This window comes from Delphinapterus leucas, chromosome 12 (genome assembly GCF_059928025.1).
Source record: "Delphinapterus leucas isolate spDelLeu-1000000601 "Yukka" chromosome 12, BTC_Dleu_Yukka2, whole genome shotgun sequence".
Taxonomy (NCBI): Eukaryota; Metazoa; Chordata; class Mammalia; order Artiodactyla; family Monodontidae; genus Delphinapterus; species Delphinapterus leucas.
The window spans coordinates 68,689,634-68,977,991 of NC_143140.1; the positions used below are offsets into that span (position 1 = coordinate 68,689,634).

General features: G+C 37.3%; 1 protein-coding gene and 1 pseudogene across 10 annotated transcripts; both read right to left on the minus strand.

Moving 5' to 3' along the window:
• Window positions 1-5,233: 5,233 nt before the first annotated feature.
• On the minus strand, window positions 5,234-223,843 carry AHI1 (Abelson helper integration site 1). 10 transcript variants are annotated; one of them, XR_016395215.1, is made up of 29 exons: window positions 223,584-223,843; window positions 223,140-223,202; window positions 218,413-218,480; window positions 216,409-216,533; window positions 203,754-204,325; window positions 200,530-200,705; window positions 192,901-193,120; window positions 191,729-191,921; window positions 188,204-188,299; window positions 183,652-183,837; window positions 182,333-182,485; window positions 178,464-178,596; window positions 175,057-175,180; window positions 170,824-171,053; window positions 169,152-169,258; window positions 166,470-166,588; window positions 163,997-164,127; window positions 162,335-162,475; window positions 150,736-150,932; window positions 146,960-146,986; window positions 133,178-133,295; window positions 107,525-107,580; window positions 75,357-75,519; window positions 71,664-71,764; window positions 43,267-43,316; window positions 34,449-34,551; window positions 20,321-20,493; window positions 17,358-17,622; window positions 5,234-16,111 (listed from the first exon to the last, which is right to left on the minus strand). XR_016395215.1 is itself a non-coding variant. In XM_089922020.1 (27 exons), exons 3-27 carry the CDS (start codon window positions 218,420-218,422, stop codon window positions 20,491-20,493), a joined length of 3,534 nt encoding a protein of 1,177 aa, XP_089778146.1. In that variant the 5' UTR covers window positions 218,423-218,480; window positions 223,140-223,202; window positions 223,584-223,843; the 3' UTR covers window positions 19,257-20,490. The 10 variants fall into 10 exon arrangements, 5 of the variants coding, with proteins under 5 accessions (XP_089778146.1, XP_089778147.1, XP_089778149.1 ...); XR_016395214.1 differs by having other exon boundaries at window positions 5,234-17,622; XR_016395216.1 differs by lacking the exon at window positions 223,140-223,202 and having other exon boundaries at window positions 5,234-17,622.
• On the minus strand, window positions 80,701-81,809 carry LOC149747893 (rho-related GTP-binding protein RhoQ-like; annotated as a pseudogene).
• Window positions 223,844-288,358: the final 64,515 nt, after the last annotated feature.

A 288,358-nucleotide genomic window follows, 5' to 3' on the forward strand; every position in this document is an offset into this window, starting at 1 on the left:
TGGTCAACTGGATGTGGAAACATAAGACAAGGTCTATAACGAGAGGGTGGAAGAAATAAAGTACATTAGAAAATTGAAGAATTTTCTTTCTGAGAGAGAGCAGGGCACTGAACGGACAAGAAAGGATGAAATCAGGGAGACCTGAGCAGCATGGCAGAGAAGATACAGGATTTTTTTTTTTTTTTTTTTAAGAACTTGCTTACACTCAACTGTTCAGTAAGTTCTTCTGTGCATAAAAAGGCCTTGTGAGAATATGCAGAATGTGTGAAATCAAGAAGTGAGGAATTAGATGGAAGGTAGAAAATAAATGTAAGCTCCTTGAGAATTTAAAGAAATTTTATAGATTTTCAATATTGGATTTTTAACATCACACTTCCCAGATGATGTGCTAATGTTACCTAAATCTTTGGGAACAGGGTCAATCTATACAGTAAAGTGTGATGTGAGCTCACAGGGAAGAGGATAATTCTACCTCGGTGAAGAATAAAGAATGTAGAAAAATAAGTGCACAAGGCGGGTGAGTTGACAGTGATCTGAAAACCATACTAGAGAAGGCAGAGGAGAGATTAAAAAGGGGGCCTGAATTAAGAACAGGATGGTAGCGCTGGAAGGGATAGGATGAATATGTGAAGGATGATGGCACTGGTCGGGGTTCAGGTGCAAGAAGCAGTGACCTCTCTAGGTATTTCAACCAGAAAGGAACATAATATAGGGAATTTAGTTTTCTCCAAACTTTTTGGAAGGACAAGAGAAGCAGACTCTAGGTCAATCTCTAGGAATGAACACAATTGCAGAATGACCCATTTGGGAATTGTACCCCTGCCTCAATAAGAGAAGTGGGGAATCAAGAGGACACCTTCAGATTTCAGGAAGAGTTTCCCCTACCTGTGGCAGGAGCTGCTGTCACTGCAAGTAGTGGCTCTAGAGCTTTGCTGTGCTCGTTCCATCTGCAACAGCAAAATGTACATACCCCAGCCCATACTTTGTAACCCTCATTACAGCAAGAGATGGCATGCTGGAGCACAATTAGACTTGCCAGCAGAGACTAGCATAGAAAGATAACTTCCACCTCATTTCTGCCTTCCAGGTATCACGAGTGCATCTCACTGATGAAACCTAATTACATTAAGAACCAAGTACCATGCCAAGCCACACTGGGGACAAAGGCAAAAGACAACAGTAATATTGCATTATATTTTAATTTTTAAAAATACTTCATTAAGATTATTTATCTTGATTACTAAGGTTTTCAATACCCCCTTAAATATTGTGCCTGAGCTGCCTTACCTAGCTGCAAGGGAGTCTTAGAAATATAATTTTTAGCTTTCCATCCTCTGCTGTCCTGAAAGCACCCCGGAGTAGGTTGGGATGGAGGCTGACAGTCATCTGTGACCATTCATTTTATGTGTCAACTTGACTAGGCTACGGTGCCCATTTTTTGGGTCAAAAACCAGTCTTGATGTTGCCGTGGAGGTATTTTTTAGATGTGACTAACATTTAAATCTTTGACTAAAGCAGATGACCGTCCGCAATGTAGGTAGCCTCATCCAATCAGTTGAAGGCTTTAAGAGAAAAGACTGGGGTCACCCGAAGAGGAAGGAATTCTGCCTCTACAATTTTGTGAGCCAATTCCTTAAAATAAATCTCTCTCATATATTTATAATATAAAAATATATTTATATACAAACACACACACAACAGCAATCTCTCTAGGTATTTCAGCCAGAAAGGGACATAGTGTAGGGAGGTGGGTTCTTTCAAATGTTTCTGGAATGGCAAGAGAAGCAGACTCTTACACATATGTACAACACATCCTATTGATCCTATTAGATCTGTTTCTCTGAGAACCTTGACTAATATACTTGGAGGAGGTGGGGATGGAGGCAGAGAGCAGGTTCACTAGCTCTACCACTATTGAAGTAGAAGAAACAATACTCAGTTGTAGTTTCACTGTAGAGGGAGGGAAAGAGAGAAGGGGGAGACTATGTTGATTCCAGGTTCCCAGTATGGGTGACCAGCTGGTGGCCCTGACCATGATAAGGAAGATAGGTACACCAGATAACCCCATGAGAAAACAGAGCACATACTCATCATCCTTAGAAGACACAGTTTAACATCTTCCAAATGTAGCCATGTTCCAGTGCATGAGATCCACCCCATGCATGTCACAGGTGGCCTGGAACAGGTAATTTGGTTGTTTGATCACTTAATTGTTTCTTATTCCTTCAATAAATATTTAAGTGTCCACCAGTGTCAGGTACTATTCTAAGCTTTGGAGGTACAATGGTGAATGAGAGATGAGTTTACTTCTTTCATGATGTATTCATTCTAATTTAGGAAGAGGTGATAAACAAATACACAAGTGAACAAAGGAAACAATTCCAGATAGTGATATATGCAGTGAGGACCATGAAACAGGGAAATGTGCTGGAGAGTGACAGGAAGCGGGGGTTACCCCGGACATGGTTATTTAACTTGAATACACGTGGAACCCTTTGAACGTAGGGACCAGACAGCCTTAGGATGAGGGGAGAGCTGAGCTGCTGTGTTCGTCTCCAAGCCAGAATGAAAGAAAAGAGCTCCAGGCCCATGTGATGAGTTATTACAGGGACCCAAACCACAACAAAAGTGTCTGTGATGCACTCTTTGGTTCCCCAATGCTGAAGAGAAGATAGTAACTGAATGAGCCTGTGTAATGGAGATGCCAGCTGGATGGCAAGGCCTGGGCACAGGGCTGAGTCTAAGAAGAGCAGCATGAGGATCCCCCTTGAGACCAGAGGCTCCCTAGGGTGAGGGTGATGCCTGGAGGTAGTTGTATTCCCAGACCTAGCACAGTGCTTGGTACATGGTAGGTGCTCTATAAATATTGGTTGATGAATCAAGGAATCCCTTGGCCGAAGAGGGAGGGAGTGACTACAGCAGAACCAGGGAGCCTTAGCATTCTGCCAGATTTGTTCCCTTTTATTTTTTCCTAATATTTATTTATTTATTTGGCGGCTTTGGGTCTTAGTTGTGGCACACGAGATCATTGCGGCGTGCAGGCTTCTCTCTAATTGTGGTGTGTGGGCTCTAGATCTCGTGGGCTTAGTTGCCCAGTGGCATGTGGGATCTTTGTTCCCCGACCAGGGATGGAACCCGCAACCTGTGTCCCCTGCATTGGAAAGCAGATTCTTAACCACTGGACCACCAGGGAAGTCCCTCTTCCAGAGTTCTTCACACTTGGGAGCAGTATTTGCCTCTCTCCATAAAACAAGTCCCAGAGTCTCCCAGGAGGGAAGTTAACTGGCCAATTGACCGCAATTTTGTCCCCTTGATTTCAGCCCTTGCTGTCCCCTAGGGGACTTGCTTTTAATGCTCCTGCCGAAGTATGGTCCCAAATCCTTTCCTTAGGTTTGTCACCTTGGCACAGCTGAGAATTCACAGGCCTGGGCATTCTTGAAGATTCATTAAATGCTCTGGGAGTAATGATGCATAGTTTTCTCATCTTTCTAACCTGCTGACTCGGGTGCCACATACTATGCAGAAAGGCTACTCAGTTCCAGTCCCGAAAGATGGGCACAGTTTCACAGATGACATAACCCAGCTCTAGGCCCAGCTCCCCAAACAGAGATGACTGAATCTTACTTTCCTTCCACAATGAAGCTAGTATTTGCCATTAAGATAGCATTGCCAGATCTAGCAAGTAAAATACGCCCAGTTAAATCTCAATTTCAGAGAAATAACATTTTTTTAGTATGTTTCAAATATTGCATTAAACATACTTACAATTAAAATGATTTTTGTTGTTCATGTGAAATTCAGATTTGACTGGAGGGTCTTATTTTATCTGACAAAATAAGACCTACTTAAGACCGAGAAAGAGATTTTTAACTCTGTCACTTGCATAAGTTTTTTCCGTTAGATCCTTACTCTGAGTTCCAGCCTGAGGTCTCCACACCACCCTCAGGGGTGTGGTGGTGTTTTTACAACTGTAAGTGAGTTCTCCCTTTATCTGAGACCCTACCTACTTCCAATTCTACACACACAGGGGTCCTTGCCTGTCTGGACAGAATCACAATATCTGAACATAAAATGAGTATATCAGCCACACAACAGAAAGTATACATTCTGTCACAGTTTTCTCTAGTCAGCATAGGAGAACTTTGTACTTTTCATTGGGTTAGTAAACTCAGTCTCCCAATGACCATGTCCCCCAAAATCCCGAGAAGAGTAAAGCTTCATGGACAGTTGGCAGATACGCAGACGAGAACGCTTCCATTTCTCGTACATATCAGGGGATTAAATAGTCAGCCAACCATATGACATGCCTAGGAGCTATTTTTAGCTCTGTTTTAACCTGTTGAACTCCGGATAGCAGCTTCTGTATTTTTATCTAATGTTATGCTTCCTTTGAGGCAACAAGTATAGGGCAGTGAGGTTAAAAAAAAAACACAACAAACTAACAACATTCAAGAAAACAATCTAAAATAAGCACCTGTGTAGTGATTATAAAAATATACAGATTTCCTTTCCTTCTACTGGTAATGTTGAAGCCCACACATCTGTGATGTGTCTGCATGTGATGCTCATCTAGGCACATGCTTCTTTTCCATTTAACCTTTTAGGTCATATCTGTTAGATTTCTCCCCTCCCCCTGTCACGTGATCAGTGCAGGATTTGTTGCTTTCTCATGTTGAAGCACAGTGATAATTCTGTTTAACCCTTAATTCAAATATAAAGGGTAATGACCATAGGTGTCATAATGAAGTATGTCCAAAGATTAGCTGGAATTCCTGGTCCTGGTTCTCTTACTAAGTCAGGCTCGCCAGGCAATGCCTAAAAGTGCCCTTAGTCACTTTCTCCTCTGCTTAATGGGCATGACGTTGTCGGTTCTTCAACTGATTGTAAGTTCAGTGAGGACTTGGACCTGGCTTTATCCACTGCTGTAATCGTCTGCTCGGCTGCCATAACGAAACACCACAGAGTGGGTGGCTCAAGCAACAGAAATTTGTTTTCCCAGAGTCCTGGGAGGCTGGAAGTCCAAGATCAAGGTGTCGGCAGGTTGGGTTTCTTCTGAGGTCTCCCTGCTTTGCAAGCAGATGGCCATCCGCCTTCTCTCTGTCTCCTCACCTGGTCTTTCCTCGGTGTTTCCTTGTGGGTCCAAATTTCTTCTTCTTATGAAGACACCAGTCAGATTGTATTAACGCCCACCCTAATGGCCTCATTTTAATCTAATTACCTCTTTAAAGGCTCTACCTCCATATACAGTGCTGGGGGCTTAGGACTTCAACATATGAATTTTGGGGAGACACAATTCAGCTCGTAACAACCACTGTATGTCCAATAACTAATTTAGAACCTGGCACATGGTAGCAACAGGTGTTTGTTGAGTTAATACAATAACCTTGAGAATGTCTTTGGTGAGGCACGTCACTTAAGTTTCTTGTATGGGTTAGTCCAGAGCATTCAATTTTTTTTTTTTTGCGGTACGCGGGCCTCTCACTGCTGTGGCCTCTCCCGTTGCGGAGCACAGGCCCCGGACGCGCAGGCTCAGCGGCCACGGCTCACGGGCCCAGCCGCTCCGCGTCATGTGGGATCCTCCCAGACCGGGGCACGAACCCGTGTCCCCTGCATCAGCAGGCGGACTCTCAACCACTGCGCCACCAGAGAAGCCCATAGAGCATTCAATTTTTAAGCTTCTTTTCTACCTACACATTTTGCTTGTCATTGATTGTGCAATGGAAAGTAATCCAACCCATGTAAGATTTGTGACATCCTGCTTCCATAGAGATGAGGCTGCACGGAAGCACATCTCTCCCACTGGCAGGTGCAGAGACTGTCACTTCCATGTCGCATTTGCCTGCTCCCTGTCAGGCTCACGATGGTGGCCGACTGTAAAGGTAGTGGCGGTAATGAGTCTTCCCCAGCTGTCATTCCCCAGCCCTCCTCCCAGCAGATGCTTGACCTCACCCTGTGGAGGCATGCATCTCTCTGCTTCTATTAGTTTCTTCAAATTGGGAAGAAAAAAACTATAACCCACCAAAGATCTCCTGCTACTTCTCTGGGGAGAATGGGCTTCTCAACAACATGTCCATTGTCTGATCTGAGCTTTGCTCTACTAGTCTTTCAGGGAAAGAAAAAAAAAAAAAGAGCCCCAAAACTTTGATCCCTGGGGAGGTGAAGCGGAAGTTGATCTTCACCATTAAATTTTTTTATAGATAGCAAAGTCCATGCTTCCACCTGCATCCAAAGCAGAGGCAGCTGGCAGAACAAAGCACCAGAGAAAAATAGCTGACCAGAATCTCTTAAATTGCCCATGTACAGGTGCAGCTTGTTTTTCATCTTGGTGGCAGTCACTAGTGATTGACAATGTTTTACCCAGAGGACTTAACCCCTTTTCCTCCTGAATGAACCAGAGTCAAGCCTTATGGTTTAGAAAACAATTCCTACCCCTACCCCTCTCTCTGTTCTAAAGAAGTTCAACACAAATGAATGGCAATAGTACTTCGAACCAATGCTAACCTTCAGTGAAAGAATGAAACAGTTTCAGACAGAAGTTTTGAAAAATTATCCCTAAGCCTTTCCAGCTTTGATGCCAAGGCTGAGACACTCCTTTTGTATCGATAGACCCTCAGAGATGGTGCTCCATGGACGCTCCTCCAGAATGGGGATGATACTGTGTGTTGGATTCTCTAGGTGTTCAGTAAGTCTTAAAGTACCTGACCTAGAAAACCAATTCCTGTTTGCCCTCAGCTTTTTTTCCATCACCATCAAACAAGTTATTTTAGAGACTGTGCAGCAGAGAGAAGAGATACTGAGACGCAGCCCAATTTTAAAATTTCCAAAGATGGTGAACGGGGCAGCCTCGCCTCACCAGTTCTGTGCTGTTGTGTCTGTTTCCCCCAGAATAACTCGCACTGTACCTCACATGGAGTCACTCTTCATTCTTGTGCACAAGGACATTAGCCATTTGGGGAGTCCCCCAAGAGGGTTGAATTTGTGTAGAGTCCAGACAGCCATCTGCATGGTGCTCTCTCTGTCAGTCTTTGGAACTTGCATGGTGGATGGATTGAGGGGTCACATGGGGACAAGGGAGTCTTTAACAAACAGATGAGCAAGCATCAGCAGGGCTGCATGAATAGCTCTCAGAACCTCCACAAGAAGTTCTGAACATTTGGAATGAGGCCAAGCGTCAAAGAGAAATTACCTCCTAAACATTGAGCCCTCCTAGTGAGAAGGGAAGTTTATTACTGCTGATTATAAGTTAGCACTTCAGGGGAAGGCTCCAGAGCCCGGGGGTGGACCCCTCTTGATCCTCAGCAGGGCCCTGAGCCAAGGGAAAGCGATTGTTAATAAAGTGATGGTATATGATGGATCACAGAGCTTCACGTTCTGGTAGCTGCATTATGAATCACCTCCTCTTAGCACAAGAAACCTCACAGATGAATATTCTTGATCATTTAAATGCCTGGAACACACGGTAACATGAACACAGAGCATGCCCTCAATAACTCTCACAGCCATGGAGCAATAATTTGACTTCTGAATGGAAAAAATGACACGCAGACAAGTCTGCCACTTCCTTTGAGGGTCTTAGTAAATTTCCAGTTATCACACATGCCCAAGAGGCTTCCCACTCTGGGTCGTTCGCCTTTGAAATGAGTGAATGCTAGGTTAAGGGCATCTGTCCAGATGTTCAGGTCTCCATACTCAAACCAGTTAATCTGGAAGTAAAATAAGCAAAGGAACTCTGGGGCCCGGGAAACCAATCTATCTCATTCATAAATCAAAACTTTTGTATGAGTCTTGATATGTCGATGTGGCCAAAAGCTATTGAGTTTAAAATTTTTGAATTTTCATTAATTGTTTTGATCTTAGACATGGATAACAGCTGCTAGCGATTGTGCATGAAATAAAACACCAAGATTATGCAGAAATTATAGCCTCAGCACCATGGAGATAATCTAATGAGGCAAAAGCTTGGATGCATGTCAACTTAATCGGAACAATAGGTGCTGTCAAGCAGACAGAGATACTGCAGGAAGTAATGCCTTGGAAATGGCCCAGTCTAGAATCAGGCGGCCTAACTCCTCTCCTTGTGAGTTGATAGCGGGCACATGGAACACGCTTCTGTTTCAATCTAATTCACAGAAACTTCTGCGTCAGCGGTGAGAATAAACGCTGAATTCTACTTCATAATTTATTCCGTTCTTTTGGACTTACATCACCACTATAATCTGGAAGCAGAGATCACACAGGCCCAGAGTGATCCACGGGGCAGCTAAGCGCTGGTGACCATCTTTTCACTTTGGACATTCATTCCACGAGGGAGAAACTCTTTCTCATTGCCATACAGATTCTAACAGATTTACGCACAAGGGGTTATATAGAATGCTCTAGACTTTGGATATTCTTGGCCTTGGGAAAGAAAAAAAAATTTTTTTTTTAAGTTTGTAAAGGTAATTACCATTATTTACAGTACTGAGGGCAAAGCCCCACCCTGGGCTTGAGGCCAAGGGATCTCAGACTAGAGTGTATTGAGGTGAGCCAACTCCAAGACAAAAGCACAATTATGCTCACATAAAAACCAACACTGGTGGTAGTGGGGTGAAGGAAACACCCACGCAAGGGGGAGGTGTGTGTAGGGAGGGGCTTGTTTTGAAGTTTTGCATAAATCTTATAAATTTTTTCCTCCATGGTCCTGGGAATGAAGATTCTGCAGAGGTTTTCATCCTGGGTCTCTTGTTAAGCTGTGCCACAAGGAAAGGGACTTCCTTCTTACTTGACTTGCCAATTTATAAAACTGAACTCTAAATAAAAACATTTCGGTAGAAAACGGGAAATGTTGTGTAAGGTGTTCTGAAGCTTTCTTCATTTCTTGGCAGAAAGGAACTCAAGCAAATCGAAAGAAGATATCTTTATTTTTTAAGCCCACCTCACTGTACCCTCCTTTCTGATTCACATCCATCTGTCCACTTAGGAAAGCGTTAAGGCAGTGGTGTTAGAAACAGCGTTGCCACAGTCTATCTGGTTCTCCAGTCAGAAAATAATTAGCGACTACCTAAACACTCACACACATTACCTTCTTGTCAAGCACGCCGTGTTATCTTTTTCTTCTTGCCAGATGATTATTTGGCTGATGCTGTAAATCAGTGACGAAGAAAGCCTGTGATGGCAGTTTAGACATGCCTCGAGGTCCACTGTCACTGCAAGGAAATGGGAAGCAGTGACGGGGAGAACTGAGACCCACCAGGCACCCACACCTGGCCTGGGATGGCTGAGCACCCTGGTCACCAGAAGGCAGGCTCCCTAGCTCGCCTGCTGCACATGCTAGTTCAGGAGAAAAACCACAGGAAGCTGGATTTTCCCCTTCAGTCCGGAGGAAAATGCTCTTTGGGAAATGGATGGGGACACGTGAGGTCCTCGGGCTGTGACCTCAGCGATCACGTTTTGGAGGATCAGCCTGCCTCTTGCCACTGCACGTGCCAGAGGCTGACACCTGATAGAACTCGAGCCACCTGTTCTGCACACCCAGCTCTCGACTGCCTGGCAGCCTTGAGGAAAGGGGAATTACAGGTGGGCTGGGCTTGAAACACTGCTATGGTCCCACCTGAGTTTCAGGTGCCCCAGGGAGTCCTTTCAACCACCTGGAGTTGAGGCTGTTTCAAAGTACAGATGCAGTGTGTGTTTGTCTTGCTTTTGTTTGTGCCTGAATACAAGAACCAGCTGGAAGTGAGGTGTGGGGCACTGCAAACAATTTTGGCTGTAAATAGAGAGAAAGTAAGAGTTTAAAAGCCAGGATGGGTGTGGAGGGGAGGGAGTGAGAGGCGAAAGGAAATAGATTTACCAGAGGAAATAGAAAAATACACAGAAATTTGGATTGGTGTGATACCGCTGCATAATTTCCATGATCTGTTAATATCCCTACCTACATTTCACCCCCAACTTATCGATATACAGAAAATAAGCCTTTGGGCCTGTGATCTGCCTTGTTGAGTACTGAATGTGCCTATTATGCACCAGGCACTAAAGGTGACATTGGGAATAAATGATGAAAAGATATTGTCTCTCTGCAAACGGCAAGTTAACACTTATGAGATGGTTGCCATGATGATGTATACGGGCCATGATGACATAAAGGGCCAGCTATGTCTCCCGAGGGTGGTGAACGGAGACGAAAGAGGAAACACAAGAAGGAAGACCTTACACAACCCTCTTCTTCACCCCAAACGCAACCCTAATAGACACAATTCTTACAGGGATGTGAAATGCATTGGTGATGGTATTTTATTATTCATTTCTTTTAGACTAGGGTAACGTCTCCGTAGCACATAAAAATTGGAAAGAAAACATTTTTCTTAAATGCTAAAGGTTGGTGTGACTATTTCAATATGAACCTTTGAGATTCCTTTTTTTCATTTTACTTAAAAAAATTTTAGTTTTATATTGGAGTACAGTTGATTTACAATGTTGTCCGTTTCAGGTGGACAGCAAAGTGAGTCAGTTATACATATACATATATCCATTCTTTTTTAGATTCTTTTCCCATATAGGTTATTACAGAATATTGAGTAGAGTTCCCTGTGCTATACAGTAGGTCCTTGTTGATTATCTATTTTATATATAGTAGTGTGTATATGCTAATCCCAAACTCCTAATTTATTCCTCCTCCCACCTTTCCCGTTTGGTAACCCTAAGTTTGTTTTCTATGTCTGTGAGTCTGTTTCTGTTTTGTAAATAAATTCATTCGTATCATTTTTTAAGATTCTACGAATAAGTTACATCATAGGATATTTGTCTTTGTCTGACTTACTTCACTTAGTATGATAATCTCTAGGTCCATTCATGTTGTTGCAAATGGCATTATTTCATTCTTTATTATGGGCGACTAATATTCCATTGTGCATATGTACCACATCTTCTTTATCCATTCATCTGCTGACAGACATTTAGGTTGCTCCATGTCTTGGATATTGTAAATAGAGCTGCAATGAATATTGGGGTGCGTGAGATTCATTTTTGATCAAGCTATTTTGTTGAAGACTGTTCTGCAAAACACATTAGAAATTTGGAAAATATTAAATGTTTAACTTTCTTACACATTTCTAAAATAACAGAAAGTCACTTTTTTTCAACTGTGAGGGGAAGAAGCATTTTAAAAAGAAGCCATTTCATTTTAAAAGAACATACAGTCTGTAGTTTGGCAAACTCAAGGGCAGTAATTTAGTAATTAAGAGGGGAATTTTGGAGTCAGACAAACCAGAGATATAAATCCTGACATCCCGACTTACAAGCTGTGTGATCTCTGACATACAGTGTTACCTTTCTGAACTTCAGAGTTTTTGTTTTGTTTTTTAAACAGGAGTAATGATAATGGTATCTACCTTGTAAGCTTATTTTGAAAATTTAATGAGATAATTATGCACATAAAGCCCCTGACAAGGAGCCTAGTACCTACCCTGTGCTCAGCAAATGGTAGCTATTATTAAAGTTAGTCTATAATCATGAATAATTATAATAATACATACTTTCCCTTTCCCTGCTAAATTATGACTATGCATAGGACAAAGTGAATTGGAATAATGATCATTTTTTGTGAGTGAACTTAATGGCTACAGCCCACTAAAAAGGTTAAATAAGTTTTTGAGTGGAATGATCTGATAGTGCTGAAGAATGATTTATTTAAGAGGATAAATGTCAAAATCACATTTCCCTGGCTGTGTAGATGGCATGAGTGTCACAGCAGGGTTACCACAATGGCCTGCATTTCTCAAGAAGCTGACCAGATTAATGTTTATATTCAGGAGCAGTTGCCCTAATCCTAAGGAGAAATAGAAGATCCAAAGTTGAAAGCACATGAGTAAAGGTTAAGGGTGTTCAATAACATCTGTAACATCAGTCCCATAGAAATCTGGATGCAAAGTGTCATGGCTCTCAGCAGAGCCCAAGCTGAGAACTGTCGAGCCTCATCCCTCTACACCAGGCAGCCAGGTCTATGTGTGATTCATAGACCTCTGCCTCGGGGGCTCTGGGGGGCTCCTGAAACTTTCTGTGTAAACTCTGCTGGGCTGGATATTGGTCTTGCTTAAGACCAAATAAGGTCAAAGAATTGTTTGAAGCTTTTTGATATTCTTTAGGTGATAAAAATATAGGGGATGAAAATGACTAGATTCATTTACTGGCATAAACACATATAGCATGAGGTGGTGAATTCTTACAATTAGAAGCTTACACTCAGGCATTGTGATATCGTGGAATTTGTTTATGAATCTAGGAATCTTTTCTCCAGAAAATTATTGAAATTTTAAGAAAAAAGTGGTAAAGATATCAGATTCACAGGCAATGGGGTTAGATATACAAATTTTAGAAGGCTTTTGGAGGATTTTTACCCTCAGATGAATGGGAATGTAAAATATTATGCAAATCAGATAGATACTCTTCCAGATAGTTTGCCTCAATAAAAACAGTTAAAGACATGAAAGGAAGACTACATTCACATTTAAAGATTGTGTTTTTATGTAAATAAAGTGTTGCTCAGAGGGCACTGGGGGCTTGGATAGAGGTAGCCAAAGTCACTGTCAGGATGGATCCTCCATCTTGGATTCCCAGTTTCAGGAGCAGACTGAGATGGGTCAGTGGTGGCTTAATGTGGAATTCAGTGAATGCCACTGCTGATGTCAAGCAGAGAAGAAGGAAAAAGGGAGCCAGAAAAGAAGAAGGAAAGGGGAGCATGTGAGAAAGAGAAGAGAGAATGAAAAAAGACAATAGACAGTTGTGAAGGCGCGGTAGAATGACTAATGACATTTTCTTAGATTCCTTCCTAAATTCCCTAGTCTTACTGGGCATTTAAGATTTTTAAAAAGATTAAATTCCATTTGAGAATATCCTTTGATATTGAGCACAAGCACAGATTTATAAGAATATATATAAAACAACTATATATATATATAAGAACTATACTTCAATTTAAAAAAGCGTTATCTCAGGCACACAAAAAATGTTAAATAATACATTGATCAATAGACTGTCAGTTTCAATGTCATGTGCTAAGTAAGTGTCTTTATAGATATTAGGTATAGGACACTGTGAGAATACAATTATCCATGGTTAGTAATTAGGAAAGGAATCTTAGTGCATGTGTTATTTGAGATGAAACTTGAATGGAAATATACTTGGCAGAGGCTTTGGGAAAAAGCTGTCTTCAAGTCAAGAGAACAAGTCAAGGGCTTGAAGCAGCAATGGTCCCTGGAGGGCAGTAGTATGGTCTCGCTGCAGTGTGAACAGAGGACCTCCACAGGCAGTCATGACACGGATGAACAGAGGGGACAGATCAGGGAGGTCTTTGCTGTGCTCTGTGGTTTGGACTTTCAGATATCAACCAAGTTTCTTACTTTTGCTGTCACTTCCAAGGTGACTGAATTTCATTTGAGAGTTTCCTGTGATATCAGAGAGCACAGGACTTAATTTCTAGGAATAATTGTTAAGCAAATAGGAAAAACTCACTGGATTTAGTAAGAGTGGATGGGAGTACCAGTGAAGAGTTTTAAACGGGGTGTGACGTGGTCAGGTTTGCATTTAATGAAAGGTTCTGTGGTACCTCCAAGTTAGTTGATATAATGAAGTTTTACGTCAAATGGGAATTTACTGCCCTTTAATAGAAAATGTAATTTATTTGGTAACTTGAATAAAAACTATTTGGCTTCAATATACAATGCACGAAATGATTTTGTTTTACTTGATTTGCGAAAAGGTTTTGAAAAGGGACTCTGGCATTTTCTGCACATCTTCTTCCTCTGTCTACAAAATACAACAAAAAAATTTTTTTACATGTTTTTATTTGGCCTCTGTTACAACTTTACATTTTAAGTTCTTGTATTTAAAAATATATTTAAATATAGGATGGCAGCAAAAACAAACACTTTATAGCTGACTACAGGAAGAGATCATAAATTGATCCGAAAAGACCCACATCCAAATTAGTGTTATCACGTAATGTTGCCTCTTGTACAGGGAACATATTGGCTTTCCATATAACTTATTTCCACAGTTTTCAGATGTCAGTGATGGGTTTTCCTGGTTGGAAAGAACACAGCACTGGGAGGAGGACAGCTGGACGCTGATTAACAGTTATTGGGCAAGTCACTCAATCTCTTTGCGACTGGTTTGAAAAATGGGGGACTTTTCTGTTCAACAAAGATGGTCATGAGGCTCAAGTTTAGTAATGTATGTGGAAGTCCTCTGAAAACCACTGTGGGGTGATGGTGGCAGTAAACATGTGACAATTTCAAGGTGAGACACAGAGTAGAAGAGTTGAGGCTCCTGGTTCAACTGTCCACCCAGCTCCTGCCCACTGCTTGACAAACAGGCTTTCAATAATCAGCTGGTGAATCAATTGAAAGTGATCACACACGCTCTGAAGAAACATGAAAAGTGTTAAAGCTATTTTTGATCTTTAACTATAAGCGTATATTTAGGCAAGCTGTAACTCCAGCTATTGATACGTAAATAGAATCAGTCCTTATCTGTATCCAACTGTCAACATAGTAAAAAACCATAAATCAAAGAAAACGACCTCTTGTGCGTGCACCGAAATGTCTCTCTCTGGACTCTCTGCTATCACCTTATACTTTTCCTACTTTCAACCCTCACTCATTCAAATTCACCACTTATAACAACCTAGTGTTAAAGGGGAATTTACCTGAATGTAGACCACGCTCTATACGGGATGTTACTCTTAGTTGTGTAGGAGGTTGAAGAAGTTTAGGATTTTTCAAGAATTAGGATTGAATAATTCAGCTTTAAGGTAACTGAGAATGTTACCTAGTAAACAGCAGTAGGAGTAGGAGGTGGGGTCCTGGCCCTGGATTCTGTGAACCTGGACAAGTACGAAAAAGAAGGGTCTTCCTTTTCATGTTTTGATCTTTCTTTTCCATTTCCAGAGTTTTACACAGATGAGCTCTGAAGGGAGCTTTTCCAGTGGAGAGGAGTGGAAGTATACAAAAGCATTCTTACATGGTCTCTTGCTCACTTTTCCCCTTGGGTTATTCAGTTTGGGGTTCTGTGGTTGCTTTTCTCTAAAACTTAAGCCCAAGCAACAAAGTTCTCTGGTCCTCTGAACAGAATACATTTTCAATAGCAAGGATAAAGGGAAAGACAATCACTGGAGAAAATACAAAGAGCATCAGGTGTTTACAGTTAGCCTTTGGCAACTGAGCTGAAACCACTGCCCCTTGCCTGCCTGGCTTCTCACCTCTGTTTCTGCTGAGCAAGACCCATCCTATTTTTTACCACCTGGAACCTTTCCCTTCTCATGAAAACTTCCAGATTCAAGGTTCCCACTCTCCCTTGTGTCCTCTTGTTTGTAGTCCGAGGAACTCCGACCTTCCAAAGGAAATGCGCGAGGCTGTGGACACTGATATGCTGATTTCATTTTTAGGGGCAGAATCTCCACTCCCCCAGCAAGAAGGAGGCTTGCTTACTAAGGTCCGTCCTTAACACCAAACACTTAACACCTGTATCAAATTACACACATCAGGTAAAGAGAGGGTCATTCTTTCACATCGATATGAACTGACAAAGAACTTACTGTTATACAGGAAAATCTATTCTTGCAAAAAAAAAATTGACATTTTTTTCTTTCTCTGTGTTGCAGCAGGGATCATTTCTGTATTTATCTGTGCTCTAAGTTTGCAAGATGGCAGGATTATGGGTTCCAGAAGAGAATGACACACAGATGGAGAAGGTGGTCTTGTGAGTCTTGCTTACAGGGAGAGGATGTGTTCGAGAGAGAACTGACCTCAAATCTCCCAGGAGAGAATCCCATCATAGCTACAGCAGGCATGCATGCCAACCTAACGATATCATCCCCTACCCAGGGCCGTCCCTCTTCAGGGAAAGACTGCGCAACACAGAGAAAAGATTAAACACTCAGCTCAGGATCTTTTCTATATTCTAGGCCTTCTTTATTTTGGAATTAAAAAGTGACAAACTTGTCCTTGGCTACGGGACACTCTAAACAGAGCTATATTCATGTTTGAAAGAAAAAAACTACCTTCACTTCATGGGACTGTAGGATTTGCAGCAACTCTAGTCTGTCTGTCGCAAGTGTATTGGATGTTTCAGTTTGCCAGACCTGTCATGAGAAATTAATTACAGGATGTTGCAGAAATGGCAAAGCTCCAGCAGCATCTTGCATAGTTTAATATAGCCCCGTTTCCCCATTTCAATGTATTTGTGGTTAGATAAATCCTCAGAAATTTACAGCTGCTATAGACTAGCTTATTATGTACTCTGCCTGCACACATGATAAGTATAAGAATATGATGTTCTTAAAGTGCATAGATTTCACTGACATTTCTTTGCCACGATGGAAATATTCAGTTGCTAAAAGTAGCATGTGCAGATACTTCTGAACATTAACTTCTTCTGTATAACAGGCAGGGATGTTAAAAACATCACCGTGCTTAGCCATCTTCCACTTACTTTAAATCGAATAACTGTAGCTCCGGAAAAAGTTGTGTGGAGTGTTTACATAAAATGGTCCCATGAACAAATTAAACAGAAAAAAAATTAACTACCGATTCTCAGTTGAAATCACTGAAAAACTGAACCGTAGCGACCACACTTTTCTCCAGGGAACCTTCTTCCTTTGGTCTAGCGACTGCTTTTTCACAAGCTTCAGTTGTTCATTTTTGCTCCAGCAACAAGCTATTTTCCTCGCCTCCCTGCTTTTTCCTCCTTTTGTACTTTTTTTTTTCTTAACTATAATTGTTCCCTCTCAACAGTAAATCAGCTCGTTTCAAGCAACTTTAAAGATTGGCAATATATGTTTACTTATATAATTGCTGTATAAAAAAAAATCCTACATTTTCCTCTACCAAATTCTTTCACAATTCTTCACAAGGATCCAAGTGATGAGTTAAGAAAAAGTGAACTAGAATGAGTAAAAATCAGATTGTTTAGTACTTTTAGAGATGAATGACATTGAAGTATATATAGTTGGACCATTCTGACACAAGTAATAGAACATGTATTATTCATGGTTATGTATGTACTTACTTATGACACCCTCCCCCTCTTTAGATTGTGAGTAGATAGTAAAACTGTAGATTCTTAGCAGCTTTATCCTCCCTAACTTTCTGAGACAATCAAAATAACCCATCCATAATCAGAATGAATTTGAGGTGTTAGAAGAGCAACTTTCGAAAACAGGGGGCTCACAACATATGCTTAATGTAGATGTGAAGAGATCATTAGAAAAAAAGCATTCTTTGTGTTTACAAAACAGATGTTTTTATGTTATCCAGTTCCCGCCTTAAGTTAAAGTATTCCCTATTCACTTTAATAATTAGAGCAGAAGGATATGATGAATGAAGTACCTCATTACCAAGTTTGCTTTCCGGGTCTCTGCAGAGAGTAGCTGTCTGCTTTTGCCTAGCTGGTCCATTGTTAACCCTAAATGATGCTGATATTCAGTTCGCCTGCAGATAATTGGGTCCATCCACAGACCGAGTTTGCCACTCAACAGAGCCTTTTGATTGACGTGACTCCTGATGTTTTTATTTTCTCTTATGTGACTGGGATACTGTTTCTTGAATAAAATGTTACTGTCCATGTATTAGTTTGAGTCCACAGAATCGATTCCTTAAAAAAATGTAAGAATTAGAGTATGGAGTAAAGATTTTGCAAAACAAATATGGGGTAAAGACATTATCAGTTTTTAAAAAAAAAATTCACTCAGATATGGTATTTCATTTTATGTAGGTCACGGCTGCATGGAAGACATATGAGATGTTTCTAGTCTCTGAGTGTGGTTGTACGTTCATCAGGTTGCTTCCTTACTCTGTGTGGGCTGGAGACCAACTCTAGGTGCTACTGGATCACTGCACCCAGCACCTGAGGTGGGTGGGGACCTTTGAGATGCCCCAGTGGAGTATGACAAACCTCCATGGACAGCAAGCAACACACTGACTGACCGTGTGCACTTGGACAAGTTGCTTAACTTTCAAGGCCCCGGTTTCCTTATTTGCAGGGCAGGGAAGATTTTATCTTCCTCCTGGGTTTGAAGTGAGGACTAAATGAGGTCACGTACATAAAGTGAAGATCTGGGGAATCTCTTCTGTAGTCAAGTCCAATGAGGTAGAAATCAACAAATATAGAGCTTCAAAAGTTGGACTAGTGAAAAACGTTCCCATAATCTACTTAACAGATATGGACCTCAGATGGAAATCACTGAAATACGTATAAAAGTATAAGGTCATGAGTTTTTTATATGGTTTCTAGAACTTTCTAACCCTTTGAAAAATAGTTGTGAGTTAAATATATGACTAAAATAACATGAAGTTATAAAATGATAGGTTATTTCCCAGATAGTCTTGCTGAACTTCCTAAAGAGAAAATATCTTTCTCTAATAAAACTTTTCTGTAACTGAAAAATAAAATTAATGTCAAGTATCCATTTTTTTTGGAAAGAAACCTTACGAAAGGTTTCAAAAGTAGCAAGTGTTAGCCATTTAAAACACTGATTTCATATTTAAAAGGTGCATCTTAAACATGAATTTGCATTCATGGTGTAAAATATTTCAAGTTTTAAATCTTTTTAAAACTTGCTTTTTATTCTAGCTTTGCAAATCCTATTCATTGTATAGTTTTGATACTGAAGAAACTCGAATCTTCAAGACAGAGTAGAATCAATAATTGGGAAATTAATTTGTAAGAATGACATTATTTATTATCTAGAAAAGATAGTGTCAAATTGCTACTTGTTTGTAGAAAAGAGACTATAAAATGGGATAGAATTCAATAATTTTAGGATAAAAATAAAACAAAGTTAATTTATTACTAAGTAAATAGTCTGATTTCTCTGCTTGATTATAATTTGGACTTATTACTTGGAGGGCACTCTTATGGTCTCCCCCACCCCATCTCATCTTAGAAGGTGGTGAAGATTATTAATTAATAATACTTAATCTATTCACAAACATAACCCAAATCTTGCTTTGTCAACAGGACAAAAAAGAAAAGAAATGGGCTTTGAGTAGAAACAACTTTTCTTGGTGTTTGCCTCAATTGTTATTTTTGCCTTCAGTAGTTACAATATAAAAATAACCCTTTATTTTTTCATATGAACATTGGGATTTCAGCAAATGTTTAGCTCCTCTGACATATTATTTTATCATCATCTTGATTTAAAATCATTTTGCAACTTGCTGAAATTCTTTGTAATTAAAACCAAAATCAAGAGAATCTACACACATCTCAAAACTATGAACTGAAACTGCAGAGAGTCACATATTTTTATTTTTTTCATTATCAAGTGCATTCACAAGAAAGAAAAAACAAGCCTGTACAAGGGTGACTCAAGCTGGCTGGGTCCAGCTGTACCTGAAGCACAGACGTGTGCATCTAGAACAGGGGAGCCTGGTACTATCGGAACACATTTCTGTGCTAATGGCTGAGGGCTTCAGCAGTCATCAATGCCATTCACCATTTTCAAAAATGCCCCCCTCCCCCCAAGTTCTACACAGCAGGGGCAAGTTTACCAATTTTCATGCCTCTACAACATGTGCAGGGGTAAGAGTCAAATATATTTCTACTAGAAGATTTTTCACATCCGGTATACATCTGGGCAAAATTTACACCTCAATGCCCAACACTGTTTTTCTCACTTCTTACTTTAATGGAATCAATTGTCTAATTTGGTAAATAAGTTTTCTAATTTTATATTAGTTTTGACTTTCTTGAAGTTAAATATTTTATTGACAGACTTAAAATCACACAGTTTTAAGAAGAGTCAAGTGAAAAACAAAGAGATGAACTTTCCCATTTTATAACATCTCACTTCAAAATATATGGTCACATAGTAACGACACTGTTACTCTGGAACTAAAGAAATAAATAATTCAATGTAAAAATTTAAAAACAAAAAAATTTAAAAACAAAAATTTAAAAGCAAGGTAAACATTTGTTACCTTTTAATGCCTTTCTTACTTGGACCATTTTGAATACACAAAATCCTGAAGCTGCTTATCTTTATTTTAAATAAAGTTAAATTTAAATAGCAGATATTTCATATTCTGAGTATATCATCACACACATAACCACATTACAGATATAATATTAAATGATTACTTTATGGACATCCTAACAATGCAAACACTTTTTTCCTCATATTTGCTGTGTGGCAATTATGGTTTTTCTTTATTGATTTTTCCAAGAATGGTAACGTAATTTTGATGCAGTTACTAATAAATACAAGTACTAATACTTTGATCAACAGCAAACACAATGGTTTATAACAATTAAGCTTTTCAAAAGGCCGCATTTATTTTTCCACCCATACCTTGCTTCTGATTTTTCTAGATTCTTTCATAAGGATAAGAAATAGTAGAGCCTTCCTTTCTTCCTGGCCATCTGAAATTTCTGAACTCTGAAGAGAAATTCCATTTGGTTTAATTTGTCATTTCATTTCTGTATATTTGGTTCCTTGCCCCTTCATTCTTCTTCAGCTCTTTACTAGGAGAAAATGACATAAAATGTACTGAATGAACTTAAACAATATCTTCTAGTTAAAACAAATCTTGGCATGCCCAGGCAACAGCACAAGTAATAAAACACACACACACACACACACACACACACACACACGACCAAAATACTAATTTGTCTTCTTGAACATACTTCTAGTTTTACTTCTAGAATTAACTTCTAGCTTGCCTCTTGAACATACAGTTAAATTAACATCTTTTAGTGTCATCAGTACATTTCTCAAATACAGACAATAAGCACTGCAAACCCTCAGTAACTTCCAGAAATTAAGTGCAGGCAATCAGAGTTTATAACATTCTTCATTCACTGGAAAAAAAATTGTCATGGAAGATGCTTCAGGTTAGTGACTGGAAAGCATATAGGCCATTTTATTAAACAGCACTCTTTCATTTAGTCTATGGCTATGTCTTCTTTTAGAAGTGAGTAAACTATCATAGCTTTTCAAATAAATCCAAAAAATGGTATGTGGCATTTTTGATTGACAAAGATAGTGATGGTTAACTATGTATCTAGATGCAGCTTTGAAATAAAACAAATTATACCATGAATAAAAGTCAAGAACCAATAGGCAGATGAAACAAGATGTTGCTTCTTTAGAGACCCTGTAGTAAGTACACCAAAACTAGAGGGTGATAAACTAGGGGTTGAGCCTGAAATTTTTTGATGCAATTATTTACATATCACTGATGAGTATCTGGACTTACACAAAACTGTTGTTGTCTTTCTTCTGAACAGAAAGGGTTTAACATTTGGTTGCTCTTAAAAAACAAACTTCAACCTAAGGATAATGGCAATCTGATTAGGTGGTGGTCAATTCCATTGATCACTCCTGAGAAAAGTAGAGGCTAGAGCATCATGGCAAAAAAGGATGTGCTAATAACCATTCCCTAACCCTAAACCGGAAGGTTAGGGAACATCTGTGCCTTTAGGGACAGGCCCAATCTTTTACTTTTTAAATTTATTTTACTGAAGTATATTTGATTTACAATGTTGTGTTAATTTCTGCCGTACAGCAAAGTGATTCAGTTATACATATATTGTGTGTGTGTGTATACATATATATATATGGATATATATATATATATATATCCATATATATATATACACGCACACATTCTTTTTCATATTCTTTTCTGCTATGGCTTATGGCCCAATCTTAAATAAATGGTTGTACTGCCTTTCCATATGAGGGAAAAAAAATCCTTTGTCAGTCCTTGTTTTCTGATTTTAAATTTTTTAAACCAGTATTATATAATACATAGAAGCCCCAAAATGTTTCAAGTGAACATGCTCACAAACGCAACTAAGGTAGACTATAAAATGGTACAGCTATGGTGAGGTAAGTTACAATCTCACCAGGGGCAAAAAAGGGCATCATACTGTCCTGGTGTGTATATAGGTACAGCATATAAAACTTGCCTCAAATTAGGGTCTGATAAAAGTGGGGAAGGAAAGGCTCAAATGGATGCTGAGCACAAGTCACCCAGAGACCCTATAAACGTCCGCAAGGAACAGTGAGGAAGGTAAAGGACCTTAGAGGAGTAACGAGACAAACAGGGTGAGAGGAGGAGTTTATGAGAGTGGTAGGACAAAACCAAGGAAGAAAAACAGAAAAGGGAGGGAGAGGAAGAGAAGAGCTGGAAACGAGTGAGATGGATCCTGCACAAGACAGTAGGACAAGTTAAATCAATCAGACTGAGGCTGCACTGTGAGAAGTAAACACAGGAGCCAGGAGGACCCTCAAGAGGGGGAACCTGAAGAGAAACTTAACTGGAAAAAGCTAAAGTAGGCAGTAAAGATAACATATTTAAGGGAAATGACTCAGACTAAGAAGAGGAAGGAACACTGAATACAGAATGACAAAGACTATCTATGAAAGGGAGAAAGGGGACAGAATAAAAGGAAAAGGAGAAGAAACTGCCAAGTGCACACCTTGGACAAGGAACAGCCCCCTTCTGACAACAGGGAACAAGCAAGAGGGACACAGCAGCACGATGACGGCTCTGACAGCACAGGGACCGAACACCTAAGAGGCAGCAGAGACCTGCTGACAAGGGAAGAGATGTCATCTAAGCAAGACACCAGCATGAAAACAAACCCAGGTTTTCTCTGTGGTATCTCCTCATAAAGTATCCCCGTAACATAACAGAGGGAGAGAGTAACAGAGTGAGGGCCGATAAAGGCAAATCATGTGAAAAGAGAAAGGAAAATCTCACAGCAGGATTTTGAAAATGAGTATGAAACCAGGTTAGTGTTTGTGTGTATGGTATGTGTGAAAAATAAGACTCCTAAAAATACTGGGCCCTACTCCACAAGAAATTCAATCCAATGAGTATTCCCTGAAGTTTTACTATGTGGCCAGACACCAGGCTAAGTACTGGGGAGAGAAAATGTGAGCATGCTATAGCCCCCGCCCGGCAAGTACTTACCATTTAACCAGAGTTAAAAGGCAAAGCATGAGGAACCTTCAAGATGGTGGAGGAGTGAGACGTGGAGATCACCTTCCTCCCTACAAATATACCAGAAATACATCTACACGTGGAACAATTCCTACAGAACACCTACTGAACGCTGGCAGAAGACCTCAGACCTCCCAAAAGGCAACAAATTCCCCACGTACCTGGGTAGGGCAAAAGAAAAAAGAATAAACAGAGACAAAAGAATAGGGATGGGACCTGCACCAGTGGGAGGGAGCTGTGAAGGAGGAAAGGTGTCCACACACCAGGAAGCCCCTTCGCGGGCAGAGGCTGCGGGTGGCGGAGGGGGAAGCTTCAGCGCTGCGGAGGAGAGCGCAGAAACAGGGGTGCGGAGGGCAAAGCGGAGAGATTCCCGCACAGAGGATCGGTGCCGACCGGCACTCACCAGCCCGAGAGGCTTGTCTGCTCACCCACCGGCTCAGGCGGGGGCTGGGAACTGACGATTGGGCTTGGGTCGGATCCCAGGGAGAGAACTGGGGTTGGCGGTGTGAACACAGCCTGAAGGGGTTAGTGCGCCACGGCTAGCCAGGAGGGAGTCTGGGAAAAGGTCTGGACCTGCTTAAGGGGCAAGAGACCATTGTTTCAGGGTGCGTGAGGAGAGGGGATTCAGAGAGCCACCTAAATGAGCTCCAGAGACGGGCACAAGCCGTGGCTGTCAGCACGGACACCAGAGACGGGCATGAGACGCTAAGGCTGCTGCTGCCGCCACCAAGAAGCCTGTGTGCCAGCACAGGTCACTCTCCACACCTCCCCTCCCGGGAGCCTGTGCAGCCCGCCACTGCCAGGGTCCTGTGATCCAGGGACAACTTCCTCAGGAGAACACACGGCACACATCAGGCTGGTGCAACGTCACGCTGGCCTCTGCCGCCGCAGGCTCGCCCCGCATCAGTACCCCTCTCTCCCCCCCGGCCTGAGTGAACCAGAGTCCCTGAATCAGCTGCTCCTTTAGCCCCGTCCGGTCTGAGCAAAGAACAGACACCCTCAGGTGACCTACACGCAGAGGTGGGGCCAAACCCAAAGCTGAACCCCAGGAGCTGTGCGAACAAAGACGAGAAAGGGAAATCTCTCCCAGCAGCCTCAGGAGCAGCAGATTAAATCGCCACAATCAACTTGATGTACCTGCATCTCTGGAACACCTGAATAGACAACGAATCATCCCAAAATTGAGGCGGTGGACTTTGGGAGCAACTGTAGACTTGGGGTTTGCTTTCTGCATCTAATTTGTTTCTGGTTTTATGTTTATATTAGTTTAGTATTTAGAGCTTATTATCATTGGTAGATATGTTTATTGATTTGGTTGCTCTCTTCCTTTTTTTAAATATATATAGACATATATATATATCTTTTCATTTTTCTCTTTTTGTGTGTATATGTATGCTTCTTTGTGTGATTCTGTCTGTATAGCTTTGCTTTTACCATTTGTCCTACGGTTCTGTCTGTCCGTTCTTTTTTCTTTTTTTTCGTATAGTTTTTGGCACTTGTTATCATTGGTGGATTTGTTTTTAGGTTTGGTGGCTCTCTTCTTTCTTTTTTTTTTTTTTTTATGGTACGTGGGCCTCTCACTGTTGTGGCCTCTCCCGTTGCAGAGCACAGGCTCCGGACACGCAGGCTCAGTGGCCATAACTCACAGGCCCAGCCACTCCGCGGCATGTGGGATCTTCCCAGACCGGGGCACAAATCCGTATACCCTGCATTGGCAGGTGGACTCTCAACCACTGTGCCACCAGGGAAGCCCCTCTTTCTTTCATTTTTTTTAAATTACATTTTTATTTTAGTAAATTTATTTTATTATATTTTATTTTCTTCTTTCTTTCTTCCTTTCTATCCTTTCCTTCCTATCCTTTCCTTCCTTCCTTCCTTCCTTCCTTCCTTCCTTTCTTTTTTTGTCTCCCTTTTCATCTGAGCCGTGTGGCTGACAGAGTCTTGGTGCTCTGGCTCGGAGTCAGGCCTGAGGCTCTGAGGTGGGAGAGCCGAGTTCAGGACACTGGTCCACAAGAGACCTCCCAGCTCCATGTAATATCAAACAGCGAAAGCTCTCCCAGAGATCTCCATCTCAATGCTAAGACCCAGGTCTGCTCAATGACCAGCAAGCTACAGTGCTGAATACCCTACGCCAAACAACTAGCAAGACAGGAACACAACCCCACCCATTAGCAGAGAGGCTGCCTAAAATAATAAGGCAACAGACAACCCAAAACATGCCACCAGACGTGGCCCTGCCCACCAGAAAGACAAGATCCAGCCTCATCCAGAAGAACACAGGCACTAGGCCCCTCCACCAGGAAGCCTACACAACCCACTGAACCAACCTTAGCCACTGGAGCAGAAACAACGGGAACTACAAACCTGCAGCCTGCAGAAAGGAGACCCCAAACACAGTAAGTTAAGCAAAATGAGAAGACAGAGAAATACACAGCAGATGAAGGACCAAGGTAAAAACCCACCAAACCAAACAAATGAAGAAGAAATAGGCAGTCTACCTGAAAAAGAATTCAGAGTAATGATAGTAATGATCTAAAATCTTGAAAATAGAATGGAGAAAATACAGGAAATGTTTAACAAGGACCTAGAAGAACTAAAGAGCGAACAAAGAATGATGAACAACCATAATAAATGAAATTTAAAATTCTCTAGAAGGAATCAATAGCAGAACAACTGAGGCAGAAGAACAGATAAGTGACCTGGAAGATAAAATAGTGGAAATAACTACTGCAGAGCAGAATAAAGAAGAAAGAATGGAAAGAATTGAGGACACTCTCAGAGACCTCTGGGACATTAAACGTACCAACATTTAAATTACAGGGGTCCCAGAAGTAGAAGAGAAAAATAAATGGACTGAGAAAATATTTGAAGAGATTATAGTTGTAAACTTCCCTAATATGGGAAAGGAAATAGTCAATCAAGTCCAGGAAGTGCAGAGAATCCCAAAAGGATAAATCCAAGGAGAAACACGCCAAGACACATATTAATCCAACTATGAAATATTAAATACAAAGAACAACTACTAAAAGCAGCAAGGGAAAGGCAACAAATAACATACAAGGAAACTCCCATAAGATTAACAGCTGATCTTTGACCAGAAACTCTACAAGCCAGAAGGGAGTGGCAGGACATATTTAAAGTGATGAAAGGCAAAAACCTATAACCAAGATTACTCTACCCAGCAAGGATCTCATTCAGATTAGACGGACAAATTAAAACCTTTACAGATAAGCAAAAGCTAAGAGAATTCAGCACCACCAAACCAGCTTTACAACAAATGCTAAAGGAACTTCTCTAGGCAGGAAACACAAGAGAAGGAAAAGATCTACAATAACAAAGCCAAAACAATTAAGAAAATGGTAATAGGAACATACAAATCGATAATTACCTTAAATGTAAATGGTTTAAATGCTCCAACCAAAAGACACAGACTGGCTGATTGGATACAAAAACAAGACCCGTATATATGCTGTCTACAAGAGAACAACTTCAGACCTAGGGATACAGACTGAAAGTGAGGGGATGAAAAAAGATATCCCTTGCAAATGGAAATCGAAAGAAAGGTGGAGTAGCAATTCTCATATCAGACAAAACAGACTTTAAAATAAAGAATATTACAAGAGACAAATGACACTACATAATGATCAAGGGAACAATCCAAGAAGATTGAACAATTGTAAATACTTATGAACCCAGCATAGGAGCACCTCAATACTTATGGCAAATGCTAACAGCCATAAAAGGGGAAACCAACAGTAACACAATAATAGTAGGGGACTTTAACACCTCACTTTCACCAATGGACAGATCATCCAAAATGAAAATAAATAAGGAAACACAAGCTTTAAATGACACATTAAACAAGATGGACTTAATTGATATTTATAGGACATTCCATCCAAAAACAACAGAATATACTTTCTTCTCAAGTGCTCATGGAACATTCTCCAGGATAGATCATATCTTGGGTCACAAATCAAGCCTTGGTAAACTTAAGAAAACTGAAATCGTACCAAGTATCTTTTCTGACCACAACACTATGAGACTGGATATCAATTACAGGAAAAAATCTGTAAAAAATACAAACACATGGAGGCTAAACAATACTCTACCAAATAACCAAGAGATCACTGAAGAAATCGAAGAGGAAATCAAAAAATACCTAGAAACAAATGACAATGAAAACACGATGACCCAAAACCTATGGGATGCAGCAAAAGCAGTTCTAAGAGGGACGTTTATAGCAATACAATCCTACCTCAAGAAACAAGAAACATCTCAAATAAACAACCTAACTTGACACCTAAAGCAATTAGAGAAAGAAGAAGAAAAAATCTCCAAAGTTAGCAGAAGGAAAGAAATCATAAAGATCAGATCAGAAATAAATGAAAAAGAAATGAAGGAAATGATAGCAAAGATCAATAAAACTAAAAGCTGGTTCTTTGAGAAGATAAACAAAATTGATAAACCATTAGCCAGACTCATCAAGAAAAAAAGGGACAAGACTCAAATCAACAGACTTAGAAATGAAAACAGGAGAAGTAACAACTAACACTGAAGAAATACAGAGGATCATGAAAGATTACTACAAGCAACTATATGCCAATAAAATGGACCACCTGGAAGAAATGGAGAAATTCTTAGAAAGCACAACCTCTCCAGACTGCACCAGGAAGAAACAGAAAATATAAACAGACCAATCAAAGCACTGAAGTTGAGACTGTGATTAAAAAACTTCTAACAAACAAAAGCCCAGGACCAGACGGCTTCACAGGCGAATTCTATCAAACATTTAGAGAAGACCTAACACCTATCCTTCTCAAACTCGTCCAAAATATAGCAGGGGAGGAACACTCCCAAACTCCTTCTATGAAGCCACCATTACTCTGATACAAAAACAGACAAAGATGTCACAAAAAAGGACAACTACAGGCCAATATCACTGACGAACACAGATGCAAAAATCCTCCACAAAGTACTAGCAAACAGAATCCAACAGCACATTAAAAGGATCATATACCATGATCAAGTGGGGTTTATCCCAGGAATGCAAGGATTCCTCAATACACGCAAATCAATCAATATGATGCACCATATGAAAATATTGAAGGAGAAAAACTATACGATCATCTCAATAGATGCAGAAAAAGCTTTTGACAAAATTCAACACCCACTTATGATAAAAACCTTCCAGAAAGTAGGCACAGAGGAAACGTACCTCACCATAATAAAGGCCATATAAGACAAATGTAGAGCCAACATTGTTCTCAATGGTGAAAAACTGAAACCATTTCCACTAAGATCAGGAACAAGACAAGGTTGCCCACTCTCACCATTATTATTCAACATAGTTTTGGAAGTTTTAGCCACAGCAATCAGAGAAGAAAAAGAAATAACAGGAGTCCAAGTCAGAAAAAGATGAATTAAAACTGTCACTGTTTGCAGATGACATGGTACTATACATAGAGAATCCTAAAGATGCTACCAGAAAACCACTAGAGCTAATCAATGAATTTGGTAAAGTAACAGGATACAACATTAAGGCACAGAAGTCTCTTGCATTCCTATACACTAATAATGAAAAATCAGAAAGAGAAAATAAGGAAACAGTCCCACTTACCACTGCAGCAAAAAGAATAAAATAACTAGGAATAAACCTACCTAAGGAGACAAAAGACCTATATGCAGAAAACTGTAAGACAACGATGAAAGAAATGAAAGATGATACAAACAGATAGATATATGATGTTCTTGGATTGGAAGAATCAACACTGTGAAAATGAGTATACTACCCAAAGCAATCTATATATTCATGCAATCTCTATCAAACTACCAATGGCATTTTTCACAGAACTAGTACAAAAAATTTCACAATTTGTATGGAAACACAAAAGACCCCGAAGAGCAAAAGCCATCTTGAGAAAGAAAAATGGAGCTGGAGGAAATCAGGCTCCCGGACTTCAGACTATACTGCAAAGCTACAGTAATCAAGGCTGTATGTACTGGCACGAAAACAGCAATATAGATCAGTGGAACAGGATAGAAAGCCCAGAGATAATGCCACACACATATGGTCACCTTATCTTTGATAAAGGAGGCAAGAATATACTGTGGAGAAAAGAGAGCCTCTTCAATAAGTGGTGCTGGGAAAACAGGACAGCTACATGTAGAAGAATGAAATTAGAACACTCCCTAACACCATACACAAAAATAAACTCAAAATGGATTAAAGGCCTAAATGTAAAGCCGGATACTATAAAACTGTTAAAGGAAAACATGGGAAGAACACTCTATGACATAAATCACAGCAACATCCTTTTTGACCCACATCCTAGCGAAATGGAAATAAAAGCAAAAATAAACAAATGGGAATTAACAAAACTTAAAAGCTTTTGCACAGCAAAGGAAACTATAAAAAAGATGAAAAGAACCCTCAGAATAGTTGCAAATGAAGAAACTGACAAAGGATTAATCTCCAAAATATACAAGCATCTCACACAGCTCAATATCAAAAAAACAAACAACCCAATCCAAAAATGGGCAGAAGACCTTAAATAGACATTTCTCCAAAGAAGATATACAGATCACCAACAAACGCATGAAAGGATGCTCAACATCACTAATCATTAGAGAAATGCAAATCAAAACTACAATGAGGTATAACTTCACACCAGTCAGAATGGCCATAGTCAAAAAATCTACAAACAATAAATGCTGGAGAGGGTGTGGAGCAAAGGGAACTCTCTTGCACTGTTGGTGGGAATGTAAATTGATACAGCCACTATGGAGAACAGTATGGACGTTCCTTAAAAAACTAAAAGTAGAACTACCATACGACCCAGCAATCACACTACTTGGCATATACCCTGAGAAGACCATAATTCAAAAAGCGTCATGTACCAAAATGTTCATTTCAGCTCTATTTACAATAGCCAGGACATGGTAGCAACGTAAGTGTCCACTGACAGATGAATGCATAAAGATGATGTGGCACATATATACAATGGAATATTACTCAGCCATAAAAAGAAATGAAACTGAGTTATTTGTCGTGAGGTGGATGGACCTAGAGACTGTCATACAGAGTGAAGTAAGTCAGAAAGAGAAAAACAAATACCGTATGCTAACTCATATATATGGAATCTAAAGAAAAAAAAGAGTTTTGAAAAACCTAGGGGCAGGACAGGATAAAGACACAGACGTAGAGAATGGACTTGAGGAGATGGGGAGGGGGAAGGGTAAGCTGGGATGAAGTGAGAGAGTGGCATGGACATATATACACTACCAAATGTAAAACAGACAGGTAGTGGGAAGCAGCCACATAGCACAGGGAGATCAGCTTGGTGCTGTGTGACTACCTAGCGGGGTGGGATAGGGAGGCTGGGAGGGAGACACAAGAGGGAGGATATATGTGCATGTATAGCTGATTCACTTTGTTATAAAGCAGAGACTAACACACCATGGTAAAGCAGTCATACTGCAGTAAAGATGTTAAAAAAAAAAGGGAAAAAGACAAAGCATTTGGAACAGAAATAACTCTGAACTTGGAGCCAGAAGATCAAGTCCTAGTTCAGGCATTTTTTAACTCTGACTCTCAGACCTTGATTTCTTTAAATGCATAAAGAATGGGCTGTAGTAAAAAATTTCCGAAATTACTTTTGTTTTAAAAGAAATGATCAAGTGTAAACAGACAGATATACCATGTTCTTGGACTGGAAGAATCAATATTGTGAAAATGACTATACTACCCAAAGCAATCTACAGATTCAGTGCAATCCCTATCAAATTGCCAATGGCATTTCTTACAGAGCTAGAACAAAAAATCTTAAAATTTGTAGGGAGACACAAAAGATCCCTAATTGCCAAAGCAATCTTGAGGGAAAAAAAACGGAGCTGGAGAAATCAGACTCCCTGACTTCAGATTATACTACAAAGCTACAGTAATCAAGACAGTATGGTGCTGGCAAAAAAATAGAAATATACATCAATGGAACAGGATAGAAAACCCAGAGATAAACCCACACACCTTTGGTCAACTAATCTATGACAAAGGAGCCAAGGATATACAATGGAGAAAAGACAGTCTCTTCAATAAGTGGTGCTGGGAAAACTGGACAGCTACATGTAAAAGAATGAAATTAGAACAATCCCTAACTGTATATACAAAAATAATCTCAAAGTGGATTAAAGACCTAAATGTAAGACCAGACACTACAAAACTTTTAGAGGAAAATACAGGAATAACACTCTTTGACATAAGTCACAGCAAGATCTTTTTTGACCCACCTCCTAGAGTAATGGAAATAAAAAAAAAAAAAGAAACAAATGGGGCCTAATGAAACTTAAAAGCTTTTACACAGCAAAGGAAAGTATAAACAAGACGAAAAGACAACCCTCAGAATGGGAGAAAATATTTGCAAACGAATCAACAAAGGATTAATCTCCAAAATATATAAACAGCTCATGCAGCTCAATATTAAAAAAAAACAACAATCAAAAAACGGAGAGAAGACCTAAATAGACATTTCTCCAAAGAAGACATACAGATGGCCAAGAGGCACATGAAAAGCTGCTCAACATCACTAATTATTAGAGAAATGCAAATCAAAACTACAGTGAAGTATCACCTCACACCGGTTAGCATGGGCATCATCAGAAAATTTACAAACAACAAATGCTGGAGGGGGTGTGGAGAAAAGGGAAGCTTCTTGCACTGTTGACGGGAATGTAAATTGATACAGCCACTATGGAGAACAGCACGCAAGTTTCTTAAAAAAACTAAAAATAGAATTACCATATGACCCAGCAATCCCACTACTGGGCATATACCCAGAGAAAACCATAATTCGAAAAGACATATGCACCCCAATGTTCATTGTAGCACTATCTACAATAGCCAAGTCATGGAAGCAACCTAAATGCCCATCGACAGACGAACAGATAAAGAAGATGTGGTACATGTATACAAAGGAATATTACTCAGCCATAAAAAGAAACGAAATTGGGTCATCTGTAGAGACGTGGATGGACCTAGAGACTGCCATACAGAATGAAGTTAGAGAAGAACAAATACCGTATATTAACGGATATATGTGAAATCTAGAAAAATGGTACAATGAACTGGTTTGCAAGGTAGAAATAGAGACACAGATGTGGAGAACAAACGTGTGGACACCAAGGGGGGAACACGGGGGGCAGTGGTGGGATGAATTGGGAGATTGAGATTGCCATATATACACTAATATGTATAAAATAGATACGTAATAAGAATCTGCTGTATAAAAAAAAAGCAAAGAAAAAAAAAGAAATGATCAAGTGTATATATATATATCAATATATGCTGAGTAGAAAAATTAGAAAATACACACAGTAAAATGAAGGAAAAAAAATCACTACAATTCCACCACTTAGTGATAACTACTGACATTTATTGATGTATGTTGTTCCATATTTTATGCATATGTTATATAAAAACTATTTTATAATCATCCTCTTTTAACTTAAAAATGTTTCATCATTCCTGCCACATCTATGAACATACTCCTATAATAATTTCACTATTTGAAATAGTCACATGGTGCTCTCACATGGTGTTCTATTACATAAATGTTTCATAATTTAATCAATCCCGGGCTTCCCTCATGGCACAGTGGTTAAGAATCCGCCTGCCAATGCAGGGGACACGGGTTCGAGCTCTGGTTCGGGAAGATCCCACATGTCGTGGAGCAACTAAGCCCGTGCGCCACAACTACTGAACCTGCACTCTAGAGCCCGCAAGCCACAACTACTGAGCCCTCATGCCAAAACTAACGAAGCCTGGATGCCTAGAGCCCATGCTCCACAACAAGAGAAGCCACCGCAATGAAAAGCCCGCGCACCACAACGGAGAGTAGCCCCTGCTCGCCACAACTAGAGAAAGCCTTGCACGCAGCAACAAAGACTCAACGCAGCCAAAAAAAAAAAGATAATAAATAAATTAAAAAAAAATAAGTTAATCAATCCTTTATTCATAGAAATTGAATTTTTTTCCTTCTATTTTTAAAACACTGCTTGAAGGAGTAGCCTTTTAACTGAATCTCTGCATGTACACTTAAACATTTTCCTACAGTAAATTCCTGGAAGTAGAATATTCAGGTCAAAAGACATGAACAATTTGAAAACTTAAAATAAACAAGTATTACCAAGCTATACTCCACAAAGGATTGCTTTAATATATACTATTACCAGCAGCATATGAGGAAACCCACTTCCCCATACTCTCATCAACACAAGGTTGTATCAGTTTGAAGCTTGCTGCCATTTTCTGAGGGAAAAATACCATCTCATTTATTGTTTTAATTTCTATTAATTTGATCACTGTAATTGGACATTTTTCGTATGTTCACTGTTTTATATATATATATATATATATATCCCTTTAAGAATGTCCTATGCACCCCGTTTGCCAGTTCTCCTACTGATATACTTCTTTTCCCTTTTGACTTCTTAGAGCTTTTTATAAGTTAAGGGTATTAACGCTTCATCTGTCACATATTTTGTGAAATTCTTCCTGATCCCAGCTTATTGGTTGTTTTTAGATTCTGCCTATGGCATTTTTTTCTCTCTGACATAAATGATTTTAAAGTTTTTATTATTTAGAGCTAAAAATCTGTTTCAAAATATGTTTTCCAATTCTGGTATCAGTGATAAAAAGTCATTCCTTAACACCCATGATTATAAAACTATTGATTTATAAACTTTCTGTATAATGAGATTTTATTTTTTGCCATCCAAATCTAAAAATACTTATGAAAAATTTGAATCTAATTCTCATTAAGTATCAATTTCATAAAAGTGTACGTGATAGAGCTTAACATTTTCACTTTCAGCAGACAAACTTCACTTCTAGTAATAGAGAAAACAGAGGCCGCCTTCTTTAGAAAGTCCTTTCCTGTCCTTCTTATACTTTATCTCTCACCAGAAAATACCATCATTCAAACTCATTTTGTCTCACTTGCCTGTCTCAGTGGAGAAAGTAGCGCCACCTTCTTGTTTCAAATTCTACTCTTTCAATTATTCTCCTTATCCTACACCTTGACTGGCTCTTCTCAAGGGGCTCTTTGCTCTGGGGTTATAAATATTCTTGTCATTCCCTCCTGTATAAAGATCTTCCTTACATCCTGTGTTTTCCACTAGTTTCTGCACAGCTTTTTCTTTCCTTTGAAGTCCAACTTCTGGGAGAAGCAGCCTCTCCTGACGGGCCTTCTCCCTACGGGCTGGAGACAATCTGACTCATGCTTCCAGGACCCTCCATTCAAAACCATCTTCTCCCAGGTCACAAACAGCCTCTTGGTTGCAAATCCCAAAGGCATTTTTCAGCCCTTATTTTACTTCTGCTGTCTTTGATACTTGTCCTTGTTGACCATGCCTTCCTAAACCTTCCTGTTGACTCCGTGACATGACTGTCTCCTGGTTTCCTCTTACCTCTATGAGGGTGACTTTCCGGCCAGTTTGCTCGTTCTTCTTCCCCTGCACATCCATGATGTGTCTGCGGTCCTCAAGGCTCTGTTCTCTGCCCACCTCAGAACTGCAGGAGGGGAAGATTGGAGACAAGGAGCCAGTGAGAAAGCTGCTGCAACAGCTCAGATGGGGCTCGGATTTAGGGAAGTGGCAGTGGGAATAAAAAGGGGAGATAAATGGGAGGATCTGAGAGAAAAATATTCGACAGGTGATATGAGCGATTATATATGTGGGTGGGCAGCAGGGAGTCACTGAAAATAACGTAGAGACAATAAACCTTAGCTGGTTTGGCTCCTTTTTACTGTATCAAGGGACAAGAATAAAATAAATTTTACTTCTTTCAGAAAAATATTAGCTGCCTGGGAAAAACCAGGAAGATTTTATCAAATTAAATAGAAGAAAGTGTGTGTAAAAGAGCAGGAGATTCCTTACTGACAAAGAAGGGGTGAAGGGGTGAAAGAAGGGGTGAAGTTTATGCGTAAGAAAACAGTGATATCCTGACCTATGAGATGGGGAATGCAGCTTTTCAAATGGTTCGACAGTAACAGTAACATAGAAAACAAATATTTTGTGGATGAGTGTTTAGTAATTCAAGTTATGTTAGAAAAAAGAAAATACAAAAACAATGAAAAAAGGGAAATTCAGAGAATGGAAGGCAGTGTCCCCTTTCTAGGATGTCTAGGAACGGTGGGAGACACCACAACAGAGCTTGAAAAAGGTACAAGAATTTCAAAATCAGGCAATAAGGAGGACTGAACAGTGACTGCTGTGGACTGAATTGTATTCTTTCACAGGTTGAAGCCCTAACCCCCAAAGTGAATATATCTGGAGATCGGGCCTTTAAGGAGGTAATTAAAATTAAAGGAGGTCATAAGGGTGAGACCCTAAGCTACAGGACTGGTGTCCTTATAAGAAGAGGAAGAGACACCAGAGAGCTCTTTCTCTCCACACGTGCACAGAGGAAAGGCCATGTGAGGACACAGCAAGAAGCTGGCCACCTGCAAGGCAGGAAGAGACGCCTCACCAGAAACCAGCCCTGTTGGAACCTTGATCTTGAATTTCCAGGCTCCAGAACTATGAAAATAATATTTACATTGTTTAAGCCACCCAGTCGGTGGTACTGTTACAGCAGCCCGAGAAGACTAATATGGAGATGTCTAAGTAAGTAAAATGAAGTCAGATGACTGAGAAGGAAAAGGGTCAGAAGCCACAAAGATGAAAGAACAAATAAAGTACGTCTAGAAAGGAGGAAAATGATGAGAGAGAAAGGAAAAGTTGAGTTCTGAAGCAAAAAGCATCGATAACTTACTGCCTATCTCCAGGGAACCTACACCTTAGCAGTAAAGTAAAAATTCAAATGTCTGTGGATGCCAGGGTGACAAGGAGAGCGAGGAAAGCAAGCCAGGAATAATACAGCAGGACCCTGGTAAACTGGAGAGTGGATGACTCATCTTAGGGAGGAGACCACTAACTCAGCTCCAGTGGATGGAAGCCAGCAAAGAATGTGGAACTGTGGTCCAGAACTTCAGAAGAAATAAGAAATCTACATTTATGTGAAATCTTTGTATTTGGGCAACTGGTAAGATTACAGACACAGTGGACCTGGACTGTATCTTGCTGGCAGGCCCAATTTAAAATATATATATATATATTTGGTCTGTGCATTCCCCCACCCTGTAGATACCCTGCTAGTCTCAGGGTATTCCAGGCACTTTCATGCAATTGTGCCTTAGCTCCTGCCATACTTCTGACTTCTAGGTCCTTTTCTTTTTGTTCACACTGTCTCTACATGGTTTTTAAGACTTAAATGCTATCTTACATCTTTGGCTTTCCCTGATCACTGTGGGAAAATCAGACCGTGTGATCCTCTCCACCTTTTCTTTCTCATAATGTACATATGATCTAACAGAAAGCTACCCTGAAAAATACAACATCTGGACTTTTGCTTGCATCCAAGAGGAAGTAACAGGGACCAGATTTACTGCTCCCCTAAAACAACCAAAAAAATTGGGCAAAACATATGAAATAATTTTCAAGACACTGAATCCTAAGCAACAAAGGAAAGTGATACCCAAGAAATGGAAAATAAATGAGATGAGCCCTATGACTGCCCAGCTTGCTGCCTTGAGAGCTTCCAGGCCACAGCACAGGAGGATGGGGACTGTGTGGAGCCTGGTGGGCTCCCTGAGTGAGTGCTAGGAGTCTGAGGAGACCAGGTAGGCTATAGTTCACAGACTACCAGAGAGGAGACAGCTTCAGAGTGATAGAACTTGGAGACTTGCAAAGGTTCTCTCCAAGTATTCAGCAGAGTACAGGTGAGAATATACAGCGGAGGAAATCTCCCGAGGCCAGGGACAGTACCTATTCCCATCAGCCAGGATGGAAAACCTCAAAACTCAGAACGCATTGGGTAGAATACCCAAAAGGGATTTGTATCAGTAGTGAGGAATAATTAGCCCTAGATTAAACACAGTTCGAGTCCCACCTAACAAATCTAGAAAAAGAAGCACAACTTAAACCCCAAAGAAGCAGAAATAAAGATCAGAGTGGAAATCAATGAAACAAAATAAATAAACAATAAAGAGAAATCAACAAAACAAAGCTGTTCTTTTCAATAAAATTGATAAACCATTTGCCAGGCTGACTGAGGAAAACAGAGTAAAGAAATAAATGATCAACACTAGGAATTAAAGAGGCAACATTATTACAGATTCTTTCAATATTAAAAAGATAATGAGGGAATATTATGAACAACTTTATGTCAACGAATTCAACCACCTGGATGAAATGGACAAGTTCCTTGAAAGATACAAATTATCAATGCCTATATAAGAAGAAATAGATAACCTTAATGGCTCTACTTCTATTAAACAAATGGAACTTGTAGTTAAAAATCTTCCATAAAAGAATACTTCAGGCCCATGTAGCTTTACTGGTGAGTCTACACAACATCTGAAGAAGAAATAGAGTGACATCAGTAAAAACGGTGGTATAAGGACTTCTGAAAAATTTCTGCTCCAAATAGGCTATGAGAAAACTGGCAAGCATGGTTAAAATCAACTTTTTTAGATTCTGGAAATTAGCCAATAGCTTGTAGTAACCTGGAGAATGTTTATCCAAGAAGAATGGCTGACACTTGGTAAGAACAGTGAGCTTTGTGGCATTTTAACTTACCTTATCCCATCCCCACTGTCTGGCTCTGTGGGTACCTTGAAAAAGAAGAGCCTGCGTTTATGGTGAAAGCCAGCAACCTGGCATCCACTGGAAGGAGCAGAACAGGGCTGGAGCTCTTTCAAATCCTCATTCCCAAGGAATTGTCATTATCTGACCTGTTTGGTGGTTTCCTGGAAGATACCACTTGTAAGGCTCTCTGCATTTGACTTATCTTAGAGCTTGCCTTTTCCCTGGGAGGCAATTACAATTAACTTCAGGGCTGCCTGAGTGGTGGATAACAGTAGGCAAACAACAGACTAAAAACTTTAAAGGAAAAGCTGGGGGAATAAGCTGTCCATGTGGGTTTTGAAAAGCTCAGACTTAGTCGTGGGAGTCTAGAAGGTCTTACACATGTGTAGGGCTGTGTGCATGCACAGGAAAGACCTGAGAAGGCCTTAAGCCCTCACCGCTGGCTGACCTTAACACTCTATGCTAACAGGAAGTGAAGGCTAAGACAGAGGTGTCAACTGCCTGGCTGGGTGTTGAAGGTGTGCACAGCACACACAGAGCCCCTACCTGGTAAGACTGGGGGACCTACTGGTTCCAGGTGTTTAAGGAAATCGGTTTCCAATTATTAGCTGATCACTAATCTAACTGAGCAAAGACTCCTGTGGACAAACACATTACAACTAAAGAATTAAAGAATTTGTTCAGAGAAGTTAACAAGCAACGAACAACTACAATAAGTAGCAACAACAACAAACCCCGGGGAGGGGGAAGAATCTAATTTCCAGAGTTGTCACATTATAGCATTCAAAATATCCAGTTTTCAATAAAAGGTTACAAGACATGCAAAGAAACAAGAAAGTATGCACCATACAAGGGAAAAAGCAATCAACTGAAATGGTCCCTTAGGAAGCCCAGACATCGGACTTTCTAGACAAAGACTTGAAATCCACTATTATAAATACTTTCAAAGAACGCAAGAAAACCATACTTAACTAACGGGAAGTATGGGAACAACATCTCATCAAATAGAGAATATCAATAAATAAATAGAAATTACAAAAGGAAAAAGTAATATCATATCCTCACAGACTCTTCCAGAAAACTGAAGAGGAGGGAATTCTTCTTAAGAATGGCATTCCATGAAGCCAGCTTACTCTGATAGCAAAACCAGCCTAAGACAGTACAAGAAAATAAAACTACAGATCCATATTTCTCTTGAACAAAATACAAACAACTCTAAATAAAATTTTAGCAAATCACGTCCACCAATTTATAAAAAGGATAACACACCATGACTAAGTGGGGTTTATTCAAAGAATGAAAAGTTGGTTTAACATTTGAAAACCAATGTAATTTACCATATTAGCACATTTAAAAAGAAAAATCATATGATTATCTTAGTAGGTGCAGAACAAGCATTTGACAAAAATCCAACATCCATTCCTGATACAAACTCTCAGCAAACTAGGAAATGAAGGAATAAAGGGCATTTATTAAAAAACCTATGATGATGTACTTAGTGGTGAAAGACTGAATGCTTTCCCACTCACTTCCCTTCAGGACAAAAGAAGATAAGAATATATACTCTCATCATTTCTATTCAACATTGTAGTGGAGGTTCTAGCCAGTGCAGTAAGGAGGGAGGGAGGAAAGGCATCCAGACTGGGAAAGAAGAAGCTAAACTGGCTTTTATATGTATGACTGTCTATATAGAAAACCTGGTGAAGTCTACCAAAAAGTTATTAAAACTAACAAGATAGTTTAGTAAGGTAGCATGATACAAGATCAACATACAATAATCAGTAGTATTCCCATAAATTAGCAACAAACAATTGCAAATTGCAATTGAAAAATAATACCATTTACCAATGAGATATGCATGAATAAATCAGCCAAGTATGTGCAGGACTTATACGCTGAAAACTAACAATCAGTGTTGAGAGAAACTGAAGAAGGCCTAAATAAATGGAGAAATATTTCATGTTAATGAGGCAGATGACTGAATACTGTCGACATGTCAGTTCTCCCCAAACTTATCTTTGGATTCAAGGTAATACAAGTTGGGATTCCAGAAGCCTATGTTGTGGAAACTGAAAAACTTATTCTAAATTGATGAGGACATACAAAGGGCCCTGAACAGTTAAACCGACTTTTAAAAAGGACAAGACTGGAGGACCAATAACACCTGATTCCAAGACATATTATAAAACTACAGTAATCAAGGCCGTGTGTTACTGGTGTAAAGACAGAAGTAGATCAATGGATAAGAATATGTCCAGAAACAGACCTACCCTTATAATGACAATTGATTTTCAATGAAGGTGTAAAGACCATTCAGTTGAGACATGGCTATTTTTTCAACAAATGATGCTAGAACAACTGGATATCCAAATGCAAACAAAACAAAACAGAATCCTCTGATCCAAACCTCACATCATATACAAAAATTAACACAAAACAGATCATAGACTTAAATATGAAACCAATTTGAATTATAAAACTTTTAAAAGAAAACATAGGAGAAAACCTTTGTAACTTTGGCAAAGGTTTCTTAGATACTATACTAAAGCATGACATATAAAAGAAAAAAATTGACAAATTGGACTTCATCAAAATAAAAAAAAGTTTGCTTTTCAAAAGCTACTGTTAAAAGAATGAAAAGGCGTAACAGAGGCCGGGAGAAAATATCCGCAAATCATGTACCTGATAAAGAACATATTTAGAATATATAAGGAACTCTGTGATGTCACACTCCTGACAGTGGATAATTCTGATTTCAGAAAGGGCGGGGAATGGGAGGAGGAGAAAAAGGCTGAAAAGTGAATAATCAAAAGAAGAAATTAAAAAGAAAAGTTGCAAGTAGTAGGGTATTTTAGGGGAAAAAGGTAAACTAATTTCTTCTCATGAAAAGAAGAAGAAATTGAAGAAGTCTGGAATAGGATTATTATAAAGATGGAAAAATATATAGTGCAGGAGAGATCGGATACTTGGAGTTCACACTTATGGCTGCACTACATTAAGAAGAGATTGCATTCATTCATTCATTCAGTTCACATATGAGTGTTCACAAATAAAGGCCTTTAATACTATTGACCATCTGAACTAACTTCTCTCTGACCAAACCTGTTAATGAAATAAAACATTCTATGTTTAAAAAAAAAAAACCCAACAAACTCAAGATAAAATATATTAGTAACTAGGGAACACTAATACTAATACTAATGGATTATAACATATTTGTAGAAGCTTCGTTACAAACTCTGACTTGGGCAGCAGATCATAACATCATAGGGGCATGAGATATAAAAGGTAAAAGTTTAAGACTTTCAAGAAAATGCCTTTAAATTAACCTATAAAAGTTTCTTCTTGGTATCTTTTTAAGATAAGAGAGTGTAGCTTTATTAAAATGTGTAAAAATTGTTTGCACAGAAGTGATTGACATTTCTGAAAAAAAATTAAAAAGTATAAATGAGACAAGAAATTCAAGTGGAAAGTGGTGAGAGGCAGTCCTATGTGGCTCATTTACAAAGTCTGGTCAACCAACTAATGAGCAGATGTTAGTAACTGAATGGCAAGGCTGCAAAGAAACAAAAAAATTAGCCTCTATCCATTTACTTGGGTACAGTGGACTCATTTAAGTAAATTACAGAAATAAAGAAATGACATACTGGGCTATAGTATTTCCACCTTCAACTTGCCTACAGTTCTTAAGTCATGAGAAATGTATCTTAATTCATCCTTACTTCTAAGAAGTTATGAGTACAGGGAAAGCCCAAAGGCTTTAGATGAAATTGAGCATTTAGACATATCTGAACTTCTCATGAAAATTTATTTTCAGAAGCTTCTTAAGCGCTCTATGTTCAAAAAGAGAAGCCAAGCTACCCTGACAGCCTTAGAAACAAGCTGGGATGGTTTTTGAGGCTTTTTTGAATTTTAATCTGGAGAGCATTATGTGGATCTCTCTGTCACCTGAAAATACGTATCCAAAGTAGTCAGAGTGACTACAGAACCTTTCATTCACATATTAGATAAAAGTTTTAAAAACTTTTATAAAAATGTTCATAGAGAGGACTGTTCCCATAATGTATTAAAATATGGTCATTTTTGATTGTTGAAACAGAGTTTGTCCTCACTGCCAGCGTATTTTTTTACGTGGGTGATCTGTCACTGAGTATACTCCTCAGAGCCAGTTATTATGTGATCAACTATTATGTAAAATTTCAATTGTTCAGAGATCGGAACTGAAAACACACCTGGCAGATATAACAAAAACAAAAACCTGAAAGACCTGGGATGTGTATTTGTGTCGTGTGATAGGCAGAGAGAAAGCATGGAAAGAACAGCAGATTGGGAAACACAGGATCTGTGTTCTGGTACTGGGTCTGCCTCTTACTACCTCCCTCAGATCATGGTTCTCCACGTGCAAAAGAGGGGTCAGAGCAGTGGTCTGCAGGGAAATGGGGAGACTCAAATGTGATAATGTGAGTGACTGTGCTCTGATGTAATACAGGGCTATATATAATCACATAATCATCAATATAATTTTATCTCTCAAAAAGAAAGATTTTTTAAACTTACAAAAAGATGACATCTTACCAAGGAGCCTAATAGCTCTGAATATAGTATAAAAAACAAACACACACACACCCTGGTAGTCTGAGAATCAGGAGACTTAGGTCTTGCTTGGTTCAAGCGCTGACATAAATGTGCCTTGTGACATTTGCACAAGGTCTTCCCTCTTAGTTTTCCTGAATGTAAAACAGAGGGAATGTAGAATTTCTAAGGGATCTTCTAGGTCATGATTCTGTGACTCTTAAAAATACCATTTAAAAATTCTATTTGTCTTTCATCTGTAGAATGAAATATTATAAAATAATGCACGGTTTTATCTGATAATGCCTGTAAATTAGAGTATCATGTAAATCAGAATTTCTGACCTGGAAGAGACATATTCTAAATGTCAAAGTGCATAGCAGGGTTAACGAATAAATATTGGGTTGGCCCAAAAGTTCATTCGGGTTTTTCTGTAAGACATTATGGAAACCCCTGAACTTTTGGGCCAACCCAATATTTTCCTGAAGGACATTCAGCAGGGATTCTCTGTGTGCACATGTGTGTAGGCATGCACCCAATGTGGGGACAGTGGCGGTGGGTTGGGAGGGCAGAGCAGACACCTGAGCTGTTCAAGGTTGTTACACTCATGTGATAGTTTGCTAGTGACGTGTGAATATGAAGTCAGGGCTTCAGATTATGTACAAAATCATCTGCAATGATAAAAATTGAGAAGTGCTTTGCAAAGGTTTTCGGTATTTTTTTTTGAGGTTTTCTATTTATGTTATTAAGTAATATAGCAAGTATCAAAAAAATACAAAAATTTCCTAGAGATCTTTTAAAATAAATACTTCAAAAATTGCTCATCTACCTTAGGCATTTCTAAGACATATACAATGATAATGTTTTGGGTATTAGCTTTTTTTCTTTAATGCCTCGAAATAGGCATTTCATAATTTTTTTTAGTGTGGTATTATGAAGAGGGAAATGGATAAACTGTCCTTAAAAAAAACAAGCAAACAAACAACTATTTATCACTGCAAATTATTTAGGAGGAAAAGCTGCTTACTGTGTCATAGACTCTGAGCCCGGTCTGAAATCCTGGGACTTGAATGACTGCTGTGAAAGAAGAACAAAGAGTAAATCACAAATCACAGAAGACAACACAGGCAACATTCACATGCTGAAAACCCACCAACTAGATGAATGAGGAGAGAGCATGCCTGTTCTGAACACAAGTGTCTATCAGCATTTCTATCACAAGTGTCTATTCACGCCCATGGAAAACCAAGGAAACAGCTCTCCAGGTTGGTTAAGCGCTCTTCATAAAGAAAGTGAGCTTTCAGGTGTGTGGCAAAAAGAGTCAGTTGTGAGTCAGCCTAAATTAATTCAGTAATACTATGTTATATTACTTAAGTTCTAAATTTACCATTCAACACTGCATCTTTCCTTTGTAATCCTGTCAGTACACTGTATTTTCATGGTGTTACTCACTGAACTATGTGTAAAATTTTGAATCTGCAAGCTCTTTAAATCTTCTACAAAATTTGCTTAGTATATCTATTTTATTAATGGCACCTCCATAAGAAAATCAAATAAGCACTTTCAGTGGTGCCAGATTATACTCTGAGTGTTAGACGGTTCCTCTAGAGTTTGAACATTAATTCCAAATGAAAGGATACTGTGGAAAATGGTGGTTGGTATGAGACAGTAGTTTAGAAATCAACTTAATCTTGCTATAAGACAGACTTGCAATTTTTTTTTTTTACAGATAACTACATGTTATGGGAAGGATCTACTTAAAATTCACACAGAAAATATAAATCACTACTATGTTAAAGTTTTGAATTACATACAAATGAAAGAGATATACCATATCTACCTAATTAAAATTTTAAAACCCCAGAAAACAAAAAGCCAAAATGAACTGAAAGACAAGGAGTACAACTATCTCTTTCAGTCTTAACTTCTTTGAGTAACTACTGCTTTCCCAGTCTTATCTCTACTGAAACTTGTTTTGCCTTTTTGGATTTCCTCCTTCACAATCAGATTTCAGCAAGATTTGGCACTGAGTCCCTTTAAACAAGTATTACTTTTCTTATCATAAAGATTTCAAGAGGATTTTGTACTTTTCTGGACCATAACTATGTAATATTATTGCTGGCTATAGAGCTTTAAATCAAGCATGTAATGAAAACGACAGTTAAAGGGCAAGGAGACTTAGTGGCAAAACCTGAATGTGGTAGTAAGTGAGCCTATTTCAAAGAACAACAAAAGAGCCAATCTCGGATTTTTCTCAACTGTTTGAAGATGATCTGATTCAGTTAAAATGTGTTTGGGGAAAAAAGTACAAACACATAGAACATTTAAATTCAAGGACTAATGCAGACTGCAGAATAGTCTGCCTGCCCTCAAGCCCATAGAGCAAAAGAAAACCATCAAAACCTCTCAGAGAGCATCAACTGTAACTGAATTTCTTCAGTTTTTTTCCCCAGACTTATGAAATAAATTCCAAACACAGCCAACAGATTAAATGTCAGATGCTTCTTTTACATGGTCTAAGTATTACTTCTCTCTCTTTGCCCAAGGCAAGAGCAACATCTTACCTTAAATACATGTATATACAGTCGGCCCTCAGTATCCAAGGGGGATTGGTTCCAGGACACTCCCACCTGCACAGATACCAAAATCTGCAGATGCTAAAGTGCCTCATATAATGGTGTAGTATTTGTATATAACCTAACAACCTCCTGTATACTTTACATCATCTCTAGATTACTTATAATACCTAATACGATGTAAACGCTATGCTAATAGTTGTAAATACAATGTAAATGCTATGTAAATAGTTGCCAGCATGGCAAATTCAAGCTTTGCTTTTTGAAACTTTCCGGAATTTTTTTTCCAAATAATTTCGATCCATGTTTGGTTGACTCTTTAGATGCGTAGCCCGTGGATAAGGAAGGCCAACTGTATATGAAATGTTGTAAAACTACTGGATTAAAAAAACCCAACATAATGGCTCTAATCAGAATATAAGTCTACTCCAGAGGTTGAGGGAAGGGAAGTCAGACTGAATTATACATCACTGTTACGTCAGCGTTACTTTTCCTTGCTTGTTGTGACCCTGACAAATGAGTAACAACATATTACTACGTGCAGGTCTTACCAAACCTGCTTCTAATAGTCTTTTCATATGAAATGGGTGCTGTGATGTCCTCAGAAAGTCTGTCTTAAGCAAGTTAAACATAGTTCCTGCCCTGTTTCCTACTGTATTACTGCATTACTGTAGCGGGCATATCCAAGTCCTTTTTCATGATGCAAAGGCTGGCTTAACCTATGTTCAAATGCTATGAATCACAAATTAGTAGGAGATCCACATTACAAAGTCTTGACACTGATTTATAAAAGGACACTTATTTCTTTAGGACCAATACTTCACTTCTCAACACCTTTACTCACTCATTCCTTGGTCTCAGCAGCAGCGCGCCATATGGGTATGGAGGCAGAAGGAGGGGGAAGAAGGAGGTGTCTCTGTGAGCTGTTTTGTTTCACTTTATCTTTAAACAAAAAAGCCCAAGGCTATGAGACAATCAGCCCATAAGCACCCTCACCCCCCATCAAGGCCAAGGAGCATGATTGCCCTTCTTGTCCTCTTGTCCACACACACCTCTCAGCTGTTTTGTGAACTTCATTTCCTCTTCATGGATACCCTTGATTTGGAGAGGAGGGGATGGAGAGAGGAAGATGAGCAAAGCAAAGGAGTTGAATGAAAGGATCAGAATCTGGAGACTCTTGCTTCCCAAACCCTCACAACTTCGTAGTGATACTTTTAAGTTTAGATGCAGTGAGACAAACATGAAAGGAATGATTAATGGAATGATTTTCAGTGCCTCCAGTGATTACATGGAGATTTACCAAGAAGAAACAACTCATAAATAACTCTGGAAAAGAGAAATGGGCCATGCAAACAACTCCCCCAAATATTTCTATAAACTTGAAGAATGAATGTAAAATTAAGTAAATGTTCAATCTATGTTTGTTGCAGTAGCACACCAGCTTTAAATAAGGCAAATTTATGATATAGTAGAACTCTATTTTTAAAGCTATTTATATACCTCCTGATATCTACCTTTTCCAAAGAATTAATATCTGCAATTGTTTTATACCCACTTTGTAGGAATTTTTATTGAAAAGAAAAAACCCAACAATGAGGGCTGTTGGTTAAATTCTAATCCTGGTTCTGTCATTAACTCTCTATGGCCTCAGTAAGCCACTTAACTTCTCTTGAGGTCTGTTTTTCTTACTTAAAAATGTACAGGAGGTGCTCAGAATAAAAGCATGAACTATCATAGCACCATTCTTATATTTTACAGATGAGGAAATGGAGGCCCAGAGTCACCAAGATTACAGAAGTAGCCTGAAGGTTACAATCCTGTTTTTCAAACTGGTTTAAAAGCAAAACTAGTTTTCAATACAATTTTGTTTGAAAGCCTCACATACAAACACTGAAAAGTAGAATTTCTCTAGGTGAAGCTAGGTTTGGTGGTCTGGCAAACCTGGCCTCCCCAGACCTACCCCACAGAGCCCTGAGGAACAGGGCTCTACAGAGGAGAGAGTTTACAAACCACTCGACTAGATAAGCTCTTTCAGGTTTTCTCTGTTGCTAAAATTATGTTTCTGGGAGCATAATTTTATGACTTTAAATATTCATACAAGTTTGCTGTTGATTCTTTGATTTTAGAATTTATTGTTGATTATTTGAGTTGTATTGACGCTAAATCCTCCAATTATGCTTTTCCTTAAGGACAAAATATTCCTCTGCATTAAGATGCAGTTTCTATAAGTATATTAAAACAAAAAGTAAAGCCCTTCATCTTGATTCATGATTTGTAGTTTGGGATACTAATTATGCCAATTAAAAACGACAACAACAATAAATACTTAACAGAAAGCCACTCTAGGGGCAAGGCACCTTGCTACGTGCCCTGGAGATACAAAGCTAAGTAGGCTCCAAGAGCTTATACTCTAACAGGGGAAGGCATGGAGACAACCAACAAGGCAGAGGGAGATCCACATTATGATAAAGGAAAAAAAATGTGCGGATATAAAGGAACAGAAGTCTTGAATTGCAACTGGAGGCTTTTGAGAAGGATTCTCAGAAGAGGGAGCATTTAGCTGTCTCCTAAGGGATAAACTGAATTTCTGATAGTTGGCGTAGCACAAAAACTATACAGCTGGAGAAAACGGGGTAAGCAGAGGTTTGAGGTTTTGCGTCTGCAGGGCAGCACACTCGGGAGGGTGATTTGGGAGATGAGGAAAAGTGGGTCAGAACTTCTGTTCAATCTCTGAGGGATGAGAGCTAGATTAAAACCTAAGAGATTTGGACTTCAAAGACAAATACAGCATCAGCTAAGATGTCTGAGCTGGTAAGTCACGACTTGATTTCTATTTTAGGAAGGTACCTCTGGTAGGCAGGTAAACGGTGCAGTAAAGACTGGAGAATGGGAGCGTGGAGACCTCCACAGGTAGGGGCTGGGGGGCTGGTTCCAGCAATCTCCTTCCCAGGTTCCTCCCCCTCAGTGCACTCTTTAAAAAAACTGGTGATCCTTAATGCCTTCTACCCTTTAGTTCTGTACACTCCTCTGTTCCCATGGATTCGACAGGTATGTTTATGCTAAAGACTTCCAAATCAATACCCAGAGCCTGGATCTCCAGTTTTCTTCAAAATGATTTGGCAATCGTTAGTTTTCAGCAAATCTTGTAAATACGGCCGTTTTTCTGAACATACACTTGGAACCATCCATCTTCATCAGAACTACCTCGCAAGCCTGAGTTCTCAGCAAATCTCTCCCGAGCCCTCTGGCTGCCGCACAGGGGCTACACACAGCGCATCTTACGCTGAAGTGCCCTTCTGCTTTTACACACTGATGGTCACGTTAGAAACCTAGGTTGCTCCTTTTCCTTCACATGGATTTCCTCACCAAACCCTACTTTCGCATTATGGCTGGCTTGGATTGCTGCAACCGCCTCTCCTGGTCTTATTTCACTGCTTTTTTTTTCCCCCCCCCTTCTCAGAGCTTACAGAATGAGCTTTTGAAACAACTGATTTGATCATGCCATCCTCCATGTTTTAAATCCTCCAATGGCTCCCCAGTATCTTCAGGATCAAATCCAGCTCCTTAACATGCCATACAAGGATCTTCGTGATCCCATCTCCTCGTTCAGGTTCAGCTTTCTCTCTTTTTAACTTTGCAGCCTAGGCTCCAGCCATGATGAAATATTTGTGGTGGCCTGTGTGCCATGTCTTCATATTTGTTCAGTCTGCCTGGAATGCTCTTCCTCCCATAAAACTCAATTTAGAAATCAACCCCTCTGGAAAGCCCTTCCTGACCTCATTAAGCTTGGGTCAGGGGCCACTTCCATTTGCTCCCCTGCATTTCATATAGAACTCTACCAAAACAGACTTTTATGCTGTAAAACCCCCGATATTTGACTGTTCTTTCGAGAGAGAACTCCTTAAAGGTGAAGGTAGATGATGATTCCATAACACACTGGAGTAGAGAAGAAAAAAATCGGGTTTTTAAAAATTGATTTGGTTTTGGGCACACTGGACCAGAGATTCCAGAATGACACCTTCGTGAACGTGGAAATTTCTAGTAGGCGGTTAGAAATACACTTGGGGAATTCAGAACAGGAGCCGAAGTTACAGATGTAGACTTTGATACATCTGAAATACCAAAGTGATATTTGAAATGATAGGGGTAGAGGATAATCCAGAAAAAAGTGCTAGAGAAAAATAAAAGACATACAGCATGTAGCTTGTAGAAGGCTGGTATTACAGTGGCAGGCAAAGCCAGAGAACGAGAGAGAAACAGGAGAGGTAAGCTCACTGTTACAAACATTAAGGAAACAGAAAAAAGCAGGGGTGTTAATGACCCAGAAAGCTGGCATACGGAGGATTTTTTTACACGGTCTGTAAACTGCTGGAAACAGTCCCTCCCTCCATCGTGTGCTTTATCCCTTATCCCTTCCCCTGTGACCAGCTGGTTTTTCAGTTTCTCTGATGAGCACTTCTAGCTACTTGAGGGCTTCTGCACAAGCTGTTTCTAATGCCTCAAATGTATCCTCCTGCCCCCCGCCCCCTTACAAAAACTACCCCATCCACTTCTCACCACAAGGCCTCACAGCTTCCCTTCACTGTCCTTTCACTGCTTATGTTTTAGTTTTATGACTCATTAATTACAGTTATTTTCACTCATTAGGCTGTAAGTTCTGTAAGTGGAGGGACTATTTCTGTTTAATTCACCATTACACCATCCAGACAACATTCTATCACAGTGCCTGGAAAAATAGCAGGCACTCAATATATATGTGTTAAATGAATAAACTATAAAGACACCAAAGGGGTGGAGGACTGAGGATGCAGATCATTGGCTGAGTGAGGCTAGAAAAATGTGGGAGGGGAAAATGACCAAAAATACAAGTGGAGGGGTCGGCCATAGAAAGGAGGGCACTTCTTTCTATGATCTGAAAGCAGCTGGAGAAGGAAGGGGAAGTAACAGAAATACAGAGAAAGCAGGGAGACAAAGTCAGCCTGGAGTAAGAGGTTACGTGGACCTTACCGTGACCAGGCACTGTAAAGCATGGGGTAGGGAGTCAGTCAGGAAGAACAAAAAGATGATCAAGACCACGGGTCTCACTGAGGCTGGGAACCACAAGTACAACACAGAGACAACCACCACAATTCTGTGCTTTTCTTTAGCAATGATGAAATTCCAGAGTAGAAGTGAGAGAAATGGACAACTGGTTTACCCCCAGACCTGGGGACTGGTAAGACCTGTATGCCAAGTCACACCAAGTGCCATATGTGTACGACATCAAGTTGCTAAATAAGTGCTGCTTCCATGCATTTATTTCCTGGTGATCTAAGTGAGCTGGTTTGGGGAGAGTGAAAACTGATGGCAGATAACCAAGAAGGCAGGAAACATCAGAATGCCACCCCCCCTTTTTAAAAAAGATTTCTGCAAACTAAAGAATCATTTGGGTCACCCACTGCCTCTTTTGGGACTGGACTATTCCCTAGTGATGGGCGATAAGGGAAGGAAACTGGAGAGACTGAAGGAGACGTGGCAATTTTACCAAGCCCACTGCAGCCCTCTGCACACTGTTGACCATCTGCCCGTGAGCAACACCATCACTGCTGACGTTCAGCAGGGTCAGGTCTGATTTGGAAGGTTAAATCACACCTCAGTACAGCTGCTCCTATTTCTTTGCCTGATCCTTCATTCAGTAAACGTTTACTGAATACCTGCTTTGTGCCGGATGCTGGGGATTCAATTTTAAACGAGACACAGTCTCTGCCTTAAAGAAATTATGGCCCTTTTATTCCATCCAAAGACAAAGAAAGGAACTGAAGAAAAAAGTCGTGGGCTTCCCTGGTGGCGCAGTGGTTAAGAGTCCGCCGGCCGATGCAGGGGACACGGGTTTGTGCCCCGGTCCGGGAAGATCCCACATGCCGCGGAGCGGCTAGGCCCGTGAGCCATGGCCGCTGAGCCTGCGCGTCTGGAGCCTGTGCTCCGCCACGGGAGAGGCCACAACAGTGAGAGGCCCGTGTACCACAAAAAAAAAAAAAAAAAAAAAAGTCGTATGCATGAGCCATGCTAGAAACATGCTAGAAACAGTAGGTTACACTTTCGATCCAATTTCCTATGCCTGACCTTTTCCTTCTTCATCTTTACTATAAAGACTTACAGGTTTTATAAAACGACTGTGTACTTTTAATAGTTTCAAAACACAGCTAATCCTCATTATTTGTGGATTTCCTATTTGCAAATTTGCCTACTCACTAAAATTTACTTGTAACCCCCAAATCAACGCGTGTGGTGCTGTCACAGTTGAATACATGCACTGGTGCAGAGTGGTGACACATCTGAGCTGCCCAATGCACATGTTCCCAGCTGAGGGAGGAACGTTAGTACCTCCCTATGTCTTGCAATGTTTCTCATGCTCCGTCTTATTGTTTCAGCTCTCATACAGTAAACAAGTGTCCTTCTTATGATCTATTTAGTGCCATGTTTTTCACATTTTTGTGCTCTTTGTTGGTGATTTTGCTGTTTAAAATGGTCCCTAAGCATAGTGTTGCAGTGTTGTCTAGTGTGACTAAGTACAAGAAGGCTGAGGTGCCTGCCCCACAGATAAAGTATGTGTACTAGTTAAGCTTTGTTTAGGTGCAAGTGACAGTACATGAGTTCAATTTTAATGACTCAACTGTATTAAATTAAGTGTCTTTAGACAGACATACACGTAAAACAAGGTTATGTATTGATTGGTTGATGAAAATCTTGTGACCAGAGGCTCTCAAGAACCTAATCCTGAATGTCCTCTAGGAGCATTGGTTTAGAATTCACTAATTCAGTGTTCATGGTGAATTTATAAACATAATTACTGTAAATGACTAAAATTGACTGTGTATTTTTAGGCATGGCTTCTGTGCATCCACCATATTACTATTTTACTGTTCTTACTTGCTACCTTTCCTAATCTTATTCCTTGACAAATCTATGAAGTTTTGGGGAGCTCTGTCTCAATCAAATTGTAATCCTTCATAGAGAATATCCTACACGTCCAGTACTAAGGTGGGAACTCTGGGGGGAATATGAATGTTGGAAAGTTGATTCCTGTTGGTTTCACATGGCTGTGTGTAATGGCTTATAGACTCATATTTAGTCAGGTCAATTGGAAGTTTATAGCCTGAGATCAAAGGGCCTGAAGTAGATATGTTATTCCTTTGATGAGGCTGGAAGAACATTCTCTAGCAAAATTCCATAACTCTGTGTCTACAAAGGAGCTTTCACAAATATAAAGGAGTATCTCCCAAAGAGTAGCACGTTTAGGGTAGAGTCTGGGCACTGATATTTTCACACAAGTGCCCAAGGTGATTCTAAGGCCTAGCTGTTTGAGAACTCCTACTCTGGCATATAACAAACCAATAAGCTGTGGGGGTTGGAGAGCTCAGGACTGATTCTTGATCTCTGTGTGTGAAGCTGACTTTGCTTAGTAGCCGGTAAGCATGGAATGGTGTGATCCCTGTCAACTCCTCCCATTCCTGCCTTCTCCCCTTCCTCTGGTTTGAATCTCAATTCTTACTAGCACTATCCATCAAGGATTTCAAATTCCCTCCTAACAAACAACATTAAACAGACACAGTAACTCTCAGGCTCATAATTTATTGAGGGCAAATATATGTATAGGAGAGGTTCAAGATGGCGGAGGAGTAAGACATGGAGATCACCTTCCTCTCCACAAATACATCAAAAATACATCTACATGTGGAACAGCTCCTACAGAACACCTACTGAACACTGGCAGAAGACCTCAGACTTCCCAAAAGGCAAGAAACTCGCAACGCGCCTGGCCATGTGGCTGACAGAGTCTTGGTGCTCCAGCCAGGTGTCAGGCCTGAACCTCTGAGGTGGGAGAGCCAAGCTTGGGACATTGGTCTACCAGAGACCACCGCGCCCCACGTAATATCACATGGCAAAAGCTCTCTCTGAGATCTCCACCTCAATGCTAAGACCCAGCTCCACTCAACGCCCAGCAAGCTACAGTGCTGGACACCTTATGCCAAACAACTAGCAAGACAGGAACACAATGCCACCCATTAGCAGAGAGGCTGCCTAAAATCATAAGGCAACAGACAACCCAAAACACACCACCGGATGCGGTCCTGCCCACCAGAAAGACAAGATCCAGCCTCACCCACCAGAACACAGGCACTAGTCCCCTCCACCAGGAAGCCTACACAACCCACAGAACCAACCTTAGCCCCTGGGGACAGACAGCAAAAACAATGGGAACTAGGAACCTGCAGCCTGCAGAAAGGAGACCCCAAACACAGTAAGTTAAGCAAAATGAGAAGACAGAGAAATACACAGCAGGTGAAGGAGCAAGGTAAAAACCCACCAAACCAAACAAATGAAGAGGAAATAGGCAGTCTACTGGAAAAAGATTTCAGAGTAATGATAGTAAAGATGATGAAAAATCTTGCAAATAGAATGGAGAAAATACAAGAAATGTTTAACAGGGACCTAGAAGAACTAAAGAGCAAATAAACAATGATGAACAACACAATAAATGAAATTAAAAATTCTCTAGAAGGAATCCATAGCAGAATAACTGAGGCGGAAGAACAGATAAATGACCAGGTAGATAAAATAGTGGAAATAACCACCGCAGAGCAGAATAAAGAAAAAAGAATGAAAAGAACAGAGGACAGTCTCAGAGACCTCTGGGACAATATTAAACACAACAACATTTGAATTATAGGGGTTCCAGAAGAAGAAGAGAAAAAAAAAAGGGACTGAGAAAATATTTGAAGAGATTATAGTTGATAACTTCCCTAATATGGGAAAGGAAATAGTCAGTCAAGCCCAGGAAGCACAGAGAGGCCTATACAGGATAAATCCAAGGAAAATCACTCCAAGACGCATATTAGTCAAACTATCAAAAACTTAAATACAAAGAAAAAATAGTAAAAACAGCAAGGGAAAAGCAACAACTAACATACAAGGGAATCCCCATAAGGTTAACAGCTGATCTTTCAGCAGAAACTCTGCAAGCCAGAAGGGAGTGGCAGGACATATTTAAAGTGATGAAAGGCAAAATCGTACAACCAAGATTACTCTACACAGCAAGGATCTCATTCAGATTTGACGGACAAATTAAAACCTTTACAGACAAGCAAAAGCGAAGAGAATTCAGCACCACCAAACCAGCTTTACAACAAATGCTAAAGGAACTTCTCTAGGCAGGAAACACAAGAGAAGGAAAAGACCTACAAAAATAAATCCCAAACAATTAAGAAAATGGTAATGGGAACAAACATATCGATAATTACCTTAACTGTAAATGGATTAAATGCTCCAACCAAAAGACATAGACTGGCTGAATGGATACAAAAACAAGACCCGTATATATGTTGTCTACAAGAGACCCACTTCAGACCTAGAAACACATACAGACTGAAAGTGACGGCATGGAAAAAGATATTCCATGCAACTGGAAATCGAAAGAAAACTGGAGTAGCAATTCTCATATCAGACAAAATGGACTTTAAAACAAAGACTATTACAAGAGAAGAGAAGGATACTACATAATGATCAAGGGATCAATCCAAGAAGAAGATATAACAATTGTAAATATTTATGCACCCAACATAGGAGCACCTCAATACATAACGCAAATGCTAACAGCCATAAAAGGGGAAATCGACAGTAACACAATCATAGTAGGGGACTTTAACACCCCACTTTCACCAATGGACAGATCATCCAAAATGAAAATAAATAAGGAAACACAAGCTTTAAATGATACATTAAACAAGATGGACTTAACTGATATTTATAGGACATTCCATCCAAAAACAACAGAATACACATTCTTCTCAAGTGCTCATGGAACATTCTCCAGGGTAGATCATATCTTGGGTCACAAATCAAGCTTTGGTAAATTTAAGAAAACTGAAATCGTATCAAGTATCTTTTCTAACCACAACGCTATGAGACTGGGTATCAATTACAGGAAAAAATCTGTAAGAAATACAAACACATGGAAGCTAAACAACACACTGCTTAATAACCAAGAGATCACTGAAGAAATCAAAGAGGAAATCAAAAAATACCTAGAAACAAATGACAATGAAAACATGATGACCCAAAACCTATGGGATGCAGCAAAAGCAGTACTAAGAGGGAAGTTTATAGCAATACAATCCTACCTTAAGAAACAAGAAACATTTCAAATAAACAACCTAACGTTACACCTAAAGCAATTACAGAAAGAAGAACAAAAACCCCCCAAAGTTAGCAGAAGGAAAGAAATCATAAAGATCAGATCAGAAATAAAAGAAATGAAGGAAACGATAGCAAAGATCAATAAAACTAAAAGCTGGTTCTTTGAGAAGATAAACAAAATTGATAAGCCATTAGCCAGACTCATCAAGAAAAAAAGGGAGAAGATTCAAATCAACAGAATTAGAAATGAGAAAGGAGGAATAACAGGTGAGACTGCAGAAATACAAAGGATCATGAGGGATTACTACAAGCAACTATATGCCAATAAAATGGACAACCTGGAAGAAATGGACAAACTCTTAGAAATGCACAACCTTCCGAGACTGAACCAGGAAGAAATTGAAAATATGAACAGACAAATCACAAGCACTGAAATTGAAACTGTGATTAAAAATCTTCCAACGAACAAAAGCCCAGGACCAGATGGCTTCATAGGCGAATTCTATCAAATATTTAGAGAAGACCTAACACCTATCCTTCTCAAACTCGTCCAAAATATAGCAGAGACAGGAACACTCCCAAACTCATTCTACGAGGCCACCATCACTCTGATACCAAATCCAGACAAAGATGTCACAAAGAAAGAAAACTACAGGCCAATATCACTGATGAACATAGATGCAAAAATCCTCTACAAAGTACTAGCAAACACAATCCAAAAGCACATTAAAAGGATCATACATTATGATCAAGTGGGGCTTATCCCTGAAATGCAAGGATTCTTCAATATATGCAAATCAATCAACGTGATACACCATATTAACAAACTGAAGGAGAAAAAGCATATGATCATCTCAATAGATGCAGAGAAAGCTTGACAAAATTCAACACCCATTTATGATAAAAACCCTCCAGAAAGTAGGCATAGAGAGAACATTCCTCAACATAATAAAGGCCATGTACGACAAACCCACACTCAACATCATTCTCAATGGTGAAAACCTGAAACCATTTCCACTAAGATCAGGAACAAGACAAGGTTGCCCACTCTCACCACTGCAATTCAACGTAGTTTTGGAAGTTTTACCCACAGCAATTAGAGAAGAAAAAGAAATAAAAGGAATCCAAATTGGAAAAGAAGAAATAAAGCTGTCACTGTTTGCAGATGACATGATACTATATGTAGAGGATCCTAAAGATGCTACCAGAAAACTACTAGAGGTAATCAATGAATTTGGTAAAGTAGCAGGATACAAAATTAATGCACAGAAGTCTCTTGCATTCCTATAAAATACTGATGAAAAATCTGAAAGTGAAATTAAGAAAACACTCCCATTTACCATTGTAACAAAAAGAATAAAATATCTAGGAATAAACTTACCTAAGGAGACAAAAGACCTGTATGCAGAAAATTATAAGACACTGATGAAAGAATTTAAAGATGATATAAATAGATGGAGAGATATACCATGTTCTTGGATTGGAAGAATCAACATTGTGAAAATGACTCTACTACCCAAAGCAATCTACAGATTCATGCAATCCCTATCAAACTACCAGTGGCATTTTTCACAGAACTAGAACAAAAAATTTCACAATTTATATGGAAACACAAAAGACCTCGAATAGCCAAAGAAATCTTGAGAAAGAAAAATGGAGCTGGAGGAATCAGGCTCCCTGATTTCAGACTATACTACAAAGCTACAGTAATCAAGACAGTATGGTACTGGCACACAAACAGAATTACAGATCAATGGAACAGGATAGAAAGCCCAGAGATAAACCCATGCACATATGGTCACCTTATCTTTGATAAAGGAAGCAAGAATGTACAGTGGAGAAAAGACAGCCTCTTCAATAAGTGGTGCTGGGAAAACTGGACAGCTACATGTCAAAGAATGAAATTAGAACTCTCCCTAACACCATACACAAAAATAAACTCGAAACAGAATGTAAGGCCAGACACCATCAAACTCTTAGAGGAAAACATAGGCAGAACACTGTATGACATAAATCACAGCAAGATCCTTTTAGACCCGTCTCCTAGAGACATGGAAATAAAAACAAAAATAAACAAATGGGACCTAATGAAACTTAAAAGCTTTCGCACAGCAAAGGAAACCATAAAGACGACGAAAAGACAACCCTCAGAATGGGAGAAAATATTTGCACATGAAGCAACTGACAAAGGATTAATCTCCAAAATTTACAAGCACCTCAATATCAAAAACCAAAGAACCCAGTCCAAAACTGGGCAGAAGTTAAATAGACATTTCTCCAAAGAAGATATACAGATTGCCAGCAAACCCATGAAAGAATGCTCAACATCATTAATCATTAGAGAAATGCAAATCAAAACTACAATGAGGTACCATCTCACACTGGTCAGAATGGCCATCATCAAAAAATCTACAAACAATAAATGTGGAGAAAAGGGAACCCTCGTGCACTGTTGGTGGGAATGTAAATTGATACAGCCACTATGGAGAACAGTATGGAGGTTCCTTAAAAAACTAAAAATAGAACTACCATGAGACCCAGCAATCCCACTCCTGGGCATATACCCTGAGAAAACCATAATTCAAAAAGAGTCATGTACCAAAATGTTCATTGCAGTTCTATTTACAATAGCCAGGACATGGAAGCAACCTAAGTGTCCATCGACAGATGAATGGATAAAGAAAATGTGGCATATATATACAATGGAATATTACTCAGCCATAAAAAGGTATGAAACTGAGTTATTTGTAGTGAGGTGGATGGACCTACAGACTGTCATACAGAGTGAAGTAAGTCAGAAAGAGAAAAGCAAATACTGTATGCTAACGCATATATATGGAATCTAAAAGAAAAAAACAAAAAAAGGTCATGAAGAACATAGGGGCAAGATGGGAATAAAGATGCAGACCTACTAGAGAATGGAGTTGAGGATACGGGGAGGGGGAAGGGTACGCTGGGACAAAGTGAGAGAGTGGCATGGACATATATCCACTACCAAATGTAAAACAGACAGCTAGTGGGAAGCAGCCACATAGCACTGGGAGATCAGCTCGGTGCTTTGCGACCACCTAGAGGGGTGGGATAGGGAGGGTGGGTGGGAGGAAGATGCAAGAGGGAAGAGATATCGGGACATATGTATATGTATAACTAATTCACTTTGTTATAAAGCAGAAAGTAACACACCATTGTAAAGCAATTACACTCCAATAAAGATGTTAAAAAAAAAGCAAACAAAATACAATAAAACATGAAATTTTATTTCATAACTTAGATATTTGGGCATATAATTACTTTCATGACCAGTTTAAGTCATATAGTCTTCCGTGTTTTATGTCTCTACAATAAAAAACTAAATCAAACTAAATCAACCAAAAAAAAAATGTGACCCGTATACTAAGATTGTTCATATGGAAAAATTCAATTTGAAATGTAATATAGATCTAAGCCTGCCAGTGAGTTTAAGGACAGGGCAGTATGCAGCCTTTATGGTCCTGGCCCAGGCATGTTTTCTCCTGTGATCTTGGGAACGATATTGCTTTTTTTTTTTTTTTTTTTTCGATATTGCTTTTCCAGTCAGTGACTCTGCAAGCAGGCAGACATGGTCAAAACATTTTCTCACAAGGGAGATGCCAACATTTGGAGGTCTATCAAACATTCTCTCTCCTTCGTGTGAGATACAGCAGTGGGTAAGAGGCTGCTGCTTAAACACAGTAACAGGGAAGCAGAAATAGGGGTAAAAGAAAGAAAAGACTCATCAAGTACGAAAAAGTTTAGTAAAAGAGTGATAAAAACAAACCTGTTCCAGTATGTTCAGAGATCTTGCATTGTGCACATGGTTTATGAGGATAAAAGAGACATTCAAATAAAAAAAAGACTTCCTTTTTTATGTCAACTGAAGGATAACCATGTTAAAATCAGGGACCATTATGACCACATTATTGGGATTGCTAAGTAATAATAATAATAACATTAGCATACCGTTAATTTTCCATGGTCTATGTGAAGATTTAGCATACAGCTAAGTTTCTTAAGCAAAGGAAATAAATGGTAGTCAGGAGATATCTAAATCTGATTAAGAGACATCTTAATCGTATTCATCACATTGAGCCTCACATAGCTGGATACATCTTTACGTGAAGCTGTTGTTTTTAAGTAGGGTAGTCTGTAACTCCAACGTCACTACTTATATATGTGCACGTGATGGGAAAATGAAAGCAAAGTTTCCTTAACAAGATCTTAAAATAAGAAGAATTGTAATTTAAGGAAAAACACACATATTCATATGGGTATAAAATATTATATATATTTCTATTAAAATAGAGCAGTAGTTCTCAACTGTGGGGTGTGGGTGGGGTCCTTTTGACCCCCAGGGGAAATTTGGCAATGTCTGGAAGACATTTTTGATTGTCACAACTGGAGAGGGTTAGTGCTTCTGGCATCTAGTGGGTAGAGGCCTGGGAGGCTGCTAAACATCCTACAATACACAACATATTCCCCGTCAACAAAGAATTATCAAGCCCCAAATGCCAATAGTGCCAAGGCTGAGAAACCCTGGAGTGCCTGACAAAACAAGAGGACAGCAGAGTTAGGGTATCAGAGAACTTATGAAGAAAGGTCATGCTGATTGTCAAGTCAGAAGACAGGGGGACTGATAACAATCAATTCTGCCACTATCTAAAGGGCAATTTATGACTAGGAATGACTGGTGGGAAGCTTTCCCAATAACATGTTTCACATTTTAGATTTGTAATAGCTTATAAGAGGGATATTACTGATATTTAGGTTAACTTGCAAATATCATCATGGAGAGCAAACACTATTATTCTATCAAACGGCCCTTAAAGTCACTGTTGGAGAGAGTATGGACCAAGGGGAATATTGGTTTAACCCAGTACAGCATCACTTATTTTATGCTTTCACGTATCTCATCGTTCAAAGATTAGAATCCAAACTTGCCTTCTCAGAGTCATGAAGGAGTCCTACAAATACTTATCAATGGTTTATTGAAACAGTTATCAAGTCTTCACTGAGAATTTATATTATTCTCTAAACTGAGTTTTCATGGAAGATTTGTGTAAGAAAATGAGACGTGATGGAGGATGGGCTCAGAGACTCAAACCAGCTGAATAATCAGTGGGTTGCTAAACTGGAAAACAACTTTGCCCTTATGTTATTCTGTACAAATCTTAAGTAATGCGAGTTAGGAAGACATTAAGAAAATGAAACATTCCCCAAACCTAGTTTTGCGGTAGAGACTATGGGGGGATTATCTCACAGTTCCTTTATTTCAGAACCACTGGCAATGATCTAGGTCCTGCTCCCAGGAGAGATAAAGTGAGAAGACAAGCAGTTTGTGGGGTCTCACTCTGTTGAGGGTGAGAGGGTCTTGGAAACATGGAGGGGCACTGCCCAAAGTAGCAAGAAACATAGTTGCGGGGGAAGAGACAAAGCACAGGCTGAGGTACACTTGGCATGGACAATGGCTGAGGCAATGGTGTAAGAGGAGAATGAGTAGCAAAACTTTACCAGACCTGTGATAGAGTCAAAACCTTATGGGTTCCTTGCAGGGCAGGAGAGATTCTGGAAGCTTGTAGAGTTCCTCCGTGTAGAACGTTTAGGGACCTTATTGTTGGGAGTGGAATCTGTGCGTGTGAGGTGACTCACACTGGCTTTGCTGTCGTATCCTCAGGGTCCCACTCACTCTCTAGACTAAAAGATAGTTTTCAAATGTAAATAACGTTTTTTTTTTTTGAAATTAACATTTTTCCTCAAAATATTTATAAATTACTGAGCCAAATTATGGAGAAAAAAGAAATACGTATCAGTGTCATCTGCACTGAGGGACACCAATAAGCACTTTAGCTTTAATTTACTTGGAAGATAAAATATTGCCTTAGTTCTCTTCAGATAAAGAAAACTTCACATATTCCTGGAATGTTAAAGTGAATCCAAGCATATATTAATTTTTATCTATTTAACATAAATTAGCAATTAAATCAACTGTATTTTCTTTGATAAATGAATTACTAAAGTAAAAACTACATAAATTGATTTTATTCTTTAGCATTAGGAAGAAGGCAATAATAATTATGATTGTATTCAATGATTTAGTGCACATGAACTTTTAGGTAGTTGGAAAATCTGCTACCACTGTCTATTATAAATTTGCTGTTGGACTTTAACACAGTAATAAAATCATATAATTCCCATGGTTAGGAATAATTCAGATGCACTCCTGGTACATGGAGAAGTAAACGGGAAAAATTTTTTTCTATATGAAGTGATTTTTGAAAATAGTGATATATAGCACAATTAATCCAGGCTTCAATAAACTACTTTTGGGATGAAGAGGGTAAATAAAAATTAGATGTTTTTTAGAATAAGGCAGACACATGCACACTGAAGGCAACTTATTCATTGCCTACTGTCTTCCTGATAGGTTGACAGAATTATCAATGTAAAATTTTGTGTGCATGTGTTTGGCTGGAAGATGAACCACAATGGAGTTATCTGATGCTTTGGGGTTCTGTGCTCTTGTTTTGAACTAAACAAGAAAACAGCTGTTTCTGAATACAACTGGAGTATGCAGTTTAGTTAGGAAGTCAGCTCTTTTGAATTAACCCAGCCTGCTCTTACTGACTTTATATGCTAAGCAAAATACTGAAAATAACAAAAACACTTTTCTCAAATGAAGAGATGAGCTATAATGGATATTTTAATAATTATCTTGGAATAGAAAAACTAATAACTATTATTCATTTAATGAGTTTTTAGAGAAAGAAAAATAAAACATCACAGTTAATTTCTTCACATTCACAGAAATAATCTAACATTCTTGTTGTAATTATTACTATACACCTGGCATTTATACAAAAACATAATTGGTTGTGTTAACACTGAAAAATTTATTGAAGGTAGAAAGTACTCTTCTATCATGGGTTTCATGTTTTAGAAATTAAAAAAAGAAGAAAACCAAGCATTTTCAGAAATTTAAAAAGAACCTGGGCATTTTAGGTATTAAGAAAAAGACAATAGGGCATCTCAGTACCTTGAAACTATGAAAAGAATACAATTGTCTGTGCTAATAAGAACAGATATCCAACATATACAAAAATAAACTCATAATGAATTAAAGACTTAAAGGTAAGCCTTGAAACCATAAAACGCCTGGAAGAGAACATAGGCAGTAAACACTATGACATGGGTCTCAGCAATATTTTTTGGATCTGTCTTCTCAGGCAACAAAAACAATAATTAACAAATGGTACTACATCTCACTAAAAAGCTTTTGCACACTGAAGGAAACCATTAACAAAATGAAAAGGCAACTATTGAAAGGGAGTAGATAATTTGCAAGTGATACATCTGACAGGGGTTAATATTCAAAATAATGTATGCAACTTAATATCTAACAAACAATCCAACTGAAAAATGGGCAGAGGATCTGAACAGACATATTTCCAAAGAAAACATACGGATGGCCAACAGGTACATGAAATGATACTCAACATCAGTGATCATCAGGAAAATGCAAATCAAAATCATAATGAGATATCACCTCACACCTGTCAGAATGGCTATCCTCAAAAAGACCAAAAATAACAAGCGTTGGCAAGGATGTGGAGAAAAGGGAACCTTTATGCACGTTGGTGGGAATGTAAATTTGTACAGCCACTGTGGAAAACCAGTATGGAGGTTTTAAAAATAGAACTACCATATAATGCAGCAATTCCACTTTCGGGTATTTACCTGAAGAAAACACAAATTCAAAAAGACGTATGCACCCCTACGTTCACTGCAGCATTATTTACAATAGCTAAGATATGAAGCAAGCTAAGTGTCCACTGACAGATGAATGGTTAGAGATGATGTGGTATATATACAATGGACTATTACCCAGCCATAAAAAGAAAATGTTGCCATTTGTGAAAACATGGATGGTTCTAGAAGGTATTATGCTAAGTGAAATAAGTCAGACAGAGAAAGAGAAATATCCTATGATTTCACTTACATGTGGAATCTAAAAAACAAATGAACAAACAAAACGAACCAAAAACAGACTCATAGATACAGAGAACAAATTGGTGATTGCCAGTGGGGAGGGGAATGAGGGATTGGGCGAAATAGGTGAAGGGGATTAAGAGGTACAAACTTCCAGTTATGAAATAAATAAGTTACAGGGATGTGATATACAGCATAAGAAATACAGTCAATATCACTGTAATAATTTTGTATAGTGACAGATGGCTGCTGGATTTACTGTGGTGATCATAATGTATTTATTAAATGCTGAATCACTATGTTGCACACCTGAAACTAATATTGTATGTCAACTATACTTCAAGAGATTAAAAAAAGATGTCCAAGATATATTGGCGAAATAAAAATATTAAGTATGATCATAGTTTCATCGAAACAAAGAACAGACATGAATAGACATGTATGTATACATATGCAGAGAACATTTTTAACAGGATATGCAAGAAACAGAGTAAACATGATTAGTAGCAGGACAGCGGAGTTTTATTTTTCATTTACACTATTCTTTATTGTTTGGATTTTTAAAACTATGAGTTTTAAAATATATAAAAGTAATATAAAAGTATATAAAATATAAAAAAGTATAATATATAAAAGTAATATAAAAGTATATTACTTTTACCTAGAGAAATGGAAATAAAAATAAACAAATGGGACCTAATGAAACTTAAAAGCTTTTGCACAGCAAAGGACACCATAAACAAGATGAAAAGACAATCCTCAGAATGGGAGAAAATACTTGCAAATGAAGCCACTGACAAAGGATTAATCTTCAAAATTTACAAGTAGCTCATGCAGCTCAATATCAAAAACACAAACAACCCAATCCAAAAATGGGCAGAAGACCTAAACAGACATTTCTCCAAAGAAGATATACAGATTGCCAACAAACACATGAAAGGATGCTCAACATCACTAATCATTAGAGAAATGCAAATCAAAACTACAATGAGGTATCACCTCACACCAGTCAGAATGGCCATCATCAAAAAATCTACAAACACTAAATGCTGGAGAGGGTGTGGAGAAAAGGGAACTCTCTTGCACTGTTGGTGGGAATGTAAACAGATACAGCCACTATGGAGAACAGTATGGACGTTCCTTAAAAAACTAAAAGTAGAACTACCATACGACCCAGCAATTCCACTCCTGGGCATATACCCTGAGAAAACCATAATTCAAAAAGAGTCATCTACCACAATGTTCACTGCAGCTCTATTTACAATAGCCAGGACATGGAAGCAACCTAAGTGTCCATCGACAGATGAATGGATAAAGAAGATGTGGCACATATATACAATGGAATATTACTCAGCCATAAAAAGAAATGAAATTGAGTGATTTGTAGTGAGGTGGATGGACCTAGAGACTGTCATACAGAGTGAAGTAAGTCAGAAAGAGAAAAACAAATACCGTATGCTAACCCATATATATGGAATCTAAAAAAAAAAAAAAAAAGGTTCTGAAGAACCTAGGGGCAGGACAGGAATAAAGATGCAGATGTAGAGAATGGACTTGAGGACACGGGGAGGGGGAAGGGTAAGCTGGGACGAAGTGAGAGAGTGGCATGGACATATATACACTACCAAATGTAAAATAGATAGCTAGTGGGAAGCAGCCGCATAGCACAGGGAGATCAGCTCGGCGCTTTGTGACCACCTAGAGGGGTGGGATAGGGAGGGTGGGAGGGAGACACAAGAGGGAGGAGATATGGGTATATATGTAAATGTATAGCTGATTCACTTTGTTACAAAGCAGAAACTAACACACCGTTGTAAAGCAATTATACTCCAATGAAGGGAAAAAAAAGTATATTACTTTTATAGTGTAAATCCTCAAATTAATTAAAATTTTTATACAAGGAACTTTAATGACAATTTTCCTCCCCAAATAAATGAATGCTACAGATTAATGCTTAGGCTATCAAAAATAAAGAGCCTAAAAAAGAAATGGTCCATGATACAAACACAAATAAACTAAGACTGTCAGCACTTCTTTTTTCCCAAACCTTCTGAGTTTCTTTCCTCCCTGATAGCAGCAATTTTCTTCCTTTTAAGAGATGCAAATTTACAGCACACTGTGATAAAAATGTTCTGGAATGAGCTTGAGGAAAACGTTCTCCTATATCCCTGTGGTACAGGTTAATTTGTCTGGGGATTCTCTAGCCAATTGTGGAGAGTAACAAACAAGGCCCGTCCCCTCCTCTTGCAGTGGAGAAGTCAAATGCTGCCATCACCCGCTAACACTTCAATGACCCAGACGAAATGTTAGAAGGTACCTGGTACATTTAGCGACAGAACAGGTGTGTTCCACTTGGAAGGACTTAGGAGATTCAGCAGCTGCCAAAAGGTATAATTTTACTTCTTATTCTATAGTTTGAATAGAAATAACTTAAAAAAGAAAAAAAAAACTACTGAGGAGGTATCTTTCCTTTTTTCCTTAAGAAGTATAGACAATACAATTCTAAAGACCTCCACATGAAGAAAGGGTACAATGAAACAAACATAAAACAGGGAGGTAAAAAAGCAAAACGTGGCTGGCTGTGCAGGTAACAGCTGTCTACCTGTGTTGCTGACTAGGTGGTAGAGGAAAAAGGGCACCGGCCTGAGAGCATGGAGGCCGAGCTCCAACCAGGAGGGTCATTCTGAACAAACCCCTTATAACCTTCCTGGATCTACCCTGATTTCCTCATCTACAAAGTGAAGGAGTTGACTAGAATCACCAGGGTTGATCTCTAAGGTTCCTTCCATGTCATCAATTCTATAATTCTACGAACTTAGGACCCACCCCTCCCAAGCCCCAATTCTAGTCACTTATCACAGATCACTTTTCATGCCCTTCTTTTTTTAAAAAAAAACCCAAACCCTTATATATGATAATAAAAATAAAACTTGCACATGAAATTAAACATCTGATAGAATTTGTGGTAGGTTTATAAGGCAGGATCTTGATAAAAATCAAACCATAACATATTCTGATAAAGAAACTAAACTGAAGAAATACAACTATGCCAGGTGCTAAGGAAGCCCAGTTACACATTTCTCAAGGGCTGGCTGTTTGTGTCATGACTCAGAGTATACCCAAGGCATTTTGGTTACCTGGGATGACATTAACGTTTCCCAGGGACTTCTTACGTACGTGTAGGTCATTCTTTACACTTTCTCCCACAGGGAAGCAAAATACTGTCTAACTATACATGTGGTACATTCCACATGTAAAGTTAAATACATATATGTAAGATTCTATTTTAACACATGGATTCAGATAAAGCAGATCAAATCATGTTCTTCAACAAAAGAAATCCTTGCATCTTAAAACTTAAAGCCTTATTTGAGCTCTGTCTTATCCATGAGAACTTTTCTACTTCCTTCCCTAAATGTATTCTTATCCTTTGCAACTTCCTTGCTTTACCTATTTTATGTTTTTAAATGTTTTACTTGCATATCTACAAGTTCTTTGAGATCTATTAGAATTAGGGTTTGGGAAGCAGTGGGATAGCCTGAAGCAGACCTCAAGGGTCAAGTTGGACATCTGAAGAATTGTTTGTTGGAATATGAATATAAAGGTCTATTTCAAGCATGGAGATCAGTCTGTGAGATGAAAAGGCACAGAGAATTAAAAAATCAATTACAGTCTAAACTAAGACTATGATGCAGCGAGTTCTGCTAAGTAGAGCAGTGGCACAGGCAGTGAGAACTGGGGAGTCTGAGAAGCAGGTAAGAGGTTTCCATCCATAGGAACACAGGCGTCTCAGGAAGAGGCAGCCAGAAAGACACTGACAGAGTTCCTTATATCTCCTCTGGCTGAGGCAGAATGAGCTCGAGGCTGTTGGACAGGAACATACAAAGGTGGGGGGTAGGTAACCCTAATTTCAAAGGTCAGCATGATGCAGAGTTGGGAATACCAGTAAGCCAGTAAGCCACTACAAGTAAAGGTTGTGTCTTTCATAGCATCTCACACAGTTCCTGACATAGACTACAAATCTTGTTAGCTGTCACAACGACTCTTTGCTGATGTTATAAATGCTTTCATTGCATTATATGTCTTTAGGTTAAATTTATATTAGCATCTTCCTAAATTCTTAAATCTGGTGAATTCCAAACAATGGATACTAATATACATGCAACATTTGCCCACAGCCACATTTCATGCCAGTCCTTTCAACTGTATCCCTTGTAGTCCCATACTGTTATAGGCAACCATCACCATAAATCCTTGCTGGATTTGAAACTGGAGTTTTACCAAGAATTGTTTTTGTTTCAGTTCTTTGCAGCATAAGCTGTTCATTCACGCAGAACCCAACCGTGAACCACGGGGGCTGGAATTAATACTGGCCTCCTCTTAGCTCTCTGCTGCTGATTTTAGGCTATTATACTTTAAGAGCGCTCCTCCTTGGGTGCCTTGACATTGGCTATAACACCCTCTATTTATCTTTGCAGCTGTTACCTTTGGACCTTGTGGTCACTCTAACACAATGCTTCTCAATGCTGGCTGTACATTACAATCACCTGGAAAGCTTTTGCAATCTACCCATGCCAAGGTCCCATTCCAACCCACTTAAATCAATTTGTGGGTGTGGAGACAGACATTTATTTATTTATTTTAAAAAATTTCTCATGTGACTTCAATGTGAAGCCAAGGTTGCTCTAACACAAGAATTAAGAACTTCAGCTCCTGGTTCACCTGTGTCCTCTTCATCCCAACTCTTGGCGACCATCCTCGAATTTTAATGTCCAAGAGAACAACCTGCCCGAGAGTCTGGGTCCTAATTCCTTGACCAGCTCAATTCTAATAACACGTCCTTTGATTTCACTCCAGCTCTTATACACAACTCTGTGGATTTACCATAACTTTGGGTTACTTGACATCTGATACATAATATTAAATAAGCGAAAGAATTTCTGGCTTTACAGAATTTTTTTTTTTTTTGGAACCAAGCAAATAAACCACTTTATTTTCAGCTAGTGGAACAAAAACCTGGAATTACAGGCGAGCCCCCATTGCAGCAGTTCACACTGTCGTGAAAAGTTGGCTTACAAAGTCCTTTAATGAGTTCCTGCCTTCTTGATCTGCATAGTACATCGGTATCTTCTCCATAGATGGGAAGGTAACCATGGCTCCTCTTCTCCAAAAAATTAGGTTTAAGTTAATGGTATGACTTAAGGAGCTCAAGCCCATCTAGCTTTATCTGGCTTTACAGGCCGTAGCTCCAGTTTGTTAACTGCTTTCCTGTTTGACACTTTCCTGCTGCCACTTGGGTGTGGGTGGCTTGCTGCAAGCTTGCAGAGAACCCTGCTTTCTAAGTCTGCCTGTCTTCTCCTGACTGCACGTCCTTTCTGGTCCACGTGACCCTCCATGGTGTGTCACTCCAGTGACCTGTCTGACCAGTGTTACTGAGCCTCTTATCCTCTTCTTCCCCATCACCCCCCCCACAACAGCTCCAGTTATGCATCCGACTAAATCTGCCTTCTCCACTGCTAGGCCCTAGATGCTAAGCGCTACTGAGAAAAAACCCAACTGCACATTCAATCCAGAATGACGTCACCTGAATTTTTATGGCATCCAAATAGCAGCTCCCAGAACTACTCAGGAATCTCCTTATATGTCCCCCATGAGCCCCTGCTCCTGCTGTCCTTACAGGTATTCTAACAGTCACTACTCTTCTTCCTATCTCACTCGTATGACCCTCACATTTGAAGTGGACCTTCCTTTCAGTTTTGGAGAACATGAAGATATCCTCAATTTCGAGACTTCCACGCTATCAACTTACCTGCATCCTCTTCCACATTTACCTGTCTCGGCGGGGGGCTGATGCTCTATGCTCAGCACAGCCAGACAATCTAATCCTTCACTGAGGGGGCTGTCCTGGGCATTCTAGGATGTTTAGCAACATCTGTGACCTCTACCCATTAGATGCCAGTAGTACCCCTCTCCTTGCAGATATCTGCAAAAATTTCTCCAGGCATTGTCAAATGTCTCCTGCGCGACAAAATCACCCTCAGTGGAGAACCACTGCTCTAAGCCAAGACTAATCTATCAACCTGTCTTCCCAATAAAAACTTCCTGCTTTCTCTAAGATCCATGTGTGCTTTCTTTATCTACCTTCAACCTGAACCTATCCTACTGGCTTTGACTCCTTAGGGTATCATTTTATGTCATTCCAATATTTAAAAAGTCATTCCTGGAACCAGGTCTCCCTCCAGCCACTGCTTGACTTTTTTTTTTTTTTTTTCCTTCAAGTGAAGAGGCTCTGGGAATGACTTCCACGAGTTCACTTGCTGAGGCCCATTCTACTCTTCGATCCTCCTACTAGTATGAATCCATGACACTAGTGCAAAGGTGTCAGGACCCTCCTGATGTCCACATGCTGAGACCCTAACTAACTGCCTGTTTCTGAAACTCCTGTTCGTACCCTCCTGGAACCTCTATTTTCCCCTGGCTTCCAGGCCACTTCTTTCCTTCCCCTTTGATTGCTCTTTTTTTTTTTTTTGCGGTACGCGGGCCTCTCACTGTTGTGGCCTCTCCCGTTGCAGAGCACAGGCTCCAGACGCGCAGGCTACGCGGGCCTCTCACTGTTGTGGCCTCTCCCGTTGCAGAGCACAGGCTCCAGACGCGCAGGCTCAGCGGCCATGGCTCACGGGCCCAGCCGCTCCGCGGCATGTGGAATCCTCCCGGACCGGGGCACGAACCCGTGTCCCCTGCATCAGCAGGAGGACTCCCAACCACTGCGCCATCAGGGAAGCCCTGATTACTCTTTCTTAATCTTCTTCCCTTCACCTGACTGTCCCTTAGATATTGAATACCAGTTAAGTGTTCCACTGGGATTCTGTCCTTGGCCGCCTCCTCTCATAACTCTTTCTCCTGTGCTATCTCCTTCATTACAAGCTTCAACTTTCCTGATATAATACAATGGATACATTAACTCCTCCCATTGTATTCTGAAGCCCTATGTTCTCTCAAATTCCAATCCTGAACTTCTGGCCCCCTAGGGAATATTTCTACCTGGGAGCCCTACAGACACCACTAACAAATCAAGATATCTAAAACAACTCATCACATCCTACTCCCACCATTCCCTGTCTCTATCTCCCCAAATCTTCCTTACTCTTTTATTATTTCTGTGGTAGCATATCCATGCAGTTGTATAATAAAGTCAGGGCCCTTAGCACAAGCCTAGATTCCAACTTCACTAATCGCATCCAATCAATCACAAAATCCTGTCAGTTTTACCTTATGACCCCTATCCTCCACATCTGCACTAGTTCAGGCTTTTGTATTTTATTTCAATGGATTCATAACCAATTTCCCTGCCCCAGGTCTCAGCTACCTCTAACTCAACCACCGTGCTACCACTAGAATGGTATTTTCATCCTGTAAATCTGTACATGTCACTCCCTGAGCTGCCTTCTCCAGGGATCCCCTCTCTCTGAAGGCTACAGTCTAAGCATCTGAGCAGAGCACACTAGGCCTGGCTCCTGTATCTCTCTTATCCTTCTTTCCATCAGACCCCATGCTCACCAAACACAACCATATTATACCACACCTTACTCAAGTTATTCCCTTTGCTAGAATGTTTTTTCCTATGAGCATCTACCTAACACATACTTTATCATCCTATAAGCCTCAGCTCAAGCCTGACCTCCTCTGGGAACTCTTCCTGGACTCCCCGGAGAAGATTTAGAGTATTTCTTCCTGTGTGTGTCCAAAGCATCATGCACAGATCTTCATGAGAGTTCCTACCATAGTCTGCTGGAATCACCTGCTTGTAGGAGTATCACCTACCAGCCTGTAGGCTACTCAAGGGCAGGTGCATTGACTACTCAGTTTTTTTTCAGTGAGGACTAATAGTGTGCTTAGCGTGGAAGTAAGCACTCAACAAATATAGAATGAATGGCAGGACGATACATGACAGGTTCAACTTTTGATCACGACATGGTATTTGTTAAATGTATATATATATATGCCTGCTAGTTCATGGAGTCAAAAAGAACTGAAGTTATTCAGTCTAAGGCAAGAGCTAATGTCACATAATAAAATAAGTTAAATAAGGTAATATATATGGTGGTACAGTGCTTATAAACTTTTCTACCAAAGCACTACCAACAACAGAATTCTGCCTGATATCCTTGAGGGAGCTGATGGCACAGGGTGAAAAAACATGACATTTCTCTGGCTAAGAACAGATCCGTATTTATTTTAACCTGAAAGCATTTAAAATTCCTAGCAAGTTAAGAGGAATGATCCAGGAAGATAGGACATCTTTAGTCTATGAGCCCCAGTCATTGTTAGCATAAATGTGGACCCCTCAGGTGGGGCTGAGGACAGTGTCAGTATCACAGTTACAGAAACGTGGAGAGTGGAAATAGCGTCACACTTAAAGTCTCAAGTTCTACTTTGGGTTCTCGTCCCCTCACTTGGGGTTTATTTTAATTTCTCTGAGCCTCCTCAGTTTCCTTATCTGGAAAATGGCTATAATAATATTTGCCTTATATATTTCAAAATGTTGATGCCAATATTAGAAGAAATAATAATGTAAACAATGAAGGATATAAACATGAAAAATAAAGTAATATTTCATCCAGAGAGAGTGAAAATCAAAGTACATGGAATACATAGTCTTGCAAACATTTACCTTTTGTGGAGCTGAAAAAGCTTTTTCCATTTTGGCTTTTTCCTTAGGGGTTAAAGGAGGGGATCGCTCCTTTACCTCTGGAGGCTGTTCTCGATAGAGTGCTGGAATTGAACAAAGAATTCATGCAATCAAATCGATGAGCACCGTTCCACGGGGCAAAACAGCAATGGGGGGCAGACAGGAAACTAAACACACTGATATTCACACTTCCCTGGTTTAACAGTAAGCTACCCAGAACTTATTGTTAAGGCGATTTGTAGTCTTACACATTCCTCATCCAAAGAACACAACTTATGATTGGCAACTTTTGATCAGCAGGATTTCAGAAATGCAGAAAGTGTCATTTTCACTTACTATGTATGTGGTCATGCATATGCTTATTTGACCTTAATCCACATTTACCAAGAACCTGCTATATGCAGGGTCATCAGCTAGCTACTGCTGGAGGAGATACGAAGATGACCAAAGACAGTCTTTGCTCTCAAGGAGCTTACAATCTGGTCAGAGACAGATATGTTCACAATTAACTGTAATATAAAACTGACTGTGACATTATTCTGAAGAGAGATAAAAACAAAGACAAGTTCTGATGTGGGGATAGCAAATGCTTAACGGAAAAAGTGGTAGGTGTGTCAGACTGAAAAATAGGGAGGATTTTGCCAGGCGGAGGTGTGGATAAAGGATAATTTGTGAAGATGGTATGAAACAAGTAAGCACAGGGCTGGGACTATACATGACACAGGATCCACTCAGTGTTGGATCTAAGATTCTTATAAGATTATAATCTGTATAATCTACTTAATCTACAGGTGGTGTTGAATCTAAAAAGTTATGTGGGAATTTTAAAGGGCTAAAAAGGAAATCTGTTTTGGTTAAATGACTTGGGCAACTCTGAATTGAGAGAAAGTGATAAAATACACCTGACCAAAATTCTAAAATTATAAGCTACATTAATGGGCTTTGTGTGTGGGCGGACTTTATCATTGGGTTTCTTTATCTCTTACTGGAAATGTTAGATGTGATTAAGGAAATTGATCAAGTTTTCCTTTCCAGTGGCTTAAGATACAAAGGGAATGTCCTTTGTGATAACAGGGTACCGATGTCTTCTATTGGGTCATTCTCTTAAAGGACATGGCTTTCAACTGAACAGTTGATAGTGATTATGTATGTATGTATAGTATGTACACACACACACACACACACACACACACACACACACAGTCCCTTAGATCATTTGCTTTGCATATTTGGCTTCAGATAAAGATAAAGGACAATTTCTCCTACTATTTTCAGAGCGGAATATGCTGCTGACAGTCATTTTTTCTCTAATGTTAAAACTGGGAAGGTGAGTTTTTGTTAAAAAGTAGGATAAAAGGAGAGGAAAAGGGCTTCCCTGGTGGTGCAGTGGTTGAGAGTCTGCCTGCCGATGCAGGGGACACGGGTTCGTGTCCCGGTCCGGGAGGGTCCCACATGCCGCAGAGCGGCTGGGCCTGTGAGCCATGGCCGCTGAGCCTGCGCTCCGCAACGGGAGAGGCCACAACAGTGAGAGGTCCGTGTACCGCAAAAAAAAAAAAAAAAAAAAAAAAAAAAAGGAGAGGAAAAGAACCCCTGATGAACTGAGAATTCGATCGTATTCTCAGGTTTTCTGAAAAATTTTTGTTTGTTCTGGCTTTTGCAAAGGCTTTTTCAACAAGCAGTGACTGATGCCAAAAGAAACCATCAGTTATTCCGGGGTACAATAAGGAGTTACGGCAACTGAAGGATGGCCACCGCCTGAGACACGGAATTGACTTCTGTACTCGGCCACCAACCATGGTCACTGCAGTATGCTTCAGAAGTCCCACTTTGGTTCTTATGGAAGAAAACCAAATTTTATTGAATCTTTAATCCCCTGTGGATCAAACATCTATAGCCTCTCAATATTTGCAAGCCTAAGAGGTAATTTCTGCAAACTAACTAGATTCTAAAGTTAGCACATAACACCATGTTGCCTGGAAATACACAATCTTTTTATACTGTCAAGTTTCCACTTGTATCTGAAAGAAACAACAGATTGTAATAGCTAGTTAAAATGACAGATATACTCCAGAGTGACTAAGACTGTGCAGGCAACTCTTGATTTAAAAACAGAAGCTATCGCTGCAGAACTCCAGCTGCTGGTCCTGAGAGAAGCCCTCACTGGGAGGGGAGGGAAGCAGCCTGGATATCTGAGATGACCTGCAAGTGAGAAGTGCTGAGTTTACAGGAGATGACTGGGAATTAACCTGTCCCCAAATTTCTTCCTTCCACACTGCCTTAACTTTTCTCCAGTCTGCATCCTCCTTTAAACATAAAACTATACCTCAGATAGAGTTTAAGAGCTATTAGTCATTTACTGCTCAGGGAATAAAACCATGGCACAGAGGAAATTAAGAATTTTGTTATGAGAGAGAAAGAAGTGGGTAATTTTCGAGACAATTAGCGCTTTGGAGGGGAGGAGTATGCTGAAAGCGGCAGATAAGCTGGGGAAGGAGCTGCAGTGAGATCTAGAGCTCTTGGGGAGGGAGCCCTGGGAAGGGCCGGGTGCAGACCTGGAAGGTGGCCCAACAGAAATAATTTTATCTGGGCCGGGCCCAGCACCCAGGATTCATGGAAGAAATTCTTTCTCCTTTTCTTCATCTCTTTTCCCTTCAAAGTTCAGAACTTAGGTTAGAAATCAATCGTATTTTTGTTCAACCATAGTTTGGGTTGAATGGGGTTTCAGAGACTAGCCTGAAAACCAGCTACTGCTTATAATAATTACTTTGCAGAAACGAAAGACTTAACAATAAACATTCAAAACGTAGCGTGTTCTCGAGGCTGCTTCTACTATATTTTTCAATCGGAACTATACGATTTTAGTGTTTCTGGAAGAAAGCTTAGAGATGATGGAGCTCAGCTCCCTCGTTCCATGGGAGGAAACGGAGGCATATCACTATTAGTTGTCAAGGTAGGATTATCATTCAGTTCTCCTGACCGCTGGGCATCGTGCTTTTCCTACTACACACCAAGTTAACAGCTGATGGGAAGCGTTCTTCTGAAGAAGCACTGCTATACTCCTCCCCTTTCTTCAGTCTTTGAACTCTTTTATTTTCAAACTCTCTGTGTTAGTTCTATTTTCTCCTCTCAAGGCCTGGAAGCAAATCTACAGCTTTCAGAAACTCAGATTTAGAATTTCTTCTCGGGCTCCTTTCTTTTACCTTTCACAAATGAGGGCTTAATTTACTTGAGAATGGAACAATCTATTGCAGTTTTCTTAGAGCAGGTACCAGCTAGGCCTGGGGATACAAGGTAAAAAGAATGGGAGTTGACAGCTAGAGGTTCTTAGGTGTCTGTCAACTGAGGAGTCTCTGCGGCAAGAGGAGAGGTGACGTCAGTGTGTGAGCATCAGGTGGCGGGGAAAAGGGGCTGAAGGAGGGTGGTAGCTAGATGGGCAGGTCCCCTGGGATGGGAAGTCCATGAAGTAGATATTCCAATCTCAGAATGTAATAGCTTTTGAGTGTACTAGTGCCCCCCTCCCCTTTTATTCTTTTGCAACATGAGAATGAAGAGCAATACCCATCGGTAAATGTATGCAAAAGTGACAAGACAGCAAGTTAAAGCGTAGAAAATGATAAAATCTTGGACTATCAGTTATACCATATTAGTAAACCAGGAAGGGAGCATAAAACTTACTTTCACTAGCCACATGATTAGCTGGAAAATAACCTTCCTGTCCCTTTCCTCTGCTGCCATACCACCAGTCTTCATTATCTTTGAAAAACACTCGGATAATGTCTCCGCGATGGATGGTTAGTTCATCTGATCGATTCGCTGTGTAGTCATAAAGGGCCACTACCTAAGAGAGAGATAAGACCACCACAGCTTTATCACAACTGTACCACAGAGAAAACCCCCAACATTCACTTCCTCTTGCAGAAGAGCAGCTGAAACCAAAGCAGTACTTTGGTGAGTCTGAGGCTGTCTCAAGGTTTGCTAATGGGATCAGGGGTGGTGGGAACACAGCAGGAGAAGCAAGATAAAAGACTGTGGGATTGAGAAATGGTTAAGATCATTCAATACACTAAGATTAGCTTCAAAATAGCAGATGTTAATTTTTTTTAAAGTAAATTACTTGTGAGGCAAATAAAAAAAAGCTCACACATCATTCACTTGCTTAAAATTGTTTCGTTCTACCTTTGGTCCCATTCCCTGTGCTAAGCAGACGCATCTGAAAAAAAAAAAAAAATTCTCCAGAACGTCGACACTTTAACAAAAAGGAAAAATTCAATGGAACAACCAGTTTACATAATTTCATTGTGATCACTTGGGTTTATTGTTAATGTCTCTTTTTGAGATGTATTTCTATACAAATACCATTTTTGGGGTATTTTATATGACTAATCTAAATCTTCCCCTACCTTTAAAAATACCTTTATAAGCTTATACAAATTTAAGAGGAAAAACCCTTCTATGAGAATCCGCTTTCTCTGTTTTGTTACAGTAGTCACTATATGTATTTTTTCTTTTGAAAAACCAAATTCAAAATGAATGGCTGCATAGGAATCTACAAATCCCTTACAGCAGTTACAAGAAGGAAGCAGACCTCAACCCGTTTTAGACGTGATGCAGTGTATAAAGTAGGACATAATACACACACTAAAGAATAAACTACTTCTACTTTTTTTCCTATGTAAATGGAATTTGAAAATTTACAGGTTATACAACTACATACGCAATGGAAAATTATCATTGCAGTCCTCTGCATTTAGGCTGAGTACTGATTTATTCACTTAACAGGTATTTACTGAAATCCTAACGTACCTGGTACTGTGTTAGGGACTGAACATACAGTGATAAACAGGATAATTTCTAGAAGGGGTACCTTGCTTAGGCTTTGCAGGTGAATGAAGGATAATCAGGAAATAGCCAGTTGAAGAGGCGGAAAGTGTGTCTCAGGCAGACTGCACCCCATGTGTGAGAGTCCCGGGAAGAGAAATCCCAAATAGCTCAATATGGTGGGAGCCTGGCATTAGAGCTAAGAGTCTAGACAGAAGGTGGGAGAAGCTGAGGCTTCAAGAGTCAGTAGGCACCAGATCATACACACTGAAAGGTTCAGACTCAGAGTATGGGCAACGGGAAGCAAGGAATGCCATAACAGTTCTCAAAGCTCTTTGTGGTGCCTTGAAATTAATTTGAACTCTTTATTAACACATTAACCAGAAGACCTTAATGGATAAATCTGGAATTAACTGCTGTCACTATACAATATAAGGGCGGTAATGATCATTTAAGCGGTAAAAATACAATTCTTATCGCACTGCTTAGCACAGTCCCTAGTTTACAACATGCTATGCAGGGCGCTGTTTAAAATTTACACATCTTTTGTAACTCTCAGTATATTGATGCCAACTCACTTATGTAAAAGTGGAACTTTTAACTTTTCCCATGCATTCTTCCTTTTCCAAACCTCTTCTCCTGTATTCTCCTGCATGGCACCAGCACAGAACAGGAAAGCCAATAAAAATGTTCTGAGCGCCTGCCATGTTCTGGGTCCCTTGCTAGTTGCTTAAGTGAGTTATCTTACTCAACCTTTGTGACAATCCTGTGAGGGCAGAAATTCTTATTTCAGTTTTACAAATGAGAAATTTGATACACATAGAAATCTAGTAACTTGTCTAAAGTAAACTACTAAGTGGTAGAATAAACTCGTGGGTTTTTTCTTTCTTTTTTTTTTTTAAATGAAATACATTTATAGGCCATCTTTACCTAGGATCAAACATGGGAAAGCAGCAGCAGAGAGGAAGGGAGGAGGGACAGGAGATCCTAATCACTCATGAAAGATAAGACACATTTTTGGACAGCAGAACTTGGGCAGCTGGCTGTGCTGAGAAGATTAGCTCCCCTGGGTCACCTGCAGGCCCCACTGTGCCCCTTTCCCGACACCTGAAACCCAGTCCGAGAACCTGCGTGGGGATTTGTTCCCACTGTTCTTCATCCTGGTGTTCCTATAAAAAGAGGAAGAGATACCAGGAGCATACGTGCACAGAGAAAAAGGCCGCTTGAGGACACAGCGAGGAGGAGACTGTCTGCATGGCAAGGAGAGAGGCCTCAGAAGGAACCAACCTGGCCGGATACTTGATCTTGGACTTCCAGCCTCCAGAACTGTGAGCAAATAAACTTCTGTTGTTTACGTCACCCGGTCTATGGTATTTTGTTACAGCAGACCTGTCAGACCAATACATAATACAGCCTCACAACCTGATGGTGTCAGATGAATCACGTGTTACCAGCCTCTTACGCTACTGCAAATGGGCAATGCCTCATTTGCATCCATCTTAGGTCCTTCCCGGCTTACAGTACTGTGTTCTACACTGTCGTAATGCTATCTCCTGATGTAGAAATAATGTCCTTGACACCAAACTCCACAACTACGATCCTTAGGAGGGAGACTACACCCCCCAAAGCAGTCTTGCTTTGTCACCATCACACCATTACTGACATTTAGGCACAAAACAGCTTCACAATGAGGAGTCAGCGTGTTTCACGTGCCAACAGCCCACAGGTTGGCGGCAGTGGAGCTGTGACCATTCTCTCATCATACTGAAGACACGTGACAAAATCCACACGGCTCATGAGAATCTGCTGGTATTCCAGTGTGTGTTTTTATCAAAATGTTCTCACCATTTGAAGACCATTACTCTCTTCTGAGCATCACAGTACATACAGTAAACTCTGCTTGTTTTATTTTGGTAGTGGATTTTGCGTAAGTCACGTCTTCCCTGTCTCCAATTAGATTTCATTGTCATCTCGCTGTTTTAGGATAAAGTAAAGCTCCATTGGGAGCTTTATTCCCCAAGTGTTGGAAGACACAGTCCCATGCAGAGGTTTGTTTTGAATTCATACCATTTCTATTTTCCCCTTATTTTGGTAGGTTTTGTCACAGAAAATCTGTTTTGACCATTCTCTTGAGAAGTATCTTCTACAATGTACCCTTCTGTGCACACGGTGGTCTGGCACGTGGGTATGACAGAACATCCTCAGTACTATGATCCAGATCTTGAGCTGACAGGGCGGTAATGAAATCTTTCAGTAATCTTTCTTTTTAGACGTAAGTTTAAAAATATGTGCCCATGTTGGTAATGATAGGTCTGGGAAATAAAATGTTCCACAAAATCCACTTGGTCACATTTGACCACTATTCACATATTTGAAACAGAGTTCCTTCCTCTTCTCAAAGCTTGCCGAGTTGCTTGGGCACAATCATTCATGGTGGAAGTGCCACTGAAAAGCTTTTTTTTTTTTTTTTTTGACATAGTTTTTGGTCTTCATAGCAGTGCTTGCCAGATACTACTTCTTGGTTTAAGCAGAGTCTGCCAGGCTGTTATAAGACATTTAGGGGAATTCCTTTTTGCATTATCTTCTGAGAGATTTTTCATTATTACAGTCGTCTCTCTAGAATTCTCAGTGGTTCCTGAAACCATTGTACCTAAGGAACATTAACCACTGTCCTGCTCAACAGCAGCAGATGTTCCTTGCAATGTTATCTGTGATGCAATCCAAAAATCAATATTCATAATGACCCCAAGTCATTCAACAAGCTGTGCTGAATAAGTCATACACTTGAGCACTTTCCCCTCCAACACGGCTTCTGCTGGCTCCATAATCGTCGGGGAACTTCTTTGCGCCGACCTGCAGCCAATGAAGCATCTGGATCCCACCCCCTTCCCTCTGCTTCCTACTTGCTTAACTTGATTTCAGAATTCTGCCCTCCAGAACAGTGAAAGAATACATTTCTGTTGTTTTAAGCCACACCATGTTTGTGGTAATTTGATATGACAGCCCCAGAAAACTAATACATATGAAGTTTACTTTAGTGAGTACTAGATTCTTTGTATTCCTTTAAAGAGTATTGGAGGTTTTTCTGGCATGTAGTTACTTGAGATCAGTTTGACCCCTTCCAGGTTTGCTTTTAAGTTGTGTTAGAGCAGATGCAGGAAGACTTTAGGACTCAATAAACTCCACTACTAAGATATGATTCTCCTGATAATTCCCCCTGATGCCCCACATTATTAGGAGGTTTTTCCATTCTGGCTGGCAGGACTGTGAATTATTCCCATTCTGTTGTGTAGGCTACTAATTTCCGATAGTTCTTTCCTTATGGAGTTTAACCCCATGTAGGTGCAGATCAGTACTCAGCCAATGAGTTATTAAGGGTACTTCTTATGGTTACTGGCAGGATTATTACCAATTAATGTAAGGTGAAACAAAAAGAAACGTCTTAGTAATTATTTTATTTTTTGTCAGAACTCTTGTTACAGGTATTTAATGCACATTAACTAAAATGTATACATTTTCAGTTTTCATAATAAATGCAATTATGACTTTATTACACTTCTGGTATTCTTAAAGAAAAAGCACATCAAGCTTTAATATAGAAATATTTAGGTTACACTTAACTTCTGGCTCAAGTGTAATAAAACTTTTGTTCTTTTTTGATCTTATACATGTTCCCCTCAGGGATGGCCCATCTCTTGTAGGCTTGGAGGGACCTTTGGCTACATGGTTGGCCTTGTTGTTTCAACACTCTGGATATACTAAAAGAGAAAGCAACTTACATACAAGAACAATTAATTGGAGCAAAGGGAGAAGATGCTTCTTTGTGCAGATTCCATAAGGACTATGCAGAAGTATGGATGGTCTAAGCCAGGCAGTTATATTGATAGCACTGTTTTTCACATAGTTAACAACATGGTGTGGTTGTAGCTTTTTAAACTATGAAAGCCCAGAGAGATTGTACTTTCTAGTTGAAATAAAGTTATTTAGAATAGATTGTGGCTTCAGATGCATTTGCTGCGTTTTCGACCTTGGAGAAACATCCTTAATGAATTTTATAGAATTTTGATGGCAGGGTTTTTAAAAAAAATCTCTTTCAAGTTTTAAACTGATTCATTATTTATAAGAGGTCTGGGTACAGCTGTAGCATTTCATATGCTTTCTGAGAGAAATGGACCATTTTCTTGGCCACTGGAGATGCTTCTCATGTAATCAAACAACAGTTTATACATCTTGATCCTATTTTTTTTTTAACTGTGTGTTTCTTTGGAGTTAAAATGGCTGTGATAGCCTCACCAAACACTTCAATCCCTGATGGACTAAAGGTGAACATTCCACATAGCAGCATGCTCCCATTTCTTTTTTTTAAAATTTTTTTAAAAAAATAAATTTATTTATTTATTTTTGGCTGCATTGGGTCTTCGTTGCTGTGCGCAGGTTTTCTCTAGTTGTGGTGAGTGGGGGCTACTCTTTGTTGTGGTGTGCAGGCTTCTCATTGCGGTGGCTTCTCTTGCTGTGGAGCATGGGCTCTAGGCGTGTGGATTTCAGTAGTTGTGGCACGTGGCCTCAGTAGTTGTGGCTTGCGGGTTGTAGAGCGCAGGCCCAGTAGTTGTGGTGCTTGGGCTTAGTTGCTCTGAGGCATGTGGGGTCTTCCCGGACCAGGGCTTGAACCCGTGTCTCCTGCATTGGCAGGCGGATTCTTAACCACTGCGCCACCAGGGAAGTCCTTGCTCTCATTTCTTTTGCTAGTTTCCACCCTTGTTCCAGACACAGGTTCTTCTTTCATATCTTTCAGTCTTGCTATAGTTTTGGGGTCACCTCGGAGATCTGAGTTCCTATTAATACAACAGGTATATTTAGTGTGTATTCTTTAAGTTCTGTTACCCACTCCTCTTTCACATTTTGAAACAAGGCTACATTTACCACAGAGAAGCATATAGGGAGGACATCAGTCATCGGATAAGATAAAAGCCTCAGATGATCACAGTCTTCTTGTCTGCTCTTAGTCTTTCTGTTTGGCCGTGTCACAGAGAACCAGGAGGTACTAATTGTCCCCTAAGGTGACACTGACTGCGTAGCAGTTGAAGATGGCAGGCATGTAATCCTCCAGGAAGGCGTCGCTGGCATAACTCATGGGTAGGCACATCTTGCCCGCCTCCCAGTCGCCAACCACCATGTACCTGAGCATCACTGCACTGGCCCATGAGCTATGCTGGGCATGGTCTCCCCACTTCCACCAGTCCCTTCCCTGGCTGTGCCTGCTTGCTGTCCCCCAGTAATATTTAACAAGTGAAATAAAATAAGCTTTAGGAAAGTCTCATTTCTCAATTATGTCAAGCAATGTTGGGTCTTTATTACTAAAATAGAAAAAAAGAGCAGGTAAAAAAAGGTAGTAGAAAATCAAATTTAACAACAAATTCTAAATTGTACAGAAGTACATTACTAAACATTCAAATGACTCCTTTACTAATAGTGACACTGGGTCTATATTTTATTTCATAAGAAGAATGGAAAAACATATAACCCTACTTCTAGCACCATGTGGTAGAAATATATACAGTCTCTTATAATTATTTCCATGAACACTAAGAAAGACAACTCTACAGATATTCATAAAAAAAAACTAAGGTCCTGTTATTTTTAACTGATTTATCTGGATAATAATAGATTAAGAAAACAGAGATAAAGCAAGTAAATAATTGCACAGAGTTTATTGTCTCTGTACCAGACAAACTATCTGTTCTATCCTGCTACGTAATGCTAGTATATATGAACCTTAAACACCTCATCAAACAAATATTTGAAAATATTTAATTCCAAATACCTTCTGGTAAAGTAACTACTACGGGTAATGGAAAAAAACACGAAACGAGGAATCGAGACAGTGAGTTTCCAGTCCTGCCTGGGCCTCCAAGGCTAAAACATATCTTAAAACACTCAAGCTGGATGTCTGTAAACTAAGGGGTTTGGACCAGATGCTAGGTGGTATCCCTTCCAGCTTAAAAATTCTATAATGTCAGGTATTCAAATAACTATTCCAAAAGAATGGCATTCACAAATTTTAACGTAAATTCAAAATATTAATTTGTTGGATAACAGTGTGCCTGATTATTTGTGATCATACATGAATTAGAAAAGCTTGTTTGTTTGCTGCAGTACTACACAGGAAAAGCCTCTTAGTCATAATTAAAGAAGAATAGTGATAAAGCATTTCTTTGGAATTTACTGGTTGGAAATACTTCTTTCTTCTTTGATGAATAGAAATGATTGAACTTTTGGACTTCACAAATGAAGCTACTCATTTTATATGATGACTGGTATTAATTAAACCTCTTCTTACTGGAAATCACAATTCACATACTTTGTTACAGTGAATCATTAGTGCTTCATTGAAAAAGGCTCTAAAATGTATCTTTGTGTTGGTTATTTCCTAAAAAAACAAAAAAAATCAAGAGAATGATGAAGACCTTTATAGACTGGACTACAGATTTTTGTTTTGTTTTTTGTTACTGAAGAAAGATGACAGTGTACTTTAATTATTTTTCTTGGGAGGGACAGCAAAAGGAGAATTATGAATCATTGGTTTAGACATGGGTGCTCCAAGCGTGGTCTCTAGATTAGCAGTGGCAACATTACCTGGAAACTGGTTAGAAATGCAAATTCTTGGGCCCCATTCCAGACCAACTGAAATATTGTGGGGATGGACCCAGTAATCTGTTTTAACAAGGCTACAGGTGATTCTGATGTACCTTAAGGTTTAATTAACTTTATTTCGATAACCTACTTTATAAAACATGTACATTTATTTTCTGCACATATCAAGTATGTGACTGAATGGTTAAGAAACATAATTTAAAATATAAAACCAAATCTTATAACAAATTGTTAACAGGCAAAACTTAAAAACGTAAACCTGTTCCTCCTTTCCTATTTTACTTATGTTTCTTAGTTTCCCTTGTAGCACTGAAATGCTAAGTCCAGATTTGAGTAATATAACATCTACTTCATCATTTTTTTTCAACAAGCTCATGCTCAAACTGCAACTAGGAGTTATAGTAAACATTTCTTAGGTTCCCCTACCATCTTTTAAAGATTAGCAAAATTTTTAAAATAGAAAAACAAGCAAAAATTGAAAGATTAAATCTGTTTATCTAGCAATAATTATTAGATACATATTGTGTCTGAGGTACTCTTATAGGCTGAGGAGACAGAAGTGAACACAGTTCCTGTCCTTGGGATATTCCGTTTTATGTTTCACTGTTTTTGGTCTGGTGGCCCTTTTTAAAAACGGGATAACCTTAGTATTTGTACAAGTTACTCTGCTGTTTCTCTACTTTTAAGTTGCCAATAAAGAGTACTAGGGTGCATGCTGATATTGAATATTAAAATAATAATTTATGAATTACTTCAGAAAAGTATAATAAATTTCTTTAAATTCTCTTAGCAAACCATGAGCTATGAGTAAATGTAAAATCAGTAAAAAAAAGAATCAGTTGAAGATAGTTTTAAACAAAAATAAATTCAAGTAATTGCAAACAACATATTATTCAGTTTATACACAGTTTTAGTAATTATAAATTTTATACAGTTCACAGTTCAAAGCAGTGGTTTATAGAGATTATATACAGAAATATATCCCTTATGATAAATGGAATATTCTTTTTTTTACCCTGTTGCATTTATAACTTGTTTCTATTTTCCTTAGATGCTACTTTCCTGGCCAGGTCCTTTCTGTTGCCATATTGTTATGAGAGTTAGTACAAATTTTTAAAAAAATACATAAACATACAAATTTATAAATACTAAAATAAAAATTATTGCTTCAAGTTTGTTAAGGATATAAACACATGAATATATAAATGATAAAAAATTTAAAAATAAACATATAGGGACTTCCCTGGTGGTGCAGTGGTTAAGAATCCGCCTGCCAGTACAGGGGAAACGGGTTTGATCCCTGGTCCGGGAAGATCCCACAGGCCACGGAGCAACTAAGCCCGTGAGCCACAACTACTGAGCCCGCGTGCCTAGAGCCCATGCTCTGCAACAAAAGAAGCCACTGCAATGAGAAGCCCACGCACTGCAATGAAGAGTAGCCCCCGCTCGCTGCAACTAGAGAAAGCCCGTGCGCAGCAACAAAGACCCAACGCAGCCAAAAATAAATAAATAAATATATTAAAAAAAAATAAACATATAGATAGATAAGTAAGTTATACAAGGGTCTTCAAACAGACTTGTATTGTTGCAAAACTAGTTAGGAAAAGCCTTTTCTAAAACTGAATAGGCACCTACAGGAACTAAAAAATGTTTGTATGAGCTACATTTCCATTTTTCTTTGAGAGTGAGGTATGGGTGCATTTCTCTGTGCTTAAATACACATAATAGAGATAACAGACTTATCACTTAAAAATAACGTAAGGTCTGGGGCTTCCCTGGTGGCGCAGTGGTTGAGAGTCTGCCTGCCGATGGAGGGGACACGGGTTCGTGCCCCGGTCCGGGAGAATCCCATATGCCGTGGAGTGGCTGGGCCCATGAGCCACGGCCGCTGAGCCTGCGCGTCCGCAGCCTGTGCTCCGCAACGGGAGAGGCCACAACAGTGAGAGGCCCGTGTACCGCAAAAATAACGTAAGGTCTGGAGACAAATCTTTTGAGAATGAAATTAAATCTTTTTAATGCTTAATGGCATCTTCAGGATTTCCTGGGCACTAACTATAAGTGCAAAGAGTTACAGTACTTGAGATTTTTGAGAACGACTTAAGAGCACCCCTAAGGACATTTATTAACAGAATTCATTAAATTTATAAATAATTTCTTTTCTTTCTTTTTTTTTTTTCCTCGATGCACCATGTAGCTTGTGGGATCTTAGTTCCCTGAACAGGGATTGAACACGTGCCCTTGGCAGTGGAAGCGCAGAGTCCTAACCACTGGACTGCCAGGGAATTCCCATAATTTATAAACAATTTCTAAAAAGATGAATTAACTAGTAACTCATTTATATAATAAATACCTTAGGTGTGGCTATATATATAGCACTGTACATAGTATGGGGAATATAACGAAACGCAGCATAAAGTTCTTGACTTGAAGCTGCTTAAGACACAGTTAAGAAAAACATACTATTTCAAATATTATATACTTAAAAATTCTTATCCTGAAAGTTTAATTCACTCATTCTAAAACAAGTATATAAATCTCAGTTTATTTTTTTCTCAGCAACGTATATCTACTGTTATTATTTAATAATCTGCTATGCTATAGATATGTCTGTTTATCTCTCTAGATGTATCTAGAAATATATGTATCTACCAATTATTTAATGCTTGTTATGTGTCAGGCATGCGCTAAGCATTTTACACTATATACGTATGCATGTGTGTATGTGTACATACACACAAATATATAGCACACGTGTATATATTTGTGTACATACACATGTTCACACATATGTTCATAAACACCCTATTTAGTATTTATCATGCCTTTGTTTCCTTAATTATAAACTAAAAGAATTATTACTTGTCTAAATCACACAGTTTGGCAGATTCTAGATGTTAGAAGGTTTGCTTTTCTCCTAAATCTATGCTCTCAACCACTAAACCTACATATTTAAGTTTGAAGTTAGAGGCCTTCGTGGAACCAAGTAAACATAAGTCTGCTTGGTTCACTGCTTATAACTTTCGCTAAGATTTATGCCAAAAGAAGGATCTTTAAGACTTGGTATTTCTATTACGGAAGGCACCTGAAGAATATCATCAAAGCACTTTTCTTCATATTATCTTCTCAGTCACAATGTGTTGAGGCCATCAAACTGGGAAATTATATGGTAAACTGAAATAAGGCCAAAGTGACGGCAGACATATGTATACTAACAGGTGTGTCCATCTGATCACTATAGTTTATATTTACACTTATACTGAAATGACTAGGCATTGTTAATTTGGAAAGGCTTTGTGAAGGAATCTTGAGTAATAAATTTAAATGGAAAGAGAAAAGTTTTTTAGGCTGCTGATAGTAAGACATCAATAATTAACTGCTCATCTTATTTAAAACACTGAGGCTTGTCTATTTCTAATTCTAATATCAATCCAAATATTCTGGGAAAAGCTCATGTGCACACATGTGAGTATTTGGTTTAGTGAGGAAGAAGACAAGAATATAATAGAAGGATAATGAAGAGGCTTGATGGAAAACGTCTCTATTTTAGTATATAAATATAATTATGATACATACAGAGATGTAGACGGTCAAGTAAGGGGCTCTAAAACCTACCAAACAGTATTTCAAATGGCAAAAGAGAAATCAGCAAATAGAATTTTAAAGAAGCAACTAGAAAACACTGAGCTTAAGAACAAATGAGTAGAGGGGAAGCACTTCTGGAATGGGCGAGTAATGAAAATTGGCTCTTGCATAAAATCAAGAAAACTGGCAAAACTGTCAAAATCAACTTTTAAGAACTTGAAAAATTAGCCAAAGGACTGCAATAATCCAAAGAGCATGTATTCAAAAAAAAACAGTTGGATCTTGGTAAAAAACATCAAGTTTTGTGGAATTTTAACCTGCCCTATTCCCATTACTCTCTTGCCAGCCCCTTGGAAGCTTTAAAAACAGACTGACAACCATGGTTAACTGTGAAAACTATCAGGTTAGCAGTCACTGGAGAAGGCAGAACAGGTTCAGAGTGCCTACAAATCCCCATCTCCAGAGAAGTGCCACTATATGACCTGGGTGGCAGGCCCTGAAAAGCTCCATTCTCAGGGCTTGTCTTTATTTGATGTGACTCAGAGTCAGCTGTTTGAACAGCCATATCCCTCGAGCATTTGTCAGAAAAAATCAGTGGCAACTTAGGTGGTGATACATGTTATGACAAGGAACTGACCAAAATTAAAAGGAAAAACTGGGAAATAACATGTCTGTCTATAGGGTTTGCTGAAAAGCATCAACAGATTCCTGGAAATCTAGAAGGCCATGGGCATGTGCAAAACTCTGTGTATGCCCAGGAAAGACCAGAGAAGGCTCAAATCTTTCATCTCTGCTGACCTTGACAGTCGATGCAAGCAGAAAGTGAAGTCTAAGTATGGTAGAGTTATGAACTGCATGTTGAAGCACTAAAAACATGTCCTAGCACACAAATACAGCCCTTTGGAAAAGGTCCTCGGCATTTAAGGAAATCTTAATACAATCATTAGCTGACCACTAAGCTAACCAAGCAGACACTTTAGTGGTTGCACAACACAAAAAGTACAGTCTTTAAAGAATTACTCCAGGAAAGTCCCTAATTAAACAAATAGTAAAAGTAATAATAACAAAAATGACAAATCATAGGGAAGTGGGGGTAGAAAATCTGATTTTTAAGTTTGCCACATCATATAATCTCAAGTGTCCAGTTACAAGACATGTAAAGAAAGAGTAAAGTATAACCCCAATAGGAGTCAAAGAAGTCAATAGAAATTGTCCCTGAGAAAGTCCAGATGTTGGAATTACTAGACAAAAACTTTAAATTGGTATATATATATATATATGTTCAAAGACCTAAGGGAAACCATGTCTAAAGAATTAAGAGACTGGATATATGTATATGTATAACTGATTCACTTTGCTGTACAGCAGAAACTAACAAAACATTGTAAATCAACTATAGTCCAACAAAAATTTTAAAAAAGAATTAAGAGAAAATGAGAATGCTATCTCAGCAAATTGAAAACATCAATAAAAAGAAAGAATTAAAAAACAAACAGAAATTCTAGAGTTGAAAAGTACAATATTCACTAGAGGGGCTCAACAGTAGATTTGAACTGGCAGAGGAAAGAATCAGTGAACTTTTTCACTGATTAGTCTGAGGAACAAAAAGAAACAAGAATGAAGAAGAATGACAGAGCCTCAGACACCTATGGGCTGCCATCAAGTGTACCAAAATATGAATAATGGGAGACCCAAAAAGAGAAAAAACAGAAGAAGGGAAGAAAGAATAGTTGAAGAAATAATGACCCAAACTTCCCAAATTTGATCAAAAATATTAATCTGCACATCCAAGAGCCTAAACAAATACCAAGTAGGATAAACTCAGAAAGATCCACACCTAGACATATCATAGCCAAACTACCGAAGCCCAAGAATCTTGAAAGCAGCAAGAGAAAAACAACTCATCACATAGAAGGATTCTCAATAAGATTAACAATAAATTTCTCATCAGAAACCTTGGAGTTCAGAAGTTAGTAAGATGATGCTTTCAACAATAAGTGTGGAAAGAAGACTCAACCTACTATTCAATATCCAGCAAAACTACCATGTAAAACAGAAGAAAGTAATACATTCCCAGATAAATGACAACAGAGAGTTTGTTGCTAGTAGACCTGCCCTTCAAGAAAAACTAATGGGAGTCCTTCAGGCTGGAACAAAAGGGCACTTAACAGTAACTCAAATCCACATAAAGAAATAAAGAGCACTGATAAAGGTAATTACATAAGGAAATACAAAGGACTTATGTATAAATGTACTTTTTGGGAAACTCCTCATGTAAATTAAAAGACAACTTTGTAAAGAATTATAAAATTGTGTTGATGGGCTTACAATGTATAAATAAGAGAGTGCCACAGACTTATGTATACTACCAAATATAAAATAGATAGCTAGTGGGAAGCACCCGCATAGCACCAGGAGATCAGCTTGGTGCTTTGTGACCACCTAGAGGGGTGGGATAGGGAGGGTGGGAGGGAGACGCAAGAGGGAGGAGATATGGGGATATATGTATATGTATAGCTGATTCACTTTGTTATAAGGCAGAAACTAACACACCATTGTAAAGCAATTATACTCCAATAAAGATGGTAAAAAAAAAAAAAAGATGTAATTTGTACAACCATAATAGCACAAAGGAGGCAGAAGGGAAAATAACTGTATTAAAGTTTTTACATACTATTAAAATTAAGTTGGTATTAATCTAAACTTTTAAGTTAAGATGTTAATTGTAATTCTCAGGGTAACTACTAAGAAAACAACTCAAGTAAATACACAAAAAGAAAAAGGGATTTAAATTGGTATATTAAAAATATTACTTTAATCAAAAAAGTGAGTAATGAAAGAGGAAAGCAGCAAAAAAATACATCAGACATAAAGAAAACAAAACCAAACTGTAGACTTAATTCTATCTTATCAGTAATTAAATTAAATGTAAATTGATTAAGCACTCCAAATGGAAAGCAGAGATTATCAGAATGGAAAAAAGACATGATCAAACCATCTGCTGTCTACAAGAGGAACATTTTAGATTAAAGACACAATAAAGTTGAAAAGGATGAAAAAGATATGCCATATAAACAGAAACCAAAAGAGAGCTGGAGAGGCTATTCTGATACCAGGTAAAATATAATTAAAGACAAAAACTGTCAGTAAAGATAAAGAAGGACATTTTAAATGATAAAAGGGTCAATCAGTCAGGAAGCCATAAATAAGTATGAATATATATGCACCTAAAAAGCCTCAAGATACATAAGGCAAAATGGACAGAATTGAAAGATGAAATAGATGATTCAACAATAGTTGTTGAGACTTCAATACTCCACTTTCCATAATGACTAGAACGAGGCAGATCAACATGGAAACAGAAGACTTGATCAACACTAAAAACCAGCTAGATCTAACAGACATCTATAGAACACTCCACCTAATAAAAGCAGAATACATATTTTTCTTAAGTGCATGTAGAACATTCTCTAGTATAGACAATATGCTAGGCTATAAAATAAGCCTTAAAAAAAAAAAAACCCTGAATGACAGAAAGTATGTTCTCCAACCATAATGAAATGAAAATAGAAATCAGTAACAGAAAGACAGTTGGGAAATTGTGTCGAAATTAAACAACACACTCCTAAATACCAATGGGTCAAAGAAGAGAACACCAGGGAAATTTTAAAAAGATAAATGAAAAGATAAACACAACATACCAAAATGTATGGGAAGCAGCAAAAGCAATGATCTGAGGAAATTTTATAGCTGTAAATGCTTTAATTGAGAAAAAACAGTCAAATCAATAAGCTAACCTTATACTTTAAAACTAGAAAAATAAAACTAAATCCAAAGCAAGTAGAATGAAGGAAATGATAAATATTAGGATGGAAATAAAAGATAACAAATAGAAAAAGAATAGAGAAAATTAACAAAACCAATAATTGGTTCTTTGAAAGATCAAGAAAATTAACAAAACTTTAGCTATACTGACCAAGGGTGGTGGAGCGGAAGGTAACACCCAAATTAATAAAATCAGGAATGAGAGAGAAGATATCACTATTGGCCTTAGAGAAATATAAAGGATTATAATGGAGTGCTATTATCAACTGTATGTTAACAAATTAAATAGCCCAGATGAAAGGCACAGATTCCTAGAAAGAGACAACTTAAATGTGACTGAAGAAGAAGATGAAAATCTCAATAGACCTTAAGAGTAAAGAGACTGAATTAACAATTTAAAAAATTTCAACAAAGAAAAGCCCAGGTACAGAATGCAGCATTGGCCAACTGTACCAAATGTTTAAAGAAGATATAATGTCAATCTTTTACAAAACTCTTCTAAAAAATAAAAGAGAAATGAACACTTTCCAACTCATTCTATGAAGTCAGTATTATCATGATCCCAAAGCTGGACAAGAAAACTACACACTTCTTATGACTACTGATGTAAAAACATCAACAAAATACTAGTAAACAGAATCTACAACATATAAAAAGGATTATACACCATGACAAGTGGGATTTATCCCAGAAATGATAGTTTGGTTTAACATATGACAATCAGTCTATGTAATAGACCATATTAATAGCATTAAGGACAAACCCCATATAATCATCTCAATAAATACAGAAAAAGCATTTAACAAAATCCAACATTCTTTCCTGATAAAAAGACTCAACAAAGTAAGAATATAAGGGAACTGCTTCAACCTGGTAAAGGTTATTCACAAAAGCACACAGCTAACAACATACTTAATGGTCAAAGACTGATAGCTTTTCCCCTATGATTAGGAGCAAGAGAAAACACAGACACTCACCCTTGCTATTTCAACACTGTACTGGAGATTCCAGCCAGTAAATTAGGCAAGAAAAAGAAAGGAATCAAGATGGAAACAAAGAAGTAGAACTATATTAACAGATGAAATGACCTCGTGTATAGACAATCTCAAGGAATCTACAAAAAATCCTCCAGAACATCTTATAGAAGTAGTAAACAAATTCAGTAAGGTTGCAGAATACAGGTGAATATAAAAAAATCAATTATATTTTTATACCTGAGGAATGAAAAATCTGAATATAAAACCAATTCCATTTACAACATCAAAAAGAATAAAATACTTGAAATAAAAGTCTAAGACTTACATAATAAAAACAAAATGTCATTGAAAGAAATTAAAGTAGACCTATATAAATTGAAAGACCCATGTTACTAGATTGGAAGACTTAATATACTGTTAAGATGAAAATCCTCCATTTTGATCTACAGATTCAACATAATCCCTATTAAACACTTTGCAGAAACTGAGAAGGTGATTTTAAGATTCATATGGAAATGCAAGGGACCTAGAACAGAAAAATAATCTGGAAAGAGAACAAACCTGGAGGACAAGCTCTGCTTTTAAAACTTACTACAAAGCTACAGCAATTAAAACAGTGGATTACTGACATAAAGACAGGCAAATGAATCAACGCAATAGAATTGAGAGTCCAGATATAAGCCCTTACATTCATGGCCAACTGATTTTTGAAAAGGGTGCCGAGACCATTAAATGGGGAAATAATAGTCTTTTCAATAAATGGTGCTGGGAAAACTGGATAGACACATGCAAAAAAATAAAGTTACATCCCTAACTCACACCATATATAAAAATTAACTCTAAATGGATTACAGACCTAGGTAAGAGCTAAATGTATAAAACTCTCTGAGAACACATAGAAGTAAATCTTTGTGACCTTAGATCAGACAATGGTTTCTGAGATATGGTAACAAAAGCACAAGTAACAAAAGAAAAGAGTAGAGAAATTGAACTTCATAAAAATTTTTAAAAAATGTTGTGCTTCTAAGGACATGATGAAGAAAGAGAAAAAGACAACCTACAGAACAGGAGAAAATATCTGCAAATCACGTACCTGATAAGAGACTTGTATCCAGAGTATATAAAGAACTCTTACAAGTCAATACTAAGACAAACCCAATTAGATATAAATAATATGAATATATCTATATTATATCTATATTTATGTATGAGTTACATAATTTATACAGTTGATTTTATATAATATATATTTATATGCTATATTCCTGGCACATGGTAGGTATACAATATGTGTCAGGTGTAATTATTATTATTCAACTCCTGGAGTTCTTTGAGTTATCACAGAGGAATGGTGTTTTAAAATAAAAATATTTCTATAGGACACCTGCAACTATAAATGTGATCCTATTTTCCAAATTAAATGTAGATATGCTAACTTCAACCCCATGTCTAAAAACAAAACTGCATTGCTACCCTTGGTATAATAAGATCTGATTCTCATATATACATACATACATAAATACATAACACAGTCATTAAAATATATCCTACTTATACAATTATATAGTAGAACATAATTTGCCCAACTAGAAAATGGGCAAAGGATTTGAATAAATTATCCAAAGAAGATATACAAATAGCACTGCAAAAGATGTTCACATCATTAATCATTAAGGAAATGCAAATCAAAATCAGGAGATAAAAGAGATATAACTTTTCACTCAATAAACTGGCTATAATAAAAAAGACAGTAACAAGTGTTGGTGAGGATGTGGAGAAATTGAAACTCTCATACTTGGCTGGTGGGATTGTAAAATGGTTCAGGCACTTTGGAGAACGTTTTGGCAGTTCCTCAAAATGCTAAATACAGAGTTACCATGTGACACAGCAATTTCACTACTAAATATACACCCAAGAGAATTGAAAACCTATGTCTACACAAAAACCTGTATGTAAATGTGCACACAGCATTATTCATAATAGCTAAAAATGGAAGCAACCCAAATGCTCATCAATGAATTAGAGGATAAATAAAATGTGGCATATCCATATAATAGACTATTATTCAGCCATAAAAAGGAATGAGATTCTGATGCATGCTATGACATGGATGATCTTTGAAAGCATGCTAAGTGAAAGAAGCCAGATACAAAAGGTCACATATGATATGACTGCATTTATACAAAATGTCCAGAATAGGCAAATCCACAGAGATAGGAAGTAGACTAGTATTCGCCAGGGGCTAGGGAGAGAAGGCAATGTAGGGGGGGTGGGTGGCTACTACTGAGTATGGGATTTCTTTTTGGGGTGAGGAATATGTTTTAAAATTAGACACTGATGATGTGTACAAAACTATGAATATACTAAAACCCAATGAATTGTAGACTTTAAAAGAGTAAACATTTTGCTATGTGAATTATATCCAAATAAAGCTGTTATTAAAAAAAGAACATCATAGAAATTATGGTTATGGAAGGCGAGGTTAGTCAGAATAAAGGAACAGATACAAGCAAAAACACAGAGGTGGAGACCATAGCGATTCATGTCAGAGAGAGGAGTCTTGATTCTGGCTATGGAAGTGGACAAAAGAGGTTAGATTGTGGGAATATAACAGAAGAGGAAAGCAATACATGTGGTACATAAGAGAAACAGATAAGCTTAATATATTACCAAGGTTTTGTCAGTAAGAACTAAGCAGTTGGTAGCACCAGCGACAGAAGATTAAAGTGGAAAGGCCCAATATAAGTCCCAGGAAGGACGGGAATTTTATTGAGCTGTACTCATTTTCAGGTTCTTTGGTTCCCAAGTGGTTAACAGCCTAAGTATTTATTATGAAGATTTTTGTAGTAGAATGGAGAAAGAAAACAATAATTAAGATTAGAAACATCAACTGAGGAGTCATTCATGCTTAGGTACCAGCTGACACTTGGGTGTGTACAATGAGTTTTACAAGTAGGTCTCAAGGAAGAAGGGACAAAGCCCAATCACCTCATTCTTGGGTGATACAATTACCTTTTCATTCCTGTTCTTTTTAGTCCTGTTCTTCAAACAGCTGTCTGTGGCATGTGGGTAGCATAGTTTGAAGTGTAACAGGTGCTTGTAATTTCCTTTCTCAAGGTCACAGGTGACTCTGCCAGTGCACTAGAAAAACCACAGCTTCTGGGCCCCTTTCTTCCCACCAAACCCCAAGATCCCCTTCTCACATCCAGATTACCCTCTGTTACTTATGTGTCTTTAACCCACCCCCACAGCTTTGAGAATTGAAGTGCCACTATTCTGAGGAAATCTAAGACTCTATCCACTAACCCCAAACCATATCTGATTAAAACTCCTTGGTGTGTGGATGGGATGTTTCCCAAGAAAAAAATTCTGCAGTTGGCTTTCTTAGATAACATCCATGGTAGATGGTGAAGAGGGAGGAATCTGTATTTGGCCATCCTGTCCTCAAGGTCTTCATGACCCTTCTTGGCTGTCATTCTGGTCAGCCCTACCAGTATTGCTCAGTTGTCTACTCTCTTCATTACCACCCCTGCCTAATGCCATTACAAGATACAGTGATGATACAAAGATCAGATGAAATAATACACACTATGAAGTAGGGTTTTTAAAACTAAAAATTGTCTTTATAAGTGTTAATTGCTGTTAATACTATCTGAACTGCTCCCAGTTTCCACAGAATCTGCCTTGTGCCACAGAGTGACACTTGAGTTTAATGGTTTAATCATATAAACTTATTCTGCTCTTAATATTTTTGGCTCATCTACCATAATGCATTAACACGTTCAATTTAAATGTTTCTAAAAGACCCTTAAAGACCTTTTATGTTTCAGTTTCCCTACTGGCGAATGATGATGATGATGGTGGTGATGGTGATGATACTTTTATCATACAGAATGATGGCATTCATGAGATATCCTACATAAAACACTTTGCACAGTGCCTGGTACCTAGTGAGTGCCCAATAAATGTTAGAGGTACGATTGTTATTACTCAACTCCTAAAGTTCTTTATCAAAGAGGAATGGCGTTTTGTAGTAAAATATTTCTGTAGTACTATAAACGTAACCATATTTTCCAAAAAAAATATAGATCTACCAACTCCAACTCCATTCTGAAAAGAAAATTTATTTCTAGGTTTGGCAAAATAAGCTTTGAGTCCATAAAGTGCCCTCAGAAAAGTCTGCTCATGTTGCCATATTACCAGGCAGAGATATGGTGACAAGAAAAGTTTATGAAGTTTAATTAAAAACACAGAAGTTTCGTTCCCTCTAGGGATTTATCTTACTTACTCTTTATGCAGTAAAGTAATCTGTGACCCAATAATGTGGTTATACCAAGAGGTGTCTGCATTACTGGCTGCTGCACTATGATCTCTGCCAAAGATTGATCCCTGGGGACGCTGAGAAGATGGCAGGATAAAGGGCATCACAGGAAGAAGAGACCTGGTAAACTCGTGTATATTTATCAAGGTAAGAAAAGAATCTATGGAACATCTGGAGTGGCAGATGGTAAATGCCCATCTAGGCAGGAAGAATAGAGGACTAGTTTGATAACTTTTGATTAAATTTTCCCAAAATGGAAAAAAATATTGCATAAAATGATGAGTCTGAAAAGTTTTTCTAAATAATTGCTTCATTTTATGGCATGATCAACTCAAGTTTTGGTTTCTGTTATGTACTATATTCAATGCTTCCTTACAGGGATCAAATTTTATATTGATTAAAAGGAAAATTTCAAGTAATCACCAAATCTTATTTTAAAAGACAGGTAAGTAAATGCTTTGCTAAAGGACAATGCAATGTAACATGGAAATTGCTTTTAAACATTAACATCCCCCCCCAAAATGACTTTTATTTATAAGGCATTTTGTTGATAAATAAAAACTTAAATTGACCACATGTAAAGAAATTGTTGCCTTTTTGATTTTGTTCATTGTTCAATATTTTCCCCATGTTGTGAATAAAGACAATAAATAAGGGGCATTATAAAATTTGTTCATGTTACAGAGTTCAGGAGTGAGTGACCATGGCTGAAAAAAATCAGCATTCAAAAGAAAAATGAGTCAAAAATAAACTGATGAAATTCAACATGGATAAATGGACCACTGCACTTAGGGTTAAACGGTAATAGTGGAAAGCTGAGAGATTACTGTGTGCTGGACACTGTACTCAGTGCTGGAAACAGCACTAATGAGGAGGGTACTATTATTATCTCCATTCTAGAGATGAGGATACTGAGGCACAAGTAGGTAAATAATGGGAAGACAGGTCTTGACAGTAAACCTTTAAAATACCAAGAAGTTATGGTAGGTCATAATTCAATATCAAACACAGTATGCAGATTATAGAAACCAACAGTATCACTATTTTTCATATCACAATTAGAATATTAAATCTAGTTCTGGATGTCACTTTTCCAAAGAATATGAACAAACTGGACAGACTCAATATAGATTAAGTAGAAGAAAATGGATAGAGTTAGTCTAAAAAAGAGAATGTCAAGATGAAACAGACACTCTCAAGCATCTCAAGAGCTGTGCTTATAGCAGAGGAAACTGATTTGTTCTATAACGATCTAGAAGCAGAGTAAAACCAAGGTACTAATCATTTGTAGGTAAAGCACAAAACTTGAGTAATTAATGAAAACACAGCATTTCTAAGGTAGAAGTAGTTTTTTGTTTTCCAGGAAAGAACGTATCCACAAGCAAGGGGGCTTCTTTTTGTAACCAGTGACACATCCTTCTCATACGTTGAAGCTAAATGACTAAAAATGTGTAGAGATTAGAAACGTCTCAATACACTTATCAAAATATTCCATTATTAGCAGATAATGTAGTCTTTGGCAAATATCAAGAACTCCAGAGGCTCTTAGGTAACATGTTAATTAAATAGAAAAGAATTTCCTGGCTCTATATTTACCATCTGTGTGACCCTAGTGAAGACTCTTCACTTTTCAGTGCCTCCGTTTCATAATTTATAAAATGGGGATAATAATACCTATCTAAGATTATACAGATGAAAAGAAAGTAGATATAAAGATACACTGGCAACACAGTAGGTATTCAATACATGTGTATCACTGATGCTCACAACAAAGTGAAATAAGTTTGATATAATTATGATTAACTTATTCTTAGAGATTCAGGATCATTATGAATATCAGTAATATAATAGCTAGTAATATTATGTGTAAGGTATTGGACAGTTCTCAGACTGCAGTGCTGAACAAGAACATGGAAAACCCCTCTCTTAGTGGTGTTTACATTTTACGAGGGGAGACAAAATTCCATCATTTTTTATAGGCCTTTCTGCTATAAAGTCTTGCATTCTGTAGAATGAGGCTTATGAAAAAAAATGCAGTTGTTGCAGACTACTTAAAATCTATGGAACCTGTAACTAGGGTGCTGAAAGAAACTAACAATCCTAATCAAAGTACTAATGTGGTATTCAATCTTTGCTGGCATCTGTACCCAGCATTATGGTTAAGTCAGGTCCATGAAAGAATTTCCTTTCAATAGAGACCAGTTTATCAAAATTAAAAACCCAATCAGGTTTTAGATTTCATCAAACAAAACAATTCTTCATTTGTATTAGCAGTTCTTGAAGCTACTAAATTAGACATTAGCAAAAGGCATTTCAGCTTTTTTCTAAAATGACTCAGTCTTTCCATTTGATTATGAGAAAGCCTGCCTCTGATGGGTTTAAACTTGTAACATGCATAAATAACTCTTCTGCAATCTTACTGACATCATTCATCTATTTATTAACTGCACGTTGGCTAATTTGCATTACAGAAACACAGACTGTACTTACAATGACAGTAAGTACCGCTCCAAAGAAACAGGCTAGGGGGTGAAGTAAATGTTTTGGGTGGGGCATATCACCACCTCCCCTTATGGCATTTAACAGAGCTCCTGCTTTCTGGCTCCTGTCTTCCCAGTTTAAGCTCCTGAGGAAGCAGACTCCCTTCCAGCACTTGCTCTTTTTGCTGCTCTCAGGGGAAAAAATGACCAAAATAATTCCTCTGGAGTCAGGTCTCATGGGAACCACGTGTTCATACTTCTAGACATCTCACTACAGCTTGACTAAGGAAGTACTTCAGCTAGAGTCTAAAATGGAATGATTTTAATTTCTTTAGTTTTTTAATGCTTCAGATGTACTGTTTTAGAATATTTGTGCACTTCTGAATTGTTCTTGATTCACAGTTTTGATTAGCCTCAAGTTCCACCAGTTTGTGTAACTGAACACGACTTTATTTGTGTTGGGAAAGATAGTGAAAGAGATTGAAATGGGCAAAAAAGATTACTGGTTGCTCTTTCAATAGAATCCTAGGCAGCCAGACCAGTGCCCTTCCTTTTCCCCACTGTACTGCACATGCTCTCTAACCCCTGCTGGCTAAATTACACCAGTTATCTGAACACCATAACCTACTGCTTGGCATCATTTCACCAAGCCCTGGGCTTATGAAGGTGGAGAGATTTGGTCTGTAGTGAAAGGACTTAGTTTTTGATCTACTGAAGACAACTAGCCCACGTCTACTAATTAAGCAGCATGAAATTTCCAATAGCAATGGTGGTGACAGGCAATCTGTTAGTCGACCCAGTGGACACGACTGCCATGTGTATAATATATGGGTGAACTCTAACTGAATCCTGAGAATAGGAAGAATGAGAGAAATGATGAGTGAGCATTCAAGAGATGACTATCAGAAATTTGCTTAGTTTTTCTTCTTTAATATGTTGTCCTGGAACAGTAAGAGCAGATGAAAAAGACCCAAAGGAGACCTAAAAGCTCAACTTCTTCAACTTTCCTCATTTTACCAACTAGAAAAGTTTTAAATACTTAGTAAGGAATCTTGCTACAACTACCTTACTCTACTCCTTTGTCTAATGCTAAAATACAGTGTGCATCCTTCTCCCCATTTATGTTACTGAATTTTTCCTTCCATCTGAGAAATTTTTTGAAAGTAATAATGTTGCATAAATACTAAAGCTTAATTTTTCACTTTTGAAGAGCACGGAAAAAGAAACATTTACTTCACATTCTACATAGATTCCTTTCATGGCAGCCCTATTGGCAAAACATTACTTTCTTTTGTGAAATGAGTCAGCAATATACACACAAGGCTAAGTTAACTGCTATTCTATTTTCCATCCTCCTCTCATGACAGGCTTCCCGAATTGCTTCCAGTTCATCATGCCTCCTAATGTTACCATCTAGCTTCCTTTCTCCCAAACTTTTCTGACTACCTATGATGGCACAAAACCTCCAGTTAGACTCCCTTGGCTTCCAAGATGCTACACTATTCCTGACTTCCTATGTCTCTCTTTTCTGTCTGTCTTCTGTGAGGGCTCTTTTTCCAACCTTCTGAATATGGACATCCCTAAAGTCCAGTCTAGCTCTTTGTGCTTTTTTATTTCTATAGTTTCAGCCTATATTCATTGATTCATTTAAGCTGTATCTACTGACAGTCTATAAGCAATGGTGACTCAAGCAGACATGGTCCCTACTTTCATGAAACTTACATCCATTCTATCAAGGAAGACAAGAGATAAACATGAAAATAACTGAACAAAAAAATTACAAATTGGGATAAGTATTAAGAAGGAAATAAAAAGGTGCAATAAAAAGACTAAGTGGGGAGTATCTACTTCAGATAGAATGGTGAAGGAAGATCCTCTGAAAAGCTGACATTTACTGGGATCTAAAGAAAAAGCCCATTATGTAAAAGGGGGTGTATATTCCTGGCAGAGAGACCAAATGTTCAAAGCTGATAGGTGAGCAGGAGAAAGGCTGGCTGTGTTCCAGAAACTCAGAGCAAAGAGTATCATAAGGTGATGCTGAAGAGGTAGGCAGAGACCAGATCAGGCAAGGCCTGGTAGGGCCCAGGAAAGGGTTTGGGTTTTATTCTACAAGTAAGGAGAAGTTGTTTTTTTTGTTTTGTTTTGTTTTTTTTAACATCTTTATTGGGGTATAATTGCTTTACAATGGTGTGTTAGTTTCTGCCCCATAACAAAGTGAATCAGTTATACATATACATATGTTCCCATATGTCTTCCCTCTTGCGTCTCCCTCCCTCCCACCCTCCTGCCCAAGGAGAAGTTATTGAAGAGTGTTAATGAGGAGAGGGATAACCCATTCTGACTTATATTTTAAAAAGATCACCCTGGCTGCCACGACTTACAGAATCGATGAATAAAGGGATCACACATTTAGGACTGCCCAAGACAATCCCAGTTTATATGCCTGTTGTCTTGGTGTAACTGGATTTCTGCATCGACAGCAGGAGACAGTCACAATATGCAATAAATAAATAAATAAATAAATAAACACACTTTAAAAAATGAAAAGAGAAAAAGAAGGAAGGTTGGTCAAGAGACACGCAGGTCATTGCGGCAACCTTCATCAGATTCCCTTGCTCCCAGTGTCCCTGCCCTAGCTGGGACCCCGGCGTCCTCCCTTTGATTCTTTTTTTTTTTTTTTTTTTCGTGGTACGCGGGCCTCTCACTGTTGTGGCCTCTCCCGTTGTGGAGCACAGGCTCCGGACGCGCAGGCTCAGCGGCCATGGCTCACGGGCCCAGCCGCTCCGCGGCATGTGGGATCTTCCTGGACCGGGGCACGAACCCGTGTCCCCTGCATCGGCAGTTTAGGGAACTACAAGTAGCTCAGAGTGGCCAGCATCGAGTATTGGGGAAAAGTTGGAAATAAGTCTACAAAGGTAGCAGAAGGCTTCCGACCACATGCTAAATAGCTTAGCTTTCAACTGGTAGGAGATGGGTGCACCACAAGATCTTTAACATATGATCACATTTATGCCTTGGATAAATAACTCTGTGGAGAACGAATTTGGGAGGTCAGTCAGAGGAGACTGGTTCCTGACTGAGCTTTTTCTAAAGACTGGATATCTGCCCCTTTCCTGGACGGGGCCTTTGGACACCTGTTGTGAAGAGTCTGCTTGCTTTCCGCTTATAATGGTACATAGGACTTCCCACAACCGAGGTCTGAGGCTTCTGACCACTGGATCTCCCTTCAGGACCCCAGAGCTGTTCAGTGTGGCTCTATCAGACACAACAAATTTAGATCTTCAAACTCATCCTCTTTTCTTGAGGTTCAAGCCTATATTCTCAGTTCTCTACTGAACATTTCTACTTGTTCATGGCTTCTGGTTACCTGAAATTTAACATGTCTAAAATTGAATCTATTATTCTCTAAAAATCATCCTTCATCCCTATTTTTTAAAAAATCTGTTAAGAGTCATCATTCTCTCAGTAACCTATGTCTCCAGCCATCATTTACCTCTTTTTCTTTTGAATTTCTATCATCAGTTCCAATTTCCAAATCTTTCTCATAAGCACACCTCTATTTCCATTTCCATTGCCCCTTCCTTATCCAGACCCTTAGCACCTTGAATGTGGATTAATAGTAGCTTCACAGATCATTTACTTTCTTCTAATCTCCACCTACCTGCAATTTCATGAGCTGCTTTTATTTTAATTTTTTAAAAACATTACCCCTTGATCATCTTATTCTCATGCTCAAATGCCTTACTGTTGGTTATATTGATAAAGTCTTAATTTTTTACCTAACATCCAATGATCTTTATAAATCATGCCCAAATTACCTTTTCTTAATCTATCTCATGTTCTGAAATGCTCTGCTTCAGGCAAACTGTCTCCATCTATAAACTCTGTGTACTTTCCTTCTGTGATCTTCTGTCACACTGTTACTCTGGTCTAGAACATCCTATTCCTTTTAAAATCCCATCTGTCCTTTATGATCCAGTTTAGCACCTTCCTACTCTAAACAGCCTTCCCAAATCACTACAGCCCTGGGAATTCCTAAAGCACTCAAGGCCCATCCCATATTCCTATACTTGAGTACAAGCTGCCTGGTTGACATGACATCTGTACTATATTGCTCTGAACTGTTATCCATCTCATGTATTGAGATTTAACTATTTACAGTTCACTTTCCTAATTAGACCAAGAGCTGCTCAAAGACACAAAGCACGTTTTATACTTTTTTGTATTTCTGCTTTCCCCCATACCACTCCCACACCTACCCAGCACTTGATACTGTACTGTCCTATGGGCACCGTACACCTAATGTTTGCTGATAATTTAGAAAATAAATTCCTATTTTGCCACTCTTATGTTATAGTCCTCCAGTAATATGACACTTTCAGAATTTTAAAACTTTCTCAGGTAGAGAAATTTAGCAAAGTCAAAAGAGAACTGGTGGAAAAAAGTCTGAGAAAAACAAATGTTAGCAGAGTATGCTAATGGGAAAAATCAACATAAGCTTCACAATTTACAATATATGGAGAAAAATTAATGTGCAAATACTTAAGAAAAATATTATATTATGGATAACTCACAAGTGGTCTTAAAAAAGAATGAATTTATTGCATTTACATTTGAATTTCCATAGAATTGCTCTGAATTGCTACTTTATTGATAAGTAAAAACAGATTCTTTTATGACAAGTTATAAAAGCTTATAGTTTATCAGTTCCCTCTCCACCCTACAATTGCCTTCAGGAAGAGATTGGCCATAGGTTCTATTTTATGAGTTTTATATGGGCATGTTCACCCTAGTTTACATACTATGAATTCCCGGAAAATTCTAGATTGGCTGTCCCCAACAGTATGTTAAAATGTGAAAGACATATTTTATGTAAACATATGTATACATTTATTAAACTAATGTGCAATAATGCAATATGTAGCAATCTTGTGAACCTAGAGTGGGCTAAACAATGATAATAATCTAACAACAGAAACAACTCAAAATGCTGTAGAATGAATATCATATAATCCATAATCATATAATCCAAAAGAGGCTCAGAATAAAGTTTAATTTGTATGTACATTTATGAATAAGTTTACTGTTAAGGGCAAGCAATACCACAAACATCTCAGATATATTTTCATAATAATAAAATACTCTAAAACACCAAAGTTTACCATTGACGAAAAATCACGTGACAAAAATTTATCAATCAAGCCCTTAGAAAACCTAGAAGGAGTGTAACCGCAGAATGAATGAACAGCTTGTTAAACTGGTCTTATAACAATGAAGAATAATGAACCAACATTTAAATTTCCAATCAAGCTAGGGTATTTTAATTCTTAATAATTCATGCAACACTTTAACAGATGGCAAAAGTGTTCCATAACTGGTATAATTCTGATGAGACAGGCAGGAGTTTGTTTCAACCTGCTGTGGTAGATGTGTAGACCTCTACGAAAACATAAGCTGTAATTTTATAAACTGACAAAAAATCCCTTTGTTAAAAGAAAATTCGTTCTCATTAGTGGGGGTTGTGGGATCACTGAATAAAATAAGAAGAAAGAAATAGTGTAAGTTAGGGTTACAGGTTTGGAATGCAGAAGCTTTACAAAAATGATTGACTACATAGGCCATGTTGATGTTATTTGAATTTTATCGTACCAGTTTTCACTGGAAGAAATTCAAAAACAGTTCTCCTCCAATCACTAAAAATATTTTATATATTCAACATGGCTTACCATGTTTTAATTCCACCAGAAAGTAGGAAAAGCTATGGGAACTGCTGTGCATATGACTGTACACTAAAAGGCAGGTATGTTTTAACTAAGTCCTTCGTGTAATAACCTAAAGTAAGAAAGGACCAGACATGTGGGTGGAAGACTTCCTTATGCTAGCTGCTATTTCTCTTTGATTTGCAAATAAGTCCTCCATTTAAAGTAACTATGGGACTCAAGCCTATGCTGATTTAACTATTAACTTACTTTTACACCTGCCTTTCAGGGTTCAGACAATGACCTCTGATTAATCTGAGTCTGATATTATCCTTAACTTGCTGGAGGCTATAAGCAGGTGCAACAACCAGCTCTTAAAGTGGCATGATCTAATTATCTTCATGTAATCTAATATTATGATTGTATGATGTCTTATTTGTTTTTCCTATAATAGTAACACGTCTGAGTGAATACCATTTAGTCCAAAAATCAGTGAAAAGAAAGCCACACATTTATGCATCAAATCTGAGCTAAGACATTACGTATAAAGAAAATAAAAGAAAATCTGTAATACATGAACAGGCAAAACATGCTACCTATACAAAGGAATAACTATCAGACTGATTTGAATGTCTCTCCTGAAATACTCAATGACAGAAGGCAAAATGATGATCAATTTCCACAACGTTTTGAAGGGCAAAGGTTATATTCAAATAATCAAAAGCCCTGGCAAGCTGTCTTATGCAAAGACAAATGAGAGATATTTTAAAATATGCAGATTCAGGTAATATAATTCTCAATTTATATTTCTTGAAAAAATAACTTGAAAATATACTCTTAGATATGAACAAAATTCAGAGCTCTGAATGCAAAGAAAAGTAAGTAGTGATTATAGCTAGTTAAGCAGGAAGGTTTGATTCTTTTTGGTGGAGGGGGTCATGCCATGTGGGGATATTCTGTTTTGCTTTCTACTGAAGGAACCTCAAACACAGATATGGTATTATTTATGTCAAAAAGAAAAAAAATTCCAAACAAAAAATTAAAATTCATGTAATAAATGAAAGAAAAGGGAAACAAGTAAATTAAAAAGAGAGTGAGAAAGAACACAGAACCAAGGGACAAAAGGGGTTTTGTTCTCAGGCTAACCTATATTCACTTAAAGAACACTACTGCATCCCACTGTAACGCTATAAGATCAAACTATCGTAACCATATATTTACAGAAAAGTTCATTCCAACCTGAAACGTCAAGAAACGTATCTTTCCCTGTCACAGAGGCCTAAGAAAGTCTTGCTTCCCTCCCCTGCTGAATTAGTCGTAAGTAGCATCTAGCACTCTCCTAGACCCCAGCCATTCATGGTAGGACTTAGAGCCAAAGGAATTGTAGAGAGGTAGGCTGGAAACTCGTGGCTAGGTATGAGGACAAGAGTCATTCACAGCCTCAGCCATTCTGAAATCCTGGCCCACTCCCCTTCTACTTTTTTTCTCAGGCCCAAAGAGTCTCTCTCCTTTTTAGCCAGTATAGTACAAAGTTTGAACTCACAAATATCCCACTTTGTAAAACTTTTAGACTTTTTCCTATTTCTTTTATCTCTAAATATTTTCTTCTCTTAAACCCTTTAGGGAAAATAAGGGCACACTGACACAAAGGATGAAAATTAGGTAAAATTATATTTCTGTGAAAATCAGACTTTATCTGTTCTGGGGCCCAGCAGAGATTGGGTAATGAACAGACTTGTGATTCTATTTAGAGGTTATGGAGAAAGGGCCAAGGTTAACTGTCAGCAAGTTGGGGAACTATAGGGGAGAGGAGAAAGGTTGTTGAATATGCTTAAGCTGTAGTAAAGAGACAGAAGGAGAAGAGCTCAGAAAAAGACATCAGAAAGGAAGACTGGCTCAAGTCAAACCTGGGGATCTAATGAGTGTTACGGGAGCGTCTGTATAAACCAAGTATTTTAAAACTTATCAACTATACAGAGTAGAAATGTTATTAATATATTAGGAGCCACCATTTAATAATCCAACTGGGAGAACATAACCAAAAACCAACAATACCTAAACTATTATGCATTAGATTTTGTTCCTAATTCACAGGAGTAATTTCGAGATCAGGGCACTACTGTAAAGTTTGTTCATGCCATTATTTCTCATGATTTCATGAATATTTGGTTCCATTATTTTATGATTTAATTCACATGGGAATCTGCCATCAGCCTACAGGGTGAAACAAAAAAACCTGGCAGGTTACACTTTTCTGAGCTCCAAAGTGTACAAAACACCCAGAATGCAAACAAGGTGCTGCAGGAAAGCCTACAGGAATAAAATAAATTTCAAAAGTATATAAAATAGTCAAATGAGTAGATTATTCAAATACCTTAAAATAATTAATTTTCCATAATTGCTAGCCTTCCATTTTTAATATTAATGAATAAAATTTACATAATGTTACGGCTATTCTTTTAGCATACTTACTAAAGGATAACTGGAACACACACACTATATCCATGTACCTTTTTATGATTATGCTAATGATTAATTCCTCACACACCAGTCGTTTCTGAAGCCCCACGTATTAAGTTACCAAACATGCTGAATCAATTATACAGATTTATAACAAATAGAAAAAATGGAGTCAATTTGTCCGTGAGGAAAATATTAATTATCAATAAAATTCAAATATAGTTTAATACTTTTTTATTTTCTTAAAAAAGGTATTACTAAATCTTTCTCACAATAGGAAATGCTGAATTGTACGGAGTACTTGAAAGATTTATTATATAGAAAGGATAAGAAACAAGAATATGCTTAGTGAAGAGATATAATCTAGTCTATTTCTTGTGAATCTTTCAAGTGGGAACCAGCAACTGAAGTGTATTTCATACATACAAATACTATATACAGAGATGAAAAGGGAAATTTATTTGTCTTCCTTTTATATTATTTTCTATAACTATTTTTAATATAGTAAATAGATACTATAATTCTTAAATGCCTTTTGTTGTCTGGTAGTAACAGTAGTGGGGTAAAAGACTAGATTTCACTTTTATAATAATAAGGCATAGTAGTCTACGAGAGAAATGAAGCATAATGGCTTACTTTCACTCTTACAAAACATTCACTCTAAATAATGATGCTAGTGCAGAAAATAACACTCATTTTTACAAGGGTGTAAATCAATTTGCATAAAGATTTACAGTACTTTATCAAAAGTATAAAGTATTTTAAAATTAAATACCATTCTATTCATAACATTAATATAAAACAAGTACTTGTAAAAATGATACAGCATCTTATTTTCCTATATCTTAGTAAAAATTGATAGGTTATCTTGATTAATTAGAAAACATAAGGTTAATTTTCTTAAAGGGATATAACTCTTGGCAAAAGGTAGGTTACAAGAGTTTTCTACAATGGCATTTTGTGTCACTATAACCAGTATTATTTTGTGCCTTCTTAACAGTTTTAACAATGTAGAAATAGATTGCCTTACCGTTGGTGCTGTATCTACATGGTGGTTACAAGGCTTTCTTTCTATACTGATAATCCCTGCGAAATGAAAAGATTGTGAATATTTGCTTATTATACCTATACATTTTATTTTGAAAACATTTATGTCAGCAAGACATGACTCCTACAGCTTACAAGAAAAAAGCCTCCTTGGATGGCAGAATCCTTTAAAGTGGTATCATGAATTCTTTGGTCAGAAACAGTTGGAGAGTTTAGCTAACTAAGAGACCTGACTCAAGGTGAGCTAAGCCAATTTCCTCATTCAAGTGGCATCCAGCAATAGCAGAAGATGTGCTCTTATTCTGTTCTCAGCTCAAAAATTATACCATTATCTCCCTCTGCTACATTTCTTCAATGAAAGTTTTGCCTCTGTCTTGATGTCATCAAGTTTTCATAAAGAAATATCACAAAGTCTATGAAAAGAATCGCTTCCTTATTTTCTCAAAAACAAAAAGTAAATCTATTTGAATTTCTCTTTGATCATCTGATTTCCTACTATGATACAATCGGCTATCTATTCAATCACCATAGAGTACTGAAGAAAAAAAAGTTCCCTTGATTCTCTCCTTTAAAATGACAATATAGACTGCTAACCTTGAGAAAAATCATTTTATCATGTATAGATTTATCTTTTTGTCCCCCATGTCCTCTACTGCATTTCTTTGTAATAAACAGCTTCTAAGGATGTAACACATTGCATCTCATCTGAAAGATACTGGTTCAAAATCAAGCTCAAGTTTAAAATGAACACAGGTATGGCTCTCATTTACTTTTCAATCTCTGTCAATCAGCAGACCAACATGTGACTAGTTAACACGTGAGTAGTTTAACAGTTTGTTAAATAAGGCTAAAAGCTTAACCACGCAGGGGTGGTTAGAAGTGGGAATTGCAATGCACTGTTAAGAGCAAATAGCACAATTCCTAGTTGAAACAAAACACTAGCTCCTCTCATTTATAGGCATTTAACTCATTTTTTATTCTTAGATAACGCTGGCCTTGAAAAGTTTTTTTTAAAACCCAAGAAAAACATTTTTGAAAATATTCAAATAATGCTGATTCTTATTGTAAGACTTTACACTGAAGTATACAGAACTAATGGTGAAATCCTCACCTCCTCAGCCCTCATGCTCTCACAACCCTCTCTAGCTGCAACCGCTAAGAACAGTCTGGCACGACACACTGGCTTTAAAATGAGAGTGGTCATACCACGGGGTTCAGGAATTAGCAACATCTTACATACGTGTTTTCACTACTATAATCTGACTGCCATAAAATAGGCCTAGGCTGACTACAGATTTTAAAATTCTTATCCAATTAGAAAGTAATTTCAAAATGATGAAAATAAAAAAAACTAAAAAACCCCCAAATCTACATCCTTAGCTTATGAAAGTACAAAGAAAAAAATTACATGTTTTACAGTTTCAACTTCAGGATAAGAATGTGTTGAAAACTAGAATTTTAAAATGAATTTTCTAAAGATATTGGGTTGGCCAAAGAAAATTTGTTCGGGTTTTTCCATAACATCTTATGGAAAAACCTGAACGAACTTTTTTTGGCCAACCCGATATAAGCTTAGTTTTAAATTTAGATTGCTACTGAAATAATATCATTTAGAAATACAATCATAATGTTTGTTTAAGCTTTCAACAGAGAATATACAGAAAGGAATAAGCTTAAGGAAAAGCATCCCCAAATATTTTGCTATTTTAAGTAAATTTTACCCCCAAAAATCTATATTTTATTTCACTTTTATCTGATCAAACATTCCAGATGTTTCTGTGAAAAGTATTTCTTGGATGGGACCGACATTTAAGTTAGCAGACCCTGAGTAAAGCAGATTGCCTTCCATAATGTGAGTGGGCTTCATCCAACCAGATGAAGGCCTGAAAAAAGACTGACTTCCCCTGAAAGAGGGAATTGTGCCAACAGACTGCTTTCACCAGGGTATGTCCAAGTGTGTCTTTGTTATTATTAATCTTTCTTGGGACTTGATAGCCCTTCAATCTGCAGAATCTTATCACTCTCCTGCTCGGGGAAGTTTTGTTCTGTTATTTGTTTAATTCTGCAGCCCATTTTATTTTTACCTTCATAATTTTTTATCTTTTGATAATTATGCCACTTAATCTTCTAGGTGAGCATCTTCTTTTTCACTTTGTCTAATGATTTTAAAATCTGAAATCATGTTTAGTTCCTTTCCAGAGGCCTACAAAGACTAAGGCAAGAGGGATGGCAAACGCTGGACAGTATCTCAGAAGATGAAGTTTTTTTTCTTCCTGGGATCTCAGAGCCAGTGTGTCAGGCAAGGTGTGGGAATGGGAGGGCTGTGTCTTCCTTGGTGCTGAGCAAGGAGCTGTGCATGGAAAACAGGCCTCTTCTCAAGGTGTGGGCAGAAAATGGGTTTTCCAGAGTTCACTGAGGGCTCTCAGCCAGCAGAAGCTATAAATCCTCTGGGTAACTGGCTATTATCTGTCAGTTCAATGTTTGTAGTACACCAAGGGCCTGGCAGATCCTATGGACCACAATGGTCCTTAAACAGAGGCCTATACGCCCATCCACCTGGAGGAGTTTGCTTCCAGGACCAGTTGCTGGGAGATGGCTGTAACCTGCAACGGATGAGACTTGAGAGGAGAAGCTTAATCTTGTGCCTCAGCACAGGGGTAACAGTTGCACAGGTTTGCTTTCATTTTTTTGCTATAGTCCAGACCTCCAGCAGAATAGTTGGGACCACAACCATGAGCATGCAAAGAAAATAAACTCTGGTAAGGAGTTTCAGTAACTTGAAGATCAGCAAATAACCTTATACGACTGGTAGTGCCACTGATAACAGTGGAAAAATTAGAGAATCTCTTAAATTAAAATAAAACAAACAAAACTTGACAACTATTAAGAATTTTAAGATAGCTAATTAATAAACAACAAAGATAACACCATTTTAAAGGGAGGAAATAGCAGCTTTCAGAAAGTAAGTCAGAAGATGGGTCACACAACCAAGGAGCAGCAGTACCATTACTGAAACCCATGCATCTAAGTCACAAACCTCCAGACCCATTTGCGTGTTTGTCTAGCCCCTGTGGTCAGGATCTGATTTAATTCACTTTTGTATCCACAGTGCCTGGTCCAAATGCTCGAAACACAGAAGGCCCTCAAGAGTTAACTCAAATATTAACTGAATGAATTAATCTATGCCATAGCCACCGGCTTCATATTCTACAATGCAGTGTTAACTGTGTGTATTAGTCATCAGAATGTTTGAATTAATGTTCTAGGACTCTTTTTAAAAACATTAATTAACTACTTCCTTTGGTAATGTTTCTAAACCTACTAAAAAATTGAAATGTATTATTTTAAAATTTTCCTAATTTTCCAGACATTAATACACTCTGGAGAAGATAATGAAGAAATTTTATGCTTCTTGGGAGATGCTTTGGGTATTTTACTTTGTGGAAAATCAGAACATGACATTATACCCCACTTGTACCTGACTGATTGGAACAACAGAATTATATATTTTTTAGTTTCCTTAAACTCTACCAACCTTCAAGTCAGGACCATGATCAAAGGAAAGAAAGAAAAAAGATGATCAGATTTATTGCAAAAACAAAGCAGGCCAAACAAAGTGCCAAATTCTGAAGCCAGAACATATATCCAGCAACCTTATGTATCATCGTCAAATGATTATGGGCAACCCACCAAGCACAGGGCACTGTGCTAAGGACAGGAGAGCCTCTCTCCTCCCTTCTATGAAACTTTCTAAAGAGTTATTTGTTTTAGGCAACACTATAACCATGCATCCTAGTTGAGTTTTGGAAATTGCCATTAATCTCTATATGGGGCACAGGGAGAATTATGCTTTGATTATCTATGGCTAAGAGAAATGAAATACAATTTATTATATTCCAGTAAAATACAGTATTTTAGAAGGCAAAGATCTTTCCTGCCAAATTCAATATAAAGATGTCTGTACGAAAACTGCAAGCCCTTCTCAAGAATTGGAAAAGAAGTAAATCTGTTACTCAGATAATATAATTTATACCCAGAAAGTCCAAAAGAATCAATGCTAAAACTAACACAACCAATAAGAGAACTAAAAAATCGGAAAGTCAGCATAATATAAAATTTAATATATAAAAATCAATACCCTTTACATTTTCAAACAACCAGTTAGAAGATATAATTAGAAAGCATACCTCATTTATAAGGTTATCATAAAAGAGAAAATACTTGAATAAACACAAAAATACGTAAAACAGTATGAGGAAAATGTAAAAATACTTCTGAAAGACATAAAAGTAGTCTTGAACAAATGGAAAGACATCCCTTGTTCTAAGACAATGTAACATCACATAAAGGCCAATTTTCTCTGAGATCATATATGAATTTAATGTGATTTCAATAAAATAGTTTTTGCCCCAGCACTAGACAAGTTGATTCTAAAATTCATATAGAAGACTATGCAAGAATAGCTAGAAAAATCCTGGGGAAAAAAAGAGTGATGACTGAAAATAAATACTAAGTATCAATATATATTGTAAAAAGTCTCTGTAATTAAAACAATGTGGGGATGACACATGAGTAGACATGTAGATCAACAGAATGTATTAAAATGCTCAGAAAAAGATCCAGGACTAAATACAGCAACACCAATAGTGGGGCAACCTGACATTATACACCACCTGATATGATGCAAAAAAGCACACATCACTTACTGTATTATGGCCAAAAAAAGTCTGGCTTGGATCTAATCATGATAAAATAGACAAAATCAAAACAGTGGCTATTCTACAGGACAACTGGCTCAGGCAGACTCTTTAAAAAAGTTAATGTCATGAAAAAGAAACAAAAAAGATTCTAGATTTTTGAAAATTGAAAAATCTTCCATATAAGCAGAGTAAACAGGTTTAAAATTCTCACTGAAAAAATTTCTCAGCATTATTTAAAACAAAGAGCCAACAGAAAATCAAAACACTCACTCTGGATTGATTAGAACACCTTCCTAAAAATGAGAGAAAACTCCACAATTAATGCATGAATGTATTTATATTTGACATGTTGATAGCACCACTCAATAAATCTACTATGTTTATTAAAAATAATAATTTTAAATTATAACAATTATATTATTATATAATATTAATATTATTATATATAATAATAAAATTACCACCCTGTTCAGAGATATGAGTTGTTTATAATCTCTACTATTAGACTTTGTTCCTTTATAATCAGGGAAAAAATCCATTCCACAGAACAATTTATTTGTATAATATATCCTGACTCTGGAGCCACTCTGTAATGTATTCAAAGACTGGCTCTGGCAACTATTAGATATGTGACTTGGGCAAGTTATTTATCAACTCTGTGCCTTCATTTCCTTATTCAGTACAGGGGAAGCAATATGCATCTCACTGGCTGACGGGAGGGTTAAATTAGTTAATTAATATAAAAAATACTTCAAATTATACCTGGCCTACTGAACGCTGAACATAATTGATATATATTCAGAATGTTTATTTTGATTTTAATGTTTAAAATATCTGATCCAGAAGGAGATCAAGATGGCAGAGTAGAAAGATGCTGAGCTCACCTCTGCCAATGAACACATAAAAAAAACCATCTACACGTGGAGCAATTCTCACTGAAAACAAACGGGAGACTGGCAGAAAGACTCTCCTACAACCAAGCTTGTAAAGAAAGATCAGAGTCGAGTAGGAAGGGAGGGGAAGTGATCAGGTTGGGACCTGTGCTCCAAGGAGGGGACACAGAAGAGGAGGGGGATATCAGGGGCTCAAAGATCCTCCCTGAAGAGTGAGGGGTTTGAACCACATCTTGGGCACCCCAGCCCTAAGGTTCAAAACCAGGAAGATGGGTACCCTTAGTGGGACCTAAAGGAGGACTGTAAGAAATCGAGAATTCACTCATGCAGAGTGTGCACGTGCCTGCTTGCTCCCTGAAAAAGGCAGAGGAAGGAGACTGAAACTGCTCGGGGCTCTGGCCAGTTTCCCACAACTGGCTCAGTGCATGACCCAGCCTGCACCAGGTGCCTGCTCCAGCCCCTCTTGCTCTGGTGCAGCTCCTTCTAGGGCAGAGGTGCTGATGCTGAGGAGAGTGGGCTCTTGTAGGGGTTGGAGCCGGCTTGGACCTGGCACTGCATGTGAACAGGGTGAGGGCAGCCATGGCTGACACTCATGGAGGCAGCAGATCAGGAGTGGTCTGCAACTCTTGACTGGTGTGCCATGACCATCCCAGCATGTGCCCAAGACTGGGTGTCTGCTCTGGCTCCTCTTGCTCCAGCACTGTTCTCCTCTGGGGAGAAGGTGCCATTGCCAGGAGTGGGGAGAACACATACTTAAAGGGGGTGGAATAAGCTCGGCTCTGACCCTCAGGGCTTCTGCTCCACCTCCTTGGGACCCACCCCCACCCCTGATATGGTGGTGATGCCTAATGAGCACAGGAAAAGCCCAGGCTCACACCTGGCTCTAGCTCTAGCCGCTCCATCGCTAGCCCCTCCATCTCTAGCCACACCTCCCACCAAGGTGATAGCTGCCAGCACACCCTCGGGGAAGGCATGACCCTTGCTCATTTCAGATCCAGCTCTAACATCAAAGCCACTGGGCACATTCAGACTACATAGGATGCTCCCACACAAGAACACCTCTTCAAGACCACAACAGTTAACTGTTTCACCTAATTTCATAGAGACACAGAAAGGTAAACAAAATAAGAAGACCGAAGTTTTTGTTTCAAATGAAAGAACAAGAAGAAAAAACCTGAAAGAACAACCAATGAAACAGATAATTTACCAGATAAAGAGTTCAAGGTATTAGTAGTAAGAATACTAACTGAACTTGGGAAAAGAATAGATGAACAGGTGAGAATTTTAGCAAAGAACTAGAAATCATAAAAAAGAACCAGTCAGAGCTAAAGACTAAAATAATTGAAATGAAAAACATACTAGAAAGAATTAACAGCAGACTATGTAATACAGAAGAATGCATAAATGATCCAAAAGATAGAACAATGGAAATCATCCAATCAGAACAACAAAAAGAAAAACAAATTTTAAAAAAGAGGACAGTTAAGGGGCCTCCAGGACAATATCAAGCATATTAACATGCACATGGTAGGGGTCCCAGAAGGAGAAAAGAGAAAGGGTTTAAAAATATATTTGATGAAATTATGGCTGAAAACTTCCCAAAGCTGAAGAAACAGATTTCCAAGTACAGGAAGCACAGAGTCCCAAACAAGACGAACCCAAAGAGGCCAACACCAAGACATATCATAATTAAAATGGCAAGAGTTAAAGATAAAGAGAGAATTTTAAAGGCAGCAAGAGAAAAATAGTCATATACAAGGTATCAAGCTTTCAGCTGACTTTTCTGCAGAAACTTTGCAGGCTGGAAGGGAGTGGTATGATATATTTAAAGCGCTAAAAGGGAAAGACCTACAGCCTAGGATACGCTACCCAGTAAGGTTATCACTCAGAATTGAAGGAGAGAGAAATAACTTCTCAGACAAGCAAAAACTAAAAGAGTTCATCAGTACTAAACTGATCCTACAAGAAGTGTTAAAAGGTCTTCTCTAAGTGGAAAAGAAAAGGCTACAACTAGAAAAGTAAGAATTTATAGGAAAGGAAAAATCCCACTAGTAAAGGCAAATATATAGGAAATGCTATGGATCAACCACTTAAGCTAGTATAAAGATTAAAAGACAAAAACTGTAAAATCAACTATAACTACATTAAACAGTTAAGAGATAGACATGAAAATGTAAATATGATATCAAAAACACAGAACGTGGGGGAGGGGAGTAAAAAAGGAAGATCTTGTAGAACGTGTTAGAACTTTAAAACAAGCAGATACAGTTATAGGTCAACATATACGAACCCCGTGGTAACCACAAATCAAAAACCTACAACACATACACAAAAATCAGAGAGAAAGGAACACAAGAATAACACTAAAGAAAATCATCAAACAAGAGAAGAAACTAAAAGAAGAAAAGAAGAGAGAACTACAAGAACAACCAGGAAACAACAAAAAGGCAATAAGTACATACTTACTAATAATCAATTTAAATATCAGTGGACTAATTGCTCCAATCAAAAGACATAGGGTGGCTGACTGGATTTAAAAAGGTGCATCTATATGTTGCTTATAAGAGACTCAATTCACAGCTAAAGACACACACAGACTGAAAGTGAGAGGATGGAAAAAAATATATATCACGCAAATGAAACAAAAAGAAAACTGGGGTGGCAATACTCATATCAGGCAAAATAGACATTAAAATAGTGTCTAAAACAAAGACAAAGAAGGGCATTATATAATGATAAAGGGATCAATACAAGAAGAGAATATAACATTCATTAATATATATGCACCTAATATAGGAGTATCTAAATATATAAAGCAAATACTAACAGACTTAAAGGGAGAAACTGACAATAATACAATAATAGTAGGGGCTTCAACACACTAATGACATCAATGGACAGGTCATGCACACAGAAAGTCAATAAGGGAACAGTGGTCTTAAACTACACTTAGACCAGCTGGACTTAGTAGATATCTTGCAGGGTATTCCACCGAAAAAGATGAATACACATTCTTTTCAGGTGCAAATGGAACATTCTCCAGAAGAGATCACATGCTAGACCATAAAACAAGTCTCAATAAATTTAAGAGGACAGAAATTATATCAAGTATTTTTTTCCGACCACAACGGCATGGAACTAGAAATTAGAAAGAAAAACGGAAAAAACATAAAAACATGGAGACTAAACAACTTATTGCTAAAAAACCAATGGGTTAACAAAGCAATCAAAGAGGAAATCAGAAAATATTTTGATATAAATGAAAATAAAAACACAACTTTCCAAAATCCATGGGATGTAGCAAAAGCAGTTCTGAGAGAGAAGTTTACCATAATACAGGCCTACCTCAAGAACCAAGAAAAATTTCAAATAAACAACAGAACCTACTATCTAAAGGAATTAGGAAAAGAACAAAATCAAAGTCCAAATTCAGCACAAGGAAGGAAATAATAAAGATCAGAGAGCAAATAAATGAAATAGAGACCAAAAAACAATGGAAAAGATCAGTGAAAACAAGAGCTGGCTTTTTGCAAAGATAAAATTGGTAAGCCTTTAGCCAGGCCCATCAAGAATAAAAAGAGAGGACCTAAATAAACAAAATAAGAAATGAAAGAGGAGAAATTACAACCAATATCACGGAGACACAAAAAAATCATAAGAGAATACTACTAACAGTTATATGCCAATGAATTGGACAACCTAGAAGAAATGGATAAATTCCTAGAAACATACAATCTTCCAAAACTGAATCAGGGAGAAAGAGATAATCTAAACAAACTAGTAGTGAAATTGAATCAGTAGTGAATTGAATCAGCAAACAAGTCCAGGACCAGATGACTTCACAGGGGAATTCTACCAAACATACAAAGAATATATGCATTATCCTTCTCAAACTATTTCAAAAAACTGAAGAGAGAGGAACACTCCCAAATTAATTCTATAAGGTCATCATTACTCTGATACCAAAATAAGACAAAGATACTAAAAAAGAAAATACAGGGCAATATCTCTAATGAATATAGATGCAAAAATCCTAAACAACATATTACCAAACCAAATTCAACAATAAATAAAAAAGATCATACACCATGATCAAATGGGATTTATTTCAGGCATGCAAGTATGGTTCAATATCCACAAATCAATCAATGCAATATACCACATTAACAAAGGTAAAAATCACATGAGCACCTCAATAGATACAGATAAAGCATTTGACAAAATTCAACAACCATTCATGATAAAAATTCTCATCAAAATTAGTACAGAGGGAACATATAGCAACATAATAAAGCCCATTTATGACAAACCTACAGATAATATCATACTCAATGGTGAAGAGCTAAAAGCTTTCCCTCTAAAATCAGAAACAAGACAAGGATGCCCATTCTCATTACTTCTATTTATTATTGTATTGAAAGTCTCACCCACAACAATCAGACAAAAGAAAAAGAAAGAAAGAAAAGAAAAGAAAGAAAAGGCATCCAAATTGGAAGGGAAGAAGTAAAACTGTCACTATTTGCAGATGACATGATACTATATACAGAAAACCCTAAAGTCTCCACCCAAAACAAAAACTATTAGAACTAATAAATGAATTCAGCAAAGTTACAGGATACAAGATTAACATACAGAAATCTGTTGATTTTCTATACACTAATAGTGAACTATCAGGAAGAGAAAGCAAGAAAATAATCTCATTTAAAATTGCCTCATATAGAATAAAATACCTAGGAATAAACTTAACCAAGGAAGTAAAAGACTCTAAAAACTATAAAACACCGATGAAGGAAACTGAAGATGATATGAAGAAATGGAAAGATACTATGGATGGATTGGAAGAATTAATATTGCTAAAATGTCTATACTACCCAAAGCAATCTACAGATTTAAAGCAATCCCTATCAAAACAGCCATGACATTTCTCACAGAACTAAAACAGATAATCCTAAAATTTATATGGAACCACAAAAGACCCTGAACAGTCAAAGCAATCTTTACAAAGCTAGAGGTATCATACTCCCTGACTTCAGATTATACTACAAAGCTACAATAATCAAAACAGTATGCTACTGGCACAAAAACAGACACATAGATCAATGGAATAGAGAGCCCAGAAAAAACCCCACACACTTATGATCAATTAATCTACAACAAAGGAGGCAAGAATAAACAATGGAGAAAAGAAAGACTCTTCAATAAGTGGTACTGGGGTAACTGGACAGCTACATGTAATAAAATGAAATTAGAACATTTCTTCACACCATATAGGAAAAAAAAGCTCAAAATGGATTAAAAACCTAAATTAAAGAAGGGAAGCCATAAAACTCCTAGAAGAAAACGTAGGTAGAACACTCTTTGACATCAATTGAGCAAATTGTTTTTTGGATCTGTCTCCTAAGGCAAATGAAGCAAAAGCAAAATTAAACAAATGGAACCTAAACTTAAAGGTTTTGCACAGCCAAGGAAACCACTGACAAAATGAGAAGATTACCAACTGAATGGGAGAAAATATTTGCAAATGATATGACCAATAAAAAGTTAATATACCAAATATGTAAACAGCATTTAAATTCAATATCAAAAAAACAAATAACCTGATTAAAAAAGTGAGCAGGAAACCTGGATAGACATTTTTTCCAAAGGAGACATACAGATGGCCAAGAGGCACATGAAAAGGTGCTCAATCTCACTAATCATCAGAGAAATGCAAATCAAAACTGCAATGAGATATCACCTCACGCCATTCAGAATGGCTATCACCAAAAAGACCACAAACAACAAATGTTGGCAAGGATGAGGAAAAAAGGGAAATCTAGGACATAGTTGGTAGGAATGTAAATTGGTGCAGCCACTATGGAAAACAGTAAGGAGGTTTCTCAGAAAACTAAAATTAGAACTACCATATGATCCAGCAAGTCCACTCCTGGGTATATATCTGAAGAAAACAAAAACAATAATTCAAAAAGATACATGCACCTCCGTGTTCATTGCAATATTATTTACAATAGCTAAGGTATGGAAGCAACCCAATGTCCATCAACAGATGAATGGATAAAGAAGGTGTACTGTGTGTGTTTGTGTGTGTGTGTGTGTGTGTGTGTGTGTATATAATGGAATATTACTTAGCCATAAAAAAGAATCAAATTTTGCCATTTGCAACAACATGGATGGGCCTGGAGGATATTATGCTTAGTAAATAAGTCAGACAGAGAAAGTCAAATACTGTATGATATCACTTATATGTGGAATCTAAAAAGTAAAACGAACTAGTGAATATAACAAAAAAGAAACAGACTCACAGATATAAAGAACAAACAAGTGGCTACCAGTGGAGAGAGGGAAGAGGGTAGGGGCAAGATACAGGTAGAGGACTAAGAGGTACAAACTATGTGTAAAATAAATAAACTACAAACATATGGTGTACAGCACAGGGAATATAGCCAATATTTTATAATAACTTTAAAAGGAGTATAATCTATAAAAATATTGAATGACTATGTTGTACACCTGAAACACAATACTGTAAATCAACTATACTTCAATTTTAAAAAATTCTATATTTTTCATATGCTTTCAACAGCCTTTAAATACATGTAGAACTAAAGTTTAAAGGAAAAAGGAGATAGTAAGCATTATAGTTAAATATTTATATGACAAAGGTTAGCTATTCTAACAATGAGTTCTTGTTAGAACTCAAGGGCTTCTCTCATACAACCTGAGGTGAAAATAATGACTTTATCATACATTTAATAAAAAAAAATTATAAAATATGCACACACATACATATATGTGTGTATAGATATATGTATACACACATACATATATACATATTTATATAAAACCTGCCCCCTCCTCTCTGTCTCACTACTAAGTTTGGATGCTCTCTCATCATTTGGACTATTGAAATATTCAATTCAATTCAATTCAATATTCATTGAATAGAATTGAATTCTAGAGAGAGACAATAAATTTAAATTCTGAACATAAGCATGATAATTTAGAAGACGTTTTCCACAACTCAAAGCAATGAGAAGTCATTTTAAAAATATGATTATGCTATATCAACTTTCTCCCTGTTAAAGTTCACTGAATATTAAGTACATTAATTTGCCTAACTGCTATACTGTGTCTTTTCACTGCCTTTAACATTAGTTTTTAAAGTGTTTTGCTTTCAACTGTTTATAAATCTTCGCTTGAAAATATACAGATTGAAAAGACTGAGGAGACATTAAGTATCAAGCCTCATAATATTACTAAAAAATAAAAGAAAAAAGAAGAAAGAGAGGAAAATGAGACTACCCTCTCCCCAAAAAACCTCAAACTTTGTTGATTCTGAATTGGCCAAAATAAAAAACCTGCTCACTGCCTACTTTGCTCAGAAAAATTTAATAGCTGTGAGATGTGAAAGACTGGATTCCTTTCAAAAGAAGGGCAGGTATACACAATACACAACACACACCACACACACACACACACACAGTGTCACTCACACACATTAATATAAAAGAAACTGGAGTGGTTTTATGTATTAACTCACTTATTCCCAGAATACCACTGGGAGGCACATTTGAAAGATGTAACATAGTAATTAAGGCTCTCACATGACTTGAGACATATTAGTCTCCTAGAAGGCCAGCAACAAAATCCAGATTCCTCATTCTAAACTGCCATTTAGAGGAGTCTTAAATGGACAATATTGTTCTATATTGTAAAGACAACACAGAATTAATACATTTAATCGAACAGATTCCTTTCTCTGCGCTCTCTTAGTGTTTTATGCTTATCTCCTGCTGAACTCATCCCCAACATATTATACCTATTTCTTTGCCTGCTGGATTCCCCAACTAGACTGGGAGGACTTTGAGGGCAGTCTTTCAGCTTCCATTTCCCCAGGGCTTAGCACAGTCCCTAGTGCATAGTAAGCTCGCCATAAACACTGGTTGATAACCTGTATGAATTAATTTTCGATCAAGTATAAAAAGGTTTTTATTTTTTAAACTAACAGCTTTTTTGTAAGGTGCTTCTACTAAAATACAGTATTTCTGGTTTGATAAAAAAGAAAAAGATGGACACTAGTCAAAAATCATTCTCAATTTTACTCCTTATGAAATTATAGTTGAATGTTTTTACAGAGGAGAAAGTTGAAGAAAAAAGTAAACTGACTGAAATTAGAACATTAAAATAATGTTCTACTTTTTACTTATCAAACATTTACACTGAAAAAACCACTTAAATTATTTTTTAAAAAATGACCAGTCATTCCACTTAGTCATTTCTTAGTTTCCATATTTGTCATCAACTTTGCTCTCAAGACTTGCAGAAAAACACAGAGTTATTCTTTACATTTTCATTCACTTTTCACTAAGGAAAAAGTTTCCTGAAAATACATGTTTAAAATTCTGGAAAACACAAATCAGCATTATCTAGACATCTCTATCATTACCAGAAGGTCTGGTTCCTCAACCTAATTTCCACTGTTAGTTGGCATTTCAATAAGTGATGGATATTCATTTCCAGAAAACATTACCAGTAAATTCTATGATATCATAGTCTCTTCACTATCTAGACCAAACTGACTAAACCACAAAATGCAAAAAGTATGCAGTTAGCTACTCTACACGAAACCTTAGGGCTATTCTGAGTACAGTCTTAGAAAAGTATAATCTAACTGAGTAAGAGTAAATGAAAACTTAATTTAGATAGCCCTCATACTCTGAATTTCCAGGGCCTTCAGTAGACACAAACCAAAATGTTTAAAAACTAAAGTATTTCTTATCATAGACTTAATTCACAAAAAAGTTAATTTGGGACATAGAAATTTACAAAGGAAATAAAAATTATTTTTATGATATAAATAGTATTTCATTTTTTTCCCCATGACCAGGGGAGGGGAAACATAAGGAGCTGCTTCCTTGGTTCTAAGCAGTGCCTACCCTAAGCAAGATTAGTAAATAAAAAATAATTACTGATTTTTTAAACTCATAACTTTTCAAAGAATAATAGAACATAAAGACTGAAATGGATTGTGATGTGAAATGTGTGAAAATGCTAATGTGTAGATATATAAAGGGAAGGAATGAGTATATGTGATTCATATGGAATAAAATTTATTCTACTTTAAACATGAATTAAAATATTTTTCATTATCATAGATGTGGTCAACATTTTGATATACAATGTATTCACTATAATACTGAAAAACCAAAAATATTCATAAGCTCTAGCAATTGAAGAAAGGCTTCAAAATTATGGAATACTTTTTCTTTAAGACCAGACATTAAGTTTATTATCAGAAAAAGTTACAGAAAACCATAGAAGTACATATTTGGGAATACATTCCACAACATCTTTTTGTATGCCTAACTGCCTTAAAAATGGAAAAACTGTCATTTCAGTTTGAAATTATAAAATAGTAAAATGTGTCTTATGGTTGATATTAAACAATGTTAAACATAGTCTTTCTCAAACTATAAAAAACAAACAATAAAATTATGCCTGGTCAAAAATAATTTTGCCATTTTATAACCTGTCCTCTCACCTTGCCTGTTGCAGTCAATATAAAGTTGTTGTAATTCTTCCTCTAATCCTCACTTTGAGTGGATTGGTTACTGATACTAGCAATTTTCCCTGGAGGCACAGCAGTAAATGATAAAACATTCACTATTTTCACCATGATATAAATTATGTTCTGATAAGGAGGCTGAAACCTTCAAAGTCTCCTACTTCAGGATTATATAATGAAAACTGCTTTTGTCTTGGAAGTGTTTTAATCAGTATGCCTAGAAGTTGTATTTTGAAAAAATACATACTGAAAGAATATGGATTTTTAACGTAAGACATACACTAAATTTAATTCTAAGAGCATAGTGATTTCTCTTTCTAAAATTTAGTGGGAAGTTAAGTAAATTTAAAATCAAAAGGTTCAATGATTAAAATAGTTCTGGATATAGTCATAAAGATACTATCTATAACTCTTACTGCATTGTAAGTCAAACATAGGTTGGTATTTAAAAACTTTCACTTGCAATAAACAGTTTCCTATCCTCTATTTTCAAATGACAAGTCACTAAGATGAAATCACTTGCTCCAGGTCACAGCATAAGAAACAGAATCTGAATCTAAATTCAGGTGTCTCTGACCTCTTGGCTACGTGCTTCCAGAATATGTGGTACTAATTTAAATATGAAAAATAAGAAACTTCTGGAGTCTCTATTAAAGTTAATCAACGCACAATCGTGATGACGAAATATCATGAAATCTTCAGGATAATACTTTCAGGAAAGTTTTAATATTAAAAGCATTATTTGTATTTAATTTTAAAAATGGGTAATCCATTCTTTATATTGTAACACCTGATTTGTCTGGTGTCAGATAATGAAGACTTATATCAAAGTGGGTTTTGTAGATCTGTACTGTCCAATATGATAGCTACTGACCACATGTGGCTATTTAAATTTAAATTAAAATGAAGAAAAATTAAAAATTTAGTTCCTCAGTCACACAAGACACATTTCAAGTATTCAACTGCCACATGAGGCTGAAGGTTCCCATATTGGACTGAGCTGGTCTAGAATTCAGGAAAGAGGTCTGGGCTGAAGATAGACATTTGAGAATCACTGGTGTGTGGGCTTTACTTAAAGTCATGAGTTCATCAAGGAAGTGAAGTACAGGGAATAAAAGAGGATCAGATTGCAGTGGAATAGCCTAAAAAGACATGGAAGAAAAGAGGAAGAATCAGCAAAGGAGAATGAAGAGCAGTAGCTAATGAGATAAGAGAAAAAACCAAGAACGTGGTGGCCCAGAAACCAATGTATTAAGAAGCCATCGAATGTGTCAAATGCTGCTGATAGGTCAAGCAAGATAAGGACAAAGAACTGATCATTGGAATCAGCAATGTGTATAGGTCACTGGTGAGCCTGAAAGAACAGGTTAGAAATTTCAACAAATTTACGGAAGATGAAAAGTGATTAGAAACATCTGTCTGAAAACATTACGGTGGGCTGCTGTAGATACAGAATCTGACAATGAAACTCAGAGGAGCTGTGAACACAGAATCAGCATATTTGGTAGGGAGCAAAACAAAACATAATCCAGGAGAAATAATGGAAGGTTCATATGTAAAACACTTGGGCCAAATAGGCTGCAGATCCCACATAAAATGGATGCTGCTGAGCATTAACCACAAGCAAAAAAAAAAAAAAAAAAAGTCAATGGCATTGTCTCTAAAAATAATATTGAACAAACCATCTGGACAGAGTGAAGACTTCTAGAGTGGATACTGCTGTCCTGCTTATTCTCTTTCTGACAGCCCATGTATCTTAGGGCTCATGTATCTTACCTGTTTACTACCCTAAATATAAGCCTGCCAGTTAATATGTTTTAGCCATATATACAAAGTTCTCAATAGACTTTCTGCTCAGGTGACAAAACAGTTAGATTATAGAGTTATTTACCCAACAGAAGAGGGAGGGACACCATATTTGTATCCAGTCATTCATTTAAAGAAAACCAGATACCAAGGATCATCAGATATAAAGGAAAAATCATTGGCATAAAAGAAAAACACAGGATACATTAACAGATGAAAAAACTGAACATAGAGGAAATATCAATTCAGAGAAGAGAACTTAGAGATCTAGGAAGATATAATGACATCCACAGAACTCTGATACTAGGAAAAAGGAACAAACAGGACAAGAAAGAAACCATAAAGATCAAATGGATGATTGGCGAACTAAGAAAGACTTAGAATAAAGGGATGAGAGGGCTTCGAGACTGACTAGTTAGAAAAAGGGAAGGAGAAGGAGTCCATAGTTTCCACCTGAAAAACAGTAATGTTAACATCAAGAGTAAAATACAGAAACTCCTTTCAGGAAACTCAACCTCACTCATGGCAATGATTACATTTCTGTCACATACATGACAAAAAGTGGTTAGCTTATATACCTTGCTACACAAGTTTGAGGCTGAAAATCTTTTCTGAGATTAGATTTCATATTTCAGAGCCACATATACTACAATAGCTCTGTTTAACTTTGCCTAAACTCTCAGAAATTTCATATTTGATCTTTTAAAAAAGATGCCATGTGCAAATAACTTCTATAAATCTTTAAAATATAAAAAAGACAAATTAAGAAGATGTTATTACATCAATTGGAAAGCTTTGGAAAAGGTAAACATCAGAATACCTGTAAAATATAAATTCAGTGATCTGGCATGTACTCTGGCTATGTTAGAAAGAAATTATGTATTTTTCATATTCATTAAATCAGTAAGACATTTTAATTTCTCATAGTTTATGGTTTTCAGTTGTTTTCTTGTTATTTTTCACTGTTAATTATTTTACTTTAAAAATTAATACACTGGGCAAATGTCACAGTATAATTTGACAACTAAATTTAGTAGGTTCTTAAACAAAACACACACAAACACACACACACAGAGAAATGTGACTGAAAAAGAAGAAAAACTTAAAGTAAGTTTTTTACTGTTAACAGGTAGAGGGAAAAGGTTTAAAATTGTAAGGTTAGAACCATATACACCATATAAATATTCTATAAAATAGCTTCTTACAAAATAAATGGCTAGGAAATAGTGCACAAATTTAAGTTTATTCAAATCATCAGATTCATATGAGGAGAAATGCTTGCATTTATATTCTCCCCTCAGAGGGTGTCAGGAGAAATTTCCTATCTCAATGAGGACCATGATAAGAAATTTCTTATCTCAATGGGGACCAAGTGCATACCCTTGTGCATGAAGACCATTCATTAAGTATATTAACATTTACTAGAGTTGATAAAAATGATGTTTAAATTAGGAAACGATAAATATGTAGAATATACTTTAAGTTATCGACATGGTTAGAAACACTTCACTAATTCAAGTGACATTTATTATTCAGGAAATATAGGCACTTTTATTACAAGTAAGGATAAGTTTCAACCTTCAACAAGTAGATTAACTCAGATCACTGGAGAATTACTTAGTAAAATCCTGATATTGGTTACTAAAATAGCACCTTATATCTTTAATGTACCAATCAAACAACAATTTTAGAGACTGATAACAAAAAATATCTAACAAATAAACTCTCTTCTTTGTGGAAGGGAATATAAAATAGTGATGTGTTAAAGAAAAAAAGCCATGTGATCAAGGTCTTTTTCTCAGTGTCCAGAAAAATCCAAATATTAAAACATTCCCACCTCCAGGGGTTTTGTGTTGGCTAGTACTTACGTGGAAAGCCAAAGTTTCAAAAGTTAAGTGGGTTCTGGTGGATTATTTATATTTGAGATATTTGTTTGAAAACCTGTCTTCTAATTACTTCATCTTAATGTCTTTTTTGGCATGCTTCTCAAAATTCTCTTTTGAGAATCCATGTTTGCCTCTCTGACATGTTCTTTTTTCTGTCATCATCACTTCTCACATTTATTAAATCATGTCTTAAAATAAGATTTCCTCCATTCCTTTGGCCACAATGCAAACTGCATGATTTCCAAGTTAAAAAAATAATAATATAAAAAGAATCTCCCCAAAAATTCATGTTGTTTATTCTCACAGTATTTATGGATTTCAAAGTATCTGATCCTCACAATTCTATGAAGTAGAAAATTCATCTGAAGTAGAAAGTAGAGACACTGTACTGGCAGAGAGAAACTACCCAAGATAACAGCTGGGAAGTGGCAGAATTAGAGCTCAGCCCCAACACTTCTGACCTTCTGACCCCAGGTTTAGTACTTTTTTCACCAAAACACACAAGTGCTGAATTCAGAATAGTGGTTGGTTAGCATCATTAAGCACATTTAAGGACATGTGTCTACAGATAATCAGTTAATTCTGTAGATTATCTTTGGTAGTGAATTAATTCCTTTCATCCCACACCTGAACTGAAGTCTCGTAATTCTGGAGGTTTGAAATCAGGATTCAATGAAACATTCGTTTTCAATTAATAGTTTAAAGTTCATTAAGTAATACTAACAGAAAACTGCCAATTCTGATAGTATGAGGAAGTCTTTGAACTCATTTTGCCTTCCTTAAAACGGAAACCCCCTTTTACCATCACCTGTGTTTGAGTTATTCTAACCTAATTTTTGCCTAAATGTTTTCTTTTTCTCCCTTTGAAATATAAGAACCATCATATTTCCAGCTTACAGGTAATCTACCTTCTACAATGGGTTTATATAAGGATATCACAGAATCTCTGGTGAAATTATGACACATAAATAATAGATTTCAGTTACATTATTTAAAAAGTTTTGCACTTCTCCATAAAAAGTTGAAACCTTAAGAAATACTAACATTGTGAAAACAATAAAACTAAAATTTGACTGGAAAAATAGCTCCTAATTTTAAGAACTGGTCAAGGGAATAAGTGTATACTTGGCAAAGACACGCAAAAGAAACGGAAAGATACAGTTTTTCAAATATTATCCAACATGTAGAAGCACAAAAGTTAACTTGACAGACCTCTCAACCAATACTGAAGTCATCTGAATTATTTTATGATTTTGTTTAAGTCAAATATCTTGACTGTTTAGGATATGGAAAAAACATTAGTATATGTTTACATGATCTAATGGAGAGTGCAAACAAAATATGGAGAAGACGGAAGCTATTGATCACTTTTAAAAACCAAGTCACAATCTACCACCCCATCAAACTCCAAGTCTACAATTTAAAAAGAGGATATAGGACTTCCCTGGTGGCTCAGTGGTTAAGAATCCGCCTGCCAATGCAGGGGACACGGTTTTGTCCAGGAAGATCCCACGTGCCTCGGAGCAACTAAGTCTGTGTGCCACAACTACTGAGCCTGCACTCTAGAGCCCGCGCGTCACAACTACTGAGCCCACGTGCCACAACTACTGAGCCCGCGCGCCTAGAGCCCGAGCTCTGCCACAACAGAAGCCACCTCAATGAGAAGCCCACGCACCGCAATGAAGAGTAGCCCCTGCTCGCCGTAACTAGAGAAAACCCGTGCGCAGCAACAAAGACCCAACGCAGCCAAAAACAAATAAATAAAAATATTTAAAAAGAGGATATAAAGATTACATTAATAGTCATATTAATAAAAATGAATCATTATATTTTGCACGCCTCTACTTACCTATTAATATGAATTAAATTTAGTGCAATGCTGTGAAAAGATATACTAAGTACACAAAAATGAATGATGCTGTCCTTCAAATATAGTCATACAAAGATGATAAGCACTTCCTCTAACTTCCACCCTCATAACTGTGATTGATTTTATTACTGAATAATCCACATGTTAAAATTTACTACTATTGATATAATAAGGACTCTCAAGATAGTTGAATGGGATCTGGGATTCAGACCAACTATCTCAGAACAAAATTTCTCTGCAGAGAATCCCTTGATTTGACTGGCAACTAAATACCACAATTTCACTGGAACTAGGCTTTAAGTAATCTAATAACTGGTGAACACAGAATTATATTTAAAGGTCAGATAAAAAGATAACTTCATTAATTCTTAGAAAATACCTTCGTGACACCTCAGTTTTAACAACTACACCTATTCCAAATAGTACTGTCCAGGTTATTACTTTGCAATATATCACACACCTCCAATGCTAGTAAGAAAAGTACATGCCCGTGGCCAGAGGGACCTCTGGGCAGAGTGGGAGGACAATGGGCCAGGAATGAAGGAGTGGCTCTAGGCATAGCCTCACTGAGGGTCCACTTCACTTCTGAACTAGTGCCCTCCTCCAGCCAAAGGCAGAGGCAGCGTGGGATGGCGAGGGTAAGTACTGAGCTAGGCGTGATGAGATCTTGCTCTAGATACCAATGCCACTAGCTATGTGAACTCTGACACGTCAACCCTTCTGCTTCTCAGTTTCACGGTAAAGGGATTGACAGTCAAAGATTTAAGGTCCTAGCAGCTCTCAAGAGTTTACACTCTATGATTTTAATGTTTACCCTACTTCTCAGAGGGTTTTGTTGAGGATCAAATGAAGATGTATATAAATAAATTTTGATACAAATAGAAGTTACTGTTGTTGTTTTATAGATCTTCTTCATTATACTAAGGAAGTTTGGAAACAGTTTTGAGATGCAGTACAACATGTTCACCATATGGTGAGACACTTATGAACTATAACCTACAATTTAATCTAAAATGTTAAAATTAAAATGTCCTTTTTTCCCAGCTTTATAAAGGTATAATTGACAAATATAATTTTATAACTTTCTTTCTTATACAAATTACTCAGAAAAGATTTATGGTTTTAATTTTAATAAAATTAGCTGATTTATTATTTTGTTCATTAAGAACCTAGAGCAAAAGCCTCATGAACAGTTCCTAAAATAAGTATCTCATAAGAGTTGTATCCAGCTCTTTTCCTCTCTAACCCATCCCTCACTAAGACACGAGCTGTATTTTTTATTTTATTTTATTTTATTTATTTATTTATTTTTTGCGGTACGCAGGCCTCTCACTGTTGCGGCCTCTCTCATTGTGGAGCACAGGCCCCGGACGCGCAGGCTCAGCGGCCATGGCTCACGGTCCCAGCCGCTCTGCGGCATGTGGGATCTTCCCAGACCGGGGCATGAACCCGTGTCCCTTGCATCGGCAGGCGGACTCTCAACCACTGCGCCACCAGGGAAGCCCGAGCTGTATTTTTTAGAAACATATTTTATCATTTCTCTTTCATCCTCATACCTTTGGATAGCTCTATTTTATCTAGAGAATAAAATGTGAATTCCTCAGTAGGGCACAGTTTGACCCCAATCTACTTTGCAACTCAGTTCTTCCGAAACACTTCCATCTCACCATTTCCTCCAGCTAACCTAAGATTCAAACGAACAAACAAGTTCGTTTGTTTAGTTGCCTGCCTCTCAGCTCAGCGTGCCCTCCTGCAGCCCCATCTGCTGATGACGCCGATGACAAAGACAGAGGCGAGACCTTGGAAGGTATTATAAGGACTCTGGAACTCATTCTGACCGCCACAGAAACCCATTTAAGAGTTTTAAGCAGGGAAGTAACAGGATCTAATTTATATTTCAGAGAATCACATTGTCTGCTGTGGGGAGAATAAGCTAAGGGACAGGAGTAAAAGCAGGGAAGTGGAGGGAGAAGAGGGATCCCGAATGGCTTCTGGTTCAACCTAAATGACTGGGTACATGTGCCGGAGTGCTGGGTGGGAAGACCTGGTGTGGGGCAGGGGAAGTGGAAGTGGAGGAACAGTTTGGGGGCAAGAGTTCTGCGTGGACATGTAAAGTACGAGAAATCGCTCAGCTGCTTTATCCCTCTGTATTTCAGTGACACTTTGTTTATACTGTGATTTTAGAATTTATCACACTCTGACATAATTTGTTGCGTGCTCATTTGTCTTCCCAACCAAAGTTCCTTGAGGGCAGAGACTGCCATATTTAGTCCATATCCTTAAGAAAGGGACTTAAACAAAGTAGCCACTTAAAATGATTTTAGAATGAATAAAGATAGTATTCTAGAAACTCTGAAGAATACAAACCAAGGAAGAAAGTCTTACTTTTCTAGCAGTCTCCATTACCCAGAACTCACCTTGAATAAGGTCAATATAAGTCACAGCAGACCGTAAATGCACTTCTGGGTCTTGTCTTACAGCATATAAACTCACTTATATATAATGTATATCAAATCAACCCTTCCTCTTAAGCCTCTTGCATGAAGGCCAGTGGGCCCATATTGACTAGTTCTGTGTAAATAGTCTTTCTTTACACTGTACAAAGCCAAAAGCTGATAGCTTTTCAGTAAGATTTTTATTTTTAAACATCCTATCTACATTGTTTCCATAGTCCTTCATTTCAGATTCTAATAGATTATTTATACAGTCAAGAACACTTAACTATTTATCCCCTTTTAAAACTGGTTTGAATATTGAATAGACTCACAGAATTTTTAAGACAGAAACTCACCAAATCCAGACCCCTCATTTACCTACAGGGATGAGAAAACTGAGGCCTGAAGAAATTACTAAAGATTCTATAGTCATTCAGAAGTGAAGTCAGGTGTAGAAACTAGCTCACCTGTTTCCTAGGGCAGGATTTTTTTCCACAAAGATTGGCTTCTTAATGAATAAGATGGATTTGGCCATTTTGCAAAGGACTACATACTCTGCTTTTATAACTCTTCTATACAGAAATATCTCAATAAATTTTATAGGAAGGATATGCCTTAAAATGAGGTCAGGCATATTAATAACTAAAAATCAAGCAAAGCATTCTTACATGTATTACATGACTTAATGGTAATGCTCTTGCGATAGTGCACACACCAAGGGACATGCATGATTTAAAAGGCCCACTCAAGGCCTATATGGCCACGGGAAGCTGAAGGTAAATGGAGCCAATCTTACGTATAATTGTGAAGTTTGCAAGGCTTGCCTTTATCATATCGGGCTTTCCTTTTATTCTTTATCTTTCGTCTTTATCTGTCATGGTGGTAATCGCTCTTCCATTTCAAAGGCCTTCCTATCTATCCTCTCTGCTCTTTCCCTTTACAGAAAAAGAATTTTATATCTATTATCTACACCTTGTTGGTTGATAAACTTAAGACACTACTTAAATGAACTTTAATCAATCTGCTAACTCAATCAGACATTTATGTTCTATCCCCTTAATCCTGAAATGTAGAAGGAAAGATTTGTTCCTGGAAGAATTTTAGACCTCAGCAGAAAGATAGGGATCAAGTGGTGGAGTCAGGTTCCCTCCCTCCTAGTCATTAAAATGACGTGGTCTGAAGGCAAACCAAGTATCGAGTTAGGGCGCAGAGAATGTGTCTACAGGAGCAGCCACGGTGGGCCCCCCACTGTACACAAGAACAAAGCTATTCCTCTAACTTCTAGCGGTATCTGAAACACTAGAAATTTAAAATTTCTAAGGTTTGGGATAATTGTTAATTATTATAGTGATTTAAAATTAGAACTCAAAGTATTTTCAAAGCTAATGTACACACTCATCCTGTTTACGAGATAAGTATGTTACACTCATATAGTATCTTATGCTTATAGAGTGCTTTCATATGTGCTTCGTGATTTGAACTTCAACAATATATAATGCAAACATCATTTCTAGTTTTAAAATGAAGATCCTAACATTTGCAGGTAATAAGGATAATAAAAGGCACAGCCAGACTGAACATAAGAGTTCCTGTGCCAAGTATTTTCCCACTGTAATACGTAACTCAGCGATATTAAAATGTAGCAATATTAAAATAACTTGCACATGTAAACTCCAAATACCTTCAAAGTAGAAAAGTAATATTGTTCCTAAATTTCTAAATAAAGTACGTTGATCTTTTCAAGCTCAAGTTTCTTCTTCTTCTTATAACTCTCTGTCAAAGACAACTGTTTTGTTATTCTCAGCTGTCTCATCTTTCTAAAAGACTTCAATAGCAGAAAAAATACCATAAAAAACCTAAAGCTAATGAATAGAAATAGTCATCTTTCAATACCAAAAATACACATTTCTCACCTAGATGCTTTTTCTTCGATATCCTCTGAAAACCTTATTCAAATTAATTTATAACATTAGCCTAAAAATTTGCAGTTGTATAGTTCAACTCTGTGATTGATATACATTTTAATAACTAGCTTCTTTGCATATTTTCTTAATTTTCTAATTTTAAAGAAACACGATAGTACTGGCAGGATGTATTCTGTTTCTGCCAAAATGCATTTTATGTAGGCTTTCCTTGAAATGAATTACAAAATGTGATTATCCATAAACTATGGTTCCTTTACCCAAGGGAAACTGAATCAGATTTTATATTATACATGTTTAAAACTCACATGTTTTGCTACCTTTAAATTATTATCTGCTCAATAGAATAGAGGTTGGGAGTGTCTACTATTAAAATTACCAAATTCAAATTTGCTTTTGAAATAATTTAGAAAGAAAAACTGCTGGAATATTATTCACCAGGTGTGAAAACTGACCATTACAATGCTATGAGCCAGATTTCTGAAGTGAAATAAATGATATCCATTAAAAAACAGAATCTGAACATCGAAAGAACAGTCAAAGCAAGAAAGGGGCTCACCAGTTTGAGTGAAACCAAACTGACGCAGAATCTGATGAGCGTCCAGCACGTTTGATTGTTTTGACTTCGACTGTTGTGAGGAGGCTGATACTGAAGTAAATGAGAGATTTTTGTTAACCTGTAATAGGAAAGGCAAATCAGAAACGAAAGCGTAATTTCCTGGGTTACTGATGCAAAAACTGGATGAGAAATAGTTGCTTACGATGCAAACCAGGACACTTGTCAAAAGGAGTGGCAATGATTTATATGCTTAGTTTTTAAGAGTTTAAAAAACGTTAAAGATTTTACAGAATAGTTTTTATCAAAGAAGGAATACAGTGGTAGTGAAAGCGTAACTATATGAAAGTCGATCTGCCTTACTTTGAAAACAAGTTTGCTTAGCATGGAATTGACTTTATTAGTAACTCAGAGTGGTCTTAAAAGTTATGCCAAACAAAATGTGAAAAATAAAAGTGACTCCTTGACTGCTTTCAATTAAGAAAGGGTTAAAATGTTTCACACCCACATTTCTTTAGCATTTTTGAAATAGCAGGTACTTCCTTTTCAGAGACTGCACAGAAAACACCTGTAATATTCATGTTTATATACATCATGGTGACATAGATAACACAGCTGCAGCCTAACTTGCCAAGTGAAATAGTTTCCACTGCATCAAAAAATCTCATTCTTAAGACAATGTCAAAGAACAACTAAAATAATGAACAAGCAAAATCTCTGTAAGTAAATACAATGTTCTACAACACAAAAATCCTACTATAGTTGTCTGAGTACAATAGTTTCACAGAAATGAAAAGAATAACAAGTGCAACATTATAACTACAGCTACTGTAGAAAAATACATGTCACAAAAAAGTTTTAAATGTCTAGTAAATTCATTTTGTAGCTCAAACAATTTCAGCAGTGATCTAGTCACTCATTATTAATAAATCATTCATTTATCTTATTATTTTTATCACTTTCAAAAAGCACGATAAAATATGATCTAATTTTGAAAAAATTTGAAACAGTTTCAAAAGTAATCTGTGAATTAACAAACTGTTAAATGATAGTTTATGGTATGTAAATATCAGTAGATGAAAATAGCTCCTTTCTCTCTCTTTTCTTGCAATAATCAAAACTACACAGAGGACTTCTACTGTATTAGTATTTAAAAATTCCCTTTTGGTGTTCTGTATACAGTAGTACTGGGTTGTGGTTACATGCCCTTTATCTGACTCATTATTTACATAATGTTTGTAAATGCTTCCCTTCTTTCAAACAGTGATAGTAAATGGTATATTTTAGATTAAGTTTTTCTCTTGAAGGAAAGATAATTTGGTGAAAAAGTCAATTAAGACCAGATGATAATATAGTTCTAAGGTTCCTAAACTGTTGTGGTATCATCTTATAAAAAATAAAAATATTTTTCAAAGTAGTTAGATGGGGTCAAATACTACATCAATGCTAAGAAAAATTATCCAGCTAGAAAAATTCTGTAAGGAGCCATTATTAAACATTGACCAAAATTAAAGTTGACTATATTGATACAACAGCTAAAGTAACAAGGCTATCACTTAACATCATTGAACTTCATTTTCCATCTTTAAATGGAGATAATAAAAATAGTACGTATGCGTCAAAGGAAATGTACCTGAAGAGCAGTAACAATGAACTGGTATTATAAAGAGCTATTCACATAGGCTAACCATAAAGCACTAAATAACATATTAAATATGAAATAGATTAAACAAAGTACGTTGGTAAAGGGAACCTAAAGTGCTATACAAATCAAGTGCCATATAAATATTAGTTATCATTAACATCACTACAAGTAAGGGTAATTAAAAATATGTAATGCAGTAAGAAGATGCAGTAAATTTTTCAGAATGCTATGCTTTTAAATGGAAGTACTACATACAAAATGACATATTTATCACTTAACTATTTAATCCACTTCTCTTTTTAGAATCATTTTTCAGTTTTACTTCTGTGTTCTTAAAAATTTTTATCCTATGTGTCAAACAAAGCATTTTGAAATCTGGTGCAAAAGAACAGGTGTATGCTGGACACCACACACACACACACACACACACACACACACACACACAATCTGCCTTAATTTGCTTGTGTTAAAACAAAAATGGATACCAAGAAAGCTAGAAGAGGATACTTAAATGCCTCCACTCAAACAGAAAGACTTGCCACTCTTTTTAAGTAAAATGCTGTTAAAAAACCTCAACTATAATCTACAATTACATGTTTTTCCTAAGCATTTTTATAATTTGCTCTTTCTGGACGCATTTCTTTTCTTTTCTTTCTTTTTTTTTTTTTTTGTGCTATGCAGGCCTTTCACTGTTGTGGCCTCTCCCGTTGCGGAGCACAGGCTCCCGACGCGCAGGCTCAGCAGCCATGGCTCATGGGCCCAGCCGCTCTGCGGCATGTGGGATCTTCCTGGACCGGGGCACGAACCCGTGTCCCCTGCATCGGCAGGCGGACTCTCAACCACTGCGCCACCAGGGAAGCCCAAGGACACATTTCTTAGAGACTATTCGAATGTCCATGAAGCGATAAGTGGCAACCTAACAGAGCAGATGAGTCAGTTTCTAAGGCTGGGATAATTGTTAATTATTATAGTGATTTGAAATTAGAACTCCAAGTATTTTCAAAGCTAGCTTACACATATTCACTACTTCATTTAAAGGAAGAAAAATAATAACAACCATTAAATACAGTGAAGCAATATCTATTTTTGAAATATATGCTGTGGAAAAGAATTGCTTAATAATTTTACAACAACAGAAAGGTTGGCTAAGATAGTCTACCCTACAACAATCTATCCTCTTTTTACAACACACTTTTCTGCTTGCTTCATGCAAAAACCACAGTCTGCCAAAGTCAGTTTAATACCTCCATACTGTGTAAAAAGAAAAGCATAAAAATTTAAGGAAATTCATAATAGAGAAAAAGAAAAAAAAAACACCTAGAACTGCCAAGTTAATCACAAAACTGTTTTGCCTACTCTTTCTGGATATAAATAGTTTTGTGTAAAATATGCAAATACTAATTCTCTAGAAGGGGGTTAATTTTCATGTTAAAAAAGTCATTGCTCTAACCTAAAATTGAATGCACAAAACTAAACAGGCCATCAATAGTTTACCTTTTAGTGACTAAATTGTAAAACCACTGGGAGATATATAACACTGATTTCCATATACACTTACAAGTCTAATCATTTCAGCTGACTTTGTATGCTATATTCACCTGAAGAACTGTTTTTAAAGGTTCAACTTGTGAAGACACTTCAAATGGTTTTAAATGATAACGGAAAAGATATTAATACTGTCTGTATGCGTATGTTAACAAATTTGTCCCATGTCCTCCAGACAACTGTCTATTTTTTGAACTAAATTTGAACAACAACGCAGATAATACTTTAATTTGAAGACAGTTCAAAAACCTAGACAGTATGTAGGAAATGTTTTGTTGCAAGTTATATGTGTGTTGTAAAAATTAAAATCCCAATATTACAAAACAAGTTAAACAGAAAACTTGAGCCAAAGTGAGATTCAAGTTATCTGAAGCAGGTCTCTTAACATCTCATAACATAAGTTCTAAAAGCAGCTTACATTTCTGTGATATCTAGGTTAGTAAAACCTAAGAAATGAGTTGGCTATGGTGTCATAAAGAGAAATACAACATGATCTCTAGGCCCCAGATAATTTCCTTGCAAGTTGGGACAGTGAAGTGAGGGATTAGAAAGAAACACTGCTACTATTAAAGAGAAATTTTTACAGTGAGGTAACGTGCTAGAAAATCTCCCCCAAATCAGTTCACCAATGCTGTATTAACTAAACTAGAATTCTAATTGGGATCAGTCATAACAAAGTTTTACTTTGTAATATTTAATCAAGATTTTTTGAACCCTTGATACATACACCAAGGACTGGTGGTTCAAAGATTACTGATATATTCCTCTGTGAGAAGCTCAAAATTAAGATCTAGTCCTGGTTCAAACCACTTATCCAGCAGTAATATGCCTTAGGGAAAGCCAATTTACCTCGATGCATCTTGCAATAACAAACCTTTACCTCCTTTCTCTCTTAGTGTATTTCCTTACTACAGAGAGAAAATTTGGTGCTGGACCCCCCGAAATCCTCACTTCCAAGAACATACCTCTTGCACCTACCTTTCTGTTTCTCCTAATGTCAGAGAAAGAGGTACCCTTCCATTCAAGATTAATCCCTCCATCTGTCCCCCTTGGGGATATCCTTAAAACTCTTCCAAATTCTACTTCCAAATTCTCTACTGGCTGTTTGTCTAAAGGCTATAAGCATAAACCTTTCTACTTTAGTATAAAAATAGAAAACAAATTCTCACTGTGATTCCATAATTTCCTTATGCTTCACTGAAAGTTAAATTTCTTGAAAAATAGCACATAACTGCTATCCATATACCTCAACCATTCACTTTCAAGCAGTACAACAAAGCTTTTATCCATCAGAACACTAAAACTGAAGTTAAAGTCATCGTGGACTTCAAATGATCAAATTTAGCGGATTCATTGAGGCCTCTAAGATAGTTGACATTGTCAATAACTCTCCTGTTTCTGGGAAACCACTTTTCTGTTGGTGATCCTGCCACTGCCTATGAGTGTTGTTTGCTAGACACACTGGGCCCTCTTCTTCCCTCACAACACATGGTTATCCTGGGCAGTAATGTTTCTTTTCACTGCTTCATCTGCCTTTTATGCTGATGATTCTTCAATATATTGGGTTGGCCAAAAAGTTCGTTCGGGGTTTTCCGCACGATCTTATGGAAAACCGCGAACTTTTGGCCAACGCAATAAGACTCTTCTGATTGGTAAGTTCAAAACCAAATTAACCTTTCCCCTGCTGTTCACTTCCTCAGGGAAAGATATCACCAGCCCCCCAGCTGCCCCAGCCAGACAGATGGGCATCACCTTGGACTGCTTCCTCTTGCTTCACACAGAGTCACTCATTAAGTCAATCAGGTGCTCTGGCATCTGATGCCACTCCTCCACAGTTAGTGTTACTGCTGCAGTAGTCTCCTGATTTGTTTTCCTATCTCTTGTCTCTTCTCTAAGTCTTCTTCTATACTGCTACCAGGATGATTTTTCTAAAATGCTAATTTTATTGAGCAACACTTCTGTTTAAAACCCATCATCAACTGTTCCACTGGATAAAATCCATACTTTTTAGTATGGCATACAAAGCTTTCTATATTATAACAACTACCTAGCTTTCCCACCTTACTGCTCCATCTCCTATGTTCCAGCTACAACAAATTGCATACAGCTCCCCAGACGTGCCAGGTTGTTGCATGTCTCTGTGACTTAGTTCATGCTGTTCCTGTTTCCTGGAATGGGCTTCCTTCCTGGCTCCATCTGCCTTGTGGATACCAACTCCTTCTGCAAGCTTTCCCTCAAGTATTATATCATGTACGAAAAGCCTTTCAGACTCTCCCAATAGAACTTACCTCCCCCTCCTTTGTCTCTCCACTAACCCCACATCTTCTAGTACTATGGCACTGGTAACACTTTAGTACGATTACTTACACTGTTAGTTATCATCCATCAGACTGTAATCTTCTTGAGGGTAAGGAAGAGGTTTCGTCTACCTTTCTTTAGTAAGTGGCTGGTGTAGCACTAATAAGAACTACACAGAAGCCAAATGCATTAATACATATGAAAACAGTGCATGTTTTAAAACCTTACCCAAATTTAAGGTGGTATTTGTATTCAAGACTTCTCAAATGTAAGTAACTTTTTGATGATAAGAATTACAGAATAATGGGCTTAAAAGAAAGAAACTCATTAATTTACATGGTTTAATACTCCTATTTAAATCTAGAAACAGGAGTGCGAAATAATAGAAAAGAATATATACATATAGGTCTCTGCTCCCGGTTCCTGGCACAGAGCTCCCGAAACCCTTGTGGTTTCCTAATTGATAAGAGCACTGGGAGCATCTCTTGTCCTCATATTTTATCTTTGACTCTGGTTCCTGAAGCTGAGCTCCAAAATCTCTTGGAATTTCCTAGGTGATAGGAATGTCTTTTGTTCTAGGGAAGTGACTCTTGGTGGGCTTCTAGATGGGACTGATCACCAGAAAGACCAAGAAATGATGAGAAGCTTAGAATTTTCAGGCCCACTCTCCATTTTCCAGGGGGGAGAGAGGGGCTGGAAATGGAGTTAATAACTGACCATGCCTACCTGAAGTCACCATAAAAATCCCGACAATATGGGGTTCGCAGAGCTTCCAGGATGGTGAGCACAGGGACGTGCTGGGAGAATGTCACACCCAGAGGAGGGCAAGGAAGGACCATGCCCCCTCCCACATGCCTTGCTCTATGCATTTCTTCCACCTGGACATCCATCCTTTATCATATCATTTTATAATAACGTGATAGATAGCAAGTAAACTGTTTTCTTGAGTCCTGAGAGCTGCTTCAGCAAATCAATCAAACCCAAGGAGGGAGTGGGTGGAATCTCGATTTATAGCTGATTGGTCAGAAGCACAAGTAACCTGGACTCGCAACTGGCGCCTGAAGCGGGGTGAGGGGGGCAGGCTTGTGCGACTGAGCCTTTAATTTGTAGGATTTGATGCTATCTTCAGGTAGACAGTGTCAGAATTAAGTTGCAGTTCACCCAGCTGGTGTCTCAGAACTGGCTGATGAGGGAAACCCCGCCACCTCTGATGTCAGAAATGTCGGAGTGTGGTAGGAGTGTGAGAGTGAGAGAGACGGGAGGAAAACTGGTTTTTCCTAAAACAAAGGTTCTTCCTGTTTTCTAAGATATCCAGTAACAAAAGTCCATAATTTCTTTTCGTGGCCTATTGTAGCTTGTACTACTCCTACAGCCAAGCCAGTCTTCCAAATACTGTCAAAATACTTTTTTTTAAAGAAGTTTTAAAAACTTATTTTCATTGGAGTCTTTATTTTTTTAAACCTTCTTATTTTTCAGTGAATAATATGCTCCAAGATAGTTTAAACTATAATACAGACCATTACTTCACCTTTATAGCACTCTTCAATAAACTTTAGCTTGGTTACATTTACATTCATTTAGGGTAGATGATATCAATAATTGAAAAAAAACAGATAAAGTCCCCTGGCTTCCAGAAGCTTACAGAGGCGTGTGGAAATTCAGACGTGTAAAGATTAGAGGTGGAAGCAATACCATGTAAAACTTAAAAAGAAGGAAAGATGGAAGGGAGAGAGGGGAGGAGGGGGAGGGAGAGGGAAGAAAGAAAAGCGTTGTTCCTCCCTGAGGGAATTCATAATTTAATTCTGGAAAAGACAGGCAAAATTAATTACAATTTAAGGCAGAATAAGCCCAATTATATAACATGCCAGGTATGAATAAATATGTCTGAGAACATGAGAAAAACAGACTAATTCCATTTGTAAGGAATCATACAAAGCTTAATGGAAATAGACTCATACCATTTCTGGTATGCTTCAGTCCACTCCTAAACAAAGGAAAGTGCAAGGAAATTTGTAAATTATAAATTTATGTGTGAGTAGTCCAGGGCTACTGAAATTCAGAGCAATGTAACAGACTTCTAATACTAATTACTATCTCAGAAGTAATCAGATGAGAACTCTTTTATCTTCCCATAATCAAATCTGTATCTGAGCATCTACCCATACTTTCTACCTATGTGCCTATCAGAAAGGATGAAAACGCCCTTCTCTGAAGGCTAGTTTCTCCATTGGTATTCAGGATTACATCCCCTTTCACATTTTCTAGGACTTGAGTCCAGCAATTACCACCTCCATGGGACATTATCAACTTCTCCATCACCATTGAATTATTCCCATCAGCAAATAAATATGCTTTAATATTGTCCATCTAATGTTCCCCTCCAGTTGCTGCTTCTCTGCTCCCCAGTTAAAATGTCTTAAAAGAATGGCCTACACAGTCTCTGCTTTAGATTCTCCCATTCTGTCTTCAACTCACTTCAACTGTGCTTTTGTCTCAGCCACTTACTGAAACAGCACTCATCTAGGTAACCAGAGGACACCACCGTGCCTGTTTTCTGTCCTCATTTTACTCTTTCTCTCAGTAGCATGTGACTGTGTATCACTCCTCTTTCTTAAAATACTTCCTCTGGGATTTTCTGACATACCCTCTCCTGGACCAGGACCTCAGGTATTTAGCTATAATCTCTGCCCAGGTGATCTTACCAAATCTGACAGTTTAGAACAAAAAGGACTTTAGCCCTGACTTCTCCCCTGAGCTTAAGACTCATATATCCAATTGCCTACTTCTCAGCTATGGTCATATTGAAAACTCCACTCCAGTGTTCCTCACCTCATTAAAAAGCACTGCTACACAGCTGCTGAAAGCAGCAACATAGAAGTTATTTCTAATTTCTTTCTCTTACACCACATCTAATCCGTCACCAAGTTTTGTTGAATCTACGTCCAAAATATATCCCAAATCTGTGCATTGCTTGCATTTCCATTATTATCATTGTTAAGCTAATTAATCAAGGGGACCATTAGACTGAGGTGGCACTAATGCCAGGGTAGCCTATGACCACAAAATCTAAGCCTGTAAATACTTCAAGGTTGCAAAATTGAAACCTAAGGACAACTAATCACAACAGCCAACTAGGCTTTAAACTATAGCCTATCAATAATTTCCTTCTTTTGCTTCTGCCTTTTCTCTATAGAAGTCTTTCCCCAGCTCCTGTTGGTGAAATGCTTCTAATGATTTCTGGCTTGGCCCTGCCCAATTCGAATCATTTTTTGCTCCAAAAACCCTCTTAAAATGTTTAATATGCCTCAGTTTATCTTTTAATACCATCCTAGTCCAGGCCACAATCTCCTCTTTCTTGAACTGAGACCCTTACTCTCCTTTTAAAATCTATTCTCACATTCTCTCTAGCTTAACATCTTAATCACTTGTTTCTCTAATTAAATCAACATCCTAAACTCCTTAAAGAAGGATAGCAGAATATGCCACCCCAAAATATGTCTCTTTGGTATAAGGATTACTTTGAGAAACTTTAGACACAGGAGTTCTGAAAACAGAGTGGAAGTTACCCTTTTGTAAGGGAAATATACTGGGCTGGCCAAAAAGTTCTTTCGGGGAACTTCCCTGGTGGTGCAGTTGTTAAGAATCCGCCTGCCAATGCAGGGGACACGGGTTTGAGCCCTGGTCTGGGAAGATCCCACATGCCACGGAGCAACTAAGCTCGTGTGCCACAACTACTCAGGCTGTGCTCTAGAGCCCGTGAGCCACAACTACTGAGCCCGAATGCCACAACTACTAAAACCCGCACACCTAGAGGCCATGCTCCGCAGCAAGAGAAGCCACTGTAATGTGAAGTCCGAGTACTGCAACGAAGAGTAGCCCCTGCTCGACGCAACTAGAGAAAGCCTGTGCACAGCAACAAAGACCCAATGCAGCCAAAAATAAAAAAATAAATTTAGTTAGTTGTGTTAAAAAAAAAAAAAAGGTTCACTGGCCTTTCTCAAAAAAAAGAAAAGTTTGTTCAGGTTTTTCCTAAGGTGTTATGGAAAAATCCGAACGCACTTTTTGACCAACCCAATACACTAGAAAGGGGATCGACTATACCAGGAAAAGAGCTATCATCAGGGACAACTTTTTCACCTGAGAGACTTATCTGCATGGCAGGGTAACCTTGTCTACTAACCAGTTCCTCCTCTCACCTTCCCTTGAATTGCATTCTGCCTCTGAAGCCCCAGATCTCTCCATCCCTTTTCTAGGCTCAGGATGGTATATAAGCCTCAGTTACCTGGCAGCCTTTGGAATACCATAACTCCATGGAGCTCATGTATGTATGTAATTAAAATTGTATTTTTTCTCCTGTTAATCTGTCTATGCCAACTTAATCCTTAGAATAGCCACAGAAACTAGAAGGTAAAGTTTTTCCTCCCCTACATTACCATGCTTACAAGGCCCTTTAAAAGGCACGCCTGATCTCCTGATTTTCTCTCCAACTTGTCAGGAAACACTGTTCCTCCTTGCTGGCTCACTATCCCACTTAAGCTTAGTGGTGTTCTTTCTGCTCCTCCAGCATGCCAGTTTTATTCCTAGGTGAGGACTTTTGCAGGACAGGACTAGCTCCTTGTCAAGTATTTCTCTCAGAGAGGCCTTCCATGATCATCCTTTAGAGTATAACTTCCCCCAGTCATTCTTTGTCCCATGGGCCTATTTTATTTTCTTCACATCACTTCTTGCTGAAATTATGTTATTTCCTTTTTTGTTATTTGTCTCCCTACAATAGAATGTTCTTATTCACTGTTGTATTCTCCATGTGCGCACATGGTCTCTCTCTCTCACACACACACACACGTGCACACACACACACGCACACACACACTTGGTATGCATTCGATAAATATTTGTTTAAAGACTGTTAATGGAAAAAAAAGGAATAAATCTTCAACAATATAAAAATCTAGATGGGATTTAGGGAAGAAAAAACTTAGGTACCTGGTAAAAATTTATTATTCTGGATGTAACAGATGAGAAATGACATAAATATATTCTGCTTTTAAGAGTAAAGTCTTTTGACAACAGTGTAAAGACCATTCAATGAGGAAAGAATACTCTTTTCAATAAATGGTGCTGGGACAACTAGACAGCCATATGCAAATGGAATAAAATTAGACCTCTACATCACATCATATTAAAAAAAAATAACTCAAAATAATCACAGACCTAAATATGAGTTAAAAATATAAAGATCCTAGAAAACAGAGCAGTAAATCTCCGGAACATTGGGTTAGGCAATGGTTTCTTATATATGACATCAAAAGCACAAGTGACAAAAGAAAAAAATAGATTAACTTAATTTCATAAAAATTAAAGCCTTTTTGTTTTAAAGAATACCATCAAGAAGTTAAAAGGGCAACCCACAAAATGGGATAAAACATTTGCAGATCATCTATCTGACAAGAGACTTGTATCCAGAATATATAAAGAACTCTTAAGGTGAACAATAAAAATAAATAATTCTTTTTTTAAAGAACAGGTAAATGAGTTGAATAGACACTTCTCCCAGGAAGACACAGCGCAACAAAAATACTCAACACCTTTAGTCATTAAGAAAATGCAAGTGAAAATCACAATGAGATGCCACTTCCCACCCACTAGGATGGCTATAAAGACAGAAAATAGTAAGTGTTGACAAGGATGAGGAGGAACTGGAACCACCAGTGGGATTCTAAAATGGTGCAGCCACTTTGGAAAACAGTTTGGTAGTTTCCCAAAATGTTAAACATAGAGTTACCATATGACCCAACAATTCCATTCTTAGATATATACCCCAGAGAAATAAAAACATATGCCCACACAAAAACTTGTACACACATGTTCATAGTAGCATTCTTCTTAATTGCTAAAATGTATAAACAACACAGATGTCTGTAAACTGATGAATGGATAAACAACATGCAATATATTTATACAATGGAATCTTACTTGACAATAAAAAGTAGTACTCATACATGCTACAAATGGAGGACCCATGAAAACATTATTCTAATCTGCAGAAGCCAGTAACAATCAATCACATATTCTATGATTCCATTTATATAAAATGTCCAGAATAGGCAAATCTATAGAGACAGAGAGTATATTAGTGGTTAGCAGGAGTTTGAGTGTTTTGTGTGTGTGTGTGTGTGTGTGTGTGTGTGTGTGCATGTCCCTACCCAGAAATGGAGAATGATTGCTAAGAGATATGGGGCTTCTTTTTGGAGGGAATGAAAGAACTCCAGATGGTAGTGATGGTTGCACAACTCTGTGTATATAATAAAAGCCAATAAACTGTACACTTTAAAAGGGTGGATATTATGGTATGTGTATTATATCTCAATAAAACTGTCATAAAAAATAACTAAATACACTAGTAGGTTAATCTTTCCAGACCTTGATTAATTTCCAGAAATGTCATATTTTCAATGACTATTCTACTTTTGTTAAGTACTAGGAATACAAAGATGAATGACGTGAACCTCCACCCTCAGGAAGTTTTCAGAATAGCAGAGGACGTTCTCCATAAAGCCTTTTGCCAAATATGTGCAGGATACTTTACTCTTTGGACATTCAGACAGCATCACAAAAGAGGGGTACATAATACATGTGTTAAAATAAAGAGAAATAGCTCTGAACTGCTAATCAAGAGGATAAACTACTTTTTTGACTCCAGCTTTATATTCTATACATACTTAAGAAGATTTAGTAATCTTAGAGCTACAATCATTACACCAATCATTGCTATCAGGAACAAGTTTCCTGAACATCTGCAGCCTAAGTCAGAATATAGCTTGTTCTCCTTTTTCCCCATCTTCCTTCCCCTTGTCTATATTCTATTTCCTGTTGACTTGTGATAATTAGGTAAAAAAGTGATGGGTCCTGACTGATACTGGACAGCTCAGTGATGGGATAAGCCCAGTGTTTTCTGACACATTTCCTCCATAAGATGCCCCATGTGGAACGAGACAATAGCCAACGTACTTCTGTATTCCAAGCACCTGCCACATGGTAGGAGGTGTCTACTACTGAGTAAAAACAGTATTTCCACTGCACTGACATTATATAAAGCAGTCTTTGAATATACTAATACCACTTTAATTCTTTCCCTTCTGGAGGTCTCACCTTTCACTTTGTGACATATATAATCATATTTGATAAATAAACGGATGTCTAATTATTCAACTGAATTTTGGGAACAGACAGAAGAAAATAAGAGGGAAGGACGAACATGTGGTGTTATTCCAGCTCTTTTAAATAAAACTTATTTTCTTGACAATTGAGTTAAAGGTTGTACATAAAATAACCTTGCTTGTAGAAGGAAGAAAGCTGTTGTGTTGACAGCATCCCAGATACAATTTAGTTGAAATTGATTAATAATCAAGGGCCTTTTTGTATACCTCCATTTTCAGACCAACTTTGGGGTCTTGGGCAACATACATCACTTAACCTCTCTCAGCCTCAGTTTCCTCTCTTCTAAAATTGGAATAACAATAATATCTAATCTGTCTCTCAGGATTGTTATACAGTTAAATGGGAAAGGAAGTATGAAACACGGTATAAATGATCCAGAGCATTATCAGCACAATATATCATTGCCGTTTATGTGTGGCTTACGTTCATTTCAAGGCTTATACACTTTACTCAGCATTCACCCACTGGAACTGTATTGCTGTCTCTTACCTATAAAGTATCATATAATATTTTTCTCAGAGAAGGAAATGATCTTGCTGGCCCTTTACTGAAAGTATATCCCAATCACTTAATATTTTTAAATCTTAAGAAACATGAAGCTACTTGCTGAATTCTCAGGTGCCAGTATTACGATTCCTTGATAAATCCGAGCTCAAATGCAGAAGATATGTATCAGATGAACTTTGTAAAAGTTCTATTACAACTATGAACGGTACATTTCAATTCTTTGGTGCATCACAATGAAAACTAAAGTTATCTTCCTGGTAATAAAAACCACTCACTCTAGAGACTGTCATACACAGTGAAGTAAGTCAGAAAGAGAAAAACAAATATCGTATATTAACGTATATATGTGGAACCTAGAAAAATGGTACAGATGAACGGGTTTGCAGGGCAGAAAGAGACGCAGATGTAGAGAACAAACGTATGGACACCAAGGGGGGCAGTGGGGGAGGGGTGTGGGATGAATTGGGAGATTGGAATTGACATGTATACACTAATATGAATAAAATGGATGACTGATAAGAACTTGCTGTATAAAAAAATAAAATTCTAAAACAACAACAAAAACCACTCACCTTTGCAGCACAGGCTCGTATCACCTCCTAAAAGAAATAGGATAAAATAAGTAAAGAAATACTCATAATTTCATTTAATAAAATATCAACTCTTTTTAACACATTCAGATATTAATCTCTTAATAACCAAAATCAACATTTGGGAGAGTGTTTTTTAATCTATCACCTGCAGGTGTCACTCTGCACTGTTCCAATGAGCTGGAAAGAGTATAAATTAAAGAGACTCAATGACATGATTTTGGTTTGCCAAAGCAAAACGCACTGACAAACAAGACTCTGGAGGGCCCACATGTAACTGCCTCAAGAAAAATTTGTCTCCTCAGTAAACTTCGCATAAACACTAAAATTCTGTACTGGGACACTAACATATCTAAAAGACACACTCTGAACTGCAGTATATAATTATCTCTATAAATAAGAATACCCATACATATAATTCTCAAATTAATAATTTACTTCAGAGGAAATCTAATAGTAAACACTTCTGAGGAGTAAAGGATATGACTGGAGGACCTACAGAAGGGGACTGCCTACAACTCATGGGATAAGGCCAAGAAAAAGTCACTTTTGAAAAAGAAATTAGTCAAAGGCAACACAAAATAGATGACTTGTAAATTTGCTGCTAGGGAGACACAAATAATATTCTAGTCCAATTAAGGTTGTTAACCAGCATATATCATCAGCCTAGTACAGCACTAGGAAAAAATGGTAACAATCAATGTGGAGTTTAGAAAAAAAGAACTGAAAAAGAAGAGTGTCCTTTTTTTTTAATCTGAAATTTCTAAGGGACATAGACTACATCTAAAGGATATCAGTCATTTCAATCACTAAAAGGAGACAGTAAAACTGACTGTGGGCATGAGATTCTGATTGCCTGGACTGAATCTCAGCTCCAATGTTTCCATCTGTGTGACCTTGGCAATATTGCTTGATCTCTGCAAGCCTCAACATCATCTTCTGTGAAATGGGGATAATACTAGCATCCACATTATAGGATGGTTTTGAGGATTAAATACAGTGAACATGTAAAACACTTAGCACAGTACCAGGAATTCATTATGTCAGTTTCTACTCATAATTAAACAGATGTTAATCATCACCAATTATTATACGGTGAAATCTCCTGTGGGGTAGAGAAAATTAATCTTTTTTTTTTTCAAAATTGGCATAAAACATTTAAAAACCCATTCAATCCCTATTCCTATGACTCTGCTTAACAATCAGCTCTGTGATCACTGACCCAGATATCAGGTTAATTTTTAAAAGGGCAAGCGGTCTTGAGTGCTCAAGCAGCTGGAGAGGTATACCTTCCATTATAAGATGTTTAAGTTTATAAATCAACTTTTTGTGGAACTCTTTACTATTACCAGGTACCCCAGATTCTGAGCAGCTCTGGATACACTAATAAGACCAAATTTCTGGGTTTGAAACCTTAGAAAGAGTTGTGTCACTGCTCTCAAGATACTGTCTACCTGTGAGGTCTTATCTGGATTGCAGAGCCTTTTAGGTATTGCTGCAGTAGTAGCACAAAGTCGGCTCTGTTAAGTACGAAACAGTTAAAAGAGTTTTATTATGAGTAAATGATAAAGCTACCAAGAACAGAAAATTGTCTATGGCATCCTTTCCTCATTCATGAGTAAACACCTATGAAATACCTGAGGAACTGAATTTATTATGCAATTCACACACACACAGATCACACCCTAAACTTGAACTGTATTTTATCAGAAAAGCATTCCTTTTGTGGTTACAAAGAAAGGAGTATCTCCAGGGATACAGTCTTCTACAATATAGAAGTAATATAGTCTTCTCTATTAGACTTCTACATAGAAGACCAGTGACAGAGCCTTTTAGACTAAGTAACAAACCTAACAGGAAAAGGGATTTAGGGTCTACCAAAACACAGCTCAGGAAACAAGAGAAAAGGCATTGTGACCAGAGGTGAGAATCCAGTCAACCTAAATGCTTGCAAAACATAAAAGGAATGGAGCTTCCGTGGGAAAAAAGATGACATTTTGTTTTGATTCCCATATATGCTACATACATTCTCAGAGAAAATACACTGCAGATAGCATTTGAAAAAAAAGTTCAGAGAATTCTCTTAACACGGGAAATATATGGTTTTTCAAAAACCACAGCAAATAGACAAAGCTTTCATTTCCAAAGGCAGCCTCAATCTACCACAATCCCAAAGCGTAATTTTTAAAAGGAAAAGTTTAGTAAAAGCTAAATAAATCAATGATTCTATGAGAAACAAGTTTTTCTCTTATAATAAATTATCAATTTACTTTCCCCTTTCCTTTGGTTTCATATCTTAAAAAATATTTTTCTGATTTTATTTTTCTTTTACATCTACTTTCCTTTCATTTATCTGAGGATGACAGCTATAAAAGATGATGCAGGAGAAAAGCTACAAGCCCAAGGTGATTCCAGGATGTTAAGCTTCACAGTGTAAAGATTGACAGATTGTAGGAAACTTGTTTTTATATATCTATCTGTGAGTTGCTCTTTAGCCTGTAGATGAAATCATTTTGCAATGCAAGGCTTTAGACAAGGGCCATTTGTTTTTCCTAGCAAATAAATATTTTTCTCTAATTTTTAGAACTCCATTTATCTATTCATACTTCCTTTTAAAATCTGGAACACATTCATTATTCAATTATTTTAAAATGTTAAAATATAAAGTCTTACAACACTGAAATATTAATTTATAGTCATATTATTCCAAAATTTATACTGATAAATATAAAAAAATTTCCCCCATATTCCAACTAAAGCTGAACCCGTTGTCTGAGTGATCTGCACTCTTGTATACCCCACACTCTCTAACTTTCTAAAGAAAGGAAAGGAGAGAGGAAGAAAGTACAGTCAGAACTAAAAGATGTCTCACTGTAGTTCCTCCTATGTTGGGTTTAAAACTGGTCAATATCCCTATCAAAGGAGGAGGGGAAAGGATGATATTTATTAAATGCCAGGCACTGTGCCACAAGGGGGAACACAACAAGCCCGCAAAGTCCCTCTCTTCAACGTGCTCAGGCTAATTCTCACTAAAAGAACTATTAGGGTCAAAGAGCCTAAGTACTTTTAAGGATGTTCAAGCTTCTCAATACATTTTACCACTTATCTTTGAGAAACACTGTATAGTAATTTATCACCAACAGAATACCACACGACTTTTAACCAAGCATCCTCCTCCTGATTTTCAGCATCTATTTTCCAGTTTTACAGGCAATATCTGGTTTCTGTGGCACTACTTTTCTCTGAAGTGAGACAGAACTTTAAAATACGCTTATGAGACATTTGTACCTACTCTTTTTGAAAGTACATGTTTATTTCTTTTATCCATTTCTTTGTTCAAGTCTCACTATTTTCTTTATTTTTTAGTTCTTGCATATTAAGAAGGCTGTTCCATTTATATATTTTATGTAGACATTTTCCCAGGTTGGTATTTGCTGTGTGTGCGTGTCTGCATGTTGTATATATGCATATACACACATATACACACATATATTTTAAAATAGAGAAACAAGTCCTGGGCTGATCTTTACAGAGATATCAAGTCTGGAAAGCCTAATAGATTATCCTAAGTTCAGTTTGTTTACTGCAGTTAAGTGATTTTAGAACAAGCACCAGAAAGGAACTATAAAAGTATAAGAAAGCCTAGTTTTAAGTAACTACTTCGTTCAGTTAATATTTATTGGCATGGCAATGTAAAACAGAACTGAAATGGTTTTAAAGTTTCCAACTTCTCAACTGCATAAAATAAGTAAACATACTGTGACAGAATCAATCCTCTGTTTCACTTGCTGCATCTTCATTGAAGAATTTTCAGTGTGGACATAGTCATCAATCTGAAAAGAGCCCTGATGAGGCAGTCTAGGGCAGATGCATAAAGCATCTTGATTTTGGTGTATTCCAGGTAATGGAAAGGTTCCATTGTAGCGTTTGAACATTTCAGCCTCCTGCTGGGCAACTGGAAAAATTAGTCCATAATTAGTTCAAATCATCACAGCAAAAGCATAATGAAATAATTAAGCCATGAAATTGTAGCATTAAAGGAATGATCAGAAAGTACATAATACATTTTAAACACTGGGTAATAATAATACAACACGATGAACAAAATGTGAAATTATTAAATACTGTAAACCATAAAAAAGGAAATATAATAATTTCATAGATAACTTCATGTCAGGTAGTATAATTGAGCCTTGAAGGCCATGCAGTATCTTGGTCTGGTAAACATAACAAATCGGAAGGGGACTCTAACTTTGAAGAGGTGCATACAGAAAACACAATATAAAAAATCAAAGGCATAATATAATAAAGAAAACACAAAAACAATAATTATTCACAAACCCATTTCCTTAAAACAACTGTTTTCATATCTTCATACCTCTATCTTTATTCATATATACATTTTATGTAAGATATCATAGTGTAAACACAATTGAACAGTTTTTCAATTTAAATGTAAGTTTTTGCATATTTCTACAACTATGTAATTACCATTTATAAATGCTTTACAATGTCTCATCTCAGGAAGCGCCATAGTTTATTTATGTATTCTCCTATTGCTAAATATTTACAACGTTTTCTGTTTTCCCTCATTATAGGCTATGCGTAAGTACTTTCATAATTTATTTTTTAAAAGAATCCTTTCTTTGGATTTAATACCCCAGAGTGGAATAGATGGCTCAAAGGGTGAATGTTTTTGATGATGATGGTGACGACGACAACAAGGGTATTAGCACCTGTACTGTACTTTATGATGTTTAGGATGCTTTCACATACATTATCTCATTTGATCATTTAAATAAATGAATTTGAAAATTTTTAAATGCCTGTAGGTACAAAGGAGAACAAATAAAAAGTAATCATTTAAAATAGTATTTTCTTGATTATACAATTATATAATTTAAAAATCCATAAAAGAAAAAACTGACAATTTTGGACTTCATAAAAATTTCAAATGTCTGTTCTTTCAAACTCTTAAGACAATTAGGAGAAAAGCCAAAGGCTGGGAGAAATATTTGCAAATCATATACCTAATAGAGCATCACTTGTATATAAGAAACCTAACTCTCAAAATTCAATAATCAGAAAGCAAACAAGCCAGTTTTACAAATGGGCAAGAGATCTGAACACATGATTCAGTGAAGAAGATACATGGATGGTAAATAAGCACATGAAAAGGTGCTTAACATCATTAGTCATTAACGATAAGCAAATTAAAACCACAGTGAAATAGCACAGCATACCTATTACAAGGGCTAAAATTTAAAAGACTGGCCATTTCAAACTTAGCAAGGATACGGAGATACTGAAATACAGACTAGTGGTGGGAAGGTTAAGCAGCACAACCACTTTAGAGAACAGTCTGGAAGCTTCTTAAACATATGTCTGCGCTGGGATCCAGCTCTTCTATTTTTAGGTATTTATTCAAGAGAAATAAAAGCATATGTTTATACAAACACTTGTAAATGAATATTCACAGCATCTTTATTTGTAATAGCTAAAAACTGGATAAAACCCAAATGCCCATCAACAGGTGAATGGAAAAACAAACTGTGATATATCAATACAATAAAATAATACTCAGAAATAAAAAGGAACTATTGATAAACTCGAAAACACAGATTAACTTCAAAGTAATTATGAGTGAAAGAAGACAGATCAAAAAAAGTATGTGGTATATACTGCTGCACTCATATACAATTCTAGGGAATGAAAATTAATTAATTCATAGTGTTTGTCTGGCAGGAGGGGGAGGTAGGGAGAGATGACCAAGGAGTACAAAGTAACTCTGGGGGCTGATGGATGTGTTCACTATCTTGACTGAGGTGATAGTCTCACAAGTATATAAATATGTCTTGACTTATCAGGGTGTACAGTTAAAATATATGCAGTTTATTATATGTCAATTATACCTCAATAAAACTGCTCACAAAAAAGTGATAGGAGTTAATATTCAAAGAGTCCCCATAAAATCAATTAAAAATGAATAATCCAACAGAAAAATGGGCAAATGACCATTACAGAAAATTCACAAAAAGGAGAACTATATATTCAACTTCACCACTAATTAAGGAAGAAATAAGAGGAAAAAGGCAAATTAGAAAGTGATGTTTCTTTTATTGCTTGTTCAACTATCCCACTGTACCTCAAGATATTTGTTCCCACGGAACAAACTGAGTAAGTGTAGCCAGATGTGTACTGAAGTGTTCCTTAAAATACTGAAAAACATATAATAGTGGAATTATGCAACAATAGTTGTTTAAATTATGGTGTATTCATTTAAAGAAAGAGAATTCAGCCACTAAAATTATGTACAGATGTATAATTATCATGATAGAAAATTGTTCATAATATATTATTAATTGGAAGAAAAACATTTAGAAAGCAATAAAATGAATATACAAAATGATGATCACTTTCTTTTTTAGTTACCAACCTTGGTTTCATGAAGCATGAATTTGAAACAGCGCCTACAAAAAAATTTAGGTCTCTGATCTTTATATTCATGTACTACTTCATTCACATGTTCTAAGTGAAGAACAGCTCAATGATAACTGGGGCTCTCTCCCTGCAGACCTTGATGGTGGTAAGAACCAGGGGATGTAATTGAGGGAGAAGACCTGCTTACAGCCCACCCTTGCTGTGATGCAGGTTCCTTAGTACCAATTACTGTTTTCAGATGGAAGTGTAGCTGTGTCTACACTTAGATTTCTGTGGGTTTGACTACTATTGTTCAGTATATAGTTTGGACTTCTTTTCATAGCACTCAGAACATTTATTTACCTCAAATAAAAGATTGTTTAAAGAACAAAGAGAAACTTTGAAGCTGTAAAAGAAGAGTGCTCAATGGACTGGAGGTTTAACTTTAGTAGATGGGTCAGCGATGGATGAATCAACACATAAAAATCCCGTTCCATGATCTTTCCCTGATTTGCTTTTCAAAATTGTCCTCTTAACATTTCATTGGTTTTTGCTACTATGAATGGAAAGTAAAACTGGGTTTAATTATTTAATGGCATTTTCTGACTCCCTATGTTTTTGTACTTGCCAGATACACAACTACAATTTCACCTCAAGCCCTGAGTGGGTGAGTATGCGTTAGAAGCACAGAGGCTGATATAAGCAACAGTTATAAGGGACGGTAGGGTTTGGGTATTTACCTTACTCTTTTTGCCAAACTGTATTTTCTAAGTTTTATGCTGTGCTAATCATGTATTATTTTCCTTTTTTAAAAAAGGAATTTATTTAACTAGTAAAAAATAACCAAAGGCAATTGCCTGCATATTTATCTGTTTATTTTTCCAGGCATTAAGGATGCCTTTCAGAAAAGATTAAAATGGCCTAAACGGATGCACATGACAAAAATAAACCCCAAACAATTATGAATACTTGTTTCTGTTGTCTAAAGGGAATTTTCTATACGAAAGCCATCTGACTGGATTTCAAGGAGGCAAATTAACACCCTACTTTACCTTTAGCACCTCTAGTTCTGTGAAGACAGCCATAAAAAAAATCTGCAGAAATATTCATAAAGACCTAGCTTCTCAGATACCACAAACTACAAACAAGCTGCGATCAAGGTCTTGCATTCTTTCCCTTCCCCAGCCCTCCACAAATACCTATTTGTGTAAGACTGTACAGATTATTTCCCTGTAAAATAGGTTATACTAGATGATTTCTGAAACTCCTTCAAGCTCTATGCTTCTAACAGTTCAAAGGTTTCTAAATCATTTTCATAGAGGCCATGGTTAGAGAATGATGTTGCAATTAGGTAACTGTATTTCTTCACTTAGTCATTTTCTCTTCCTTGTACTAATTTAACTTTGTATGTTTAAAACTTAGCTCTAACCTAACTAATACGTTTAAAACTCACAATTTTAAGTCTCATCCCTATCCTTTCATGACTCTTAGAGGAGTGCACTACAGCAGCCTCTGGGAATACAAAAACACTGCCCCGCTCTTGGGGGGTCTGAATTTTTGGAGGTCAACAAGAAATTACTGCTACGTGCTAAGTGGTACGGCAGAGCAATGGACATGGTGCTGAGAACACAGAGGCGGCAACTACATTTGCTTAAAGGAAATGCAATTTCCTTTCCTTCCTATATCCATCAAAATACTTCTAAATTTACCTACTATCACCTGTAATTTGGGATTCTAGACTTTACACAATTAAAAAAATTCTTAAAGTGTTTTCATAACTGACCCTCTTTCTTGATTTATATAGTAAGTTCAGTGCTTCTGTGTATGTTCTGGCCTTAAACAATTATAAAAAAATAATGTGGTTTTCCTCAGGAGATCTTTATCTTTATAGGAGGAAGAATGGAGGAAATAAGATATTTCAATTCTGTGCCCTTTGCATTTGAAAATAATACAAGGTTTGTTATTATTAAAACCTATGTGTACTTATATTATTGACTTTATAATAAAGTACAACTAAAAAATAGCATGGTCTTTTTCTTACACTATATTAACAGTAATATTTCTTTGTGGTTCAACATTTAATACCTTTGGTCAAGATCTGCTATTACACATACCCCTGTTACCGTGTATAGTCATCTTACTGGATACCTACTTTACTTATCAATATTTCTATTTCTAATTATAATATGATTACTGTAAGCTGGTAGGTCTACTGCTCTAGTTTCCTAGCATTCAACAGTTATGCAGCATCCTCCTTCTCTTCCTCTCACACTTGCGGTGTGAAGAGAATCTCTGTGGTCTGAATGTTGTGTTCCCCTAAAATTCCTATGTTGGAGTCCTAACCCCCACGGTGATGGTATTAGGAGGTGGGGCCTTTGGGAGGTGATTAGGTCATGAGAGCAGAGCCCTCATGAAAGGGATTAGTGCTCTTATAAAAAAGACCCCAATAAGGTCTTTAGCTGTACCATGTGAGGGTACAGCTAAAGGTGCTGTTTATGAACCAGAAAGTGAGCTTTCATTGGACAAAGAGTCAGTGCTTTGATTTTGGACTTCCCAGACTTCAAAACTGTGAGAAGGAAATTTCTGTTGTTTATGAGCCATCTAGTCTCTGGTATTCTGTTATAGCAGTCCAAACGGACTAAGACAAGGATGTTCAAGGGCTTATAATTTTTTACTGTATTTCACTGGGCCTGACTTGTTCCTGCTTCAGCGAATCTTAAGAAACTGCGTCAATGGATCAAAGAAGTTCTACTGAGTAATACTTCAATTCTAGTAGCCTGAGTGTATTTCAGGGCCTGTTCATAATCCTGTATTTCTTGAAATATTTTATGTCATGTAGAACTTATAAAGTGTCACTAATAAAACTTCAAAAAGCTATACAAGAAAGTGTAAAAGACTCATGTCTCATAGCCAACCAAATGGGAGAGGGTCTACCATCATTCAGCAAATCTGTTAGTTGAACATCAAAAATATAATAAACTATCTCCAAATCCCCTGGAGCACATGCATTGTAGTTTCGTTGGTTTCCTATTCCATTATCAATCATCACACATCACGCTATTCAACTGAAAGTGTGGGACATGTATACTGCTACAGAAAATAGCTAGCATTTCCCTACTGCAGCCTGCTTCATATATCTATGCTCCATGCCTTGCTTTCTAGTTTCATTTTATCCTTTGATAAAACACTGAGGTAAAATAGAACAGGTATTATTTTAATTTTTCAGGTGAAAGAACAGATCCAGAAATGATAAATTTTTTGACCAGGGTCAAATAGAAGGTGATGGCATTTTGTCTAGGACCAAAATGCTCTAATTCCTACTTCAGTCTTTCCCTCCACACTGTTGTCTATTTGGAACTGTACCATTTTTTTCTTTTGGGGGGCACTGTATTTTTTTTTAATTAATTAATTAATTTTTTGGCTGTGTTGGGTCTTTGTTGCTGCGCGCAGGCTTTCCCCAGTTGCAGTGAGCGGGGGCCACTCTTCATTGCGGTGCACATGCTCCAGGTGTGTGGGCTTCAGCAGCTGTGGCACATAGGCTCAGCAGTTGTGGCTCACGGGCTTCAGAGAGCAGCCTCAGTAGTTGTGGCGCACGCGCTTAGTTGCTCCACTGCATGTGGGATCCTCCCGGACCAGGGCTCGAACCCGTGTCCCCTGCATTGGCAGGCGGATTCCCAGCCACTGTGCCACCAGGTAAGTCCCCTGGGGGCACTTTAAAAAGCACCAATGTAAGCATAAGAAAATGCCTGGATGAGGAATTCAGGGCTCTGGTTTGTGCTCAAAGGCATTAAGTTGACTATGTTTTCCATACGTCCTGAATCCTTGAATGACATAAGCTTTCAATGAGAGTATCCCTCATGTGTGGAATATTAAAACAGATGCTTCAGGATATAACCAAGAAATAGGTAGCTTCAGTATGTCTTAAAATTTGGCATTTCTATCTCAATTTCTCCTACTAAGCTAATAAGAGATATCTAAAACTCTAACCTACAATCAGTTATATATGTTACTGCTTAGTCTTATCCAAGTATGAGGATTACAACATCTCAGTTTGCTTTTGAATCAGTCATAATTAGTACTTCAAGAACACCATTAAATTATAGAGACAACTACAGATGTTAAATTTATTTCAACTAGACATTACCTTATTGCAAAAATATTGTAAAAGTAGTTACATTAAAATTTGATATTACATAAAGAAAAATCATATTTTGGACTATATTGAGAATATAATGGCTTAATGCATTATAATTACCTCCAACATTTGTAAAGGAGTGAACAATTAATAATGATACCAGACAACCAAAGCTCCTTTTACTCTTAAGGGGTCTTCCTAAATATTAAAATTGAAAACAAACACTACATTTCACCACAGGTATATTTGGCTACCTTCTTAAGTTACTTCATGAAATAGGAAATGCAAAGACTAAATAAGTAGCTGTGGCAGATAGCTTAATGTTTTAAGAGCATGGGCTCTGGAGTCAGACAGCCTGGCAAGTGTTGTCATTTTACCAATTGTGTGACCTCAGGCAAATTACTTCATGCTCCCTGTGCCTCAGTTTCATCTGTAAAATGGGGATAATAATGGCAACTGTCTTGTGGGGATTTGGGAGAACTGTATGAGAAAATGCATGTAAAATACTCATGAGAGTAGGGGATACTTAATAAATAAATAAATAAATGCTTGATAGCATAAATACTTGATAAATATTACCTACTACTACTACCACTATCATTATTAGCCCCAAATTTACGAACTGATCATGCCTTTCATTCTATATTTTTATAAAATGTAAGGGGAAAATGCTATTCTATGGGATTTTAAATTCTTATTTCAAGTATTTATTGCACATCAGTAATATAACAGGTAGGATGTTAGACATAGGGCCTTGTAAACACCATGGGCTTTTTGGTACTGAGCAAGTTATATAGGAATGTAAAGGTATATATTGCTCTGAATTCTGGTAAAACATGTCACAATGTGAAAAATAAACCTATTAACAATGACGATGCAGCTGATCATTAATAAATACGAGTCCTATAAATAAAATCATGTTTAGTGTCAATGGTAGACTGCTTTTCAGTTTAACTAAAATTCTCCCAGAGGTTTAATTAACTACTTAGGAAGCACAAAAGATTGGAAAAGAGCATGGTTCTGATTCCTGGGTTTCACAGCACTGTTCAACTTGGCACACAATAAGTGCTCAATGAAGATTTGTTTTACGTAAAACACTGTGACTGAAAAGCACTCCAGAGTTAATGCTGATTCACAGGAGATACTGCCACCTAGTGAAAAATTAGGCTCATTACCTGGGATTACCGTATAATGCTGAGAACTTCCCAAATTAAGACTTGATCCTGCTTAAAATACTACACGTATATTCAATATGTGCCAGTATTCAGACTAGGTACCAGTAATAAAAAGACAAATAAGCCTCCAACTCTGCTTCCCACAAAGTATAGACAATATAAAGAAACTGCATACTCCACAGAGAGGCATAGAATAAATAGTTTTGTAGAAAAAAAAAGTTTGCATATTAGACAATCAAAAACTAATATTTCAGGAAATCTGCTAAAAAGGCAGTTTAGTGTAGCAAATGAGAGCATGGACTCCAAGTCCAGCCTGTATGGATCCAAGTCCTGGCTCCCATAATGGGAATAATTATAATACCTATCTCATAAGATTACTGTGAAAACTTTAAAAAATATGGGTCAAGTATCAAAATAGTACCAGGAACATGGAAAATGCTTTGTAAGTATTAGACATAATTATCATTACATGTAGAACAGGATCCTAGAGATTGATTAATAACAGAACATTAATTGCTGAAGTCTAGCTTCATACATTTAATTCATTAGAAGCCGTTTCTGACTAGTACTCTGTTATTATGGGAATCCTAAAAGCACATTATTTGTGGTACACTGTGACTAAATTTTGTATTACTAGATGATTAACCCTTTCAACATCAGGCAAATAAAACTGCCTTCTGAAAGTAAAAATCATATTTCTTACCAAAAAAAGCAAAAAGTCAGTAGAATGAAAGACCCAAAAGACCACAACCTGAACACATGCTTAACAGGGAAAGATGCTTGCTGACTCTTCACAGATTTTGCTAGAACTGAAAGATGGATGATACATTTAGCTACCACTGCGGTCTCATTCACAGCTTATTTAACTGATTAAAAGAAATGAGCTCGCTCCATTTTCCTTAAAAATTGCCTAAGTGTATCAGCTGCTCTGATAAATACTATCTAAAAACTCACGTAACTGTTTTGTATCTTTCAAATTTTTTACCATTAAAACATTTATGTAAAACTACTTATAAGCTTTATTTTCAGACAAGAAAGTGTGAGCAAAATAGTCCTGTGTTAAAAGATAAATAAAATATAAGGCAAAGGTCAGTAATAAATGTTATAATTTTCATTGAAAAAATTTAAAGACTTCATGGTTCTGGCCTGTATTTAATGAGCAAAATATTTTAGAGTCTGAAACAACTTTTCATTTTTTCATGGTTATATAACATTCACAAGAACTGTGCTAAATCTTGGATTGCTTGAGATCACATAACTTTTTCCTAAACTGCTTCTTTTTAAAAATAGGCAGCAAAGAGTTGGGAAAATGTGTTGAAACATTTTGAGTTTTGTTTGTAAAGGTGTGTTAGTATATCAAAAATTGTGTTCTAAATACACTGCACAAAATATTTTTATTTAATATGTGTATTAACTGAACGTTTAAATTTCTAAAACACTCATGGAAATCCCTCATTTACATTAAGATACTGTGGGCATAACATAATGTTCTTAACTTTATGCATTTACTTTCTAATACAACTGACCTAGAAAGGTACACACTCTAATAAATAAAAGGAAAAGGCTGACTAACAGAAAGAGTGAAAGAAAGGGAAAAAAACCTTTTTTTCCATTTCATTCCACACAGAGAGAGCATATTAAAACATAAGTTCCCATAGAGTCAAGTGTATACAGGTTGGATGAGCACGGTAACAACCCACTTTATCTTTTTTGTTTGTTTTAGTATAGTGCGTATCAACTTACAAAGTACTTTCACAGTCCCTGTCTCATAGCACCCTCGCAAAAAAATCTCTTAGGTAGGACAGATATTAGTGGTTGTAGGACCATTTACTAGATAGGGAAATGGAGCTTCAGGAAGGCAAGAGGCTTGTGCAAGGCCACTAAAGAAACAGAACTGAGCCTAAAACTAAATGTTTTTGAACTCCTAAACACTTGGCTCTTTCTACTTATGCTTCTAGAATGGACTTCTTAGTCTAAATGTCTATTGTCACAAAGCCAAATGGACAAACCTAACTGGTCTAATCTACTGATGAACTTCTATCAAAGACAAAAAATAAACTAAAGAAAAAAGGTGAGACTGGAGCTTTCAACTGCAGTTTGTAGTGAAAATTTCAAAAGCCTAAAAAGCAAAATAGAAATTCAATGAAAACTGTGGTGAAACTTCTGAAGAGTTTGAGGAAATTAATTGAGTGCCTATTTCCTATATAACAGCTCCCATTACAAAGTAAATAGGTATAACTCTTCTTTCTGTGAAGATTTAAAGTTTATAAAAGAGAGACCTGTTTCAGGACATATGTTTGAACTAGACAACAAACTTGGACGCTGGATGATTTGAGAAATCCACTTGTCTTTTCCCATAGTCAGGCAGTGTTTACTTTTGCTAAATTTGTTTGTAATAGTAAGTGGTATTTTGTTGTTTAACAGTTCCACCATCAGTAATACTGTTCTGTAAATCTGAATATGTGTCAGAGAAATTTATTATTTATTCTTTGTAAAATTCTTTAAAACAGGATAAATCTCAATTTTACACATTATTTTCTAATATAATTCACCTGTAAAGGCATAATAAAATCCATACTATGATCAAGAACTTCAGGTTTAGAGCTTAACTCAATTGTCTAACACTTAGCACTTATCACAAACATTAACCAATTCACACTGTATTAATGCAGTAAGCTTAACCACTTGCATTTCATTAACTTAAAACACTCTGTCTAGATAGTTCCACAGCAATGTTACCTGTATACATATTTGCATATTTATGCATTTATGACATTGTGTGGAAGCCATCTTAGCTTAGCAAAAACAGTGAATGATATTATAAACAAAGCAGAGAGTAATAAAAACCATTTATTTTTGTACAATAATTAATATATGAAAAAATAGAACTGCAATTTTGAGAGTGTCAGCACTATCAGTACCATGCAGAACAATGAAATCCTAATTTCAGGACAAAAATTAAAGAAATATATGAAAAATAGCATAAATCCAGATAATTCTAATAATGCCATACTATTTCTGAAAAATGTGTCCAAAGTCTTTATTTCCTTATTATTTTCCAAATTTATAGAATAGTGTAATTTTAGTGTAGAAAAAGACGTTAGATTTCTAATTCCAGATCTCATTTTCATTGACACTTGATTTTTTTGCCTTCTTTTATGTTAAGAAACTCTCAAAATTACAACTTATTTAAACTATGTGCTTTGGTAAAAAAGAAAAACAAATAGGAAATTAACTCAATATTCAACTAAAAACATTACAGATCCATATTTCCTAAATGTTATTTATCTTTTAATTTAGACATATTCCCAAATAATTTTTAGGTGAATTTTATTTATTTAAATTGATTTACAAAGGAAGTGATGACTACCTTTCTGTGATTACAACGTAAGAGCACAACCATTATGTGTACTTTTGATATTTAAACTCCATAATAAGAGTGCTCATGGAAAAATAAAATGTTATAATAATAATATGATCTTTTTAAGTTGCTTGGCTTTCATAGTATATTCAAGAGAGCTTTGTTAATACAAAGGATGACAGTTTTCACAGAGTTCATAATTTCCGGTTCAGTCTAAATGTAAAGGTTACTCTAAATATTCTCCTCTTATCAAGTGGTGGACTTACCATGGAAATCATAAATATATAGAAGAATTGGCTCATTCTGCCCAAACGCACAAAATGCAACCATATTTTCAAGTGGATGATAAGCAATATCTCGAATGGGTGACTTGAATGGCAGGTCAGAATACATTGCTACTTGTTCTCCTAAATAAGAAAAGACATTCAATAATTTGTACCATCTCAGATACTTCTCATTAGAAGATTACTCTGTAGCTTATTAAAAAAGATTTATAGTAAGTAATGATAAAGCTCACGTTATTTATATAAACACCTTTAAAACGTATAAATATTTGAGTACCACTATATTAAATAATTATCTTTATTTTTCATTCTGTTGGTCCTCCTTTTTCTACTTCTCAGTCCAACCTCTTCACGGAGGTATTCAAGGCACGAAGTAAAGACAAAGAGCTTGGAAGTAGAGAGACCTGACTCTGAGATCTGACAGAGCTGAGCAAATGGCAACTAACAAAGAACTCCAGGGAGAACTAGGGGAGGAATGTCAGGATTAAAACTAAAGAAACTCTGGTTGGGAGAGGTTTAGTGAGGAATTAATTTTTTCTATTTTTCTTCCAGAGGCTGTTTGACGTACCATCTGCTTTAAAGATGCATATGACAATTAATGACTAAAAGAGGCCTACAGCAGAAGTTTAAGTTTGAAAATCAGAACTCAAAAAGCAAAGAATCCAGTTCCACGGATTGCTGGGGAAAAGAGATTTATGAACACTTATGAACTGATGCTGAAGTATCAAAATATAGTAAGAAAAAAAAAAAAAAAACTATAAGTGAACTGACTAGTCAAAAATGCCTAAAGGGAAAGATGAAGAAAATAAAAAGCTGAAGTCAAATACTTCTCCTTAAAGAAATTTTAAAGTAACTTTTATAAAATTCTTTCTACTGCTAAAAAAAAATGTTTATGTAGTTTTGGCTTTTCTTTTAAAAAGCAAGGTGAGCACAAATGAATTGCCCAATATAATAGCTTATGTTATTGAAAAAAAACTGAATTACAGAGCTTCCCTGGTGGCGCAGTGGTTGAGAGTCTGCCTGCCGATGCAGGGGACATGGGTTTGTGCCCTGGTCCGGGAGGATCCCACATGCCGCTGAGCGGCTAGGCTCATGAGCCATGGGTGGTGAACCTGCGCGTCCGGAGCCTGTGCTCCGCAACGGGAGAGGCTACAACAGTGAGAGGCCCACGTACCACAAAAAAAAACAAGAACAAACAAACCTGAATTACAGTAAAACTGCTATTAAGTTTCAGACATCCAAAACTGACAGGAGTATGTTTGTTTCTAATAAAAATGTAGATGGTTAACCATTTGTATACCTAGTTGTACTCTAAATTCAGTTTATAATACTGTGTTTTGTATTACAGTCATCATTAAACACTTCTCTAAGTTCAACAATATCTCATTACCAGCAAGGAAAGAATAAACCTTGAATTACAATGTGAAATTCTAAATCCATGAAGATATCAAAACCATAAAGAACAGAATTTAATATAAATTTAGACTGCAGCTGAATTCCATTATCAGCTTTCCAATTTTGAAAAACATAACTGAGAATCTGAAATCAGAATTTCCTTGAAAATTACACCATAAAATTGTAGTTTTTATACTTCATCAAAAACAAAACAAAAAAACTGTTTAAGTTCGATGAAATACTATTTACCTGTTTCTGGGTTCCAAACATATACTATACCATCCTCACTTCCGGCAAAGAGAAAAGTCCCACATGGTGTCAAAGTACTGTGAATCTTCTCTCGATAATTTGCTGCACCTACAAATTTCCTTGCTGCTAATCTAGGAACCAAAAAGATTTTACAAATGAAACCTGTCCTACCCATTTAAAAGACTGGTGGTAGGAAAACTTTTAAATACTTCATTTGCATTTAACAAACAACTTGTGAGAATCTGTCATGCAGGATACATTCTATGATGGATGCAGAATAAAGAAGAGATAATCCCAGAGCTCAGGGAGCTTATAATTTAGCAGGAGAGAGAAGAAATGCATTAAAGTAAAATAGAAAGTGGATGTAGAAAGTGCCACAAAAGAACAGAAGGAGTACTTTTCAGATTTGGATAGGAGAGATGATTTCTAGCTATGGAGCAAAAGACTACTTTGGAAGTAGCATTTGTATTGGTTACTAAAAAAATGAACAGAATTTTTATATTCTTATATTTTCTCCATGTGATAAAGTTTTAAAATCAAACAATGAATACTTGATCATTGCAGAAGTATTAGACAAAACATTATTGAATCATCTATTAAATATGGTATATAACCTTCCAGGCTTTTTAACTTATGAATAATAACAGCTAACACTGTTTTAGTGCTTATTATGTGCCAGGTAGGTACTATTATCATCCCTGGTTTACAGAGAAGATATTACATATACTGCTCTGTTATCTGCTTTTTTCAGTCAACAATGAGTCATGAATAATGGCCACCATGTCAGAAAATAAAGATTACACATTATCATTTTAATAGGCATATACTATATCATTGTCTAAATGTATCTTAAGAAATTTTCTATTGTTGGATAACACTTAGGATGTTTCCAGCTTTCCCCTACCATGAATATGCTTTCTGTGAACAACCTTGTGTATATATATATTTTTGCACTGCCTCATAATTATTTTCTTAACATAAATAACTAAACCTAAGGTTACTGGGTCAAACACTTCTGCTATATCTGTTAATGTTTTAAGTACTTTACATGTATAAACTAGTTTATTCCTCACAAAACACTTATGAGGATGGTATATTATTTCTTCCATTTGAGTGATGAGGAAAGGGAGACACAGGGAGATTAATCAACTAGTAAGGGAACAGGCAGTATCTGACTGTAAGCAGTTTTCTTCTAGAGCCCAAGCATGATCATAGGCTGAATACTATACTGCTTAAAAAGAGAACAAACAAACTCTGCAGGCCTGGTCTTCTAAAGTCTGGCTCTAATTTCTGTTAGATTCTCTCTCAGCATTCCTTAGCAAGAAACCCATGCTCATACAGACTAACTCACTCTGCCCTGAATACAGCTTCTATTATTCTACCTCCAAACTTTATTCCAGGCTTTTCATGTTTTCCACCCTAGTGAGGACACTGCCATCTTGTCTAAATTCTACCCATCCTTCAAGATTGAGCTCAAAGACCAGTCTTGCCACAGAGCCTTTAACAGAAGACTATATTATAGCTATCAGCTTTACCGTTGCCATGAAAAATACAATCCTTTTATTATGTATTTATACTCATTAAAAATACTTATTGAGTACTTGCTATCTGTTAGGTATGACGTGGGTACAATGTATAGAAAAAAAAGAATAAGCAGATTCCAGTCCTTGAAGATCTCACAATGTAGCCTAAGTGTTTCCTATGTTATTTTGGAGGTAGTACAACTAGATTATAAATTCCTGATGAACAAATGCTGTTTATCATTCTCCTACAGCACCCATGCCAGTGTCTCAAACAGTTCTACATAAATACTGAAGGGCTTAATGGTTAGCCCTAAAGTGATGACTGCAGAATAAACTAACCTGGATTACCACATTTGCCTTCCTAAATACAATAACGAAATTTAATAAAATAGCTTTCTTTCATTTGTTTTACAGGAACTTTTAACGTCAAAACCAAAGCACACCAGAAGTCCATGCTGGTTTTCCTAGAACTCTGCTTCTGCCTTTTACATTAAGAATATCTCTTTTCATTTGCCTCTTTTAGAAACAAAACAAAAAGGAAAAACAAGGATGTATGAATCAAAAGCCCTCTCATTCAGGCATGATAGTAGATTAATACTATGTTAAACCAATATCATAGAGATAAAAGATATTTGATGGCAGTAGTTTCTTTCTTTTTATTGTGAAAATAAAAAACAATAGACTACATCTCAGCCTAAGAACTATTCACATTTTGGGTCAGATAATTGTTGCAGAGGCCTGTCTCATGCACTGCAGGATGCTCAGTGATATCTCTGGTCTCTGTCCACCAGATACTGGAATAAACATTCAAAAGTGTTTCTAGACACTGCCAGAGGTCCCCTGAGGGACAAAATTCTCTAGTTGAGAACCACGGCTGCACTTTATAAATATGAATTAAATCATTACTTATTCTATGAGCACTTAACCTGCAAATACTGAAATATACTTACATTCGGAGATCCATAATTCTCAAAGTACTGTCTTTGGTATGAATTAACAAACGTTTTCCATTGGGATGAACCTCCAAGTAACTTATTGGAATCCCCTTAAACTCACTCTCTTTAATTTCCTAAAATGATTTTAAAAAAGATTATAAAATATTACCACTGTAAAGTTTGTCTAAAGTTAAGCCCTTTTAAGTGTACAAGTTTAATTTTAAGATGTCATTTTCAATTGCACAATACAGGATGTTTTAAAATTGTTAGCAAAATTATTCCAAGTAACTTCAGGTTAAGGACGAAAATAAAGCTGCTAAAATGTATTTTTTGGTTGTTATGTAACACCATATTTAATTATTGTTTTTGTAGTATATTCCCAAACAAGAAGCACTTTCTACAAACACATCTTCTAACACTACACTTTCTGTTTATCATCAGATAAGAAACTTTCCAATTTTTATAAATTCAAAATTAAGTATAGAATTAGCTCAAGTTCTATTTCAGTCTCAGATTATTTCTCCATACATCTATTTCCACTTGTCCTGAAAAAGGTAAATTATCAGCATCTTATTCTGAAATAACTTAGTTTAGATTGTAATTTTTTTTGTTTGGATACTTAAGGCAGCTAAATCTTCTACTTATAGAAGAAGACTATAAGTAGACCTGATTAACGATGTCAAGAAAGACACAAACACCGAAGGAGAATCTGCCTGAACAAGCCGTGTATAAGGACAATTTCCAAAGGTTCTTGTTTCCATTACCAGGAGAAAGAAAAAAACTGCAAATGCAAAACTGCTTAAACTAAAGTCAAGAGTCAAGAGAGGGTCTGCTTTAACCTGTAGGCAGAATTCTGAATTAGCCTTCTTCTCCCTCGAGGACCCCTTATTATTCTTGCTCGCTTCTCTTAGAGGGTCTCCTCTTCAGAGGTGGGTTGGCACCAGCTGAGGTGGGGTACAAACTGCTACAATCCTAGTACCAGCAGCTGAGCCCCTCCTACCGCTATTTGGTGCTAAAACCTGCTGTCAGCTTTTTACAAGTTACAGAATAAAGTCAAATACTGATACCACAGATGGGGATTTTACTGAGCCCAGCTACAACGATTTGGAGGTGGAGATGCACTACTGGAGGTGTGAGCAATTGGAGCACCACTTACACAGATGCAAATGTGCAAAATCAAAACCAAGGCTGCATAACAAGTTAAGTGTTAGGTACAGGTTTGAGAAAGCTGCTAGTAGATTCAGTGTTTGTAGTATCTGTTAATGAGTTCCTTCATATTTTTATCATATTCATGCTCAAGCCCTAGTTCTAAAGACCACGCGCTATACCAAGGAGTGTGTGCAACAGCACATGGACACCTCATCTTAAGGGACAGATGTGTATAACCCAGCATCCTTCCCCCCACTGCTGGTTGAAGAGAACCAAGTAAGAAATCGCAGTCTCCCATCTGTCCTAGGACATAAGCTACTAAAAAGACATCCCAGCTCATTTCCTAACTTTCTATTTTCGACTGTCTCAAGTAACCACCAGGAGGCAGATTTCCAAGGTATATTTGCCTTTTGGTTACTATATTGAGGTAAAGAAACACATGATTTTTAATACAAATAATACACTCTGCATTGTAGACTCAAGTGATTAGAAATGGTGCCTTTGGAGCCTTGCCAATCCTTTAGGTATCAATATATAAGTAATTAGAAAGTTCTTTTCGAAGTGTGTGAAATTAGGCTACAACATGAATCCCAAACCATCATTCATTAATCTGACAGACTAGATGAGAATGACTAAAAATAGAATAGACTGGTTTTTAAACAGATCTGACAGACTCAACAGATTTAACTAAAGTTCCTGGAAATTCTTTTTCATGTAGAATGTCTTTTTTTCAAACAGGGACAATTATAATCTATTATGAAGAAGAACAAAACTGAAGAACACAGGTATAGCATGTAAGACAAAAATTATATCAATACATATAAAAACAACTCAGGTTTAATGATTCATTTTGTATTTTTAACTTAAACATACTAAATATGCACCAACAAAGTTGCTTGGTATACAAGCCATCTTTAAAACACTCTGCTTCAAAAATGAGATCATTCATTTGTTTCTGCCAATTTAGTATATCTCAAATGAAACAATTACTGTGATTAAATGATAGGCCCTCTCATACTTGTATAATCTTGATCACATAATTTTGAGGGATAGCACTGTTAACAAAACCTTGAGCACAGTGTTTTTAGTGATGTTATTAGACCAAGAAAAAAATAATATGAATAGCGAAAATACAAGTTATTATGTATAGATGGTGATATAACATATACCTCATTTTGCATAAATTTCAGTAATGGATCCCTGAATACCACAGGGCAAATTAGGGCTCAAAAAAAAAAGAAACAAAAGCCTGGCCAAAATGAAGAAAATTTCACTACGTCACTATATTATCAATTAGCCATCAGGAAGACATGATAATTGACTTCTCAGGGACTGAGAAAAACTTAATTTCTTTGAAAAGAACGAACGGAATGTCCTGACATCTTTTTTTTTTTTTAACATCTTTATTGGAGTATAATTGCTTTACAATGGTGTGTTAGTTTCTGCTTTATAACAAAGTGAATCTGTCCTGACATCTTAAAGTCATGCGGTTCAATTTTTTTCCCCCATTTCTTTAATTAAATCGCCAAATATGAAATGGCTCTATACCTTATTTACACTCCAGTGACGCACCGAGTGTTGCACATCATTAACTTTGACATATGTATTCCAAACAACAATCACGCCTGTGCAGTCTCCTGAATACATGTGATGACCTATTTAAAAAAAATAAAATTATTTACGTATAAATGTCACAGAGAGGTTGAAACAAATATTATGAAATTGGGAAAACACATCCCAATAAAACAAAGAATTGAAGGGCTAGTAAAAGGCATTACAGTTTTTAAAAAGTCCAAAAGGCAAACAATCAGATCCCAACTATCTTTAAATGAATTCTTCACCCTTTTGAATTATTTTTGATGATTTATTTCCCTTTGTCACCTACCTGAATTTGAATACAAAAAGAAATGAGCATCTCAGTTTATGTGTATGTGGCTCAAATTCCAAAGCTAAACAAATTATTTGAAATATCCAATACGATCTGTATTGCTCACCTTTATTAACCTATATAATCTATTTTATATTCCTGGAAAAACACCTATACTCTAATATATACTGTTAGCATAATACCTGAGACCTGGTAGGAACTCAAAAAATGACCAGGGAATGAATAAATTAATAAATAACAGGTGCTTCAGTTCAGCATCATTTCTTAGAGTCAAACCATCTTACAGCTGAATGGGACCTCAGAGATCATCAGATTCAACTTCATAACCCGTCAGGAATATCTTACAAACCATTATGAACAGATGGTTGTTCAGCAACTGTGAATGTAATATTTTACACAAAAGTAGCTTATTCAACTGATGAAATGCTCTGTATATCAGAATGTTTTTTCTAATTCTAAGCAAAGAAAATCTGTTTCTTGCAGCTTTGGCCCTACTTCTACCTACAGAGCGACGTAGAAGGACTTCTTTTTTTTCCACATCTTAACCAAATATTTGAAGAAATTCTTCATCTCTCTTTTATGAGCTACTTCTATTATGACAGAATTTTCAGACACCTTTCTATCCTTGGTTGACCTTTCCTGAATGTGTTCCTACTTATAAACATCCTTATGGTTGAACTGAGTACATTAGCAGTATTATCATTTTGATCTGGATCCCATACCAATTTATTATAGCTATACACACCTAGTATGTGAAATAATAGAAAAGGTGACTATTTAATAATGAATTTCTTTATTATTCCAGCTGACAAAATAACCTATATTTTATGTCCTTTAAACACTATCCATAATACTCATATTCTAAGATTAAACCTTTAAATAATTGCAAATCTCCCTTCTATATGTTTCTGTACTTAAAAAAAAATCCTGTTGCTACATTTAAAATATATATTTTCAATATTCCTCTGGGATTTCCACCCCCCATCTTCCTCATTTTTACCCTTTACATAAAACGGCCCTTTAAAAAACCTACTAAGGGAATAATCACCAATCCAATGAAATATATTTTGCAATTTGGAACAGGACTGGTTGTTACAGCAAAGATTAGTTGAATCAAAGTGTTTAGAAATTTACTGACTTCAAAATTAACTAACAATTCCCTCAGTGCCAAGGTCTATCATATGATCTTCAAAATATGCACAAACATATTTAATTTTATCTGATACATAAAGTCACCCTCAAGCTTAAATAATTATTATCCTAGTGAAACAGAAAATTTTTCAAAATTCTTCATGTAACTAGCCTTCAACTGGCATATATTCTTGGACATACCTTCAATATCAAAACAGAGAGAGTTGATGAAACTCTTGTGAGCGTCAAACTGTCGGATTAACATGGCAGGATCCTCTCTCATATCAACTTTCCATATACGTATCACAGAATCATAGCATCCTGTAACCACCAGCTCTTTTACAGCTGGGTGGAATTTAGCCGTGTAAACAAAAGAAGGATGAGGTAAAACTCTGAAAGTATTTGTATTGTTTATTTCATTTTTCCATATCCTGGAAAAGGATAAAAAAGTTACATATTGCTTCTGAAAGGTAGACATTTCTCTAAGAACCAATATGGGCAATGGACTTTATAAAAGTAAGCAAGTGACAACAACCAGTGGTAAATTTTATAACAGTAAAAATAATGTGATGACATTATTTGATAGCCAGAGTTCTTTCAGTTTGACAAAGCTATTTCTTACAGTTATTTTCAAGCATAATGGTTAATTCCTCTACTAACTGTAATCTATACTGTAAAATAAAAAAACTGTACTTGTATATGTCTGTACTTTTTAAACCTACCTATTTTTGGCATTGAGTAAACACATTGGATAGTTGGTAAAATACTGCATTTAATACAATATAAGTAAAAAACAAAACAGAGGGAGAAATTTCAATGATTTCCCATTTAGGCTGTGTATATTGTTTTTCCAAAGTGCTTACAGTTGAGGGTTTAGAGAATAGGGTACTCTATTAACTTTCTATTTGTAATTTCAAAGCATAGATAATGAACATAAACATTTCAAAGACTTAGAAGGCACATTGAAATTACTATATAAATACTTGAGTAAAATAACATTAAAATCATTACAATATTTTATAGAAAACAGGCTATCTAACGTCGAGCACTCACTTTATGTTTATTACTCTTGTTATCTCTTCCTTTATATAATAGGTGATTTAAAAGAAATTAATATTGTTATTGCTACAGTCTTGACAAGAGCAAACTCTAAGAGTTAAACTATCATGTTAGATACTCTGCAAGCCAATATGCAAAAATAGGCAAAATCTAGGAACAAACAGGTGCTTTGTGAGTGGGAAGCACTCGATTTTTAAAAATTTAAGTTATCAGAATTAGAAGAATTTATTAATTTTTTAATATGGGGATTTATAGTTCATCCTTTTAATTACTGTCTAAGAACTGAAGCAAATTAAGTCTTTTTCAAAATTATCTATAAAAAATACAGTTGCTGTTCAAGAATAACATTCTGTAAGTTTTCTCAGCAGCTGCTTAAAATACAGGATATGATCTTTAATTACTAAGAATCCAACCTAATAAATGAAGGAAGTGAAAGAACATGTTTTCAAGTAAAAGTAAAGCATGTGTGTCACTGCATAAACATTTTTACCACAGTGATACTTTCAATGAACACATGTAACATGAAATATAGTACTTATAGAAAGAACAAAATCACTAATTTGGAGGGAATATTAAGGAGAATGCTAAAAGATAAAAACTTCAGTGGCTTGCTAATAAATCTCAGCGGCATTATCTGAAATACTATATAACAAGAAGAAATGAAGCAACTGTACCTTAAAAACAGCTCAATATAATTAGAACAGACACAATATCTTAAAATAAAAATGAAGCTTTTTACATAAAAGCGGAATCGGTACCAATGATGGCTTTCATCACCCAAGCAATGGTAGAATCCAAGATCAAAAGAAATGTATTAATGGGTTTGTGAAAAAAAATCAGATTGACCGTAGACAGAGAAGAACAGTGATATACAAATCTGTAAAGACCAGATGAACACACACAAAAATTATCAGAATTAGGAAAGAAAAAAGACATTCCAAAGTTAAAACAGTATGTGTGAAGAGAGAGCAGAGTGGGGTCTTCTGGGTCTATCTGGGAGCCATTACACATGGATAAGTCTTTCTGATTATATTAGGAGCTGCTGATCTGTAGTGTTCTCATGGATAAGTCTTTCTGATTATATTAGGAGCTGCTGATCTGTAGTGTTCTCAAATTATACTGAAGATAACTAAAGATGGAGATTTAGGTTAAGCCCATCTGGCAGAGAGCTAACCAGTGGAAAACAGTTACTCAGGAGACGCTAACAATAACAGGTGACGTTGACCCCAGAGGATAACAGAAGACCTGGGCAGAAGCCCGAACTCCTGCCACTTTTGAGCATTAGCAACTCTGGTTCTCTTCCTTTTGACTTTAGCTCATTCAGTGTAAGTATTCTTCACCTCTTTCAAAAACCTCACTGTCTTTTTTGTTCTAGCCACAGTGTTTCTCTCTTCACTCAGTTAATCCTTCACAACAGTATTTTTAGGATGTAAAGAGTCCTAAATTAGTATCAACTTCCAAGCTACAGAAAGAAAAAAATATCCTTTACTACAATATATGCTGTGCGAGGAAACCCAAGTTGACTTCAAGAAATGGTAAAATCTGAGCTGGGTTTTAAATGATGACTAGGAGCGCACCCTGGCTTACAAAAGGCATTTAGACGTGTGCTGAGTGAATGAGTTGGGCAGGAACGGGAGGAGAAGGGCATGTCAGCATAGGAAGATCCCACAGGTAACATGGAGATGCCAAAGAAGATAAGATGCTAAAGGTATTTCAAAAGATTGTGTGGGTGAGGCAGAGGGTACATGGGAAGTGCACAAGGGACGACAGAAGGTCAATGAGGGTCATGCCTGTCATGCCACGCTAAGGAACTGGAATATTTTCCAAAGCGCAAAGATTTTTAAAGTCAAGACATTATGAAAGATGGTTTTGGAAAGAATTTTAGCATAGCAGGGATGGAGGAGCTAGAGGGTGAACACTGGGAAAGCTTAGCAGTAACAGTTTAAGCAAAAGATAACAAGGACTTGAATTAAGGCAACAGCAGTGAGGATAGAAAGAATGTGACAGAATGTGAGGCTTTTAGGAGGCAGAATTAATATACTTTAGAACTACCTGTATGTAGAAAAGAAACATGAGTACTACTCTGAGTTCCCAGCTTGGGAGACAGGGTGGATAAGGATGCCATTAAAAACTATATGAGGGCTAAAAAATGAAAACAAAATTTGGTGATTTCCGTTATGGATCTGAGGTGCCATTGGGCTATCCAGACAGAAGTCTGTAATACAAAGTTGAATTCGGAAAAAGAGAAGGAGCTCCAAGTCATTAGCATGTAAGTGAGATTCAAAGCCAAGGAGATGAGAGAGGCCAGGATAAGCACACCAAACCACAGAAGACATCGAATAAAGGATCTTGGGGATAAGCATTTACAGAGAACAGGCAGAAGAAAAGGAACAAGAGAATGAGAATTGGTCAGACTGATAAAAAGAAAACAGAAGAGGTTGTCAATGAAAACCATGACTTGAAAATATTTCAAGACTGGTCAATAATGAATTACTGCAGTGAAGGCAAACAGGGTAAGGACTAAAACTAGCCAGTGGATCTGAAAATTAGTAAGAAACTGCAGCTCTCTCAAAGGAAGTTTATATAGCACGCTGGAAGTGAAAGCCAGACTAACTGGGGGAAAGTAAAGACAGTGTGTATAGGATGCTTCTTGATGGTGTAGAAAGAAAAATAATGTGGTAGCCTGAAAGGCAGGAGGAGTTTAGAGAAAGATTTCCTTAAGATAAGGAGATTTGAACATACTTCTAAGATGAGAGGAAAAAATCAATAGAGGAAGATACTAAAGAGACAACAGAGGTAGGAAATAAATGTAACAGATTAAAAAAGTAACTTTTAAAATATTTTATTGTGATACTTATTAAATTGGAAGGGGCTAAATTATTTCCAAAACTGACATTTTGAACAATGCAAATAGTTGACAATCTATTAAGCTCTTAAAACATAAGGTGCATATTCGTTTACTGACCCTACACTGTGCATTGAGCAGCACCATGTCCTGGCCTCTGCATCCAGCTAACAGTGGAGGCGGAATCCCTGCCATCAAGAGTTTATATTCCAGGAAAAATCTCAGTTGTTTAAGAACTTCATCTCAAAATATTAATCAAAGAGTGTATAAAATGATCATTTAAAGACAGTGAGGACTAGAAACATTATATATTACATAAACGAAATATATTTAACAGAATGCCTTTAGGAAAAACGTTTTCATTACTTCTTATTTAATCAGTGAGTCTGTATGATGCATGTTTATGACGGTTCCTTGATAAGCAAAACATCACTGAAGCATAAGAGTAGTTATATCACTTTATATTCATTCGCTCTGCTTTCTTTGAGGGCAAGCAGCATACACAGCGAGTACTTCTCAAGGATACTGACCTGGCAGTGCCATCAGATGATGCAGTAAGGATATAGCGATCACCTTTTGACCAGCAAAGATCATAAATGATATTGAGGTGGCCACACAATTCTCTCATGAAACGTCCAGAAGGAATTTCATATACTAATGAAAATATTCAAAAATTAGTATGTTTCCAGATAGAGGATTCTTAACCGAATAACATAAAAATTCATAATTTATAATAATTTGTATACCAGGTAAGCACTGTCTATAAGAACATTATCACCAAAGACATTTTCAGTATTAAAAAATTTCAAAGTCTAGGGCTTCCCTGGTGGCGCAGTGGTTGAGAATCTGCCTGCTAATGCACGGGACACGGGTTTGAGCCCTGGTCGGGGAGAATCTCACATGCCGTGGAGCAACTAGGCCCATGAGCCACAACTACTGAGCCTGCGCGTCTGGAGCCTATGCTCTGCAACAAGAGACGCCACGATAGTGAGAGGCCCGCGCACAGCAATGAAGAGTGGCCTCCGCTTGCCACAACTAGAGAAAGCCCTCGCACAGAAACGAAGACCCAACACAGCAAAAATAAATAAATAAATTGATAAACTCCTACCCCCAACATCTTGTTAAAAAAAAAAAAGTCAAAATCTACTTAAAAGTAAGTTTTCACTTGCTTTAGACACAAGAATTTACATACTGAAAATTTTATAATGGGCTACAATTAACAATTATTCTTATCTCTTCAAAGCAATCCTAATAATCTTTGATAATCAATTTATTAATCTAATAACTTTAAAAAATTATTTATTTATTTAGGCTGTGCCGGGTCTCAGCTGCGGCATGCAAACTCTTAGTTGTGGCATGCATGCGGGATCTAGCTCCCCGACCAGGGATGGAGCCCAGGCCCGCTGCATTCGGAGTGTGGAGTCTTACCCACTGGACCACCAGGGAAGTCCCTCAAATAACTTTTAAATTGCAATTCACTTCAAAGATTCTGTAATTTGGTCTTTCATGAATAAGTTATTATTTTATCTGAAAATCAATCAAATTCCAACCAAAATTTAACTATTCGAAGCAATGAGAAATTTAAACTGTGCTATTGTGAGAAAAAAATTCTAATACTAAAAATGATAGACACTACTGTGAGAGAATGGACAGAGATTTAATCTGAGAAACAAGGCATTGTGGCATGGCTATGTTACATATATATATATATATACAATGAAATCTAAGATAACAACTTAACACAGAAAATACTTTCCAAGTCTCTACTTCCACCTAGTGGTAAAATCAACTGCTCTTTAAACTATCAAGCAGTACACAAGAACTTCTGTAATAGCAAAATGAAGACCTCGGAAAATCTGCTTCCCCATAAAAGCAACGAGAACACTGGCAAAAATTGTCAAAATTAACTTTTTCAGAACTCTGGAAATGAAAGGCTTGCAAAAATCTGAGGAGCATTTATTAAAGAAAACAGCTGAATCTTGGTAATAACACTGAGCTCTGCGGTGTTTTAATTTGTCCTGTTCCCATTCCCCTCTCCCAAGCTCCAAAGTGGACTTCAAAACCAACAGCCTTGAAACTACGAAGAAAACCAGCAGCCTAGCAGCTATGGGATGGGGCAGAAGAGGACTGAAGATCTCCAAAGCCCCATCTCCAAGATTTATCACTGCTGGACAGCTTGGCAGCTCCCGGAAAGGCTCCATTTTCAGGGCTTGGCTTTATCTGACCTGGCTCTGAGCATGATCTGTGTGAAGAGCTGAAACTCTAGGGTGCATGAAATAATCAGTGGTGTGGCTATCTGACACAGTGATACCAGGTGGGCCTAAGAAGAAGCTGACAAAAAAATTCAAAAGGAAAAACTGGGAATGAGATGTTCATAGGGCAGTTTGAAAAGCTCCAATACATTCTGGGGAATCTAGAAGGACACGTACACATGAAAGGCTGTGTATATACTGTGCAAGAAAGACCTGAAAGGCCCTGTCTCTTACTGTGACTGCCCTGAGGGCTGTGCAAGTAAAGGCTAAGGCAAAGTTGTAAACTCCCTACTTTAGAATTGGAAACACACACACACACACACACACACGGCACTTCGGCACAGGCTGGGAGACCCATTCACTCAGGCATTTAAAAATCCCTCTCTAACCACTAGTGGACCACTAAGCTAACCAAGCAACGACTCCAGGGGTAAAACCTGACAAAGGATAACGACCACAGAATTAGTCCAGGAACATCACTAAACAAACAACAACAACAACAAATCCCAGGTGGACAGATGGAGGGGGGGTAAAGAGGGGAATCTGATTTCCAGAGTTGCCACATTGTAATATTTAAAATACCTAATTTTCTAGGGAGACATACCCCTAAAAAAACCCCAAAATAGTAAAGTATGGCCACACACAGGAAAAAAAGCAGTCAGCAGAAACTGTCCATGACACTGGTTTCCTAGATAAAAACTTTAAATTCACTTGTGTAAACATGTTCAAAGATATAAAGAAAACCACATCTAAAGAACGAAGGTGTGAGAATTATTCCTTAGCAATTAATAGAGAATATAAAAAAGGACCAAACGGAAATTCTAGAGTTGAAAAGTACAATAACTGAAATAAACAATTCACTAGAGGGGCTCAACAGCAGATATGAACTGTCAGAATAGTCAGTAAACTTGAAGACAGGTCAATTGAGATTATGCAGTCAGAGGGGCAGAAAGAAAAAAAATGAAGGAAAATGAATAAAGGTGCAGAGACCTGTAGGACGCCATCAAGTGTACCAATATAGAAATGATGGGAGTTCCAGAAGAAGAGAAGAAATAGAAAGGGGTAGAAAGAACATTCAAAGAAATAAAGATGAAAAACTTCCCAAACTTGTGAAAAACATCAATCTGCACATCCTAGAAGCTAAATGAATTCCTAGTAGACACACCATAATCAAAAAACAATGACAAAGATTCTTTTGTTTTATGAGATTTAAGCAGTAAGTATATCTAAATTCAAGTTTTTCTTTCTTTCTTTTTAAAAAATATTTATTTATTTGGCTGTGCCAGGTCTTAGTTGCACATAACAAATTTGAGGGCTTTCATAATCAAATTATCACTACTATCAACTGACTAAAATTGGATTAAAATTCCTCAAGAGATTTATTAATCCTTCATGTTGCAAAATTTCTATATTTAAAGTAGAAAATGCTTAAAAAAATACCTCCTGAATGTTTTAAAAATAAATTTATCTTCCTTCATTTGATCATTTTCATTCTATTTCTGGACCTACATTGTATAGCAAAGTGCAAAATTATTATAAAAGAATTGTTACTTTACTTGAGGAAATCTATTTTAATTTAGTAGTACTGGTGGATGACTCAAATTAAGATTTCAATGAATTTTAAAAACCAAAACTCATCCTGCGTATAGACTACAATCAGCTTAAACAGAAGGATCATTACTCACAGATAATCGGATACCCATCCCGGCTGGCACAGGCTGCTGCTAATATTCTTCCATTGTGGGAGAAAGCAAGACAAAAACATCCTCGCTCTCCTGCATTTAGTGAGAAGAGGTGCTTGTTTGGCATACGGCAAGCCTGAAAAACATACATTTTACTAATATAGATGAAGAAACATGAAAATATGAAAGCTAGCTGTTAACTTCAATTATTGTAGCTGTTGCAGTTTCTGGTTTTTTAAAAAGTCCCTTTACTGTGACGCAGAGGAAGAAGAAAGCAAGTAAGCAAATGATGGAAAACCATAGTAAATTACTTTCAAAGCAGAGAATCACTTTCAATTCTCCAGAAAATTAAGTGAATTTATACTCCATGCCTAACTAGCACTATTCACCCAAAATATGAATAGAAAATTTCAATATCTGATACTCTAAAGCTGTCACTACCACATTATTTTTATACAGCCACAAAAATGAATGTATGTTACACTCTTATTTCATGACAGCAACTAATAAGTGATTTTTGCTGAACCATAAACTTGTTCTGAGTCTATAAATGCCATATAGGCCTAGCTGAAGTCCATGATGTATGAACATTCATTCTCTTTCTTTTTCTCTCTCTTAAAATAACCACTATTTGTACTGCCTTCCAAAATGTATTTTCAAAGTAAATCAATCACCTCCTATTGATTTCTCATTCACTAATTTTATTAAAATTCCTTCATAATTTTTATGTTTCATTCCTTATTATCAGATGAAACCAAAACTTTCTGTGAATTATTATCTGCTGTAGAAAATACTACTTTTTTTTTTTTTTTTTTGCGGTACGCGGGCCTCTCAGTGTTGTGGCCTCTCCCGTTGCGGAGCACAGGCTCCGGACGCGCAGGCTCAGCAGTCATGGCTCACGGGCCCAGCCGCTCTGCGGCATGTGGGATCTCCCCGGACCGGGCCATGAACCCGTGCCCCCTGCATCGGCATGCAGACTCTCAACCACTGCGCCACAAGGGAAGCCCACTACTTACTTTTATTTGTCCTAATTCTCTCTTTCAAACTTTTGTGAGCCTTAGTTCCTGTGTTTCTTATTATTCAAAAAGTTCAACTGAACATATATTGAGCCCTTACTATATGCCAAGAATGTGGCACTTTATTACAAATGCCTTTTTATATATTCATCACAGTAAACCTGTAATTATTATTACTATATATAGCTAATAAGGATTATTCAGAGGGTTAAGCCCAGCTTAACGGGCCGAGTCAAAGACTACTGGTTCAAGGGCCCGCCTTCTAGATTGGTGCCAGGTTTTTCACAAGTAGCATCAAGATTTAGCAGCATTATGAAGAGGCAGCATTATGAGCAGCTACTAGAAAGGCGAAAAATTCAACAGACATTTATTAGGTGCCAATAATGTACCAGACACCATTTTCCCTCCATTCTCTATTGGGATGATATAGAAAAGGGAAAGGGGGATAAAAAGAAGACAAAAATTGAAGGAAAAGTTAGGAAGTTTCATAACCACTTGCTGCTGCTCTTAGAGGAGGAGACGTAGTTAAGGAAAACTCTGTGCCTCATCACTTAAGCCAAAATACTAACGGCACCATCATTTCCTTTGTATTCCCAGAGTTTGACACTGTACGCAGAAGAGGCACTTGATGAACGTTTAATAGCAGCAATAAAGATCCTCAACATTTTCAACTCTTTCCCCTTCATCACTACCTTGTCAGTCACTAACTCACACTAGGTCTTTCCTTTTGTATTTACCTCTTACTTCTCACTCTTGCCACCAATACCCCAAGGTGGGACCCTTCTCACCTCACACATCAATGACTGCAACGGCTACCTTTCTCTCATTCTGATGTATCCTACCTCAAGATCTACCTGCCATCGCCAGCATTAATCTGTCCTAAAATACAACTGTTATCGTGCTTCCTCCCTACCTGAAACCTCCCATTATCTCTCAATCCCACACAATCAAATATTAGGCTACCTACCATCTGAGCCACTCCACAATGTGGGCCTAATCTATCACACCACTTTTGCCTCTTATACAAACTTGGGTTTCCAGCCAGCCAAGTTTTGAGTGCCTGAGGAATACAGCAGGTGCTTTCCCATTTATTTACAACATTGCCACAATATGAAATACTCCTCCCTGTCCTCTTCATCCACTCCTAACTTTGCCATGCTTTAAAGTCTACCTCAAGTTCCACCAACCTGTTGAATGAACCCTTCTTCCACCACTCCAGATCACCTTCTACATAGCTGCAATTCTCAAACTGGTTTAGTTTCAGGGTGCTTTACAGTCTTAAAAAAATTTTGAGGACTCCAAAAAGCTTTTGTTTATGTGGCTATATAAACAGATATTTATTATATTAGAAATTAAAATTGAGAAATTTTTAAAATATTTGTTAATCATTTTAAAAACAACAGAGCAAGCCTATTAAATGTTAACATAAATAATTTCTTTTTATGAAAAATAACTACATAAAGTGGAATTGTTCTATATTTTTGAAAATTTTTTTAACATCTGGCTTAATAAAAGATAGCTGGAATTTCATAATTGCTTCTGCATTCACCCTCTTGTGATATCATGTATCATTTAGTCTCTGGAAAACTCCAGTGTATACTTGTGAGAGAATGAAAGTCAAAAAGAAAAACTAAATCATTATGGAATCATTAGAATCATTATGATCTTATTATGAAAATAGACTGACTTCAACAGACCCCTTGAAAGTATCTCAGGACTCCCAGCAGTCCCCAAATCACACTTTGAGAACTACTGATCTAAACAATTATTTTTATAGCTATATTTCCTCAAGACTTCTTTGCAGCAAACCTGACAGTGAACAACACTGTAACCACTTCCCGTGTCCCCAACTGACGTGAAAGGTCCCCAAGGCCACAGTCTAAGTATTATTCTCTCCATATTATTATGTCTGAAGTATTTAAAATTGATTTTAAGATGTATCTGTAAAATGAGCCTCAGAAAGAAAGTCAGATATCATGCAAAACAAAATGTGAACAGGTCTAGGAAAACAGTCATTCTTTGTATATACTGAGTATATAAAATGAACCACTCCACTCTTTATGGAAACAAGAGATTTGCAAAACTTTATCAGTAATGCTTCTTGCCACTACAAAATACGCTAACCAAGTAAGAGAACTTTAGAAAAAGCTTAAATACAGCTCAACTTGTGGTAAAGATATATACATATACCTATCTCTATCAAAATGTGACTCAGGAAGAAGCCAGGAGCTATAAAAAAGTTCACGAATCCACAAATTGTAGATTTACGGGCTGAACTGTGTCCCTCCAAATTCATATGTTGAAACCCTAACCCCAGTACCTCAGAATGTAACAGTATTTGGATATAAGGTCTTTAAAGAGCTGATTAAGTTAAAATGAGGTTGCTAGGGTACAGCCCTAATCTGATAATAATAAGAAGAGACACCAGTGATGCACGCACACAGAGAAAAGACCATGAAGCAGCAGCAAGATGGCAGCTACCTGCCAGCCAATGAGAAAGGCCTCAGAGTAAATCAACGCTGCCCACCCTTAATCTTGGGACTTCCAGCCTCCAGAATTATGAGAAAGTAAATTTCTGTTGTTTAAGAGGCCCAGTCTGTGATATATTTTTATGGCAGCTCTGACAAACTAATAAAACTCCCCAGGTCACTAAAGAACTTAAGATAGTGTCTTCATGCACATGATAGGCACTCTATTATTATTTACCAAATGAATGAATAGAAAGACAAGATCATGGTTAAAAACAAGGATAATCTGGGAGTTTTAAGTAGGAAGCCAGTGACCATAGGAGCTGTTGGCGTTTTTAAGGTAAATGAGTAAATATCTAAATGAATCCAGTGTCAGAGACCACTTCACCTGCCCAGGCAGTCGTTTCCACTTCACCACTTCCTTTGAATCTTCTAATCCAGGTTCTGTGTCTACTGAACGTGCCTCATGGTGTTGTTCACAATACAATGGTTTACCCTTTTCTTCCTGAAGAGCCATCATAGAACGGTAAGATGGCTTTATCTAAATATGTATAGAAAATGAGAAAATGTATATATCACGTTAATCTTTTTCTCTTTTCTAGCATATATGGTTTTTAAAATATTGAAACAAACATTATAATATGAAAATGTTTTCAAAATGTAATCCAGAAAAAAATTCTACTTTTATTTGTACACTATTCTAAATAAAATAAAGGTTGCTTGAAATTACAGTCCTAAACCCAAAAGCCTTAAAAGGGGGAAGGAATAAAACAGAACTCCAATAGTTACATAAAATAGTTTGAGTAACTCTGTCCCTTTGTTTCTGCCTCTTCACCAATACCTACCAGATGTTATATTATGGCTCTGACACTGTACTATGGTATCTCTGGCTTTAGGATCATGAAACTGATAACATAAAGATCTAAGGATTTTTAAATCCTCCATTTCTTAAAATAGGTTTAACTACACTCAAACCAATGAAACCAACCCTATGGTCACATTTTATAATATCAACTACAGAATATGCAACTGGCCTGAAATGTCTTATAGCAATGAGACAAAAGCAAAAGTTTCACCTCATTTTAGGACAAATGCTTCGCTAAGATATTCATAATTTTAACCCATGTGAAACAGAAGTAGAAATATTACTTATTGATTATTTGAATAATATTGTAAAAAAATGTGCCTGTAATTCATGGGTCTGCAAGCTATGGTCTGGGCCAAATGTAGCCTGATGATGTTTTTGTAAATAAAGTTTTATTTGAACACATCCAAACCCATTTGTTTAGTTATCACCTACATATGTCTATGTAGCTACTTTCACGTTATAAAGGCAAGGTTGAGTGGCTGCAACAGAGACTGTATAGCCTACAAAGCCTAAACTATTTACTGTCTGGTCCTTTATGGAAAATATTTGTCAACTCCCACTTTAAATCATTCTCTTATCTTTAATTTTTAAGGATCAGTATTATTAAAAAAATATTTTTTTTTCCTAAAACTGAAATCTATACTTAGTACTTAAAATTCATTTAAGTATCTTTTAAGTATCAGCTATTACGGGCTTAATATATAATCTCTGAAGGTCCCTTTCTATTTCAGAAGTCTATTAAAATAATTCTAAAGACTTCACCTTTTTAGAAATAGAAACATGTCACCATTTAATCTCAACAATGGAAGATATATATTTTGCATGTGCCATTAACTTACACATTCTGGAACTTTTAATCCTCTTACAGTTACATACAACGTTGATGGATAACGATTTCTTGGGCATTTTAACCACCACTCAAAAACCTCAACGACATTTGATTGGGATCGAGGCTTTGTGGGTGGGTAATACAGCTGCAAGCGAAGTTTCGAATTGATGTTTACATTTCCATTGGCTCCTAGAAGCTTAAAATAAGAATTCAAATAAAATGTTTCCTTCATTGAAAATACAACCAATAAAGCAATAGTATATAGTCAAAAACTCATTTTAAAAAGATTAACGTGGCATGCTGAAATTCTTTAGATTTGTAAAGCAGAGGAAAGAACACTGACACAGTTGGTCAAGCACAGTTCCAGGTCATTTTGACAAGATAGCCCAAATGACTTAAAATATCTTCCCAATGGCTGTCTTTTCCCCTATACAACTTCAGACTGTTGGTAAAGCATTTATATTACTGCGCTGGGTGTTACTTTTTCAAAGGAGGTGATCAATACACATTTGTTTGTAATAATACTGTTTGTAATAAAGATTAAAATGCATATTATTTAAACACAGAAACAAATTTCCCATTTGTTCAGCATCAGTATTTTTAGTGGTAAAATTTCATGATGTTTAAATTTTTAAAAAGTCAAAATTATTTTAAAAAAGTAATTAAGATACTTAAACTTGTTTGAGCCCCTTATTACATTTTTAAAATATTTTAGTCTACCTTCTTAAAAAGGTCTATTCAATCAAGAGAAACTATTAAACAAGACAACGTATGTTTCAGCTACATAAATGGAGATTCTTATGAGAAAAATAATGTCACCAACTCAAAATGGGTCCTCTTTCACTAGACTATTGACTCAAGTAGAAAATCCCTTTGTTAACTTTTGTGTCCTTTACAAATTAGTAGAGACAGTTGGGAGCTTTTGCAGCAGTTTAGGCAGGTGGAGCTGACAAACTCCAAGAGTAGGAAGGGACCGAGTACAGGGAATATTTAATAACTGTTACTGACTCATGCAACTTGGAAAGTAAAAACGAGAAGAATCAAGAAAGACTCTAAGGTAGCGCTATCCAACAGAACTTTCTGTGGTGATGGGCATGCTCTCTATTTGTGCCATGCAAAACAGTATCCATTAGTCACACATGGCTATCGAGCGCTTGAAGTGTGGCTAGTGCAGCTGTGGAAATTAATTTTTAATTATATTTAATTTTAGCTAATTAATCTGAATTCAAATGGTCACTTATGATCTGTGGCTACCAAAACAGATAGGGCAGCTCTTAGGTTGTAAACTTGGGAGACTGGACAGATGGTGGTGCTACCAACTGAAGCAGCAGATGTGGAAAAGTTAAGAGATCTAGGGAAGATGTTCAGCTTGGGGGGGTCAGATATCTATGGGTCACCCAAGTTGAAATGTCTGAATTCTGAGGCACACACAAGAAAAGTGGGTCTAAGAAAAGTGGATTAAAGATGGAATCATGAGTAGGATTGATATTAAAGAGATAGGTGGTAGACCAGGAAGGAAACTGAAGGAACGGGATAAGGAAAATCAGGAAAGGATGGTGTCGAGAAAACCAAGGTAACAAGAGTTTCAAGAGAGTGATATCATGCACATAGGTGTGATAAAAGAAGAACTAGAAAATGTTCAATAATTTGGTAAACAGAAGTCATAGTGATATGTTTGGAGAAGCTTTACTAGCTGAGGCAAAATCCAGATTGCAGTGTGTTCAGGAATGAGGCATCAATAAAGAAACAGAGTTGGCAAAAAATATAGCTCATCTTTTCCCTACCCCTCTCAGGGGAAGATGTAAAGTCAATGGAGGTCATAAGCTGAGAGGTGATGTTATGATATAGAGGGGTAAAAAACCAGTTTCAAATTGAGCAATTGAGATGTTCAGTCGTTAAATATTAAGCAGTCGAGATTCCCTTCATAAACTGTACTACTATCTGCCTGAAGCTTATCATAAGGGAATGATATCATTTTTAGAAGATATTTATTCCCCAGATTCTAAATCATACTTTCCACAAGTTGTATTAATATTCACCAGGCAATTTAGTTTATACTAGTATGCTACTTAGTATGAGTAAACAACTAAGATTCAGCCAAGATCCTGCCATTAGGATTACAAAACTACAAAGTGGAACTTGAATAAATAAGGCTTTATTATTTTTTAGTTTAAAAGATTAGTCATATATATGTGCTAAAAGAATCAAAAGCGCCTCTACCTGAGAATTCGGATAAAGTCTCATTTAAATCTGGACAAAGGTCCTTTGGGGTTCATTTGGACCACTATGATAACTTTACAGTTATCTAGGGCAGTCCTGGAACCAATGGTATAGGTTTTAAAACATTCACATTTTAATTTGATTCATGCCACTTTCTCAATAGATATTCACGGAGCACTTCCTATGTGCCATTAATATGTGGAGAGTGATGATATTATAAAACAGAGAGTTTGAAGAGTGATATATTAAATGCAAAGAGATCTGGTAAAATAAGGACTAAAATATGCTCAACAAATTGGCCAAAAAGAATCACCAGTGACTTGAAAAGCTTACAGTCTAATGAAAGAGATATGTGTTCTAATAGAGGATGCACACAGAATAATGTACACTTTATTCCTGACTGCCATTTGTATCAATGGCATAAAGTGGATAAATAAATAAAACTTAATATGACACAAAGGTAAAAATGCTGTGAAATACATTGTTTCCCAAGTGCAGTTTACAGTAAACTGCAGTTCTGCACAAACCATAGCATAAAAGGAATGAAAAGTTTCTAATAAGACCACAAGATGGCAATGTTTACTATGTGAAAGTGACCCTTTTTTGCAGTTTTTTTGTTTGTTTTTATTTTTGCCTTTTTTTTTTTTATTTGGTATGAGAGGGGCTCTAGAAAAAGGTATAACAGGTTATAGAAGGGAGATTTTAGAAGGTACAATGGACTAAGTGATTCTTCAGCCTATCAGGCTGCCATTCAGCAAGCAGACTGCACCTCTCCTAAAGCCTCTAACCCACAACATGGATTAAGTGCCCCATCTGGGTTTTCACAGCATCTACTCCATAGCACATAATCATATAGGTAATACGTTTATACAGAAACTGAACTGGAGGGCAAGAACAATGTCTAATTTATCTATGAATGCCCTATATTTAGCAGAGTACCTGGCATTTCATAGGCTATTTTCATAGACTATTTACCATATACATTTCAAATAGTAAATACTTGTTGAATGGATGGATGCACAAATGGAAAAGTTTTATAAGACAATAGACAATACAAAACAGGTTAATTACTCAAGACATTTTAAAACTTAAATTTATGTTTAAAGTCAGAAATAAAAGAATTATGTAAGTAAAATGTCCCCGTTTTTAAACATTAATCTATCCACGTCTTTCATCTCTGCCGAAACATCCTAGTCAAGACACCATCATTTTATACCTAGACTACAGCAAGAATTTTCTACCTTGATTTCCAGTACATACCTTTGTACCCTCTCTAATCCATTCTCCACTCAGCAAAGTAATCTTTCTAACAAATAAATCAGATTATTTCATCCTTTTGTTTAAAATCCTTAAACGGCTTCCCATTACTTTTTTTTTTTTTTTTTTTTTTTTGCGGTATGCGGGCCTCTCACTGTTGTGGCCTCTCCCGCTGCGGAACACAGGCTCCGGACGCGCAGGCTCAGCGGCCATGGCTCATGGGTCCAGCCGCTCCGTGGCATGTGGGATCTTCCCGGACTGGGGCATGAACCCATGTCCCCTGCATTGGCAGGCGGACTCTCAACCACTGCGCCACCAGGGAAGCCCCCCGTTACTCTTTAAAGTTTATAATGGTGCCCTGTTGCTATAATGGCTCAAAGACCTTTTATTATCAAGGCCCTGTCTACCTCAGCAAGCTCTTCAGGCACCATTTCCCCTTACAGTCTCTGTCCTCCAATCTTAGTGGCCTTCTTGTGGTTATCTAAGTATTCCTTGTTCCTTCCAACATCAGGGTCTTTGCATAGCCTGTAGCCTCTACCTAGAACTCTCTCTTTCCCACTACTGCCATCCAGCTCATGCTCAGGTTCAATGTCTCTTCTGCAGGAGACCTTTTCCTGACCCCGCAGGATGTTTTCATCATCTACCCCATCCAACTTGAGAGTATTTATAAAAATTGTAATAAATGCTAAGTTGCATAATCAATTGTTCTATGTCTGTTTTTCTTGCTAGAATATGAAGGCCATGAGGTCAAGGAGTTTATCTTCTTTGTTCACTGACTAGAACAGTGGCTGGCACATAAATAATAAATAACTTGTTGAGTTGAATAAATGAGGTCAGGGCTGTGTGTGTCTTTCTCTGTGCTGGATCCTTAGAGCCAAATAGTGTACCTGGCACACACTAAGCACTCAATAAATATTTAAGAATCTGAATGAGCATCACCTGAGCTTGAATTAATAACTCTTTACCATGGCAATCTTACCTCCTTATCATAACTCCTTATACGAAACCAAACTGACTTGGAAAAAAGTAGCGCATCAGATCTGAAGATTATTTTAAACATTCTTTAAAATGGATGAAAAACATACCTTGAGAAATGCCCAGGCGATTTTCCGGAAGCCACATTCTTGGTTTCGAATTTCAGAGCTGTTCTTAATTTCTTCCATGCTTAAGAAATCAAGAATCTGTAAATAAGCATAACAAATTACTTCACAGTATACTAGGCTATCTAAAATTTAATATTTCCTAATAATATATTATTAAAATTTTAAAAATCCTCCCTTAGAGAAGAAAAACATTTTTATTTCATCTCACTCACTTTTGAGTTAACTCATCCAGTTAGTAAGGTCCATTTTTTGACCACTTTAGCTTTTATCAATAAATCTTTAAGATTTATTTAAAATTCAAGACAAAGCATTAATTACCTCAAATATAGTCCTGGCAAAAATACACCTAGCACAAAATTCTTAAGCTTTGCTCTTTTTTTAATGTATGAGCGCAGACTTCAAAGAATTGTTTGTTTAAAAAACTCATGGCCTTAATCTGTGGGTTTTTCCTTGGATCAGCTTCCTGAAATTGGGTATTTTCTCTTTGGATATATGTTGTCATTAGGCTTCTCAAGAGAACTTCTTTCATATCTCTACCCTGACTGGATAATAAAGCTCATGGATTTGCAACCAACCTGCCACAGAGACTACATGTATTCTAGGTACATGTCAGAGACTACCACTTACTGGTGCTTATCAAAAGCTCAGCTGAGATAACAAATCTTTATAGAGGACTGCTTAAAACATAATATGCACTCCATTTATTCCTCTTCTTTATACTTAAACTTGTCTTCAATGTAATACATTCTCAGTGAAAAAAATAATGACCGTATAAGAAAAATATATAATAAAGTAAAAACTTATAATCCAGACCCATAGCTGATCAACATTAACATCTAGTTTATAGGTATCTAAACCTTTTTGTGTGTTCCAATGCTATTTGCAAACTATTTTCATGTAATATGTAGTGGATAGCTCGAGTCAATACATACATATGTATACCATCATGTTAATGGCTGCCCAGTATTCTTCTGTATTAGAAATATCATAAATTTAATAAAAAAACAATTTATTTAACCAAACCTCTTGCTAATTGAAGAGACCTGTTTCCTTAAAATTTCTGCTATTATAAACGCTGCTTAAATAAATATCCTTACACACACATCTTTGTGCATTTGTCATTTTTCCCTTAGGTGAAATACCTGAAAATGGAATAATAGCTTTAAGAACTTCTGATAGATATTATCGAGTGGTCCTCAATACACCATTAAAAAGTTGAAATCAAAAATTAGTTTTGTAGACAATAACATTTTATGTCAAACCTTAAGAATCAACCGGGCTTCCCTGGTGGCGCAGTGGTTGAGAATCTGCCTGCTAATGCAGGGACACGGGTTCGAGCCCTGGTTTGGAAGATCCCACATGCCGCGGAGCAACTGGGCCCATGAGCCACAACTACTGAGCCTGCGCGTCTGGAGCCTGTGCTCCGCAACAAGAGAGGCCCCGATAGTGAGAGGCCCACGCACTGCAATGAAGAGTGGCCCCCGCTTGCCACAACTAGAGAAAGCCCTCGCACAGAAACGAAGACCCAACACAGCCCAAAATAAATAAATAAATTTAAAAATAAATTAAAAAAAAAAAAAGACTTGGGTTTAACACCCCAAAAAAAAATTTTTTAAAAAAAGAATCAACCAAAAGTGTTTATAATTCAACAACCTAACTTTCTTAAATCTCATAATATTATTAAAATGAGTATAAAATAATATTATGATAATGGAGGACAAATTTCTATGACAAAGAAACATATCTTTATACACAAATTATATCATTTTTTTAAAAAGCATGGCTTTGTACAAATCATACAACATAATCACAATTGTAAATGGTGGATTCATACCATAAACACACTAGATCATCTGAAAGTTAAGGATCATAAAAACAAGTGACTCTACAAAATAAGTTATTGGCTCTGGTCATGCCTTGCTTTTCCCATGCTAAAATTCTCCATCTTGCTTAAACTGGAGGAGAGGCTTTCTCTCCTTTCCTTTGCTTATGGAGAGATAACATGAAGTAGGGAAGAGAAATGTGGTATTTTAGATTCAAATTATCTTTAAATACTAATTACCTTCACCTAAAACTGGAGTAACTCTGGGATAATCACTTTATACTTTGAGCCTTCATTTCCTTTGCAGTAAAAAATTAGAAATAATAAGTCAGCTAATATCCAAACTATGTAAAAAACTCTTACAACTCAATAGTAAAAAAATAATCGGATTAAAAAGTGGGCAGAAGATATGAAGAGACATTTTTCTAAAGAAGACATCTGGCCAACAGGTATATGAAAAGATGCTCTACATCAAACATCATCAGAAAGATGCAAGTCAAAACCACAGTGGGATGTCACCTCGCTCCTGTTAGAATGGCTATCATCAAAAAGATTAGAACGAGTGTTGGCAAGGATGTAGAGAAAAGAGAACCCTCGTGCACTGCTGGTAGGCATGTAAACTGGTGAGGCTACTGTGGAAAACAATATGGAGGTTCCTCAAAAAATCAAAAGTAGAACTACCATATGATCCAGCAATTTCACTTCTAGGCATTTATCCAAAAAACCCACAAAAACCCTAATGCAAAATTGTTCATTGCAGCATTATTTACAGTACAGATGTGGAAACAACTTACATGTCCACTGATGAATGAATGCATGAAGAAACTGTGGTATACACGCACAGACACAGACACACAGACACACACACACACACACTCACACATACACACACAAAATGGAATATCATTAAGCCATAAAAAATAATGAAATTTTGCCATTTGTGACAACATGGATGGATCCCAAGGGCATTATGCTAAGTAAAATACGTCAGAGAAAGACAAATTCTGTATGATCTCTCTAATATGTGGAATCTAAACAAACAAATAAACTAACCAAGATCATAGATACAAGAACAGATTGATGGTTGCTAGGGGCGGGGGGTGGGGGTTAAGAGAACAGGTGAACTGGTTTGGGTTTTTTTTAGTTTAAATAAATTTAATTCTTTAAAAAAGGTCAGCTCACAGGCGCTCTACTCCATAAAGCTTTCCCTGACTGCTATGACCCTCCACTAACCCTTGACATCTAAGAAGTTCTACTTCATTTTGGTTATATGATACATTGTATTAGTCAAGCAATCTGTGTATTTTCTTCTTTATTTCTCCTAGTAGTATACAAAATCTTAGGAAGTCTGATACAGTTAAATGAGTTTATTCTTTGTGAAGAGGGTTAAAAATGGAAGGCTGCTTAGACATAGATTAGATTCATCACTTCAGTGAATAGTCATGGCATTGTTGTAAGGATTAAATAATACAGAGTAAATCAAATGGCTAACTACTTGTACTAGTAAAGGCTCAGCAAAGACACGATTACTTGTATCTCCATAGCACATTACAAATACATTATTCCTAGAGGTCAAATTCTCACACTACTTTGTTGTATTATTGATCTACTAAAATAATAGCTTATATTTGTGCTATTAAAATATTAACTAAAATTTAGTTTAAACTGCTCTATTCAATTCATACCTCAAAGAACAGGATGACTTTAGGACTCTCATCAAAATCTCGAAGCAAATAGGGAAAGTTTTCATTAAATATAATTTGTTCTTCCCACTCCGGAAGTCTTGATTTTAACTGTTTAAAGTCATATGGCTGGGTCATAATAGGAAGAATATAATCCACATTCTCTTTTTCATAGTAAGATGAAACAGGCCGTTCACTGTTCAAAAAAGATACTTTCATTAACATAGTTCTTTACAATTTTAAGGCAAGAAAAAAAATAGAGTGATAGAGTGTTCAAGGTGAGGTGACCAAAAATAATAAACAGCCATGATACATAAGGAAAAAAATTTTATCTATCCAGAAAACTACAAATTTTATGCGACGTAAAAGTAGTAGTATCTTAGTTTCATCTTGTATTTACATACTATCAGTCAGTTTCATAGAATTACTTTATTATTTACACATAAAGTGAGAGGTGTGATTACACCTTTGGCATACAAAGCTGGAATTAAGTAACACCTTCAGAATCTTAAATGAGTTTGTGATAAATTAGTACATTAGATTTAAATAACAAAATGATCACAACAGGATTGTAAGTACTTTGAGGTGTGTCATATTTTCTTTGTATGCTCCAAGACAAATGAATAAGTGAATAACATTTCTGATAATTTTCAAGTTTCCCAGGCCTGCCATTTTTCCAAACAAATAATTTTTTTTGAATTCTAGTACTGTCATTTATTTTATCAATATTATACTTCCTGTTTGGGCCTTCAAACACATATTAGCTATAGAATTAATATTAGGAAAAATTAAATTCAAGACATTTGTCTCATCTGAGGCACAGATAACATATTAACGTCAAAAGAAAAAAATGAGGTTAGAGACAATTAAAGCAGTGCCACATCAGATGATTTACAATGCAAGTTAAATGCCATACAATGAAAGTTAAGCTTGGGAGAAACTCTCTCAACTCCCCTTCACTTAAAATGAATTACTGAATTAACACATGTTCTCCATTTCTTCTATAAAACATACTGATCAATATCAATGGTTGATGAACACCTACAATTAGTATACCATTCTCTAATACAAATCTATATATAGCTCTATTCCCATTGACTGTCAATGGCAGAAAAGAGACTTCTATGGTAGACAGTTTCAATTTCAAGGGTTGGCTGCACAATTAAAAAAATTACCTGTCATCTTTCTTGACATATTGACCAGTATTCTCATCAACCACATGAATTTTCACCATCGGGTGAGAAATCATAAAATCTGACTTAAGCCGATCAGTTCGGTGAATGTAAACTCCCAGGACAAGGTCATCATCAAGCAAACATTTGGGATAAACTGGACTATCTCGGCTTGTTATTTCATGAACACCGTCACCATCAGTGTCTTCATTATCATCTGAAACTACATGCATGGAAGAAAATCAATGTTATAATTAATTGTTCCCATAACAATATACTCAACAATAAACTGAATTTACAGATTATCTAATCCTAGTGATCCATGATTATTTGTCTTTGTTAACAAAGGCACTTCAAGGAAAAAGAAAGAAAAAGCCAGATAATAGCAGACTACACTGAGAGTAAATATTGCATTTACTAATGCACTAAAATAGGGTGAGGTATCTTTCTTTTTTTCCCTAACAAGGACTAACAACACAGAAAGAAAAAAATGAGAACCAAAGACAAAAAAGTAATTTCATTTAGAAATTTTCTAAGTGGAATATGTATCACTCAAATTTCTGCTTCTGGGTAGGATGCAGTAGGATGTTGCAGGTCAATGTTTCTGGTAACAACAACTTGAAAAAGCCAAATAAATTTTGAAAACCTTATTTTTAAAGGCATCAGAAAAGTAGAGAAACAATGTATAGTAGATGGACTAAAATTCCAGAGAGGGAGAATCAATCAGGGGTAAGCTGACGGACTGGCAGCTGTTTCAGTGTCTGGGGACATTTGCTGATTAGCATATGAGCAGAGGACCCAAGAAGAAGGTCGCTACTGGGAGAAAGAGTAACCAGCAAAATTTTTAGTGGGTGCATGGGGTTAAGTGATAAAATCAGTCTCAAACACAAGGCCAATGTGGGAGGCTAAAGAGGTAGTAAAATCTCCCAGTCTTGTGGTACTAGGAAACAATGACCCACCAGAGGGAGGGGCCTGAAACAAAACAGGCAAGGAGGAAGCCCTGGAGGGCATGGTCATTTTATGCCTACAGCCACTTTTCACCTGGGGTCACTTACCAATTCTAGGCCCATCTAGAGGTTGAGAATCCAGGCGTACCCCCTGGCAGAAGGCCCCTACTGGGGGACAGAGAAACCAGCAGAGATTTTGGCATTCACGCAGGGCTGGAGTGACAAAATTGGAGACTTGAGGGGCCTCAAACACACGGCCAGTCTCTCCCTCAAGACATTTGCCAAAATTTGAAGTTGCATGGGGCAGAAGGCTAAAGGACTAAGCTGAGACCTCTGAAAGGCAAAACTGAATCTCCCAAAGCCTTTTAGGGTGGACAAGACAAATACCTGCCAGGCTCTCAATCTGAAACACCTGGAAGGGCACAGCCTAGGAACAGGGCAAATCAGAGATAAGAGTCTTACCAAAACTGCGACCCAGATCTGACTTAGCTCAGATTAGTTGAAATCAGTTGCCCACCCTGTCTGCCTAAAAGTGGAAAGAGGAACCCCTCTCTAGTGGAAGATAAAATCATCTGGAGCCTCTGCGATTCTATACACGATGTCCAGCATATAATAAAAAAGTTGCTAGACATAAAAGAGGCAAGACTGTATGACCAATAACCAAGAGAAAACACAGAAAACAGAAGCAGACCCACAGATGATTCAGCCTGGAGTTAGCACAGGAAAGATGGACAAAATTATTTTTTAAAATAGAGACTTTCTACAGAGAATTGAAAGTCATAAAAATAACAGGCATTATGGAACTGAAAAATATAATGTCTGAAATTAAGAATTCAATGGATGTGCCTAAAAGCATCCTGGACACAAAGGAAGACATTATTAGTGAACTAGAAGAAAAATCAATATAAATATCCAAACCAAAGCATAATGGAAAAAAAACAAAAGAATATGGGGGAAAAAAACATAAGAAACATGTGGACAAACTCAAAAGAGTTTGTGAAATTATAATCTAGAAAAACATGAGAGGATGATGAAGAAGCCATATTTAAAGAAATAATGACTAAGAATTTTCCACAACTGATAAATGATATCAATCAGTAAACTCTAAGCAGGGTGAATTCCATCAAAGCTATATTTAGGCATAGCATGATAAAATGTTGAAACCAAAGACAAAAGGAAAATCTAAAGAGCAGCCAGAGGGAAAAAAAAGACAACAGTCCCCTCAAAGGGACAGAAATAAGACTGCAGTTGGGAACAAAAATGATGGAAGCCAGAAGACAACTGTATGATTTCCTGTAACCTAAAATTATATATTAGTAAATATGCTTCAAAAATGAAGGTAAAGGCATTTTAACACAACAAAATCTGAGTGAATTAGCAGGCCTGCACTAAGAGAGAGAATAAACTGAATTCTTCAAGCAGATGAAAAATGGAAAAATGGAAATAAAGGAAAAAGTAAATTTGGGGGTGAATATAAATTAATATCAACTGTACAAAAAATGGTAACTGTAACATCTGTGAAGTTTAAAATATATATAGGCCTAAAATACAGGATAAGAACCTAGAAGGCAGGAGGGGGGATAGATGCAGAGAAAGAAAGCACCTGACAAAATCCAAATGGAGTCAAACTATTCTCAGGTTTTAGTAGTGTTGGGGAAGTGTATTTTGTTAGGGAGTTAGTTTGTATTAGACTATAATAAGTCAAGAATAAACTTAATGTTCTTCAGGGTATCAGCTAAAAGATAGTAGAAATATGTGTAATTAATAAGTTAATAGAGGGAACAAAATTTTTAAAGTGACCTGAATAATTCAAAAGAAGGCAAGGAGAATAAGAAACATAAAACACTTAGGTCAGGGCTTCCTTGGTGGCGCAGTGGTTGAGAGTCCACCTGCCGATGCAGGGGACACGGGTTCGAGCCCTGGTCTGGGAAGATCCCACATGCCGCAGAGCAACTGGACCCATGAGCCACAACTACTAAGCCTGCGCGTCTGGAGCCCGTGCTCCGCAACAAGAGAGGCCGCAACAGTGAGAGGCCCGCGCACCACGATGAAGAGTGGCCCCCGCTCGCCACAACTAGAGAAAGCCCTCACACAGAAACAAAGGCCCAACACAGCCAAAAATAATAAATAAATAAATAAAATTAAAAAACAAACAAAAAAAAAACCACTTAGGTCATATGGAAAAACTAACAGTGAGGTGATAAATATAAGGACACAGAAAGGTCGCAAACAAGAGGATATTGGGGGAGGCACAAGAGCACTTCACATTTATTGGGCACCTGTCCCCAAGGAGTTCACAGCCTGGGGGCTGAGACCCCACATGTGCTGGAGTAGGAGAAGAAAAGAGGTGAAGGCAAAAAGGAAAGGAATACAGGCATACTGTGGCCCAAACAAAGGAAGTACAAAGAAGGCACACACAGGGAGCCTAGGGGCTACTAGAGGAATGAAGTACTGGCAAGCCCTGCCTAGACCTGGAGACCATGAACCAAGCACAGGTTTCAAGTCTGTCCTTTCTCAACCAGGTTGGCACCACCTAGGGGTACACTGTGGATGATGCTGGAGAAACGAGGAAGGGAAAAAATGTACTATGCAAACTCAGACCATAAGTAGACTTTAAGGGAGAATGGTTACCAGAGATAAAGAAGGACACTGCATAATGATTGCTATAGACAGAATGCCTGTGACTCCCCAAAACTCATATGTTGAAATCCTAACCTTCAATGAAATAGTATTAAGAGGTTGGGCCTTCAGAAGGTGATTAGGTCATGAGGGTAGAGCCTTCATGCATGGGGTTAGTGCCCTTATAAAAGAGAACCCAGAGAACTCTCTTGCCCCTTTCACATTGAATCTGCAGGCACCTTGATCTTGGATTTCACAGCCTCCAGAACCATGAATAATAAATATTTATAGTTTAAGCCATTCAGTCATGGTATTTTGTTATAGCACCCTGAATGAACTAAGACAATAATAAAAGTGTCAATTTGACAGGAAGATATAACAATCCTAAGCACGTATATATATTCAATAACATAGCTCCAAAATATATAAAGAAAAAAATGACAGAAATAAAAACAGAAATGCAAAATAGTGGGAATTTTAATACTCGTCTCAGTAGCTAATACAATAAGCAGACAAAAACAAAAAATCAGTAAGATGAGAACACAATAAACTTGATGTGACATACACAGGACACCACCGCACCCAATGACATCAGAATTCATGTTCTTTTCAAGTGCACGTGGCATATTTACCAAATCAATCATAAGGTGGTCATAAAGAAAGCTGTGATAAATTCGAAAGATTGAAATCGTTCACAATATGTTCTTTGACAACCATGGAAGATAAAAACCAAAAAAAAAAAAAAGATAACTAGAAAATCACCTGCTGCCTGAAACTAAACAATATGCTTCTAAATAATGAATGATCAAAGGAGAAATTTAAATAGAAATTAGGAAATATTTTTATGGAATGATAATGAATACAGAACGTATCAAAAATTTGTGGGATGCAGATAAAGTAGTGCTTAGATGGTAACTTAATGCGTTAGATGCATACAAAGGAAGACTGAAATCTTAAAAAATCCACCTGTAAAGCTAGAAATCAACAGCAACTCAAACCCAAAGAAAGTAGAAAAAAGGAAATAATATAGACAGAAGAAATTACCAAAATCATACACAAATGTATAACAGATAGAAATGAAAGCTAGAGGTTGGTCCTTTAAAAGTATTTATAAATTGAAAATCCTGAGACTAATGAAGAAATAGAGGGAATCTAATTACCAATATCAAGGGGTACCCTTTCAGATACTATAGACATACAAAATTTGAAAATCCATATTAAATGGACAAATTCCTCAAAAAATACAGTCTATCAAAGCTGATAGAAGGAACGGAAAATATGAAGAGTCTGGTATTTATGAAAAAAACTAAATCTGATTTAAAATTCTTTCCACAAAGAGAACCTTGGCCTCAGAGGCTTTATTAGTAAATTCTTCAAACATTTAAGGAAGGCGTAACACCAATTTATACAAATACTTACAGAGAATTGAAAAGGGAAGTATTTCCCAATTCCTTCTGAGACCACCAAAACCTTGGTATTACAAACTCTGTGTATTTTAAGAAAGCGTAGTACAAACCAATCTCTCTCATGACTACAGTTACAAAAATCCTTAACAAAGTATCAGCAAATCAAATCCAATAATAGATTTTAAAAAAGAAAGCTAATACACCACAACAAAGTGGGTGCCCCCCACCTCTGCCAGAAACATAAAGATGGCTTAATAATCAAATAACGATTAACTACATTAATAGAAAAAAGGGTGAAAATTAATATGATTATGTTGATAGATGCAGAAAAAGCACCTGATAAAATTCAGTAACTAGTCATAATAATAAAAAAAGCTATTAGCCAATTAGGAATAGCCGGTAATTAATCCAACAAGAGGTATTTACAAAAAAACCTATAGCAAACAACACAGTCAGTGGTGAAATAATGGAAGCTTTCCCCAAGGCTGAGAGCTAGAGAAGGATACTTGTTATTGTCACTTCTATTTAACACTGTAATCAAAGTCCTAGCCAGTGTTATCAAGGTAAGAATAAGGAGTAAGACATAAGAACTAAAAAAGAAGCAATAAAACTATCATTATTAACAGAAAGACCTATTATAAAGCTATAGAACTAAGACATGGTGGTGGTGTTGGTGCAAACCATCTAAGGATAGAGACTAGTGAAAACTGACCCACTTACACAGTCATGTTATTTATGATAAAAGTGACACTGAAATGCAGAGGAAAAGCTCTCTTCAGTAAATGGTACTAGGTCAATTATATATTCATACGAGAAAAAAATGGGTCTGGACCACTACCACTATTAAAAATCAATACCAGATAAACCGGAAATCTAAATGTGAAAAGTGAAACAAAAAAACTTTTAGAAAATAATATACAGCGAAACATCTTCAGGACTTGGGAAAGATTTCTAAAATCACAGAAAGCACTTAACATCGAAGGGAAAAATGGATACACTGGGCTATATAAAATTTTTAAATTCCGTTTTTCAAAAGACACCAGTAGGAGAAAAATTATAAAACCCAGAGTGGGAAGACATTTGCAATATATATATGTATTTATATCTGAGAAAAGACTGCTATCTAGTTATATAAAATATTCTTACAAATTAACTAGAAAAAGGCAGACAATTCCATTTCTTAAAAAAATACACAGAAGATGTGAACAAATTTACAATGAAGGAATCCAAGTAGTCAATTAACATGAATAAGATGCTCAACTTCACTAGTTACCATGGAAATCAAATCAAAGTCAAAAGGGAATAATCACTAAACACTCCTAAGAATCACTAAAATTTTAAAACACTGACAATATAAATATTGGTGAAGATGTAGAGTAATGGAAGCTCTCAAATACTGCTAGTATCAATTGGTAACCCAAGTTTGGAAAGGGAGAAGTGCCTGTTAAAGTGAAAAATATACATACTCTATGGCATAGCAAGAATGCCAAGAATGTGCCCAAGAAAAATGTATACATGTGCTCACCAAAGATGTGAACAGAATGTTCATTATAGCTTTATTTATAATCGCTTAATACTAGAAACACCTCAAATGTCCATCAACAGAATAGGTAATTAATTGTGGTATATTCACACAACGGGTATCTACACAGTACAAAAACAGGACTGATGATGCATAAGCTCAAGTGCAAGCAACAACAGTATAAATCTCACAAAAATAATTTTGAGCAAAAAAAGCCAGACACAAAGAGCACAGTATTTATTGTTCTATTTATATTAAAGCAGAAAAACCAGGAAAAATTGGCTATGTGTTAGATGAAAAGGCAGCGTTTACTCCTGTAGGATAATGAACAGGAAGGGAACTTGTGGGGGCTTCTGGGTGCTAATGATGCTCTGGCTCTTAATTTGGATGATGACTTTACAGACACGTTCAGTTTGTGAAAATTCACTAAGTAGTATACTTGTACATTTTACTTTTTAAAAAATTAATTATGGAACCACAAAACACCATAAATTGCATCATCCAATGAATAAGTACCATAAAGTCTAAAATTGCCTATTTTAGTCCCAATTTTTGGGCAGTTAAATGGGAATTGAAAAGAAAAAAAAAAGAAATGTAACAAGCAGAAAAAAGGCAAGAATAAGTAAAGAAAAATAAGAAAAATGAAATGAGTAAAGAGGAGGGTAGAAAGCAAGAGGTAAAATGAAAAGTGGGCAGGAAGGAGAGAAGCTGAATTAGGAGAAATTGTGAAGATACCATGTTTGACAGAGGGATGCAGCTTTAACATCTGAAATGTTTATCGGCTATTGACCATTTTATAGCTTTCAGTGCTGTAAGTCTTAATTATTTAGGGGCAATAACATAAAGAAGAAATCTTCTATGCCACAGTAGCAACAACAAAGACAATGTCATTCTAGAGGTGAATCAAGTCGTTAATTAGAGATGACTCAAGTAAGACTAACTCATCACAGAGGTCCACAGTTATAAATAAATGTTATAATCTGGACGAATCCAAGAGTAAGTACCAAATGTTCTATATTGGATTTTTTTCAATTATATCCTTTGGAACTAGATTTTCTTTAGTTTTAAGGACTAACAGTCCTAGAATCAAGTTATTCTTACCAAGGCACACATTTTTCATTTAATTTGGGTAACAAACCTGTTTTAGCCTTCTTCTTTTTCAGTTTGGATTTTGCATCATCTTGCACATTGTCTTCTACATTTTGTTCCTTTGAGCTTATTTCATCATCTTGATGAGAATCTGAAGTAACTGCTCCAACTGGAGATTCCTTCTTTTGTTCACCTTCAACTGGGTCATCAGAGATGATCAATGTACTGCAAATATAATCCAAGTTCAAGCCATTGGAAATGTACCATTATTATTATTACTGTGCAGCAAAGTAAACAGTGAATAGAGGCACAGATAATCCTAAAATCAGTATTATTTCCTGCTGGGAGATACATACATTTTCTTACACACTAAAATGGTTGGCTGCCAAACTAGGTATTATGTGTACTCAGTTACGCTTGGTGATACATTATATACCCCATGAGCCACATTAAACTCATCTCTAAACTCCAGCGAAAAGTGAAATTGTATTTTATGATCGATGGATCTGTTTTTACATAGGATTGTCAAATCATCCTCACTCTACTGCCAAGTAAATAAATAAAGAACAAATTTCTAAATTACTTTATTTAAAAGCAAAAAAAGTGTTCTAATTTTGGTTGTTCTGTTTTCAAGAGGCTTCAGATAGTCAACCTTTGATTTCTATGTAAAAATTAATTTCTTGTGTTTTCCAACGTTTGGTGTGTCACTGCATTTTCAGAAGGCTATTATTACAATTAAAATATGCATCACATGAACTACTAAATGGCAAGGGGTGGCAGCCTAGAAGCATACTGAGTTGTAAAGAGAAACCAGCCTATTAAAGTTTGTGATTTATCAAGTAAAAAAGAAATCTGCATTTAATAATCAAAAATTGACTTACAATATATTTAGTCATATTTCAAAAAAAGAGGTTGAGAAATAAAGAGTAAAGAAATGTTTCAAACTAGTCATTCCAGAAAGCCATGTTATTTTATCACATCATCAAATACTATTATTTAAAGAGAACAATTACCCTTTGTATGCTGTTGTCATGTAAAGCATGGTTTTATTTAAAACTCATGAACTGATCTTACTGAGTATGACTTACACTTCATAACAGATATGGTAGTTATGAGAAGAAATAGGATTTATGGCACACTGTAGTAAGCAGCCTTTAAGGTGGTCCCCAATGATCCCTGCCTCTTGATATTCATATCTTTGTGTAATCTCCTTCCTTGATTGTGGGCTGGGCCTAGCGACTTACTTCTAATAGACAGAATATAGGAAAAGTAATTGGTGCTACTTCTAAGATTAGGTTCCAAAAAGACTGCGACTTTGGTCTTGCTTTTTCCCTCTCAGAGCCCTTGCTTGGGGGAAGCAAGTGGCCCTGTTGTGAGTAGCCCACATGAAAAGGTCCATGTGGCAAGGACCTGATGTCTCTGGTCAAAAGCCAGTCAGGACCTGAGACCTGCTAATGGCCATATGAGTGAGTTTAGCAGTGGATCATCCAAGTCTTCCAACAGCTGCATCATTTGGCAGATCTTCCCCCAGCCAAGCCTTGAGATGGCTGCAGCCCCAGCTAACATCCTGACTGTAGCCTGTGAGACCCTGAGTCAGAGGCACCCAGCTAAGCTATGCGCAGATTCCTGAGGCACAGAAACTGTGAGACAATATATGTTTGTTGTTTTGAGCTGTTAAATTCTGGGGTAACTTTTTAATGCAGCAACCGATAATTAATTCATATGCTAACGTGTCCCTGTTAGCAACTCTATTTGCCCTCTCTTTGCTACAACTGGTTGTCTAGCTTTTGATAAGAAGGGAATTATTTTTAGATGAGGACATTAAGGGAAACTGACCCTGAAAGCCAGAGAATAGTCAAATACAGACTGTTCCCACCTCAAGTTGTTTATCCAGATGTAGATTATGAAAAACAAATTTAATCACAGTAGTTAGAAGATTTTTTTTGTCTTGTTTTCCCCAAGGAGAGACATATAAATATGAATATAATCACAGATGCTCACATTGTATATGTAAGCATATATGTATAAGCATTGTATATAAAAAAAGACTAAAGGAGGGCTCCCCTGGTGGCACAGTGGTTGAGAGTCCGCCTGCCAACGCAGGGGACACAGGTTCGTGCCCCGGTCTGGGAAGATCCCACATGCCGCAGAGCAGCTGGGCCCATGAGCCATGGCCGCTGAGCCTGCGCATCCGGAGCCTGTGCTCCGCAACGGGAGAGGCCACAACAGTGAGAGGCCCACGTACCGCAAAAAAAAAAAACAAAAAACAAAAAAAAAGACTAAAGGAATACAAAATTGCTAATAGTGATTATCTTTGTACGGTTGGATTACTTTTGTTTTCCTCTCTGTGTCTGTGTGTTCTACAATGAGTAAATGTTATTTGTAAACTAAGGGGAAAATGTTATTTTCATATATCCAAACAGGCATTTGTAGCTCAATAAAGGGGCTACTTAGGTTTCAATTATTTAATAAGCAGATGTGAATAGTTAGGGTAAAGACTCTTAAGGCAAAACTGCCAAGGTTCTGGCTCAGCTTCTTACTGGTTCTGTGACTTAAACCCTTCAGTTTCCTCACCTGCAAAACAGGATGATAATATTATTCCTTACAGGGTTGTTATAAGGGAAAAAGCATGTATTCCTTGTAAAGCATTAAGCACACAGGAAGGGGCCACATAAAGGTTAGCCGTTAGTATTGTACTGGCTATGTGTCCAAAAGGAGGACTAAACATTTTCTTTGTGAAAATGTAATAGGGAAGAACCTTTTGTATTCTATTACAAGTTAATCACTAAAGGGATGTTGCCTATAAGCTTAAATTATACATAATGGCCCATCTCTGGGAGCCCTGCTTCCCAGGTAATGAGCATTAAGCTAAAATACCTTTGTTTAGCTCACAGGAAACATCCTGACCAGGCCCACCTGTGAATGACTGCAGGGAGGAAGAAATTAACATATCCCCTCTGGAGGCTCTGGAGGCTGATGGGAACCAGGAAGTGTTTGACTTTACTCCTTCCCCTTCTAGTATGAAAGGAGCCTGAATTCTAACTCAGGCAAGATGGTTCTTTGGGGGCACGATCCCATCATCTTCTCGGTTTGCCAGCTTTCCAAATAAAGCCATCATTCCTTGCCCCAGCAACCCATCTCTCGATTATTGGCCTGTCATGCGGCGAGCAGTATGATCTTAGACTCAGTAACAAAACTACAGGTTATCACTGAAAAGCTGAAAATAATAGTGTTTTTTTAAGAGGACATTTTATATTTATCAATGTAACATACCTTGTTTCAGATTTAGACAGGATTGGAACTTTCTTTTTTTTCTTTTTTCTTTTTTCACCGTTCAATTTGTCATCATACAATGAAGTATCTGAAGGAAAGGAAGTCTCTGAGGGAAAGTAAGCCAACTGCTCCTTGAGTTTCTTTTGGATTTTCTTCTTAATCTCCTTTGCCATTTCTTCAGCTACTTGGAGCTGGTATACTTGCATCAGTTCTTCCTCATCTAAACTATTTTCTCCTTCCTTGGCCTTCTCACTTTTCTCACGAGTGACACCTGGCAGTGGCTTGGTCCGTGCTTTCTGGGGTGTTGCATCCGCCTTCTTCTCAGGAGTTTCCGGCTCCACTTCTTGTGTTGTCACCTGGAGTGCTGTTTTTATAGCCTTTTTATTTGCCTTTTCTTGCTTGTCGTCCTCCACAGTAACATCATTATCTGGATCTTCAGTTGCTGGCTGCGGATCTCTTGGTTTGTTTTTAGTGACTCGCATGTTCTTCCCTGGGTTCTTAGTGTTAGCAGCACTTATATCATCACTTTTAGTTTCTCTGATTTTCTGAAGATTGCTTCTGACTGCATCAAGCTAGGAGAAGACGATACAATAACAAAGTTTCAGCTAAGCACAGTTTAGTTACGTGAAGATAAAAATAATGACAAGTGTTCCACAATGTGTAATACTGGGAGGATTATTTCCCTTTTTACTTGAGCACTGTGACACCATTCTACGGCATCTGATGAGCGTTTTCCTAGTTATTCTCCCAGCGTTAGATTAGCAATCTTGAGAGTAACTTCAGGTCAAATGAATTAACTAGTTAACAAAGGAAAAAGTACTTAATGACTTTTCAGAAGTGAATTAACTGCTCAAATCTCAAATGCTAGCTTCCTCTTTGGCAGAATGATCCATACTCTAATCTAGATATTTGTGAAAATGCTAAAAGAGCCATGGTTAAACCATTTCATGTTTCCCAATAGAAAACACACACGGGTCATTTATCTTGCTTCATAATTACACTCAAAAACCAAAGGTTTATAGCTCTAGGATTACTCTGCAATTAGTCCAAATGTATCACTGAAAATGCTGCTAAGTATTAAATATTATCAAGTTAGATCAAATGACAGACTAAGCACGCACTTGTACCTCTTTCTACAAACAAAATTATTTAAAATGAGAGATATTTTTAATAGACAATCAGGCTAGAAATCAAAACCGAATGTTACTAGTAATGAAATAAACATTTTGAGAAATTCCCCAAGGATAAAAAAAAACAGGCAGGATTAGATCTAGTGAACTACCAGAGAAAACCACAGCACATAGGAAAAGACTTCTCCAGAGAAAAGGTTGGTTCTGGAGAAGCTGAATCAAGTAATTCAGGAAGAGGGACAAGCCTGAGGATGACCAGTTGAGGAGTTGGGAGGGACAGCTCTGTCTTCCTCCTCCGTTCGTGTTACATGGTGACTTTCACCCAGAGATCAAAGCAGCTGAATACAGAGATATGGCTTCATGTTTTAGGTAGGTACAACCCTCACCAACAGCAGAAGCAGGCTATGTTGAAAACAACCAACAGACAGGAGAAAAATTTTCAAATACAAAGATGACTAACAACTAACAAACACGGAAGGAAAGCAGCACAATGAAGGAAAAGCCACCAAATCCAATAAAACAGAAAAATTAACAAGGAAGAAAAATAAATAGCATAAATAAAATAATTCAAAAGAAGTGGAATTAATATAATGAAGAAATTCAAAAGTATGAGATAAAAAAAAAGTAGATGTTAGAATTAAAATTTCAAACAACAGAAATAAAAGCTTAAGAGATGTGTTCAAAAACAGAAAGGACGGGTTTCCCTGGTGGCACAGTGGTTGGGAGTCCGCCTGCTGATGCAGGGGGCGCTGGTTCGTGCCCCGGTCCGGGAGGGTCCCGCATGCCATGGAGCGGCTGGGCCCGTGAGCCGTGGCCGCTGGGTCTGAGCGTCCGGAGCCTGTGCTCCGCAGCCGGAGAGGCAACAGCGGTGAGAGGCGTGCGTGCCGCAAAAGGAAAAACAAAACAAAACAAAACAAAACAAAAAAAAAACCAGAAAGGGCAAAACCGAAGTGCTATAAGATGGAAGCCAATACCAAAATGAAGAATTCTCCCAGAAATGGATGAGCTTACCAGTGAAGACTGAAGTTCAATTTTCGAAAATCCTCATGTTTAAAAGTGGTTAGAAAATATCTAATATATGTGAAAAGGTGGGAAAATGCTAGAAGAACTAGTAACCCATTATATATCCAATATTTTACCATCTCCAAGACTCTTCTGCTTACCTAAAATATATTTCCAAATTCTATCTATTCTTCAAGGATAAATTCTGAATCCATATCCTCAAAAAAATCTTTCCTAATCAAATCTAATAAAAATATTTTCTCTCTTAAAAAAAAGTTTATTTTCACATGTTCTTTTTCTAGAAGCAATATATGCTTAACTTAAAACAGTAAGAAAACAAAAAATTAAAAATAGTAAAAAAATTCAGAAATTACTTAGAAAAAGAAGACCCAAAGTTCAATCCTGGGTTCCCTCACACAAGGAAAGTCATTGCTAATCTCTTCAGAAACTTATTTTTGTTGTTTTTCTATGAACACAGTCATACCTAATAACCTTGAATTTCCATTATGTCAAAATGGGGCAAATGCAAATTTCTCTATTTTCTTGGAACCAGAAACGTAGTGGCAATTGATAAAAACTGTGAGGACACTCCAATAACTGGAAAAAGATAACCAAGAATTAGAAATAGAAAAAAGAACTATGGTTTTGAAAACAAAACCCTGGGGAAGCTAAATAGATGAGGCTCAGTTTATTTATTTATTTACTCTCTTCCACTGATCTGTCAACCTTTGTACTAATAACATCATTTTAAATACAATTCCCAGAGCATCTGTGGTAGCATCCCAAAATTCCATTGCACTGAATTGATAGTTTCATTACTTTTTAAATTCCTGTTTTTGTGGTTTGGATTTCCTTTGTCTTGCTAACAACTTCATGAGATAGTGTTTACATTTTCGAGTAGTTTATAAATTTTAAACTTTTGTTACTGATTTCTAGTTTTGTCATACTATAATTTAAAAAGGTCTACTTCATGGTATTTCATATTTCATGGATTATCACTGAATTCTAAAGTGTCCGAAATACATTTGTTCATGTTCTATTATATCTTTGCCCATCCTTTTATCTTTACCGTCCGTGCCTCATTTAGGATTTTTGCTTTAGTTTGTTTTTTAAATCCACTTTTTGAGACATAACAATAAATTATGAGAAGTACAGTAATATTCACCAGTTTTACGTGTATACTTAAATGAATTTTGGCAATGTATACAGCTGTGACACCACCACAATCATGATGTTAAACATCCATCACCCCACATGTTCTTTTACAAAGTAAACTCCTACCCCTCCATGTCCTGGCTCCGCTCAACCACTGATCTGTTTTCTATCACTGTAATTTTGACTTGCCTGGAATTTCATATAAATGGAATCATATAGTATATAGCTTTTTGCGTCTGGTTTCCTTCACTCAGCCTAAAGCTTTGGGATTTATACATGTTGTGGAGATTATAGTAATTTATTCCCTTGCATTACTGAGCAGTATTCCATTGTGTGGAGAGATACTACATTTTATTTCTCCATATACCAATTAATGGACATTTGAGTTATTTCCAGTTTTGCATATTATATGTCTTCCTTTCTCTTGAGTGAATACCCACTAGTAGAACTGATATACTATATGGTCAGTACACATTTAAGTTCTTAAACAACTGTCAAACTGCTTCCTAAAGTGGCTGTACCAGTTCACACTCCCAAATGTATGAGTTCTAGTTACTTAACACACTTGTCAGCACTCCACATTGTTAATTTTCATCTTTTTGTGTTGTAACAGGTGTATAATGGTATCTCATTTTTTTTAATTGCATTTTCCTAAATACTAATGACACTGAGAATCTTTACATGTGCTTATTTGCTACCTGTATCTCTTCTTTGCTTAAATGTTCAAATCTTTTGTCCATTTTTGTAAGGCTGTTTCACATCATTGAGTTCTGACAGTCCTTAAAGTGTCCTAAATACACTTTATCAGACAGTGTGTTGCAAATACTTTCTCTCAATTTATAATTTACTTTTTCATTTTCTTGGCAATGTTTTGAATTTTCACAAAACCCAGTTCATCCCTCTTTTCTTTTATGGTTCATGCTTTTGTATCCTGAGAAATCTATTTATAACTCAAGGTTACCAAGGTTTTATCCTGTTTCTTCTACAAGTTATATAGTTTTAGCTCTTATGTTTTTTAGGTCGTTGATCCATTTCTATTTAATTTCTGAACATGATATAGTCAGTTTGTAATACTGTATACGTATATCTGATTGTCCCAGCACCATTTGTTGAAAAGATTGTCCTTTTCCTCATTTTGATGTACCTTGGCAATTTTGTCAACAATCAATTGACCATACACATTTGGGTCAATTTCTAGAGTCTCTTCTGATCTATGACTTACATATCCACCTTTATGAGAATACCAGGTTGTCTTGGTTACTAAAACTTTACAAAGAGTTTTGAATCAGATGACAAAATTCCTTTGACTTTGTTCTTCCTTTGCAAAATTGTTTTGGCTATTCTAGGTCTGTTGTTTAAATTTTCAAATAAATTTTATAATTATATTTTCAATTCTTAAAAGTCTGCTGGCATTTTGAATTGAATCAATAGATCAACTTTCAGAGAATGGATAATAATAATCTGTCAATAATTATTTGACAATAATGATTCTTTCAATCCATGAATATGGATATCTCTTTATTTGGTTTTTACTTTCAGCAGTTGGGGGATTTTCAGTATACAGGTCTCACATATTTTTTGATAAATTCTTCCTTGATTGCTACATATTTTTGTTACTACTATAAATGATATTTTAAATTTTAATTAAGTTATTCATTACTGTTATAGAAATACAATTGGTTTATACTTGGACTTTATATTCTGCTAAACTCATTTAATAGTTCTAACAGCACTTTTTAGAGAGTTTGTCAACTGCAGATGAGATTCTTTTACATCTTCACTTATGATCTTTATGCTCTTTTTAAAAAATTGCATTATTGCATTAGTCAGGGTCACCTGCACAATTATGAATATGCATGGTGATGTGCTCAAGCTTAGGGCAAAAGCTTTCAGTTTTTTACTTTTAAGTACAATTTTACCTGTAGGTTTTTGTAGATGCCCTTTATCAAGTTGAGGAAGTTTCCTTCTATTCTTTTTGTTTGTTTAAGAGTTATCAGAATGGGTGACGAATTTTGTCATCTTTTTATTGCATTTGTTGAGATGATCTTATGGTTTTATTTAATCTTATGATATGGCAAATTACACTGACTACTTTTTTCAAATGTTGTGATATATTCCTGAGATAAACCCCACTGGTCACAGCGTATTATCCTTTTTATATAATGTAAGGCTGATTTCCTAACATTCTGTGGAAGATATTTGCTCTAGATTCAAAAGGGATACTGGTGTAGGTTTCCTGTAATGTCTTCATCTGGTTTTTGTTTCAGGGTACTTAATAATTGCCCCCAAAAAGAGTGGAGAAGTAGTCACTCTTTTTGCATAGTCTGAGTTTATATAGAATTATTATGATTTCTTAAATAATTTGGTAAAATTTATCAGTGAAGCCAGCTGAGAAAACTAGCCACCTGGTTTTCTTTGTGGGCAGGTTTTTAACCACAGACACATTTTTTTAAAAGATATACAATATTCAAGTTATCTGTCTCTTTTTGAGTGAGCTTTGGTAGTTTGTGTCCTTCAAGTAATTTATGCATTTCTTCTAAGCTGCTAAATTTATTGAAATGAAGTTATTTCATACTACTCCCTTATTATCCTTTTAAGCTCTTTAACACATCTGCAGTGAACCCCTCTTATATTCCTAATATTGGTAATTTGTGCTCATTTCCTTTTTTTTCTAATCAGTCTGGTTAAAGGTTGTGCAGAAAAGGGTTAACTCAGCAGCCCTGGTTGCTCAAATCATTCAGATCCCAAAACAGGCCTGTTTTCAGGACCAGCCCGTGGCCGGCTCCTGGGAACTGAGCTCTGAGCCCTTGGAATGTTGTGCTTGATAAAGGTGAATAAATACATAAATCAACTAAAGGATATTATTAACAGCTAGAGAATCTAGAATATTTTCCACCCTTTAAAATTAATTTAACACAAACATTTTCACAAGCTGTCATTCATAAAAGAAGTTATTGCCTCTATTAAATACCAGTTATTAGGATAAAATGAGATAGGAAAAAATAAAGGAATGAAATCAAGGTGATATAAAACTGACAATGATAATGAACAGAACATGATTTAAATTTCCCCCTTTAAAAGGCAAAAATTCAGATGCATCTTCAAAATTAATAATAGCTACAGTTTGAGTGTTTATTCTCTACTTAGCAATTTATATTTACAGTAAGTCCCCTACATAAGAACGAGTTCCATTCTGAGAGTGCGTCCAATTTGTCTTTTAAGTCCAACAAAGTTAGCCTAGGTACCCAACTAACACAATCGGCTATAGACCGCTGCTTTTACGCTTACTTCTAGACATCCTGGGCTTGAAATAAAGATACTGTATTACTGTACCCTATACAGTACTGTAAAGTACACAAAAGCACAACCACTCGTAGAGGATGCACACACGTGACAATATATGCCAGACACGTGAATTAACTAACGTGACTGGACATGAACGCACGTTCGCATCTTTGAAAGTTTGCAACTTGAAGGTTCGTATGTCAGGGACTTACTGTATTTGTTCTACCTATTACTGCTGAGTATCAAACCACTCCAGACTTAGTGGTATAAAATAATAAATCATTCATTTTGCTCTGAACCCAATATATTCTCCTTATTCATCATTCCTCTCATCTTTAGTTCCTGATGCTTTGATTCCATAATCCATCACTTCATTCATCACTCACCATTATCATGTACTTTCCATCCATCACACCTGTCTGGAAAAACTCCAGGTACTATTCAAATTAAGTGACTTTCATCTCTATAACTATAACCAGGCTGTTGAATACTGCTGGAAGAACCACTTCAAAACTTGGCACTATTGTAAACATTTAGTCTACAAATTCAACTGAGACCTCAAAGCTATGGACAATTCTTCTATGCTGCATAATCTGTTCATATGCACTCTTCTGTGGCTATTTCAAACTTCCTTCACTCACCTCTGATGTCCAGTACTGTCACTTATTGACTCACTTTCACAGATAAAAGTCATTAAAAGGGAAGCTGCGGGCTTCCCTGGTGGCGCAGTGGTTGAGAATCTGCCTGTTAATGCAGGAGACACGGGTTCAAGCCCTGGTCTGGGAAGATCCCACATGCCGCGGAGCAACAGGGCCCGTGAGCCACAACTACTGAGCCTGCACGTCTGGAGCCTGTGCTCCGCAACAAGAGAGGCCGCGATAGTGAGAGGCCCACGCACCGCGATGAGGAGTGGCCCCCGCTTGCCACAACTAGAGAAAGCCCTCGCACAGAAACGAAGACCCAAAAGAGCCAAAAATAAAAAAATAAGTAAATAAATAATATTTTTAAAAAAAAGGGAAGCTGCTTGGTAGCAACTTTCTGCTACCAAGTCTACAAATTTTCATGCACCCCAAATGACCTTTTTCTTTTCCTTCTCATTATAAAGAGGTGGGTTGAATTATGGTTTTCTCCAGATATATAAACCATAATTTGAAAAGATAAATGCACCCCAATGTTCATTGCAGCACTATTTACAATAGCCAGGACATGGAAGCAACCTAAATGTCCATCAACGGAGGAATGGATAAAGATGTGATACATATATACAATGGAATATTACTCAGCCGTAAAAACGAATGAAATAATGCAATTTGCAGCAACATGGATAGACCTAGAGATTGTCACAGTGAGTGAAGTAAGTCAGACAGAGAAAGACAAATATCATGATATTGCTTATATGTGGAATGTAAAAAAAGGCTACAAATGAACGTATCTACAAAACAGAAATAGAATTACAGATGTAGAAAATAAACTCATGGTTACCAAGGGGTAAGGGGAGGGGGAAGGATAAATTGGAAGATTGGGACTGACATATACACACTACTATATGTAAAATAGATAACTAATAAGGACCAACTGTATAGCACAGGGAACTATAATGGCCTATAGTAATGGCCTATATGGAAAAGAATCTAAAAACAAGTGGATATATGTATATGTATAACAGATTCACTTTGCTGCACACCTGAAACAACATTGTAAATCAAATATACCCCAATAAAAATAAAAATAAATAAATAAAAAGGTGGGTCTTCTTGTGTTCTAGAAAACTTTCCTCTCCCGCATCATCAATTTCTCCATTATCTTCCAGCTATCAGCGTTTAAATACCTGAATGCAATCAATATCATCTTCACAATATCCCTTTTTACAGCCAAACTTCCTGAAAAGGTTGTCTATACTTGTTGTACTGCTTCACCTTTCTATGAACCTTATATTAAAAAGCTTTGCTCTCTACCCTGCTAATAAACTTTCGAATACTTATTTGGTAAGCAAAAATACTATCTCTGGTTTCCAATCTGAATAGCTTTTAAAGTGTTTCTATATTTTATTAGTCAATGTTATTTTCTCTTGTAATTAGTTTTATTTTTCATGCCTTTTGCTCACTTAGAGATTTAGTATCTTACTATTTATGGCATTTATTTGTGGCATTTCTTTACATGTTAACAATAGGAATGGAACTTACTCATAAGGTTGCTCTGAAGATTGATAGGGTAATAACTATAAAACACTGAAAAGATCCTTCTAATTCCAGAATATAGATGTTCAATAAATGTTAACAATTATTATATATTATTGGCTATATAAAAGAGTATTAGATCTGTGGCTATTAAAAAAAATCACATATTTTCCTCAGTGAATTGGGTTTTAGTTGCATTTGTTTCTGACTCAAAAAAGTATCTTCTACGTCAGATTTATTCATTCAACAAATATTTAGTGAGTCTTCTGTGTGCAGACAGGGAATATTCTCGTTACTTGGGATGTCTCTCATTCCTTTTAAGATCAGAGTATCTTTCTACACTGGAAAACTGAACCAGTCCATTTCTATTTTCTTATTTAGGTATTTGTCTACTAATTTAGATTTTTACATTTACTTTTTTAAGATGTCTGAAGTGTAATTTAATGTGAGATAAAATGAGACTGTAACTGACCTTTTCCCCCAGAAGCTAAAGCAACTCTATCAATACTAGTTCTTGTGTCATAGCTTCTTGAAACACCCGGCCTAAGAAACTTCTACATATTTAACTGGTTTCAAGGCTCAACCAGATATATATATTTTAAATCCTTCATTTTGATTCATGTCTCTGGAAATGGTACTACACATTCAACTAATCCATCTTCAGTAGTTTTCTTGTTTTTTTTCAGGGAGGGAACACTAGAGCAATTCTTTGCTAATTCACATGCTCGCTATTGCCCTCACACTGACTGACAATTTAGGCAAGTAGATTCCTTGGAACACAATTTTCCCCTAAATATTGTAGAGATATTGCTCCATTGTCTTTGGCCTTAGTGTTTTTAGAGAGAAGTCTGAAATGCACTAGATGTTTCTTCTTCTGTTTAGATGTTCGCAAAATTTATCTTTTTTTTATTACAGTTTTCAGATATAGTTCTCATCTCATAAAATTTACCTGAAATGCAAGATGTATTCATCTCTTCCTAGATGTTTTTTTAACCTAAGGAAGGTTTCCTCCTCGTGCTCTTTTTACTGTTTCTGCTCCACTAGTGCTGTCTGGGAACACTTACTTGTAGGTCAAGTATTTCTATATGTCCTTGTTATTTCTTATAGCTTCCATTTTAGTTTCAGCCATTTCTTCTCATGAACAATGCTTCATATTTGTCTGACACATTACTAATTAAATTTTTCCATGGTGTCAATTCTACTACTTAGGCCTGAGATATAGTTTTAAGGAAGCAATGAAGAGAGAACGTGGAGCCTGTGGTTTTAAATCCTTATTCTACAATTCTTACACGATATTAAAAAATATGGCACAAAATTCGTATATGTAGGTTATCCCTGAACAGAAGGACTGCAGGTTGTTTTGATTTTACTCCAGTGTAAGAAAGTCTTTGAAATCTAATGAGTGAAATTTAGCTCATCCATTCTGGTTATTTCTGCTTCACTGTCTTTGACTATTTTACAACTCAGTAGAGAAAGAGGGTTAACATGTAGAAAATTGATAGTAATACAGATGTTTCCTGTCCATAGCTATGTAAATGATTTCTATTTATACAATGCAACTGAATTTTGTCTGTTAGATAAATCTCTGTAAATTAAACCCATCTGAACTGGTTGTAACATCTTACTGGTTCCCTCATTAATTAATGATTTAAATAAAATCTTTGTTATGTGTTAAAAAAAATATATATATATATATATATATATATATATATATATGTATATATAAAATAGCTCCTACTTACTCTATTTCTGCCTATACAGCCCTGGCAAAGATGGTAAGTCGTTTTCTGTTCAGATGTTCATAAAATTTCTCATATGCAAAATAAGAGCTCTAATATCTATTTTCATGATTAACATAAAAATCAGAAATAATATTTGTAAAACTCTTTATCAGAGTGCCTGATAGGCAGTTGAAAAACAGTAAAATGAACCTGCCATTATTACGAATTTTATTATGGCTTTCTCTTTGCCTAATTTTCTTATTTCAGCTTGCTTCCTTTTCAGTGTCAGCCTGTTCTGCACATGGGAGTCCTTGTTCTTGTTCTGAAGAGATCCCATCACTTCATGCCTTATTAAAAGGGGTCCTATTGGGTTGTGGTTAAGAGAATGGATTCTGCAGTCAGACTGTCAGAGTTTGAATCCTGGTTCTACCACTAACTATGCCACTAACTTTGGGTAAGTTACTCAACCTCTCTGTGATCTAGTTTCCCCATCTATAAATGGATATAAAACTTCATAATTTTATTGTTTGTATTGAAAATGAGTGAATATACATAAAATGTTTAGAAGAGTGCTTGAAAGATAGAGAGCACCGTTATCTAGTAAATAAAAGCAGGTATTCCTCCTCTGTTTGCTAAAGTAAATCATTTCAAAAATAGTTTGTTTTCCAGGAATAATCCTCTTCCATTGAGCTGAAAAATCTCTTCCTAAATATTTTTTTTAAGAATACTTATCTCTGAATTAAGAGACACCTTGAATGGCCTGGTGTGTGCCAAAAGAGGCTGAGTAGATTACATTTAATCACCTCCCACTTGTGTGTCCCCAACATCTAAACTGGACCTTGGATAAATGAACATATCTTCTGCCCATTTTCTAGTTATCCATTTAATTTAGCATTCCTGGCCTAAACTGCACCTTGTTCATGCACAAAAAGCCCAGTTCTGACAGTGAGAGAAAGTATGAGTTTCTACTTTGACTGAGTCCATAAAAATATTCTGCAGACAGTTGTGTCCAGGGTTCTTTCTGCTTTTGCCAAATGTACACCACCTTACTCAAGGGGAGGGCATATCCCAGTAAGCAATGCTGCATCGTCCGTATGCCACTCTTCCCTACCATGCTGCACACTGGTACACCAGAAGTGGCATATTCTATTTTAGAGCAGCATCCACTATGGGAGACCTAATCTGATCCATTCTGTCAGCAGTTCTTAATTAGTATGCAGTAGTACTGGTATACTATGAACCCCTCACATGTGTGCAGCTGCATTCTAGCCAATGCTATAACTTTTTTTTTTTTTTTTTTTTTTGCCTCACTTGAGAATATAACTATTACACTGATGGCTGCCAGACAGTATTAAAATGAACAGGTCTCATGACAAAATACAGACTAGGGTAAAATATGATACAAGTAAAATGTAGGATGCATATAACTCATAAAACTCCTGCCAAAGAAATGTATGTATTCTTTGTATCAATTACCAGGACATGCATGTACCAATTACCAGAACATGCATGAAGTTATTTATTTGTGTGGAGATTATGGTCAAAGAGGTAAAAGGTGCAATGGAAATAGCGAGATAGGTTTGAAGAGTGAATAGTGCATTAACTGGGATACTATTACAGACTCTATAATACCTTGGGAATCAGGTTGTAGTTAATTGCTGATTTGTTTAGTATTGCTTTGAGTTCTGTATTTTCAACCCCTTCAAGGGTGCTACCAAAAATTCTATCATTTGAAAGTATACCTCAAGTACAAAAGGATAATTATTTCTTTAAGGTTCCACTGATTTCTCCTGGCTCTGCTGGGTAGAATCAGATGAAGAAGTCTAAATAAAGATAAGCCATTAAATATCCGAAGTAAGATATTATTTCTTAAGTTCTTCACAATTCTGGGTTAAAAATCTTGGTTTTCTTCAAGAACGTGTAATATGGCTAGTTTTGCGTTTCCCTGTTATCCCTAATCACTTTAACCAGTTGGTCTGTTATTCTTGTAGGACAGCACTCAAGAACTCAATACTCAAAGAGTGAAGAGTGAGGCTGATTCTAATGCAAGCTTTACTTTACCACGTTATTGACCACAACACAGATTTACCGTTTTTAATTTCCAAAGTTCCTTGGAGTTTTCATATGAAGGTCATAATTTTATGCAGATATACAAGACACCATTACCAAATGATCAGTTACTCACTGAGATTTTTTCTCCAGGTTTGCCAATTTTTTTCTTCAGTTTTTTTCTTTCACGTATTAGATCATTGTGGGCCTTAAGCAATTCCTCAAAGCGAACTTTGGTCTTCACCTTTGCTTCACTCTCAACTACAAATGATAATGACTCATCTCATTTTCTATGCAACTCTATTATCACACATATTATGTTAAAAAATAAAACCCCCACAGCCTTGTAAATACCCGCATGAGTTAAAAGGATTAGTCCTTCTTTCTTAAAAACTTTTCTTTTGGCTTTGGTGACACCACACTCACCTATATCCATCTTACCTTTCGGGCTACTCCCTCTAAACGTTTCCTTTGCTAAGTTAACTCTTTACTTATGATGCACGGTAGCACCTACGACTGTTACGTGGCCTTAAACAAGTCACTTAACATCTCTAAACTTCATTTTCCTTATGTGTAAAATCGGAATAATCCTATGTCAAAGATCATTTTTTCATGAGAAATGACTAGTGCTTTCCTGGCCAACAATCAGCCTTCAACAAATATTAAAAGGTGAAAGTTGTTTTCCCCTTTAAAACATAAATCAGATCATGCTAGTACCTTGCTTAAGACCCTGTAAGTTTCCCAGTTCACTTAGGACAAAATAAAGCAAGTCCTTCACATGCCCTACATGGTTCTTACTTCCTGGTCTGTCTACCTCTACAGCTTCAATTAAAACAAATATCCCTATAGGGAGGATGGGAGGGAGGCTCAAGAAGGAGGGGATATGGGGACATATGTATGCATATGGCTGATTCACTTTGGTGTACAACAGAAACTAACACAGTATTATGAAGTAATTATATTCCAATAAAGATCTATTTAAAAAAAACAAAAAATAAATATTCCCTTAGATCCCTACATTCTAGCCAGACATCCTTGTTTTTAGCTCTTCTGCCAGAACAAGCAATCTCCCATGTGAAGCTGCTTCCACCTGGTGCAAACTTCCTCTAACTCCTCACAGCTGGCTGGTGTTAAGATACCTGTTCAGTAAGGTAGATAGCTAGTGGGAAGCAGCCGCATAGCACAGGGATATCAGCTCAGTGCTTTGTGACCACCTAGAGGGGTGGGATAGGGAGGGTGGGAGGGAGGGAGACGCAAGAGGGAAGAGATATGGGAACGTATGTATATGTATAACTGATTCACTTTGTTATAAAGCAGAAACTAACACACCACTGTAAAGCAATTATACCCCAATAAAGATGTTTAAAAAAAAAAAGATACCTGTTTAAATGTTGCCTCTAAAGCGGAACATTTCCTGACAACCTCATCTAAATTTCTGTTTCTCACAAGATAGACTGTTCTTTTCCTTCACAGCACTTAACCCAACTTGAATTTGTGTAATTATTTGTATATCTATATACATAAATATACTGTGTCTCTCCCATTATATGAGATAGTTCATAACTACATCCCTAGCTACTATCATGGGGTCTAGCACAGAGCAAGTACTCAATAAACATGTTTCAAATAAATAAATGCTCAATGAATGAATGCCCAAGAGCAGGTATTGGCAAACTACTACCTGCAGGCCAGTCACCTGTTTTAATAAATAAAGTTTTATGGAAACACAGCCATGCCCATTCTGTTAAGAACTGTTATGGCTGCTTTTGTGCCTCAGTGGAAGAGCTGAGGAGTTGTAGCAGAGACCAAACCTAAAATATTTACTAGCTTGCCTTTTAGGAAAAAGTTTGCCACAGTCTAAAGTGAAAAATCCATTTTGATAATAAAAAATAAAAACTAACCATATGTTGTTATCATTTACCTTGCCCAGCTGAGTCCCAAATTGCCAGCCAATGAATACATATTAACCTTAATCACCAACATTACATAGAAAGCTAAATATCAAACTATGAAGTATCTCTAAATGTAATTTTCGGTTGATGACATCTACTTCATTCCTTAATTGAAGAATCCCTTAAAATAATCCAAACTTTAAAATAAATAATATGTACTGCATAGATAAATTTCATAGAAATCTTACCAGTGGGCATATCTCAGCTTCATGGAGAGCATTGAGTTATAGTGTAAAGCACTGATTCAATAAGGATCCTATTAAAACAAAGAGGATTTATTTGTAATATGGAATTTCCAAATAAAAATTATAAAATACTCTTCACACAAGATTATGTGATTGTCTACTACCTCATCAGGTTTATACCAATAAAACTAAGTTCTCTTATTACAACCTTATGTAAATGACTTAAATATATCTGAATCAGTTTAGAGTCTTAAAGTAAAGCAAACTGGATCATAATTGAGTAAAATATGTATATATTTGAAACAAAAAGTAAAAAAATTTTTGAAAGGCAATAAACATCTTAGTATATTAATACACCTTTTAAAGTATTTTAAGTAAAAAAAAATGAACACTTCTATGTACTTTTGAGAAACCAAACTCCATATCAGAACTGACTTTCCCAAGCACATACAGTATTACACTAGTAAAGTATGCTTCTGGGTAGCACATTCACAGATAATTTAAATATTTCTGTACCTGCCACTGAAAATGCTGCAACAAAGAAGGTTAAGCACAAGCATTCATTCCATCTTCTCAAATAAATACCTGGGTGTGTTTCACTGTGTATCAAAACCATGGATAAACTCAGTATATATATTCTTAAATTTCCAGTTTTTGTAAAAGATGAGGGTGTGTGTCCAAAACAGACATTAATTCTCACATTAGAACACAATATGCATACATTTTTAAGAATAAAAATGAAGACTGTTAAAAAAAAATTGATTTGACTCAACAATTATCAGTTAAGGTTGCAGATCCCTGGGGATCCACATTCGTGTTCCTTTAGTATTAGGAGTACCTTGGACAGAAAAGTCTGATAACAAATGCTAAAAAGAAAATAATGATTATACAAATACACTAATTATGTGAGTTAACTTCTGTAACAACTATCCGGTATACAGACAAAATAGACATCATTAAATACACAGAGTAAAACCTCCTATTCTTTATTGATAGGGAACAGCATTAACTCTTTCTAGAAGATAATAGATCCAATAAGCCTGATCATCTTTCCAATCTACCCCAAATTAGAAAAGAGAGAGGCTGCAAAGACAACTGTATCAGTAATTGAAACCTGACAGCACATAAGTAGAAAAAAAAAAATAAAGCAATTAAGGATTTAATATTTATAGTATTCCATGGTGATTCAATATATAGGAAAATAGCTGAACTATATTATGACTGAGTCATCAAGAAAAGGTTTACTTATATTCTTCTGTTTTATCTTCAGCAGAAAATGTATGAGATTTTAGACAGATTAAATAAAAACTACTGAAGAGATAGAACAAAGAGTCAAGGATGATTCTCTTTTTCAAAAGGAAATAATTAGACCAGTAGTATCATTAATTGGAATATAGTGCAGTATAGCACAAGTGTAGTGAAGTAGTTTAAAACACAAGTCCTGGAATTACTGTAATCTCCCACGGTTACTTGTATGGGCTGGGCAATGTTTCCTCATCTGTAAAATCAGTCTAACGGTGACTATTCAAAGGGCTGTTATAAGAGTTAAATGATTAAAAGGTTAAAACAGTGCCTTAGAACAAGCATCAATAACATTAGCTACAATTATAATAGATACTTCTTATGGGGACGCTCAGTGAGCTTTAGCGGGGCATGCTGAGCTGGATATCTGACGGGTATTAAGCAGCTATAAGCATTGGCTCTATTGTCAGATTCCTGGATTCAAACCTCAGTTCTACCTGTCAGTAGATTAATCTCAATTTCCTACTCTTTCAAAAGAGAATGATAACAGTAAATCACTTACAGTGTTTTTGTAAAGATGAAATAAGAATATGCAGGTAAAACACTAGGCACAATGCCTAGAGCATGGCAAGCTCTTCAAAAATGATAGCTATTATTACTGTATACACATATAGTGTATGTGTGTGTGTGTGTGTGTGTGTATGTGTATGGAGATTCATATAAATATATATATATAATTAGTTTATGTTTGGTAGGTGATATAGTAATCCAGCAAGGAGATAAGAGTCTGAAGATCTGGGCATCATTTATTTATATTTGTGATGGTTTTAAGAAAAAAAAGGGCCAAACACAGAATTCTGGGAGCCCACAAAAAAAAACTAAAAAGACATCAGGGAGATAGATGAAAAACTGGCAGAAGTAACCAAAGGAAAAAGAGTTTCAAGAAAGAAGTGGTCTACACTGTGTGGTACCAAGAGTTCTTGCAAGATTTGAAGAGTGTCCACTGGATCTGCAGTCAGGAAGTCACGTGTGCAAAGCTTTTTGTGGAGGGACAGAAACCTGGCAGCCACAGGTGGAGGAATGAACGGAAGGTAAGACCTGTAGAAGAAATGTGTAGATAATTCTTTCTACAATTCTGCTTCCAACTGTCTCCCTCCACCCTGCACAGGCAGTGACATGAGGCAGTAGCTTTGAGGTACAGAAAGACTATGGAAGGATTTTGCTGTTTGTTTTAAGACTGCTTCCATGCCTCCATCACACTACCCTTAAAAAATAAACCACCAGAGGAATTTTCTAAAATACAAATGTGATGGAATCATTTCTTTGTTTAAAACTCTTCAGTAGCTCCAAATACTGGAAAACATGAGGTCCTTCCCATTGGGGTCCAAAGCTACTAGTGAAATGACCCCTTGCCTTTCTCCACCTCCCCTTCTCTAGCCACACTTCCACATTGTGGGCTCCAGCCCTGTGAAACCACTTGCAGGCCCTCAAATGTGCCAAACTCTTTCTTGCCTTTGTACCATTACACATACACTCCTCTCTCCTGAAAAATGCCCTTCCTCTCTTGTCTAACTCCTAACTATCCTTTGACACTAAATGCAAATAGTATTGAGACAGGCTAAGACCTGGGACCTGGGTCCCTTTACTGGTGTGTCTGCACCTGGACAAACATAAACTATAAGGGACTAAAAACAACTGCATGCATGTACAGTTGGGGTAAAATCATGAACAGTAAGATACAAAAGGGCCAAAACCCAACTTCTGAGGTGCTGGGAACAAAAGCAGCAGTATACTGTGCAGGATCCCTGCACACAGCACCACCAAGGGGGTGGGCAGAACACCTAAGCCACGCCTCCGGCCCAGCCCACAAATCTGGCCCCAACCTCTCCCCATTTAAGGAACCAGCTCTGCCCCACATCCCGACCCACCACCCAGTTTCCCGTTTTCACTCCCTCGTGAAACAACGGAAGTCCCAATAAAGCCTCACCTAAACTTTTTGTCTGCCCTCGTATCAATTTCTATTGATTAAAGAGTCCAAGGACCCAGGTCAGTATCAGTATCTTCTCTAGGGAGCTCGCTAACTTTGAGGGGTTAGAGACAGTCTCCATAAATAAACAAGATTCTGAAGATGGTTTTAAAAACTTTTGGTATTTGAATTTCTTTCAAATGTATATTTTTAAAATTTCCCAGAGTCCTCATAACAAGCAATTTTCTTCCTGAAAGCCCAAGTAGTAACAGCAATCATTAAATATGTCTCCTCTGTGCTCCGACAGCGCCTTGATCTTCATACCTCCTACCTAGGCCTTGAATTTTCACTCTGGTAAAACCTTCTGTGACCGTCCCCCACCAAACTGCTAGCTTGTGGAGCGCTAGGCCTGTGCTCTCTTCATCTATGTATCCCATTTTAAAAGTGGGGGGGGCAGTAATAATGGTTCTAGGGTCAAAATGAGTCAGGCTTAAGCTTTTTTTTTTTTTTTTTTCTTTTAACTGGGAAATTAAAATGGCACCTACTTTATTGTAAGGAGAAAAGGAAATACTGAAAAGCAAAGTTATCAGCACAGTGGCTGGCCCATTACTTTATGTCCATTATTATAGTATTAAAAATAAACAATTATGCAATAGACAAAAAATATTAAATAAGTTATGTATTTACATTGTTTACTACTATTTAGTAGTCTAATGTACAATCCAATTAGTAAACACTAATATTAATTTAATGATAAACATAGCAAATACATTACAGAAATGATCATCTCTAAATGGTACTGTGTACTATGGCAAATACATTATAGAATGACTAATATTTGATAAGATCATCAGCAAAAATTAAGGTCAAACTTAAAATGACATCTGTGAATCTCATATATGTCATTATATTTAAAAGCTTCTCCCTCACAAACCCTTTTACAGGACCTGCTAAGAGATACAAAATAGGGAAATTAACTGCATTACATTTCATCTCATTTTATGTTTTCTCTAAACACCTGATTATCGGCTAATAAATGACTAAAGATCAAGGGAAGAAAAAGCAGAGGCTTGGATGATTCGCTCCTTGACCGAATTTTACAGCACGGGATAAAAGGAAACAAACAAAACCCGTATACATAATTCAACTAATATATCAGAATAGTCTCCATAAATATATAAGGTTCTAAATACGATTAAAAAAACTTTTGGTATTTGAACTTCTTTCAAATATATATATTTTTAACTTCTCAGAGTGCTCATAATAAGCAATCTTCTTCCGGAACGCCCAAGCAGTAACAGCAATCGTAAACGCAACAGGTGGAAAAACTGTTAGCATCCTTTTCTCAAAAGAAGGAGAAGCCATATGCTCCAGTCAGTAGATGTTTTCACAGTAATGCGGAAATGTAGCACAGCCATTTGGCAGGGATCCCTAAATAGTATACGTTTTCTTCTATTTGTATACATATCGAAACGACCCTGTTAATGTAACTATACTCTTAGAAACGTAACACATCGATCACCTTTTCTCAGATGTAATTAAGAAGGTATTTCACGGGTTCAAGATTCAGCACCAGGTTGACACCCTAAAAGGAAATAAACGTATGTACTTAGTGCGCATCTGATTTAAACGCTGTTAAACCAGAACCGGGAATAGGAAAGGCAAAGATTGTATTCACTCTTTCACGACACCACGCTCAGCGTTCCGGTGAAAAGGAGCCCAGGAATGGGAGATGAAAAGTTAAGTACGAAGAGGTAACTCTCGGAAACCCCATCCCTCCACTCTGCCGCGCTCGGCGAGTCAGACTGCAGTGGTGCAGGGCAGCCCCCGCCCGGCCTCCCCGGCCCGCCGCCCCCGCGCCTTAGGACCCGAGCAGCCCTCCACGCCACTGTCCCCGAAGGGGGCCAGGGCAGGCCGAGCGACCGAGCCCGGGCTCCCGCCACCAGCAGGCCTGCAGGGTACTCACGGAGAAGAGGCCGCAGACCTGCCCAGGGTCCCGCCGGAGCCGACGCCGGGACCGTGCGGGGTGGACTGAGAACTAGACGGCCGCACCGCCACGCCAGCCGCCAGCCACCCGGGCTCTGAGCACCCGCTGGGTGCCGCAGTGTGGGCAGTGCGCCGCCAGCTGACGTCAGCGCCTGCCTACGCCGCCGTTCCCATGACAACCGATGCTGCGTCGACTCACCGCCTAGACCTCTGCAGGGCCTCGGCGCCCCTCCGCGGCCCCGCCCCCTCCCACAGCCCCGCCCCCTCGCTACCTAAGCCTGGGCCCAGAGGCCCTGCAGTGCGGCGTCTGCGGAACGGAGGCCGCGCGCGCGCTCGCGCGCCCGCCCGCGGGCCCTCAGGCTGCGGCCGGGCACGCGCTCAGGGGCCGAGCGCTGGACTCTTCGACCCCGCGCGGAAAGCTCCAGGCCGCCGCCCTCCAAGGAGAAGCAATACGTTTACTCTGGAGCGGGAAGAGACCATGGAAATGCTCAGGTGCTTCTCGGAGCCTGCTCGTGTCCCCACTGTCGCCCCGAAGAAGCGCTCTGCTCCTCAGAACTATAGCCAGCGCTGGGAAAAACGGGAGGTGGCAAAGCGAGATGGAGGCTGTGATAGAACCCGCCAAGGCTAGGAAATATGAATGAGGCAAAGAAACACTCTCGTCATCCCCCAGGCGATCGCGCCCACGAAATGAAACCTTTTAAACGTGGAGAATGCAGAGTTGTACTACAGACCAAATCTTAAGGAAAAAATTGTCCACGATTCATCTGGTGCTGAGTTATCTCACTCTGTGTTTAAAGCAGAACAGCAACCCCCCAAAAGTCATCTTTTGCTACACCCAGTGCCCCCTCCCACCTTCTAATTTTTGCCACAGCGCCATCTTTATCTCTGAGTCACCAGGGATGGAAAAATACTAGTCAAGTCACTCCCGGACTCTTGAATTTTCTGCAGTTGTAGTCACACACTAAAACCTGTTGCTTCGTTTGTACGGTAAGAGTATTATGCATATTTCTTTGGAGGCCTGCTTTTCCATTCCTATTAGCATCACCGCACCCTACAAAGCATATCTCATTTGTTTCTCCAAATCCTGTGAGAAATTTCTCAAGTCAGTGAGAAATATTACCAATCCAATAGATGTTCATCTTTCCACTTAAAATCTAATTCTCTTTCTGGATCTCTGTCTTGGTTTTATCCTCCCAGTGTTCTAGTTAAATGCCTGTAGACCAACCTAAATGCCTCTTAACATCAAATCAGGTCCATTCTACCTTTTTAACACCCCCCAGGGTATAGTCTGTCCATCTTAACTCTACTGCCTCCTGCCAAGTTTCATCACTTCTCACAGGGATTATTGTGAGATGGCCTCTTTACCAGTCTCTTGACTCCAGTTTTGATCACTGAATTCCATTCTGCACACGGCTACCAGAATGACCTCACTAAAAATGTAAATCTGATAATTCCACTCTCCTGAAAATTATTCAAAGATGATCTGTAGGAGAAAGTCGAGTTACTTTGCCTAGGATACAAGACACTCCATCTCCCTGACTAGTTTCATCTCTCGTTGCATTGTTTCAATTTTATGCTTTAGCAATATTGAATTACAATTACCATGCAAACCAATCCATACCCTTTCATGCCCCAGTTCTTGCATACTGTCCCCTCTCCCTGAAGAATCCTTCCTTGTAAACTCCTACTTCTCCATGTCTCAGCCCAAATGTTGTCCATCCTTTGAATCTTAACCAGGTTGACTGATTTCACCAAACATTCCTGCTATATATCTCGTTATGCTTTGGATACTGATTCTGTAAGTTATATTTTAATTGTTTGCATTATACCTTAATTTTCCAAGCCGCAGTATCTACCACAGTACATATCAAGTAGTTGGTACTTCATAAACATTTGTTGAATGAATAATAGATGACATATATTGGCTTTGCATTGTAGGTGTTTTATGTACTTTTCATCTGTCCTCACAACTGTGACGTAACGACCCACTTTACAAAGAGAGGTTATAACTCTAGCTGCTCATTATTAGGCATTTTAATAACACATTCCCCAGTCTATCAGACTGGCTGAGATGTACACCTGCTATCATCTCTTGCCTGGACCTTACAATAGCTTACAGAGGTATGCATGTATGTGGGGGGGGATGTGGTCAGGGAATGTTTCATAGCAGAAGTGACATTTAAGTAAAGACCTAAACAATGTGTAGAGTTGTCCAGCTTGGGAAGGGTTTCTGGGTAGAAAAAAATGGAGTATAACCCTCACTAAAAGAAAGCTTGGCATAATCCAAGAACCAGCATGGCTTACTGAAATGTTGAGAATGAGACTGGGGGCTTTTGGAGGAAGTAAGACAAGAGAGATAAGCAAGTTATGAAGAGACCCAGACAATATGTTGTGAGGTCAATGGGGTACCATTGAAGGGTTTTAACCATGGAGTAAATGGTCAACTTTTCATTTCAGAAAGATAACTCTGACTGTAGTGTAGAAACATGGATGGGAAGAAAGCAAATATAGATCCAGGAATATCAGTTAGGACGCTGTTGTTTTAGACCAGTCCATGTAAGAGATGATGGTGGTATGCGCAAGGCTAGGAGCGGTCAGAATGGACAGAAGTGTATCAGTTCAAGAGATTTGGGGAGGTAGAAAATGTTAGGACTTGGTGATTGATTGGATGGAGGAATGAGTGATAGGAAAGAATAGAAAATGATAAACAGCTTCTTCCCTTGCCAGGTGAAGAGGTGGCAAGCACGTCAGGGCCACAATGGTTACATGAAATGGGAGTGAGGAAATAAGTATATATATTGAGACTAATGGGAGCCAAGTGTCTCTGACAGAGAAGGGAGTTACAAATAGGAAAAAAAGGAATTCCAGAATGACTTTTGTGGTAGTAGTGGATTGGAATTGGTTAAGTCAGTGTGAACTCACAGTTTTCAATATATATATAAACACATACAGAAATAAGTGTAGATAAAAGTATTTGCATACTTGTGTGTATGTGTGTCTCCTGTCTATCTATCTATCCATCTATCTGTCTATCTATATTTTTCTATCTCTCCCCTCGCTCTCTGTTCAAAAGGTCTAGGAGCATGATATCCTAGAAGCAGTAAGCACATAGAACCTAGATCTTGGTTTCTAAACACCATTCTCCACTAAAAGGGACTAGAGATGCTGGAGAGATGGCTGATTCAGAGCAGGAGTATGGCAAGTATAACATGACCCTGGAAAACCTTTTGGCACCAGAAATTAAAGAAGCTCTCACAGAATGATGGAACAAATCAAGGGGACAAAGAAGTCAGCTTGGAGGGGCCCCCATTAGCCACATCTGGGTCAATCTGAGCATCACTATAATAATGTTAATAAGTTATGATCCGCTGAAGAAAATAAGAATACTTGAGTCCATGCTGACATAAATACATGAATTTTTAAAAATGGGGATAAAGAAAAGCTCTTCCTTACATTAGACTGCCAACTAATAAATGTAGAGAGAATGATATAGGTAGAAACATCACCATTTGGCAACCATTATAGTAAAAACTGATTCAGGCAAGAATCATCAATGTATGCTAAAACTAGAGGTTGAGAGTTTTAAGAGATTATACACACACATATATATGTATATGGTAAGAAACCTTAGAACACACTGTTTTGATATTCCTGCCAAAAAATGCATAGCCTGAATCTAATCATGAAGAAAGATAAGACAACCCCGAACTGAGGGACATTCTACAAAATGATAGACCTGTACTCTTCAAAAGTGTCAAGGTCATGAAAGACAAAGGAACGTCTAAAGAACATTTTCGGTTTGTAACAGACTAAAGAGACCTGACAATTAAATGGACCATATGATTCTGAATTGGATCTTTTTGCTATAAAGGATATTACTGGGACAGTTGACAAAGTGTGTATGGGGGTCTGTGGACTAGATGGTAGTATTTTAAGAATATCAGTTTCCTGATTTTGATGACTGTATTCTGGTAATGTAGGAGATACCTTCATTTCTAGAAAATACACACTGAAGAGTTTAAAGGTCATGAAGCTTCGTGTTTACAGTTTACTTAAATGGTTCAGAAAAAAAGCATATATAAAAATATAAGTCAATAAAAATATAAATAATATACATACAGAGAGAGAACAATGAAGCAAATGTAATATATCAACAATCGGAGAATTTGGGCAAAGATGTTCTTTATACTATTCTTGCAATTTTTTTTTTTTCTGTAAGTTTAACAGTATTTTAAAATTATAGAAAATGGTTTTAATGTACTGAGGTTTCTGGCTTAGGTACCTGGATGGAGAATGGCTAATTAATTAACAATGAAAGGCAGGAAGAGCAGGTATGGAGGAAAAGATGTTTGTTTTCAGTAGGATAATATATCCAGTAGGCATCTGTGTATGTAATTAACATATTCATGAGCCCCATTCACACTGGAGAAAGCTAATATGCTGCTTTCACTTCCATTAACCAAGAGTTCAAGACTGAGGACACTCTACTAGTACTAGGAGAGGCAAACAATTGAGTAGTAGTGGTGGTAATTATCATAAAATTGGCTAATCATTCATGAAAATAGATTTAGGGTATTTAAAACATTAAATAAATATAAATAGCGAATTTATTGAATAAAACAAAAATATGGTTGATATACAAAATATTTATCCCCGGTACAGAATTGCATTAAACCAGTTAGAACAGATGGTGGCCTTACTGCTTGTATTAGCTTGCTAGGGCTGCCATGCAAAGTACCACAGACGGGGTGGCTTAAACAACAGGAATTTATTTTCTCACAGTTCTGGAGGTTAGAAGTCCAAGATTAAGGTGTTAGCAAGGTGTGGGTTTCTTCTGAGGCCTCTCTCCTTGGTGTGTAGATGGCTGCCTTCTCCCTGAGGCTTCATATAGTCTTCCCTCTGTACCTGTGTGTGTCCTAATCTCCTCTTCTTAGGACGTCAGTCATACTGGATTAGGGCCCACCCTAATGACCTAATTTTAACTTATTTATTTCTTTAAAGACTTTATCTCCCAAAATAGTCACATTCTGAGGTTCTAGGGGTTGGGATTTTAACATATGAATTTTGGAGGGTTAACTTAGCCCATAACACTGCTGGAGAAGGATTCTGGAAGCTTAACAGAATGCAGTGATGGGACCTTGTTTGGATTCTTGTTCAAAACTAACTTTATAAAGACATGTCTTAGGCAATCCCAGATTTTTCAGTATGGGCTAAGTATATACAATATTAAGGAATTTTTGTTTTAGATGAAAAAATGGTATTGTGATAATATAAGAATGTGATCATTTTAAGTCTATACAGTAAAATGACAAGATGTTTGAGATTTGCTTTAAAATATTCCAGAAAACAAACAAACAAACAAACAGGTGGGGGAAAGATAACACATATCTATCTAAATTTTGATAGCTGTTGAAGCTGGCTGATAAGTACCTGGTATTTTATTGTACTTTTTCTTTGTGTGTTTGGAAATCTTCATAGTAAACAGGAAAAACAAAAGTAAGAAAACTCACGTTACAGAGAGTTTAAAAGACATAGAATCAAGGAGAAAGGAAAAAATAAGCAGTACCATTCCCAAAGAGACTCTCAGTTAACTTTTTTGGATTTTTTTTTTTTCAGTCTGTTTTCCATGCATATTCTAATTTTGGTCATATCTTATGTAAGCTGTTTGTTTCTGCTTTCTTGAATTAACATTATGTTATACCTTTCCATGCAATTATACATGCCATATAAACATCATTTAAATTCTAACTTTGTTAATAATGTTCATATGTGCTTACAGAAATTCAAACAATCATCCAGATGTTTATAATGTGGAAAGTGAAAGTCTGCCGTATGTAAATCACTGACAATAGTCTTTTACATATTCTTCCAGACTTTCTTTCACATATATACTAAATATACTAAACTATAAAGACAACTTCATACTATAGATTTTGTCCTGCCACATCGTTTTTGTGTTTATCATGTATTATTATTCCAGAGGGCTTTTTATGTCAGTAATATACATCTATTTCATTCATTTTAATGATTCATACTATGTTATTTTGACTCCAAAGTTTCTTTATCAATTATAATAAAAGTGCCAAATATGGTGGGTTTTTAAAATTAAGAGAACTTTTATTTAAGTCTTTCATATTATTATTAGGTTTATTCCTCAGTATTTTATATAATTTTAGTGCTATTTTTAATGCAGTCAATTCTCTTAGTATATTTTCTGACTGGTGATTGCACATTTTCCTGCTTTTCCTCCTCCTAAGTTACCTTTGCTAGTTTTTGCTTATCTTCTTTACCTCTTGATATTGGAACATCCCGGAGCTAACCTCTTGGACCTCTTCTCTATACTTACTCCTTTGGTGATTTCTTCTAGTTTGTAAAACCCCATGGTCATACAGACTACTCCGAAAGATATCTCCCCAGCCCATGCTTCTCTCCTGAACTTCAGACTCATTTATCCAAATTCATGCTAGATATCGCTATTTAGATGTCTAATAGTATCTGAAACTTATCTTTTCTGACACTGAACTCCTAATCTTCCGCCTCCTCAGACAAACCCCACTTGAAGCTTTCTCCATCTCACATAATGGCAACTCCATTTTTTTCCAGTTACTCAAGCCAAACACCAAGCACCTTGGAGTAATCTTTGACCTTTCTCCTTTTCTTATAACCCATATGCAACCTATCAGGTTAATATAGATTTAAATCCGAATCCCATGTAAGAAAGGCCACATTTATAATTCAAAGGGGAGGGTTTTTTTTTCTCTACCCAAATTTTAGCCTAGACGTTCAAGCCTCCTTGTCTCCCTTTGCTAGTGTAGTCTTTTGAGGATTCCAGTTTTATGCAAAGATCTCAGTTCCTATGCTGAGCAAGGCCTCATCTCCTGTGTCTTGGGAGGCCATTACATTCTCGGACTACATTCAGGGTATCAGCAAATGCCTCGAGGTTAGACACATCTTCAGTGCCTGCTTACCACACTTGTTTCAGTTCTCTCTTCTCTTTGGCCCTTGAGAATTTCATTTGCTTTTCAATGAGTTCAATGATGCAATTTAGTCAGCATTTCTAGCTGATTTTCAGAAGTTTTTTTTGTTTTTGTTTTTTCACAGACTATCTCTTTGACATATTGGGTAAAAAGGAATTCCTTCTCTCTCAACTCTTAATACATGTTGCAGGGAATTTTATGAGTTAATAGTAATTATCTTGTAATAGTGATTGTCATTCAAGCTTAGCCGATGACTTGCTGAAGGAATTGAGCCTCCTTTATAAACTTTCTGTAGGGTGGCGTGCTAAGAAAACTTGATGAACCTGTAGATATGGGTTAGGTCAGAATTCACTGAGCTTCCCACAGTGTATAAAGCTATTTATAGATTTGTTGTCTACATGTGAATACCATTTTATTAGGAGAATGTTTCGATTTGGGTCTCAGGGGGCCCCATGAAAAACAAACTGCTGCAGAGACTAAGGAAAGAAAAAGAAAAAAAAAAATTCAGCATAAACTGAATCCAGGTCTCTACAGCGGTGAGCACTAGATGGCAACAAATCGATATGTATCATTATTTGTGCCTAAAAGATCCCAGTTTAAAGATATGTAAGGCCTTAGGCACCCATTTCTTATCCAAACCACTTAATTTACTAATGTTTAATCTACTACTAGTTTGAATTTGTAAGAGTTGGTGAGATGCATTCAACACTAGGGCTGAAAATATAGTCTCTAGATTAATAAATACAGTAGAGAATGGTGCTTATACTACCAGAGTCTTTTTATCAACACTTACAAGAGTCCAGAGCTCTTTCCTGTCATTAAAGATCACCCTCTAAGCTTATCTTTCGTCTGTGACCAGAGACCCTCTGGTTGGACAAAAGGCACCTTTTGGACACTCATTCCTCTTCCTGAGTTATAAGACCTCTTGTGATTGCTAATGCTTAAAATTTCATCTTATTGTTCAAATGGTATCTATTTAGTAGATTGAAAACTAGCTTCATTTCTCTTATGAAGTGTGAAAGGAGGGGCTTCCCAAGCCCTGCTATGACTAATTACCAGGCCTCCTCTGAGGGACTCAGGTCAGATATCTCTACCGCAAGTGAGAAGGGACTTTCCTTGTTTGCAGATGTAAGATTATCTTGGTATACTTAGTATGTAAAATTTTTAAATACATAATTTAGCTTCATGATCCTATTCTTCTCTCCTTATCTAAGATAATTTATAACTTTATGTGTAGGGGAGCAAAATTTGCCATCCCAAAATGTCCTTTTGGCTTGGGGATTATTTCAAGCTGAAAATAATCAAGGCCCTAAAGACTCAGGAAGAACCCTTAACTTTCCCCCAACAGCCTAAAAAAATTTAGATGGAGGGCCTGTCCCAGCGTTCACCAGACACGTCTGCCAAGAGTGTGGACTAGGCGTGGTGAGGGAGACTCGGGCTGGGCTGAGAGATCAGAGTTCACTCTGGGTCCCATGTTTGCCAAACATTTGCTTTTCCATCTCCATGTCAATTGCCTTCCTCCCCTTTGAGGTCCCAAGACACTATCCCCAACATCCTGTTTTGTCTTAAGCGGAAGATTGTATTTAAAGTGAGGGCTTTAGCCATTTTGGTAAGTTACTCGGTTCTCCTGGCTCTCTCCCGTGTATACATGTTATTAAACTTTTGTTTGATTTCATCCTGGCAATCTATGTGAATTTAATTCTTGGACCAGCCAGCAGAACCTAGAAGCGTAGAGGAAAATTTCTTCCTCCCCAACATATGTCTTTTAAAATGCTTAGAACAAATTATTATTAATGTGTTAATAGTACATAAAGACTTGTAAGGGAAAATGACAAATCCCTGGTTCACCACTTCCTTCCCAAAGTGCTGCCCTTGAGAGTAAACTGCTTTAAACATTTTCTGTATTTTTTTTCTTCCAGTGATTACCTCTCTCTTATCACCATTTCTTATTTTGTGAGTTTTAAATATTATCTTAATCTACTGCTAAGAGATAATTTAACTCATTTGCTTCACCTTCTACCTTCCTTAACCATCTCTTCCCAATAAGTCATATAAGGAGACAGTAGAGTATAATAGATAAGAGCACACACTCTGGAATCCCACTTCTGCCATTTACCAGCTGTGTGACCTTAGGCAAGTTACTCAATCTCTCTGCACCTTTTTCCTCTTCTGTAAAATGGGGAAAATAATAGTCCATTCCTCAGAATAACTATTTATTATGAGAATAAATGGATCAATACATCTAAAGCAGTAAGCAAGTGTTACTGTTATTTAATTCCTTTTTTGGTTATCTTTGTAAGTTTAAATAATATACATATTCCTTTTTGGTCATGCCACAGCTTTTGGGATCTTAGTTCCCTGACCAGGGATCGGATCCGGGTGAAAGCACAGAGTCCTAACCATTGGACCGCCAGGGAATTCCCCATATCCCTTTATTTTTGATCAACTATGTATTGTATCTCTTGTTACCACATCTTTTAAGATGAAGATACTGGCAACCTTACACTTCCTTTTCACCGCCTCCCCCCTTCCACACCTCAATCTCACCTCCCATATTTTCCATCTTTTAACTGGATGTTTTGTTTTCTGGGACATTTACTCAGTTTTATTTTCTAACCATCTATTGAAAATTTTACTTTAATTTTACTCTAAAATCTGAGAGTTTTACGTGATCTCTAGTGTTTATTTTTATTTGATTTTAAATATTAAAAAGCTTACTGACTGGGCTTCCCTAGTGGCGCAGTGGTTGAGAGTCCGCCTGCCGATGCAGGGGACACGGGTTCATGCCTCGGTCCGGGAAGTTCCCACATGCCGCGGAGTGGCTGGGCCCGTGAGCCATGGCCGCTGAGCCTGCGCTCTGCAAGGGGAGAGGCCACAACAGTAAGAGGCCCACATACAGCAAAACAAAAAACAAAAAACAACCTTACTGACTCTTGTGTTAGTTAGGGTCTGGGCAGGGGACAAAAATTACCACACCAGTAATTTGAATTGAGAAACTAATTGTGAACTAAGTAAATTGTGAACTCAGTAAAAGATGTATTCACCACTAAAGTGGGTAAAAGAGAACTCTAAGGTATACAGAGGTAGTACCTGCAAAGAGCTACTACTACTCCCAAAGTTGAGGGAATAGTGAATAAGGAAGGAACTTGGAACCTCCAGAGGAGGAGGTCCAGAGGTGGAGTTTCAACTTCTGAGGAGGGGGCGTGGTTGCCACAGGGGCACACAGCAGGACCCCTGCAGGACCTTAAGAGAAAAAGAACATCAGAACAGAAAGCGCCTTCCCTTCCGTCCTTACAGTGCACTCACAGAGCCCTCTATCGGCAGAGCCTACATCTAGCAGCGAGCCAAGCCCAAACGTTGACAGCAGAGTCCACTTTGAGTATCACAAGCAGGGAAAAGAAGGATGAGTTTGGAGTGAGAGGCGATAAATTACTAACTGGCATAATTATCTCTGAATATATTCGATAAACAGACTGCCTTCCTTTTTTTCGTTCTCTCCTGTTCCTTGAATTATTTCAGCTTTCTTTGTGGACTTTTTTCCCCTGTTTATTTCTGGACTCTCTTTAATTCCAGAACCTTTACAAACGGCTACAGTATATTCATTCTTTGTTATCTGTTAAAATAAGGCAATGAGTGCTCTATGGTTGTGGGCTGGGCTTACCAACTGATCAACCTTGCTTTAGGGTGTTTGGCTGGGGAATGGCCACATCAGCTGCCCTGCTTCTCTCGACAGTGCAATTTCTATAGAGAAGAATGCCTGGCTGCTGGGCATTCCCCCTGTTGGAATGAAGGAGTGGTGGGAGGGACAATTATAATTTATACTCACTTTATATTAATTCCCCCGTTTTAACTCCACATTCCACTCCTTGCTTCCAATTGCTGTTTTCTAATCTTCTCTGTATTTCTGCAAGGCCAATTTTCTCAGCTTCCTTAGAAACCACTTGCACTGATTTCTTGTGGCTGCCGTGATAAATTAACACCAACTTGGTTGTTTAAAACAACAGAACTTTATTTAAAGTCCAAAATCAAGGTGTCAGCAGGGCCCCACTCCCTCAGAGACTCTGAGGAGAATATGTTCCTGGCCTTATGCAGTTTCTGGTGGCTGTTGGCATTCCTTGGCTTGCAGTCTCTGCTCCTGTCTTCACATGGCCTTCTTCCCTCTGTTTGTGTAATCTCCCTTAGCTGCATGCTTATAAGGATGCTTGTCCTTGGATTTAGGGCCCACCAAGAACATCCAGGATGATCTCCTCATCACAAGATCATTAACTTAATTACATCTCAAAGACCCCTTTTCCAAATAAGGTAACATTCACAAGTTCTGGAGCTTAGGACATGGACATATCTTTTGAGGGACCACCGTTCAACTCACTATACCACTCTTCTACCTGGTACTCTCTTTAAGAAATTTGATGACATTTCTTGTCTGCTGATGACCTACTCTCTGTCTTCTTTATTGATTTTGAGTACATATTCATATATAGTACATATCAATATACGTGTTTGTGTGGTATGGGTGTTTTCTTTGTTACCACGTCCTGGATTATTAGGAAGAAGAGGTGATAAATATGTGTGGTCAGTTCATAATGTTGACTTTGGCATATATAATTTATTTCAGAAAAATTTTTATTAGGTAGTCTCTGTATAAAATCAAATTAAGCTAAAGTCTGGGACATACTGAACAAATAAGCCTGTTTATGTAAAAAAGTTCGGTCAATAGTTTGTTTCTGGGCTTCCCTGGTGGCGCAGTGGTTGAGAGTCCGCCTGCCGATGCAGGGGACACGGGTTCGTGCCCCGGTCCGGGAAGATGCCACATGCCGCGGAGCGGCTGGGCCCGTGAGCCATGGCTGCTGAGCCTGCGCTCTGCAACGGGAGAGGCCACAACAGTGAGAGGCCCGCGTACCGCAAAAAAAAAAAAAAAAAAAAGTTTGTTTCTCTCTCTCTCTGTCTCAATCTTTTTCAGCCTCTTCCATCATGACTCCCCAAATATTCAAATCCTTCATGTTTCCAATAAGCATTCAGCAGTTTATCCAACACCTCCCATTTAAGATAGGAACCAAATAATAACAAGGAAATGTTATTACCTTATGCAAAGCTAATCATTATTAGCTAGATATTTTTCTAGCTGTTTTTTTTGCGGGGATGGGGGGCACGCTGTGCGGCATATGGGATCCTAATTCCCCGACCAGGGATCAAACCCATGCCCGCCTGCAGTGCAAGCACAGAGTCTTAACCACTGGACCACCAGGGAAGTCCTTAGCTGTTATTTTTTAAAAATATTTTCAGTTCTTTCTCGTGATTATGACTGCAGTTTTCTTTCTGACTACTGATAGCAATAGGTGGCATATATGCTGCCCACATCAAGTTTGCTGTTGGCCAGGATCACTAATAGTCATATCATTTGTTCTCAATAAGCCTGGACACAGATTCAGAATTGTTTTCAATGCGGTATTCCTGCAGTCATTACTTATTTATTGGAGCTGGCATGTAAGTTGAAAATTGTTTGCCATCTCTGATCTAAACTCTCTACAGATCTCATGACTTTTATAATTTATCACTGTAGATCACTCCCAGTGTTATAATTTTGATATATCTTCTGCTCTCACCAATCAGCTAGAGAAGGCAGTGCAATGTAGTCAGAGGAGCACTGGATTGGGAGTCAGAAGGCTTGGGTTCTAGTTCTGCTTCCATATTAATTACTTGTGTTGTATCGGATAAATTATCCTTCTAGATCTCAGTTTTCTCACTTGAGCAATAAAGCAATTGGACTATGATAATTTCTAAGATACTTTCCAGCCCTGAAATCTTTTAATGTCAAGCACCCCACTAGATATTTGCACTTAAATGTTCTATCATTTCTGGAAACTCAACCTGTCAAAAAACCCAATGCCCTAAAAGCATGTTTGCTTCTTAGATTCTGTATTTCTAGTAATTTGCATTCTAAACTTAAATCTTTTAGTTACTCTTTGTTCCTTTTTAAAATTATCTTTAATATTTTATCTATCACCAAGTCCTGTAAATTCTCCCTTGGAAAGGCTTTTGCAGCTATCTCTCTTATTTTGCGTATCAGATCACTGTTTTGATCCAACAATTTATGTTCCCAATAAATTTGACCTCTTTGGCCTTCAATTCACCTTATGACCTCATAAATTCAATATCCTTATTTGTGTTCACAGTGTGACTTTCCTACTCAGAATCTTTGGTGACTTTTTCCTTGCTAATATAAAATCAGAGCTTTTAGTCTACAATTCAAAGCCTTCCATAGTCTGCCTATGATTTAATCTTGTTAACCTCAAACAGAATATTGCTTCCCCTGAATGGTCTGTTCTATCCACTGTCAATCTCATCATCTACTAACTTTCTTAGTGCAAATATTCTAATAATAGAATTTGACCGGTCCTGCCCAGCCTCTAGGTCTGTTGTCTACCCCTAGTTTAATTAGTGGTAACTGGGGGCAGCAAACACTATTAGAGAAGAGGGACCTTTCTCTTGGAAGAGAGTATGGTAGGAGGGTAAAATCAGTATCTTAACAAATTCTTACAATTAAAGATTATGTAAGGCCCAAACCTGAAACTATAGGAAATCCAAAGTATAAATAAAACTTTTAAATCATATATAGATCATCAATCATCTGAAATATTTTCTCCTTTCTTTCAGGCTTCTATCACTGAGCACAGTCTTTTAGATGACTTGGGGTCATGCTAGAAGCTACATGCTCATGCTCTAGAGTTAAGCAAACATAAGTTTGAAAAACATTTAATATATTTAGTATCTATCCTTGGGAATAGACTTAATCTAAGTGTATTAAAGTTTACTCATCTATAAAATGAGATAACCATAATTGCTAACTTTTTAAGGCGCTATTCTAAATGCCTTTCATATAGTGACCAGTTAATCCTCACGGTCCCGTGAAGTAGGTCCTAGTTTACAAATAAGGAAACTAAGGAGCAGGGAAGCTGAGCAATTTTCTATGGTGGCAAATACTGGATGGAGAATGTTTGAACTTAGGAAGTCAGATTCCAGGACCTGGATTCTTAGTTATTGCACTGTGTCAGTGCCCAACAAATAGAGTTTTATAAATGTTAAATGTTATTATATTAATTGTTGTCCATTTTACCTACTAAATATCTATTCCATTCTCTCTGTATCTATATCTACTCATTATGTCTTACCTGGATGGTAAGAAGCCCCTGAGAGCAGAAGGTCTCATTCTTCTTTAATCAACATCCTCCGTATGATTTTCCAAGGCACTTTTTTTTTTCTTTTGGCCGCACCTGCGGCACGCGGGATCTTAGTTCTCTGACCAGGGATCGAACCCGTGCCCCCTGCAGTGGAAGCTCAGAGTCTTAACCACTGGACCACCAGGGGAGTCCCTCCAAGGCACTTTAATGTGTCACTTACCTGTTCAGAATTTTCCAGTGGTATGCCTACAACGAGCCTTCCCAGCCACATTATTCCTCTCTCATACCCTTCCCAGAAACACTATATGTAGTTCCTGGATGATGTCAGTTTCTCTTATATTTAAAGGAGGAACATACAATATGCTTTCATAATTTTGCATACTATTTTCTCTGGCTGGAATGCTATCACCTACCCTGTCCATCTGTCAAAAGGTACAAAATTCCAGTTATAAAATAAGTAAGTCCCAGGGATGTAATGTACAGCATAGTGACTATAGTTAATAATAATATATTGCATATTTGAAAGTTCCTAAGAGAGTAGATCTTTTTATTAATTTTTATTGGAGTATAGTTGCTTTATAGTGTTGTGTTAGTTTCTGCTGTATGGCCAAGTGAATCAGTTATACATATACATATATCCACTCCTTTTTAGATTTCCTTCCCATTTCAGTCACCACAGATCATTGAGTAGGGTTCCCTGTGCTAAACAGTAGGTTCTCATTAGTTATCTATTTTATACATAGTAGTATATATATGTTAATCCCAAACTCCCAATTTGTCCCACCTCCCCTTCCCCCCTTGGTAACCATAAGTTTGTTCTCTACATCTGCGACTCTGTTCCTGCTTTGCCAGTATGTTCATCTGTACATTTTTCTAGATTCCACATATAAGTGATATTATATAATATTTGTTTTTCTCTTTCTAACTTATTTCACTCTGTATGACAATATCTAGGTCCATACACATCTCTGCAAATGGCACTATTTCGTTCCTCTTTATGGCTGAGCAATATTCCATTGTATATATGTACCACATCTTCTTTATCCATTCCCCTGTAGATGGACACTTAGGTTGCTTCCATGTCCTGGCTATTGTAAAGAGTGCTGCAATGAATATTGGAGTGCACACATCCTTTCGAATTATGGTTTTCTCTGGATACATGCCTACAAGTGGTATTGCTGGGTCATACGGTAGCTCTAGTTTTAGTTTTTTAAGGAACCTCCATACTGTTCTCCATAGTGGCTGTACCAATTTACATTCCTAGCAACAGTGTAGGAGGGTTCCCTTTTCTCTACACCCTCTCCAGCATTTATTGTTTATAGATTTTTTTGATGATGGCTATTCTGACTGGTATGAGGTAGTAGTAGTTTTGATTTGCATTTCTCTAATAATTAGTGATGTTGAGCATCTTTTCATGTGTTTGGTGGCCATCTGTATGCCTTCTGTGGCAAAATGTCTATTTAGATCTTCCTCCCCCCCACCCATTTTTTGATTGGGTTATTTGTTTTTTGATATTGAGCTGCATGAGCTATTTGTATATTTTGGAGATTAATCCTTTGTCAGTTGTTTCGCTTGCAATTATTTTCTCCCACTCTGAGGGTTGTCTTTTTGTTTTGTTTATGGTTTCCTTTGCTGTGCAAAAGCTTTTAAGTTTAATTAGATCCCATTTGTTTATTTTTGTTTTTATTTTCATTTCTCTAGGAGGTGGATCAAAAAGACCTTGCTGCAATTCATGTCAAAGTGTGTTCTGCCTATGTTTTTCTCTAAGAGTTTTATAGTGTCTGGCCTTACATTTAGGTCTTTAATCTATTTTGAGTTTATTTTTGTGTATGGTGTTAGGGAGTGTTCTAATTTCATTCTTTTATGCTGGTCCAATTTTCCCAGCACCACTTATTGAAGAGGCTGTCTTTTCTCCATTGTATATTCTTGCCTTATATGTCATAGAATAGGTGACCATAGGAGAGTAGATCTTAAAGAGCCCTCATCACAAGAAAAATTTTTTTTCTTGTAACTACGTATGGTAACAGACGTTAACTAGACATTGTGGTGATCATTTCGCATATATAAATATCTAATCATTATATATCAAATGTGTTTATATATATGTGTATGTGCATATGTATAATATATATGTAATATGTATATGTATACAAATATCAAATCATTATCACCTAAAACTAATATAATGTTATACGTCAATTTTACCTCAATAAAAAAAGTCCTGTTTCTCTTTCACATCTCCCTGTCACCTCTTCTTTGACATGGTCTCCAATTCCCCAGAGCAGACTTGAGTATTTATTCTATGCTCTAATGCCTCTGAGCACTCATACCACATTACATTTATATATACAATGAACGCTGGTATTTCTATACCCTTACTGTATAAGTACTGTCTTATTAGTCTGTTTGGGATGCTATAACAAAAATACCCAGAGACTGAGCAGTTTATAAACAAGAAAATTTATGTTTCACAATTTTGGAGGCTGGAAAGTCCAAGATCAAGGTGCTGGCAGATTTGATGTCTGGTGAGGTTCCATTTCCTGGTTGCCATCTTCCTGTTGTGTCCACACATGACAGAGGGGGCAAGGGAGCTCTCTGGAGCCTCCATAAAAAGGGCACTAACCTGTTCATCACTGCTCCACCCTCATGATCTAATCACCTCTCAAAGGCCCAACCTCCAAATACTGTCACCTTGGGCATTAGGATTTAACACATGAATTTTGGAGGGGGACACAGACATTCAGTCTATAACAAGTACCTTGAGGGTAATGATGATGGCTGTTCATCTTTCTATTTCCAGTATCTATCACAGTGCTCTATAGACAACAGGCACTAATTCTATCTTGACTGAATTTTGTTCTCTCCATATCACTCAGAAAACATCAAAGACTGTAAAAATTCACAAAACTCAAAACCTCCTTCCCACTAGTTTTTATTTTAATCTGTACTTCTTAGAAATTCAAGAACTTTAATTTCTTGAACACATTGAAAATATCTTGGAAAAAACACAACTGTATTTACTAATAAATGCTGATCCCTAATTACTGAGCTAATTCTAACAAAGAAAGGCTTGATTACACTGAGTGAAAGCCACTGAAGCCATGGCTGGGAGTAACAGGGGAGGACAGATGAGGGGGCTCCAGGCTGACTACTGGTCTAATGTGAGCTGAGCGCTCTTGCTGCCCCGGAACGATCACCACCTTCTGTCTTTGCTCTCTGAGTCGTAGCTACTCCTTTCTTTTCTCCTGCATCTGAATCTTCCTCTTGTGACCCTTCTTCAGCCTGTTGATAAAGCTAAACTGCTTTATCCCCAATCTCTACTTTTTCTTGTAGTAACTCCAGTACTCTTACAGAATTGAGTCCCTGTTGTGTTCTTTCTAGCCTCTTTTCTGAGAAACTACAGCAGTTTTTCTAATCTCATACTAGTTGCAAAAGCCCTGCATTTAATTGTCGGACTATCTAGAAAAGAGACTTCTGATTTCATGCGTTGATAAATCTTAGCATGGTGGACACGCGCGCGCGTGTGTTTGTGTTTGTGTGTGTGTTTTCTGCCCAGCACCTCTTCCTTCTTGTTTTGGTGAAAATACATTGATTTTCATATGGAAAATAATGCCTCTCTCATTGCATGTGGTCTTGGAGGAGATATCAATGAACGAACCTCACCCTTGTAAGGCCAAGACATGGACACTTGAAATAAGCAAGGACAGTCGGATCTCTCTCTGGAAATTAAATCTTGAATAAAGTAACACATTTGCTCATGATTAGTCTGATGGCTGCTCTCCAAAGAGACAATTCGTTAATTCTGACTCTACTGGATTATTGGAATTGTCCTGGTTCCTGTAGTGTTCTACCCAGTGCTTGATTGTTCAGCTTTTTATTCCATTCTATGAGTGACTTCATACCTTTGCAATAAATCATTTTTTTTGTGGCCTTAAACGAGACAGAGTTGGTTTACATCCCAAAGCTCAAACTGGCAGATGCAAATTCTTGTTGCAATGTTCTTCCCAGCAACTGGGACTTAGTGCTGGAATCCCAGTTTCAACTATACCGAATGAGCAACACCAAAAATAATTGAGTTTTTAATAGTTTCCCAATCTTCCCATGACTGGGAACTGATGTAACTAACACATCCCATACTTTGCTCCAATGAGCTAGATTTCTGTGTGGTCAGCTCTTATCATGATGATAGACCCCCCTAAATTGACTTATTCTTCAGATGAATTCAGTATCAGTCCAATCTTGTCCCACCTAACTTCTGTTTTCTGGCCAAACTTTTTCTTCTAAGCTTTACTGAGGTATAATTTATGAATCATAAGATTCACCCCTTCTAAGTGTATGGTTCAATCGTTTTTAACAAATTTATGCATTGTGTAACCGTCACTACAATCCAGTTTTAGATCGTATGCCAAGTTTTGATGTATTTTCCATGGCTCACTCATGGATCCTAACGTCGTGTACTGCACAGACCATAGCAACACCAGACCTGGGCACACAGCAGTCTATCCCGGCAATCTGCTGGTTCCCTCAAATTTAATGTAAGGAGAAAGTGGCTGTGTGGTAGATTCAGAGGCAATTATTCTGTTATTGAGGTATGCCAAGAGTCAAATAGAAAAAACACTAGAAACCCAAAATGAGATCCAAATAATAGGAATCAGCAAGAAAGATAAGGCAATAGGAAATAGGGCATATGGAAGAAATGCCATGTGCGTGGTCCAGTTTACTGCTGCTGGACAGACCTGTCTGCTTTTAATGGATGTGGCCTACATCTGCTTGATGATGCCACCTGATGCCTTATACCCCCGATGTTTCAACCTCACTTAACATGAATTTTTAATAAATGGGATTGAAACTATTAACATATATAAGATTAGCCTTGGGACTAAGGTTAAAGAGTTTTTATTCTTCCTCCTTCCCCATTCATTTTAATGTGAACCTATTTGTGAGAAAAATCAGTAATTTATATGAATAAAGTAATGATGATACTTTTTTCTAGCTCATATTATGTCATTTAAAAAATCATTGTCTCCTGGCCCCATCCTGAACTTATTGATCAATGGCCCTATGTAGGAGTATCAATAAATTAAGTTTGCATATTTCTGAAATTGGCTATAGAGGACTGATATTGATCATAAGATCTAATACTGGAACAGAACAACTGAAGTGAACTTGGGAGAGCATAAAACTTTTAATTTTTCCCTTCCCCAGTTGTCTTTGCTATCAGAGATCATCACTTCAAGGTGGCATAATGTTGGGTGTCCAGCCTCCCTTCCTGTTGCTTTTGTATATCCCAGCCTGCCATTCTTAGGGACATTATTAAGGTCTGTAAGTATCTCTGTTTGGGTCCAACTACAGCTTCCTTTGAAGAAGAATATAGATTGGGAAAGGTACAGAAAAAAATTTTCCCCGTTGGCAATATTTAGTTAACATGTTATTTCTTCAGAATAAGTTAAATTTGGTGCTAAGGACCAAAGAATGAAGGAAGAGCCCCGAAAATATAAACTCCAGAAACTTTTCTTTCTTTTGCCTTGATTACGTGGGTTACCATGGAAATAGAAGGACTTGCCACTGGTAGGAAACCAGAGAAGACATGGTACGATTGAGGATTATAATAACCTTGTGAAAGTTTCCATTTCGGAGACAGTCTCAACTAGGACAACTGACTAACTCACACTGTATTGTGGACACAAAATGGCCAATAAAATTCCTAAGATTTTTCAAAGTAAATGGCGTCCGTCTCTCACCAAGGACCCACACCCAAAAGATTTTTCCCAAGTCTTGTTCATAGTACTTCCTAAATATCTCCATAATTCATTGATCTTTATTATTTCCCCATTTCTGCTTTCTCTTCTCAAACCCTCATTATTTCTGGATTACTGTGATGCCCTCCTTACTAGACTCCTTGTCTTCAGTTGTGCCTCTAAATCTATTCTGTGCATAACTGTCAGCAACTCTGATCACGGCATCATGCTTAGATTTTAAACATTTCCCGTATCTTTCAGAATAAATTTTGAAATCTTTACCTTGACACATTAGGAAGACTCTTCATGAGCTGACACCTGTGTGCCTTTCCAACATCATATCTTACCACTTTCCTTCCCTATACTTGATGTGTCAACTGAGTGCAACTACTTCATTCATTCATTCATTCATTCATCGGCTTAGCAAATATTGATTGAGCATTCAGTGTTTATCAGGCACTGTTCCAGTGCTGGGAATATAGTGGTAATACTTTCAGTTTCTAGAATGATTCCTGTTTGCTCTTCTTTGGGCCTATGCCTATGTTCCTCTCTCCCATTCATTGGGAATGGAGAGGTTGCTCCCACTGGCAAAGAAGACTCAACAGAATTTTGGAGCTCAGTGTCCCCAACATCATCAGAGTCTTCCCACATATCCTCATTGCAACTTCTAGGATCACATCCCTTCCCAGTCAATGCCCCCACTTTAACATTAGACACCCTGCAAGGCTGGGAGTTTAGCTTGCATCCTAATTCAGCCAGTTGTAGAATGGAATTCTGAGTGTGATTTTCAGCAATTTCAGCCCTGTGGCTATAGGAGGTAAGCGTCGCCTTCAGGGCACGCTTTCATGTCATTTGTGTGGCACTTAATGTTTGTCTAATTTATTCTTTAACTTGACAAATACCTGTTGATTGCTAACCACGTTCCATCTAGGCACATGGCATACTTTAGTGAACAAAAAGACAAAGGCACATTTTGTGGAGCTGACATTCTAGTATATAAGTGAGTTGCCAATTTTAATATAGCTTTGGATTTATTTAAGTTTATTCCAAAATAAAAAAATTAATGACAGCCCTTGCATGGCTATGCCCAACAAGGAGATACTGCATGAAATCAACCTATAGACACAACACCATCAAGTTGTTACTCAAATGAGACTCAAGCTTGGCAGGATGTCAGGAGTTCCATTCCTGTCAGTAAACAGTGTCTGGAGCTCATCTATTGCCCTAAGCCTGCTGTTGAGTGAGCCTGTGTAAACATCTCTGTGGCCACCAATATTAAGCTCCTTGGTCCTGACTCCAGCCCTACTGTGTACCTAGACTCTTGCCTCTGTTCTGCATTTGCACTTCATTTTTTGCTGCTAATGGATTACAGCCCTGAACCCCAGCCAAATTGTCTGGGCCTAGGAACCTCACTAGTCTTGCCAGCCCCTTCTCTCTGGGGGATCTGGATCATATCCCAATGTTCTCCTCTCTGCAGCCCACTGGCTGAGGCCCTCTTACGACCCAGACATCCCCTTCCACTCCACAAAGAAAACTGTCATCCATCGGATAATAACATTTCCCACATAACTAATTTCTGGTGCCAGGCTCCCACCTGACACATCTGAGATGATGACTATCAACATTAAGCTGGACTGGACTGAAGTTTGGTGGGTCCCCTTAGAAGCCGAAATTGGGGGATTTCTATCCATCAGGCCGGCCCTGTCCCCACAGTCTTGGCTTACTTCCCTCTCTCCTACAGGTCTACAGCTGAGGTTCTCTTCTGGATCTGCTGCTAAGGCCAGTCAGCTCACAACACAAAAGAGTAAGAATTCTTAGCATTCTGTAGAGTCTGCTTTACTAAACAGTTCTTTGTATTTTAATGCATCTTAATTATAGTTATCAGTAACATTTTATCCTTTCTGCAACAGATTAGGCCTCCTGCAAAATAATGATTTAAAAAAAATTGTCTGAGACTCAGATGCTGCACCAACTGTTTATACTTTTGTGCAAGCAATATGGTCCTATTCCAACATAATCATGCAGAGTGCAGATCAGTGTTTCTTCTAACTTCAACAGTGATAAATATTTATTAATTCTCCACTATGTTTATGGCACCATACCAGGTACTGCTATAACTATTTTTCCTTCCCAGGAAAAATAAGTTCAAATATGGAATGAGAAGCCCAAACTCATGAAACTGGACTGACTTTGCTTCTTAAAAATTCAACATGCTACAGCTGTGTGCTTAAATCTGATGATGAAATAAAACATTTATTTCAGGGAGTATATTACTATCTGAATAAATAGCTGAAGTGAAAACTGTCTCTAAAAACCATAGCATATGTATGTGAAGACTGTAATTCAGTTACACATTCCTCTGCTATTTTGTGATGAGGTCAATTCAGAGTGTCTTACCATTAATCTTGAAGACATATAAAGATGCTCGCTTTTCCTATTCTTTTCCTTTGAAAGTATACGTGAGCCCTACTTGCAACAAAAATCTCATAATATTTTACTTCTTTTTGATGTACCATTTCTGTCAAATGATGTCAAATAAATCAGCTCTGACTTTTTAGATTAAAAATGTCATTCCAGAGTTTTAGCAGTTTTAACACTTACTTACGTTATGTAGTACTCTTGCTGTAATAAAGATAAATGGAGAGACAAAATTTTCGTGTGTGTATAGGATGAAAAACAGGCTGATTGTGTCACTATCAGACTTCTTTCAGAAAGCCCCTAATGTTGAATTTAATTGCTCGAATAATTAGGACTTTTTGGGTTTTGTTTCTCAAATATTTATTAGTGGAAAACAGATTGAAATATGGGATGCACCAGGTAAGTCTCTTTAATGATTTTACATATCTATGTGACAATACCTGAATTAGAAATATCAAACTTCTGATTTTGTACTTGAAATGTTGTATCTGTGAACATAAAAACCTACATGACTGTTACTTTCCAGGAAAAAAATCTTGCTCAAGTACTAATAAATGATCCAAGTTTTATATAATTCTTACACTATTCCAACATATTTCCTACAGTATTTTGCTCTATAAGGCTTTCTGACCTAAACATTTATGGTTAAAGACAATATTTTATAGATCGAAGCATAGTTACCTTGCAGAGAAAGGCATTTGGTCTTGAATAGTGCCAGAAGCAAGTAAATGGAATATAGTATTACAAAATAGACATTTATGCAGATTAATGAGCTAAACTCTCATGGTTAAAGATAATTTCCACAGATTAGCAAAAGTTCCTAGTTTTATGAACAATTCTCCATTTTTAATAAAAGCCTTGCTTTCCCCATAATTCAGTGGATGAGAAGTTACTTGAGAAAGCTACCCATTCCCACATAATCACTTTTTACTCAATAATGTTAATTAATGAGTAATAATTTTCTTCTTTGTTGAGGCATGCCGTGAAGTTCAGATGCAGGTTACCTTTGGTCCAATCAAACTAATTAGTTAAATAAGAATGGATTGTAATGATCAATTATCAGAAGTAATACCAGCAAATGTTTTATTGACTTTACATAAAATAAACTTCATAAAAGTTAATTAAGTCAAAGAATACTTTGATAGGAACTGAAGCACTAACAATTGGCATTTAGTGAGTCCTCGCTATATGTTTGGTATTTTGCTAAAAAGCACATTATATACCTTATTTCATTTAATTTGCACAAGAGCGCTATGAAGTATGTGCTATTGTTATCCTTATCTTAATGTTGCTGAAGCTGTTGCTGCAAAGAAGAGTAGCATGCCTAAGGACAAACAGCTGGGGATCCTGAGCTCGGTAATCTCACTCAGCTTCCTCTGTTCCAATAGCATCTTGCTTGTGTCTCTCTTACACAAGTATGTCTCATCTTTGTTAACTCATAAGCTCATTGAAGGGAAAGACCATCTCTTGTTAAACCTTTATGTTCATCACTTGCCTTGGACACAGTAGGGATCTACACATGTTTGGTAGAAGGAATGTCAATAAAAAGGTAGTGAGAATAATACTCATATATAGTAATAGTTATTATTTTTTTACTTTTTAAGAGTTAAACGGGGTCACCAATGTGATTGGTTCATTCGGTTATTACCTAATGTATTTTATTATTTTTTAACATCTTTATTAGAGTATAATTGCTTTACAATGGTGTGTTAGTTTCTGCTTTATAACAAAGTGAATCAGTTATGCATATGCATATGTCCCCATATCTCCTCCTTCTTGCGTCTCCCTCCCTATCCCACCCCTCTAGGTGGTCACAAAGCACTAAGCTGATCTCCCTGTGCTATGCGGCTGCTTCCCACTAGCTATCTATTTTACGTTTGGTAGTGTATATATGTCCATGCCACTCTCTCACTTTGTCCAATATATTAGGCTGGCTATATTATTATTGATTTAGTCACAAAGTCTTTTGCTATTCTGATATAAACAAAATGGCCTATAAATTCCCAGATATCGTTTTGCTGCCAAGGAGTGCAAACTTTCATCAAACAAACAGTTATTGAGCACCTACCGTGTGCCATGTGCTACGGAAGCAGCTGGCGATACAATGGTGAACAAGAAAGATACAGTCTCCGTTTTTTGTTTTTTTAATTAATTTATTTATTTTTTGCGATACGCGGGCCTCTCACCGCTGTGGCCTCTCCCATTGCGGAGCACAGGCTCCGTACGTGCAGGCTCAGCGGCCATGGCTCACGGGCCCAGCCGCTCCGTGGCATGTGGGATTTTCCCGGACCGGGGCACGAACCCGTGTCCCCTGCACTGGCAAGCGGACTCTCGACCACTGCGCCACCAGGGAAGCCCAGGTCTCCCTTTTTATGGAGCTTAAATTCTAGTGTCTGGGGGTGAGGGGGAGGTGAGGGTGAAATGGGAAAAACATTAGTTAATATCAGTGTGCCACAATTTGTGTGTGATGCTTCTGCTACAGTGTTTGGCACATAGTAGGGACTGGATATGCATTAAACATCTGCTTGACGCCGGGACCATTAGTCTCTCAAAACTTTAACCTTAAATGAAGAACACAGGTAAACAGAAGATCTAAGCTTACACAGAAAAGCAATAGCATTAAAAATGTGATTCACGTGTCTTAATTTTCAGTTCAGAGATATGCCATTCTATAGGACAATCAACTCGCATAAAGCATTTATTTATTTTAATGTTAATTATTTTTGGCATTACATTATATTAATGGCATTAGTTTTAAATACGAAAGCACTCTGTTCATTTTACTAATGCATATTAGTAAATATGCATTGTTAGAAATATTTTTACATGTTATGTTAAATTTGAGTGCATTTATTTATTGCGAATATTATAGAATATTTGAAAAGGGCTTAAATACAAGGGCTTTACTTTGAAAAAGCCATATTATAACTTTTAAACATTCAGAGTGAGTCTCTTACCTTTACAGTTATCTATATTTTTAAAGGATCCTATATGAAGATTTCTTCTTTGGTTCACTATGCATCCTTAATATACTCATTCATTCAAATACATATTAAGGTCACAGCAGTGGAGAAAAAACAAAATTCTGCCTTCAAAGAGCTTACTTTCTTATGAGAGAGTTAGAAAAAAAAGTAATACATTATAAAATATGTTAAAGCATGACAAGTGCTATGGAGTAAAATAAAGCAGAAAAGGGGGCAGAAGGTGCAGAGAAACTTTAAATATGTAGATATTGTTCTGATTCAATTTTTGAATTAATAAAATATAGGTCTTCTGTACTAATGTTTTCTGTCTATCATCCCACCTCCTCATGCAGATACATTCTCTGTGCCCCAGGAAGCTGACTTCTATAGGCTGCATCACCAGGCACCCTCTCTTCCCACACCCCCGCACCTTCCTGGGTTCTAGTTGAGTTCATCTGGTAGGTGGCAAGGCAGGAGATGGGAAAGCAGAAGGAGAGAGAGGGAGCAGTGTTTATCCCTCCTTTCCCACCTTCACCACCAGTTCTAGTAATGGCTGTGTTCCATAGCTGTCTTTGGGCATCCCTTTGTCTACAGTTCCACCTCTTACCAGACTCTCTATCTTTGCACTTCAGTTTTAATGGGTTTGTAATGGTGTCTCGCTTTTGCTGGCTTCTATGTACTTCACCTTCTCTTGTTGGTACACTTAATCCTGACAACAGGCTGGTGAATAGTCCTTTCATTAAACTCTCTTGAGTAAAAACCTTTGGAGCATGCCATCACCTTTTTTTGCTATGACCCTGACAGCTCCTAAACAATTTCAGAAGAGATATAGCGCGAACAATTGGTAATAGTAAAGCCCTCCAAAACCTATAAAGACGCTCATAGCAGCCTCATATTCAATAGAAAATAAATTACAAGCAGCTTATATAACCATAAAGCAAATGATTAATAAATGATGTTATAGCTACATGATAAAATATTATTTGTCTCAACAGTGAGACTTAAGATTGTAGAAAATATGGAAATAAAAATAAATTATTCGAAGTGGGATGTGTCTATGCTAGCATTGCAACTATGGAGGAGGACAGTCTTTGGATAAGAACTAAAAGGTAATACGCAAGTATGAAGATAATTATATTTAGGTGGTGGAATCTGCTGATTATTTTTTTAATTTTGGAAGTTTAGATCGTTAAAAATTAAAATTATTTTAAATGGTTTATGAATATTAATATTAGGATATAAAAATTATTATGCTTATGTAAACCAAGATAAGTGCTCCAAGCAAAGGAAAAGCAATTACTAACTTCTTAAATTATTCTTCTTACATCTTAATTATAAAATCTAGCTATAAATTATTAACATACCCTGACTTCCAAGGTTGAAGTAAGTTTTTTTTTTAATAAAAATATTGTTTTATGGGTAGTTTCTAATGGCTTGCGTTCAAGGCACAATCTCTTAAACAAACAGCTTTAGAATTAAGTATAAACAGAGGAAAACTTGTTAATATACTTTAGGTATATTTTAGATTCCTCAATCAAGAATTTACCAAAAAATCTGATTCTTAAGGAAACACTCTTGAGAGAGGATTCTGAAAAGTGATATTCCAGAGTATATGGAAAATTGAGATATTCTGATGAAATGCCAGTGATAAAAGTCCAAGTGGCCCTGCTTAAGCCATCACAACCCTAGATCTGGTTGCCTGATGTTTTAATTTAATTCATTTTTAATTATTTTACTTTTCAGGTAATATTCTAATATTTTTCTAAGTGTAGGACAATGACTTAATCTTCTCCGTCAATTGTCACACTTGAGGTGTCCAGAATCATCAGATAGCAAATTGTCATACCCTTGATGTAGAAGGAATACTGATTTACTTTAGTAGGGATTGGATCAGATGATGTAATCAATATTATCCAACTCTAATTTTAATGAACCACAGAAATCTATTTTTGCTTCTGACAATGGTCTCTATGAATGAAGTAATTTATCATACAGGTGATGAAGAGGAGTGTAAGGACCAAAAGGTACTAAAAGAGATATAATATACATGTTTCATTTTAATGCTACAGTACTAAACAGGGAGTTATTTTTCTTACTTACTATTTGTAGATGTTTTTAGCAAGCTTACTTGTTCTCCTGTCCACTCTTTATATGGGTACAAATTCTCTTATTTAAAAAACTCTTACCAAACAATCAAGATGCATTTTTTTCACTGCAACTATATTTTCTGCCAAAATGGCCAATTGAGACAAATTTCTCTTAGTGAAAATCCAGTTACATTTTTAAAATATAAAATTATTAATTCATACTGTCAATATTTACCATGTATTTCTCTGTATTTTTTACCAGGTACCATATTACCACATGCAAATCTATACAAGTGATGCAGAATATGTAGAATAGGACTACAAAATAACAATAATGCTTCTTGCTCCTAGCATGTGGTTATATTACATTAAAATCTCTAAGTATGAAAAACAAGAAAAAGACTTTAATAATCGGAAACTGAAAAATAAACTCAGAAGAAAAGCAGAATTTTGAAATTCTGAAAACCAATTTCTTTAACAGTAATTGTTTTTCTAACTTAACCAACCTCATAAAGTTAACAAATAGGTTAAATATTAATTGGAATTAATAAAGCAAATTTGAAAAACCAAATTAAGAAAAAACAAATTTGACTTATTCTTCAAATTTTGCATGTATTTGCTAATCACAAAAGGCAGGAGAATTACCATAGTGATTATGTTTCTGGTTAGGACCCTGGTTCATTGAGCCTAGAATCCTGTCCTCATATATGATACCAATGGATAATATGTTCTACGTTCCAACAACCATAAATATATCAGGAATCTAGCCAGAAGATGTCCCAAGTCATTTTCATTGTAGACCTAATGATATTAATGTTAACTATTAAGTAATGAAGCTGATTTGTTTTATTTATTTTTTTTATGAATTCATTTATTGAGCACTTATACTATGCCTGATAGTTTAGCTTTAATTTATTCATAATCTCTTCCCAAATTCCCTTGTGACTGGATCTCTTGCAGAAGAATGTCAAATATTTGATAGGTGGTTGGAAGGTTCCTTCCTATCCTATGGATAGAAGTTTCAAAGATGTCTTAATACATTTAATACTTTTTAAAAATCACCCCCGATGTGTATATACAGATAAGCTCTCTTGAACATATAACCTAATGCAATTATTAACACTTTATTGATAATTTTATGTATGTATAGGCAGTTCTAGGTTGTAACAGGCCCACTGGGTCTCAGCAGGCCCATCAGTGTACTAGACCTCCAGAGAAAACTTGTCTCAGATTCCATTCTGGAACTGTTTTATTATAGACTACTAATAAATTATCCCACAAGAGGTCACCAAAGCTCCAGTTTTTTTTTGGAGTGTGATTTTTTTTTTTTTTTTCTACTATTTGTCCTTACTGCAAAGGAATTGAAAAATATTTTGTTTCCTGGCTTTCTGCCTATTCAGTAGGCAGATCTGCCAGTCTGCTCCAGCTATACATGAAGGTAAGTAACTGAGAAGCAGGGTTTAGTTAGGGGCAAGGCACCTAACGGAGGTTTGTAGCCAGCTGTTGCCATTGCATGGGCTGTCCATTGTGTGGAGATCCACAGGAGAGACTAACATGAAAAGAAAGGGAAACACAACCATGCACCTTCTGACCTCAATAACTAAGCTCCCTTGCCGTAAATTAGACCCTTTTAAAGTCCCTGGGTTGACATTCCAGATTCTTGCACATACCAGAATGATAGAACGGAGATCTAACAGAAGCCTGAACTCAAGAAATATTTGCTTGGGGAAGATTGAATAAAGAAATACTAAAATTACTCTCAGTGATGGAAAGTTGCTGCTAGATCTAACTACTTCTTGGGAGGAATTTTAGACAAGCAGTCAGATTCCTGTAAAGAAATTGGTTTAAAACAAAGCGTTCTTTTAGGAACAACCTCTATTTTCTTCATAGCAAACATGAATATTAAAAAAGACAGTTAAAATTATGTTTTAGAGAAAAGTAACCTTAACTTTTGAGGCTATTTTCCCCCCACCCTTACAAGCATATAACCCTAATATAAAAATGAGATCTTTCTTTGATTTCCCCATTCCCCAGATCTTAGAAGAAATAATGTTTGTCTTAGGACTTTCGAATAGTAACATTATTGGCTGTATATCTTCTTAGCTAGGGTCACTGGTTGCATTTTTTAATGGGTTCTATTATACAGGTGTTATATTATACCAGGCTGGGGATACAGGCAGAACCCTCTCTAACAATCTTTTCAGTTCCCTTCTCTAAATGGGGAATATTTAACTTAAAGTAATGTGATTTAAATGTATATGAAAAGAAAAGTTTTATTGTTGTGAATCAAGTGTTTAAACACTCTCATGTTTTCATATGAATAAAGAGTGTTAAAATTATAAAGAAAATTAGAATTGTAAGGATGAAAAGACCTGTAAAGATCCCAACCCTATGAACATAAAGGGCTTTAGACAAGATGATTTCTCTGGTCCTTTCCAGCTGGGAAATATAATGACTCTATTTAAATTCCGTATTTTGGAATATAAAATGTCCATTTCCATTTCAGTGAGATTGCTTTGGGTGAAGGGCTTTTCTTATTTGAATAGCTGTCTTGTTATGCAACCTGGCTTGGGAGTTACAATTCAGATCATGAAATTCTTCACTTACTGGGATTTTTTTAATGATTTCCTTGGCAGTTTTTGTTTAATGTATGTTTCAAACTTCTGTGTTAATGAACACAGTTTCATGAAATGCTTTTGTCATATGCTTAACATAAATTCTTCCCTCACTTCCTTTTGGAATATGCAAAGCTCATATACTTGTATCAAGATGCTCATGAACTAAAAGTCTCCAAGTAAATAATAATACAGGGGTATGAATTTCTATTTGACTTGAGCCATCACCTAGAAAAAAAGGATAGATGAAACACCGGCTAGGCAGGAGAGTTAGAGTGAACCAGTCATAATGTACAGAAAAGCAAATCATAGTTCTAGTATCTCAAAGAATCACACAGTTAGTCTTTTTAAACACCACTCCCATCTACTCCACCAACAGTTAGTCTTTTTTTTTTTTTTTTTTTTGGTGAGGTTTTTTGTTTTTGTTTTTTGCGGTATGCCGGCCTCTCACTGCTGTGGCCCCCCCCCCGCCGCGGAGCACAGGCCCCGGACGCGCAGGCCCAGCAGCCACAGCTCATGGGCCCAGTCGCTCCACAGCATGTGGGATCCTCCCGGACCGGGGCACGAACCCGTGTTCCCTGCATCTGCAGGCAGTCTCTCAACCACTGCGCCACCAGGGAAGCCCAACAGTTAGTCTTTTTAAATACCACTCCCATCTACTCCACCACCCTGGGCTAGTCTTAGCTCACAAGGCACGTTAATTGTCCCAGTTTACTCACAGTAAGCCCTGGGTAGGCACAGCCAGACAAGATTTCAAATATGTGTGTTACAAATAAGTACGAATCACTGACTCTTAGCCCAGACAAACATTGCTAGGAGAGTATTAGGACTGCATGAATGCCTCATGCACTTATCTCCTGCCTGGCACTGAGTTCTGTGCCTTAGGACAAAGGTTTTCCTAGTCCTTGCATTCAAGTAGCTCACAGTATAGTTGGGGAAAGGAGGCAAGAGAAAACTTGGTCACAGCTGTTCACGTTGTCTTTCCTTCATTGATATGTACATTGTTGATACTGCATGAGCTGAGCTAATTGCCATTTAAAGTGCTTTAAAAGATTACATTATAATGCAGCATTAGAACGAAAAGTTATTGTGTGTGTAGAAAGGCTAGAAACCGTGCAGTGGATGTCTATTTGATACCAGTGAGGTAATTATCATTGGAGCGATGATCCCCATTTCTTATTTCCTTGCAAATTAATGAAATGCTTGATGGATCCTAAAAATGGAAAATACAAGTTAAATTAGTTGTGTAAGGTGTTGTGACTGAGATATGTGCAAAGAATTGCCTATCAGCTTGCTACCTCACCAAGAGCATCAGCATTACCAGGGAACTTAAGAAAAATGCAGAATCTCAGCCTGCATCCCAGACTTACAAAATCAGAAACTGCATTTTAAGAAGATTCCCAGGTGATTCATATGCACATTAAATTCTGAGAAATACTGCCAAGCCCTTCAACTAAAGGCAGGAAGAATTGCCTAATCCACTTGAAGAGATGGAATAAATTTCAAAACAAGGAGTTGATGTGATCAATTCATTCATCATGCAGGACTATCATTCAGGGGTCAAACGCCAATATCAGAAGCTTCCTGCTGAGTTTGAACAGGAACTGCTTAACTTTCTATGACATGTGATTCTACTAAAGAAAAACTGAGACTATGAGTTGGTTAAATAAGAAAGACTAACAAACCCCGGGCTATTTGATATATCTCAAAATTGCACTAAAAGAATTCTTTCAATATGTACGAAATGAAAATTCTAACCTATAAGAAAACATTGTCGTAATTTTATTGACAGCTGTTTTGGTTCCTTAGCATTCCTTAAAATCATAGTGTATCTCATAATTGATGGTGTCTTAGACTTGATGAAAAGCAGCCCAACACAGTGTGCTAAGTACTATATTGCAAGAAGCAGGGACTGCTCTGGAGCAAATAGGAGACCGTCTGTCATCATCGGGAAAGGTTTATTGCCTTGAGCAGAAGTTAGGCAGGTGAAGAAGGGAGTGGAGTGAAATGAGGCGCAGAGAGGGGAGCATTCCGAGAAGAGGGAATTACAAGTGTGAAGGCAACGAGACTGCTGGTCAAGAAGCAGATGGAGAAATGGAAGCAAGTTTTTTCTTGGGGGAGGGGGTAGAAATGCAGGCAGAGGATGCTGGATTAACAGCTTTGCCTTCGCTGCAGTGTTACAGAGCAAAGGCAGAGGGAAGTGTCTCCATACCTCCAAGGGGGCTTTGGTAGCTAACAGCTCCCAAGCCCACAGGGAGAACTGACCTTGCCTGGGACCAGTTTTCTGTTGAATTGTGTTCAGGGACAAAGTTTACTCTCTTATTGGATTTTTCTTGAGTGAGTTTGGTCCCACTTAAGGAATGGAAGCATTAGTTTTGATAGCTACCCTATCTGCACATTGTTATCACCCCCAGTGATGCCTGGGTCGCACTCACAGAAATTCTGAGTTAACTGCCTGGGGAGAAGCATGGGCATTGGAATTCTTTACCCTCTCCCCCTGTGATACTACTGTGCAGCTTATTCTAAAAACACAGGCTTAGGGTCAGAGTGAGTTAGGGTAGATGAGCAGCTGGTCAGCCGTAAATGTGAACTTCAGTGCCCATGAGGCCACAGAGGAAGTAAAGCATTATTCGAACCTGTGCCCTTTTAGATGAAGGCAGTTATTATTTGGGCAGAGATTGTGGGGAAATGGGGGATGAATTTCTGCCATTATCTTGTGAGTCTTAGGATTCACCAAACATCTTTGATCATCTTGAAACCCTCTCACACTAAGATAACAAATCTGGTTTTGGGGTGTTTTGGACGTAAAAAACTTTCACATTCAGGCCCTTAGATATGCACTTCCCATGGCAGCCCCAAGGTGGTGCTGCTGAACTGGTTGTCATGTCGTGGTTTGAAAATGGTAGAGGCAGTGGCGCTATTTCCTCCCTTTCACAGAGTAAGGGGCTCTTCAAGGTGAGGGAAATAGCCTAAGGTTAGTGTCGGGGTATTTGTGCAGAGTCCTTAAGCTCAAAGAGAGCATATGCATGCTGGGTAAGAAAGTGGACACTCATCCGTAATGAGATGAGTGGTGGCATCTCTGCTACCTCTTGACACAAATATGATTCCGGTTGGTTAACCTTGCCCAGTCCCAGCAGTGAGAAACACAGCTCAGTGAGGAACTTGAGTGAGTGTACACAATGCTGGCCATAGACATTCAAGCCAAAGTGTGAGGTGGACATATTCTAGAATGAAAAGAGGAGTGGGTTTGCAAAGGCTGAGGATAATAGTAGACAACAGGTTCTCTAGCACTGTTCTCTCAGCTCCTTGTGTGCAGTGCCAGGGGTGTCAAGTGGGGCTCCTCTGATAATGTCTGTTCACATGGGATCCCGCTTGGGGTAGTGGATATCTGGGCTAACTGTGCTTGCATCTGTTCTTCAAAGCTATGTTATGCCTTAGTCTGTTTTTTTTTTTTTTTTTTTGCGGTACGCGGGCCTCTCACTGTTGCGGCCTCTCCCGTTGCAGAGCACAGGCTCCGGACGCGCAGGCTCAGCGGCCATGGCTCACGGGCCCAGCCGCTCCACGGCATGTGGGATCTTCACGGACCGGGGCACGAACCCGTGTCCCTTGCATCGGCAGGCGGACTCTCAACCACTGCGCCACCAGGGAAGCCCGCCTTAGTCTATTATAGGTTGCACATGGAGGCTTATTATTTCGAAGACAGATTTGTAGTTCAACTGGTGGAATATTCTCTCCTCGAGAGTGGGGCACTTAGGTTATTACAGTAGTCTCCTAGCTGGTCTCCCTGCTTCCAACCCTTCCCCCCATAACTCTATTCTCAACACAGCACTCAAAATGATCTCTTAAAGAGAGTGAGTCAGATCATGTCTTCTCTACTCGAAACCCTTCCATGCCACCTCTACTCAGAGTAAAAATCAAAGTTGGTACAGTGGCCTCCAAGGCTCTCTGTGACTTGTGGCCCCTCCCCTTCTACTTCTCTGACTTCATCTTCCCTTGCTTATCCCCTCACTCACTCTGCTCCCGCCATCCTTGCCTCCTTAAATGCCAGTCATATTCCTGCTCCAGGGCCTTTGCACTTGCTAGTCTTGTTACTTAAAATACTCTGCCCCCAGATATTTGGGAAGCTCTTCTCCTTCAATTCTTTGCTTGAATGTTGTCTTTGCAGTAAGGCTTTCCTTGGCCACCTATTTAAAATGACACCCAACATTCCGGAACTCCTTTTCTTGCTTTATTTTTCTGTCTTCCCCCATTTACTTTTAATTAATTAATAAACTCAAGGAGAGCAGGGATTTTTCCTCTTTTGTTCTCTGGTGTATCCCCGGAGCCTAGAACAATGGGTGGAGATAAATAACTAGCTCTTTGTTGAATAAAATGAAAGGATACGCGGATTAGCTCCAAACCATATGATTTCCTGGTGTCAGAACCGGGTACTGACCACGTGGCCCACATCCAGAACGTGCAGAGCTATCCTGATTGGTGACTTGTTTGGTTTGCTGATGCCACAGAAAATAGACAATTAGATGGACTCTGCTTCCTGGACAACTCTAGTGGTGAGTGATGGGGGTTTAGGAGCAGCAGTGAGGAACTGGAGGTGGGCCATTCATTACGCTTCCAGCTTTTGGATGAATTCTAAGAGTTCGCTGGGCAACAACTTCTCAAGCTCTCCTGGCTTAAAATTGTGAAACATAATGGTGCTCTGGTGAAGATATATTGTGTTTGTTGCTCAACACTCATTACCCTAATTTGCTTAGAGGGACCCAGTTTTTCATTCTCAGTCTGCACGTTTCAAGTGAAGTGGGTTCCCCGGAGCAGAAGTTGGCAAACTACTGCCCATGGGCCAAGTTCTGCATGCTGCCTGTTTTATAAAAACCTGTGAGCAAAGAATTGTTTTTACATCACTAAATGGTTGCAAAAAAAAAAAAAAATCAAAAGAAGAATAGTATCTCCAGATATGTGAAAATTATATAAAATTCTCATTTCGGTGTCTGTAAATAAAGTTGTATGGTAACACAGCCATGATCCTTCATTTATACATGGACAAGGGCAGAGTTGAGTGGTTGTGACAGAGACCATATGACCTGCTAAGTCAAAAATATTTACTCTCTGGCTCTTGACAGAAAACATTTGCTATCCCCTACCCTAGACTATCAGTATATGATTGTAGTCCCACGATTCAGTGCGTGGGTTAACATAAGACCCAGGATTACACATCTAGACCTTTGTATGGGCTATTGAGGAAGCTGGCTATCTCCTCTGCTGCCTCAGGTGAGCAGCTGCGGGTGTCGAGAGCCATCAGGCAGCCCCTAAGGATGGGGTCCTAATCAAGTTTGTCTGAAACCATTCCAGCTCTGGAATTTTCAGCTATGCGAGTCAATACCTTCTTTTAAATCTTAAATTAGCTAGAATTGGTTTTTGTTGCTTGTAGCCAAAGAAACTTAAGTGATAAAGTCGCTTGGAAGAAATCTTACCTTAGGTGTGTAGGGAACAGGGTAAATTCGTTCCCAGGATCTTTGCCTTACAGTGAAAATACCAGACACCTGGCAGAAGATGGGAAATCTGTCTTAATAGCGCCCTCTATGACCTGAATTTGTCCTGTTGTAGGAGAAATCCTAGAAGGTTGAAAAAGGCAATTAGAGTCTAAAACTCTCACTTTGCAGCAGGTCTGTGTCTTCCCTAGGTATAAATACCAGGGGACTTCAGAACTTAGGATTTTTATACCTCTTATTGGAATTACCCATATAATATATGAGTTATCTCATGTAGACTCTTCAATTTTTATTTACACAGTAGCAGCACTACTGTACTTTTTAATTCAAATGAAATGCATGAAGGTGTTCAAGAGAGAAAACCTTTGTAATATGTTCCATTATTCTGTTTTAGTTGAATATTCAAAATATCAGACATTATCAAATACAGACTCATAATCAAATAAGAATATAAATACATGTAATATTTTGACTTTCTTATATTTCTAGAAATGTTAATAGATTTTTCCCTCTTATTAATCCCACACCCTGCCATTTAAACTGCAAAGTTGCTTTCCTCTCTCTATCTTAGGGAAAGGTTGAACACAGTAGAAAATAAAACAAAACAGAGAAACAAAAAACCCCACAAATCCAGGAAACTTCTGGCAAAAAAGATCACATCTTTAAGATGATGGTGGGTCTCTGGGTATAGGCAAATTATTTGAGTGAAATATCATGGATAAGTGTTGCTTTTTCTTTCTGGAGAGGAAAAGATTCTCCAGGGTATATATAGTAAAGGAAGGGAAAATGCAAACAGAGAGGATGTGATAGCAATACATATGGGTGGGCTCCAGACAGAGGGCTTCTGAACCCCTGGAGGCCTGGCTAGGACATCTCTCTTGGGTTCTGTGGCTGGGCCCAAGAAGCTTCCTGCACCTGCCCTGGCCTGGGATGTGCAGGATGTGATGTATGGGCTGCACAGCCATGTGCAGGCCTGGGTGGATCCCAGGGAAGCTGGCAAGAGTGTCTGGTATGGGGGTGCTGGGAGGGGAGACCAACTGTAGCCCTTGGGCCTCCATTTGTACTCCTCCTTATCTCCCTCCATGGCACAGGCAGGTCCACGAGCTCTGCTTTGGCAGAAACCCAGGGAAGTGGCAAAGTTCCAGGGTAGAGTTGTGAGATAGGAGAGTCCTAAATTTATTGAATAGAATTTTCACAACCTTCTACCCCTGCTGCAGCATCAGTTTGACGTCGAAATTAGGTTGAGTCAAATAAAACAATTTCTCATGCACCTGAGTTTATGGATGAAGATTGATGACCTTCTAGGTCAGATATATTCGTCTCCATTAGTATGGAAAATCCAGAGCTGACTTCACTTCTCAGTCATCCCAAGCATGACAGTTACATTTTGCCAATGGTAGGCAAGTGTTATAACGGGTTATTTGTATTCCGTGTTGTAGATTTTGCTTCATTGCAATGTACTGTTGTTCATTTTGAAGAACTGCTTTTTCTTCATTTGATTGTGGCGTCTATTCTTAATTGAGAAAGGGTGAATCACTGGGTTTCATTAGGAAGCTCTTGAGAGAGATTTTCATTTTCTTTAACATAGAACTAGTGAAATAATAGAGCAATAACACATTTATCTTATATAATTGTATCCCTCTTCTAATACATAGCAGGTTTTGTGGAAATATTAATATAACAGCTGTGCTGAATAATTCTCCTTCAACCAAACAAGAACAATGCAATGATTCTATTTCTAAAATCTCTTCCATTTTCTAATATTGTTCTTCTCATCCTTCACCTGAGAAAAAAGTGAGGTGAGAAAATAGATAAAGTGAGCTATGGTAAAAGCTTTTCCCTGGCAAAGCAGAAGGAGGCCCTTGATGTTATCCTGACCCAAGGGAAAGTGTGTGTGTTATGGGTTAGCAGTTCTCAACCAGGGGCTCTTTTGCACACGAGGGTATTTGACAGTTTCCAGAGACATTTTTGGCTGTCTCTACTGGAGACAGGGGGAAGGGGTGCTATTAGAATCCAGTGGGAAGAGGCTAGAGATGCTGCTAAACATCCTACAATGCAGAGGAGTGTCCTGCCTCCAACAGAGAATTCTCTAGCCCCAAATGTCAACAATCATGCCAAGGTTGAGAAACCCTGCTATTGAGGTAATCAGGAAAGGACGTAAGATTTGAGCAAGTTAGTGGGATGGCAGGGTGTTTACAGATTGAGAGGAAGCACTTGGACATTTTGAAAAAGGAGGAAAGAAGAGGGGAGTACCTGAAGAGTTGGATGATTCTTTTCTATTTGAGGCAAATTTTAAAGGGAGACTGTCTTAACAGAGTGTGTCGTTACTGACTTTTTAAGGAAAGAATAAAATTCCATGAAATCAATATTATGGTTGTTAAAAGCACAAAATCAAGACCACAATTATATTTCACAATTTGTCATGCTCATTTCACATACTATCATTTTTTTGTACTGAGTGGAAATAATGTGCAAATAAAAATATGGAAGTGGGAAAGCAGGGGCTATTTCTACCTGGCTAGATTGTATAGACCAATGAATGCCTGGGGAAAGGTCTTCAATGGCAATTATGGAGTTTGAGTCCACTCAGCAGAAGTGGGGTGACGGGAGGGAAGAGGCTGTACTAGGCTTCTCTAGAGAAACAGGAAGACTAAGATATGTATTTTACCTATGTGTCTATGTATCTATGTATCTATCTATCATCTATCTATATCTATCTATCGAGAGAGGGAGAGAGTTTAAGGAATTGGGTCATATGATTTTGGGGGCTGGCAAATCCCAAATCTGTAGAGTAAATTGTCAAGCTGGAGATTCAGTAAGAATTAATGCTTTGACATATATACAATGGAATATTACTCAGCCATAAAAATAAATGAAATTGAGTTATTTGTGGTGAGGTGGATGGACCTAGAGTCTGTCATAAAGAGTGAAGTAAGTCAGAAAGAGAAAAACAAATACCACATGCTAACACATATATATGGAATCTAAAAAAAATGGTTCTGAAGAACCTAGGGGCAAGACAGGAATAAAGACGCAGACGTAGAGAATGGACTTGTGGACATGGGGAGTGGGAAGGGTAAGCTGGGACGAAGTGAGAGAGTGGCATTGACATGTATACACTACCAAACGTAAAATAGATAGCTCGTGGGAAGCAGCTGCATAGCACAGGGAGATCAGCTCGGTGCTTTGTGACCACCTAGAGCGGTGGGATAGGGAGGGTGGGAGGGACACACGAGGGAGGAGATATGGGGATATATATATATATATATATATATATATATATATGTATAGCTGATTCACTTTGTTATAAAGCAGAAACTAACACACCATTGTAAAGTAATTATACTCCAATAAATATGTTAAAAAAAAAAAGAATTAATGCTTTGGTCTTGAGTCCAAAGTCTTGAAACTCACACAGAGTTTCTACATCTGGAGGCAGAATTTCTTCTGAGGGCTTTGACAGACAATCTGTTCCAAGCATCCCACCCAGGTCCTGGTGGTTTTTTGGCAATCTTTGGCATTCCTTGGCTTGTAGAAGCATCACCCTAATCTCTTTCTTCATCTTCACATGACATTCTCCCTGTGCGTGTGTCTGTGCCCAAATTTCCCCTTTTTCATAGAGACACCAATCGTATTGGTTAGGGTCCCAGCTTAATGATCTCATATTAACTTAACTAATTAAGTTAATTACACTTGCAATGACCCTATTTCCGAATCAGTTCACATTCCGAGGTACTAGGGGTTAAGACTTCAACATATGAAGTTTTGGAGGACACAATTCAACCCATAACAGGGAGTTTGAATAGAGGAGTGACATTTTCTGAATTGTTCTTGCATTGGCAGCGTCTCACAGGTGTCTTCTTTTTTAGGGACCTCAGTTATAAGAAAATGCTGCAGTAAAGGCATGTGGAACAGACTCTTAAAATACTTATGAATCTTCTTTTTAATTGTTGTGATAATATAATGTAAAAAACTACATTATAAAACACAGGAAACAAAATTATTATTATATCGCTCCACAGAAAGAACCAGTTTTAGCAGTAATAGATAAATATCTAAATATCTAAATATCTATATAGGAATATGTATTTTTAATAAAAATGGGAATCAGACTGTACATACTCTTCTGCAGTTAGCCATCCTTTTCTTTTACTTTGAAGTGCATTTTGGACATCTTTTTATATTAGTACATAAAGAGCTACTAATTCTCTTTTACTGATTGCCTAGTATTCATTGAAGGAGTGTACCATACTTGTTTAACCAATCCCTTACTGAGGACCATTTGTGTTTTTTCCAAATTTTTGTTTTATAAGAAATGCTACAGTGAATGTCATTGAACATACATCTTTGTACACTTACTCAAGTATTTTCTGCTGGATATATTTCTAGAGATAGAATTATTGAGTCAAAGGGTGTGGCCATTTAAAATTGTAATAGACATTTCTAAATATCATGCAAAATATTGCATCAAATTTTTTCCCATTAAAAATGTAGAAATCATATTGGCAATCCCTACATAGAAAAAAATAAATAGGTCATATTGATACTGTTTTTAATGATTCCTATATTAATCAAACAATAGTTACCATTGCTTTATTAACGTGTGCTTATTAGCCTTTATAGAGCTCTTGTCAGCAAATCTTAGCTTACTGCTAAGGTTTGGGCCTCCTTCCAGGATGGAGCTTGTTTGTAATTAAACGCTGATCATATTGCTACCAAAGTGTTCAATTTTATTCATCCATTTATTTGTTTGCCATCAAAATTACAGCTCCTGTAGCCCACTATTTTAAACTTTTCAAAATGAATAAAAATGTATATTAAAGCCATAACATTTGATTACTATTTAAAATACTCAAAATATGGACCCTAAGTACCAGTGTATAGCCCTAGAAAAATCGAATCGTTTTAATACTTTTTTTCTGGACCTTCCTCTCAGCCCCCTGATGTGTAGGTGTCATGCCAAGTGTGAACTCCTTCCTACTGTTTTGTTTGGCTGAAGCCAAGAGTCATGTCTTGCCAAAGGATTTCTAGTGAATTGGGTCTTGTGTAATATGGAGGAGTTCAGATCATGGAGGAGGTTTGGCTAGGACTGGTACTCCAAGGATACCGTCATCTCCAGTCATAATTCTAGAAAACAGTTTGATATATTGACATCAAAGTCGCATCGGGCTATTCCACCAGCAGAATGGAATTCAGCCTTGGAGACACAGGACTGGTGTGACTTGGAAATCCTGAGATCTGGCAGTCGGTTTCAAGGGTCCATTCAGAGGATACAGAGAGCCAGGCACAGGGCCGAGTCTTAGAGCTTGGCTGTAGAATTGGGGTCAGAGGAATGGAAGAGACAGTTTGGGTTCTTGTCCTAGGAGGCATGTTATGTTACCATATCAGGAACTTTACAACAGGGATCAAACAAAGTGGAGATGGAATGGACTTAGGCTCTAGAGACAGTTACTGAAACTTCACATCCAATGTCTGACTTTTTCTGATTTACTTTTTGAGGCAAAGTCACTGATGTCATGTTTTTCCCCACAACACTGTATTCTGTGCCAACTGAGAGATGAAGATACAGCACCTCCTAAAACAAAACTCTACTATTGCCTCTGGGAGTTTCTTCCAAGTTGTATCTGGTACCCATGCTGCACGTTTTGATGATGGTACTGTATTTATCTTACTAGAAGGTGACCGTCGAAGGTGCTCAGCTAATGAGTAGAACTTGTATTTCTTCCAAAGTGTTCTGAAATGGTCGTTGTTGAGGGAGATTTGTAGGGATTGTAGTTATCCCATCGTGCCACAAGAAATAACAACCAAATTCACCCACAGCTATTGTGAGATATCATCACAGCAAGTAAATTCTCAACGTCAAAGATGTTAAAATGTGCATCTGAGAACTGAATGAAATACAATAATTAAAAAATGTTTGCCTGAGGTAGTTTCACTAGTTGATTCCTTTAATCATTCAGCAAATGTTTACTCAGCACTTTTATGTGCAAGACCCTATGCTAAACGCTGCCATCCATTTTATTTGTTGTTTATGTATTTGCACCTTCTCTCAGATTTCTTTACTAGCTTAACTAATAATTTATGAAATTTATTTTTTCTTCCAAAGACTGACCTCTTCTATTTATTTGTTAATTCTATTTTCCATTTCATTATTTTCTGTTTTCATTCTTATTGTTTCCTTTTGCTTATTTTATTTTCCCCAACTTTCTTATTTGAATTCCTTATGAATTTATTTCAATTCTTTATAATTTAGATGTATGTTTTTAAGTACATAAATTTATTTCTGCTCATGCTGTACCCTATTGTCTCTGATATGTGGTATTTGAACTATTGCTGTTTCTTAGTTGGTGATTTCAATTTAAAATTTTTTCTTTGGTAAAAAAATTATATTAGAAAAAAATTTTAATTTACATGTAGTAGGTTAGTTAATATTTCTAATTTTTTGATTAATTTCCATGCTTGTTGTAGTAGAAAGCATCATCTATATTATTTTTACTTTTAGGAACTTAGTTTTTTGTTGCCTAATATATAGTCAATTTCAAAAAAAAAGTGTTTTTTGTGCACTTGAGAAGTGCATTGAGTTTGATTTAAATTGACGTGTCTACCTTATTGGTTAGGTCATTTGGTTCATAATTATTTTTTCTTCCAGCTGATTTGTTATCACTGAGAGAGATGAATTAGTCTCCCATATCTATTTGTGTCTCTGTGTGTTTCTTTTTGTATTTTTTGCTTTTGTTTTAAGGATATTTTGTTATTATTTGGTGCATAAATACTCATGAATATCAGATCTATATTGTGGGTTGTAGTTATTGTTCTAAAGTGCCCCTCTTTGTCATATCTGGTGCTTTTTGACTTGTGTTCAACATCATCTGATATACTCTCACGATCCTGCTTTCTTTCGGTTTTTCTGATAGGTCTTTGCTGATTTTTTTAATTTTCAATTTTACTGTGTCACTTTGTTTTAAACTTAGCTTTTCAGTACATCATGTTTTATTATGTAACCCATCTGCTTACTTTTATTACCTTTTCATTTATTTTTTCTAAAGGATGTATATTCTTAGGTTTCTAATGGGTCTTTTTATATCATAAAATAGTATTCACAGATTATTATTTAGACTATACATAAATTGTTCACTGTAAACAACATTTATCAGTTTGTCCCCCTGACTCCTCACCCTCTCTCACAGTAACCTACGTACTTGGATGGATTGTGGTCCCTTGTATATCACATGGTCAATAAAGTCCACAGGCTGACCTTGACTATCATTGCCATAGCAGTTCAATCTCTGTTCTACATTCAAAAGGATTCATTGCTCACTGCTGTCACTTTTGCCACAACTTTTTCCTTTTATTGATTGGCTAAAGTTTGTTTCTTTAAGAAGTTTTCATGGGACTATATTTCCTAAGCTCATCCATGTTTGAAATGTCTGATGTTGGTCTATTTGTGCCTAGACAATACTTTGACTAAAAATCTCTGGAGTCCATGATCTTTTCCCTGAAGACCTGACATTTCTCCATCATCTTTCAACATTATATCATGTCTGTGGGAAAGTCGAAGCTTACCTGACTTTTACCTCTCATAGATGACTAGATTCTTTCTTTATCTTTGAAGTCTAGTATCATTACCAGGAAAGAGGCTGTACCATTTTGATCAGTTGCATGCATTTTTACTGAAACATAATGTAACCTTCAAATTGATAGATTCAAATATTTATTTTAAAAATGACTTTTGAATATATTTTTGAATACTTTTTTGTGCCGTATTGTTTTCTTTTTCAGAAATACCAGATAAGTGTAAATTTGATTTCCTTTGTCTTCTATAGCTTTTATTTGCTCCCTAGTCTTTTTAAACTCTTTTGGTTTGGCTCAGTATTCTCAGGCTTGCCCTTCATGACTCTGATTTTGTTTTACTTATTCTCCTTTCTGTTGCTTCTCAAATGTGACTTCATTTTTATGATGCTCTTATTTACCCCACCCCCCAAGTTCTTCCAGCATTTATAGATGCCACTGTTTCATTAAGTTCTCTGATTTCCAGGAGGACTGTTCAAAGCCTTCACCAGCTTCATGGCAATATATTTGAGATGTGTGTCGTGGGTTTATGTCTATTTTTTTTATTATATGCCTTTGCTGTCTTAAAGTGTTTTTGCTTTAATCCCATGTTTGTTCCTTTTTTAAAAATTATGACTGATTTATGCGTGAGGGAGGTTCTTCTCCTCAGCTCTTGGTTGAACTATAGAGTGGTTCTACTTTTATCCCAATCTGTCTCTAATGTGATGATTATTTATAATGGTTCAAACCTATTCTCAGCAAGAATATCCTTTTGTTGAGTAAGTTCTAAGCTTGCTTTCCTCATTAAGGGAAGAAGCTGGGTGAAACTTGGGTCTATGATTTTAGTTTTTGGTTTAATTTATTTTTTCAGAATGGAGCTTTATTGTCTTCACTGGTTATAAAATAGAACTTCATAGGAATTATAAAACAACATTGAAAGCATAAAGAAAAAGGTAAGAATCACCTAGAGATAAACATCAGCACTTAGAGATAAACATCATTTTGATGTATATTAGTCCATAATTTTTAAAGCACATATATGTTGGTGTATATATAGTATACACACAGACATACACAGAAAAAATGGCATACATTTGTGTCTGTGTGCATTTATAGGTGTGTATGTGTATATACATACACATTATGTATATATTTAGTGTATATATATATGTATATACACATATTATGTGTATGTCTATACCCACAAAGAAAAAAATGTATTCATACTATACATGCATACTAAAAGGCACCCAACTTAATTTTTTCCCTATCAGCTAGTCCAGAGGTTCCCAAGCCATACACTGACACACCCCAGGGCACTACAGCAAACTCACAGGGTGTCATTGTAATTTTTAAAACCTTGAAGGAAGTGCAGTGATAATGATATCTCTTGGATACCCTGTGAACTACTAGACTGAGGTGGTTCACAGTCGACTTTGGATTTCAGTGATGTCAACTTAACAAAGCTGGGTTGATGGAATTAAAAGCAGTACTCTGTGAAAGTCAACACAGGACAGGAAATGAGGGTGATGGTGTCCACTCTGATTCCAGGGTTTGAGAAGTATGCAGTGACCAATACCAAACACATCCCATTAATAAGTAATTGTAGCTAATCAAGAATGAAATAAAAACATTCATTTCAATTTATGTGTATTATTTTTCAAGCATAGAGGTCTATGCATCAGTCAATTGTATGATAGAATATTTTCAGACCTTCACAGTCTCAAAATATTTACCTCTCTTGCAACCTTTCTCAGGAAGCTCTTGGAGGATACACTCCTTGAAAATGAGGGAATAGATCAAGAAAGAGGATCCAGGAAATAGGAGATTTATCACAGCAGAGTAGCAAAGGGAATTCCCTGTATGATGACAAGTTGCTAAATTAAATCTTTTGCCAGTTTTTCTACTAGGCTGTTGATCTTTTTCTTATTGACTTGAAGAACTATTTTTTAAGGAGATAGGCCTTTGTCATGTTGCAAATTATTTCTCTAAGTTTCTTTTTCCTTTTGATTTTGTCTATGTTTTTTTTTCTTTGCTACATAGAAATTTTAAAATTGTATATGATCAGATTTTTTAATCTAAAGATAATTTTAGCTCTCAAATCCTGTGATTCTACTCAGTTCAAAAAGGAACTAAAGTGGAGTGAGAATAGGGTACTGGTGGCCAAGATGAAAGAATACTGTATTGCAAGCCAGAACAAATGGATTACAGTTACAGTAATGTTATAGTTACAGAAGCTAAGCCAGTTGCTTGATTTCTTTGGATTTTACATTTGTTAGCTATAAAATGATGAGGCTGTTACTAGATACCTGCTAAGCTCCTTCCAACCCTGTGTGTTGATCAATTTTCAGTTGATGTAATGGGATGGGAGCCTTTTGACAACAAATTTAAATTGCCTCTTGGAAAAATGCTAGATATCATTAAGAACAAAAATTTAAGAGAAAACCATGAGACTAAGTACCACAAAACCATGAAAAATACAGATTTAAGTAGTACAAAAATTCAAATTGACTGCTGCTCAGAAGACATTGAGGAGGGAAAGGACATGTCCTTTGTGGTGGGCGTCTGGTTTTCCAGTGATTGTGTGAATGGCATCTAGGACATCAAGAAGCCTGGAAAGGTCAAACTGATTTCAACTGAGCTTTTCATTGGCAAAGAGGAAACAGATGGCAGCTTGCTGAAACTCCACCTGCAATGTGCTTTGAACACAAACAGTTGAACACAAACATTTTCTTCTTCTTCTTTTTCTTTTTTTTTTCTTGAGAGTGACAACTCATTTACAAAAGATAGAAGAGACGGGAGAGCTCTGAAACTCACTAACAGTCTGTGAAGAACTTTCCTCATTCTTTAGCTCAGGCAAGAGATGGGGAAGGAGTGGTTGATAAAAGGTAGTTTTTATATTCCCTTGCTTTTGCAGCTCTTTCTCCTTCTCCCCAAATTGCCACGTTGGATAACTTATTCATCTTTATCTATGTGGCCTCTATGTTGTGCTATGATCTGCATGCATCTTTCATTAGCATTACATGCAAACAGGATGAGATATTGCATGATTTGTTCTGATATGATACGAACATTTTTATTATCTTTAAATAAACAAAAGTGTTTCTCAGCCAGTTTGCATCTTTCCCATTTCTTTGTCCAGAATATAATCAGCGGAACAAAATCTATCACCTCTGCTCCTTTTATTTTTTATATTTTCTACTGTTACTTGATACTTATGTTCACATATGCATAGTGATAAAAGCATCACAGCTGTATAATTTGTGCAGATTTCATTTGGTCTTGTTGAAAATTACACAGTCAGAACCATTTCATTAGTATCTGAGATAAAATAATATAAACTTCAAGCCTCAGTCAGGCTATATGGTTAGGAATTGAATAAGCTTGAAAACCTATTGTATTTGCACATATTTGAGACATCCATTTGGGCAATAGACTATAAAATAGCTTGTTTAGCAGACTAAATGGAGTAAATGCATTAGGTTTTTAGATTGTTGGAATCATCTTAGATGAATTCCAAATGAGAAAAATAATCCATATACATTAAAAAGAAACTAAAATTACTCCGTATTAGAGAATATGTGTTCATAGTCATTGTAAAGCTGTTTTAATAATGATTTTATACAGCTGTATAATGCTAACCATTTAAAAATGCCAGATGCTTGTTATTATAAAAAATAATGCAAAAATGTTACAAACTATTCCAACACAGGGAAGAGCACAGTGCCACTACCTTAACACGCTGTGTGTAAATTTTGCTATCCGTTTTCAAAAGCTTTTGTCTTAGGCAGATTTTTACATAGTTGTAGTTGTATTATCTGTATTCAGTAGCCTATAAAATGCATTTTTGCATTTACTATATTTTTCAACCTTATTTGTAATGGTAAACATAGCAATAGTCCAAGTTTTTGTTCTATAACTTGCTTAAACATTGCTCATTTGTTGGATAGTCTGCCATTTTTCTACTGAAAGATCACTACAATAAATATGTATTAATTTATATGTAGATGTACATAATCATTTTTACCCATTTTGGATTATATTATTAGGAAGCATAATTACTAAGTTAAAAGGTGTAATATTTTTTATGGTTTTTGACATGCAGCCAAATTGCTTTAGAAAACTATTAAACAATTTTAGAGTGCAATTAACAATGTATGAATCTGCCAGTTTCACTGTACCACCATCAAGATATAATTTATTAAAGAAACTAATTGAATAGGCTCAATATACTTTTCTGAATTTTGTTTTAAATTCTTGGCAGAACAGGTCCAGTACTGCTGGGGAAGTACAGTTGTGGTTAGAGATGAGGGAGCAAGAGACTCAAGGTAGTTTTGGTGGAGTTTATCAGTAAGGCAAGGTGAGGGTGAGAAATTGCGGATGGAGTATAGAAGGGTTTCCATCCAAAACCCCAGGGTTTACCTCCTACTTTTTGGATTTGGTCTTTAAAATTTTTCCTCTTCTCCTATTCTCTTATGAATTTGTTAGAAGTAAAGAAACAATCTCTACCACCTGCCACTTTAATAAGAGACTTATTACTTTCATCCCCTCAAACATTGTGTTGTGTGTGTTAGCTGAAGATAGGGTCTCATTTGAAATTTAACCTGGACCCTCCTGTACACTCCCACTGTCACAGCTCTACTGTCATAGAGTTCTGCAGATGCTTTCTGAGTCCTGGCTGATGAGGAGGCAACTTTTGAATGGAAAGTCTGACTTTGGAGACTCCAGTAGATTTTTTTTTTGAAGTATGTTTTATGAGTTCTGGTACTTGGAAGCCCTGAGACTTCAAACAGCCTTAGGCCATTTGGCCATTGGTCAATTAGACCAAGTGATTCAATTGCTTTTGCAACTGGCAGCAAGCAGGACAAAGGGACCTGGCAGGGACTTACTGTATCTCAGGCATGAGGGAAAGTCTGTGAGAGGCTGCCACCTTGACGAGTATGTGTGTGTGTGTGTGCACGTGTGCCCACACACGCATTTGAAATAGGTGTGGTAACCCACTAAACTGAACATGACTTGAGTGTTTTTGTTTTTAAAGAAAGAAAAGGAACTTCTGTTTTTAAGTAGAGTTATATAGCCTATGGGAAAAGAGCTGGTAGAACAAGAGAGTTTGAAGATCCAGGAGAGAGAAGGAATGGCTAATAGAACAATGCTCCTGGAAGATAGCTTATTCATTCACAAAAGTATGGCTGGTTGGACAACAGAAACTGGAGGAGACATTCCAGGGCTTGATGGTGAATCTGGAAACTATGAGCGAGAGAAAATAACTGAAGTCATGGGAGTGGTGAACTTGTCATGGGAGATCATGATGAAGATGGAAAAACTAAAAATAAACTTAGATGTGGAGACCTGAAAAGAAGGAGCAAGTGGAGAGAAAACTTATGAATGTGAGTTCAGTCTTTTGTCTACATGGTTGCTTTAGTCTACAAAAGTCTACATTTGTCACTTTAGAAAATCAGAATTAAATTATGTACTAAGAATTTTAGGATAAAATACATGCTAGAATTCCTCTATCTTATTAAGAGTATTATAAGAATTAAAGCAATTCCACTTCTGGGTTTATATTCAGAAAAATTGAAAGCAAGGATTTGAGTAGATATTTATATACTCACATTCATAGCAGCATTATTCATAAGAGACAAAAGGTGGATGCAACCTAAGGGTCCTTCAGGAATGGATAAACAAAATGTGATATATACATGCAATGGAATATTATCCAACTTTAAAAAAGAAGGAAATCCTGACACATGCTACAACATGGATAAACCTTGAAGACATTATGCCAAATGAAATAGGCCAGTCACAGAAGGACAAATACTGTTATGATTCCACTTATATGAGGTACCTCGAATAGTCAAATTTATAGAGACAAAGTAGAATGGTGGTTGCCAGGGGTTGCGGGGCCAGGGAATGGGGAGTTAGTGTCTTATGGGTACTGAGTTTTAGTTGGGGAAGATGCGAAGTTCTGGAGATGGATGGTGGTGATGGCTGCATAACTATGTGAATGTACTTAATGCCACTGAACTGTATACTTTTAAAAGTGGTTAAATGGTAAATTTTATGTTATGTATATTTTGCCACAATAATAAAAAGCAGAGGGCCATATATATGAAGTTGTATCTCACAAAATTATAGTAAACTCTTGCCAAATACAGTTTTTGGAACTCTAGGGTCCATTTACAGTGATTTAAATTTTCATAAAAAATTTTAAAAGTCTGAGACCTTTTACATATATAAGGTTTAGTTCAGTCCTTTAGACGTGTTTCTAAATCTGGTTATCAAAATCACTTACTAAACTTTATAAATAAACAAAATACAAATTTCTGGGCCTTGCTCCAGACCTTTAAAATCATAATCTCCAGGGATGGCAGCCAAAAATTAGTCTTTTAACAGTTTTTTCAATGATTCTTATTCAGCAAAAGAATACTAAAGCCTCAGATTTATTTTTGCTCTTTCAGATCTGGGTGTAGGTCTTTGGGGGGGGAGTCACACAAAGAAAAAAGATCTTTTATATTTTATCCTTTTAACAAATGTGTAGTAGACTAATTTGGGGAAATACTACTTCTTAATCGTCTTGATTACTTAAAAAAGGCGTAAGCATTTTGTGAAAGGGAATAGGGAAACACCAATAATAACTAATATAGAATTTATTGCCATCCTTGGTGGGTGGAGGTTCATAGTCAGGTATTAGTTGATATAGAAAAATAAAGAAATTTGACAGTTTTACAGTTCTAATGCCTCAAATGTTGTGGAGCACTATATATAGTACTTTTTTTCATGAGGGCTGTATAGGGCAGCGCTTTTGAGATTTATATACAGGAAGAATGCAAATGCAAGATATTAAATTTCAAGCTAGTAGGTGATGACTCTTGATTTTTTTTAACTGGATGGTCAGGCTTATGAGTACGTATACATCAACGGATCACAGGAAAGCAGCAGTGGTTCTAGAACAATTGAAGGAGGAACTCATGGAAGATTTCGTACCAGGGCAGGTTTTTAACAACAAATATGATTTGTTTTGGACAAGATGTCTTCCAGACTTTTACTTACTCTGCTTTAAAATATTATATATATATTTAGCTATTTAAACTTTTTCCCCTGTTCAACCTTTTATTTTCTATGAAAAAATACTGCTATCCATTTTGCCAGCCCCAGAAATTTTCAAGAGCAGTGTTGGCAAATGATTACTGTAATTATTTCAGGAATGAAAATAAGCATTTATACACTCACTCTTCATTACCTTAAGGAAAATTGGACAAGTAACTGAAAACATTTTAATATGGGTAGCAGGACAAGGCATTAATAATTTAATGGAGCAGTTTCCCCTATGCCCCACCTCTTCCCTGCCCTATTGGAGCATACTTACCAGAAAAAAGAAAGGAAAAAGAAAAAAAAAAAAAAGGAGCTGACAGCTCCCAGGGAGGATTGTCATGAAAGCATTTGTGAAAGTGAAATCCTAGAAGCTACAGCCCTTGGGCAGCCATCAGAGCCTCTGTGGTTAAGATGATGCCCATTGCGGGAATAGGTAAGATACATCTTTGTAATCTGCAGGCTACTCCGTCAGCAGTCGTTGATGATGGGGAAGGATAAGTGTGCCATGGCAGATCACTGTGCTCAAAAGAGGAACAGTAAGATGGCAATCAAAATGGAATAAGATCCTGGGCCCTCCCCATTTCCTCTAGACCTTATCAACAGTCCCTTGAGCAGAATGGGAGTAAATACCAAAGGCTGATTTTGATCACCTAGGTGGTTGGGGACTTAGATCGAGGTATAATTTGGTATAGAAGATAAAAAATTCTCGTACCTCATGTTATGGAGCAAATTATGAATGGTACATATGATGATGGATGATGTTGTATATTGCTTACCAGTTTTTGCAAAATTGATTTTCACAAGACCTATTTTGATTTTACCTGCTAGCAGAAAAAGCTTTCCCTGAATCAGATGTGAGAGAAAGAGGGGAAGATTGGGGAAACATCTCTGAGCACAAGTATAAATGACAATACTGGGGAGAAGGTCAGTGCAAATCCGGGGACGAGAAGGTTTCCCAGAATTATTGACTTTATACAAAATTTTTTTAAGACTGAATTAGCAGCTATCAGAATTCGTATACAGTTTTTTGTTTTTCATTTCTAAAATTGCTGTTATGCAATAGACTTGCTGTTGAAAGTATGTGTGAGAATACCAGTGGGGGAGCAGATTTTTTTTTTAACTGATTAAAATGTGTGGAGCTGCTGTGATGATTTCCTCTGTGTTTCCTTTGGCTGCAGATAACACCACAGAGCGAACTCAGTGACGCACACAGGCAGCTGATAACAGCTGACACATGTGGATCTTAAGCCAAGTGTGTATTATCAGAAAACGAGCTAAAAACCCCATAAAACTCCCCGCTGCCTAACTTGAAAACATTCCTTTTAAAATCGCTTAATGACTGATGATATTTTATTTTATTTTTTAACATCTTTATTGGAGTATAATCGCTTTACAATGGTGTGTTAGTTTCTGCTGTATAACAAAGCGAATCAGCTATACATATACATATATCCCCATATCTCCTCCCTTTTGCGTCTCCCTCCCTCCCACCCTCCCTATCCCATGCCTATAGGTGGTCACAAAACACCGAGCTGATCTCCCTGTGCTGTGCGGCTGCTTCCCACTAGCTATCTATTTTACATTTGGTAGTATATATAAGTCCATGCCACTCTCTCATGATATTTTAAATTTTGCATGCTAAAACACTTCCAGTGAAATACGAAATGAGAGTAAAATAATGTCCCTTTAATGAATATGAGCTAGGTACACAATGATGTATTTCAATAGCAGAATATCTGAGAATTGCATAAATCATTCAATAGAATTTACAACAAAGTACTGGACAGTCTTTATTTGCCTTTTAAAATTTAATTTTAATATTTTAATCAAAGTTAAACATTGATAAGAGTTTAAAAAGTCAAATAATACCACAGGCTTCAAAAGGAAAACAGGAGTTCTCTGCTAAACCTCTTTCCACCACAGATTCCTCCTCCTGAGAGACACCACTTTCAATCATTTTAGTCGTAGCTTTTATTATTTACTTTAATATTTAAAAATAAACTGCTTACATTGCTATTTCTTAATTCTTCACTGTTAGAAATTATCTAGTGACTTCCTGTTATAGAAGATATGAATTTTGGTGTCTTCTACCCCCAGTTTCTCTGTTTACTCTTTCCTTTTCCCATCCTTCCAATAATAGTTTTTGATTAAATCATTTGGTACATTTTTCCTGGTCAAATCCCATGCCTATTATGATTAGTCAAATACAATTCACCACTGAACCATAGGGAATTATATTTCTTTCTTGTACAACCTTTCATTTTCCCTATTAATTGACTTTTGTCAATTTAGTTTTCTATGCACTCGTCATTCATTTATTCCCAAGCTCCACAACAGGACTGCAGATCTCCTCTCACCACTCAGTATGTTCAAACACACCAAGTGCAGTGGCCACAGACAGGCACTGCTCAGATCTCTTTTGAGAGGGCCAGCTACAGGGCTCATGGGGAGCACCTTTAGTTACTGCTTCCATGAACGATTAGGCTACTCTTTCCCTGAGTTGCTCCCAGCCAATGACCGAGCATGGCAGGGGTATTAGGGCCGCTTTTTGCCCTAATAGCAATGAGCAGTCTTTGCCTGGGGACTCCATCCCCACTGGCTTAGCTGAAGCTTTCTCACGACTGTGCTGTTGTTTGGGGATTTCTTACCAAATCCTTCCTTCCCTTTCTCCTTTCACAGGTGTCAAATCAGCATCCCAGTCTGAAGGTCTCCATGTCTAATCCTGCTCCATCCCCCTTTATGCATCACAGACATTTCTCCCAATAAATATCTTGCATGTCTAATCTCATCTTGACACCTGCTTCCTAGAGGTCGTAAATTGGCACAGGGGTGCTGGGAGGGGTCTGAGAAGCAGGCACTAAGATGGGATCTGGAGACTGGCTTGCTCTTTGCCAGGTGAGGAATACCTCATCCTGAGAGGAATGTGAGGCCTGGTACAGTTGGAGGCACAGTTAAGATTTCACTTGTGATTTGGGAAACCAGACAGCCAGAGGGCTGATTATTGCAAAATTGTATTGATGTCCTACAAGGGGTAATGAGAAACTGAGGGGTGATTAGCACATAGTTAAGAGATAACTGAACATCAGAGGGACTTTTTCACAGGTTACAAATAAGTCCTTGTCTTCTACAGTGGAGGAATATACCCAACGGATGTGTAGACATAAGGTTTTGTAGTTAAAGTTACAGAGCCTCAGAGACAAATGTGTCTGACAAAATGCTAGGCCAAAGCAGGTCCTAAGACCCAGACACATGGGATGGAGACATCTGGGAGAACGTCCCCAGGGACTTTTGACTCTACAGATCCAATAAAGCCTCAGAAGTTATAGATGCTGCCCCCTTTCTCCCTAGCAAGGACTATTACTTCTCTTTGTTGGAAGATGCTACAAAAACCTCTCCTCAACAAGGCAGCAAGTGTCCCTTTTAGGAATGCCCCTATCCTTTCTCCCGGTTGTCAAGCTGGTAACTAAGGTTAAATCCTAACACACCCACATTAGGAATGTGGTGGGCCTGATAAGAGAGGAAAGAAATAGCACAGCATAGGAGTGACCAGAATTAGTTAGCATGTAGTGGCAGGAGCCAGGGGAGTGCACTTGTGTTGGGATTTGGATGGGTTGATCAAGGGTCCCAGAAGTAAGACTGGCTAAACAAAATTTTATTGACTTGGGGGTACTTTCTCGGGACGTAGGATTTAACACTCTGGCAAGGACTCCAGGCAATGGAACAAACTTGCTGCTCGGGTGGATCTTAGAAACCTGAAGAAAGCAATTGTCTTGAGTGAAGCGGAAATAGCAGACAGTAGAGGAAAGAATACAAAAGCTAAGGGAAGTGGGCAAAGAGTGAAGATATTTATCAGAGGTTAATGTCTGCCAGAAAGCACACATCACAGAAGAGATCCTAAATCAAAAAGAAGACAAAATGACTTGGCCACTTGACCTTAGTCAGTCTTCATGATTAGTTACCCTGGGTCTGACAGGATGGGGACATGAACAGAGTGGCCATGGTGGCAGAGATAGGCCTCACAGCAGGGACTCCATTTACCAAGGCTGATCTATCGACTGCTGCCTCTGAACATCAAATTTGTCAGCAATCAAGACCAATGTTGAGCCCTTGATATGGCATTATTTCTCTAGGAGACCAAATAGCCACTTGGTGGCAAGTCAACAATTTTGGGCCTCTTGCCTCCTAGAGAGGCCAGATAGATGCCTATTATGAGTGTCAGTTTGTTTTTCCTGTCTACAGAGACTCAGCCAACACTGCTTTCCAGGGGCATATAGAACATTTGATCTATGGGCATGGCACCCTATACAGCATAGCATCAGATATGGGACCCATTTCACAGTGATGGAGTTGTGGGGGTGAGACTATGACCATGAGATCCACTGATTATATCACTTCCTTTACCATCTAGAAGCATAGAGTGTTGGAATGGCCTTCTAAAGGTACAGTGGTAGTGCCAGTTTGAAAATACTCTGTGAGAATGGGGTGCCATCCTTCTGGATGTAGTATACGCATTAATTCAGACACTTCCTTATGGCGCTGTGACCCTAATAGGAAGAATACATGGTCCTGGGTACCAAAGGTCGAACCAGGTATAGCCCTACTCCTAGTGATCCACTGGGGCCTTTGTGCTTTCCATTCTGCAACCTTGGGGTCTGCAGGGTTGTAAACTTGTATTGGTCTGGTTCTCCAGAGAAACAGAAACAAATATATATATATTTGCCAACCTGTAGTTGGCAAGCTGGAGACCCAGGTGAGCAATGGTATAGTTTCAGTCTAAGTCTGAAGGCCTGAAACCAGGAGAGCCGATGGTGTAAGTTCCAATCTGCGTTCAAATCTGAAGACAGAAGAAGACTGATGTCCCAGCTTGAAGACAGTCAGGCAGAGAGAGCAGATTCTCCTATACTCTGCCTTTTTGTTCTATTCAGGCCTTAATGGATTGGATGAGGCTCACCCACATTGGGGAAGGGCAGTCTGCTTTACTCAGTCTTCCAATTCAAACGTTAATCTCATCCAAAAACACTCGCAGATACACACAGATTAATGTTTAACCAAATATCTGGACACCCTATAGCCCAGTCAAGTTGACATAAAATTAATCACCACAAAGTCTGAGTTCCCAAAGAGGGTAGACCAGGAAAGTTCCCACTGAATTATAAGCTATGGCTACTGTCAGAATACTTTGAAGTCTCTGTATCCAGGGAGCAGACAGTGAGAAGAGGAGTCACCACCTTGGCAGGGGCAATCAGCAGGAGAAGGTAGGCCTGCTCTTCCACAGTAGGAGCAGAGAGGGACACATATGGAACAAGGAGATCCTCTGGGCAATCCATTACCCAACTGTAACTCTGAATGGACACATTCAGCAACCATAAACTGAGGAGGCTATAATTAGAAAGAGCTCAGGATCCTCTAGAATGAAAAGTTGGGTCAGTTTACCAGGTTAGCCTCAATGCTTTCTGAGGTAACAGCTGAAGATGAAAGGAATCTTGAATGGAGAATAAAGAAGGGAGAGATGGGTACCCATAGCACCTCTGAGGCCAAGACAGGAACTGTGGTTTATCCCACAGATCTGTCTCCTCTAAGTTTCCTTTCAGGAAGAGAGGCCCATGGGAACCATTGAAGAATTGCTTCCAGAACATGCATGGAGAAGTGGATCTTTCAAGAAGTGTAGCTATACTGGAAACAAGGGAGAAGAGAACGACCAAAGAGGAAAGTCGTGTCAAGGAACAGTTGTTTCTTATTTCACAGGAGAGAGTCCATTTGAAAGAACATAGAGTGGAAGTGAAGTGTTGAAGACATGGAAAAGAGGAAGGAGGTAAGGGATTGACAGAATAAGACCCTTGAGAAGACAGGAGGAACTGAGAATGCACTGGAGGAATGGTCAGGAGAAAGGAGAGACATTTCTCTTGAGACTGGAGGGAAGAGTCAAAGGATGGATGCACCTGTGCTTAACGTTTATCGTTTCGGATGCAGATGGTGAGAGCATTCCATAATGACCCCTATTTTCTATTTGAAGTTTGAAGCAAGTCTGTCTGCTTAGAATGAGGGGACTTGGTAACAAGAGTGGTGAGAAAAGAGAAAGGTAATTATGGGTTGATAGTAAGTGCTAGTTAGATATTTGTTCAAGAGTAAGTATGTTTTTAAAAGCCATTTTTTGAGTACTAACAGTGTCAGGCATTGTATTGGAGTCTTTTCAGGAATTTTTTCTAATATTTATAACCTACTATGTTTACCTTGAGAATAACTTAATATTGCCTCCATTTTATGGGAAAGAGATGGTGTGTTAATTGCCCAGTTCATTCCTTTACTCATTTTACATATATTTACTGATCCCTAACTATGTGCCAAGCATCATTCTTGGCACAGGAAGTAAATGTATCTGTAATCAGTAATGCAAACCAAGGACTGCCTGATTTCTTTCTTTCTTTCTTTCTTTTTTTTTGGCCGTGCCATGCAGCTTGTGGGATCTTAGTTCCCAAACCAGGGACTGAACCCGGACCTTTGGCAGTGAAAGTGCAGAGTCCTAACCACTGGACTGCCAGGGAATTCCCAAGACTGTCTGATTTCAAAATCCAGTCACTTTGAAGTAGGTTGATAAAAATGGCCCAACAATGCAAGCATGCTTGCCCTTTGAGCCCTCTACTGGACTCACCGATGCAGATGAGACAGAGAGCTTCTGCTTTATACAACGCTGGCAATAAATTAGTATTTCACAGCCATTTAAATTATTTCAAGTGTGTTCAAGTTATCAAGGATAAGTCTGGAAGTTGAACTCCAACATAATTTCTCTATTGTAATTAGGAAGATGGATTAATAGCTTGTCTTTTTATGTAACTTCCTTCTTGTATATTTAAAAAGCAACATCTTCAAAGATTTTAAAACTCATAGTAAGATTACCACTACTTCATAATTTAGGATATCTCACTTCAGTCAAAGTTTACATTGGTACTCACTTTGAAGAAATAATTTTATAATCAGTGTAATAATTACACAACATTACCGGCAAGCTTGTGAGTTAGAGAGTGATGGTGGTTGTACTTAACTCATCTTTTAACGCAAGCTATTTTATTGATGGCAAATTTGTTAATAATTCAGTCATTTACTGAAGCACACTCAAATGATGTTTGTACAAAACGATTAGGGCTACAGTACTCAATTACTTTTTAAAAAATTCTGTGATTTAGGATTTCCATTATGCTGGGCTTTTTTTAATTCCTAGGATTTTTCTGTGTTCACAAGTTCACATTTAATTTTTACTTTTGAGAGACAAAAGATTCCTTTTGTTTTTATTTTTCTATTGGTTCCCATTGGAGAGGAACAAACATTATTGGCCACCTTGTGCATGTGGGACTTTTGTGGGAAAAGTGAAATGCTATGGCACATTTAAAACCATACTAAAAAGCAACAGTACGGTCATGAGGGTAAGTGCCATCCCACAGTGCTTACTACTACAACATCAGTCGTGGCACTATTTTGGTGAACAGACTTAGAAGGCTGAGCACCTCTCAAAGTAATTTTTATCTTTGAACAAATATAGAGATGGATCAGCAGGGTGAATTACTCATCAAGGGCTTGGCAAGAGGGAGTTACTGTGAACAAATGCTAGTGAGTTTAATGACTCTTTAGGAACATGTAGGCACACTTAAGAGTCTCTGGGGTCTACATTTGGGTAATTCATAAGTGTGAAATTGCCAGTCTAGTTAAAAGAGGCAGAAATTATGCAATGCTTTTAGGAAGTAATTTTAATATGAAAGGAGCGCTGGAAACCAGACAGGACATAACAATATTATGTTACTAACTTTCAGTTTGTCATCATGAAACAGTTAGTTGATTCCATGAGGAAGATGGAACAAAAGTAACTTCTAGAAATCTCTTTCTCCTTCTATGAGTAGAAGAGATAATCAGGGCAAGATTTTTTATTTTCAATCTCTTTGAATTAGTTGTTATTACTGATTTAAAAAGAATTTTCCCTAATAAGTAGGCATTCAGAGTTTGGAAAAATGTCATATGACTGAAGAGAAAAGCAATACTGTAAAATATCCTCATTCCCTTGAACAACTAAAATTAGATTGAACACACCCATGAATGTTTTTGTAGATGCTGGGATGTTTGAAGAGATGATTTACCAAGTATAACATGTTCTCTTGTAGTAAAAAGGACTTCCCAATTGAACAAATAGAAAGCCAGGTAATATATTTATAAAGACATAGAACAAAAGATAACACAAGATTGTGATTCCTCAAAGAAAAGAAATAAAGTGAGATCTACAGTTGTGTCAGTTTACTGCTTAGCTTACTTAGGGAGGGTGCAATCAGAGACCACGGGGCTTGCTAAGTTGAGGAGAAAGAGGTTTGAGTCCATAAAGGCCAAGTCAGCTAAAATTTGCAGGACAGTGTACCAGTGAGAAGGGAGAACAGGGAAAGAGCTCTGGAGATCTGCACAGACCTCCCATAAGTCTTTGGTTGAATACTGACTCTCTTAATGCATGGGAAGAAACTACCTGAGATGGGAATGGAGGAGTGGGAACACATCACAAAGAGAGTAGGCAGAACAATTCCCAGAGCTCAGACTGGCTTGTAATAGTTCATGTTTCCACTATCCAAGTGGAGATAATTTGTCATACAAAGGGCGGCGGGTAGAATGCTCAGAAGAGTTTCACCTTAGTTGTGGGAATAAATTGGCTTTATGCTAAAGGCTGCTCTTGACACACCCATTAAAACTTAAAATGAAGCTTAAAATTAAAGCTTCAAAATGATTTACTTGACTCCAAGGAACTTAACTGCATGCCAGAACAAAATCCAATGTTTTTTAAAGGAATATAACAAAACCTACCAAAGAACAACATAAAATTCACAATGAATGGCATCAAACACAAAATAACCAGGCATCAAAGAAGCAAAAAATGTGATTATAATCAGATAAAAATAGAAACAGTTTGGGAAAATAGACCCAGAATTTTAAAAGATGATGAAACTAACATACAAGGATGTTAAAACAGTAATTATAAATGTGCTCCATATGTTTAAGTAGGTAGAGGAAAACACGATAAGAGAGAAATAACCCAAATGGAACTACTAAAGCTGGAAAATACAATATCTGAAATAGAAAATATTTTATGGGGTCAACAGCTGATTAAGCAGTGTAGAAGAAAAGACCAGCTAACTTTTGGACATAGAAACTGCCCAAAATGAAGTACACAGAGAAAAAAAAAGACTGAGGCAACATCAAGCAGTACAACATACGTGTAATTAGAGTCCTAGATGAAGGTGGGTGGGGTAGCAGAAAAATATACAACAAAAAAGGGCCAAATATGTTTCCAAATTTGATTATAAACAGAAATTTTAAAAAGTAACCAGAGGAAAAAGGACTCATTATGTAGAGTGACAAAAGAGAAGAATTATCACAGATTTCTTATCAGAAATTATGCAAACTAACTATATGCCAAGCATCATTCTCAGCATAGGAAGTAAATATATCAGTAATCAGTAATGCAAACCAAGGATTGTCTGATTTCTTTCTTTTTTTTGGTTGTGCCATGCAGAATGTGGGATCTTAGTTCCCCGACCAGGGATTGAACTCGGGCCTTTGGTGGTGAAATGAGAATATGTTTCAAAACTAGGGCAGATGAAGACTTTTCACACACACACACACACACACACACACACACACACACACACACACATACAGAGCTGAGAAAATCTGTCACCAGTAGACCTAACAAGAAATGTTTTAAGAAAATTCTTCAGGCTGAACATTCATAACTGTTATATTTTTCTTATTGATTATAGCTCTTTATAAATGTTGACATTCTTCCTTTAATCTAATGTATTTTACCATGAAATTTACTTTATCTGAAATCAATATTGCCATTTTTACTTATTTTACTTTATTTTTGCCAAAATTAGCTGCTTCTCGTCTTTTCATTGGTAATATTTCCAATAGATTTGTTTAGGCATACATTTTCCAAGGAGGATAGTTTGAATGCTGCTTTATAAATTATTCTGGAGTGTTTGCCCTTTTTTGAGTTGAATTTCAGGCAATTTGAATTTATTGATGCAATAAATATATTGAGTTTTCCTCCTGTCATTTTGTTTTATAGTTTCTGAAGCTCCATTTTCTATGCCAGTACTTTCGTATTCTGAGTTTTAGGGAATATCACTTGGTTTATGTACATGCATGTGTGTTGCTGTTGCTAAGTGGACCACGTTTTTTTGCTTTTGTATTGTCTGTGGAATTGGAAGGCATCCGTAGCTCTATGTCTAATTCTAGTAGTGATCTCTTTCATACTCAAAAATACATTTGAATCTTTTTTTCTATTTCTCTACCTCTCAATTTCAAGAATGAAGAAAAAAAAAAAAGAGAATTTGCTACCTCTAATGTAATGTGGGGAATTCAGTGTATTTTACTATTCTTTTAGAGGGTATACTTATAGTTGCTATTTCATTATGCTATTAACTTTTTAGGAGACTACCAAATTGTAAGATACACTTGCTATTTCCACTTCTTAAAAATTTTAGCCATTTAAAAAGTCTTATAGTTTTCACATTTATGGTAATATCTGTGATCCATTTTGAGTTAATTCTGTAAAAGGTGCAAGGATTAAACCCCGTTTTTTCCCATATGAATATCCAATTGTTCTAGCATATCTTTTGCCCCTATTGAATAATCTTGACATTTTCGTTCAAAATCAATTGACTATGTATATGTGTGGACATTATTTCTGGATTCTCAGTTTGGTTCCATTGAGCTATGTATCCATTCTTGTCATATTTTATATTACACTTGCTTGATTACTGTAGCTTGAGATCAGCTAGTGAAAGTCCTCCATTTTTTTCTGGCATTCTCCATATTTCTTGCATTTCTTCATATATTTTAGAATCAGCTTGAAACTTTATACCAAAAAAGCCAGTTAGAATATCGATTGAAATTGTACTGAATCTGTAGACAAATTTGGGTGGGACTGAAATTTAAACAATTTAAATTTGGGGAGTCATAAACATGTATATCTTATCCATTTATGTATATCATTTTTCTCAAGGATGTTTGTCATTTTTAGTGTACATCTTACACAAAATTTGTTGTTTATCCTTCTCAAAACAGAAAGTAATTAATAGTGACAGAGACTGGTGCCATCATGAAAGATATAAGAATAGAGATTCTTTTCATATGTCCATTTAACTCTGTAGTTTGGCCAGAATCAAAGATGACAATTTTGGAGAATGATGTTGGATTAATCAAGTAGTCACTCTACAGCAATGGTTCCATTTATGGTCTCCATTTCTGGATCTTACAAATATTCTCTTTTTTCTATGTCAAAATACAGAAGATACCCAAAGAATTAGTTTTTCACTACCTGAGTCAATTAGTTCCTGGGCATTGGCCATTTCTTACGACATCATACTCATTTGTTCCATTGATGATATCATGCTGACAGGACAAGAAAATTTGCTTGTATGCTGGGTGTGTTGGAGTACATGTACTCCTAAAAATACAGGGGTCTGACACCTCAGTAAATTTTTTGGAATCCTGGGCATGAGAGATAGATATCTTCACAAACGAGTTGTTGAATTCTTCAACATTTAATAGGACTGTTTAAATTTTGGAAGCAGTTTATTCCACATATTGAAGTACTGCCTAATTTATTAACTGGATGACCTAAGAAGCTGCCAGCTTTGAGTAATGCCCAGGGCAAGAGAAGGCTCTCCAACTGGCCCAGGCTGCAGTGTAAGCAGCCCAACCACTTGGCTCTTGTGTCCAAGGGAATCGCATGTTATTTAAAGTGTCTGTAGAAGATCAGAGTGCTATGGTAAGAGCTGATAAGAGAATTGTGGAGAAGAGTCATACCTCTGACTCAAGAGGTAGCTGGGATTGAAATTTGGCTCTTCACTTTCTGCCTCATGGCTCCTCCATGACCAAGGAAGCTGGCAGGAACTGGCTTGGCTGGAGTCCATGCATGCTACTTTTGTCTCCTTCTTTCATGGGCAAGTCTGGGAGGCATTCTGTAAACTCATCAAGAGGTCTCAGCAGCACAGCATGTCAATACCCTACAGCCAAAGACCACCAGGAACACGTCTGTAGTTGAACAAGTTGGGTTTCATACTTGTTGCAGACAGAGAGAATATACCACACGGGGAACTGTGCGACAGCTCTGTAAGAGGCAATTAGGAAGGACTTAGAGAATTTTTAGTTGTGTTAGGTATTTTGAGGAGAGTTCAAGACAGGAGCTTGGCTCTGCATCCAGTGCTGTCAGGAAGTGAGGAAAATTCTATGATTAGGTATCTTAAATCTTCTCTATAAGGTGGGAGGAATAAAGCGAGGCTATATCAATAACTGGTAAAGAAGTTGCAGTCACTTATATTAGCGAGGTTAGAGAGATGCTTTGTGATTTTTATGGCTTGGACAATGTTCGTGTTTTTGTTTTGAGATATAATTATGAAGTAGTTTTTTTGTCCTAATCTATTATACTTGCAGAGTAGCCTTTTCTGACGTTGATGCTCTGTGAAATTTTTCGTGTCTAGGAGGAGAACGCCAAGACCTAGCTGTGAGTGCCAAGCCAGGTATCAGTCTAGCTGATAGTTCTAGGCCAATCCTGTCAGAGGCTGTTTTTCTCTCTCTTTAAAACCACTGTTCATAGCACTGATCTCAGTAACAACCCTTTATATTGGCTTTTTATCCTTCCCTGTCTCAATCTTCACTTGTACTTCTTGGGATGGAAATTTGACTCACTTCACTTTATCCCCGTCTGCACCCTCATCCTTCTTCAGGCCTGGTAATTCAAGCTAAGATAGTCTTTTAGGGAAAAAATAATATTCTAAATAGTACGGTTCTTTTGGATGGGTGCAGTTTAGGGTTGGTTCCTGGCAGGAGTTTTCTGTGGTGGCCATGAGCATGGTGCCATGGTGACATCAGCAATAGCATCATTCAGACTTGGCCTGGGGCATGGTGACTAAGGACCAGATACCCACCACATTCACATCCTTCCAGATGCCTTGTTCCTACATAAGCCTCTGAAATGAAACTATAATCCTGACAAAAAAGAAGGTAAGTAGGGAAATTCTGATTTTACTTTGGAAAAAATTAGAGTAACTAAGTGTATCACGTATTAGCAAATTATGTTTCTACCACCAAAAAGGCTTGAAACAGAAAATAGTTTCAGTGATCAAGAAAAGAAAGAAAATGTCTGCTTCCAAATTTATGGCTTGAAAATTCAGCCTTATAATTAGAAGTATTGACAATGACCAGATGGGAGCATGGCCTAAGAGCAAGCAAAGAGGAAGACCAGGGTATTTAAATTTTCTTATCTGTACATCTTTGTATGTTAAAAAATATACAACAAATATGTATTACTTTTGTAATCAGTAAAATATAGGCATTACTTTAGAGGAATGTCATCAAGGCAAATATAGTACTGAAAGGTCAATACTGAGTAACAATGACTGGCATTAACTTGTACCAAACAGTTATTATTATTAAATGAATCCTAATAGAAATGGTAACTGATTAACATACTTAAATTAGTCTTGTTAATATTTTCTCAGCCAATATCAATTTATACTATAAAACTGACAACTCTTTTTTTTTTTTAACAAACTCCTGAAAATTAAAAACAAAATTCCTGCTTCTTGACATATATATATCACTAGTAAGTAGTTGGAGAATGAGCTCCTACTAAGGAGCTCATGCTTATTTGTTAGCAAATCTATGATCAGATGACATTAACAAGTAGAAATTCAGTGGTAATATCCTAAGTTATTGGGGGCAGGTAGATAGATACTTAAATAAGTCATACAGGAAATGTCGTCATGACATTGACTTTTGTGAGCAGTGGAGGCAGGAAGAATCTGTTCTCAGCTCTAACTTCAACAAGGAAACATCTCTTTCTACCAATAGAAGTCTTATTCTACCAAACCCCCTTCCTTTCTTCTTTTTTCTTTCAATTAATGTTAGTATGGTATATTTTTCTCCATTCACTACTTAAAAAAAATTTTATTGGAGTGTAGTTGATTTACAATGTTAGTTTCAGATGTACAGCAAAGTGATTCAGTTATACATATATTCATTCTTTTTCAGGTTCTTTTCTCATATAGGTTATCACAGAATACTGAGTAGTGTGCTATACAGTAGGTCCTTGTTGGTTTTCTATCTTATATATAATAGTGTGTGTATGTTAATCCCAAACCCCCTTTCCATATGGAAAACGTACGGAAAGCCAGGTTGCTGCCACAGAGAGCATGCAGTGGCTGGAGCAGAGGGACCTGTCCAATGTGAGAGGACAGACTGATCACAGGGAGATATTGAGTGTGACTGTTGGGCAGAGATCATTTAGGCAGGATTCAGAACCTTCCACAGTAATCAGCCAATACTATCTAATGATTCAGAAAGTGAACAATCAAGGAATAAAATGGAAAGAAAAAACATGAAGATGCTGAAACAATGCATCAGAGTGAGACAAGATTAAGAAAGTGTAGTACACACTAAGAGGACCCAAATGACATCAGTACTAAGCCCTCAGCTGGTACTAATAGTTAGCTGGAAGCCACCTGCAACTGAGAAATTGTGACATGTATAGTACCATATATTACTAATATAATCAATATGATTAAAAGATACACTACAAATTGGGGAAATAGTTTCTGAACTTGCATTCAGTATTGTG

Coding starts and splice junctions, on each gene's coding strand:
- AHI1 (XM_089922020.1), bottom strand. Junction 166,589..169,151: donor GTCACTGGAGTGTAAATAAG/GTATAGAGCCAT, acceptor AAATCATTTTAG/GAAATTAAAGAGAGTGAGTT. Junction 107,581..133,177: donor GTTTGGTTTCACTCAAACTG/GTGAGCCCCTTT, acceptor TTCATTTCGCAG/GGATTATCAGTATAGAAAGA.